General features: G+C 48.5%; 6 protein-coding genes and 1 long non-coding RNA gene across 15 annotated transcripts; 6 read left to right on the top strand and 1 right to left on the bottom strand.

Moving 5' to 3' along the window:
* Positions 1-10512: 10512 nt before the first annotated feature.
* Positions 10513-71910, bottom strand: cdin1 (CDAN1 interacting nuclease 1). 4 transcript variants are annotated; one of them, XM_084675353.1, is made up of 12 exons: positions 71862-71910; positions 71463-71579; positions 59598-59643; positions 58492-58556; positions 57548-57608; positions 53977-54049; positions 46336-46415; positions 45861-45910; positions 43483-43550; positions 41229-41294; positions 40787-40892; positions 10513-10783 (listed from the first exon to the last, which is right to left on the bottom strand). In XM_084675353.1, the coding sequence occupies exons 2-12, from the start codon at positions 71561-71563 to the stop codon at positions 10648-10650; spliced, it is 852 nt and encodes a 283-aa protein (XP_084531479.1). In that variant the 5' UTR covers positions 71564-71579; positions 71862-71910; the 3' UTR covers positions 10513-10647. The 4 variants fall into 4 exon arrangements, with proteins under 4 accessions (XP_084531479.1, XP_084531476.1, XP_084531478.1 ...); XM_084675350.1 differs by lacking the exon at positions 10513-10783 and adding an exon at positions 14418-14982; XM_084675352.1 differs by lacking the exons at positions 10513-10783; positions 71862-71910 and adding exons at positions 14418-14982; positions 71737-71844.
* Positions 71911-164149: 92239 nt separating this feature from the next.
* On the top strand, positions 164150-219013 carry dph6 (diphthamine biosynthesis 6). Of its 3 annotated transcripts, XM_084675346.1 has the most exons (16): positions 164151-164308; positions 164762-164853; positions 165147-165331; positions 176706-176779; positions 177674-177792; positions 182897-182974; positions 185281-185342; positions 185556-185650; positions 185792-185885; positions 189718-189868; positions 190243-190368; positions 191679-191808; positions 191951-192158; positions 208361-208606; positions 214279-214654; positions 218802-219013. In XM_084675346.1, the coding sequence occupies exons 1-16, from the start codon at positions 164286-164288 to the stop codon at positions 218918-218920; spliced, it is 2178 nt and encodes a 725-aa protein (XP_084531472.1). In that variant the 5' UTR covers positions 164151-164285; the 3' UTR covers positions 218921-219013. The 3 variants fall into 3 exon arrangements, with proteins under 3 accessions (XP_084531475.1, XP_084531472.1, XP_084531473.1); XM_084675349.1 differs by lacking the exon at positions 214279-214654 and having other exon boundaries at positions 164150-164308; positions 218802-218973; XM_084675347.1 differs by lacking the exon at positions 182897-182974.
* Positions 219014-220119: 1106 nt separating this feature from the next.
* Positions 220120-227036, top strand: LOC146299694 (uncharacterized). 2 transcript variants are annotated; one of them, XM_084675344.1, is made up of 2 exons: positions 220120-222592; positions 222921-227036. In XM_084675344.1, the coding sequence occupies exon 2, from the start codon at positions 223069-223071 to the stop codon at positions 226834-226836; it is 3768 nt and encodes a 1255-aa protein (XP_084531470.1). In that variant the 5' UTR covers positions 220120-222592; positions 222921-223068; the 3' UTR covers positions 226837-227036. The 2 variants fall into 2 exon arrangements, with proteins under 2 accessions (XP_084531470.1, XP_084531471.1); XM_084675345.1 differs by having other exon boundaries at positions 220120-222612.
* Positions 227037-227283: 247 nt separating this feature from the next.
* aqr (aquarius intron-binding spliceosomal factor) lies at positions 227284-269592 on the top strand. Of its 2 annotated transcripts, none has more exons than XM_084675342.1 (36): positions 227284-227408; positions 227924-228030; positions 228136-228192; positions 228282-228322; positions 228425-228460; positions 228553-228673; positions 229147-229287; positions 229735-229803; positions 230119-230219; positions 230488-230564; positions 231671-231735; positions 233346-233462; positions 233553-233666; positions 234427-234530; positions 236496-236598; positions 238220-238340; positions 238796-238937; positions 239231-239409; positions 239914-240081; positions 241350-241519; positions 242706-242947; positions 243143-243304; positions 244395-244464; positions 245707-245817; positions 246757-246866; positions 249728-249863; positions 250927-251136; positions 253320-253457; positions 253652-253723; positions 255041-255228; positions 255782-255953; positions 259277-259447; positions 263312-263397; positions 266652-266826; positions 267883-267999; positions 269069-269592. In XM_084675342.1, the coding sequence occupies exons 2-36, from the start codon at positions 227956-227958 to the stop codon at positions 269351-269353; spliced, it is 4446 nt and encodes a 1481-aa protein (XP_084531468.1). In that variant the 5' UTR covers positions 227284-227408; positions 227924-227955; the 3' UTR covers positions 269354-269592. The 2 variants fall into 2 exon arrangements, with proteins under 2 accessions (XP_084531468.1, XP_084531469.1); XM_084675343.1 differs by having other exon boundaries at positions 227384-227408; positions 227928-228030.
* Positions 269593-270897: 1305 nt separating this feature from the next.
* LOC146299692 (uncharacterized) lies at positions 270898-273176 on the top strand. 2 transcript variants are annotated; one of them, XR_014734152.1, is made up of 2 exons: positions 270898-271189; positions 272519-273176. It is a non-coding gene; the product is annotated as an uncharacterized LOC146299692 (long non-coding RNA). The 2 variants fall into 2 exon arrangements; XR_014734150.1 differs by having other exon boundaries at positions 270898-271219.
* A 4930-nt stretch (positions 273177-278106) lies between these two features.
* LOC146299691 (actin, alpha cardiac muscle 1) lies at positions 278107-281081 on the top strand. The gene is made up of 7 exons (XM_084675341.1): positions 278107-278161; positions 278736-278874; positions 279052-279376; positions 279484-279645; positions 279741-279932; positions 280234-280415; positions 280566-281081. Exons 2-7 carry the CDS (start codon positions 278746-278748, stop codon positions 280707-280709), a joined length of 1134 nt encoding a protein of 377 aa, XP_084531467.1. The 5' UTR covers positions 278107-278161; positions 278736-278745; the 3' UTR covers positions 280710-281081.
* A 1399-nt stretch (positions 281082-282480) lies between these two features.
* On the top strand, positions 282481-283915 carry LOC146299690 (gap junction delta-2 protein). Its single transcript, XM_084683228.1, has 2 exons — positions 282481-282624; positions 283072-283915. The coding sequence occupies exons 1-2, from the start codon at positions 282554-282556 to the stop codon at positions 283913-283915; spliced, it is 915 nt and encodes a 304-aa protein (XP_084539354.1). The 5' UTR covers positions 282481-282553.
* The last annotated feature ends 4443 nt before the right edge of the window (positions 283916-288358 follow it).

The raw sequence follows: 288358 nt of genomic DNA, 5'->3' as shown, positions 1-288358 counted from the left end.
TTGCAGAAGACCCCGTTCCAGTTTTGTAGGCTATAAGCAGATAACAAAATGTAGTTAATAGAAAAAATACACTATACGTTGCCTTGTTGTGAAATACCCTACTATAAGTTCACTACGATACTCTCAACGACAGATTCAACCGCACGAATAAGATGGTAGCGTAGGCTACACGATGTGGTGTTTATTGAATGGACTGTGGGTGTGTATGTATGTGTGTCTGTCTAATTGTCAACAACGTATCCCCTAAAGGAATGTTGCTAACTCTTTCGCCTAATTCGCCATAGTGCTCCATGCCAAGTCCCATTTAATCGTGATGAACGCGTCGGCAGGAGACAGCCACTCTATCATTCATGATATTTTCACACAAAACAATTTCCCTGTTATAATGCAAGTAGCCTACAGGCCGAACAACATCAACCATGCTCCAGTTTTCTTTTTTTATAGATAGATAATAATGATCCCAATATAAGGTATAATTCAAAATATAAACATAGGCTTGCTATAAACATAGGCTTAATATAACTTTAGGCCCTATACTAATATTAACATGAGAACAATAAAATAAAAAGATTAAAAAAATAAAACAACACATGAAGGGACGCCTACATTTATTTTATAGGCCCAAATAAGATCAAATCAAATATTAAACAAAAACAACAAAGAAAAAAACTTTAATATTATATCGTTAAGTAAATTGGTTTGGGTTGTGCAATGTTGGGTTTTGTGACGTGAATGTCGCAGCAACCTGCTTCGCTTAAAACACAACATGAAGAAAAATAGGCTATCAAAAATGTTCGAATGCATGGAAAGATTTAGGCTGTGTGAAAAATGTATAAACAATTATAGCGGTAAAAAGTGAAAACTAAGTATTGATTTACATGTAGGCTAAGAGTAAAAATTATCATTTTATAAGTAGCAGGGTTATGTTGAAGACGTTTCTCGCTTGGCTGCTTTTTTGAATTAGACCCGATTTCTTCACACTCCAGCGATGCTTGTCTTCTGTAAAAATGAGTGACAGTTTTGCTCCCACCCTCCTCCCCTTCCTTGAAACTTAATGATGTAAATTTATAATTAGTTAAATCACACAGCTAAAGGGGGGCATAATTGGCAATGTTAGATTGCAGTGGTCAGTCGGTGCTTTGGGAAACCAAACGGGGGAAATTAGTGCAGAATAAATAAAAAGCAATGCAAGAAAAACAAATCTGTGAGTTTAGAAAAGCCGGGAGGTAGCCTTATGTAGGCCTACTTGAACCTGTATATTACAATCAGTTAAGATTTAATTAACTTAACCGAGCCTGAGGCCGGACGATCTGATATTTCCTCATTAGCTTCCCCCCATTTTGAGTGTTACATTGGCTTAAAGGTTGTCAACGTTTGACCGGCTTTCCTCAATGCGGTTCATAGCTCGAGGACCCGAAGATCTGCAAACAAATCCAGCTTCATTCGGCGTAACTAAAAGGCGCAAAAACGTTGATAATTCATGGTTGTGTTCCTGACTTCCATTTATGTATATTTCTTTCACATAGGCTATTTGAAAAAAAACTTACAATGTCTCGCGGGTAGCTCAGGGCAGTAAAGTGAGATATTTCACAAGAAACGAGAACTGTAAATTACAAAGGTGGGCGATGGGCACTGTAGAAAGACAAGCATATATAGTGGATAGGATGAAGACGATGGAGAGAGAGAGAGAGAGAGAGAGAGAGAGAGAGAGAGAGAGAGAGAGAGAGAGAGAGAGAGAGAGAGAGAGAGAGAGAGAGAGAGAGAGAGAGAGAGAGAGAAAGAGAGAGAGAGAGAGAAAGAGAGAAAGAGCAAGATAGAAAGAGAGCTTTAGTCCCTGGGAAGAATCATCTTTCCCCTATTTTACCAAGGCTGTACAGGCGGACCCTAGGGCGCAGTAGGCGACTGTTACTACATCGTAGCGACCCCTTCTGGAAACCATAATAAATGTGCTCACTGAATTAGCTATATTTTCTCAGTCTCTTCTCTGTATTTTTCAATAATTGAATAACTTCTATTAAAAAATATAGTTGTTTCATTTGCATATCATAGACTATTTCCAGACTACCGATATCCGGCCCAAATCATTGTAGACTCAAATGTAAAAAGGCCTTGGCTCAAAAATATCAAATGTTGCCGAATATTAAAGGATACTCAATGGATCTATTCAAACACATTTAGCAGGCTCCTGCTTTGCTGTGAGTGTGGGCCTTTATTTAACCAATTCACCCCTCATGCCTGTTAGCTTCTGTTTACTCACAGGTAGGGCTATTCTTCCTCATGTATGTATTAGCCAGACCATTCATGGTATGATCAATACACATTGATTTAAGGTCAATATTTACACTTGGGACCTGTTGCTAGTGATCTCTCCTGTGTTGTAGCCTATCCCTTTTTAATTAATACAATTTGTGAGAACCGGAAAATTAACAGGATCACCCAGACCTCGTCTTCACTGCCTGGATGGCAAGACTGGCAGCTTCAAGAGCACACGGCATGGCTCAAGTCACCCAGCGGTGAACCAGAAGGACCCTTAGAGTAGCCCTCAAACGCAGCGATCATTAATCACGCGCCACTTGGAGATTATGACAGAAAGAATGGAATCAGTAACCATTATCGTATCGGATGGCAATTCAAACTGCTCCTTATTTTTCACAACAAAGTAGGCTAATGGGGTAGGCAGCTCTACCGACGAAAGGAGTGTGTGTGTGTGTGTGAGTGGGGGGGGGGAAGGGGGGGGGGGGTTGGTGTCACGGTGTCACTTCAGTGCGAAGATGTTGTTACCCTTATCCAGGAGGATATGCCCGAGAAAGGAATGAGACAGAATATCGATTTGAACAGTTAACCAATTAGGTTACAATTAGGCTATTAAAGTCAAATTTTTAATAAACAGGAAAGTTGTTATTATTCATACGGTCGCTATTATTACTAAAATGATTAATATGTATATGTTTCGTTATTATTAATATTATTGTTGTTATTATTATTATTTTTATTTAATGGTACTTACTTCATAGAAATGGGAAGCAGTGATTTAAATCTCTAATTATTTTAGATGTCCGTATAGCCTTTGACGAACGGCACAAGCAATTTCGTTTGAATCAAAGGTTTATCCAAACTAAACGACAGCCAGTACTAATGACCAAGCAAGTTCAAAGATACAGATTTCTGCAAAGTAGTTTGTGTAGTAGGCTATTTGAAGTCTTAGGTCTGACACAGTGGATACATTAACACGAACTTTTTTAAATGTAAACTGTTTTACTCCACACTCAAGTTCCCAAGAATGACCGAATGAGAAACTGTCTATCACGGTTATTAAAACAAAACATAAGCTATGACCTACATAAGTGCATGCGATAAATAAATAGCCTTTTTCAAATATGCAAAATGTCTAAGATGAAACTGAGAACTATCCAAATTATACCTGCTATGAAACGATACTAGTAGCCTAGTTTAAGCTTCAGTATGTTTTAGAAACTCAAGCACAGTGAATATAAAATGTCTAGTTTTTAATGTTGCACAAAAGGTTATTCACTTTACCTAAACGTTTGTGCGTGTTGCTTTTTGCTCATTTGAGAGAGGCTACGTCTGTCCGTGCATGCCAGTGTGCATGTCTTGACATTTTTTAATTCTATCATACAATGTCGTTAAAGAATGTACAGTGCTAGCTCCTCTACTGTCATCTCATAGCCTACTGTAATCGTCAACATTTGGGGAAGGAATAACAACAGAAAAATACGCGTTCCCAGGCAAGATAAAGATTGGATAGATTTGAATGCATTGGCCCTTTCAATAACATCTCTTCTTCTAAACACAATAAATTAACATTTCCAACAACGACATAAAAATAATACCAGGTGCATACAAGTGTTCTCTTTTACATGGACTCTTCTACACTTTTATATTTAAATGTATACTTGAACTTAAATAGCCTACAGAGAAACATTAACATTTAAACAGACCAATGCAAACTACCATGATACAGAGTATCCCTGTGACATCGAATGATCTGCAGAATCTACTACACTTGTCATCTATCCATATGTATGTGTGTGTGTGAGTATGTTTGTGAAAGACAGAAAGACACACACACACACAGTGAGAGTGTGAAGGAAGAGGAAGTGTGTGTGTGTGTTTCTGCTGGGCTCACCAGCAAAGAGGAGCAGAGGAAGACCAGGCATAGGCAGAGATAGTGGGGGCCCTGTTAGCAAGCTCGAGCCCCAGTGCTGAAAAGCAATAGCTTGTGTCAAGAACTTTTTTTAGCCCATCCCTGCAGCTGGTGGTAAGAAATAGCACTAGGGGATGGCCAAGCTATGACATGAGGCTATCTGGGTCTAGGACCACAGAAGTCTGAACACATACTCACCCACATGATAAAAGCTGAGACGATTCTCAAACAAGTCAAGCTTGTTTTCTCAACAAGAGGTATCAAGCACTGTCAATATTCAGATAGCCTTTGTCTGTGTGTGCCAATAATAATAGCTATCTTATCTGTGTCTAGGTAGCCGGGCACCTGGGGGGAATAGACTGCAGCGATAAACATTGTAGGGGCCAATAGAAACCTCTGATGTTTGGTTGTGGGGAGTAAAATGAGGACGCCACTGGAGACAGGAAGTCTTGGGTGAGTGAAAAGCACTTTATGGCACACCTGAATGGGCTGGCTAAGGTTACTGTGGCCCGATGGGAAAACCACATCAGAAAGGTCTATACAGAGACGTACTAGGGCAGTGGAGTGTAAGTGAACCATGGCACCGGAATGACTATCAGATCTGGTCACATAGTCATTCCTGTTTGTACTTTGTTCATCAACATACATTTTTCTTTAATCAATCTTATTTTTGTTTGACCAAGTTTGGGATTCAAACCCCGGTCACTCATGGGGTCACCGAACTGCCTCACTGGTACATTTGCGCACTCGGCCTTCAAGCCCCACGGATACACAGCAATATGACATCATGGGCTCTCTAAAAATGAAGTGCACCATCGATCCCTTGTATGGCGACCTCACATAAGTCAAACTTAGTAGATACAGGAAGTGTTGGTACCGAAGTGTATATTTACCTGTCACGCTGGACTCAAGGACACCCAGTTGAGGTGGAATATCCAGCCCTGGAGAGGAGTGTTTTGGGTTTAAATGAGTTGTAAAAGTGACAAACTGCCCACATTTCTCAGACAGGGAGCATAGAAGTCGACACCATGCTTGCAGCCAAACAGTTAATTGCTCTGCTCAGCCAGTCCCAACAAAATGCTCATAAAGCATCACGAAAAATACCAGCACCCCCACTCCTTCTTTCCATCCTCCACCTCCCCCCCCCCCACTCCTTCCACTCCTCCTACTAGCCTCCCGCCACCATCCCTTCCCTCCGCAATTTTCCAGCTCAAAAATATTATGTTGCCATTGGCAACGATTTTTATAAAATAACCAATCACGTCAGCCTTTTCAAACATTTCTAAAATCAAGGGGAAGCTATCTGTATTGGCACTTGTCTCATCTCAGTTTTACGTTCTTAAGCTGGGATTTATGGCTGTGTGATAAATGATCACTGGGCCTGTTCGGACAAAAGCAGGTTTTTTTGTGAATGAGCAAGATCGTGGCACTGCATACATGGAACTAGCCTGCTGCTGTCATCAGCAGGATTAGTGGTTCAGGTTTGGTCGACTGGGTCTCCAGCTCAGCACTACGCACCCTTCCAAGGCTGTGGTTGATGCTACCCCCATCCCGTAATAACCGTATCCCTGTCTCCATGGCCACCGTGACCATTTTCTTCAGCATAGATGGAGAGGGGGGTTAAGTACATTTATTTCAGAATAACAAGGCTGACAGCTCTCATCAGGCCCGACTGCTCACCATCGAGGGCGAGAGCGATGAGAGGAAGCACCCTGCCGTTTGTTTTTCCTGAATCAAATCCTGCCCCCCCCGCCCTCCCCCCATCCCACCTCTTCACCCCACCTCCCATCACCAACACCCCCTACCCCTCCCCTTCACCCCCCCACCACCTCCAGCAGACCATTTTGGCTACCCTGTTCGTCTCATGTTGTAGTGTGTCCGGGCCACACCTCCACCAGCGCCTTGGCCTTCACAACCGCTATCTCCCCATTTGCCCCACCTCCCTCCACCCTTAATTGTTGCCTAGCCACCCCCAGACCCCCACCCTGACCACATGCTGTCGTGCTGCGCCGTCAGAGGGCCTGGTCGGAGTCCCATGCTGGGCAGTGGGAGCGATGACACGGTATCTGGGTCCCCTCTGTCTCAGTCTAAATGCCAGTCAGGCCCACTGACCTTTCAGAGGGGCAGCACGGGCGCAGCCGTCTCCGCCCTCGATCCTCGTCCACCCTCACCGCGGTCCAACCACTGTAATACACACACACACACCCCTCTCTCTCTCTTGCTCTCTCTCTCTCTCTCTCTCTCTCTCTCTCTCTCTCTCTCTCTCTCTCTCTCTCTCTCTCTCTCTCTATCTCAGACACATACACACACCAACCCCTCCCTCACACACAAAACACACACGCTCGCCACACCGCTTTACTCAAAGGCCTCTTTCTTTCTCCCTCCCTCCCTCGCAGCCTCCCTCCTCCTCTTCTTTCGTTCCTGTCAATACAATTTACAGCAACAGGGACAAATCAAAGACGACAAGCAAATATAGCCACTGTAAATATGCCCTGATGTATGGCATATCAGCTTGGCCCAGGAACGTCATAGGCCTTAAAGACGCCCACAGACATACGGTGTATCACATAGCATGGAGAAGAACTCCAGATATGCCTCCTGGATTCATTTGAAGGCATGACTACACCTCAAGCACACTGTTTTTACAAATGGTGGCTAGCGCTCTGAACGCAATACCTCACTTAGCAAGAGGCCCAGTCAACACCTCTCAACGTTCTAACATAGTATCCCCCATCCAAGATATTTGGTTTTCCACTAACGGGCAGTCACTTTTAAGGGGAAGTGACTTGTGTTACCAGACTGACTTTAACCGATACTCTGAGCTGTTCATTTAAGGCCGTCACAAAAAGGGGGATATTTCAGTGACGGGGTGTTGGGTGCATGTGGTCCCTGTGTCACGTCAGTCAGTGACAGGAGTCATTTTGGAGGGTGGTCAGGCAGCGTGAAGTTTCTCTTTGCTTAAGCTCAGGGCTATGTCTTGGCTTGTCCCAGTCTGTCACTGGTTCAGGCTGTAGTGTTATAACATCAGTACACACACACACACACACACACACACGTGCTCCTCCTTCAAACACACCATCTGCCCCCCCTATCCTGTCAGTCATGTCTTGGCAGCTCTGCCACTCAAAGCGGCCCAGAACTCTTTTTCCCAGGATCCACTGTTGTTCTTTGAATAATAAACTTTGATTAGTGGCACGGTTACCTCTCCCCTTGACAAAAGAAAAACAAAAAAAGCAATTACCATATCAGCTTGCACCTCTTTCCCTTCTGTTACCCTACCCATCTCAAAACATTGTCTGCCCCGCCTGGCCTCCTCCACAGGCACTTTTATTTATATTTCCAGCCAGCGCTGTCTGGCAGGAGAGGGGAAGAGAGGTGGAGAGGCTCCCCAGCTAGAGCAGCGCTGCCCGGGGCTGAAACAGGCCAGGACTCCACCACCATAAATAACCCAGAGCCTTGGAGGAAGTCCGTTTGGTGGTCTGGCTGCTGGAGGGATGGAACCTGCCCTGCTATCTCACTCTCTCTGTCTCAGCGGTGTGTCTGGCAGGCAGGCGGTAGGAGAATAAAACAGCAGGATTTCGTAGCTGGGTCCAGGACTGAGTGGGGGAGTGGACATGTCTTCACATTGCCTCCGGGCCCAAACTAAACACAGACTGGGGCAGGCGTGCCAGAGAGGCAGACCACACCGACGTGACGCTTCCGGATGCAGACTGGGCTCGGAATTCATGTCTGAGCGTCTGACGCAACGTGGAAGTTATATCCCAGTTGCATCAGTTATGAGATGAAGGTCATGCACTGCATGTTTGCCAGAGGGTGGAGAGGATGTGGTGCATGCTGGCGGTTTGCCCCTTCAGGTTCAGCAGGTACCGCTGACGCTCCAGACAGACTCCATGTCGCAGTCATGCTCCTAACCAGGATGAGGGGATAGAGTTGTGTGGTGTACAGTTTATCTGAGACCAGAATCACATTACAATATAAACAAAGACAGAGAGAGAAAGAGGGAGAGCAACAGAAAGAGAGCGCGAGCATGAGAGAGAAAGAGAGAGGGAGACACACACACACACACACAGGGCAGGGGCCTGTCCCCAGGAAGCAGCTTCTCCAGACCAGCCTTATTTGGAGGGCAGTTTCTGTGCCCCATTGTTGTGACAGGAACAATGAATCTAAAAGCAGACAGCAGACTGGGGGCAAGCAGACATGCAGAGTAAAGACGTCTACGTTCAAACTGCTCCGATGGAAACCCTTCATTTTTAAATCTGCGGCCTTATCACGGAAATCTACCCAGCTGACGCTAATGTTGACCCCCATGCCTTTGAAGTGGGGTGAAAAAAAAAGCTGTATTTGGTTTGCATTGTGTGCAGAAACTAATTTATAGGGGCTGACCCCCGGCTTCTCTTTTGTGTGACAGCCATCTTGGAAAACAATGGCAGGAAGGCTTGAAATCCGAGAGGAACTGAATCTGCTGTTTACCAATTTTTTCTTCTTCCCGTCTTTCCTTATTCGCTGCACAATTTTCCCTCCCCAGTTAAAAAGCCTGTTTTTGTGTCTGAGAGGAGTTGTAAAATGATGTCTAAGCATTCCTGGCCCAGGCTGTAGGTTTGTAGTTTAACTGGACACATGGGGACAGTTGTTTTGTACCTCCTGGAACAGGGCGCCTGACAGAGGAAGCTATGGCCGCCCCACGACCCTTTGCCGACCCCCCTCCCCCCTCACATAGGGATCAAGGCCTGGATAGGAGCCGGCTAAAGGTTAGAGGTTTAAGGGTAACAAATCATACAACACTTTACTGGTATTTAACCCCTTCTCCCTCCCTCCGTCCTCCGTGTCTCCTCCGAATACACACACACACACACACTAGTGCACAAACTCTCTCAGACTCGTACCCACATAAGCACACATGCACACCTTCCGTGGCCCCTGTAAGGCCCCTGCACTGCTGTATCCAGAAGGGAGTATTCCCCATGAACAGTAAGGCCTGTGAGTCAGTAAGGTGAGTAAGTCATGTCTGGGGATGATTAGGGAGAAAGGGGAATCTGGGATGAAGGGAGAGAGAAAGAAAGAACGAAATATAAAGGAGAGAAAGGAGAGAGGCGAAAGAAGAAAAAGAGAGACAGAGACGTCAAAAGAGAGACCCTCCTCAAACCTCTACTGTCTCTCTTTCCTCTTCCTTTCCTTTTCAGAAAGACCCCCCCCCCCTTCCTTACGGTCAGTGTAAATACATCCCTCGAAAAAGGCTCTCTCCAACTCTCCCCCAACCCGGTTTGGTCTGCCTGTGTTTCCTCCATTAAAAGGTGCTCATAAAATCTGGCCTGGCTGTAAAGATGTTCAAGAGACAACTGCTGCAGAGCCCCCCCCCCAGCCTCCTCCTGTGTGAGTGTCAGGTGTAGAGGCGGAGCTACGTTCACATCTGCGTTGGGAAACAATTTCCATTTTTAACCCCCGAGTAAAACAAGGCACGGGGCTGTATATTCATCAATCTTTATTACTTGATTACATTTCTCTCAGGAGTTGAGCAACAGATATTCAATTCGGTGACATCGTTCCCAATCAAACAAGAACACACGACGAAGGGCACGGCCTCGTTCACATGGCGTGAACCTGTTCAGCTTGGCCTGGGCATATTCCACCAACTGAGAGGACGTATCAAAACACACAGCTGAGGCACGGCTTTATTATTCGAACACAGGAGCGTCATTCGTCCCGGTGAGGGGGTCAGAGAGAGCGGCATCTCTAATCAGGACTGACCCCCCCCGCACCCCTACTGAAGGGTTGAGAGGGCAGTGAGTGACGTAGGACAGATATGGAAAACCACCTCCAACTCCCCCAGTTTGCTTATCTGCCCTATGGAACAGGGGAGGAGTGAGTGACCTAGGCCAGGCCAAGCTGGGCCAGGTCTGGCCCTCTGAGGGGGATGAGTCAGGGCCGTGTCTTGCCCCTGGCCTGGCTCTGGCCCTGGCCTGTCTGCTCCGAGGGCCGGGGGGGGGCTGACCCCGTGATGGGAGACGCTGCCAGCCCTGTTTTCACACGGAGCTATGAGCCTGACCCCTGTACTAGCAGGGATAGGGAGAGGGGGGAGAGAGGGCGAGAGAGAGAGAGAGAGAGAGAGAGAGAGAGAGAGAGAGAGAGAGAGAGAGAGAGAGAGAGAGAAAGAGAGAGGAAGGCGGAGAGAGAAGGGTTCATGTGGAGTTCAGGGCAGATGTTTGCCAGTAGTCCCGCGCTGCAGGAAAGCTAAATTGTTTCCGGATCCACGTATCCACCCTTACACTGCTCTGTGTTACCCTTCCTTTCTGACCCCCCCTACCCCCCCCATCCCACCCTCCCCCTCCTTCTCCCGCCTCCATCTCCCTCTCTAAACCTCCTTTTCACTGCCCCCTGCTTCTCACCTCTATATCTTCCTTCCTACCTAAGACTCCTTCTCACCACCCCTACCCTTCTCTCTCCTCCTTCCAAAGCCCCCCCCCCCCCCTCCAGGAGTGGCTGGGTCAGTCCTGGTCCGTCCCCTGGCCCAGGGTGACAATGTCAGTGGGGAAGCAGTCTTTGAGCAGGATCCCTCTGTCCCTCTGGCTGTCCAGCTCTCCGATGAAGCCATGCCAGTAGATGACCAGGCCAGGGCCAAACCTACCAGGGGAGACACACACACACACAGACACACACATACAGACACACACATACAGACAAACACACACACGAAAACCGTCACGTAGAGAAGCAGCTATTAAACAGTCCAACAAGGCATTGACGTGTACTAACCCTAACCCTTCAGAGCTGTGTTCATAGTCATTTATCGACCAGCTTACGGTGATATTGGATTCAAAAAAATGACTGACAGAAAGAAACACAATGGCTAAGAGAGATGTAAAGATAAAGAGAAGGAGAGAGAGCGAGTGGAGGAGGTAAAAGGAAAGATAGATTGAGACATATACGGAGGGATAAGCAAGCTCTCCTTTCATCTCCATCCAGGAAACCCGCGCTGTATCAAACAGAGCCGACCAAGACGATAAGATCAGCTTGACACAGTGATCTACACACACCGGATCACCTCACAATGGCCCTGAAATAACAGAATCCCAGCACTAACAAAGAGCCGGCCCTGGGACCCTTCCATTAAAGCCCCTGGAGGAGGCAGACATGGCCCAGACAGAGTTCTGACCAGGGGAGGGCTGGAGCTCCACAGAACCTGGTCTGGCTCAATGACCGAGCTCCCTTCTCCAGCAGTGTCTGCGTGTGTGTGTCTATGTTAGGGACAGTCATTCCAGGCTGAGATCAGATGTGTTTGGGTGTGTTTGGGTCGGGGTTAGGGCTGAGGCTCTAGAGTCCAGCGATGTCTGGGTTCTTTGGGGTCGGGGGTTAGGGCTGGGGCTACAGTAAGACTAGCCTCTCACTCGTCCAGCTGTTTCATCCCCAGTCAGAGTGAAGGAGCCAGCAGCAGCAGTCTGGGTTGGCTCTCGCAGCACTTCCCAAAACACTCCATAAATAACCAAGACTGGCCAAGCCCCGAGTCATGTCATGTCCAGGCGAGATTCAAACGCGGGCGTGTCTTTTTACAAGTCGTCTTGCAGTGGTTCTCGTCTTCTCTCCCCTCCTCACCTTCTCCCGAGCTCACGTGTTTTATGGGTCCCATCACACGTATCTCAAAGCCCATTGAAGAGGAGCAGAGGCAATTCCAATGGAGTCTTTTTCTGAGGCCGGGTGGAGCGCCGCTCCTCCTGACGTGTGCTAAATCATCTTCCGGCCTCTTTACTGTCCCCCGAAGAGGGTCCGGCCAGGACCTCTCTCTGTCTGTCTGTCTGTCTGTCCGCTCTTTCATCAGAACCCCGGCACTCTGCTTTGAACTCTAGCTGCCGTGCATAAAGTCGTGTCACAGTTGAACTTAGAGCGGGGAGAGAGAGAGAGTAGAGAGAAAGTATAGAGAGAGAGAGAGACAGAGAGAGAGTCGAGAGACAGAGAGACAGAGAGAGAGAGAGAGAGAGAGAGAGAGAGAGAGAGAGAGAGAGAGAGAGAGAGAGAGAGAGAGAGTGAGAAGTGAGTGAAGCCCCTCTCTCACACACACACACACTGATTTGGGTTTTGGGGTGTTTTGCAGGGTGAGAAGCCAGGATGTAACTGGGTCTGGGGTACGGACAACAGACACACCTGCCTATGTTGAGCCGGTTCTGAACACTGAGACAGGAAGTTGACCTCAGGACAGCAGAGAACAACAGGAAGCACAAAAGGAAGATACAGTTTATGAGCTCTAAAGCGGGTTCGGATCAGTCTCTCCCAGTTCGAAGGAAGCACACCAACCCAGATCAAGACAGTTCTTCTGGTAGAGGACATGCACGGTAGGCTATCTGGTTGGGTGTTACTTTAGATCTCTAAACTAACTGCCTCCAAAAATATGCATATGTTTTGTCCACAAAAAACGACAAAGATAATTATTCACGCCACACTTCACTTTTGCAATTTAATTAAACATATGGACAGATGAAAATAACAAACGTAAGTAAACTTGAGTTCTGTTGACTGTGGGTGAGACATCCAGATTATAAATAATCAGTTGGTTGACCTTTGGACTGTGACAGCACATTCTGATGGCATAAATAACCAGACCTGGAGCAGGAGTCTGGTGTCGTGACATCACCTCTTCTAAGTGCTGTGCACACAGACACACACACACTTAACGCCCTCCTTAGCAAGCGAAGAAGCATGTGTCACCCAGGTTGAACTACCTGAGTACACATGTTCACATGCAGATGCATGCACGAACATACCCATGCACGCAAGGTGAAATATCAACGAGCATGAAGGCTCTACACACACACACACACACTCCGCCCCCCTCCAGCAACAGGCCCTAAAAGCAGTGCACGGTCAGTCCCCCTCCCGTCCTGCATTCCCTGTTTTACAGTGTGTGATTTACAGTGCTGTATCTGTGAGCCAGCGAGACAAACGCTAACAGGCCTGGAGAAAGCCCACAGATGCACGCTGCAAGTTCACCCCAAAGTCACACACACACACACACATGCACACACATGCACACACACACACTGATCCACCAACACAGGGCTCCGGCCCCCCCTTTTCCTCACCGCTTCCCCCGCCGCACGGGCCGCAACTCTTAATATGGAAATGTTATGGAAACAAAACCTAAACATTTACATTGGATGACTTTGAAAAAAAAAGAAAAGAAGGGAGGTTATGGTCTTGTTTGGTTCCGGCAGGCCTTACTGTATGTTCTCCCTGGAGGGGAGGGAGGGGAGGGAGGGGGAGGGGAGAGAGGGGAGAGAGGGATGCGGTGCGCGCAGGAGGAGGGGAGAGGCAACCTTCTGAAAAGGTTAAAACTGTACATCAACAGATAAGGCGGCGGCGGCATGCCATACATCATGTTACGGGCGTGTCAGCGAAGGCCCGCGCCCCAAATTGAAACAAGCAAAATTATAAACACAAGGGAGCACTGTCACCAAGGCCTCTACGCACCGTAAAGAAAAGAAATGGGCTTCGAGTCATGCACCAAATGAACACAAGTCAATACCCAAGGGGGACCTTGAGGTAAAACCATAGAGAGCGGGGCTGAAAAAAATAAAATAAAAAAATTATATATATAAAGATGGTGGAAGGAGAGCAAGAGAGAGGCGCTGGGTAGGGTACAAGAGGTGGTAAGGTCAAGGCTGAGGACCATGGCTGTAAATGGATTCCTTCCTACGCAGCCAACACGAGAGAGCTAGACAGAACCCATCTCTGTTCTCCAAGTCCTTCTGCTGTCTGACGGTGTGAAGCCGTAAACACTGAAACAGGGATTGGAGGAGGCTGACAAGGTAATGGTGTCTTCTTATCATATGGGCATGAGCAGGCAACACACCGCCCTCTCTCCAAACAGCTATCTTCCAATAAACACCTAAGTGTGTAACAAGTTTGTGAAATTGTTTGTGAAACGTTGCTAATTTAAAGGCGAGCGACAGTTTGGAGGGGCCTGGGCTTGGATCGAGGCTGCCTGGTGGGCTCTCGTTAGGGCTAACGAGAGCACAGAGCAGGTGTGTGGTTGCTTACCACAGAGGCTTAATGAGAGCGATGCGTTCAGGAGCATGCCGCCGAAATAATAGGAATAGAGCAGGAGAGAAGCCTGTTATTACAGGCTGACGTTCCAACACACACACACACACACACACATATATATTCACAAAGCCTATATAAACTTGGTCTCTCGCTCCTACACAACTACAAACACCAGAATCGCAAACACAGACAAAGCTGATTTAATTATCAATTTCTTTATTTTAAAACTTTTTACAGGTTGGGACCTTAACACTGAGCCACACAGTCCGAGTTGTCAGTCAAGCCAAGCGTTTAACATTCCAACTGTAAAATCCAACTCGGATCTAACTTGACGCATCGAAGATGACGTGAACGTTTCTTCGAACAAAACTGAGGGGAAAAACGTTCCTCCCCAACGATAATATCTGATGTGAGGACTATCAACTAAATTGAAATGATGTCTGACTTAACCACACTTTAACCCTGTTTGCCATCCCACACAGTCATTTGAACAAATGGGCCAGCTATGATCCAGGTAGTATAAGCTCCTAGATGACGGTGAACTCCTTGGGTCTCAGGGTCGCTCCACAAAGAGCTCTTTGTCTGCCCCGGCCATACGTCAGGTCACAAGGCAAACTGGTTAAAGAGCTGCCAAACATTGGCTAAGTCTGAGGGATTCGGTTCCTTTCTCTCCCGTCTCTCTTTCGCTCTTTCTCTCTCTCCCCTGAAATATAAGTCTGGGACTTGCTTGACTTCTCTGGAGGAGGAGAGTCAGAGAGGGGGATTGGGTCGAGGAAGAGGCCGACCTGGGGAGAGGGCGAGGGAGGAGAGAGAAGGACAGAAGGTGGGCGAGAGAGTATGTCAGACGTTTGATTATGTGCGTGTGTGTTTCAGAATAAAGATGGCCCAGTCCTTGCTGTCACAGGCGTGTGGTCAGTCCTTGCGGTGGGTCTGATTAATAGCTGTTTATTTTTAGGGCTTGAACTGGGTGGCGTGTTTGTGTGTGTGTGTTACTGGGTGGCGAGTGTGTTCCAGGGTTGGAGTGTGTGTGTATTGTCTGTTACTGGGTGACGTGTCTGTTTGTGTGTCTGTGTGTTCCTTATACATGAATGTGTGTCACTGCAAGGCCTGTGTGTGTGTGTGTGTGTGTGAGAGAGAGAAAGCCTCACGGCCTGCACGCCGGCTGATATGGACCTCAGGACAGTGTGTCTGTCTGTACCTCCTGCCTGCATATTTCACTGGCCCAGACTGGGGCCACCAGCAGGGCCTAGTGATAAGACCACTTGTAAACACACACGCATGCACACACACACACACACACACACACAGACCCTGGGAGGTGGCCTTGAATAAGGAGGTAGAGTGCGCGGGCCATATCATACATACCCTTCCATGCTGTACATAAATAACACGAGGTGAACATGCGAGCCAGTCACCCTGCCACAGGGGTATTAACATCCCTACAGCTAAGAATAGCTGCACCCCTCTTCCTCCCCTCCTCTGAACCCACCATCAATCCATCCATCCCTCCATGCCCCCAGCCTCTCTCTCTCTCTCTCTCTCTCTCTCTCTCTCTCTCTCTCTCTCTGTCTGCAGGAAGAAACGTCTGAATCTACGCAGGTATGTCTAACACAAATAAGAAGACCGTATGGCCTAAGACCAGAAGCCAAATGAGGCCCCAAATTCACCCAAGCACCGTAATTAGAGGGGGATAGAGGGCAATAAAGAATAAAATATCTTCCGGCAGGCATAACTCACCCCGACATTTTTATTCATCTCCTCCTGTTGTTGGGCTTTGAAAATAGGACATGACACGGAGGTAGGTCTTCTTCCTACTCAGGGGTCAGGTTCAGGGTGTGTGTGTGTGTGTGAGAAAGAGAGCGAGAGAGAGCGAGAGAGAGAGAGAGAGAGAGAGAGAGAGAGAGAGAGAGAAAAAATGTGCAGATTTATTTACTTGAGGCGCAGGATTTGGACAGAGATTTGAGGGAATATTATGTTTATTTGTTTTCTCGAAACCATGACAACCATGATCCTAGAGGCAGAGTAACTGCCTTGTGACCTCTGACCTCACATGCTGTTGGTCAAGGCACCACTCAGACTGGAAACATCAACAGGAACCACAGCAGACTCATATCTGCCATTGAAGGCCTGTTTGTGGTTGTAGATACCCCTAACCACACATGTGGTAAGATCACCTTCCCTGCAAACAGTCCATTCTCAGAGCACCAGCATATCATCTCCACATACTGGTCCATCATTTAGTCACTGTCTTCAGCATGCTGTAAAACATGTCTTCTTCATCCTCCACCATCTCCAACCACCTTATCTCCTCCATCCTCCCACCCTTTTCCCCCTCCTCCTCCCCCACCTCAGGCCTCATCTTCCCCCTCTTCCTCTGCCATACCCCCCCCCCCCCATCTGCACCTTCACCCACTCCAGGTCCACTATCAGCCGTCACAGCCCTGACACCTTCCTCAGTCTCTATCATGCTCCAGACACCTCTGGCACTGTCTCTAGATACCTCTATCTCTGTCTGTGTAAGCCTGCTGCACTTAAGGCCACCTACCACCCTACCACCCACCTGGGCCCACCTACCACCCACCATCATCATCTCCTTGGCCAACAGACAGGAGCCTACATCAGCCTACTTCTTATACGTGGGATCAGACTGGGGAGTCTGGTATGCTACTAGAAGCCATAGGCCAGTGAGGACAAAAACTGTAGGCTATTAGATGAAATAGCCACATATGTAGTGTGTGTGTGTGTGTGTGTGTGAGAGAGAGAGAGACTGAGAGAGTGTGTTTCAGTCCTGAGCCTCTCAGATCTACAGTGTCACGGTTGGACGCACTCTGACACACCGGGGCCTGTTTTGGATGTGGAGCAAAACCAAACAAGCTTGGGTCTGGTTCTGGCTCTGGTCCTGGTCCCAGCACTGTGCTGTTTACTGTTCAGCCCAGCTCCACCGTCCCTAAAGACACGGTGTCATACACCAACATCCTGTTCTCATAAAGATATAGTGGAGAGAAAGTAAACACACACACACACACACACACATACACACACTGGTGCCTGCACTATAGCGTAGTCCTCCATTATTCAGGTCTTCCCAAAGGCGCTCTTTCTCCCCCTTCTATTTCTCTCTTTCTCCCCTCCGTCTTTCCCCCCTCTCTCTCCCTCACCCTCCCTTCTCTCCCCCTCTATCTCTTTCTCCCCCCTCTCTCCCCTCTCTCTTTGCCTCTCCCCCCAGGTCTGTGGCTGGATCAGGTGTCAGCTGACCCAGGGTTCAGCTGATCATTCCCAGAGATGTAGTCTCCGTCACCCTGAATGGAACTCTCCATCACACAAATAGTCCTGCCTCTCCAATCATGGCCGTCTAAGTGGGAATTCATTAGGAGAGCAGGCAGTTAGCTCACATCCCATCACAGAGACCTATAACCTGCCTCGGTTGCCACGGGAACAACCTCTGGTGCCCAGGACCACAATCACGCAGTGACCAGGATGGGGGGGGGTTGTGGGGTGGTGGGGTGGTGGTGGTGGGGTTTGTGTGTGTAAAGCAACTTTCCATTCAAATGGATTCATTCAAGGGTGTCTTGGAGATACACGTGGGGAGGAAGTGAAAGGAAGGATGGTGGAGCAGTTGAAGAGAGCAGGAGAACAGCAGACTAGAGCTCACTGTGCTTGTCTTGAGAGGGGCCCCCTGTTCGTCTCCTCAGCCCAAACACTGGTCCCTGTGCTCATTTGGAGATGGAACCAGCTTTCTGAGAAGCCTTTGATGAATCCCCCTGTCTCTAAGCCCCTCTGCTTGTTGAGAGGATGTTTCCCCATGGTTGGGGGAAGGGACTAAGGCAGACAGAGCAGGGGTGTAGGGGGGTGGGAGGTGGGGGACGGTGTCAGGGGGATACACGCTCCTTTAACCTGTTATTGTGAACTCCCTGCAGCCCCGGACGACAATTACCGCTGGGTCTCTGGGGAGAGCCAGTCAGAGCCAGGCAACCGGGCGGCCATTTTGTGTCTGTCGCGGCTCGGCCCTAATACTGTCCTTAACCCTGGGCCTCCTGGCGTGTTTTCAATTTGGGATGAGAGCCCTCTACAACCACACGAGTAATCAACAACAGGGAGGACTGTAACTCTACCTGGCCTGGGCAGGAGGGATCAGACCTCCACACACTGATGTGGCCAACAGTGTGTGTGTGTGGACAGCAGTGGAGCTGGTACCCGGTTATGAGTGCCCTGTATCAGTGACAAACTGAGGTCATGGGACTGCGTATGTATTTGGATTTGCGAGCGAAGGTTTCTTTACTTTCTAACTAACCTGTGGAGATAAACATTAAAACACACACACACACACACACACACACACAGATCTCTGAGTCTCAGAGGGCTTGCCCTGACCTCGTGCAGCTGAAAGGACAACACGAGAGGTCCTACCTCTCCGCTCTACCTCCGCACCTCTCTCTCTCTCTCTCTCTCCGCCAGCTCGCTATTGGAGCTCTGCATTTCCTGTCTGAGGACCCGTGTGCAGGATACATGCTGATGAAGCCTTGGCAGAGCTGGATGAAGGATAGGCCTGACGCATATTCAATTCCCCACTTCCTGCTGTATGAAGGCTGGGTCAATATAAGGCAATACTGGGAGGTGTGAGTGTTTGTTGTCTGCTCAGCTCCCCTCCCTCCCCCCACACTCCCCCCCAGCTCGACCCCCCCACCCCAGCCTCTCTGAAGGCAGCCCAAAATTAGAGCCCCCCGGCCTCGGGGAAAGGTCTCCCTGGGAGAGAAAAAAAAATGAAGCAGGCCTGGCTTTTGTCCAAGTCAGCACCTTTTGGAAGTGCACGGTGGCGTTAGCGCCACTAAATCAACATGTCAGCACCCGCGCCATCTGAGTTCTCCTCCAGAACCTGGAGCCTTATGGCCCGTAGACAGAGGAAGAGACAGAGGAAAGAAGGAAGAGAGATAGAGATAGAGAAAAAAGGAGAAAATGTTTGGTGGAAGGAATGGGTAAAAAACAAAAGAAAGGTGGTGGGCTTTTTTATTCTGGAGATTTATCTGGAGATTACATCACTTCTCACATTAACAGAGAGATTTACTCCCTGTCTGTCCTGAAATGTACGGCATGCCACGCTATACCCTTTGCAGTGCCAAGCCTGTGCCAACCCTGATTCCCACGTGAAAGTGATGCTGGAGACGAACCCGCCCCAATGTCACGGGAAAGCGGTGTGGGGGTGTGCTTACTCGACAGTATGTTTACATTCCTGGGGGTAATTTTAGCCTGGGGGGGGTGGGGGGGTGGGGGTCTGGAGGGGGTAAGGCAGGGGGGCGCCATGTCGTTGAGGCTTGTCAGCGGTCGGCTGACCGACCGGCACGCTGGCGGCACCTGGACATGTGGGTGGCATGCACACAGGAACACACAGATATACACACATGCACACACACACACACACAGCCTCCAGCAGACAAGCCACAGAAACTGCCCAGATATCTGAGGCTTAGCCAAATAAATTATTTACCAGGACCCCGAGTCGAGGACACGGGATCAAATACGCAGAGGGAAAGAAGCCATGAAACAACTAGCGGTACCAAAATAAATAGACTGTTTACGCTGTTCTGAAAGTGTTGAGCCCCGAGCCAGCTGGCCCGGTCAGAGGTGACGCGGAGCCCTCCCAGACCCTGCCGTGGCCCTCCAGGGCCTCTCTGGGGCTCTCTGGGGCCCAGCAGAGAGGGCTGAGGGCTGGGAGGAGGCCAGGCTCAGAGCTGTATTAGCTGTGGGCTCTGCGGGATCCTGCCTGTGTTTTCTCTGATGATCTGGGGTGTCAATCGAATTTCATTGTCGTTTTAAAAAATTTGCTAAGAAAACAAAACTGAGATCTCTCCACTCCGCTACTTGAAGCTACTACAGAGGGGGGGGGGGGGGGGGTTATGCGTGTGTGCACGTGTGCGTGCGTGTGTGTGCGTCTGCAAGCTCGGACTTGCCCTTTTATTATTCCCAGCCCTCACTGCCACTAAAAAGTCCAGAGAGAGTGAGAGGGAGACAGAGAGGAAGAAAGAAGTGTGGACGAGGGGACCCGGCAAAACTAATTAGGCAAGGGATCGGTCTGGAAGTTAAATACTGAGCTCTATGTAATGAAAGGAGCGAGAAAGAGAGAGAGAAGGAAAGAGAGAGAGAGACAGAGAGAAAGAAACAAACAAGAGAGGGAGTGGGGACAGCCAGGGGTCAGACCCACACCAAACAGTGATCCTCGGGCAATCTGGTATTGATTTTCACTTGTTTGGGGATGAAGGTGGACAGGGGAGGGGGGAGGGGTGGCAGAGGGTCTGGGGGTCTAGCGCTGTTGTCAACCTGACAGTTTAACCCCTGTTCGGAGGAGAATAATAACAAACAGAGGGATCTCCTGGGATAACAGCGCTGATCTGGCGCTGCGATGACACTGCATCACCCTCTCAGAGGAAGGGGTGTGGGGCGGCGGCGGACTGAGGGCTGACTGAAGACAGGCAGCGGTAGTCGGCCTGGACCATTGAGCTAGCTCTCGCTGACACTTCTCAACGTGCATAGATACAAACAGATACAAATATTGTTTCAGCTGAAGTCCTGCCTGATATTGTATACTTTAATCTACAACTGGAGTATTATCTCTCGTCTTATCTTGTGATGTGGTCACTGGTCACACACACACCACCACTGCCTTATCTGGTAGCTTGGGTGGTCAGCCTTTATCCTTCCCCAAACACGGACACACACTCTCTCCAGTCTCTTCTTCTCTCTATTGTCTCTTGTGCAGTTAAGGCCGCTGCCCCCGGCGTCTCGTGTCTGATGTCCCTAAACACTGGGAAGGGCTGAAGCACCTTTCACTTTTCCCTTCAAATTGGCTCATCGTTCTGTCAGGTTGCCAAAGGGGACTCCATTAGCCCAGCCTAGCCCACAGCCCCTCTGTGTCTCTCTCTCTCTCCCTCTCTCCCTCTCTCCCTCTCTCCCTCTCTCTCTCTCTCTCTCTCTCTCTCCACCCCTCCTCTCTCTGCCCCGCACCCTCCGCCGGCCGCCACGCCTGGCGAAGGCTGTCCACGTCAAATGACAGCAGCCCCTATTGTCCCTATTAGGGCCCTGGGAAGGCGCCATCGTGACGGATGCTACGGGGTCCCTCACTTGTCACCAGTTGTCAGACGGATGGGGAGTCTGGATACACACAACTGACAGGTAATCTTAATGTCTTCAATTAGCCCAATTAGGCCTGTCATAAACAATTCGATAAGTGCTCGACCAACACAAACAGATAAGCGTGCACACACACACACATACGCACAGGTCTGCGGGGTATTAATGAGAAGCGTAATGGGTATATCAGTGAGGGGAAGGTTGGCTTGTCTTTGTTCTACAATGGGGTGTGTGCGCGTGTGTGTGTTCATGTGTGTGTGTGTGTGTGCCTTCCTCAGCTGTGCTCTGTTGGCTGCTACCTGGTCAGTTCAAATTGTACCATCTCCTTTCATTAGCCCAGTGCTGCCTGAGAATCTGAAGGCCCGTGACAACATTCATTTAAGACGAGTGCAAGCAGATTGCCTGAAGCAGGTGCTATAAGGGAAATAAAACAAAAGCAGTGTGTGCGCGTGTTTGAGTGTGTGTGCGTATGTGTGTGCGTATGTGTGTGTGTGTGTGTGTGTGTGTGCGCAAGGATAGGACCCTACACTTCACATTCAGTTCTTTCCTTTGCTGAGGCAAATGAGTAATGACAAAAAGGTGTTGTGAGAAGAAGGAGGGAAAAGAGAGAAAGAAAGGCGAGGAATCCACCCAGTGTACTCTCAGGGTTCACCAGGCTCTGGCCAAATCTAAATATTGTTTTTAGCGTGACTAAACAGGCCAACACCTTCTTGGTAGAGGATGTGTGATAGCTGGCTGGTGTTTGATTAGAACTACTCTCCCCTATGGTATCTTATCACAAAACAACTTCAACAGCCACTCCAGCCTCTCACGGTTCCACTTTTAAGAGATTTTCTATCTTTTATTTGCCTTTGCTATCCCTTTCTTTGCTCCAGTCACGTGGGGCATGGTTTGAGAAACACTGGAGGGTTCCAGATTGAAACAAAACTATCGGCAGTGTACACACACCGGTCCGAGTTGAGGTCAACCTCAATATTTGCACACACAATCTTAACATCAACATCGCCTTGATGTGAAATATAACCAAAGAACCGAAAACCAAACAATAACTGTGACATGTTTGACAGCAAAAGCCCGTGTGCCTTTGGGTGTGTGTGTGTTTGGGTGTGTAAATGAGGGGGGGGGGTGTCTTATAGTAATAGTTAGGACATTTGTGTCAAAAGTCTCCATTGGTCATATGCAGAGTTGACTCTTATGATACCTTTTATCGGAATCCTGAGGGCAGGTGTCCATGGTAACTAGAGGACAACAAGAAAGACAGCAGCGTCTCATGGATCCAAGATGGACCCCGCCTCCCCCCACTGCCTCCCCCCACTGCCTCCCCCCACTGCCTCCCCCCACTGCCTCCCCCCACCACACACACACCTGAGCTGTCAGCTTAAATAGCTTAAGTAAAATTAAGAAAACAAACACAATCCATTGTATATATGTATATAAAGGCAGAGACAAAGACAGAAAGAAAGTGACAGAGAGACAGAGACAGAGAGAGAGAGAGAGAGAGAGAGAGACAGAGAGAGACAGAGAGAGAGAAACAGAAAGAGACAGAGAGAGACAGAAAGAGACAGAGAGAGACGGAGAGAGACAGAGAAACAGAGACAGAGAGAGACAGAGAGAGGGACAGAGAGAGGGAGAGAGAGAGAGAGAGAGAGAGAGAGAGAGAGAGAGAGAGACAGAGAGAGAGAGAGAGAGAGAGAGAGAGAGAGAGACAGAGACAGAGACAGAGACAGAGACAGAGACAGAGAGAGAGAGAGAGAGAGAGAGAGAGAGAGAGAGAGAGAGAGACAAGCCGCCAACGGGAAGTTGTAATAGGAAATTGCTCTTGGCAACTATTTATTCAAGCACCAGAATCTTTTTTTTTTTTTCTTGTTCTTCTTCTCCCCCTTTCTCTCCATGCCAACCCAGCCCCCATTGGAGGGCAGGTCCCCCTAATGAGTAATCTATTTCAAAGCAGTCGTGTCTGGGCATGACAGTTTACTGAGAGGCTTGAAGAACTGGTAATTACCAGTGTTACGGGGCAATTAATGCATATTACACTGCGGCACTCATGGCGGCGACTGTCAGCTCCCCAATAAAAATGAGCACTCTTCAGCTAAAGGGTGACATTAATTGGGCCCTTAATGACTATGCAGAGGAACCACGCCAAATAGGAACAAAACAGACCACTCGCTCTGACTCCAGGAGTGGGGTGGCAATTGGACTAAAAATGAGATTAATTGCTGTTGCGGAAAAAAAGAAGCGAGAAAAAAGAGAAGGAGGAGAGGGGAAGGAGGGGGGGAAAGGTTGGAATTATAGGGTGCGAAGTGCAAGGGCTGCTCGTCGAGATGACAATTCGATTAATTATTTGATATTTTCTCTACCTTGAGCAAGAGGAGGCCTAAGGCTCATGTTTCCATTCAATGTCTTGGGTTTGGTACGTGGCTAACGGCAAGAATGAGCAATGGGGAAATGGATATAGCCATTGCTTGTTTCTAGAAACATCCATACACCACATTCAACTCTTTGTGCTTCTGAATCCACCCATCTCTATGAAGCACTAACATCACGCAGATGTTGATGATGAATATTGGCTAGATCAGGTGTGACCAAGTCCATCACTGTCTCCCAGGTGATTCAGAGAGCTAATGAGATTAAATGTTAAGAGTACCACAGAAAACATCTTCAGTTTCTCCCCTCGCTTCAATGTTCATGTAAAAGCTCAAGGCCACAAAAAGTCTATCTTTCCACTTAAAGCAGGCTGCGGAAACATTAACCAAGCCTTTCATCAAAAGTAGACCTGCCAAAATGGCATCCCCGGTGCCTCTACTACGAGTGTTTGTTTGCAGAAAGATTAAGGACACTTCTGAGCACATCAACGATGTCTGATTAGCACGGCTAACCCAGTTCACGTACACCACCTGAATAATTTGATATGCCAGGAGCCTGGCAAACCTACAACGTATAAGCATGCAAAACGTCCCAGCATTTGCATGCATTTTTGGATTTCGGATTTCCTTCTCCGTTTTAAATATGCGGTTAGAAAGGGCGATGCGCTGCCTCTCGGGCTGTCACGCTGTACACTCACGCTGTACGCTCACGCTGTCATTGGGCCTGATGGAACTCTTGCCTCTTCAAAGCGTCTGCATTGGAGAAGAGAACCGGCAAATATTTGAATTGCAAAAACACATCTTTTGAAGGGAGAAAAAATATATAAATTCAAGACAACTTTTCAGAGTTAAAGACCTATACCCCCCCCCCCCCTCATCTCACACGAACACACCAAACAAGCTAACCCCTCAGCAAAGTGTAAAGAGAGAGAGGAAGAGGCTGAGAGAGAGAGAGAGAGAGAGGGAGAGAGAGCGAGAGAGAGAAGAAAGCTGTAGAACATATTCTGAATGCAAAACCTATTCGCTAATTTAGCATATCCAAATTTGTGTAATGGGACGTGACACATTTTAGAGGGGCAAGGTAAAAAAGCCATAATATGAATAGAAAACCATAAAAAAATAAAGCTGCCCTTGCATTAAATAGAAATCCACCATACAAATCCTGGTTCTCTTAAACTACCTGACACGCTTCTGATTATGGACTAAAAGTGTAATTACTTAAGCTTTCTTTTGAAGAGTGTGAGGGAGAGTGAATGAGCATCACTGCTGTGTTAAACCGACAGAACCATTGCCGTGTATAAAAATGTCTGAGAAGCACTCAATCCAGACTTTTCAAAAACATTTTGACTCCATGTTTCAAAGCGCTCAAAGTAACCTTAAAATCTTTAGTGCCTCTGAATGTCTTGTGGACGATCTCTGACAGTTTTCAACCTTCTGCAGAAGTTTCGAGGAGGAAAAAGGCAATAAATAACCCAGATGACAAATCAATATTATGAATCATAGCAGATTTGAAAGTATGATTTCCTCTGCTTTGCGCCAGGGTAAATACAACACTGTAAGCCAAAAGTTACAAGCCTGGCCATGAACAGCATTAACAGCAATAAATACCCATCTTCAGACAACTGAAAACATAAGCTGGGCTCTGTGCAAAACACTGATCCACTGTGTTTATGAATGTGATTATTTACCAGGGGCACCAAATCATCACTTGGTCCCCAAATATGACTTAAATGGCGCACACAGTATCTACACAGAAAACCTCTAGGTAGGGAAACATTGAGGTGTGCATTAGCACATTTAAAGAGCGGGGACAAAATGATCAGACCTTGAAAATAGGTCATATATCAGAGAAACATTGTGAGTATCTCTTTTGAAATTCCAAAAGATTATGCGAAGGCTTGGCAGAATTTGACAAGCCATCATAGGCTAGATGAATAGCTGGAGTCGAGCACTTGGCAAAGCCGACTAAACAAACAGCCTTCCGACGGTTCCAAATCAGGTTTCAACACCGTTCTGAAACACTAAGTCACACGGTAATCACAGATCCTTATGACTGCTTCTCTCCTTCCTCCTCCTCTTCAAACACAATGTTTCAGATGCCCCCGCCAGGCATTTTCAGCACCCCCCAGCTGCATGGAGAGCCAAACCCCTCCACCTCATCCCAAGCCCTGGCCAGCCACCCGTCCCACGCACAGACAACTTGGAGACAAGTCTGAGCAGAAATCAAACCTGCATGATGGATAGCTTAAACGCACACAATGACCCGTGTCACAGGGCCCTTGTCCTAAATCAATGGGAGCGATAAGGGCCCCTGCTCCTACAATGCTCACCTTGGTATGTTCACCAGCACGCCTTATCTGAGGCGGGAGGAAGTCTGGGTAATAACGACTGACAAGCCACGACAACACCACTAAACCCACCTTGTCAAACACAATTTACTGTGTATATTCCCCTCTCCTCTGTGGCCGTTAAAACAGTAATTATGAGAGCTGAGGAGATAGGGGACATTGTGTTTGGAAGGCCGGGCCGGCCTGACAGAGCTGGGCGGGTGCGCTGTGTGGGCGGCAGGGAGGGAGGGGGGGAATGGACCCTGGACTAGACCCAGAAGGACGGACGGACAGACAGACACACTTACACAAATACACACAGTTCACAGTCTAACACCCCCCACCCCACTCCTTGTCCCCTGCCTCCCATCCCCGTCAGGACTGTGTGGGCCAGGCCGAGCCGGTGTGATGCATGCAGGGAGGGGTCGGAGGTTGAAGTTGACGGGAGGGTCGACAGGAAAGAGCAGCAAACACTTTGTGGAAGATTACAGCGCTGCGCATGTTAGGACCTTTCAGTAGTTTTTCATTTTCCTCAGAGAGAGAGTGTGTGTGTGGGGGGGTGGTGGAGGAAAGACGGGCAGTGGGAAAGAGAGAGAGAGAGAGAGAGAGAGAGAGAGAGAGAGAGAGAGAGAGAGAGAGAGAGAGAGAGAGAGAGAGAGAGAGAGAGAGAGAGAAGGAGCTTGGAGGGCGGGTATAACTTTCATCAAAAAGGGGGAGAGACCAAACATGACATCAAACGTTGCAATTAGCTGACCCCTTTCTGCCGGAGTCAACGGTTTAAAAAGCCCTGCTTCTGAGACCCTGATTAAAATATGTTTGCTTTCTCATTCAGAATGACATTTGACAAGGTTAGTAATATTTCAACTAACTGCAAAAACATTCTCTTGGCCATGACGTTTTTTTTTCCATTGCTTGGAGAGGGATGCAGGTAACCTCGGAGCCTGTTTCCCATGAACTCAGCTCTACAATACAACAACAAAACGTCAGGGAGAGAGAGAAGTAACGGTTTAAGGTTTTAAGCGAGCGTGTTTAGTTTCACCAGGGCAGCTAAAGCAAAATGTTTTGAGACCATTTTTCAGAGAATTTATCCCCTTTCTGATTCAAACCGCAACGATTACTCAAAACAGAGCCGGCAGTCTTTGCTCCAACTGCGATACCCCCCTTAAGTGTGGATTTGGGGGGGTTACGGACTGTCAGCGACCGAATGGATCGAGTTTCCTGAGCTGCTAAAACCCCTCATTGCCAAATTAGGAGAGGTGTAAGTCCACTGGCCTCTATGCCTCTGATGCCATCAAGAACCCTCATTCTCAAATAGAATCTTACTTAACAGGAAGAGACAAAACACATTGAATAATATTGTCTTTACAGGACCATTTGGTCATGCTGACCCTGTGGTCTGGTAATTGTAAAAAAGGGTTTTGTTGTTGATTTTTTCATGTCAAGCTTAAACAGTAGTATTTGAGTCAGTAAGCTATTCTAACTATTTTAAAACTGTATTTTTTAAACAAAACAACAGAGAGATAAACCCATGAGAGGTCTGGGAGAGGGGGAACGGGGGGGACGGGTGGCCGGGGGGGTAGGAGCCAAGGCCTAAAACCAGACAGAGCCCAGGCAAAGTTAATAGTTTTCACATTCATTCCAGCGGTGAGGAAGAGAGGATGTGAAGTGTGGGGTTGGACAGTGAGCCGGGCTGGGCCAGGCATGGCGGCAGCTGCGCTGCAAATTGAAGTGGCACTTCCTATCAGAGGGCCTATCACCAGACGGCTCTGTTCCAGCTCCCCATTCCTAACCTCCCTGACACATGAACACCCGTAACAAAAAGACGAGAGGTCATTTGAAGCACACGGCCCAGTCGCTGGAGAGACACAGGTTCGGCCTCAGCATTAGAGACATCTGATAGAGATATCGCTCAAAATGAGAAATGAATTATTTTGACGTCTGGGAGGCCGTCATTCAAAAAGAAAAAAGGAAGGGTGTGCGTGCGGAACGTTTCACTCGTTCAAAATGTCCGCCCCTGTTATCTCACATCTTTTCAGGAGAGAGGATGCCGATGATGGGGGGGGGGGGGGAGTTTTGACTTCCCTCCCACGATGAAACAAACCCTCGATGGCCGACCAGGCAGGCATGTGGAGGATACCGGACCTTAACCCTCTGAGACCGGGGCCATGCGGCGGCCAGGCGGTCCGCTGGAGCTGCCTCTTCACAGAGCAGGAGGAGGAGAGCAGAACAACCATGTGTCCACATCACATGGACGGACAAGGGCGTCTGGATCGAGGGCACTGCTGGATCGTCAAAGGTTTGGGTTTTGCTTGTCCACTAATCGTTTAGAAATGGGGGTGGGGGCTGCAAAAGATGGATCTGTTGACCTGTCGGATGTTGTACGTCCCCCCGCCCCCCCCCCCCCCTCCCACACTCCAACAAGAATTGATGATTGGAATCAGAAGGTCAAGAGTGAGGTGGACGCTTGCTCCTCATGTGTGTTTGGTTACAGGCTCCCGGGACAGAGAGGTTGGAGCCATCAGGCAATCAGAGCCCCGAGAGATGTGAAACTCAAACCAGAGTTTGGGGGGACGGAGGGGGGAAAGAGAGGGAGCATCGGGGAGGAGTACCGTGGAGGAGAGGAAGGTCTTTCTGAACCTCGAGCGGCTGCAAGGGTATGTGAGGAAATGGTCCAACCGACTGCAGAGTTGTATCTCTTTCTGTCTTCCTTACTGCTACTTTTAACATCGGCAGTGAAATGATATAGTCATATAAAGCAATGTGCATAAATACTAAGTGCTCTTTTATCTGCTTTTTGGAATGTAGTTCCACATGGTACATCAATCAAACAAAGCTCGGACTACTGCTTAAAAGAAACCACGTAAAAATCTGATATATTAAACCAAAATGTTCTACTTTATCTGTTTTATAGGGTCTTTTACTTGGTCCAACATTGGACGAGACAAATCACTGTACTGAAGGCTAATGGCTATTGGTTAACCACGACTATTTGACATTATTCTAAGGAACAGACACAAATACTAAATGGCGACGATGACAAACTTATGATAAAACGGTGTATATTTATTCTACTGACAGTGTTGATTAAGGTGGAGATGGAGGGAGGTGACCTATCTCCAGTGTTTACATCCACCGTATTATTTACTTTCATTGGCCTCAAAACAAGAGGGCTCACTAATTGTGATTTATTTAGGACGTCTCCAGGGCACCGCAGGAGTCCTTAAGAACAACATTGCCGTTTCAGAGGACCTGACCTCCGGGTGAGTCTCAAAGGCTCAAAGGACCAAATCAAACTTGGATAAAATCAAACTTTATTTGGACAGATCTTTTTAGGAGCAATGTCCCAAAAGGCTTCACGGTTGCCCAGAGATCAGGTAACCAACTTCAATCTTCAAAGAACTCAGGGCAAACACTCCCCCAAAACTCTGATAAAAATATGGAAGAAAAACCCGGGGAAGAGCAATCAATCGATTATGACATTACTCTAGTGATGGATGTGCTCCTTCCAGACAAGGTTGGAGATGCAGAAAGGTGCTGACTGTGGGCTGGAGGCAAGTGGAGATCTTGCCTCCAGCCCACTGAGGTCATGAACACAAAGAAGTCCAGCTGCAACAGAGAGGAAGCGCCGGGCGAAACATCACACAGCACAAACAGACTTGTGTATGCAGGGGTGTGGTGGAGTTAGCGCATGGTTCTGCTGCACGCAAGCTAGCCCCAAATGTGTTCCAGATTAGAACAGTCCTTGTGAATGCTCATCTGCTCCTCCGTGATGAGGGCAAGCTCATCGCCCCGGAGAGAGAGAGAGAAGAGAGGGAGGTGAGGGGGGCTTCAAACAAAAGAGAGGCAGAGACAGAAAGAGAGGGGTCAAACAAAAGAGAAAGAGGGAGAAAGTGAGCGAGAACTCATACGTGGGCAGGAAGAGGACGAGGTTGGTCGAGGGACACTGGGCCTGCTAAAGGAAGCAGGCCGGGTTATCTGGAAGGGACCACTTATCACGGAAGCCAGGACCACACCAGGATGAGGGATGTGCCTCACAGAGCAGGGGCCGCACACTATCTAGCAGAGCCAGCGCTGCTCTTTACATACAGCGGAGGAAACAGGGAGCTTGCTATTCTCTCTGCGTATACAATGAAAGTGGAGACGTCACTGACCACAGGACACACACCTAAAGTCAGATGCTCGTCTTTCTGGAGACTTTCTGGAGACATTCTACAGAGGCGGAGTCTTGGCATTCAACTGTAAATTACTGTGGATTTCATTAGTATTTTTTTATGGTTTTGTTTTCCTGTAAGCCACTGTAACCTTTTTGAAGGCTTCCCAGGAAAAACAGACTGCGCTATATCGGTATGATCTACAAACCATTTTTGCAACCAAACATCCTCCAAACTCACTCCAATTTTCTTAACGTTGCTCAAGTTTTCATATATCCACTTACGCGTATACAGCCACTGTATTCATTGGATGTATATCATTGACTCGCATAAAAATAAATCTCAAATAAAGATAAACTGTTCAACATTAATATGCTGTATTAAATAATTGACTAGCATACAAGTAGCTTGGCTACACAACTGAAATCTGATGCGAAGGCTCCCGTGAATGGGCCCCTGTCACAACGCTCCTCAACATACTGGATACTATTCAGAGGAAAAATGATTCTCAGGGTGTGTTTAATGCCTCGACGGAAAGATCAATAAATCAGGAAAACACCAGTGGAAAAGTAATCCTTCCCAAAAAGCTGCTAAACACTTGCCGTGTCATGAAGCTAACGCAAGCAGAACTAAAATATGCATTCCTCCTCTCTTCGTCTGGACCAACTGGGGGAGAGGGAGGGTGAAATCAAAGCCCTCTCTCCCTTCTACGCCTAATGCAGTTCCTTCAAACCGAATGTCACGGCCATGTTGGTTGATAGAGGAACAATGGCCCAGATTGTTTCCGTTCAATTAGGTGTATTTTAGCTGGAAAGCCATACTTGGGCGCAGGCAAGGCTACATGCATCCAGAGTATTTTCCCTGTGACAGGTTCATGGTCCAGTGCTCTCCCTTGCTCTTGATGGACAATAGAGGGATCATCTGATCACTTCTGGCCTCCTCCTACTTCTCCACCTACTCCTCATCCTCCTCCTTCTTGCCGCCCCCTCCTCCTATTTCTCCACCTCCTCCTCTTCCTTCTTGCCCCCCCCCCCCCCCCCCCTCCTCCCACTCCTCCACCTCCACCTCCTCCTCGTCTTCCTCATCTTCCTCTGTCTTCCTAGCCAAGATAACAAAAGCCCTTTAACAAGCTGGCTGCAGGATCCTACCGAAGAGGCTGTGTAGGTGCGTGACATGAAACACTTAAAGGGCTTGAAGCTACGGGTTGTGGTTGTGTGTGTGTGTGTGTGTGTGTGTGTGTGTGAGAGAGAAAAAGAGACACAGAGGGAGACAGAGGGAGAAACAGCGGGAAAGAGAGAGACTAAGATTGAGAATGTTTGTTCATAGAGGATCCTCAAACCTTTTCTAATAAGGAGACAGCAAGCAAGAACAGCACAGCCTTCATAGCCCCCCCCCTCCCTGCACCTCTCCCCCTCCCACCCACTATAATGAACCTCCTGCTCTCCTGCATCTCTCCGTTAGTTCCTATCCATGTGGACACATGAGCCCGCATGAGAGACTGTACGTCCTGTTCTTCGGTGCGCACTCCATTTGTCACAAGGCGATCTTTGCGTCAGGAAAATAACACAGGCCGTCTCCTGTCCTGTCGAGTACATGGTGCAGCCCCCCCCCCCCCCCCCTCCCTCATGTCTTTGGGGGGTAAAGGGGCCCCGCGTGTACTCAAAACCATTCCAGGCATCAGAATTCTCCTGTTCAATTGGGTTTTACAAAGAGCCATTCTAACCCAGACCCACTCCTCTCTGCGCCCCTAGACAGGATCTCACCAGGAGGACAAATGCTACTGACTTCTGCCTGGAATGAAACCCGGAAGGTCAAGGAAAGGGAAAAGATGGGGTGAACTAGGCAGAAGGGGGAGAGAGAGACAGAGACAGAGACAGAGACAGAGAGAGAGAGAGAGAGAGAGAGAGAGAGAGAGAGAGAGAGAGAGAGAGAGAGAGAGAGAGAGAGAGAGAGAGAGAGAGAGAGAGAGAGAGAGAGAGAGAAAGAAAGAAAGAGAGAGAGAGAAGGGTGAGGGTGGGAGGAAAAAAACACGTGCGTGGCTTTAAAAGTATGATGACATAAATCGTGAAAGCTGACAAAAGAATACACGTTTATAAAAGAAAATGTAAAGGAAAAGGGGGGGGGGGAAAGGAAGAAAGAAAAAAGTTCCAACAACAAAACAGAAAGCGCAGTGTGCCTCACGCCTCGGTTAACTTTAGGCACTTTTTCCCGCCTCGCGGTGGCACAGGAAAGCGAGGGGGGAGGAGGGGGGGGCTATCACTGCGCTGCCTCTTTGCGTCCCGCTCCCGCGTTTTAAAACACGCCGCCGCCATGTCACCGCTGCTCTCAGACTCGACGCAAAATGACACATTTGGATAATGCGCGGGAGGAACCCCCCCCCCCACACACACACACACAAATAGGTGACATGGAGGCTTAGCGCCGGGGCTAAATCCTTAGGCTGCTGGGGGGAGGGGGGGGGGGGTCCTGAAGTGTGCGGATTACACCCCCGACGCCTTAAACAATGCACCCAAATGTGCGTCCTTGAGAGCATGAAATCTTTAAAGCGTCCTCCTGATGTGTCGTATGCCATTAGTATTTAAAGTGGCAGCGCTGCTCGTAGGGCTGGCGGGGCGGGGCTGCGTGCCCCTCCGCGTGCCCGCCGTGACCCAGAGACACTCAGAGAACCCCGGGGGAAGACAGGGGGGGGGGGGGGTAGGGGCTCCATTGTAGATGTGTATTTTTCTAGCTGCAGTATGTTCTGCAGGAGGATGTCGCAGAGAGGGAAACAATAAACGAGGCCACGCTCCAGCTCTGCGGGGGGTATCCATAACGTGGTGAATGGGAGGAAGAGGCCATGTCGGCATGGGGGGGGAGCATCTTTCTAGAAGAGGTGATGTAAGTGCCGTCGAAAACGAATGGGTCCAGTTGAGGCCGTGGTGCTGTGAATGGCTTGAAATAAACACGGCCTGAGAGGAAGGACAATGGCCTGGCCGTCACTCGACTGTACACTGGGGAATGGGCAGTACGGAACCACCATGCCACCAAGGATGGTCTGATGAGAGGATGGTCTTGTGAGAGGATGGTCTTGTGAGAGGATGGTCTGGTGAGAGGAAGGTCTGGTGATAGGATGGTCTGGTGAGAGGAAGGTCTGGTGAGAGGAAGGTCTGGTGAGAGGATGGTCTGGTGAGAGGAAGGTCTGGTGAGAAGAAGGTCTGGTGAGAGGAAGGTCTGGTGAGAGGAAGGTCTGGTGAGAAGAAGGTCTGGTGAGAGGATGGTCTGGTGAGAGGAAGGTCTGGTGAGAGGATGGTCTGGTGAGAGGAAGGTCTGGTGAGAAGAAGGTCTGGTGAGAGGAAGGTCTGGTGAGAAGAAGGTCTGGTGAGAGGATGGTCTGGTGAGAGGAAGGTCTGGTGAGAGGAAGGTCTGGTGAGAGGAAGGTCTGGTGAGAGGAAGGTCTGGTGAGAGGATGGTCTGGTGAGAGGAAGGTCTGGTGAGAGGATGGTCTGGTGAGAGGAAGGTCTGGTGAGAAGAAGGTCTGGTGAGAGGATGGTCTGGTGAGAGGAAGGTCTGGTGAGAAGAAGGTCTGGTGAGAGGAAGGTCTGGTGAGAGGAAAGTCTGGAGAGAAGAAGGTCTGGTGAGAGGAAGGTCTGGTGAGAGGAAGGTCTGGTGAGAGGAAGGTCTGGTGAGAGGAAGGTCTGGTGAGAGGAAGGTCTGGTGAGTGGAATGGGTCAAACGCTTTCACCATGGACACATACAGAAACAGAAATACAGAAACAACTCAATAGCAGAGGGTGCGTGCGTTAGAAACACACAAACACACACGCACGCAAAAGCACCCACGCAGCAGACGTGTCTCGCATGGCGAGGTGAGGTGTCTGAGGCGAGGTGCTGTGGGGGAGGGCCCAGGACTGTGGCAGTGTGACTGGGTCATGCTGGAGGCGTGAGTGGCAGTCCCCTGGGTCAGGGGGCCCTGAGATGTCCGGCCTCGTCTGATCACAAGAGGCCCCCAGGTCCCTTCTCTCAGGTGACACCCTCTATCTGCTCTGCCTCGGTGACGCCTCCCCCCCCCCCCCCCCCCCCCCCCCGACCTAACCTGCCAGCAATAACGCACTGGAAATACACACTCTCTACCACAATATACCTCAAATAAAATGCCATTGTCTGCTACCCATACGTACTCAGTACACTACTGTGTGTACACAGAACCAATACAAAGTACTCTCTAAAACCACTCACCGGCCTACTTCCACTTAGCATCCACGACCAGCCTTTACATAATTAGAAAATAAAGGCATAATAGAGTGAACTAAATAGTAAGACTAATTCACAAAAGAAAAAGTCATTGCAGCTCACTAATTAGGCTTTCCTGGCGAGGATACTACAATACCGGATGCCCAACTAACATGATGGACATTCCCATTAAAAAAAGAATACATTATCCAATATCTTGCATCACAAATTTTAATTTGATGTCACAGCTATCAGATTGACTGTGTTAAGAGTGAATGAGAATTATCATGCCATTTCTGAGGTAAAAATGATGGCATACAGTATTAGAAATAATTGGAAAAAGTTCCCCAAGTACTCAAGATGTCTGATTGCTGCTGTGTCAACTAATATAGAACATTACATCAAACTGTTCACCACCTGTTTGTCAGCCAAGGTGTCACTGTTAGATTTAGCACATTATTTACACTCCGGAAAGTGGAAAAGCACTTGATATAAAGTCGAGATTAACAAAGTAAAAGCTGTAAAAGCTCTTTAATGTGAGCAAGGTATGTAAACAGAAAAAGAAGAAAATAAAATAAAACAATCCAAAATGTAATTTCAAAGATAAGAAAAAATATGAGCAATTACATTTTTTTTTTGCTACTGTATGGAAAATAAGTGATTACTATTGCTACAAAAGTATGCATAAATAAAAACTGCAATCATAGTATGAAGACTGGCACAAAGAGAACTATGTGTGCATTCACGTCAACAACATCCAAGTGGTCAAGCCAAATGATGAATATAGCCAACCCAGAAAGTCTTAACCCTCATTTCATATAAGGGAGAAATGAGGCATATTGTCCCATTATATTGCCATAAATCATTTTTCGTCGACGTCTGACAGCTTTTTATCAGATATAACCTTTTCAAGCCTCCATTAGGGGCGCTAACATTTTCAACTCTGACACATTCTGCAGTTTACAAATCTCACAGCTGATTAACTTTGAGCAGGGCTGAGCTGGCGGTGTGCGCAGCCTATCGCCTGGGCTGGAGGGTGGAGAGGGAAGGGGGGGGGGGGGGGGGATTCAGACAGAATCTAATTATTGAACTTACACACTTGCCCTTTTAATCTGTTACAATATCACCGTTTTTTCTTTCTTTCGTTTTTTGTTTCACACAGTACACCTAAAACATTTCCAGTAATATTCAATGTAAAACCCCGAATTGTGATTTTTGTCCAACAGTTAGAAACAGCAGCCTGATGGTTTATCGTCTCAGCAGGACTACTTCAACCTCCAGACGATGGAACACAGTGAGCATGTGTGAACTTCCAGACCATCTCGTACAGGAGGCCGACAGCAAACCGGCCACAGTGTTCCCCATGGCGCTGCCATAAGAGCGGTGAGGGAAGACGAGAGCTCAGAGAGGGAAGCTCAGAAGTGTGGGGACCCTCTCCTCAGATGCCATGTTTGTTAGCAGAGCGAGAGGCCAGAGTAAGGCCAGAGAGAGGCCAGAGTAAGGCCAGAGAGCGGCCAGAGAGAGGCCACAGGGCCGCGTTGTGAATCCCAAACTGACACCGGCAGGCCCAGCTCTCGCCTGTCTCCCCGTCTGTCCCCTAGCAGAGACAACTAGCACGTCCTAGGCTTCCAATCAACAAAACACAGAGACAACATGTCACCCGTCGACAGTCCCCCCCCCCTCCAAGTATAGATAGAACGTGTCGTTGGGTCGGGGGAACGGGCCTACGCTGGCGTCACTGTGGATATCCAGACAGACGCTGATGGGTCGGCACGGAGGAGCGCGACAGCGGCCGGTCTCCCTCCCCGAGGCCACTGAACATCGATTAGACAAACAGCCACGCGTCCCTCTTTCGTTGTAATGGCGTGAGCTGTCAAGGCACCCTTTGCCAACAGTCATTGACTTGGTGACAAGGGGTGGGATGGTTGCGTGGGCTCACCAAGGCACAAGGCGCCCCGGTGATTCCTTCCATGCCATGGACACGTCAACCTGAGCCACTTCAAAGACGAGCCCGAGGTTCATAATGTGTTTAATAATCAACGGCAGGTGAATCATGGTTGTGTGTGTGTGTGTTTGTGTGGGGGGGTGTTTGGGCGGAGATGGATAACTCAATTATCTTCACATCAGTCATGGCGGAGGGTCGAAGCTTCCCTCTGTCTGGAGAAGCGCCACCAGGAGGAGATTGATGGGTGCCAAGGGCAGACCCCATCCGGGCACGGGGCCTGAACAAACTGGGTAGAGCTCCCCCCCCCGTCCCCCGTCCTCTCCTCAGATCCCCTCTCCACAGCCAGGCCTGGTAGGAGAAGCGTCATCGCCCCCTCACTCCACTGTGCGGGGGTTTAATCAGGAGGTTAGCAGTCTGGCAACACGATTGTTTGCAATGATAAATGCAGTCACTGAGGGGTTTTGTTCAGACGAAAATTTGTTAAGCCGGCGTATTCTTTTTCCTGAGGGATGGGACTATGTTGGCATTGCTCACTTTCTGAAGCTCGAGGGCAAAAAAAAAAAAACAAATAGAGAGAACAATTAACGCGAGCGATGAGGGGCCGAAGTTTGGTTTAAAGCAAGAGGGGAATAGGAGAAAATAAGCAAATCACTGGAGAAGTCAGGCAGGGGGCAGGGCAGTAATTACAAACCTGGCACGCTGCATTACTGTAGAAGGTCACTCAGGAGGGGAAAGCAAAAGGTTGGGAGAGTTGCTGTGAGATGTGTGTCTGGAGGAGATGGAAGGATGGGGGAAATGGAAGAGGGATGAAGGAATGAAGGAATGGACAGCACAAAGGTCCTTAGCCTCCAGGACCTGTCAGATGAAATGATAGCGCTAATGAGAAGAGAAAGGGGGGATGATGTCACCCCATCTCTCTCTCTCTCTCTCTCTCTCTCTCTCTCTCTCTCTCTCTCTCTCTCTCTCTCTCTCTCTCTCTCTCTCTCTCTCTCTCTCTCTCTCTCTCTCTCTCTCTCTCTCTCTCTCTCTCTCTCTCTCTCTCTCTCTCTCTCTCTCTTTCTCTCTCGCAGTGACCCCAAATTCGTTTCCGACAACTGTCTCCCTCTCTCTCACACACACACACAGTAAATGCTGGGGCGGCTCTCAGACTACAGAGCAGGCCTAACAATGAGAGGAGAGAGAGAGAGAGAGAGAGAGAGAGCGCATTTGAAATGTCAGCAGTAAATGTCAATTAAAAATTACAAGGGTGCTGGAAAAGGTAGGGTCTGAAGGGACTGACATTTTTTTTGACAGGCCAGCGTTTATCAGAGCGGGTACGTCGGGCCCACTTGACGGGATCCACGCTGTCAGTTCTTAAACACACACAACCCCCCCCCCTTGCCCTTGAATACCAATGGTACCAAACCGTCTGAGCAAACAGACGTCTTGGAGCTTAGAGCTGCCTTCTTCTGATCAGTCTATCAGCAGGGTTCTACAACTGCAACCGGGTCCTGAGATTCTGCAGGCAGACCCGGTATGTGGGGGCAGGGGGGAGGGAGAGGGGGTAGCCCGCTTAGATGACTCTGAAGCATGGCCTGTGGTACCAATCATAAGACTTAATGGGAATAAAAGATCTGTCGTATATCATGACTGATCTGACTGACTGGGACGCTCCTCGTTCTGAGAGTCTTCTCATTAAATGCTAAGCGTCCCTCATGGTCTAGGAATGTTCCGGATTCGGGGGCCAGGCTCTTCTCTACAGTCAACAACTTTCTTTGCGGCATTAATGAGGCCTGCTAAAGATGGAAGCCGCAGTTTAAAGACGGGGCTCTTTTCAGTGTCACACCACAGCCACGCCAAGGTTCCTGGGAGTATTGCAGACATTATCAAACGGCGCGTGGCTTCGAATTGCACCCCCTCCCCCCCCCCACACACACACACCTTCCACAATAAACTGATATGGGACTGGGGAAAATAAAAACATAGTTGATTATGACCTCGGCATTCCTGCATTCCTCGCTTGGCTTTCATTTGCCTGTATTTGCTGAATCGTCGTCCCTGGCAGGCAGATGTTTCGCTCGCCAGCATCTGTTAAGTCAATCAGGAAGTAATTTATCTAGGAGCACGCTTAACGTTCCCTCGCTGTGAGCCGATTAGCTGTGTCGTTCACCTCTGTTGCTTTGTGTGTTCTCAACACGAGCATCACCGATATCATTACAATAATCCAATTATGTGTTAAATATTAAACAAGGACATACGTAGCAAAACCAACTATCGAAATGGTTCAAATGGGAACCTTACAAAGACTTGAACTAGTGGGTAACTTGACTAAGCTTGACCCACATGACCCTCTCCAGCTTTGCCATGTGAGGTGTGCAGCTCATATGAGCCAACAGCCCCATGCTGACCTGCTAAGACAAACAACAACATACAGCAAGTAAGAGATTGATGTAGTTGTTTTTTCTCATCTCTCTCTCTCTCTCTCTCTCTCTCTCTCTCTCTCTCTCTCTCTCTCTCTCTCTCTCTCTCTCTCTCTCTCTCTCTCTCTCTCTCTCTCTCTCTCTCTCTCTCTCTCTCTCTCTCTCTCTCTCTCTCTCTCTCTCTCTCTCTCTCTCTCTCTCTCTCTCTCTCTCTCTCTCTCTCTCTCTCTCTCTCTCTCTCTCTCTCTCTCTCTCTCTCTCTCTCTCTCTCTCTCTCTCTCTCTCTCTCTCTCTCTCTCTCTCTCTCTCTCTCTCTCTCTCTCTCTCTCTCTCTCTCTCTCTCTCTCTCTCTCTCTCTCTCTCTCTCTCTCTCTCTCTCTCTCTCTCTCTCTCTCTCTCTCTCTCTCTCTCTCTCTCTCTCTCTCTCTCTCTCTCTCTCTCTCTCTCTCTCTCTCTCTCTCTCTCTCTCTCTCTCTCTCTCTCTCTCTCTCTCTCTCTCTCTCTCTCTGGACACAGCGTCAGAGGCCCGGAACCTTCCGGCGCTCCACCACCGTGTCACAATGTGTCAGCCGGCCGTCACGGCTCAGGGGGGCCGAGGCGGCCAGCAGGGGTGGGGGTGACCTTTCAGCTCCCAGTCTGGCAGCATTGGTCAAGGCAGAGAGAAGGTGAGGGAGGGAGGGAGAGCGGGACAGAGAGCTAGAAGGCCATGCACGAGTGCTCCGCCTCCCCCTCCCTCCCTCCCTCCCTCCCTCCCTCCCTCCCTCCCTCCCTCCCTCCCTCCCTCCCTCCCTCCCTCCCTCCCTCCCTCCCTCCCTCCCTCCCTCCCTCCCTCCCTCCCTCCCTCTCTCTCTCTCTCTCTCTCTCTCTCTCTCTCTCTCTCTCTCTCTCTCTCTCTCTCTCTCTCTCTCTCTCTCTCTCTCTCTCTCTCTCTCCCTCTCCCTCCCTCTCTCTCTTCTCTCTCTCCCCTTTCCACCGCCTCCCTGCCTGGTTACTAAACCTAGACAGAGATGTGTCCACGTCGTCCTTGGCTGCTGAGCAGCTCGCCTCGGCCAGCGGGTAGAAGACGCCCCCGCTGAGGAGGCCGGCTGGTGGGCAGTCTGGCCCAGCGGCAGGCTGGCACAACCAGGTACAGCCAGGTACATCCATGTGGGTTCCATTAGGCCTGTGCAGCAAAGCTAGACACACCCCTCTACCACGCCGGCATTCTGTCCTAAATAAATCTTGCTCTTAAAAAGGCACGGCTGATGCGCACTTTCTTCTAAAGAGCACTCGGCACCATGGCACATAGGACCACTTTATACTGGAACACTGGATTCTTTTTCATATTTGTATATTTTCGTTCACGCTTCTCGTTCTCCTTATTTGCGTAGAAAAAGGGGCTTCCCAGGAAAGCGGAAGCCACAAACAGCCTGTTTACACCCCCACGTGCGCCGCTCTTCCTCTCTTCCTGACTCCCTTCATCCCGGTGCTGTTCTAGTTTGTTGTCAATGGATCCAAGTTAGTGTTCCTCCCCGGGGAGGAACCACACGGCTCCACTGGGTGACTCCCCGGCAGACGCCTGGAGAGCTGCTGCTCGCAGAGGCTCAGACACAACGCCGGAGGTCTGTTTACACACGCACGCACGCACGCCCCTCCTGTGAGGAAGAGGTCGTTGAGCATCAGGCCTCTGCTCCCCCGAGCGAGGCACCGCAGAGGGCCTGTATCTGACCAGGGGTTCACATGGACGGACAACAGAGGGAAGGGATTCACCTCCCGTCTACAGTCCTTCCTCTTCCCAGACAGTGTGTGTGTGCACTGGCAGATGACACCCAGACCCCCCCCCCCCCCCCCTAACTGGATATGGCCAGTTAAGGGAACAGGGGTACAGTCTTTGTGTGCATGTTTGTGTGTGAGAGAAATAGAGTGATCAGTCCAGTGTGCACAGACAAAAACAACCCGTCTTTGTGTTCGGCCAGTTCAAAAGCAGCTGGGAGCAGCCAGAGTATCACCAGAGACAAGCACCTGGCTAACGACTAATGACCAGGACCTGGGGTGTGTTAGCGAGAGACATGTCAGGTGTGCTCAGCAGCCTACCTGTTCCAGTAGCTCCAGAACTGCTCGTTGAGGTAGGTGCGGTGGCTGTGGTCGTCCCCGAACGAGGCTTTGCTCTCGATCCAGTGGACAATGTGGCCCTCAACAGCTGGTCATGAGAGAACAAGGGGCAAACACAGTGAAATTAATATACAGACTTAATTTGGCAGCAAGGTCAGAGGTGTGTGTGTGTGTGTGTGTTTGTAGGTGTACTGTATGCACTGTGGATATTCGTCAATGCCTCACATAATCCTGTCCGTTCAAAAATGGGAGGTTATGTAAAAAAAAAAGCACAAGCATTGTTTTGCTGCTGGATGGACAGTGATTGACAGGGTCGCCGAGCTACGGGTTTGAGGGGACAAGTGGCATTTCCTGCCAAGAACGAGACATTAGCGTCTGTTTCAGTTGAAGTAAAACAATGACATTTTGTAACCCGAATACGCACCGATCGGCACCTCCAGGATGATGTCAGGCGTCTTGTCGTAGCCTCTGGCTCGCAGCTGGTTTTCGTCTGACGGAGAAGAGAGAGAGCTTCTATAAGCTTCTAGAAGGAAGGTGCTGGCCAGCACTGCGTACATGTACCCTCATGTCAAGGAAATGGGTCATATTGAAGTGCTGTATGCTCTCAAACAACATTTTTTTTTTCTCCATTTGACCCCATTGAGATTGACCCAATACAGTAAACTGGCTTCCAGATATCACCCCCCCCCCTCATCCCCATCCCCACGTCTTCACCAGGACACAGATATAACAAACCCCCCAGTATGGAGAAAAAAACAAGAGACACAGAGGACTGCAGAAACACTGGGACCATTAGCTGCGTCTGACACTTATTTGCTGCCACTGCACAAAAAAAATCTATAAAAGCTCAGTTACTCCACTCCTCTCCTCCACTCTCCACTGGGTGTTGGCGAGCCTTATAAAGCAGGAGGGTGGGAGGGCGGTGGGCAGGCCCAGTGTTATAGCCTGCGTAAGCCTGACCCCGGCTCGCGTGTGCCACAGCCATTGTCCTTGACTCCTGGCGCGCTTCGACCATTATCCCCCCACAACACCTGATTTCTCCATTAAATCTCTGGCTGACCAGGTCATTCAATTCCGGGGGCCTGCCTCTCCGTCTCCAGCCAAGCTCAACTAATGGGGCGTGGAGGGGGTGGGGAGGAGGGGAGGGGGCATGGAGGAAAGTGAAGGTCTCGGTGTGGCAGCCAGAAGCCTGTGGTGTGTGTCTGTGAGGGGGGGGAAGGGGTTTGAGGCTGGGGAGCTATAGGCCCAGCGCAGGGTGTGTGGGATGGAGGGAGGGACGGAGGGAGGGAGGACTATGGTGGCCTATCTCCTCACACCTACAGGGCAGTTTACATTGTCAACTATCTTCTTTTTCTGTTCTAATTTTTTTTTTTTACATCACCTTTGATAACAATTTATGGCGCGTCCCCCCCTATTGGGGGGGGGGGGGGGAGTTTATTTCCAATCCATTTATCAGGCGGGGCTGCCTCTATGCCCCTCACCCCCAAACTCTTGACAGCTTTAGAACGGGCCGTCCGCGTGGCCCCTGCCGAAAGGTCAGCACTTCAGGTCCCAAAGAAATGATATGCTCTTAATGACAGGGGGAATGACTTTCTTTTTACATCACTCATCTGAGTGAGCAGATGGGGATGGAGTGGGGGGGAGGTGGTTGTGGTGGTCTTGGGGGTGGTCCTGGCCACTCTCTACCTTGACCTAGTATCTTTGGATGAGACAACTGGAAAACAGCCTTGATCAGCGACAACACAGCATCCACTGAGATGGAAGATAAAGGTGAGGGGTCAGATGGCTGACTAAGACGAGGGTCCAACAGAACCATGCGCAAAGTGATGACCACCTGGCAGGCTGCGCAACCACAACATAGACAGATGCAGACAGACTGTTTGGATGTTGGTATTATAAGCGGAATTCAAACTGCCTGAAGAAATCACCATTGACACTTACTACATGTAAACCTCTCAAATAAATGCATGTAAAACTCTAGACTAAATACTTGTAAACCTCTAGAGTCTAGACTAACTACTTGTATATTTCTAGACTATCTACAGTACCAAAAGTTATATAAGCCTGTTGAGGAAGACAGTTTGATATGCATTAAATATTTAAGCAGGAGAACCATCTCCATGACTCTACTCCTCCCCCTCCCTCCTCTGGTAAGCAGGTGTGAGGGATCGATCGAGGAAGCATCTATTAAACTGACCATTTTGTAGATGATTTCCAATGAAGACAACCCTGGAATATGACATATTAGAGCTACAAACAAACATTTGCTGCACCTTTGAAGCTCTCCCCCATTAAATATTCATCATAGGCCGGCTGCATACATTAAACATGGAATGGTATTAGATAACACGCTCCTTGTGGGGAGCCAATCAATGGCAGATCACGCCCACTACATCAATCATGTCCAGGTCTTGTCTGCCCTGCCCACAAACAGAGCAGAGCTGGGCTGACCACTGGGAAGAGAGGGAAAGGGGGGGGGGAGGGATAAGGGGGAGGGAGAACAAGTAGGAGGGGAGGGGGGTTAAATAGAGGGGAGACAAAAAGAGACAGGGAGAGGAGAGAGAGAGAGATAGAGAAAGAGAGGAGGAATATAGAGAGAAGGGGAAACAAAAAGAGGGGAGGGAGAGGGATAGAGAGACATAGAAAGAGAGGGAGTGGAGAGAAAGAGAAAGACTTACCAAGGAAAGACAGGTTCCTCTCCTTCAGCTTGTCACGAAGCAGAACCTCATGTTCCTGACCAATAGCGCTGAGGGGGTGTGGTTAAGGTTCCAACATACTGTGAACAGGCACTGAGCATATTTAAACCCAGTGTTCTTTAACAGGATTGAAATTGTACAGAAAAGCTGTGAGAATTCCACCTTTAAAAAGAGGAGTTCACATGGCACTTAAACCTGCAATAGGTAACATTCTAAAAGAAATTCAAGTTTCACAAAATAAGCCAAGGAGGAGATCCCGCCTCGCCGAAGACCATTGGCTGGAAGAAGATTGCTTCATCATGATCGGTTGGGAACTAAAGGGAAGGTAGAAAAATGGAAATTCCACTGGCACTGAGCTGTCTTGTTGGGGGTCATTAGCTTACACAACATGTTCATAGCGAACACAACTTGTTAGTTTTTTTTTACAGAAAAAATATGACCTACTGTACCTTTAACGGATGGTTGCTGTGGAAACATTGAAGGTATATGGGTATACAACCGCTAGTGTGTTTGCATGATAATCCATGAGTGGTGCAGGACGGGTCATTCATCACACTTCAACTTGAACATATCACAAGTACATAACCACAATGACAGAGATGTATGTGTGTGTACGAGGGGGGGGGGGGGTCATATCTGTGCAGATAAAGAGTTTCGTTCCTCCACCACACACACACACACAGACACACACACACACACACAAATCACTCTAAAAGCCAAGCGATTAATGTGTATAGCCTGAGTGACGTGCATGGTGCCGACACACACACGCTCACACGCACACATACCCACGCAACGTTGTGATGTGGAGATGGAGTCGTCCTACAGCAGTGGGGCGGCTATCATGAACTCCCAGTGGCAGGATGACTGAATGTGCGCCGACGCTGGAGGCAGGAGTGTGAGAGCGAGGTAAAGAGGGGGGATGAGGACGGAGGGCAGGGTGGGACAGGGTTGACTGGCCCTGAACACAGGACCTGGAACGTGCCCCCCCCCCCCCCCCCCTCCCCGCCCGTCCTGCCGAAACACTCCCCCCTCTCTAGTGAGGTCCCCAGCTGCCTGCTTCTAAATAACACAGACCCCCGAGCCCACCCCTGTGGTGTTGCCGTGCCAGCCCTTCATCTGCCGGTGTGGAGAAAGAGAGAGAGATAGGGAGGGAGAGCAATATAGACAGAGAGAGAGAAAGAGAGAGAGAGACCGAAAGGAAGAGTGGGAGAGCGAGACAGAGAGGGACATGGAAGGGGGTGGTGGTGGGGGGGGCTGCTTTACATTGCACTGGCATGCCAAGAACTCTCCATGGTGCTGATGGCTGTGAGAGCCTGCCTCTGTTGTCCATCTCTGTTTAAGAGCTCACAAAAAGAAGACAAGGCAGCCCTCTATCTATTAGAATCACTCACGGTGACATTTAAGTGACATATAACAGAGTATTTATTCAACATACAAAACAACAAAATTGGTGTAATCGTGTTATTTGATCTTGAATACCACATCCAAAACACACACACACGCCATGTGGCATTCAGATAAAACAATCAAATAATGAAAACAAAATGGCTGTCTCCCACATGGCTGTACAGTATGTATGTCAAAACCTCCTCCTGTGCTATGCAACAGTGAGCCAGGCACACTCAACAACCAGAGAGAGGGAGAGACGTTTAGATGAGCCCTATCTTCTCCTCTCCCTATCTTCTCCTCTCCCCCTCTTCCTCCTCTCTCCTCCTCCTCCTCCCCCTCCCCTCCCCTCCCCTCCCCTCCCCTCCCCTCCCCTCCCCTCCCCTCCCCTCCCCTCCCCTCCCCTCCCCTCCCCTCCCCTCCCCTCCCCTCCCCGTCCCTCCCTCCTCCTCCTCCCCCTCCCCCCTCCTCCCCCTCCCTCCTCCCCCTCCCTCCCCTGCCTCCTCCCCCTCCCTCCTCCCCCTCCCCGTCCCTCCCTCCTCCTCCTCCCCCTCCTCCCCCTCCCTCCTCCCCCTCCCTCCCTCCCCTCCCTCCTCCCCCTCCCTCCTCCCCCTCCCCCTCCCCCTCCTCTTCCTCCTCCTCCTCACCTCCCCTCCCTCCCCCTCCCTCCCCTCCCTCCTCCCCCTCCCCCCCTCCCTCCTCCCCCTCCCCCTCCCCATCTTCTTCCTCCTCCTCCTCACCTCACCTCCCCTCCCCTCCCTCCCCCTCCTCCCCCTCCCCCTCCTCTTCCTCCTCCTCCTCCCCTACATCCATCGCTGGCTCCCCACCCCCTGTGAGGAGTGAGGATGACTGGGCGCAGGCAGGATGGAACACTCCCTCTCTTTTATGTCAGGTGAGCTCCCAGACACACTCTCATCCCTTCCAACAGCTCCTCGTCAATTCACGACTTAAAATTTGATGGGAAAGGATACTGTTTGATGCAGTCTACCAGCGGCCCATAACAACAGTCATTTATGGTGCACTGAAAAGGAAGGGGGGGGAAGAGAAATGACGTGGCGTGAAGGGAGGAGGAGGGGGGGGGGGCTACAGCCGTTAAACAGTGCAAGCGAGGGTGGGGCTGAGGGGGCACGAGAGACGGCGGAGGACTGGCAGGCGTGACCGGCGCCGACATCCACGTGACTTTATTAGCGAACCTGTGAGTGACGGTTAATCTGTCCGTCTCCTTCTACGACACACGGTATGTCGTGGAAACCCACAACTGTTTCGCCGACTCACTGTGTCACCGTCTTCACCGGGGGTAACGCTTGACAAACTGCCGTTTCTTTTGTCTTCCATACATTATAATATTTTGTGCTATTCGCCACAACAACAAAAAAAGGAAAAGAGATGAAATGTACGTTATGTCGGATGATTTAATGGAAGCCAAAAAGATGCTGCGTTATTTACCTGGTAGATGTGGTTTGCTAGAGCTTGGTCTGGAATCAAAGATGGCTCCCGGAGCATGCTGGTGAGCACTGGCTTGGAGGCTGTCAGGAAGAGGAAGGGGAGAGATGGAAATAAAAAGAGAAAGGGTGGGGGGGAGATAGAGACAGGAAGTGAAACACAAAAAAAATCATGATATACTGCAAGCACTCCAGCCACTAAACTGAAACACCCGGTTAGGTACACCATGAACTGAAGACATCCCAAACTCTTCATAAACTCGGACCAGAAAGAGACATGGATAGATGATGAAATCAGTACATAAAGACACCGAAAGACAGATTTACCATCGTTTACACTGTCTGCTTAAGCTTTAGTCCACCGGCTGGCTGACTGAAACCCACAGAGATGTTCCATAGATAAACGTCACACTCCACGAACACAGGGAGCTGCATGTAGTTTATCTATGTTATGAACGATGACTATTCTGCATCTCTCATTCGCATTCAAGCTTCACTAACGGTATAAATCAGCCCTACAGTCCACTGGATGGATTCCCCATTACTGCCACGGCAACAAAATCCTTCAATCATTTTCGACGAAAAAAAACAAAAAAACATTCTGATTAAATGGATTGTATCATTGTGTGACGAAACTGCGGTGTGTCGTTTTGATGATATATACAGCGTAGGCACGCTTCCAAAAGATGCCTGGCGCTACTGACAAGATCAGGCGTGCGTCCGTCTGGGCCTATGTCCATAGTGAAGGGCGTTTGGGGACACGTGTACACAAAACACACAGACCCTCAGATGTGAGTCAAAGAAGCTACCGATTTCGTTTGAGGTTTTATGGAGGATCGGATGGGGAGGGAATGGCCTCCCATGAAATAAAGTCACCCTGAAGGACAGAGGTTTTATAAAACCTGACTCTCTATACTAGTCTATGTTAAAAGCTCTCTGCTCCTTCCAGACAGATCTTGGCGAGAACATGTCAAACATTTCCTGTTTGTGCTCCTGCTCTCCCTCTCCCTCTCCCTCTCCCTCTCCCTCTCCCTCTCCCTCTCCCTCTCCCTCTCCCTCTTCCTCTCTCTCTGGCAGATCCATACCCTGCTCCAGCACCGTGCCGCACGGCGATGAAGAAAGAGGGTTGTATTTTCCCCTTGAGTTAGGACACCTCATGACAAATGATAATGGATAATCAATATAGCTGGGGTGGGGTGGGGGGGGGGGGGTTCAGTGGCGGAATATGAGGCAGCAAACTTTATGAAGCCGGGAGACATATTACTCCCCAACAACACTTGTTTTCCTTTAACAAAGTCGCTTCTCGACCGGCCCTAATAATCTGAAAGAAAATCAAAGGACCGGCGACCACATCAGCAATATTGGCAACGTATTCCACTTTAATGGCATTTTGATTGATTTTTTCTTCTTCTTCTCCCTCTTCCTAATGGTAGTTTTATAGATTCGACGCTGCTTCTGCAAAACACTGGTGAGTGTAATAAACCTTCCCCGAAGGCAAAACGGCGTCCGTTAAAGCTCTTGTCTAGCTGGCGCCCGTAATTGGAGGTTGACCACTGCACTGCCACGTTCAGGTGGCTCACATGACGGCCAAACCCAGCCTCATGCTGCTACACACAGCCTCTGCGTCGTTCATCCCACATCTCTCGTTGTTCTTTGTGGGGGTGGGAGACCAGATCCTCCGATACCTTCCTCTCCCATCTGAGGGAGGGGGGGTGGGAAGGTGTGTGTATGTGTGTGTGTGGGGGGGGGGAATAGCCCGAAAGAGCGTGACCTTGCGGCTGACATTGTAAGGGTTTCAGCCGAGTGTTGACCTAATGAAAATTGAGGGCTGGGGAACCGCTAATAAATCAGCTTGCTTTTCAAATGAGTTTACCCTAATGCTCATTCATCACAGGTCTGGGGACGCCATTGGGGCAGAGGCCCCCGGATCCAGCGCCGCCGTCATGGCCATACACAAGCAGTAAATAACAACATGCCCGTTGCGTCCGCCTTCCTGCCTCCCTCGCCTAATCCTCGTCGCAGCCTGCGACATCGGCGCACATTTACTGAAGACACCAGATCTCGCTCGCGCGGCCTCGCACGGCTGCACGCCACGAAACGCACGCACGCGCGCGCGCACGCACACACACACACACACACACACACAACAAGCATTGAAAACAGACACAGAATAAACACACACACAGACACAAAATACACAACGCAACCCTCCCCAGCCCCCCCCCCCACACACACACACACAAGCACAAAGGCAAACAGACAGAAAACACATTATGACACCTTCCCACACAAACTGCTGCACGACCATGCACACATGAGGAGGGGGTGAGGGGGGGGACTAGTACTAGTCTCAAATCTAGAGAACAAAGCCCTGCAGCCTTAACACCTTGTAAACATGCACTCAAATATACAGTCATTGTCCCATGTTGGTGTAAATTGCGACTGAGGTATCACATGGTGTACATGTGAGGAGGGGGGAGGAGGGGGGTTAGGGATGTGAAACACCTCACCTCCATGGGGATTTGCTCAAGAAAAAACAGCTAGTGTAAACAAAACACAAAACACCCCCTTTTATCGGTGTATCATGCGCATGCACGACCCGCACCGACGATAAAGCACCGACGCTACAAAGTAGCCCGCGACAGCGTGGAGTAACCTTTCATGATTTCTCTTTTTTCTGGCGCCTTCTCCGTGTTTTTTTTGTTGTTTTTTTTCACCAGGGTGAAAAAAGTCATTATCTAAATCTAAAAAAGCATCTAGGAACCTCATTAGGAAGCAACATTTGTTGAGGGAGGACCATAATCAACAATAAAGGATGACTACAGTCATTGGGTCTGACACTGATGAGCTCTCAGCCAAGTTTGTTTATTAATTAAAAAATATCGGATTTTTTCCCTCTGCGTGTGTGTAGCTGTGTGTGTGTGTGTGTGTGGGGGGGGTGTAACGTTCACACATATGTACAATAACCCCCCCACCCAACAACCCCCCTAGTTCCCATGCACGAGCCAGTGAGCTGAGGAGGATGGGGGGCGGGGGCGGGGGGGGCAGTCGTTCATCAAACTTCATGGAGCAGGGGAGAGAGAGAGACGGGGGCTCCTGATAATGTGCGCCTGCTAAAGCTGATTTTCCATGATGAATCTCGGAGCATATAAATTGGCTAATATCTGAAAACATTTACAGATACTAGAGGAATTGACTACTTGTGGGACATGATGGATGGGCCTCCCCGACACCAGCGGACAGCTCTGCAAATCTCTGCGGCTGCCTAAAGCCCTCATTTGATTTTCCAATTTACTCCTTTTAAATTTATCCTCCTGCTTTGAAAAAAAGAAGAAGAAGAAGATGGGAGACTGGAGGGTGGGAGGGAGAAAGAGCGCTGTTGTTTTTTCTCATCTTCTTTTTTTTCTTTCTTCTAACGTATCTTGGAAAGGCTGGGGTTGGGGTTGGGGCTGGGGCTGGGGTTGGGGCTGGGGCTTAATCCGAGGCCGGGGCTGGCTGGTGATGTGAGGTGGGATCGTCGGTAGGGGAGGAGCCTGCTCACAGGAGAGGTTAGTGGGGCAGAACTGAGCCGTTTCCACTTGATTTTTCCTGATAGTGGTGAAATGAGAGCAGATGCGTGTTTGTGTGTGTGTCCGTATACGCTTGTATGCACTAGTGTGTGTGTGTGTGAGAGTGTGAGAGGGTGTGTGTGTGTGGGTGAGAGGGTGTGTGTGTGTGTGGGCGAGAGTCTGAGAGGGTGTGTGTGTGTGTGTGTGTGTGTGTGAGAGTGTGAGAGGGTGTGTATGTGTGGGGGTATGTGTGTGTGCGTGGGAGAGTGTGTGGGAGTGTGTGAGAGTGTGTGTAATAACAGGGCTGGGCTGTCTCTACTCCAGAGAAGCTCTGTGGGTCAGGCCATTAGACGGCAGCAAGGTCTGACTGCAGCTTCTCTACTGAAAATAAGTAATTAGTATACTTGTCAAGTGAAGTGCCACACTACTGCTTACCTCGCCCACATCCAACCTCCCTACACACGCACACACACACACCTCCTTCCCCTGCTTCCTCCTTGCTAATGAAGTGCCCTTACTCTCATTATTCAAGAACAAACAGCTAGTGCAGAGTGTTCAGAGTGGGTGCTCCCCCCCCCCCCCCATCACGGCTGTATCGCCTGCAAACAAGAGAGACTCGTCTTGGGGAGGAGGGAGTCTGGGGCACGACGGTGCTGCATGGAATCTGGAAGCCCAACATGATAACACAGCATCCATCTGCATCCTTCGGCTCACTTGTGGGGAGGGACGGAGTGAGGATTGAAGAGATGGAATGGGAGAAGAGGAGAGAGAGAGCTCACGTCTTCCTCCCTGGTCTAAGGGCGAGTTGGCATGTATGGTCAACAGCTGACCTGCCAGCCTCAGCACAACGTCGAAGGCTGCGTGCAGCGAGTATTGCTACACGCATTAAAGGGTAGGCCATATAAATAATGATATATGTACTACATATTACACACACACATAATTACTCCACATTATAGTGTGTGTGTGTGTGAGTCCATACACAGTGTGTATTTTGTTGTGTTTCAATCTCATCGCAACATAATTATATTCATTGTTATTGTGTTTCTGATGTGGACACTGTATGTATACTTCATTATGTTGTGTGTATGTTGCATGTACACACAACACATACAAATGCTATTATAGTCAGAGTACCACTGGAGAGTATCCCAATATGCACCCTTATTTATGTGGCCCAGTATTGTGCATCCACCTGCATTCGAGGAGACCAGGACCAGAGAGACCTGGACCAGCACCAGAGAGACCTGGGTTTGAGGCCGCCCCTCCCTCCCTCCCCCTGCTCTGTCCCCAGGAGCCCGGCATCATGGAGGTTGATATCATATTCAATATGTGATCAAAACTGCTTTGAATCTATCGATTGATTTACACGAGCCACCAGGTAACCCCGACTGACCGATGCTTTCTCCCATCCCTGAAACAGCATGAGGAGAGTGGGATGGAGGACGAGGAGAAAGGGGGGGGGGGGGAGAAGGGGGGGGCAACAACCAGCAAGACAAAACAAGGAAAAGACAGAAAACAATTGAAAACTCTGTATTGATCTGGGGCTTGTGATTGTACATATATTCCACAGTCCCAGAGGCCCCATTCCTGTGTCTCTTAAATGTAAAGGGAAAGAGAAAGAGAAGAAAAAAAAGATGGTGCTCGGCAAAGACCAGTCATTCACCCAGGTGGGGGTAATGTCCCTTATATAGAAGTCTATTGATCTTCGCCGTCCGCCTGCTGCCCTCCCGCTGGACACACACACACACTTGCACACACACACACACACACCCACACACACACGCACACACACACACTAAAGAAAGCATAGTAGTCCAGTGGGGGGGCCAAATGATGGATACGCCTGCCAATAGCCCAGAACAAACCTGTTAGCTAATTGCCAGCAGAGACAATTATCCTTGCATTGTTTCATAATGGAAAGACATTACAGAAGTCTAATATACACACAGGGAGATTGGATGGCTTGACCGTGGAGCTCGCGTGGGCTGCATTTTATTGCTAGAGGCCAGCCAGGTCACCATGGAGAAGGGAACCAACAGAGGTGGTGTCAGAATTAGAAGTTAGCCTTATAGCATGGCTGTCTGGCTGACTGTGTACACAAAGAATGGCCACTGTCTGGGAAAGTGCGAGTTTCTGACGAACAGAAACACTACAGTAAAAATTGCCCGTATGAAAGTAAAACGACGATAACAGCATTGCACTAACTTAACCGACCCGTAACATTAGGGTACACAGCGTTCAAATAAAATTGAAATATAGGATGCATAAAATGTTAGCTGTTAACTGCTGTAAAATATAAAAAGGCCTCTCTGTGGATGTGGATGCTGTGCGAATCTCTCCTGGAAGAGAGCCTTGTTCTACACGCCTCTACCCTCCGCTGTTGTGACAGGCGGCGGATAACGGCGAGTCCAAAGCAATCACAGCCTTGACTTTGACAAATGGCTTCGCTGTGGCCAAGTTGAAAATAACACACTTCCATCTCTCTCTCTCTTGATTAAATTGGAAGACGCCGAAGACGCGTCAGGCGGTTATGAAGAGCCTAGCGATCAACGCCGTGTGTGTCTTCCATGGCGCGTCTGTAGATATGCTATTTAATCTCTGTGTATGAGTACTTTCGTGTGAGAGAGAGACAAGGTGGGGTTGTGGGTAGAAGGAGGGGGGGGGGGGTGACAAAGAAAGAGCGAGCAGGGGAAAGAATGGAGAGACGATCAGCGAGCAGTGTTCCTCTTAGACCAGGACAGCTACTGTAGGGGAGCTCGTCACAAGGGTTTGTCTCTGAACCACCTCCTCTACACCAATATGCAGACAAACACGGAACATCCTCCGGGCTTTCTATACTGTTGTGTTCAAAAAGTACATGACGTTAAACTAGGGTGAAGATGGGGACAACCCAACAACAAACAAGCTATACGTCATCCAGCCCTTCTTAATAAAACATATTTCAAAAGCAACAAGACAAATGTGCATTAATGGTGTGACTGTACTGTGCGGAGCACAGACAGACAAAGAAAAATTACAGTTGGTGGCATGGCTCACTTGGAATACAGTGGTGAATATTACTCATAAGCCTTTTACAGACGGCTCTACAGAGTTCACTTCGCAACCTGTTTTAATCATGCGGATGACACTTTGAAAATAACTTTTCTCCGGTTGGCAAATGACCTCCTGGTTCCAGCGCACATAATTCTCTTCATCCTGTTGCTCGTTGTACAGTAATGTCAGTATCTGTGTCAGTGTGGCTACACATTGTGTGCTGACAAGAAGATTGTAATGTTTCGATTTCATGCTGGCAAAGTTATAATTCTGCACGTTAGCAGTTTTAAGCTTCTTCTGTATTTATCTAAACATTGGTGGTCAGAATTCTCAGGATTACATGAACCAATCTGAATATATTATAAAATTAACACGACATTACAATGTAAAAACAGGGATAGTATAATCTACACCACATATTATCAAAATAACATGAATTAAATGGTCGAATCAACACTGCATTTGACCACTCATGAAACCTCCCACTGTGAGGAAAAACAGACTAACCAACTCAATCACCCAGTTCTCTTAATATCATCTATTTTTATTTCTGTGAAATATCAAGAAAAAAATATTTGTGTCTGGAATTCCTCTCTTTCTCTCAATTTATCCATCAGCAGCAGGTAGAAACAGTTTGTTTTTCTGTCGTACTCTCTCCTCAATTCCATTTCCTCCTTGGAGTCCAATGGGGGGACGGGGGCATGGAGGGGGGGTGAAGGAGGGAGTGTGGAGGGGTTGAAGGGAGACGGGGGGGGTGGAGGGTGACATCAGGGGAAGGTTATAAATAACACAGACGGAGTGAACGAGCATTGATCTAAACAGCAGTTAAGAGGTGGGTGGTCTTTCCCAGTGCCTAATTGTCAGTCATCTGCCCCAGGTAGTACTGTCAGTCTCCTGGCCTGTCTCCTATTAAGACTAGAGAGGGGGAGGGTGGGGTGGGCAGGCGGGCGGGCGGGCGGGCGGTAGGGGAATTAGGTGGTGGTGGTGGTGGGGAGGTGGGACTGCGAGGTAGAGAATGAGAGGAAGGACAGGTTGATAGAAGATAGCAAGGTGTTACTCACGCACGCCGCCTTCCTGGTCCTGGAGGAAGCGGTCCAGGATGATGCGGGCCATGAGGGCAGGGGAGAGGTCCACCTGGGGGAACAGCCACAGACCTAGTGAGGGCCAGGCTGCCTGGTTACCCTGCTTGGCTAGCTCATGTCTAGGCTCACAGAGGAAGGCTTATACCTTTTCTGAAGCAGTTAAAGAGACCCAATTGTGCTGTCAGACCTACTAGAGTCATTCCCACAACTCCCTTCGAATGTATATGAATGTTTCTAAGTGAAGTACAGAATTACACCACTGGAATAACACTGCCAGTCCACTTTCAGGCTGACGTCACAACGCAATGTGATGATAACGATTTTAAATGGCACCAAATTATTTTGTCACGTTTCAACAACCTTGACCCAACTTTTCGAGAAGCCTTGCTTAAATTAGCCTTTGTGAGGCTCTTATTGCCATAACCTCTCCGCTGGGAACGAGGGAGTTCCACTTACAGCCAAACTTCTCTGTGAAATGCCTTCATCTCTGTGAGGACCAGATGGAAGGGGCTCACTATCATCTCCTCTGAACAACAAGAAGACCAACCTAGAGCCACAGAGCTTTAATCATATTAAAATTACCACAGCAACAGCCCAGTCACAGGACACACCAGAGGGACCGTGGGAAGCGTTGTGCCTGATATCACAGGAGAGGAGAGGAGGAGAGGAGGGGAGAGGAGATGAAGGAGAGGAGAAGAGGGGAGGGAGGGGAGGGGGAGAGGAGAAGGGAGTATAGGAAAGGAAAGGAGGAGATGAGAGGAGAGGTCCTATGGCTGAAGCCGTCTTTGAAGGAGAGACACCTTGAGAGGTGCCAGGCCTAGGCTGCAGATCAAGGAGCAGGCTGACAGGTAGAGGAGCTGTAATGGCTGACTGAAAGGCCTGACTGATTGTGAAGAAGAACACGGCCCCCGACACAAAGCTGGAGCATCCAATGGCCAACCTTCAAGCCCTCACCCCTCTTATATCGCACTATTTATTAAAGCCGGAAAAAATAATTAAAACAAATCAAAACACGTATTTTAAGAAGGAAAGTTTTGCTATTTAGACCACAAGCGAGGCTTTTTTATTGAATACAGCATGAAAAAAAAAAGATACATATACAAACTGGTTCCTCTATGAAATGAAAAAACAAACTCTAAATTTTACCATTTCCAACTTCTTTGTTATGAAACACTGTATTCCTTTCGTCTCTGAAAATATTTCCTCTTGTTAGTATAATTGGGGCCCCAAATGAGAATTTGCCCTCAGCTTGTATTGAGATTGGAGTGTTTTATGTCCTCTCTGTAGCTTCTGAGTAGTGCTGGAAGCAGAGAGAGCTCGGTTTGTACAAAGCCTTTTACCAGCGGTAGTATTTGTTAACATCTCCATAATTCTGCATACAAAAGGCAGCTGGCAAAAAGACCAAACATGTCTACAATTATTCCAGGGATCAGGGGAGACAGTCTTCATCTTCATTAAGGCTCGGAGAGAGGGTTCTTTCCTACATGGCCTGCAGCTCTTCCTTCTTTCCCTCTCACATTCTTGTTTCTATCATCTCTCTTTTATCATCTTCTTTCCTTTCCTTCACCCTTCGTTCTCTCGCGCACTCTCTTTTTCTCTCTCACTGTCCCTCCCTTTCTATCTCGCTCTCTCTCTCTCATCCCCAGAATCCGATCCCACGTTCCCATTCACTTACTATGAACTCGCTGGATGAAGAGAGAGCATCTCTCTCCTGCAAGCACACATCAGGGCTGACACATGAAAAATGGCGACATTACCGGCACTGGCCCAGACTGAATAAGGACCACCTGATTAGTTCAGGTGCTTGCATCTCCCTAATTTTCATATTAATCATTTGAGTCCATCCTTCCCTTCCTCAAATCAGATCAAGGCACGTCGTGAGTTGAAAATGTGACTAAGATTCACAGGCCCTTGAATGCTGCTGAAAATAATTACCGTTGAGAGAGAAACTCCAGTCTGGGTTTTATTATCCCCCTATGCTAAAGAGTTACGCTAACATTCTGAGCCCTCTGGCCTAAAGCAAGTGTGTTTAACCTTCCCTCACATTAGACACCATAAAAAGCTATACACACAAAAAAAACTTTTATAAAGCCTACTGTATATTCAGAGAAGACGGCAAAAAAATTGCTAGTTCTCATCAATGTTAATCATTTTCCCTAGTTCGAGATATATTGTCTCATAAAGGACTGAGACTACATCAATTAGCAGTCAGGGAAACCGTGAGTGCTTGGTTTAAATGTTAAGTAGCGTATTAAAATGACAGTTAAATGGTTCATAGACAGTTTTTTCCAAGCTGGGTTTAATCCTTTTGGAAAAAAATCATATGTCAATTAAATGGTGAATGAATAATGACAGTTAGCTTTGAGGTGCCAGTGATGCATGTGAACTATTCAGATTTTAGATCTAGAAATAAAAGGACCCTTGGAATCGTATTGCTTAGTATTATACGCAGCAATGAAAATGTTTGATTGACTTTTAAATGCTTTAAGCAGAAACACAAGAGCCTTTCCACCAACCAAAAGGTTGTGGCACCAGAAATAAACAATTAAAAACAAAACAAAACGGAAAAAAATGCTAATATCCGCTTTGGTTTGTGAAAGAGAATCGGTCTATGGCAAAAACCCTGAGCTAAACCTAAGCAATAAGAGCAGATATTATAATCATCCGGGGAGATATTAAAATCTCGTTCTATTACCTGAGTAAACATCGTATTGGAGGCTTTATTCTAATGGTGCCTTCCGCTCCATTTCCTTCATGTAAGGGAGAATTTGAAGGGTGTGAGACTATCTACCTTTAATGCAGGGCATCTATGGACTTTCCAGCACCTCTTCACTTCCCATTAAACCTTGAGACTAACCCAATGTTAATTGTTAATTTGCTGACTGGCTGCAATGCACTGGAGACCCTGGACACAGTGGCGCAGAGAGCACATTCATTCTTATTAATGAGATATGCTGGTGCTCGGCTGAGTGGAACAGCTAAATGCCCACAGCACAGAGCTATCGCTTCCAAGTAAGCTCTCTCTCTTTCTCATGGAAGCCCGTTTTTATCATCTGTCTGTTCTGTCCAGCAAGTCGGCATCTGTTCTTGAAACGTCACATAACCAGGCTCTGAATGTCAGCACATACTGCTAAATTATTATAGGTTTAAAGCTACATTTTATGTGTACAATTGACTACTTTGTGCACAACTGAACACTGACCTTGTTTGCAGGTCGCGACTATGGCAACTGTGTCAGGTTTGAAAGGTAATTTTGAAAATGACCAAATAAAACACCAAAAAGTATTTTCACATCTGCTTAAAAAGGTCTAAAGACAAATTACATTAAATAATTGGTTAATAGACTGAACCATTTATCCAATTTTCGTAATCGCTAGCAGACACAGGGGAGTTCAAAATCAAAAACAGCCCAAACCGTTGGGCTGCCCAAACTGGTCTTTAAAAGTCATGGGAGTGTTCAAGGGATAATTATGCTTATACCTGGATTTGCTGTGTACTTCAATGGGAAAATAGAGGGGTGAACAGAGAAAAGGCGAGGCTGCGTCCTTACCTCATTGGCCAGCTCCAACAAGACAGGGCTGGAGGGCCGTGAGCTGGCTCTGCTCAGGTACCTTCATTAAAACAAACAACAACAGCGGCGGTTGGATTTTTGTTATTTAAAATAAATACAAAAGACACAAAAGCAGACAGAAGCGGGCAGAGGGGGAGGAGCTCAGGCCAGCCAAGACATGTTGATGTCCCTAATGACTCTGCCCTCCGTGGCATATGGCTCTCTGTGGTTATCCCAGCACTGCTTGGAAGCCTCAGATTTCCTTAAAGCCAGACAAGCATGATAGTTAGTTAGTTAGTTAACCCCCCTCCGCCCTCCCAGCCCGCCCAACAAGGCTTTTCTTCCCTCACCAACTGAAAAACCACCAAAGCAGCCTCAGATCTTTGCCAGATCATGTCTGAGGTTTGTTGTTGCGTAAGTGGATTAGAAGTGCATTACCAGGCCTCGCTCCCACAGAACAATGGCTTAATAAGCTAGATAAAGGCTAATTGTGATATGCAAAGAAGCTTTCTGTCTCTCTGTGAAGCTTGTTCTCTCTCTCTCTCTCTCTTTCTCTCTCTCTTTCTCTCTCTCGTTTATCCATTTTCAAGTGAATTAGGGCTAAACAGCCCATCATAAGCCTGATAAGGCAAATGTCCCAAATGCTGTCTGGGTGTTTCTCATTTTCGTGGTTGAGAAGGAGAATCAAATCTGTGTGCTTGTGGAGGGTTAGCAGGTGCACAGGGAGACAATCTGGATGGAATCCCGAAGGTGGTGATTTGTTTAAAGGACATTATGAGGACGTTATGCATCCGTTGTTGTGGCCCACCTACTCCTCGACAATGTCCACTTCCTGTCACGTGATATGAGCAATGAGAGGACATGGTAGGTGGGAGCAGGGGGGGGGGGGGGGGGTTGACAGATGGAGAGAGACGGGTGGGTGACAGAGAGAGAGCGAGCAATACCTTTGGTAGTAGTCCTCAATGGCGTCAGGGGCATGGTGCCGTGAGATGGTTCTTTTGGTCCTTTTCTAGAACAAAGAGCACACCACACTGTTAGGCCAGAACATTTCCAGGCGAGCCATTTTATAGAAATGTGCTCAATACAAGAGGAAAGCACTACGATGTATTGAAGATAAATTATATTCATATACTAGCAGCAATTCCTTCCACCTTTCTTCCAAGATGCTCCTGAATGAAATGCATAGACTCGTTCAGCTTTGGCTGTTCCATTGTACAGGAGCAGGGGAGAGAGAGGTCATAGTAATTGAATCTCAATAAGTTTGCCCAGGGTCACTGTGAGTCAAGGAAACCTTGTTCAGCACACCCAACCCTTCCCTCTCCCTCCTCCAAAACCTTGTAGTCATTTCCCCCCCTTTTTCGATCAAACAATGACCCTATTCCTACTCCCCACGTATTTCCATGTGATTCAATTGCCGTCTGAACCACAGGGAGGATTGAGAGAAAGAGCATTGGTTTAAAAGAAAAAAAGGACTTATTTAAAAACTACTACACAAAAAAAAAAGATGGAGGGAAGTGAAAAAAAAATGTCATTCCACTGAGACGGGGGCCGCTGTGAGTGACACCTGTCAGGGGGATGATAAATGACTCCATTTTCTGCCCGTGCTGCCTTCTGCCATTGGCAGTGGCGGCCATTTATCATCATCCCCTGTCAGCCGTGGAAAGCGGCAGTGACAGTGCGAGTCAGCAAACATTTAGCGCACGCAGCCGCACTTCGCTGGGAAATTATTATTGTCAGAATAATAATGGTTTAGCATAATTTATTACAGGTCCGCGAAATAAGCAGGGGCTAGATGTTATTAGACAGATGGATGGGAAGGCTTGGCAGACGTCCACTGAGACCCTCGACGTGAGAGAGAAGTAGGGGGAGAGAGAGGAAGGGAGGAGGGAGAGAGAGAGAGATGGTGTGTGTGTGGGGGGGGGGGGGAGGTGGAGTGTGGGCATCCTCCAAACCAATCAGAGAGCTGGCAGTTCAATTACAAAGAAATAAAGGGACATTCATCATTCAATTAGGCACCTGTCAGAGCTCACAAAGGAAGAAAACTTCTAACCTGGTACTCCAGGGAGAAGACGCTCAGAAGAGTGGACTGCGAGTGACTGGAACAAATAAAAGAAGGACAAAGTTAATTACCAGGGAGCGTCGCGCCGGAGACAAAGGGAGAGGGGAGCTTCAAAGCCAGGCTTCGCCTGCCCTGTAATCTAAAAGAACATGAAAACAAGTGTGGCAAAGTTGTTCCAGATGAACACCTCCGACAAAGGATTCCTACCACTGCCATTCAGCGTGGTGGAAGGAGGGGGGGGGGGTGAGTGTGTGTGGTATGAGATGAGAGAAAATATAGCTTGTCGAGTGGATTTTCTTTTTTCCCCCTCTCTCTTTCTCAAACCATCCTTAACCCCAATCCTCCAAGTCCCAGATCTCCCCTGCCCACCCCATACGCACACACACACACAAACACACCCTCAAAAGACAGACAGCGAAGGGTCCACATAGGTGTTGTTATTCTGGGGACATCCAAGGACCTAGGACCTGATGTAGCAAAACCACAAATGCAGCATTGTTACCTTGTAATCCAGCTAAAAGGAAGAAAAAAAAGGAAAAAAACATTGGGGGAGAAACAAAGCAAATTTGTGTGAATAATTGATGGGGTTCAATTCCATTAGCAGTGGGGAACACTGCACTCAGTGGCAAACATATTGAAATACAGTTTCTTAGCGATGAGCAAGGGACTCCTGATGGAAGATCTCTCCTTCCATAGGGAATGAGGACTATCTGAGTATGTGTGCATGTGTGTATGTGCACATATGTGTGTAGTAAGTGTGTGTTTGAGTGAATGTGTGTGTGCCCGTGTGCGTGCATGTTGTGTGTGTGTGTGTGTGTGTTAGAGCATTTTGCCCGTCTCACTGTCAGTGCTGGCATATGGGACGTTGTGGAACTCTGCAGCTGATGGGCTTTGAAAGTGGAAACTTTCCCTGCAGGAAGCCAGCGCTCCCAGGAGCCGGTCAAGTCCATGGGTTGCCATAAGCTACATTCATCTCCAGCTCCAGTCAATGTCAAACACCTGGCGGAGGATGGGGGGAGGGGGGGGGGGGCTTGGAGAATAGACAAGTCTGATGGGGGATTCACCGCCCCTCCTATGCCCCTCTCTCCCCCCAACCATTTGAATAAAAAAAATATCTAAAGCGATGACAGGTTTTTGTCTAATTGCCTGGTACACATTTCCAGCCCACACATCAACAACTAGGCACACGTACGCTTGTGCCTACACATACACTCACACACACTCGCTCACGTACAGACAGCTGTGCACGGTCCCTGGTGGTTTGGTGTCTCCATATACTGCTTTCAGTACATTTGATTGTTAACTTTAATGGACTTTTCTTTACAAGTCACCTGAGAATGGTATGTAAATACTGACTAGAAGCCCTGGCTTCCTCCGCACATTGAAATATCGAGTCCATATAGGCCCGCCGCATCAATCATGCCACAGTCATGAAATAACCGTGTGACATGTAAACAAAGCCAGCAAGGAATCTCCGGCATTGATTTTTGTCTCGGCTCGGACCTTATATCTTAATAAAAAGCTTTCAAGCAACTGGAATAGGTTAGTAGTTTATAATGACTAAACCCCACAAAAGCCACACTGTTAACTTCTCCAGATGTCAGCTGTAAACAGCTTTACTGCTGTGGCCAGGGAGCAGCCCACTGCTCGACAATGCTCGTCTCTCGGGTGCTGGGCCTCTGTCATGTGGACGGCCAGAGACCTCGCCGACTCATTTCAGTTTGGGAAAGAGAGAGTACAACAACAACCATGAGAATGACTATAACAACAACAACAACAAAAAAGAAAGAAAAAGAAAAAAGAAAAGAAACTGAAGAAAAAAAACACCCAAGAAAACACAGTCGTTTTGGCGTTAATTCACAATGATACGTAGGGGCTGTGGGGCCACTGCAATTAAGCGGGCCATTAAACGGTCAACTGTCAACATGTGGACACTTAGAGGGTGGAGGGAAGGAACATGCTTCCTTTCTACTTCAGCCTTGCACCTGAGCATTTCAGCAACATTACAGAGCCTATTCTAGCTGCAAACCAGCTCCTTCCTTGGTAGAAACGGACATCTGTTAGATTTTAAATGGATTACTCTGGATAATGAGCGTGATTACTGCCTAATTGCTAAATCTTTACCCTGTTAAGTTGAAAAGGAACACAAACTGCTCTTAATATCTGTGAAAACATATCGGTTTCAAACCGAGGGGGTTAAAGAAGACATTTTGGGGCACTGCCTTTGTTTTTTCTTCTTTGTTGCTTCTGCTTGCGTTCCGCTACTTCACACGCCAGTGAAAACTCAGTGTAGCCTATAGAAGATAAGATTAAGGAGCAAACGATGAAGATAAGGTTGATATTCAGGTGCTCAATAACTTGATTCAAACCAAGGGTTGTCCAGGTTTTATAGTGTCTGTCAAGGTTTTACGCTGCGGCCATATTGTATATAGGTCTTTCCATTGAATGGACATTAATAGTAAGTTATTGCATGCTGGACATTCATGTATATTCAAACTGTGCTCTCCAGGGTGCACTTTGTTCCCTTCATGCTAAAGTATGGAGCACCAAGCTGATTCATCAAGTAGAGTTCTGATCTTTTCATTCCCTCCACAGAAGCATCACACTCAGAGCACGTTCACCCACCTCCCTAATTCATATCACAAGACCTGTAGTGGGGGGGGGGTTCTATTCTGGGCTAGTGATAACCCGAAAATGGATGGAAAAGCCCTTGGTTCTCCATTCAGCCCCAATCACATGCTGCTACGTAAATTACAACTCAATAGTGTATGTAATTCAATAAATCCAATGCAGGTCATACTGTAAAAAGGTGGGATGGCGGCTAGCTGGTATGGGATTTGTTTTGTTCTCAAAATAGTAGATTATGACGTCTTGTATTCAGCAGCAGCAGCAAAAAAGAAGAAGAAAAAAAAGATGTATTTGGCAAACAAATCAACAGAAGGAAACAGAGGTGGAGGGATTGAACAAGGTAGGAACCATTGTTGTTGGTTTCATCATCTTTCCTCTCAGCTTATCTGAAGATCTGATGAGGTCCTCCTCCAGTAAGAGTCAATAACAATGCCCAGAAGTCGGAAGACCTGACAATGATAGCATCAGTAAACAGCCAGGCAGATGGAGCCTTGCAATACACTTATAGACCTGTTCAATTCACATAAGTGTAGCTTATCATTGTCTGCAATGTGTTTTGTGTGCCATTATGGGAGACAAAAGTGAGGAATGTACCTGGAATGTGCCTACAACTATCACACAATGTTTACATAGGCCGTACATATATTTAACTATATTTGTTGACTTCAATTAAATGTCATATAAATCCGGGTACAAGCACACAAGGAAATGAATGATGTTCAACAGACTCTTGTGGTCTCATTGAGAAGTTAAAGGGTCAAAAAACATGGCGACAAACACATTGACCTCTCCTTGATGAATACTCTAAAGCCTCCCTCCTGTCTGGGATCCAGGCTCGGGGAGACAGAAGGTTAGGTAACAGAAGAGCAGTTAGGGAATCATTCACTCTCCACATAATTACCCTTCCTTATAACCTAGCGCAGAACATTAATATGCATGGAGCCCAAAATAGTGGAGCACCAGATTTGATTAAAACAATTAGGAGCTTCATGATGTTATGATGGTGGAATGTCTGTTCCCATGTTATAATTAACTGTATATACATTGTGTATTGGTAGCTTGGCTCTCTATACATTGAGGCATTGAGTTGTATTGAATTATAGGCTAAATTGCTCATTAAGTCAGCACACATAATTTGTCATACTGTATGCTGCCTGTCTATGATGCAGTGGAGAACAAACAACAAACAAAACAAAAAAACATTTGAATTCATAATGCTTAACTATACCATTTTAATTTTTAATGTGCTCTAAAAAGCCAGAACAAGATTATTTGGGGGGGAGGGGATGTCTACAAGCTATCAATTATTTTCAAAATCTTCTTATTTACAAATAATTAATTATAAACGATAGCAGTAATTTACCTAATGAAAGCCACCTGGCTAATGGCAGGGGGATCATATGCTGCGACAGTACTTAGCGTTAGCTGGTGCTGCGTGTAGAGAGTGGTGCATGTCCTCGCTCTTCAGGGCATGAAGCTAACTGAGGCATGGACAATATTCCTACTAATGACTTTCAGGACGTTTGAGGCTGGGTAAGGAGACGTTTGAGGCTGGGTAAGAAGACTTGGAGGCTGGGTAAGGAGACATTTAAGGCTGGGTAAGGAGACGTTTGAGGCTGGGTAAGGAGATGTTTGAGGCTGGGTAAGGAGACGTTTAGGTAAGGAGACGTTTGGGGCTGGGTAAGGAGACATTTGAGGCTGGGTAAGGAGACGTTTAGGTCAGGAGACGTTTGAGGCTGGGTAAGGAGACGTTTGAGGCTGGGTAAGGAGACGTTTAGGTCAGGAGACGTTTGAGGCTGGGTAAGGAGACGTTTGAGGCTGGGTAAGGAGACGTTTATGTAAGAAGACGTTTGAGGCTGGGTAAGGAGACATTTGAGGCTGGGTAAGGAGACGTTTGAGGCTGGGTAAGGAGACGTTGGAGGCTGGGTAAGGAGACGTTTGAGGCTGGGTAAGGAGACGTTTGAGGCTGGATTAAGGAGACGTATGAGGCTGGATGAAGGAAACGTTTGAGGCTGGATGAAGGAGACGTTTGAGGCTGGATGAAGGAGACGTTTGAGGCTGGGTAAGGACACGTTTGAGGCTGGATTAAGGAGACGTTTGAGGCTGGGTAAGGAGACATTTGAGGCTTGGTAAGGACGAATGGGTAAGTTTTGCTGGCTGACAGTTTACAGTTTTTTTACACACTCAACAACACTTTGACACACATTTCAGAACCTTGATGTCCTTTCTCAAAACTCTAGACACAAAACTCACAACAGTTGATCAAAATGCACATTTTTTCAAAACGCTAACACGATTTTCAATTGCTTGGATACATTACACATACACCTTAGATCATTTGTTAATTGAACTATAATCATCTGTTGAAAATGATGCAACTAAAGATCAATGTATCACCATTTTAAAATAAAATTCACAAATAACATCTGAAATGTCTATCATTTCCTTACATTACAATGATCTAACTGTCAATTGATACTACTGTTCAAAATTATAAGTAACTCTTGCATTTCTCTTAATGCATAGTTTTACAGAAAATGACAAACAATATTCCAAGTTTAGAACATGAAAGTTTCAGTATAACGAGATCCATTGACACCAATTACTATGAAACATGAACAAATTGGACGAAGCTAACATGTTTTCAGATTTGAAAACCAGCAGCACCTATAGGTATGCAGGCCTTGTACTGTAATTGCTTAGTCAATTTACAGCCCTCTATTTGCCTCCATACTCTCCCTTCCTCAACTCAATTGAGGAATTGTTCTTCACATGGAGGTGTACCATAGGCACCCTCATGAACAAGTTACTCTTCTCCAGGCCATAGATGAGGCATGCAATTACATGAAGGCAGACAAGTGTCAAGCCTGGATTCGCCATGCCTAAAGATTCTTTCAGAGATGTTTGTCGAAATGAAAACATCTATTGCAATGTGGATGAAAACTTGTGGCCAAATCCACAAGAGAGTGTTGATGGAGAGTAATCAATCCTTTGTTTTCCTTTGTTTGTTTGTTTTTTGGAGCCAGGTGAGGAACACTGCAGTACACGTTCACATACTGTAGGATAGTTTCCTTTTGTAGCAAATTCGGTTTGCTTTGATACAAAAAAAAATGTTGTAATTAGATTGTATTTCATCAATACATTTCAGATTTTGCTCAATGATTCCACTGTATGTAGTATTCTCTCTTAGTCAATTTATGGCGATGTAGAATCTTATGAAACATGTACCACATATTAGTAGTACAATATTTAATGATTGTACAAACAACTACATGGTGAGACTATGGGTATCTTGTGTGTGGATGATCTAAGACAAGTGAATGTTCCTGGTTGGGACTACGACTTCTAGTTTTCCAAAGTGGTTCTACTCCGACTGGACCCCTTTTTTGGTTGATGAAACATGCTATGTGTGGGATAATTTGCAAATACTTGATGATGATGATCTTCTCTGTGACAAGAACGCTTTCCAAACAAGAGATATTCTCACATTAAACTGGGACATAAAATGTATTCTATTTGCCTTGAACGAATATGTTACGAGGAAGAAAATAGCTAGATGTGTTTTGGTTAAATACTATATGCAAATTGACCTAATTATACATGCTGATAGGAGAGGGATAACATCTGTCTCTTCATAACGTCTAGCCTGCCATCATCAACAACAGAAACAGAAATCTATCGTTCTTAATGTACAGACTTACTGGCATACATCTCTACAAACCACACATACACAAAGCTACATCTTGTCATGTCGCTACAAACAAATACTTGTTTAATGAACAAAGATGTTTACAGTTCAAGTTGGTTATCTATAACTGCCTTGCCTAATGTTAATGTAAATGTAAAATAAAATGATTACTTGTCAAACAGGCCAATTATTTCTTATTGTGCAAGGTATATGGCATACATACCATATGTAATATCACATCTATTACTATGTTTATTTTTATTTTGTTATAAGTCTTTTAAAATTGGTGATTGTTAACGCCTCCAGAACCATAACTCCATCAGGCCATGAGGGCCATAAACTACAGCCAGGGCCTGTGGGAGGAAGGGAGGAAGCTATAGTCAAGCAGTGGCATGGAAGGCCGGGAAGGGGGAAGGGGGGCAGAGATGGTTTGAACAGAAGCACAACAGGGCATCTCACCACCTACAACTCTCCTGACAGGGGGAAATATGACCTCCACCCCCCCCCCCCCCCCCCCATCTCCTCCCTTCTTGCTTAAGTCCAATCTTTACATGTGGGCCCTCAGAGGTGTCCAAGATGTCAGGACTGTAACAGAAGCGTGGTGTAGCGCACAGCCCGCAGCACACTCACAGTCCTAATAGTGATCAGGGATGAGAGGCAGAGCTCCTCACAACGCCGTTCGTGATGAAAACACGCAGCAGCCAATTACGGCGTGTTACTACGGTTATAGCGTGATTCTTATCGCTGCTGCCTATGTGAACTTTCACCGAGAAATCTAAAGTGAGCTCTACAATATCCATTTTGTAGTGTGTGTGTGTGTGTGGGGGGGGGGGTCCTCTGGTCTGGCAAGAAAAAAACATTCTGTTGACCAACTGCCGACTCCGTAAAGTGCAGCCACAGCGCTTGTACCATTCTGGGCAATTTGTTCCATTTCTATTCTGCAACTGATCCCAGTATGCAAACGGAACCTGAGGCAGCATAGCTGCCTAGCTGTACTGTACTCATAATGCCTTCTTGCGGCATGTGTGTTTGTCAGAATGTGTGTGTGTGTGTCTGAGTCTGATTGTGTATTACAAAAGGTGTGTTTTCAAAAAACACGGTGTGGAATTTAAGTTGTATTCACATACGCTGTGTGCTATAGGGACAACTTAGGAACCATTTGCAATCACTGCCAACTCATTCTGCCAACACACACCAGCTTCCCTGGGTCTTTCTGCCCCAGTGATCTGGGTCTTACTGTCTTGCTCTGGCTGAAGGGTGCTGAGGGTGGAGCAGGACATCCTGCTGCTGTGAGGAAGCGTATTAGTTTGGAACTTCCTAATCAAGTAATTAATCACATCAATTATTCATGGGCCTTCTCAAGCTGACATGAAGCTGTAAACTCAGCATAGACTCACCACTGACTTTCTCCCTCCCTCTCTCTCCCATCCTCCTTCGCTCTCTTTTTCTGTTATCTATTCTCTATCTCTCTCTCCCTTCCTCCCTCCCTCCGTCCCTCCTACCTCTCCTCTGACCATGTCAACCCTTCCAGCTCTGTGATTAGCTCTTCCCGGCTGGGAATGCTTCCATTGGCCGTGAAGGATCTACCCACAATGCACAGCGGCTGCCTGTGTGTGTTGTGGTGGCGTGCATGGTGAGATCCAGGAGGCGTGTGGAGGCCAGGGGAGGCTCCTGGGGAGTTTGTCCCTGACTGCGGGCCCTGCACGGCAGCTTCACAGCCAGAGGCGGCCCTGGCTAATGTCAGCCCCACATCCACACAGCAACACCCTGGATAACAGCACCCTGGCGCTGACTTATAGGGGCTACAATGAAACACCTACGTCGATTTCAAAAAGGGCAACAACCAAAAAGGGGAGGGGAGGTGTAAAAGAATACTGACTATTTTTACATTTTGCAGTAAAATAATATGGGGGAAAAGGCCAGCTAAATTCAACAGAATGGTGAGATGTGCTATTCTATGCTGTTCCCAAAAATAAGGAAGAGTGAGAATGCTGCAGAACCATCAGGATGAATACTTGTTTGACGTATATTAGTGTGTACCAATAAAATATACAAATAAAATATTTACTGAAAACAAGTTAGAACTACAATTTTTGGAAAATTGTCGGAACTAGGCTACATTTGTAAGACTGTTGAATTGACTTATTTGTGTGGTACTGGGAAGAAAAAAAAACATTTCAATGTTTGGGAGAACACAGAGGTTGGTTAACAAATAATACCGATCCTGTGGATTTAACTAGCATGTAATGGAGAGATAAAACACCATAACCGCAATAAATAATCAATGAGCGAGCCCCTCTGCTTCCTCCCCAGCCGCGATATCACCATGAAAAACAAAGTGTCTGCAGCCAAGAAATTACCATATCAATGGCACATGCCATAACAACCCTGGTCCTGGAGTTCCTCCCCCAGATCACGCTAGATAAACCCCAAATAACAGAGAAATTAACAAATGCTTGACATTTGCTCAACATCCATTATTCTGACACTTCTTCAGAATTTCAAAAGGCTGAACGCATGCTTAATCAACATTCATATTCCCCCGGCGAGTCACAGGCACCATATTGCAGCCCGCCTCGCCGCTGATGAAAACGACACATTAGGGCCCGATTCAGAAGCGTTCAGGGACTCCGAGTCAGGGAGTTTGTGCAGTGTGTGTGTGTGTGTGTGTGTGTGTGTGAGTGTTAGACACTTTTCCTTTTTAAACATAATCCAAAATAGCAGCATCTGCCACACTGTCTCTCCTCACTCCCCCTATCCTCCCACCCTTCACGCAAACTCTGGCCATATGCAGAATGAACTAAATGGTGTTTTAAAGAGGAGAATAATCATTATCTCCCAAATTCATTCATACGGTAGCAGCACACAGGGACCAGAAGTCCCTGACACTCTTACTCTCTCCCTCTCTCTGTATCTCTCTCTCTCTCTTAGTCTCACTGTAACTCTCTCTGCAACTCTCACCTCCTCCCTCTCTCCCTCCCTCTGGGGACAAAGAGCAGAGGGAGTGGGGTCCCTCCCAGACTGGGGGAAGCCAGGCGAGGCCTCTGAGAGCAGCAGCCAATCATTTCCAATTCTAATACAGGGCCAGAGAAAGGCCTGATGGGACTGATGTCACCCCCCCCCCCCCACCCCACCAATCACCCCGCCCCCAGCGCTGCCTGCCTGCCTGCCTGCCGGCCTGTCATTGTGGCCGGGACGCAGACACAAGGCAGGGCACCCTGGCCGGACGGGAGGTGGGGGAAGCGAGAGGGAGAGGGGAGGGAGAGGGGCGGAGGGGATGGTATTTGCATGTCCCTCCATTGTGAGCAAGGGGGTGAAAAGTGACAGCACCGTGTCCAATTGTTTCCCCCCCTCAGAACAGCCCGGGCCCGGCAGGAGAGGCCCAGGCTGACAGATGACTCCCAACATCTGTGTTATGCAGGCGATACAGATGAGGGGGCCACGCATCTCCCTCTCTCTGTCTCTCCCTCGCTCTCTCTCTCTCTCTCTCTCTCTCTCTCTCTCTGTCCCTCCTTCTCTCCGCCCCCCTATTCAGCTCCTCACACGAGAGAGACTGACAGACGTCCCGTGGAAATCACCTTGAATCGGCCCATCACAGTCATTATCGTCAGGGGCTCGGGTGCTCCTCCCACGGAACGCCCTATCAAAAGCTATGATTGCCAATTGCTTTTCTGCTCAAATCCAGATTGAGGGGATGCAGGATATTCACCTCTGCCTCGTCTCGCATGACAAACGGACAGCTACGAGTGTGGACAAATAATGGCGACAAAATAATAATATTAGAGAATTTGTACTTTGTGATTTTTGAGATTACAGTAATATGATGCACTTTCACTATTTTGGAAAAAGCTGTAGTTGTGTTTTCCTACCTATTGGTCTGTTCTTACAACAGATGGTCCTCCACTCTTGTCACTAAACAGTAGGCTAGTCTACCCCCCCCCCCCCCACCAGCCCCGCACCCACCCCATATCCCATCGACTGTACTTAGTAGGCTAGTCCACAAGCCCCCGTGTTTCCCATAGTAGGCTAGTCCACGTGCCACCCCCCACCCTCCAATCCCCCTACACCATCTACACTAGTCCACTCCTAGTGCCAGGTCCATGTTGGCTGATCCCCTCCTGACTACCGCCCCCACCCCCCCTCCCTGCCACCCCCAGCCTGGCCAGTATTTACGCAGGGCTCCCACACAGTCCAAATGTGTGGGGGGCAAGGGGGGGGGGGGGGGGGCTGACTGCCGTGCCTGGGCGCATGCTAAGAGATGATGGATGGCCTAGTCGATATGTTATGTCTTAAGAGCCCGATTTCCTGCCAGTCCAATCACTAACCCTCCAGAGCCCGGCCTCAGCTGATTGGACAAGCAGAATAATTTCGCAGGCTGTGAAAACAGTGCCGCCGTGCCTGTCTGCCCTGCCTGGTGACGAGACTCAGGGTTTTTAAGGAGCAGGGGCCTCCCTGAGAACGGCTACGGTGAAGGAAATAAAAACAATAACGCCAAGACTAAACAAGAGGGCCAGCACCGCTGGGAGGACGGAGCCATGCAGAAATATAGGAACCAAAAACCTTCAAATGTTTTCTTTTAATTATCACCCCCCAAAAATGGCTCTTGGAAGAATATCGTCAGTCTGAGTTTGGGTTAAGGACATGGAACCCCCATTAGGCTAGTGTGAAGGATTTTAAACAAGAACAAAAAGACAACAGTAACCTAAGGAAATATATCTAAGCAACAAATAACCAGGCAGGCAAGATTCACGGGGCACATAACATATTCTGTAAAACGCTGACGACTGAGAACAAAGGCATGTTCAAGGTAGGCAGTGTTCTCCTCGGGGAACCCTCCGGTACCTTTCTCCTAGTGGTGATTAGGGCATAATGGTAGTAGGAAGCTCCAAATTCATGCAACTTTGCCAGTGACCTCTGTGGGATCAGCAGTGTCCTGGTGGCCTTGGGGGATTGCATGTGTTACATTCAATAAAGAGCATCCCCTCAGTGTCAAGGAGAAATGCAAACACCACCATTAACCCCCGCTTACACTCCCAGGCAGGCAGGCAGTTGGCTGTATGGCGGACTAGTTGCCAATGTCTAAAACTAAATCTAACAATAAAAGGGCAAGTCCTATAACCATCAGGTCATCAATGACCATGAACAGATATCACATGAAATTATATGAATATAAAATGTACTGCCGGCCATGTTAAAGCCTATATACAACACCGAAATGGCTGGATACCAAGGCTGGAAAAGTTCAACAGTTATTTTGTTTGTATTTTTATTTTACAATAAACATTGTCATATAGCCTGGCAACTTTAATGAATTTGTTTTTGTTATAAAACATTTTTAAGTAACACTTAGCTGCTGTAAGGGTATGCGGCATTTTGACAATATAATGATACTGTACATTAGAATCTCTGGATCCTTGACATCCTCCGTGTCACAGCAGGCAAAATGTATCTGTAAACTGGGAGGGATAGGCCACCAACTCGGCTTATACCAATCATGTCATTGCAACAATATGATATTGAGAGGGCGGGGCAGAACTTACTTGGGAAATCTTTCTTTCAGAATCTTCATGCACTGACGTGTCGGTCTCAAATTATCAGTGCATCTTACTATTTCCTTATATTCAGCACGAGACAGCTTCATTTTTGTTCAGACGCACCTACAACCAATATATGCATCTCAGGTCATATGTTCAGTCAGTAGCTATGGCAACAATAAAGCTATCTGAGCAATCAGCTGTTAAACTTCACATCAGATGAAAAAGGTAAATCGTCTCCTTGTTAGCTTACCAGCTAACTGGATTTAGGGCAACGTACCACTTAAATCCATCAATATAACAATTATGTATCACCTACAAACCCACTGTTAACAATTCCGCATCATAAGAAAGAAATACGATTACATTTTACGATTGTATATGTTCGAAAAACGGAGTAATTACCATAAATACGAGGAGCATGAGTCTGACAACTTCCTGATTGGTTCCCGCGAGCAAATTGAAGCACCAGCATCAGAATGAAAAGTACCCCAATTGGCCAAGATTTACTAAAGTTCAGTAAAGCTGCATGTGATTGGCGCTGACGTCGGAGATCGAGCTCTTTGCCCTGCTGTGTTCTACAAGCCACAGGCAGGATTTGAGAAGAGTAAAATACAGACAGAATTTGAGTTTGCTTCACCTTTTACTGTATTTGCATCAAGAAGACGCTATATTACAGTGTATTTCTCAGATAAAAAATATGCTGAGCTTAATTTAATGTGAAATTATAACTTCAGTCTTTACAATATTGTATAATGTATGCACGTAATTGTCGCACGTAACAAATGGATACAAAACACGGGTAAATCACCCAAAACACTGCACTGTTATGGGAAGAACGGAAATGTGTTTTTTATTTATTTATGTTAAATTGATAATTTTGTATAAACATCAGCAGTCGGCCTATAAACTAACCAAACCAGATATCTCAGGCCTGTCTGAAAGCAGAAATAATGAAGCAAAACAAACTTTCTTCATGTGATCAAGAAGAGGTAAAAGTACTGTGGGACATCATTTATTTATGTATTATATTTCCTTTCATTTGAACATGATAGTTTATACTCTCAGTGCCCTTGGCAAGAACACTTAAATTGAATTGTGGATAATGATAAGTAGACAACACTCTAAAGGTCTGTTAAAGGAGTGTCACTGAGCTTAGTGCATAAGTGTGTGCTTGGGTTGAATTGCCCTTCACTGAAGTGGCATATACAGAAAATAATGTATTTATGCCTTTGGCAGGAAATGTACTCATCACACTCTAGATGTAATGACAAATGCGTACAGACTCAGGTTATAATACAAAAGCTAGACTGAGGGGATTTAGTTAAAACTGTACAGAATATATATATATATATAATTTTTTTAATTACGATTATCAGACATTGCTACAAATTATTAAAGCTTTATGTATTCTCTGTTGAAAGACTAGATTAATTAGTCAAATATCCCTTTCAGATCAGTCATATTGTACAATGGTCTTAAAGTCTAAAAACTACACTCTGCTGTGCTAAACTGCACTGCTTTGATGAACATTTAATGTACTTTTTATTTACAGGACACCAATAAGAGGGAACACTTTGTAAAACATTTTAGTGTACATCTTATTTTATTATTGCTCGACATGTAGGACAGTAAAACAGAATAACTTGATTTAAAACGTAATTTTAAAAAATTACACTAACTAAACTCTAATTTATGGCATCATCTTCCCGACCATAAAAAAAATCCCTCCCTGATATTCCGTTGTCGCACATATCTCTACTTTTTGCCAGCAGGACACATGAATGAACGTGATCTTCCTTTCATGCTGAACAATGCAGCCGTGAGCCAGACTCCCTATCTGACCTGTGGTGCATCAGAAAGAAAGCCCGATTGTTGCCGGGCAGTGTAGTATGATGGCTGTGATGAGCCGAGGTCCAGGCTGACGTGCACCAGCGTGGTCCTGCACTCTAAAAGGGCTCAGTGCACCGTGAGGACTTCAATGGGAAGCTGTGTACTGGGGATCGCTGGGATCAGATAAGACCTGGGCCTCAGAGGCGGTCTAGTCTGATTGGTCTAAAAGGCTGAGGTCAGGGGCGGCTGGAGCAGTTTACCCATCTAGGTATCAAAGGATCAGGGCTTTGGTGGGGAACCGCGTGTGTAATAGGTAGAAAAGGATCAGTGTAATGTGATGGTATAAAAAGATAAAAATCAGGGAAGGGGCAGGGGAAGTGTACTGTAATGGCTCCAAAATCTGGGATCAGAGGTTGTTTGAGTGTGTGTGTGTGCGTGTGTGTGTGTGCCGCTTGTGTGCGTAGTGGCTATAGGGGAGCCACAGCGAGCTGCGACGGAGGAGAGAAGCCAGGAGATGGAATGAAGAGGATGCACAGAGGAGAGGAGATCGCTCCGGAGCCAGCATGTAAACAGGGCAGGGGTACACACACACGGTGCCGTTAACCAGCTGTGAAGCCTGCTCACAGTGGGGGAGGAATTTACAAAGAAAGCCTCCCTCGGATATGCAGGAGAGGCAGCGGTAATCTCTGTTCGGCACTCTCCCTACACCATTGTAGTGCTAAGCACAGTACCACTAATGGCACTTTTATACCTTAATGCCTGGGATGCATTTACATTTTGCTTGCTTGCTTGCAGTGAAGGGTGAGTGGCTAAGTGGGGCTGTTTGTTTGTGTGTCTCTCACAGACTCTTGCACATCCCCACAGAAAGTGCCATTGTACGTTTATTGATCTTATCAATAGACGACTGTTTAATCCCGATGACTTGCCAGGTTGTTTGCCATTTCGTTGTTGAAGTCATTTCCCTTCTACATCAGACTGTGTTTAAGGAAATTGCACCCCCCCCCTCCACCACACACACAAAAACACAGACACACACATTTTTCTTTGCCTCAGTGATGTTACTCACCATAGAAAGAGAAGACTTAGAGGCAGATGAACACCAGCAATGATGTCTAAAGTTTCTTCTCTTTTTTCTATATTTGTAGTCAGTGACTTCACTATTCTCCACCACAGAATTGCTCTCCGGTCTTTAGGGAGTCTAGACTCTCAGCCCAAAAAATCACAGTTTAAAAGTGAGGCAAGCCATCACCAGGAAATGCCTGTAGTATTAGCAAGGTATCGGATTCATACGTTTGGAGAAATAAAAAAAACTACATTCCCCGAACAGCATGACTGCCCCCTGAAAATCCCACATCCCATATTTTACATCAAGGAAGACATGACACATGTGTTACACTCCAGCTTTCAAAGCTTTTTTTTTCTCATTTATTTTATTATCCTTTAATGAATTTAATTAGAGGGCAAGTAATTAAAAACAATTGTGCTCAGCACCCCCATCTTTCCCTTTCTGGTTGTAAATTGCTCTAAACAACATGTGTGGTGTGAACAAATTTACTGGATTAATAGGGGATAGATAATATTTGGGGATTGTATTTCACACTAAACGGCTGCAGGAGAAAACAAAGGCAGCACCCCGGGCTCATTAATCATAGTCAACGGGCTGGCCCGGGTGCAATCTGCATGACGGAGGTGGAGGCACATGCTGCCGTCTAGGTCCAGGTTTCTGGATTCCCCCCTAAACACACATACACACACACATGCATATACACACAGAGACACAGACACCCTAATTTTGCCAAAACGCTAACGTCACGTCAATCACAGATAACACAGTGATACCCGAACTGAGGAGGGGGACCTGCTCCCCAGCCGCCCCAACTGCCCACCCTCACTTAGCACTAATTATACCAACATGGAAATAAATAAAAATACAACTAATATTGCATTGATTTACTCCAAAGAGACTCTACATATATTTGTAGGCTTGTATCAGTGTGTCCTTGGTTTTTACAATGGTGTGTTGCAGATTAAGTTGTGTAAAATATTAAGTAACTGAGATTTGAAACAAGTGATTTATGGACAATATTTACAGTAATATTAGTTTTTTTTTTTCTATAAAAAGACTGTCCCAATGTACTGTAGCACAATGAATAAAACTACAACAGTGTTTTTTTCGATGCTCAGGGAGTAAATTATCCTTTTATCCATCAAAAACTTTAGCTCACTGCTCTGCTGTGCAGGGCCTCACTAAACCATTTTAACTGCAGATAATTGGGTTCAATCGAGATGCAATGAGCTTCAAAATGAAGCAGATTTTCACAAAGCTCCAATCTCACCACTTGCTCCACTCTCTGAATTCTAATTATCTTATTGTGAACTTTAAAAAGAAACTGTATTTTAATAGCTTTTTAACTCCATAATATGTGTGTGTGTGAGAGAGAGAGTGTGTAGTGTATTTTGTTACATGCATTTTGTCCACCTGCTTAGGGAGGGGGGAACATTTTCTTCACACACTAACACACACTCACTTACACAAGCATGAACTGGAATTGCGTCTGGAATCCCTCCACCTCAGCTCATGTTGCGTTCTCTCTCCCCGTCCCCAATATCCTGAAGGCTTTTTTCTCATTATCAAATATTGTTTGATGTCTTTGTTTCTTGATGATTAAGCATGGTCAACAAACATGAGTCTGGATTGTTTCAAATGTAATTGTGGAGCCCACTGAGTGGCGGGCTGCTTGGTACACCCATATTTTATGCATGCTGTTTCTCACGTTCAACTGTGATAGGATGGGACACACATTCAGAAGTCTATGAATCCTCTTGGAGAACCATTATTTAAAGTCTACAATTTTTATGGCTGTTGTAATTCACAGCATTGAGCTCTGGGTCACTCATAATAAAGGGTGTTTTCCGTACCTGTTTAATTTAGACATATAAGAATTCAGTAAAACTGTATTATTTTATGAAATAGATTAAATTACCCTAATTCTGTTCCTCTGTCTTTCAGAAAAAAGATAACTCAACAATTAAAATACGCAGTGGTCATGTGGGGAATCATGTAAGTGTTACATTAATGCCAGCAGACTCAAAATACAGAGACAGAGTGAATTTTTATTCAGAATGGTCATTTTTAAACTTCACAGGGACAGATAGCTTGCTTAAGGAACATAAGATTTATGATATAATTGACACTGTAAGCAAACAAATAGGAAAACAACACTCTACTATAATGTCAGCATGTCAAAACTATATTGAATACTTGAAATATCTCTGTATTTGAGCTTGAATAGGAGCCATTGTATCTGTCTAATGACATTATCCTCTGATATTTGGAGTGAAAGAGAAATGGCAGAAATGAACAATACCATTGTCTGCTGTCTTATTTAAACAAATTGTAAGAGCAAAGAGAAGAAGAGAGTGAGAGAGAGACAGAGAGAGAGAGAGAGACAGAGAGAGAGAGCAAAGATTGAGGGGTGGAAAAGACAAACAGAAAGGCAAAGAGAAAGGGTGAGACAGAGAGAGAAGAGGAGAGAGAGAGCTCTGTAAATGAAAGGTTATGCTTTACCCTGTGTGTTTGCATTGTCAATAACCGGAGAAGGCTGTCAAGAAAGTGGGGAGATAAAGGTCAATAACTCTGACAAATGTGTTTGTATTTGTACACTCCTGCTGATAGCACAGCACAGTAAGCGTTGGGCGTTGACTCTCACACCACCCCACAACAATAACACAAATAAGACGGCACAGAGCTATGGAATACTCATTATTACAGCTGCATGAGAGAGGAAACCTGAGGATGCAGTTCAAACGCCAGCCATTGTGTCACTCAAACATGTCACAGCGGAACGAAACGAGCCAGAGACTTTAAAGGCGATAGCGAGGAACAAAAAGAAAGAAGATTAGGATGCTTGATTATTATGACGCTGGTCTTTTTAATATCACTGAATGAATATGGTGGTTAATCTTGTGTCAGTTGCGTCTTTCTTGAGGAATAAAGCAAGCACTTCCATGGATCGGAATCTAGTTATACAGTTCCTTTTAAAACACACAACATACAGATTTCCATACAATCAATGTTTTAGAATGTCTATGTCATAGAACATACTAACACGTCATAGAGCATACTGACAAATTAAAAAGTGGGATAAGAGATGTTTTGTTTTGTTTTAGTCATTACATGAACACTTTTTTTATTCGAACAATGTGTGAATAAAGACGTCAACAACTACACATATTTGATTGTATTATCTTAATTTTAGCTTCTGCTAAAGTTCCATGAGCTTAATAAAAATTGTATGATTCTTACTGAGTTTCTTTTTTCTAGTCCATTTACTGTTTATCTGTGGTCTTGAGTGCAGCTCAGTACATTTGCAATTAACACACTTGACTAATTCATGAGGAGCATTGTGAAACTAACGAAGGCCATAACTATAGACGTCACTCCTGAATATTTTTCTGCTTTAATTGCTCAAGGAGGAGGAGGAACTGGAGAAGGAGGAGGAGGGGACATGTTTGGTGTATGTGCTATTTGGTTGCCATGGTGAGCCAGAAATACTAGGGCTACTTCTGACAGTTTTATCTGTGGACTGAGGTGAATGAAGGTGTCAACTCCCTATGTTAACCCTGCAACAGCACTGCACTCTTTTTAACCATGAATACACAACACGGTAAAAGCACAAATGAACAGTAACATGGTGACCACAGCATCTGTGTCAGATGATATGCATCTGAATGAGTAACATTAATCTTGGTCCATTTTTATAAGAACACACATTTCTGTGTCATTTTTCCTCTCTTCAGCAATTACATTTATGATGTATGCCATGCTTTTCCTGATGTCCAGGTGGGGCAAAAAGGTTTATCAGAAATGTATACTTAATATCAAGGTCAAAAAAAAATGCATGATGTAAATGTGAAACATATAATTGCAGTAGAAAGTATTTTATTGTTGTTACTATAGTGTCGTAGTAGGAAGCTGTGATACACTGGAATGAATTGAGAAGCTTATTGTATTTTCTGGGGAATATCAGGAAGGTAAAAAGACCCCTAGATTTGCAAATGTTTCCTATTGTTATGAGCAGGTACGTGCAGAATGTTCTTTTAGTGGGTATATTAATTCCATGGGGAAAGAAGATTCTCTCTCTCTCTCTCTCTCTCTCTCTCTCTCTCTCTCTCTCTCTCTCTCTCTCTCTCTCTCTCTCTCTCTCTCTCTCTGCCTCTTGTTTGTTTGTTGGTCGTGGTGCTTTGAGGTTTACATTTCATGTGATTATGTAAATGCCGAGCTGTTCCTGTGCATTACGGGCCAACACATTGTCAAGATCTTTTGTAAAGCAGTCAAGTAGCTATTTCTGAATTCTTTTATTATCTGAGAGTGCAACAAAGAAAGTCTTTTGTTCACAGTTTGCCGCACACACACACCACCACTAGCACCTCCGTCCGTGACTTACTACTGTCCCCTAGTGGCTGTTGACTCCCCCCCCCCTCTCTCTCTCCCTCTCCCTCTCTCTCTCTCTCTCTCTCTCTCTCTCTCTCTCTCTCTCTCTCTCTCTCTCCCTCCCTCTCCCTCTCCCCCCCTCTCTCTCTCTCTCTCTCTCTCTCTCTCTCTCGCCCTCTCTCTATCTTCTTGTCCTCCAGGTCTTTGAACAGTCCTCTTCTATTCCTTACCTGTGTCCTGCCCTTCTCTTTCTTATCATATGCAAACATTAAAGGGCTGATTTGTTGTATTGCTTGACAGAGGACTCCAATTATGCATTGCTGTGTCCACATCTAGCTTTGCGTTCAATGGAGGGTTTAAACAGTGTCAACAAAAACAGGAACCTGGTGTTTCAAGGCCATTGTGAAGCCGGAGCTCGTGTCAATATGGCATTGTTTCCTCAGAGCGTCTTACCGAAACCTTGCTGAGAATGTTATCAGACCTGTGGAATAGGGTGTGCTGATAATTGTGCTAAAATGTAAGTATGAGTGTTTGGACAAGCCCTCTGCAAATGTACACATGGAATGGCACTGGATGCTGTGGTCACCTCTGAGCAGGCTCGACAGCAACACAGGACTATTTTTTGGTTGTTGTTTTTTTGTGTAAAATTAGAAATCACTTTTAGCTAGAATGTGAGATTTTATGTACTTCTCTCCAAAACGATTTAAATCCCTCATAGACAAAACAGCTTCCTTCTTGCATGCCTTTATTTCGCAGAACGGTGAGTTACCCCTGTCCCTTCGGCAGATCTCCCTCCACTAATAGAATGCTTTTTTACACTCACTTGTTTTGCTTGTCCTGATCACTGCTTTTGCAGCCTTAATTAGTGTGATTACCTGGGCCTGTGAGTTATAAATGATGGGGTGAGAGGGTCATCCTGCCCTGGCAGCACATGGACAGCCGCGGACACACTCAACCAGTCAAGTCACTCATGTCAAATGACCAATTAAACAGGTTATAGGGGATGGCATGTTCGTCTCCAGTGCCCCAGTGCCTCCTGGGAAAGCCCTCCAATGAGGGACCTATCACTCAGACCTCCAATCACATTCATTCATTAGGTTAAGATGCCTATCAATTATTCATTAAGAAGGTAGGCTCTGGTTTAGTTGAGAAAGTAAAAAGCTTATTGTATTAGAGGGTGATTAAGACTGGGATTGTTTTTTTATGTTTTAAGCCTTTAAACGCAGACAAGTAAATGTGATTCATAACTGGAATTGGAATGTCAGGTATGCACTTTTTTTTGATAAATGTTCATTTGTTTAGCCTAGCTTCTCATTTAGTACAAATCTGAAGTCTATATACATCCAAGTACTGCACATACAAGCACGTTATCACCTGTAGCCAAATATTTCTATATGCACAAATGTGTTCAGGTATTGTAAGCGTTTAAAGATAAAGCGGCACCTAGTGTTTTTTTTGTAAACATAGAGTTTCATTATGGCAGTTGTCCCTCACTTTGCCCTGTGTCTGAACTACAAGGCTGAAGCACCCCATATCTGATTTATGTCTCTCAAAAAGCCTCATCAAATCACCTTGACAACATTGTCCCTGCCACTCCATGCCCTTTCTCGCTTTGTAACAACGTTGTACTCATGTCTCTCTCTCTCTTCTTGGCTCTCAATCTCTCTCTCTCTCTCCTAGTGGTAACACCTCCCAGATCCACACATGCACCACTCTGTAAAATCATTTTTATTGGAATGTTAAAAATCCCTCTGGGGATTTTTAGAGCAACTTTTTGAGAGGAGGTCCTGACAGTAAAGTGAGGGACTGACCAAGCCCTGCCCCACACTGAAGTGTGTTTTACACACACATTATATACATATTTTATTACCTGCTCCCTCTCTATTTACTTGATAGCAGTTCATATCCAATATTTTTTACTTTACAATTATTTTTGTAAACGTGTCATTTTTTTTATAATATCATAAAATTGTTGGTAGCACTACTAACGTATTTTCAATTTGAAAAGAGGCGATTATCTCATCTTTTAAAAAGTTAGTCTGTTGCAATGACTGCTTGTTCCATATTCCACCCCCCAAAAAATATGTCAGAAAATTTGAGAAATACTGAGATAATTATGTTATTATCTCAGTGATTGTGATATTCAGAGTTTCAGAGATAATTGTCACAGTTGTCTTTGTATTCTGTTCTTATGTGAACACTGACAGCTAAATCATTTTCCCCCAGTGGGACAATACAGAAAACCTTGAACGGAGATTTCTTCACAGCTTAATTTGACAGGGGTGACCTCTGACCTCAGAAGTGCTGTTCAAAGCCACAGAGTGCATTCATTGGTGCTGTGAGGGATGTGTAAATACGCCAAGTAAACACATTTATCCTTGTCTGTTTTATAAGATGTTGAGTTTTGTTTGTTATGTATTCAACTTAATATATCAATTATTGATACGCTACAATGTGTGTGTTTTTGAGTATGTGTACATGCTTGCAATTCTGCATGATTACATGCTTGCATTTGTGCATGGATGTGTGTGCAGATTAATGTGTGTGTGTGTCCTACTGTCTTTATGCGTATTTTATTTGTATTTTCATTCTTCTTTTTTTTTACGGCGACGCAAGTCAAAGATGTCTTTTATCTCTCGGTATAAGCATATCCCCACCGGGTTTGAAACTTTATGTCCTTGACAGCGACGTATCACACACACACAGCAGTGAAAAAATACAGCGATCAGAACAAAACATTCCAGAACACTTTCTAGTCTCAGGGAGGAATGTGATTTGCCCCACGCTCCCATCAGATGCTTTATATAAACCAACACCTCCAGGTGTAAGAGCAATATGCAAGTGTGGCGGCATTGTCACACCACACGTCACTGCTTCACAGGTTATAGGATTTCACTGCAAATATTGATGCACACGTGACTTCTTTCTCAAAGTCATATTCAAGAATAAATATTATGACAACCTGACAGAATCCAGACCTTTCACGTGAACTTCACCTTTGAGCCAAAACAGGCAGCAATACATGATGCAATGACAGCTCCTCGAGATGCCAGCAGGAACACCATGTGAAGAACTATTCATAACGTGTTTGTATTGGAAACTGTGCTCTCATTTTATTATTTGGATCTAAGTGACCATCTGGTCAAATCCCCAGCTGGATACTCTGAAATAACGGAAAACTCGAAAAACTATAATCCCCACTCGTCATTTTACAATTGCGCGCACACTTTTTAATCTCAACAGATTCCTTTAGTTTTCTGCTGTCCTCAGTTTTGTGCAGCATTTGCAAGAGCTGCCCCCTCACAAGAATGTGTCTAATTTATAGAGGAGGGTGGCAGATTTATACCTGTGCTAGTTATGGAGAGGCCTGATCCCTGGGGAGGCGCTGTGACTGTTTACGGCTGCCCAGAGAATGCCTAAGCAGATGATGAAGCACCTGCCAGAGCTTTCCCCCCTGTCTGCTCCGTTCTGTTCTGTCTGTCTGCTCTCCTCCCTTCCTCCCTCGGTCCCTCTCCTCCCTCTCTCTCTCTCTCTCTCTCTCTCTCTCTCTCTCTCTCTCTCTCTGTCTCTCTCTCTCTCTCTCTCTCTCTCTCACTCTCTGTCTCTCGCTCTCTCTGTCTCTCGCTCTCTCTCCCTGCTGCAGTGTCACATCTCCAGTCACTGTGGAGATCCACATTTAACAACCGTTCCCTCTGCTCTCCCCTGAGTGGATCTATCTACTTATGCTATCTACCACTGAGTGGCTGGGCTTCTCGGGACCGGAAACACACAGTCACAGACACACAGACACACACACACACACACCAACACACATACAGACGCATACACCAACACACACAAACACACACAGACACACACACAGGAATGCACAGACGACAAACACACAGACGCGCACATACACACCGGAGAGCAGGACAGGACTGTGGTTGGGTTTTTATTTATGATAGAGAAAGGCAATATGGAGATTGTCTCAGAGTAGTGTCATCACATGAAATGTATCGCTGTCACAGAGATGTTTTATACGTCTGGGCCCTTGACTGAGGCCATTTTAGGAAACAGAAAATATCATATCATATGACCTTTTCTGATATACAGTAAAAGTAAACTATGGGTAGTAAACCAAATGCACAACTCCAGTCCCTTGTGCTAAGTGATAAGACACATCCGCAGGAGTCATATCAAGTGGAGCACCGACAGTATCATTAGGAATTTGTCCTTAAGAACATCTTTTTTTGTATTATTTGTATCGATTGGAAATTCAGATGTGTTTCTTTGTCACATGTTGATGATTGTTTTGTTTTCTTCACATCAAAAGTAGTTAACTATTATACTAATATTATAGTAACCATTTTACTTGAACAATCTTGTTCGTATCCAGCTGGTGTAGTGAGCCAGATGAGGAGATCGTATCACAGCTGACCTGGAAAACAGGACAGCACCTGTGCATGCACCTGGCTCTGAACAGAGCAATAAAAACAGTTGGCCACCACTGGCAGACCTGGAAAACGTAGTGACAGTGCACTTCACTTCTCGAACACCTTATCTGCTTCTCCGTTTGCTGATAAAGCCTTTTAACAACAGGGAAACTTTCCTTTGTTTAAGGCCTCCGCACAAACAAACAAAGAAACTTTTCTCAGATGAAGAAATATAAACAAAAAATCCGTTGTTTTGGTCGTCACATGAAATGTCAGCAAAATTCAATCAGAGGGTAGGCATAGGGGGAGTGTGTGTGTGTGGAGGGGGGTGGGGATGAGGGGGGCGGCAAGACGACAAGCTGAGAGTTCACACAGATGGAAAGAAACAAGCACGACTACTGCCCTCAGCCAGTTCCTGTATTTCAGCTTTCAAAGTCTCGAATTTAATTTATTTACGCAATGGGAAGCACTTCTAATTTTGGGGGGGACATATGATTTATATTTCCTGCTGTGAATCACACAAAAAAAAGTTCAGCAAATCTCCTGTGACATTGTTTGTTTCTTTTTTTTCCACGTCATCTCAGTTTTAAATCAAACACTGACTGGTTTTTAGCCGCTGCGTTTTTCTGTTACCAGTGGATCTGAAAAGACTGGTCGCTGCACTGGACTGTAAGTCGTTAATACGTCTCCTATGATTCGGCACCTGTAATTAAATGACACTTTGTATACACACAAACAGCTATGGTATCCAGAGCTTTCTTGGCTGAGCGAGGTGGTGGCACCAGCCCATCCATCACTGTCTCTAATGAGGCCCAGCACTGACAAGGCAGGAGAGCCATCTTGTGTGGCACATTCGGATTTGTCATGCTCACACCAAAATCCTTGGTAAGGTGATCGCAGTTCAGATGGGGGAGATGTGTGTGTATGAGAGTATATGTGTGTGTGTGTGTGGGGGGGGGGGGTGGCTTGTGTGTATCGGTTGGAGCTTGTGTCTGTGTGTGTAGGTGTGTGTGTGGCCTTGCATGTGTATGTATGCGTGTATATGTGTGTGTGTATATGTGTGTGTGTATGAACGTTAGCGTGTGTGCACAAAGTTCCCATTAGCCTCACGGTACATGCATAGCATTACTGTCATTTTAGTGTTGGTGACGTTAATCAAAACCAACACCATTAAGTGTGAGTTGGTTAATCTGTGTGCCGTTTCCAGTGTCCTCATTAATAATATGCCGCCAAGGCAAAGTTTAGGAGCTAATGAGGTGTCACAGGTCATTTAGACCAATCAGAGGACTCCACAGGACATTAGCCAAACAAAGAGTCTGCAGCTATCCGGCCCATCAGGGAGAAGCCCCATCGAAGAACAACATCGCTTGCATTAACTTAACACTGTTCTTTGACAAGAACAAGGAGGTCCTGGCCCTTTAAAATCCCCCCAAAGCCCAAGAGATGGTGTTTATTTATTTTCTTAACATCAACCAACAATCCCCACGAGCAACCTCAGGGGTCTAGAATGATAATCCTCTTCCTGTTTATTTGAATTACAGATGCTACTCCCTTTCCCTTTTCCCTTTTCCCTTTTCCCTTTTCCCTTTTCCCTTTTCCCTTTTCCCCTTTCCCCTTTCCCCTTTCCCCTTTCCCCCCCTCTCTCTCTCTCTCTCTGTCTCTCTCTCTCTCTCTCTCTCTCTCTGTCTGTCTCTTTCTCTCGATCCCCATCTCTCTCTCTACTGCCCTTTCTCTCGCTCACGATTTTCTGTTTCTTTCTCTCCCTATCTTGCTCTCCACTGCTCTGTCCCTCCCTCACTATCTCTCTTTGTTCCACTCTATCTCTGTCTCTCCACTCTCTTTCTCCCCCACTCTCTCGCTCCTCTGGACCACAGTGGAAACCTACTGTAGCGTGGAGGAGAGGTACTGTGCACTGGATGTTCCGGGCTGACAGATAGATCTACGGTTTCAGAAGCTGGAGTCCGGCGCTGTGGGACAGATTTCATGCTTCGGTCCGCCGCGTCGGAAGGGCTGAGGCCGCTTTTGGATTGGGCCCGGAGTCCCATGGTGCTAGGGGAGAGTTTTCAACACAGCGTTTATGATGTCATCGGGAATGCCGCCGACACGTTTGAGAGATTTATAAGAGCACAGGCCAGCATCCCTGGTGACTGGAGAGACAGGACAAGGGGGAGAAAGGTACTGGATTACACTGTGCTTGGACCAGGGCCTGGGCCTGGGCCTGGGCCTGGGTCTGGGCCTGGGCCTGGGCCTGGGCCTGGGCCTGGGCCTGGGCCTGGGCCTTGGCCTGGGCCTGGGCCTGGGCCTGGGCCTGGGCCTGGGCCTGGGCCTGGGCCTGGGCCTGGGCCTGGGCCTGGGCCTGGGCCTGGGCCTGGGCCTGGGCCTGGGCCTGGGCCTGGGCCTGGGCCTGGGTCTGGGTCTGGGTCTGGGTCTGGGTCTGGGTCCGGGTCTGGGTCTGGGTCTGGGCCTTTGTCAAAAGCTTATTGGATTTCCTCAGCTATGTTTGTGGCTGTAAGCCAGAAGCCCAGTCATGTTGCTACACCCAGTGCTTCACAGGTACAGTATGTTGAGAAAAATATTGTTTTCATAAAAGGAGACTACAGATAAAACCATTTTAATAATAACTTGGTTATGAAGTCATACTCTTGACAAGCATGAAGAATGACCTCACCATATTGAAGATAACCATCTGTTGTGCCTCTCTGTGGGTATTGTATGGATGCAGATGACACAGATACCCTATCTCCTGAGACAACTCTAATTGATTCGGCTCTTATCCTGTTTGAGATTTGAGATTAAGAGTTATTGATATTTATATACTTTTCAAACCCATCTAGAAGGCGGTCAGCACGCCCTCGCCGGACTCGCCCACACAGGTGGCTCCAGCCTCCGCTGGTCGTCTCATCTCACCGCGTGTCGGTCTCCAGAAGGAAGCTTCTGGCATCACGTGGGCTGAAGACAGACAGTGACACGCTGGTGGTCGCGACGGCCTATGTCTGTGTGTGTGGTGGGGTGGGGGGGGGGAGAGGGTCTCGCTGGAAGTGGTTGGGGTGAGACGCCCATGTTTGTACCCTAATGGAGGAGGAGGAGAAAAGGCCCGTGTCACTCCTGTCAGAGTATTACGCTTCAGATGTGTTGTTGACGCTTGGCGCGGGCCTGTAATTCCATGCCATTAAAAGTGTCGCCTCGAGAGGGAGGTGGGTCTGAAGGGGGGCCGTCGAGGTTCTCTACCTCTCTTGTTTGTTCCGTCCATCCCCTTAATTCCCCTTCACTTTTTCACAGGAAACTTTTGGCATCGGTTGAAAGCATAACGACTAGTTATGGCTCTAAAGTGTTCATAAAGTCAATCTTGCGGCTGGAATTACCCAGCAATCTTTGTCACTCGCTCCCCATTTCACTTAGCTGCCAGAGGTGTTTGTGGGAGGCTTGTGGGAGGTTTTGTGTGTGTGTGTGTGTGCTTTTGAGTGCGTGTGTGTGCACCCTTGACATTGTGAATAGCAGCTGGCCTCCCACGGTGAATTCTTCCGACAATGACATCACTGATAGGAGGTAGTGGTGGGTCCTAACCGGAGGGGCTTCTGACACACACATCAACACACACCAGAAGTGAAAGCAACACAGTTGCACCGGACAAATTAGGATGCAGCGTGACTCCAAGTACTTTTGACAGTCCTTCCTGAATAAGTACTAATGGAAAAATGTTGGTCGGGAATTACTGTCACATTTTTTCTGATTTGTATGCACGCCAACCTTTTTCATCTGGAACAATACAAGACCCCACAAGGTCTTTAGATTACGTGCAAACATTTGCAATTATGATGAACTGTGCAGCTTATCTCAAAAGGCACAGGGTCTAACTGATGGACAGGTCGACGTTTTAATGAAATCAACTGCTCGGAGCAGATGAAGTGGAGATTGCTCAACCCCGGGGGCACACTAAAATTAAATGATCAAGATGACTGCGTGCATGCTTCTTCCATTAACTCAAGGATGGTGATGGTTGGCCTGATCTCACTGTACATATCCCCCTTCATCTGTACATGCGAGCCCGGGAGAAGGGCATGGCACCCTGCCACAGGGAACCAGGGTGCCATGGCCTGAGTCTCATCGACGACTACAACTCGATCCTTCTTTTCTTTTTCTTTTCTATCCTTCTCCGCTCCTCCAGCCAGTGAGCGACTCTCCCCCCCTCCACCCCCTCCCCCTTCCCCACCTGGTGCTGGGGATGGTCCTCGACCCGTGATGTGAAAACCATGTGCCGTCCCAGAAGGCCGCGCAGGCAGGACGGGGGCCGAGCGGGCCGTTTTAGACTCACAGATAAACAGGGCATGGCTCTGTGCTCCAGTTCTGTCCAGGCCTCGGGACACAGCCCCGAGTCCTTCGCCTTAAACCAATGTTGGTGTTGGGGCGAGAGGGGAGCGGGAATGGGAAACACCTGTGGAAGGGTGAGGAGCTGGCCACAACGCCGGGGGAGAATTCCCTGCCCCGTGTTCCAGTCAGAGAGGGAGGGGAGGGAGGAAGAGGAGGGAGGTAAGGGTGGCCCGAGGGGCCATTCCCCCTTCTTGCCTATTAGGTGTTGAGAGGTGGAAGTGTGAGGAATTTGGTTCCAGTTCTGTCTCATTTGTTGCCCTGTAAACACGGAGGGGTTGTGCTGCATGGGAGCCCGGGGTCTGAGTCATACCCTGGCTGGATGCTCAGGAGGAGCCTGGGGCTCCACACACCCAGGATGCAGCTGTACCCACCAACTGACTTAACTGTTTCATCTGGGTACAGACTACTGTATTTCCGGGATGTTTTTTTGACAGCGTGTCCTCTATTTTCAATGCTTCAGCTAAGCCACTACGGCAGTGCCAGACTGCTATTGTGTGATCTGAGTGTAGACTTGGCCTTGCTACGGCCATGTTGGAACAGATTAAGTCTCTTATCTAAAAGCAGGAATCGCTTTCTTCAAGGAAGCCTGGCCAGTAGCCACATGACAATGCTTCTGGTTTTTATATTAGAAACCATGAGCTGTATTTCAGTCTGATTCAAGCACTGAATCAGAAAAAGGGGTCATTTTTATCTGCAGTTGATTTGTATTCAGACTTCCAGAGGGAAGACAGTATGATGCTGAGATATTCTGATTAGAAACATTTGACCCTTATGGCATGCCCTCGCAGTCTTTTAAGCTGCCGCCACTGATAGGAATGTTTTTTTCCAATCTTTAATGGAAAATGCATCTTTGCCAATTGGAGAGATAGGATGACGAAGGCTTTTGTTCAGGTTAATAGTCTACTGAATGTAACTGTTGGGTTTCCTCCCAATGACCAAATGTTCTTGTTTAACAGGGTTTAGACTGAGTTCTACTCATTCCAAAGTGCACTATATTGTTTGTAGATCGATACCATACCGTAACAGTGCAGGTCTCGTCTGTTATTCTACTGTGTGGGGGAAAAGATGACTGAAGTGCATCCATCCATCTGTCCATCTCTTTTCCTCTCCCTCCCTCCCTCCTCTCCTGTCTCTACTGCTTCCAGTCTCCTGGCTCTCCATTGTGAAGGAGCTGCAGTCAGTCACCCTGACGTCCTCCTTTAGCTCCATCCCTCCTTGCCGTGCAGGCATCGGTCTGCTCTCTGTGTGCTCAACTTCTAGAAAGCTCCCTGGACCACAGAGCAGCAGACCTGTGAGCATGAGACAGCTTATGAAGGAAGTACTCTTCTGAACCACAAATACTAAATATATAAATACATATAAATACTGTATATATAAGTAGACTGCACGGTATATATAGTATATAGTACAGTTTTACAGGCGAAAATGCACGTTTTTCTTTTTTGTACATCCGGTATATCAATGTAATCCAGACGTATTTGATAATGTCTTGTTAAAATGAGGATGGAGGCATTTACATGGAAACCTGTCACTACGTCTGAAGTGTTTTATCTCCACAGTAGCACGCTCGATTGAACAAGCCACACAGGCCCACTGACGTGGTATTTTCCGATATGACATAATATACCGGCTTTGTATTAAACATACATGCAGAGCGCCATGTTATCTGCATACAGGATATTTAAAGTGTCGTTGAACGGTGAATGGCTCAATCCGAGTGGAACAGCGTTGGAGGACGGTCAGTCAAGGAGCATAAATTCAACTCTGCGGTTATCATCATGGTTGTCCGCACTATGAGGCGGACAGTTGTGTCTCCAACGTGGAGACGTCGCAGGCTGTTGTCGACAGCTTCTCTGCGGATCTCTCAGGAATTATTGGTGCCTTGGAGGAGAAAATGATATGCTTTCTATCTCTGCTGTTTTAGTGTGTGTGTGTGTGTGTGTATCGGTGGATTCTGTCAGTGTGGGGCCTCAGCTGAATGGAAAACTCCTCCTTCTCACACGTCTACCAGCTGAAAACCACTATGTATCAGATGGAGGCTCCACAGGTAATACAAGCCAAACTTTCCTGACAGCGTAATAACCGCCTTTCATTTTGTTCGAAAATGTGTTCGAACTTGATAAGGGAGATTCAAAAACCTCTATCTCTCTCTCCTGTGTTCTTCGCCTCCTCTAACATCCCTTCAACGACATCTCTCTGTATGTCTAACAAAATTAATTACTGTATGTTTTATTTTATGAAGGTGTCAGGATGAGATGATGAATGGTTTGCAATATCAAAAGATTATAGAAGGAGCTAGACAGTATGGATCATCACACACACACACACGTGTGTACACACACACACGCACGCACAAGTGCTCCCACACGCCAACGACCACACACACACACGGGCACATAGGCCTCGATTGGACGGTTTCATATTTGATATTAACTTACTTGGAGAACCATTGTAGCCACAATGTCATTACCAGTGGTAGAGGGGCCCATAATGGAGGTGAACTTTCCAAAGGTCCTCATAATTGCAGCCCGGTCCCCCTCTTTGATGAGATTACGCATCGGTGTGTCCACCGGTCCCCTCGTCGAAGATGAGGAAGTAGCATTACAGCCTTCTCTAATGAGCAGTGTGCGACTGAAGGTCATCGTAATGGCTTTCAACTTGCTGGGGGAAGCCAGAGGTAACATTCTAATGAGAAAGAGCCAGCACGACGCCCGGGTAATTGAGTAATTGTGACCGTGCCATTTTATGGATGGCACCGATCGAGGCCCATTGTTGGGCGTTTGCAACATTGCTCCGTCCTCTGCGGGGCCATTGTTGTTGCTGCTGGGCCCTGAACTCAATTTGAGATGCATGAATGTGTCTGCATGCACGCACGCACACAGACACCCACATATGCACACTACCACATGCACACATCACCTAACACACACAGGAGTCACACACACACACACACATACACTAACATATACACAGTAGTCACTGGTTGACATGTACTGTACACAACCACACAAACACACGCAAACACAATGCCTCACACACAAACACACACACACAGGGGTTGGGAAAGCTTGTCATTACCATATTTCAGCTCCACTTCCTCGACCATGCAGGCTTTATTGGAAGCTACAGTTTATTCATTGCTTACTTATGGGTGGAGAGACATCAGAAGCAGCCAGCAAAAGGAATGAATGTTAAGCACACAAACACCAGCATGGCAGGCCAGCAAGGACAATGCGTTTGCATGTGTTAGTGTGTGTGTGTGTGTGTGTGTGTGTGTGTGTAAGTGTACATTTGTGTGTGTGACATTGTCTGCCTTTGGGCAGTATCTTCCCTCTGGGTCTTCCAGTGCACTCTGTATTGCAGCTCCAGAAACCAACATTTCAAGAAACTTAGTATTTGAAAGTCGTGTTTAACCAATGGTTCAGACACACATACTCGGATGTGCATAGTGCAGATGAAGATGGATGACGTTGGCTATTCTTAGTTCAAAATCTTAAAGTGGCGATGGCTGTTGTAAATAACGAGTAATCAAAAGCAACACTAAAACAGCACAATTTTTGGGTAATCATTTTTTTTTGTCATGTTCCCTACAAAGCCATCTCTGATTGGTGGATTTGAGGTCCTTTTAGCCTATGAAATGCATGTCTTGAGTGTGCAGCCCTTCTCAGGGGCTCCAGCATCTGGGATCAAATGGTCGAGCAGGACCTTGGAGTGTGACGGGCAGGCATGGAAACGAGGAATGAGCACACAGAGAGTGGCAAGGTTAAGAGATTGTCGCTCTCTCTCTTTCTTCTCCTTGACGGTTCTCCTTTCTGTCTCTCGGTCTCTCTCTTCGTCGTTCTCGCTACCCTCTGTCTCTCTCTCTCTCTCTCTGTCTCTCTCTCTCTCTCTTTCTGTCTGTCGCACACCGTTTAGGAATATGTATTTGTATCTTCAGGTTGACTCTGCCCTGCTACCCCCCTCCCCCAGCTCTCTCTTTCTCCCTTCATCTCCGGTGGAGTAGGGCCATGTTTCCTTTCCTCTGGAGGTCATGTCAGCTTCCACAGGATCTTCGGGCATATTTTCAGCGTGACGCGTAGTCACACGGGACGCACACGGCAACACAAGGTCAAAGGTCATCACGTGTTTTCTTGTTACCTTTGCAAAATCCATGTAAGTAGTCATGATTCATTAAGTGTCACACTGAACTCCCAGCACAGGCATACCAACGGAGCAAAGCCAACCAAAGAGGATCCTGACAAGATGGGAGACGGCAACAATTGTAAATATTACGAGACTGAACTTAAATAGACAAATGTTGGAGACAAATGTTTTATTTGTTTACAAAGACAAGCATACACACGCGCACCCAAACACACACTCTCTGCATAGTGAAATAGAGATCTAAGAAATAGAGTGACTGCTCTGTAAGAGTCAGCTGGCTGCATGAGCTGTACAGGCTTTTAAAAGGGATGAACAGATAAGCCCAAGAACATCATTCAGCTGCTACGACAGCCCACACCATCACTCTGTAGGAATGTATAAAATCAAGAAATACTTGGAAATAAAACCCGAGGCAGGAGTCTAACTTCAGTCTGACTGGCTGCCACAGTGCTGTTGTTAGTCTTTGACTCCCAGGTGAGATTGCCCTTTCACCGCAAAAGGTCTGGAGAGATGAGTGTCAATGGTTATTTATGTGACAAACTGTTTGATGTGGGGCGTTTCTGTTTTGCATACTTTGCATGGGTCAAAGGACTGACTTAAAGGCTTCACCGCATTGCTTTTGTTCTCTTCGACATGAAAATAGTCAGTTTGCATCTGCACTATGTCATGTGTTATGCTGGTGAAGTTCATAACTGGGTCAATCCAATTATGTACAGGGAGCTAGAACTAGCACATTCCAACTGCTGAAACAAGTAATTAGAGCAAGTAATTAGCTACATGATTGGAGGCAGATGTTCGTGTATTGATTGGAAACTCAAAGTGATTAGATATTTCTAGTCACCTTGATTATCTGTTCCATAGCTAAATCTTATTGAAGTCCAAAACTCATGGTGCTGTCTTGTCTTGCCTACATTATTGAGGGTTACTGCCAATACACAGAGTTTTGTGCTCTCCTCTTCTCTCCTCCTCCCTTCTTCTCTCCTCTCCAGTGAGGTGCTGGAGCTGAGAGGAGCAGAGCAGGCCTAGTGCGTCCTGGCCCCAGCCCTCCCGGCACTGTGTGTGATGTGACACACGCCCTGTGATCTCCATGAGAGAAAGCCCTGATGCTTACAGGAAATAATCAGGGCAACGCAGGCAACGTTCAGAGGAATGCAAATATTTTTTCGAGTGCTTAAAAAAACAACTCAGCACCCGCACACGCGCATACATATACATGCGCGGAGATAAACACACACACACACACTTTTACACAACAGAACACCCGCCCAAACCCCCTCCCCCCTCACAAAACAAACAACAACAAGAACCCCCTGACAAAACTCACCCCGAGTGCATTTGCATAAAACATTAAGCCGAACAAAATGATTACACCTGACAAGTTGAGTTGGAGGAAGAACACCGGCAGTGGCAGGCGGTTACTTGCAGATCCTGCAATCATTCTCTCGTCAAGCAACCGTTTCACCGCCGCCTTTGTAGACACTGTCATAGCTCTGCATCGTGATTAATCCCTCGCTTTTGTTTTCCTTCTTCTCCCCCTCCACCCCTCTCTCTGTCCCCTCCCACAAATCCAATAAGTTGCCCTTAAATCAAGTTACCCTGCACCTTGCAGATAGCAGCCCCTGTGATGGATGTGCCAAACTGGATGCCAGGCACTGTTTTCTTTGTATGTGTGTGTGTGCGTGTGGAAGTGCTGTGAAATTGTACCGCTGTGATTTTACATTATGTTGCTAAATGTTTATCTTGTAATGCAATTAAACGCGCATGTAAGCCACCCACGCACTCCAGAAACTATTGTGTGCTTCATTTAATAATTTTATTTACGCTCTTTTGTGATGTGCGCCATTTAACCTGAGGTGAAACAGAATAAACTGGAGCAATATTAAAAAGACTAACCTAAATGTGTTTGTTCAGGAAAAGCCAACAACCTGCTTCACCCACACCCCCCTTTCCAAAAAAAGAAGAACAAAAAAAGGGAAAAAAAGATGACAATTCAAACATTAATATCCGTCTTGGGCACTGAAGTGACGGCTAGACGTTCCTAATGTAGAGCACTTTGCTGAAGGATAGCTCGCAGATAAAGGAGAGAAAGAGAGAGATTATTGCCTCCCTTTCATTCCCGCCCCTCTGGCAGCTGCTTGGTATGGTAATACTGGAGGTTTGGAATATTTGCGGGGAGCAAACTTAAGAAATGAGTGTTGATAAGGACTGACAGCCACAGAGACGAGAGAGATCTTCAGCGTGACAGGCGGTGTCAGAAACCCCCGTGACGCTGTCAGCCTGACAAACTTTTCAAAAGAACAATGTGCCGACACACACGGGTCTTGAAGTGAGCTGTGTGCCACTCTGACAGAGTTGTCCTTGCACTTAGGGAAGTGGGAAACATCACCTGATTATGCGCCGCGCATCTCCCCGCACCGCCCGACACGCCTGAACCTACAGACGCCCAGGCAAATGTCAATATGCGTCTGTGAGCTGTGGAGACGAAACAAGGATGGCAGGGTGGGACAGGGGCCAGGGGTTGGGATAATGGAGGTGGGGGTGGGGGGTGGGGGGGTTGCAGACAGTACCATCAAAATAAGCCATTTTCGTCAGCTGTCCCAGGGCCGGCTCTCGGCTCCTCACCTTTTCCCCCGGCAGAGTATGTGCTGCACCTCCTGGATCACCACTGAGAGAGCAGGTGTCACTCTCATTCCCACCTCTGATTCGGACTCTTCTTTTTTCTTTTAATCTTGGCTGTACTCTTTTATTAAAGTAGTAACTCTTTCAAACTGCCCCCCCCCCCCGCCCCTTCTTCTTTTCTCTCTCTATCTGTCTCTCTCCTCTATCCCCGCTCTCCTCTGCTGGCCAGAAGATCAGGATCATTACCTCCAAGAAGAACCAGCTGGCCCATTGTTTAGGATCTGCCAGCTGTGTCTATTTTCATAACCCATTTTCCTTTTGTTCAACTACACCTCCCCATAAAAGTACAGAGAGGGGAAGAACTGGTTGTATTTCACCACTTTGTGACCTCTTCCCCTCTGTCGTCCTGGGGTTTGACGACAGAGCTGAGCGTGTGTGCATGCAAGAGTCTATGTCTGTATGTGTGTGTGTGCGTGTGTGTCCATGTGTGTATGCACGCATGTGTCTACGCAAGTCTGGTGTGCGTGTGTTTGTGTGTGGGTGGGGGGGGCAAGGGGTGGGTTTGGGGGGTGTAGAGCTAGGTCTGTAATCACCTAATCCAAACATACACTGGGGGAATCTCATTACTGGACCTAACAGTTCCATTTGAGCCTTATCTGGTTTCAATCAGCCGCCTCTCATTCAGGGCACAGCCTCGAAACTTGATTCCTTTTGTCTAGATGACTGTGAGCGTCTGGGTGAACCTCTCTGGGCTCCGGTGTTTGGCCTGGCCCTCCTGAGCTCTGAGAGATGATGGAGCTTCCCATCCACACTCTGCCACCAGAGGAGGAGAGGAGCAGGAGAGGAGGAGGAGAGGAGGCATCACCACAGCGGCCAACGGCAGGAACGCTGCCCCGCGCCGAAGGACCCGCGCTTGGGCGCGTGTGTGTGCAAGGTGTGACGTCAGCGCGCTCGTGTCTGGAGAATGGACGGCTGACACGGAGGGGACATGGGGGAGGGGACATGGGGGAGGGGACATGGAGGAGGGGACATGGGGGAGGGGACAAGGGGGAGACTCCTCCCCCTCACCACCCCGCTTCCGACACCCCCACCACCTCCACCCCCCTTCACATGTAAACGGACATTAAAACGAAACCCAATCCCGACCCTGGAATCTGGAAGGCACTGGGGGTTTTTTTCTTTCTCCCGTACTCTCCTCTTCTCTCCCTCTCTTCGTTCTTCAGACGGAGGAAGGTTGGAGAAGATTGGGAGGAGGATGTAGGGGGTTGACTCGAGCAGGAGGGGGTCATAGAGAGGTGAACTAGAGGTAGAGAGGTTCTTGATCGTCGGCGCCCCAAGTGAACCGCCTCAGGAATCCCAGATAAAAAAAATCCAGAAGTTGGAGTCCGAGATAATCACAGGATCTGGAATTCACAATAACAAAGTGGCCATATATCTGGGCTGTCTCCGGGCTTCCTCCCTGGGAGGGTTGGTGGGTTCGGGGTTGGGGGGGCGGGGTGGGGGTTTGGGTGGGGGAGAGAGAGAGAGAATTAGGCCCATGGCTGCATTCCATCTCCAAACCTGCTCCTCCACAGGGCCCGATCCAACATGGCTGTTCAAACTTGCACTGCAGGGTTACTGTAACCCTGTAATCTCTCACTCTATAGCACCCTACCCCATTTTCTTTGTATTTTTTCCCCTAGTCTCTCTATCTCTATCTCTCTCTCTCTCTCTGCGCCCCACCCACACCCCCTCCTTCCCACAACTGTTTCTGACAGGTACATTTGTAAACTGAACAAATTCCTTAACTTAGGTTGTGGCTGGTCCTTGGGATGGGGATGGGCCTTATAGCCAGGCTCCTGCCTGGGGCTAGGTTGTGGTCAGGGCCTTGGGAAGCATCTAAGGCTGGGGACTTAGGTGTGGATGTTTGTCTTTGGCTGGGTCTGGGCTGACAAACCTGGGTTGAATTAACAGCAGGGGCCAGGAAGTCAGGGAGTCTGGTCTGCCTTGGGTTGTGGGAGGGTGGGAAGATTGTACAGGCAGGGCAGGGTCCAGCAACAGGTGTGATTAACATAACCAGGAGAGTTCTCAGGACTCCAGTGTGCCTTGGCCCCTCCCATCTTGGATGCATCTTGGATGACCAATCGTGATACCAGCATGATTTATCTCTCCACTTCCCCTTCCGCCCCGGTCCATGCTTACTCACTCACAACTGCAATACTCTCGACGGTTTGTTGTCTTAGCTTGAGTAACCTGTGGACTGTGTGAACCCTCAATGGTCTTCTGAGATTTTGCCGTATGTTTGTAATTCCCACCAGTTCAGCAGAGCTCTGGTGAAGCCTTTGTTGCCCTTCTGCCGGGTTTAAATACGCTGGGTAGTGCATCCATGAGCTTCCACCTCCAGTTCTTGTGTTCAGAGTCTGATACATTTCCTTGCACGGGGGTGAGGGATTGCCAGTTGAAAGTGGGTTATTTCATCAGTGTAAAGACTTCTAAACAGCCTGGGGTAAGATGCTGGTGATCACATACCGTGTTGTCCTGGGGAACCCTCATGATGCTACGCACACACACGCACACATCTTTGAAAACTCTCCTTTCAAAACGTGTTACATCATAAATACAGGGGGCACTGTACCAGTTCATATGTGTCATGTTCCTCTCCAGACGCCTTGTGTCCCCTGTCCCTATCTCCTGGATGACACAGGAACTGGTGGCCCCAAAGACCCACAGGGTGGACCTGGCTGGATCCATTAACCCCTGCAGCGGAGCAAGACAAGTAAAAAGAGAAGAAAACGTAAAGACATCACCGTTTGCCCGGACACAGGGGACTCTCCCCCTCACGACCACGTTCAAATTATTTGCTTTCCTAGTCGAAAATCGAAGAGCTGTAAAAATCGACTTCCTGTAGGGCCGGAGAAATACATTTCAGCAGTATTGACAGGAGCCAAACAGAAAAGCTATCGCCCAGCATTTAATTATTGAAGACATTGATCAACAAAGTGATTTATTCTTACTGGCTCAGCTTAAGGGCCTAATAGACTCTGAGTGTGTACAGTGAAAGGCTTTTATTTGTCCGTTTGGCCTAAATCAAGTTGCCTGTGGATAAACAATATATTTATTAGACCCAATTGGCTGATGACATTATGACTGCTCTTCACTGTATGTGTCGTGTGTGTGTATGTGTGTGTGTGCTTGTTGGTGTGTGCATGTGCATGTGTGTGTTTGTTGTGTGGACAACACATACCAAGGTCAGCTCTACAGTATATGTGATCATCTGGTTTTTCTAAGGGCTACTGAACGTGATATGAGGAAGAGAAGCTTCTGGAACCACAGATGAAGACATCACCCAGAGGACATTTAGAGACCAAAAGAATATCTCAGCACACATGTACAAGTACACACATACTAATGCATGCAAACACACAAGCAGACACATGGCTGCGTACACATGCACACACACACACACACACAATCACACACCCATCCATGCACACACACGCACTATATCTCACACGTACACACACCAGACTCAACCCTACATCTCCCTACAGGAATCCGTGTACAATCAACCATCCACAGAAAATCATTCTCATCCGTCCCTTTAGACCCACAATGACGACAGTGGAGCAGATTTGGGAGTCCGTTCTGAGGGCAGAAAGGGACTTAAGTAAAGTAAAGCTGCAGCTATTGAAGTGAACGGTCCTCCCCTCATCCTCCTCCCCTCCTCTTCCCCTCCTCCTCCCCCCCTCCTCCTCCTCCCCTCCTCCTCTCATTAATAACCAGTGAGCCTGACCTGGCAGTCAAATATGTTATGGTAGAACCCTTCAAGCTTCTTTCTCGCTCACTCGCCAATCCCAGCTACGCATCTTTCTCTCCCTCTCTCTTTCTCCCTCCCTCTCTCTCTCTCTCTCTCTCTCTCTTCTGCGGTATGATCTGAAGTAATCCCACCATCCTCTCCTCCACAATCTGGAGAACAGCAACCCCCCCAACCCACTCTCCCTCCTTTCTTTCTTTTCTTTTCTTTCTTTCTTTCTTTCTTTCTTTCTTTCTTTCTTTCTTTCTTTCTTTCTTTCTTTCTTTCTTTCTTTCTTTCTTTCTTTCTCTATCTCTCTATCTCTCTATCTCTCTCTCTCTCTATCTCTCTCTCTCCAGACCCTCTCTCTATCCTATCTGTATCCTATCTGTATCCAAGCCTGAGTTAAAAGGTTGGTTCACCGTAAGATGATCGAGACAGTAATATTGCCTTTTTCCTTATATTGTTGATGCAATTCCCCTGACAATACACGTGAGAGCTGAGCACTGGGGAGATATTCAGACTAAACATGATGTTCTCTACAATAGGACGCTCCAAACACACTGAAACCGATACCCCACAGTGGGAGCCACTCAGAACTATCCTCGACTGGAGCGTCCAAGACGGGAACATTCGTTTCATTTTGGAACAAATGCTAAAGTTGCTATTAAGTTCCCAAGGATTCAGGTCTTCAGCAGTCTTTTTCCAGCTAAGTGCAGTTCCCCCACCCAAAAATGTGGAGATTAAAAAAAGTGCTCATGGAATAGGTGCATCACTCCTCCTGTGGAAAAACTATGTTTTTAGAGACACCAGCACCAGCACCCCCTCCTCCATTCCACCCCACCCACTAGCCCCTGGCACTTCCAGGTGAGAGATAGAGAAGAGGATGGGAGGAGAGAAGCTGAAGGAGGGGAGGGAGGGAGGGGGAGAGCCTCATCCCCGGCGTGGCTCTTTGCAGCGCCTGAAGTGAGGGATCAGATGAGCTCACAGAGACACAGCTGGGAAGGGGAGATTGATGGCATTCCGAAACGAAGGCTGAGGTTCCAGGTTGTGTCCCGGGCATAGCTTAGGACTGAAGGGGACAGACAGGGAGACACTGGGTGAGAAAAAAGAGATAGAAAGAGACAGACAGACAGACAGACAGACAGACAGACAGAGACAAAGAAACAAGAGAGAAAGAGACAGGAAGGGAGAACTCTTCATAATGAAACCGAATACTCAGGAAGAAGGTACTTACTGTAGCAAGGCTGTTCACATCCCACACACACAAACTGATGTTGCTTCGTTTCCCTAACATCCTGTTTGGTCTGCCATGAAATGAAGTGTCCTTCAAGAGTTAATCATTCCTAAAAGTTCCACTGGAGCTAGAATAGGCCTCTGTCATTACTCAATAAACGGTTTCAAATGTTCCTTAAAGACAAATATTTGCCACTTAAACCGCCTCACAGTCTGACTGCAGGCCGAGCTGAAGAACCAAGTCAATCCCTAGAACCCAAAACTAACTGTTATCCTTGGAAGTGTCTTTATTGTATTTAGTCACACACACACATTTATCACGAGGACATAAATCTGGATGAGTGAAGGCTGATAATGAGTCTGAGAGACGGGATGGAGGTGGAGGATGTGCTGGGCCTGGACTGGGATAGTACTTTACCCCTGCCGGGGCCTCCCCTGGGCACTCTATAGTGGTACGGTCCACAGAGCTAGGGCCTGGGCCTCACGCTGGGCCTGTCTGCATCCAGCAGTTTATGGAGACACAGACACAGATAGACTGACACGGGGGATGTTGATGTTTTCTCTCTCTGGCTTTCTTTGTAATCTTCTCTCTTCGCTCTCTCTTTTCTACGCCTCTCGTCTTCTTCTCTCGAGCTCACACTTTCTTTGTCTCTCTCTCTCTCTTTCCGTCTCTCTTTCTGTTTCTGTCTCTCTATCTCTCCCACTCTCTCTGTCCCTTTCTGTGCCTTTCCTGTGAGAACAGCAGAGGTTCTGGGGCTCTGTAGACAGCTCTGGTCAGAGTCTAACTGACATGAGGGAAATGTCCATCTCATGAGATCCTGACCCCTTAGGAACGTATCCTTATCCCAGGCGGAACTCAGACAATAACGTCCGGTGAGGATGGAGGACTATATTTAGGGACGGGCCACTTCCAAGGGGCACACAAGGGCTGACGTTTCAGGGCCGCCGCCGACCTCCAGTCCATTTATAGCCAGGGGGTCGGTGAAAATAAGTGTCGCCTTCAATTTATCTTTTTCCAGCCTTGGACCATTTCCTTTACCTCTTGATCCTGCACTCTTTACCCCCCCCCCCCCGCCACCCCCAGCCCCCCCACCCCCCCCAGCCCCCCCTACCCCTCCATCTTTTCCTCTGACCCTGTGGCGCTAATGATTCCTTCAGCCGGGCCGATGATGGACGTGTATTTATTATGGAGGCCGATAAGCTGAGTGTTTCTGCGCTGAGCGTACCACGTATACATTAAACACTCCTACGACTGGGAGGCCCTCGCCATGACAGCTCTGCCCGGGGCGTGGGGAGGAGAGGAGGGTGGGGTGGGGGTGAGGGTGGGGGGGGGGAATAGTTCAAACAACCCTCCGCCCTTTCCACGGTGCCCCTCTTCTAACCCACACACACACACACACAGATGTTGTACAGACACAGACATGAGTTCATACCTTCACGTGTGCATTTTCTCTTTTTGAGTGTTGCCATAATGAAAACACCTCTAACCCCAGCAGTGTATCTGTGCCTGGTGGTGCACGACATGATGACAATGTACTAACTCCAGACCTCAGTCTGGGGCCGCTGTCCCTTTACTCCACACCCCCCCCCCCCACACACACACACACCCACACCCTCCATCACTCTCACTCTCCCCTCACTCACTCCCCCAGGCCCAAAGACTGGAGAGAGACAGAAAAAACAGCAAAGTTGGGAAAAAAAAAAAGTTTCCAACTGGGATGGAGCTGGTTGAAGTGGACGAGCGCGCTCATTTGCTTTTTCAAATGAACTTCAAGGTTTAGTGGCTGGCTGCTCCATGCTGCCTCTCGCGGGATTCGTTGAGGGGAGCGAGGGGGAGCCGTGCTGGGAGAACAATCCAACGTGCGGTGCATGAGGTCATCAATCCAAGGTTTCCTCCCCTTTGGATGAGAGGGAGAAGGCCTACTCTCCCTTCATAGTGGGAGGCGGAGGACCTTCCTCTCCTCCTGTTCCTCCTGTTCCTCCTGTTCCTCCTGTCCGTCTAGGACAAGGTGTGTTTTGGGTCTGTGCCACAACACCCTGTGACACAGCCAATGGAGTGTTAGGTCATGTGTTTAAGGAGTGTAACACTGGCCTATTGTGAGTCTGGCCACAGCAGGGTGTTCCTCATCACCTCCTGATCTACCTGGCACAAATGAATAGCCGTTTTATGAGAAGATCACTCATCCTAAGTCAATGTTATAGGTTCATTCCAGTAGCTCCCAGTAGTCACATTCTTTTCGTCGTTTTTTTTGTTGTTGTCACTTTTACAGAACTAAAAGAGCTTTATTAAGCAGACTCTTCAGGCTCTTCAAACCTACATCCATCTAGGGAGAAAAATCTGCCTTTGTAAAACACAGGCCCTGTGTTTGTCCATGGAAACTGTTTCCCATATCTCAAAAGCATACTTCTGTTGTGGTGTTTGGCAGCAGGGTTTTTTCCCCCCACTCAAAATGGGTGAAATACTTTGCAGATTCTCCCATTCAGCTTGCTCCCATCCCTGCCCCCCCCTTAGTCCCTCCATCCACCCTCTTGATATGTGGGATTCCAGAGCCGGTGGAAAACAGGCCCAGGGTGTTGACACTGGATCCCCGGGATCAGTGTCTCCCCGGGGGCAGAGGGTCTTGGGGTGGGGGTGGGGAGGGCGGACGGACGGACGATTCCCTGGATGCCTGGATTTTTGCTGGGACATGCAAGACTAATCAGAGCACCTGTGTTCTTTTTGACATAGCTCCGACCCGTCACATGGTCTGCCCTGGTGTGTGCGAATGAGCGTGTCTGTGCGTGTGTATGTGTGCTGTATGGGGTGTGTTTTCTTAGCTTTCCAAAGACATCCTGGCCGATAAACACCTCCCTACAGTATCCTGCCCAGGAGGAGGTCCATCTATCTCTGCTACTAGCACCACAGCACACCCCTGTGACATCACTGCAGTGAGTAAATAGGGTAAGGTGGGGGTGTTGTACTTGTGGGGGGGGGGGGGGGTGCAGATGAAAATGTTCACAGAGGGCAAACAGGAGACGTCATTTCATGAGGAGGTCCATAATGATTTCAGACTGTCATGTTGGAAGCGATCTCATGACAGGGATACCAGTCTTTCTGCTGTTCTTGGGTAGGTCTGGGTCTAGGTTGATCTAGTTTGGACTAGTCTGGTCTGAGTTTGGGTCTGGGTCTTGTCTGGATCTGATCTGGCTCTGGGTATTACTGTGTCTGGGTCTGTGGCTGGATCCAAGTCTTGGGTAGGTCTAGGTCTGGGTCTCGTCTGGATCTGGGCCAGGTCTGAGCTGAGGCTGGGCTGAGTCTGAGCTGGTGCTGGCGCTGGTGGTTTGCCTCTGGCTCTGTGCGTCTGGGAAGTATTACTGGGAGGCGAGGACGGCTCATGTACCCTCTATGGAGGCAGTGCTCCGCCCCAGAGAAGAGCATAATGTGGAACAGAAGGGCGGCGTTTCGCTCGTTGTCCGGTGCATTAACCCCAATCAGCTTAGGGACAGAATCTCCTAAAAAAAGAGAAAGTAAGAGAAAGAGTGAGAAACCGAGAGAGACAGAGACAGAGAAAGAGAGAGAGAGAGAGAGAGAGAGAGAGAGAGAGATAGAGAGAGAGAGAGAGAGAGAGAGAGAGAGAGAGAGAGAGAGAGAGAGAGAGAGAGAGAGAGAGAGAGGAACAATGATAGCGCATGAGAGAGAGGGAGTGGAAGTGGGAGAGAGTAGAAAGAGGGAGTGAAAGAGAGAGAGAGAGAGAGAGAGAGAGAGAGAGAGAGAGAGAGAGAGAGAGGGATGGATGGAAGGATAAGAGAAGAGAGGGAACACTCCTCCACATGCCCTGAATTCTTGCCCCTTCTCCGATGATTTACTTCTGATTGGCTAGTTTTTACGATGTGTACTTTGATACTCCTGGGGCCAGAATTAGAAATGCTTGGAGGAGTCATTCTGTTCCCCTGATCCCTCCTCCAGACCCCATCCAGACCTCCTCCAGACCCCGTCCAGACCTCCTCCAGACCCCGTCCAGACCTCCTCCTCTTCTGGTTTCCTGTATGCCTCTGCACGTCCCCATGGACACCACATCTAAAGCCCTCCCTCTGACGTGCTCCATGACTGCAACATGCAGGGAGATTCTCCAGGGCGGCTCAGACGCTCTGTTGGGGGGGTTGGGGGGGTGGGGGTTGAAGAGTGTTAATGACCCTCTTGGTGTGCGTGTGTGTGTGTGTGAATGTGTATGTTTGGACCTCCAATGTATGTGGATCACTTTTACGACTTCACTAGCGGCCAAGGCTTCCAAATGTTAGGCCAAAATCACTCGCACGTCTCCTATTTAAATCCGAAAAGAGCTTGAGCCTGGAAGGCGCCTGGCGAAAGGGGTACCCCACATGCTGTCTAACTGTTCACTGTCTTGTCCTCTGCTGTCACACAGGATGACAAGTAAATGACCTTTAAAAGAGGACCCCCCCCCCCCCCCCCTGTCATGTCCCTGGCATGTCCCTGGCATGAACGCCCCACACTTCAGTATGCATATTCATGACACCCCAGCCCCCAAAAATTGCCCTTACATCTGACTGGCGGATGTTGATCCTCCCAATCACGCCACTCATGCCCCCCCCCCACCTCACGCCCCCACCCCCTCCAGGATGAAGAGGTGTCACTCAGAACGCCAGCCTTTGTCACTGTTGTCACGATGATCACCGTCGAGGCTCAATCCTTTCCCAATATCCACCCACCTCCCAGACGCGGAGAGATATCCCATCTCTGAGATCTCTGTTGTACCAGAGTAGCCATTTCATCCTGTTTTGATAGCAGAGCTCCTGATGGTGTTCGGACGGCGTGTTGAGACACGGTGTGTTGAGACAGCGGGTCGCGGCGCTGCGAGGTATCAGTCATCCTCACCTGTCAGAGAGAGGGACTTTTTATAAACTTGGGTGATTACTGGGATGATGTGTCCAGGCATGTTGCTGACAGACAGCCCGGAGCACTGTCAGAACCCTAATCCTGCAAGAACTGGGTGGAATGAGGCTGAAGTAATCCTGTTTGCGTTCGCCAGGTCGACGGCAACAGTCTTTCTTCTCTGGCGTAAGCTGGAGTGGCTCTTTGACTCTTTGGCCTGTTTTTTTATTTTTTCATTTTTTTGCAGTCACACAACCCATTAGCGTGTTGGGAGGTGCAGTTTCACTAAGGGTAACCTGCCGTTTGCTGGGCTAAGGGTTAAACCTTCAGCCATAAGTGGTGTGATATCCTCTCGTATCCCCAGTGAGATGTTCCAGCCGCCCAGCCACACCTTTGCGGGGTGCCCTGGTCTTCCCCTGGCCTCGCAACCAGACTTCCTGTCTCTCCTGCTCCGTGAGAAATACACGTACAGGACAGTCCATTATCCTTTCTCTCCGGGCTGGGATAACTCCACTTAACACCAACCACAGAGGAACATAATGACACGACTACTTGATGCCAGGTTGATTTCCTTTCATTCTCCTTTTGGTTGGCTACCTGTAATTTATGTATCTGTCTTAGAGTTCCATTTATCTGTTAAAAACAGGCCACATTACAATGCTGATATTGCAGTATTGTGTGAAAGATTTACTACCTCTCTTTCTTTCTCTCCCTCTCCTTTTCTCTCTCCCTCTGTTTTCCTCGTTCACAGTCTAGCCTTTGCACAACTGGCACAAGAGGATAATTACAGTCAGAGTTTTATGAAAGGCAGTGCTCCCTGACCCACACCCTTCCTAAGTACTTTTACCTCACCTTGAACGTGTGCTCAAACTCATATGACCTCTTCACACGGGTCAACTAATAACGGAGACATTTGTGAAAGATGCTTCCCGAAATGTAATGTATTGAAAAATGTGTTTCCTGCCTGCCATCCTATTTCACATAACCTCTCGCGCTCGCTCGGCAATAACGCCCATTGCAGGAAGCAGAGGAAAAAAACTGTATTTTTGCGAGGGGAAAAAAAGAGTCCCCCTGAAGAGTCCGAGGATCCACCTGTGCTGTTTGTAACGAGGAAAGAGGGGCGGAGAGACAGGCCTCCACGTGACGTGGATGAGGCCTGCCAACATCCGATGCAGCTGGATGAGAGACTCAAACACGGCTCTCGCTCAAGGTCCTTACCGAGAAAGATAGAGTCCTGAGGGGCTGGAGGTTAGGGGGGAGTTGGATGGGGGTTGCAGGGGGGGTTGAAGGAGCGGGTGATGGAGCTACAGTGGTCCCGTGTTGAAATTTGTCAAAACATATATTTTCCACTACCTGTTCAAGTCAACAACACTGCAACTCAGACCTGACGACTAACAAGCTAACAATGTTGAGGGTCAACTTGACAGGCGTGCTGGGTCATTGTGAACTGACACGGGATGTCAGCAGTGTGGAGTGTACTAGCTGCATCAAATCCAGGAGTTCCCAAAAGCATGACGTACAGTACAACTAAGAAAGAACATGGATATATCCACCTTAGGCTCTCTTTCCAAACCCCATCTATGGCACGTCGATGTTTATCTATATGGGTGTTAGTTGATTGACAGGTGCTTCGGAATGTTCCATGAGGCCTTTTCAGCGTGAAGCGTGAAGGTTGCGGCGCGTCCCACAAATCCGTCCTAATCGTAGCCCCTAGTAAGCTCCACCTGACAGTTAAAACTCCTTACACGATGGATTGTTGACATGTTTTTCCAAAACCAGCATGCCCAGCACGTTTATTTCCCCCTGAAACCAGTCCGCGGGAACAGGGAGTGCTGAAAGGATTTTGATTGTCTGCTAAACTATTTAATTCACTGCAAATATTTGAGTCACTGTTCATGGCGCGGAAACAATACACACAGTTTCCAGCATTCTCTGCTAATCAAGCGGAACAAAACAAACGAGCCGTAGGGAGGGGAAAAAAAGAAAAGAAAAAGTGTATCGTGCATTTGGCACATGGGTGACCTGGTTTTACATAAGGATGTCCTCATTTCACTTCATCACTGAGGGGTAGTTTCTGCAGGAACATGGTGACTGGTCATTGTATCACTGAATCCCCATTATTACATTTTCCTGTCTGCCTCTGGACGCAGGAAGCCATCCATACAGGAATGTTTTTAATCAAATCTAACAGTTGTGTTAGGCCTACTGCGAAGCTTCAACAGACCCCTTGCCTTTTGCCTGGCGGTACATAAAAAAGGATTACTGGAAAAATACAATATCTTCTTTGTCAGCACTTAAGGTCTATATGATTGTGCCTCAGGATATCCCTTTCCTGAAAGGAAGTATTGCTCATTGAATATTTTTTCAACAGAGTACTCATCCCTTTAACACATCAGCAACACTCCAGAGTAGTTGCAGTAACTTACTAGAATTCCCACGTTAAAACGTTTCATTTATTGAGCTTCACAATTACGGATGCGGATTGATCAACAACAGTATCATACATCATATATTTATGATTATAAAAGCAGACATAGTTGTTTTTACATTATCAGTATATATATATATATATATATTTACATATACAGTATACTATTTGTTAAAAATCTCATCATCTAACCGACACTATAGGTCATCAAATGCACACATTTTTCCTTGAGTCTTCCACCCTTCCATCACACACACACACAGCCTTTCTTCCTGTCCCCTCCTCATGCCCCTTCCCCTCCTCCATCTGCCCTTCCCTCCATCATGTAAAAATCAATAGCAGGTCCATTTGCTGTATCATAGCTCCATCCCAAACTCCGGATGGTCGTGATGCAGTGATAACCCACGGGTGAGACGCGGAGGGGAGATTCTTAAACTGATCAATACCTCTGGTGTGCATTATGACTGGGAGACTCACCATATCAGCTCCCACACCACAGGCTGTTGCTTTCTATGATCTCATAGCAGCGGGTGGGGGTGCATATGTTAAACGCATTCACTTTTAATGGCACCAATCATGAAACTACATTTCAGTATTTAGCACTATGAATACGCTCGCAGCGTGTGCAATAAATACATGATATGCAGAGTTTAAAGATGTGCCGTGGGTAGACGTGAGACCAGTGTCTGCGGTCCCTGGGTAGCAGCTGCAGAGATCTGAGGCTCTATGACATCACTCCATTAACCTCCTGGTCATGGTCATGGTCCAGAGAGAGAGAGAGAGGGTGAGAGGGTGAGAGAGACAGAGACAGAGACAGAGAGAGAGAGAGAGAGAGAGAGAGAGAGAGAGAGAGAGAGAGAGAGAGGGTGAGAGGGTGAGAGGGTGAGAGGGTGAGAGAGAGAGAGAGAGAGAGAGAGAGAGAGAGAGAGAGAGAGAGAGAGAGAGAGAGGGTGAGAGGGTGAGAGAGAGAAGGGTCTAGCCTTAGGGGAAACACTGCTCCATGGGTCTTTGGTGTTGTGAGCTGCTCTGATCGTGCCCACATCCCACTTAGGCCCAGCTCTGCTCTTCCTTAACACAGATTGAATCCCCTCATTAATGATATATGACAGGGCAGATCAATGCAGACTGTGGGTTAGAGGCCTGTTTGAGAGCCATGCGTTGGCTCTAATGGCTACACGCTGTTCGACATCATACATGCCTGTCTCTGGATACATTACCCCCTCAACAGGAGAGACCGGGGAGATACGCTAACACTTACATGGTAAGTAGCTTATATCGCCAGTAGGAAGTATTTTCCAAGGGTTTAGGTTGAGTCTCGGGTGTTATGTGGATCCGACCAGGGCTGGCCAGAACCTGGATGTCACGTAGGTTTCACTGCAACCCCAGTTGAAACAAGCCTAATTCAACTTGTTTACCACCCGATTATTAGAATCAGGTGTGCTGGATCAGGTTTGGAAAGAAAACCTTTTTGACCCTTTTGTTAAAAACTGAGTAGAGCAGAGTAGGCTGCATCAATTTTCCAAATGATAGTAGTTTGAGCTTGAGTTTACCAAGTTTGAGCACAAGAGTTTTATGGCCTCCAGCTCTTTTTGATCCTGTTTTTAAAAACAAATATACCAATAAATGTTTGATTCAATTTTGTTTTTAATCCATGCAAGCTGGTAAGGATCTCACCTTGGTGAGTCTGCGATTAGACATTGAGATCCTCCTCACGCACAGGCAGTGTACAGCCCTACTGGTCGGGGCAACCCCACCAGACAGCCTGGTCCCTAATCAAATATCCAGTAAACTTCTGACATTGACTTTGTTGAATGCCAGCTCAACACGCCTTGGGATGGACCAGAGTGTTTACAGGGAGAGTCATAATACCAAGGTGACGTTCCAGCTCTGAGAGCTAACGCCACGGCCCACTGTGCTTGACCTCATGACCGTCAACCACAGTGATTCACAGCGCGAGTGATATACCACCATAAAAACCCAAGATCAAAGTTTGGACGTCATTCCAAAACAGTGTGTCTGAACACGACCCAACAAGCCCCTTCCGAAGCCCATGGCAACCGTTCAACACTTTATTTTCGTATAAAATTGCTCTCCCAGAATTCCATTTTTTCCCCCCATAGATGTGGCCAGTGAATCACCATTAAAGGGGCCATCAAGCTGTCAGGTGGGTATGTGGAGTGCAGGTGCAGCCATGGTCCGCTCCACTGTAAACAAGCACGGCGGACCCCCTGGATAATGGAAACCCAGCCTGGTTTATGTGGTTCTGTGAGGGGTAGGAGGGGTGGGGGGGGTTAAAGCGATTCATCCCATTGTGCTTTTCAACAGATTTGATTCTTAAGTCCAGGACGGACTGGTGAGCATTACGGCCCATGCCTCGAACGAGGAACGGGAGCCGGGGCTATGGAATGGGGCTGTCGTGGTGGGAAAGGAGGGAGTCAAACAAGACTATGGAAAATCTCTATGCCAGACCAAGTTCACAGGCAGTCATTACCTGGGAAGAGAAAGAGGGAGAGATGGAGAGAGGCCATTGTTTCCGGAGAGGAGTCTAAATGGTCCATTTTGCGCTTGGCTGAACACTGACACTAAAAGAGTTGAGGCTTCCTCAGATCTGACAGACTTTCCTGTATTATTTTTGTCTATAATTTCTTCTAGTGGTAGTTGTTCTAGAAGGGGTTGTGATTCTTTTCACAGCCGTGAAATGTCTGACTTAACAAGTCGAGACAACAGACAATTGCCCGCCGGTCCTTGTTCCCCAAGGTCAGTGAGAAAATTATGGTACCCAAGAAAAACAAATGCAGACCATAGTGTGGTTGTCACATACTGGACCAGTCTTTTAACGGAACACACTAAAACACATTTGAAGGCCCTCTCTTTTTTATTTAGATATAAATTGCCACCAAAAAATTACCCCTGCAGAAAAGTAGTCTCTACAAGATGAGGTAAGAGGGTTATTTTTTCATCATTACAGAAAACGCCCTTTGGAGTTTACCTCCCTTTAATCATATTGACTTCAGCCCTTCTCTAAAAGACTTCAGATCAAGGAATTTGAATGTTTCTCACAGCCCTCAGAGAAGTGTTTTGAGATGCAAAAGGATAAGATTGAAACAGGCCCCAAAAGTCATTTGAGCTTAGCCTCAAATCAAATCAAAGATAAGTGCTATACTTATTTATGAGTGGGAAAGTAGAAGCAGGGATAGTTGGATAGGCTGAACCGCTTCTCTGGAAGGATCTGAGAAAATGTCCCATCAGGCAACAGGAAACCCAGAGTTGGCCCTGCATCATCAGCTCTGTGGGGTAGTTAGCACCTCGCTGGCCCGTCTTTGGGGGTGTCTGGTAGTGATTAGGGCTGATGGACTGCTCTGCAGGCAGGTGGGACTCCCGCTCCACTAACAGTTTTGCGAAACTGCAAAAGATATTATCGGAGGGGAATGAAAACAGCACTCGTCAGGTCTGTCAGGGAAGATGGACAAGTTCAAACAGATGATGTGAGCGACGATGGTCACCCCTACGCTCCCTCGCCCTGCCCTCCGGCCCCAGCGTGCTGCAGCTGCAAAGGATCCTGGGTCGCAACATCTGGCCCTGGGCTCACCTGGGGTGAGGCCCCCCCCTCACCCCGGGGGGGAGTGCTGGGGAGACAGAGGACACAAAAACAGATCTGCCAGATCAGACCAAACGAAGGCCCTGCTACCTACACTGGGAAAGAAAGAGGGAGAGAGAGGGAGAAAGAGAGACAGAGAGAGAGGGAGAGAGGGAGGGAGAAGGAGGGAGAGACTAATCTCTATCCACAGGGGCAAGAAAGAAGACTTTTCAGAATGACAGTTCACAGGATTGGACTGATAGAGGACAGCGTTCAAACACTGACGTGACTAGCATCTATTTACATTAGCAACAGTTATTGGTTTTTATGATGCACTTCAGATACAGAGGAAAAATGCACGCACTCTTATCTCTACAGTCAAGGTTGATGCAATCGTTTGCAATGTGTGCAAGGAATTTACTTCACAGAATAACGATTAGCAAATCAAACTTCAGACATTTAGAAAATCGAGCTTCGGCAAAACAAAGTTAGGGACGAAAGTCTCACCCAATCTAGTTTACAGTTGTTGCTGCCTATGACAGAATCCCAGCATCTGAAACACGTTCAAACATCTTTGAACTACGGTATCAAGCCATTGCACTATTTGTGTCTTGTACTTTTTCTCTTTTCTGGCTCAAGGAAAAAATAACCTCCTGTGCCCTACTTCAGGATTTCACAAATCACTGAGTTTACATAAACAGTGAACATGGTGAAAGGAAATGTTTCCAGTCCATCAAGCCACTGGATTCTTCTCCACTTGTAGGGATCCACATCCCCATTATAGTCCCAGTCCTATCCAAACCCCAGCCCTATCACAGTCCCAGCACAGACCCAGCCCTATCCTAACCCCAGCCCTATCATAGCCATGTACGTTCCATTGACCCATAGGCCGTGTGAGGAAAACATGCTGATGGAGGGCCAGACCATGGGGTCAGGATGGGGCTCTTCCTGCCTGTATGCAGCAGGCCCTGGTGACGGTGAGGCCAGGCCCTGATTAGCGCTCTGGGACCCAGCAGCAGAGCGTTTTCATTAGGGAGAGGGCCAAGATTCTCCAGGATGGTTCCGGACCATTAATACATTTGAAACGGCGAATGAAAAGAGGAGGGGGGGGGGCGTGCGGCCGGCATGGGCTGGGCTGGGGAGGCCGTGGGTTATTTTGAAAGGGGAGAACCCTGTGGAAGGACCATGAGAGGAGGAATACCACGGGATCATCTTAACCTCATTCTGCCCCCCTCCCCCCTTCCTAAGATCTGCAGCCAATTTTCCTGCAATTTGTGATAAATTGTTTGTGAAATCCTTGTCGATCCTACCACTGGGAATCCATTCACAAAGAGAGGGACAGACAGACAGACAGGGAGGGAGAGAGAGAGAGAGAGAGAGAGAGAGAGAGAGAGAGAGAGAGAGAGAGAGAGAGAGAGAGAGAGAGAGAGAGAGAGAGAGAGAGAGAGAGAGAGAGAGAGAGAGAGGGGAGTTGTGGGATGATGACTGCAGTCCATGGAAGGAAACAATGTATGGATAATTTAGTTAACAACATCATCTGCATCCTGTTTAAGACGTGTACGCTTCTCAGACATCTGAGAGCCAATCCTAACGGCCCGTGGAAACACATGGTGCACTTGATAGTAACGCTGGTTGATCAAATAAACGGCATCTACACGTTACACAATGATGTGATACACTGTGAGACTAACAGATGTTTGCACAAAACTGTGGTATCTCCAGATAGTTTGGAGGTCCGGGATTCTTGAATCTATGTAAACATGTAAACGCTGGACTTTTACTATATGTTGATCAAGTGGATTTGATGACACACAGGGCAGCAGGTCAGTTGTATTGTATTCAAGGTTAACTGCTAATCTTTTCCCAGGTCTGAGGTAAATATGATATTTCCTATGTTGGTTGCAGCACTGAAGGTGTTTATTACTAATAACCCTTGCATAGCGAGCCACAGGAGAAAGGAGGAGCTTTCTTCAGGTCAGTTTCCAAACCAGTTAATATTTTATCCTGCATGAGGCTGGTATGATGACTACTATTGATTTCTCATCTCTTATTAATGCAGCCTGGTGCCAGAGCACAATGCTAATCACACGTTCCATCCCACTTCATTTTTCATGCTAAGTTCTTCAATTACTGTAAGTAAGCGCATGTCTCACTTCAAGGTCTTTAGGCCCTCTTGCTAAATATTTAACGTTAGCAGCGAGTAGCTACGACCAAGTCCTTTTGAAATAAAATCTCAAAGCCAATGTAAATCTGTTGTCGATGCGTCACTCCTTTCAATTACTGTATGTCTCTTATAGACGTACGGCAGTCAAAGAACCAATCAAAATCATGTCAAGGGAACTTCAGTCTTCATCTGCTAGAGAAAAGGACCTGGCAGTGTACACCTGCGAGACCCGGCCAATAACTACATAGATGGACAGCAGCCAGTGTAGCGTGCGGAGTGAGATGTTAGAAAGCGTGACGTCTGTTTCGTGGCTGTAGCGTGGCAGTACGGAGGAGGAGGGTAAGCAGTGCTCAGGGACTGACTTGGCAGGCAGGATGGCAGGCCGTGCCAACACAGCTGTCTGGCCGGCCAGTCACTCAGCAGTACTCCCGATGTCATGACAACAGATCGTCTATCACCACGGCGGCCGTGCACACCGGGATACGAAGGTGTAAAGGGCTCAGCGGTGAGCTGGTATGAGGGCGTCTGTTGGTGTGAGAGCTCAACGCCTCATAGCTGATATGTATTAACTTGTTCAGTCACACGGACTAGACTGAATAGGAGTGTGTGAATCTATTTGATTAATTAATAATCAACTTTTAATGTATTTATTTTTTACTTCAATGTGCCGTTTCTTTTTCAACCTTATGTTCAAAGAAATATTGCCTAACTATAAAATGATTCAGATGTGATGCAGTAAAGCTATGCTCACTGCCATACATTTCTAAGAAAAAAACATGGAATTACTCCAAGTTCTGAACTGTGTAATTCGGTCAACTGTTAATAACTTTCCAGGCGCCAGCCTCGTGAAATCTCTTTTGTTCAGGAGGAGAGTGGAGGGCGCTTTTATGAGCAGTCGTTTCTTGCACCAGGTTTTTGTTTACGCTTTCATTATATCTCTACTACATTATCTGATGCCTCCGTCCCAGGTCCAATCTTGAGTCTGGGGTTTTAATCTCCTGACGCACTCAGTCCCTCGTTCGCCTCCTCTCGCCTCTCCGTCCTGCTCCGCTCCGGGGAATCTGAGAGGGGTTATATTACAGAGCATAAATCAAGGCAAAATGAAATGCACTCCAGACGCTTTCAGATGGTTTTAATTTATGGCAGAGGGCTGTGGATACATACACACACACACACACACACAGACAAAAACACATTTAATGTAATCTGATCACTTGATTCGATGCCGAATTTATGAGCAGTACAACTATGGCCAAGGGACTATTGTTATAAATAGAGGCAACACTGCATTAGATGTTTCTTTGACCTTTCACCCTGTAACATAATAATAACATTAAAACAAAATAATAATATTTCAAATATATAATAGTTTTTCTTTTTCTTCTCACCAATCAATCACCACCACCATAACAATCCATATTTTCTATTTTTTTGGTTAGCTTTCACTTGTACATAGTAGTCAAGTAGTTTCAAGAGTTTTACTGTGTCAACAAACATAATGTAATGTTGTATCAAGATTGCACAAAAGAACAGAAGTAGCCTAAAAAGACATCAGCTCCCTTTGGGAGTAGCAGAAATGAAAAATCATTTCCCTAAATTAGTGCTGTTGTTATTATTACTGGGATTTCCTTTCCTATGTCAAACTGTCTGTTGTTTCAAGGGGATTGACTTTCTCAATCTCTCTCTTCTGTGGTCCACTTCCCATTGATGTCTCAATAAACATCATCTCCCTCTGTCTCTTCAGAGATGAAATCAATTTATGAGCACTTGGTATCTGCTGTTGGACCAAATCCATTAAGGTCAATCCAGACCAGCAGGGTGTTGGGTTAACACATTAAGAAGTCCACAGGCATTCACAGGGAAATGGAGAGAGAGAGCATCAAGTTTTAATGCTTAAAGCCACAGAAACCAATGAAAGATTAGCCTCGCTCATTACTTGACATGAATGCCTTATGGCATTAACAGAGATGTGCAAAATACTGCCAAACAAATATTCTTCTAAAAAAACAAGTGAAAGGAGCTTCTTTTTTTAATCTTTTGCTCCATTGAGCAGAAGATGCATGGCCACGAGCAAAGAGATTAGCATACAATCACAGCACTTGTTCCAACATGCTTGTTGTGATGCCGGATCCATTTGAAGAAAAATGCCCCATCAGCAGTTTCTGACTGGATGTAAAAAAAGAAGCAGGCCTCTTCCTTCCCTCCGTTTACCTTTCACCCCAGTAAAACCACTGTCACATGGTCAGCGAGGTTAACAAAAACATATGTATTGGACATAAGAAAAAAGGGCTTTTATTCCATGTAATGGAATGTGTTATGTATTTGAATGACTGTACATTGCCAGTCGTCCTGTGTTTGTGCACAGTACTCTAGGAGAGGTGCAAGATGTTGTGTTGGGTCTTTGGGCTTCTGAACATTTGTGTGATGGGTCTTACCCTCTGAAACCTACTGCAACACGATCCCTGACCCCCTCCCCAGCAGGCCCACCACCCCCACCCTCTGTACACCCATATTCCTGCTCTCTCACATCCCTCCATGGACACATTCCTCCTCTATCACACTCAGAAGACTCCAGGACGCAAATAACACAGGCTCAGGCTAATAATTATCTGCTCACTTTGTTACCTCTGTGGCCACAGACTTCGAATAACAACCAATGAGTTGAATTCCCTCTAGTCTTTTTAGCCAACCAGAGGCCAGGAAAGACCAGAAGATATATTGGAAGCATTGGCAAAGAGATGCAGGCAGCAAGTCTTTTTTATAGTTCAACAGGCAGTATCCCTATTTGAGTAATTGTCACAATCAACATTTCCAACCGGAATCACAAAGCCTCCGATGTTGAAACGTAAACACAACCTCGAGCGAGAAGAAGAATAGAGGCCATCAAACAGGGACTGAGGCGGCCATGTTTTGACATCCACATGATGAGTGTCCACACTCTCATGAGTTAGTTTATCATCAAAGTTCACTTCTGCCCACCATTACTTTCACAGTCCCTCTGTGTCTTTATATCAGCCAGTCCAACTTCTGAACCCAGTTTTGCAAACTTTTTTACACTGACACCATTCAACGAAGCAAAGGCGATACATTTTCATCTCTCGCTCTCTTTACTTTCTCCTCTGCATGTGTTGAAATAGTTGCAAGGACTTGGGGTTGGTTTTGTAAAGCAACAGCAAGAGAAAAAAGGACTGAGAGAGTGAGAGAGAAAGAGACAGAGAGAGAGAGAGAGAGAGAGAGAGAGAGAGAGAGAGAGAGAGAGAGAGAGAGAGAGAGAGAGAGAGAGAGAGAGAGAGAGAGAGAGAGAGAGAGAGAGAGAGAGAAAGGCTTTTGGATCTTCAAGAAATTATTCACGGCTTGGGTTCAGAGGAGCACTCGTGTGATGGCTGTGACAAGCGCGTCGCTCTCCTAGCATCCCTGCCAGCCTGGTGGGGCGTGCCAACAAGACGCTCACACACCATTAGAGGGCTCAGAACTTGGGGGAGCCGCTCCCCGTCGCACCCTCATGGAGGAGCATGAGGAGCTTGACGGGCAACGTTGCTGCAGAGATTAGAAGTTTGTTTTGAAGGCTCTCGCCAAAGTGTTCCTGATGATCCCAAATCCAGAGCTTATTGCTTAACCAGAAGATTGCAACCAGAGCTTCGCATTCTGCAAGGGTTTGGAGATGTGAGGGGATGTGGAAACCTTTCATGTTCGCTGGGTTGTTGTTTTTTTTATACATCAAGATGCTATTAGGTGGCGCTGGTTATTTGGTTATTTATTCCCTGAAAGGGCCTGAAAAGTGTTACGTTAAATGCAAATATCCCTTAATGCAATGTTGATTCTCGTCGTCCCAATCATGCTTCTGATTTTATAGATCAGATTGTAAGATGTAAAAAGATGAGAGAGAGAGAATGCAATGTTTTGTGCAATTGGAAAATATATTTTTAATACTACCCTGGTGTTTCTGTCTTTAATGTGACAATTTTTGGTCCAGACAAGCTGTTACTATTCATTCAGAATTGATAGCAATGACAGTCCTGCTTTAAATTTACCACAAGGACAATATGTTTTACACACACACACAGACACACACACACACACACATCAGAGGAGGTCTTAGAACGGGCCTGCCTTGGATGCCCCTAACGACCTCATGACTGTGCTCCATCTCATGCATGTATTGAGATGCGTGTCTTTGTACCTTTATTCTATTGTTTCTTCCCGACCAGGCCTCCAGCTATTCACACAAGCCTGGGTACTGGAGTTGTGAGCAACCCCAGAACCTAGCCTCTCTGAAGGAGGGAGAGGGTTCAAACGACGGGAGCCTGTAAATTATTAAGTAAAAGCTTGCTTGAAGGACTGAGTAAATTACCCCAGTTACATATGCACAGGGTTCCTTGTCCATCTGCCCAGGGGTTGAAAAGCACACCAACTGCACAATGTGTTGACATCAAACACACATTGTCTGTGGCTGAAAATGTCTCTGTCTGGACAGCATGCACACACACAAAGGCTGTGACAATTTCTTTCTTTGTCATTTTTTTTTATCAAGAACAGATACGACCCTACAATGGGGTAGAGACAGCATTCAGTAAATAATAGCTTCTATCGGTCAGAGCTTTTTTCAGTTCAACCCTCTTGTAACTAAGTGCACATCCCCCTCTCCACCTCTCCACCTCTTCCCCTCTCTTCCTCAGCGCAGGATCTCTGCAGCTCCCTCGACATGTGATTATTGATCCCCCGAACATGTTGTTGGACTCTGCCTCAAGGCATCCTGGGTAGGCCTGAGCATGTTGTGCGTCCTTAGTTGCAGGGGTGGCGGGAGGCGAGCTGCTCACTGACCACTCATGCCCTCGCTGTCATAGAGGGCAGATCAACTGTCTGACAGCAAGTGGAAAAGGTGGAAGCAGCCGGGGTCTGAAACAGATAAGACTGCCAATCGCTGATCGTAGCAGGGATCTATAGTAAACCTGCAGCCCTCCTTCCCATCCTACAGCCCTTTCACAGGCACTGAGCCTCTACACAGTAACTAAACCCGGGGAAAAAGAAAGTTTTCTGTGAAAATGATTGACTGGGCTTGTGTCTAATAGGTGTCAGTCTTTGAATGTGTACACCCCGGATCGAAAGGTTGGCTGCAAAACTTGTCTGACGCTCCCTACCTTGTTATTGTACGGGTAGCTCGCTTGAGTGGATGGCAATTATCCAGGATGACAGACACTAGTGTTTACTCCCCTGGTGCCGCGGAGGCCTTGCGTCACGGCATACCGAGAGACAGCCGGCACAACGAGGCCAAATGTGCGAGTAGAGTCCCGCTGAAAGGCCTGGTGACAGACAAATGCCCATCACGTCCCCCAGGGAAGACGCAGCGCAGGGATAAAAGATACCAAACAAAGTAGCGTCCCACCGCACCCCCGCCACCACCACCACCACCACCCACTCCTTCCCCGGGCCCCTCCGCTCCAGCACCCCACCCCTCCATTAGAGCTCAAGCCCTCACATCAGAGAGACCCTGCAAAAGACCCTCTGTTCTCCCTCCCTCCCTCCCTCACCCCCCCACCCCACAGACTCCTGCCTCCGCCTCTTCTCCTTCCTCTGCTGTTCTCTCTGTCTGTCCTCCATTTCTCTTCCCCCTATACTCAGAAAACAGCTTCCTCAAATCGTTCCACCTGCCAGGTTCACATATAACTATCAACCTGGTTTTAACCAGTAAAAAAAAAAAAAGATGCTCAGATTATGGATGCACAACCAATCAGACATTTTACGATTTTGCATCTTAACAAATGCAGTTTTTTTTGACAAACTTCAGGTTTCTCCCACATTTGTTTCTATATTTTACGATGGCCACTTTGTGTGGGCTGAAGGAATGTGAGTTTAAGGTTTTACTCCCTGATGTTAATTCTGTTCACTTCCGACTGACTGTGTTCTGGTTGTGTGTGTGTTTGTGTGACTCCGTGTTTCTGGCGGAGTTCAGGGAGGGGAGGAGGGGTTGATTGGAGGAGCGGCTCCTCCTGCCCTCTCTTGTCTACCCAAGCAGAACCCGGTGATCCGGTGAACCTCCCGACGTTGACGCGCAGATCTGAGGCCTTCGGAGGAGCGATGACAGCTGTCATGGCTGCGCGATAAAGTGCAGGAAGAAAAGAAGGTGAAGAAGACGGGAAGGGAGGAGGAGGGGAACGAGAAGAAAAAAAGAAAAGAAAGAAGGAGAAGCAGCAACTTTAATAGTTTTGTGCTGAGGACACTAAGATTTATTTTGGTGTGTGTGTGTGTGTGAATGTTTGGGGGTTAGGAAGGAGGGATTCTGCTACTCAGCATAAAACGCAGCATATTGAGAGATGAATGGAGTCTTGTGAGTGACCAGTTGAAACAACGCGGTGCTGCAGGCGATTCTGCCTGCTTTGTTTGGATGCTAATATGCTGATGTGATAGCAACACCCAATGACGGGGTCCTCCTCACCCTTTGATACCCCTCGGTAGCATCCCTGCGTGTTTTTCCACTAGCCTGGCACAACAAGGCGGTATCCCTCAGAGAGTAAATGAGGCTCTTTTGTTGCAGGCTGACCTGCAGGCACTGGGGAGGCATTAACATAAGCACATGGGGGATATCTAAGCATTGTGCAGCTCGTGCTTTTGTGCATAAGAAATGATGACGCCGGTATAATGGAGCCTGTAATGGGAAATGCAGTGTGGGACTGTATTGTGTTTCTCTAAGGGATTGTGGTGTGGCCCTCTAATGACTGGAGACAGTGGTGTGTAATGTGAGGCTGTGATTATTGTCGTCTTCATGAAGTAGAAAAAGAAGCGTTTCTCAGTGATATAGACAGGTTGTTTGGCTTTGCTGAAGACCATTGGTTGGTCACGTGGTTGTTTTGACTAACACTTATGTTGGGCTTTGAGATGGACATTCACTCTTGGCGGACTTTGTCTTCAACCCATGGCCTGATCACAGCCTTACTCCGGAACAGAGTTCTGTTTAACAGAGTCTGCCTGCATCTCCCAGGGTCGGGGTGGAAGGTCACAGAGCGGATGGGAGGTTGGGGCTGTGTGGGGGCGAACTTCAGGGAGACCCCAGGCAGGAAATGGACAGGAGGGGATCAAAATGAGCGATGGAGAGGCCGAGTTCAACGAGAAGTGTGTGTGTGTGTGTGTGGGGAGGGGGGGGCTCAGAAAACACAGCGGACCAGGAGGGAGGCCCTTCTCACGTTTCATTTTAATAGCGCAGGGCCATTTTTCTCCCTTTGCTCTCAAGCACAGGCCCGGCCATTAGGGCCTCTCTGTAGAATGTGTAAACCTACAGCTATTAAAAACACAATTTGCACTGTCAGCTCCTATGAGCCAAATCTATGGCTTGCCCCAATCCCCCCCCCCCCCCATCCCTAACCCCCACCACTCCCTCAGCCTCCACTCTGATACTTTTTTCATCTTCTTTTTTTGCAGCAACTTTCCAGGCCAGCATAACCCTGATGCGTTCGCGGCGTCGGGTCCATTACGTGTCCCCGGCCTGCGCAGCCCTGCATTAAGCTAATATTATCTATTCCCAGAGTGGCTCCGGCCCTTTCACACAAACCATCTATTATTCATCCCCCAGCTCACAGCTAATGTTTGCTTTGAATTATTTAGACGTATCTTCATTTATCAATAAACATAAATGTTAAACAAAGAATGCTGATGAGGAGCATGAATTACACTGTAAAAAGTTTATGAGATTATTCAGAGGGCATGTTGTGATTTATAGACGTGATATTTACCCGTAATGTTTCCAAGGAAAGGACATGAGACATCACAGACCGAACAAAGAGAGAAGGAGGGTGGGATTCTATCGGCTAGCTGGCAGTTCTTTGTGTTTGGTGGTCAATACGTGTCTGCACTTAGCAGTCAATGAGGAAATATACTGCATTTCGCAGGCAGATATTAAAATCGAACTAGCTTTTCAGCATCCTCTGTGCAAAATAAAAGGATTATCGTCATAACTTCGGATGAAGGGAAACACTGGGGTGTCTCATGCACTGTTGTCGAAACCTCCAATGTAAGAGTCTGAGTTACAGGTCAATCCCCCTGCCGTGAGAGGGAAATTACCCAGCTCCTCTGCCTGTGTCAACCTGGTAGATGCAGGCCCATGGAGACATGTTCGGGTCCTTGCACTGGGGCCCTGCGCTGAACGAAAGGCTTATCCCGTCACAGGCTTTGACTAATGGGGCAAAACAAGGCAAACGTCACCGGCCCCCCTGTACAAACACATTTGGGGTATTATGGATGACCCACGGAGGCAGGAATAATACAAGACCTGCGGGCTGAAGGGAGTTCAGCGTGGGGCGCGGGCCGGGCGGACGCCGGCTTCACACAGGCACTCCATAACACCTCCGCTCTGGAATGCAGGGAATTTCCCTGTCTCGCTTAGCCTGTAGAAGGTGAGCTGAAAGGCACGAGGACATGGCTCCAGTCTTAAGATCCACGGAGGGAAATGACTGACTCTGATACAGACGGGAGAGACAGGTGTATGGCTGTGTTGTGCTCTGGACAGTGTTTCAATCCAGAGACGCCAGGAGATTCCACCGAGCACAAAACACAATAAGACCATACTCCCTGCCTACTCCACCGTCCACTGTACCCTCCGCACCACCTCCATCTTCCATCTCCTCCACGCTGCTGCCTCCCCCATCACTCTCCTTCCTCCCTCGTCTTCCTCCCTTCCTCCCTCTCTCCCTCGTCCTGCCTCCCTTCCCTCGTCCTCCCCCCTTCTCCTCTCCAGTGTTGGGTAAACAGGGCGGAACCTCTCATCAGTGCGACTAAGCTGCCGTCTCCTGACAGAAAGCTGAAGGAGTGATTTCAGGTTTCAAGTGAGCAGCTTTCACACTTAATTACCCCGCTGATGGCCAGGGCAGGTGTGAAGAGAGGAGAAGGCGGAAACTCTCGACGGTGCGCCGCCATTTCATGCCGAGAGGGCGCAGGTGCGCCCACAACGTTGTGGCTTTGCCGTTTGCAAGCAAACAGAGTTCCACTCACTCACCTAGATCTTGTTGGTTTTGTACGCTGAGTATCATTCTCTCCTCACCTTCAGAGATGAAGACTGGATTTCGACACCGTTCTGTCTGTCTGCCTACGGCAGTATGTGGGCACAGATATGCAACAGTCGGCAGAAGGGGAAAAAATGCTTGAAGATCCTAGAGACAGATGTCTCAGTGTTCTATTGGATGTGTTGTGCTGAGGAATGCAACATGGCACAGACCAGCCTGAGCCTACCCACTCATACCAAGACAATCCCCTCCCGGGTCAGTACCCATGCAGAGGACAGGGGAGAAATATTTGGGTTTGATGATCCCGATCCCACTTGCAGTCTGACACAGGCGGTGTATTTGCCAGGAGAACTCTGTGGAACAGTACGGAAGCCCGTAGCCATACTCTCAGGAAGGCATGCTACCTCAGGGACGGCTAAATACCACTGTCGACTTCACCCCTTTGAGACTCTCAGGAAGTTAGCTGCTAAGCCGCATTTAAATATGAGCTAATCATCCTGGTGTGAATGTGGCTCTCATCTGACGTTCACGCTGGGAGGTCAGGGACCGTGAGCCGAGGTGGGAGACTGATTCTCTCTCTCTCTCTCTCTCTCTCTCTCTCTCTCTCTCTCTCTCTCTCTCTCTCTCTCTCTCTCTCTCTCTCTCTCTCTCTCTCTCTCTCTCTCTCTCTCTCTCTCTCTCTCTCTCTCTCTCTCTCTCTCTCTCTCTCTCTCTCTCTCTCCCTCTTTCTTTCACACACACACACACACACACACACATGCATTCATACGGCCATAGACATAAATATACATACACACACTCATATATACACATGCCAAATGCAGACCTATTAACAGTCATCAATGCTCTGATTGGCTCCCCAGGTTTCACCAGAAACCTGATCTCTGGTGTGCTGAGAGCCTGGCACTCACCTCCTCACACAGCCAGCCGGACGGCCGCCTCTCCTCCAGGCCACAGCGGGCTTTCCTCTGGTTTGCCACCCAGGCAGGAATGCACGGCATGGGGAGGAGTGTGTGAATGATTCACGTCCTGATAATTACAGAGTGTGTCCTCTCATACACGCCAGCTGACCCTCCAGAGGCCGGGGCTGAGGCTGGCGGCCCCCTACGATGGTCCTCGGCCTCCAAGCTCTAGAGTTGCTCAAGGCCTGGTGGAAGTTAGTTATCATTCCATCTTTTGGTTTCATTCAAAACCAAGCTTTGACTAAATTGTGGTTAGGTCTTGGCATATATTTGTGTTGTTATGTTGGTCGCTAGTCTAGCTGGTGTTCATTTTCAATCCAACATTATCTTTTCATCTGCGCTAATTAGATCAGAGGCAACGGAAGCCAAAATTGTGGTTTCACAATGGAGCTTTGAATATGCATCTGGTGGCAATGAGTTGTCACATTCTTTGCTAGTTCAGGAAAAAGCCATTGAGGGAACAAGTAAATCATTATTGACTTAGAGCTCTTTTTCAGCTACAGTCATCAGAGGATGGTAATAGTCTTGTTTTTAAAGTGAAACCTGGAGGCTGTTGTGGATGAGTCTGGGACGAGGTTGGATATAATAGTACAGCAGTCCGAGTTGATAAATTGGAGGTGGGAACATTGCTGTAAGGGATCTTTGATTTTTCAAATCTCCTCTTGGTATATTGCTGGTACTGTACATGAGCTCTGGTTTTAATCGAGAAACTACACACAGTGGACTTTGAAAAAGCACATTGGGAAAAGCAATTAGAAGAACAGTAATAGAATGGAACTTGAACATCTGCTTCTTTTTTTAAAAGGGAAGAAAAAACTTGTCAGGAAAAGGAAAGTAAAGCAAAGTGCTGAAATGGTTAGAAAGTGATATGTACACAGAAGTGTGTTGTTTGGAGGGGGGGAACAGGGATGCAGAGTAGTGACTGTACCATAGCACTGATCTATGAGAACCAATGATGCAACCTGCTCCCAAGGCACTCTGGGATGCATTTAGGGCATGCATGGGGAAAACCAGGCGCGTGTATTACCAGGAAAGATAAATCTATCTCATTAATCCTTTATTCTCCCAGGCTGGGAGGCACTTGTGAAGAGCTGGGAGAAGGTACAGCAGAAATCAGCCTCGTACACCGGGATCCTTCACACAGATGGGCAGAGGGGAAGAGAGAAGGGGAGTGGAGGAAGGGAAGGAGCGGAGGAAGGGAAGGAGGGGAGGAAGGGGAAGAAGGGAAGAAGGGGAGGAAGGGTAGGAAGGGGAGGAGGGGAGGAAGGAGGGGGGAGGGAAAGGAAGCTCTGTGTCAATCTGTGCATCATTAGACAACGCAGCGACTACAAGAGGAAGACAGGGATTACGAAGATGCATCTTTTGCTATTGAATGATCAATGATGTCTTTGTCTCCTTTGGATGATTTTTTTTTATATATATATTTTATATACATAGGCTTCTATTGTCGTCTTTGAAGTCACACATGCTGTAGGAAAACAAATGAAAAGAGAGTTATGAATTAATTTGAAGCTGTGGAATGTTAGACTGCCTCCAAAATTAAGTGCAGATATATGAATTGTTGAAAATATTGTTTTGCAGCAGTCATGTAGATTATGCTTCATATTATATATATATATATATATATATATATATGTATATAAAAAATACATGTTGACTACGTCAATCGCCTTATCAAAAACTAACTGACCTTCCCTCAGTGATTCCTCAGATCTCTCCAGTGTGGATTTGAAAACTCCTGTTCACTTAATCTCCTCTCGTTCAGCTCCAGCACAAATTAGCATCAGAAAACTGTAAAAAAAAAAAAAAACACACACAAAAAAGCCATTGATTTTGCCCATCAGAAATGAACAGGGAGTCCATAAAACAGATAAGGAGGTCATAACGTTTTTACCAGCCTGTAGAATCCTACTGAGAGCTTTAGAGGGGGTCGTGAAAGTGTAACAGTTGGGGGTGGGAAGAGCAGAGAGCAGCCTCGAGAGGGGCTTTTCTATAGGCTACTGTGTCAAAACTGCAACACCAAAAAATCTGATTAATTCAAAGTGTTTTTCTTCTTCTTTTTTTGAAGCAATCTGCCTCAGAGTGGACCTATTTGAATTCAGACAGCTAGAGTTTTTGGAAAAGAAACTTGAAAAAGATGTTAAGCCACAGATAATACAAAAGGAAGAGACAAATAGAGCTGAAACTTGAGTTGATTACCACTTCAGCTGCTGGACCAGACTGCTCAATTGAGAACATGTTGATATCTGATCCGCCTGAACCTCAGATGTTCCCCAGGATAACACCAAGTGGATTCCTCAGGAAAAAAACAGAAACCAAATGAAACGAATGTTAAAAAATAGAAGAATTCACCTCAGCAAGAAGTGTGCACACTTCAACCTGTTTCATAGAACTTTGTCTCCCCATCCCATAATAATCCTCCGGTTTGAGGATTTGACGTGTGCAGTGCTGCTGTGTAAAAGAGCGCCTCCTCTGCCCCTCTGCCGTCAGGCAAGGTGCCTGTCTGACTTTAGGGGAGTGAAGGTGAGTGGAGAAGGGCGAGGAGATGAGGTCTAGGAGAAGAGGTCCAGCAGCTCATGCTAGCGCACAGACAGCTGGGAGGGCCCCCGCGTGTGTGTTGACAGGTAAAGGCGCTATTACTAATTTATGTCTCCCTCTCTTTTTAGTTTGGCCTTAAGAGTAGGGGAGGCGTTGTCTGGGAGCCTGGGCTGGATGTCGGCCCTGTCAACCTTTCATTCCACCTGTCAGCTAGGAGACGGACGTACAAGCGCTTGTTTGCCCTTCCTGTGGTCTTCAGCCGCGTCGCCGTGACAGGCTGCGGGGAAGGAAACGGGGCGAGGGCCTCGTCTCGGGACGCCCCGCCCACCCACGCTACGCTACTGTGGCTCTGCTAACAGCAAGGGGCTCTTCCTGCAAAGTCAAGTCAAGTGATTGAAACGGCCCCTCCTCTTCCTCTTCCTCCTGAGACGTCATTTACTCCTGTAAAACGGAGAGAGAACGGGAGGGTGAGTGAAGGGCCGGAGACAGAGAGACAGGAGGAGAGAGCAGGAGGAGGGAAGGGTGAAGAGATTCATCCATACAGGATGAGAGGTGTGCAGTTGTGTCTCAGTTGTGTTCACACCCCACACCATCACCACCAACTATTCAGACAGGGACTCAAGCCATAACTGTAAACGGTATCAAAGTCACTTTCATCAACATGGCATTGCACTATAAAAGGACACTCAATCAGATGAGAAATGTGCACGTCTCCCAAGTTGCGGGGTAGCTAACTGCTTTTTGTGCTACAGTGTCCTGTATTCACCACGATCACTCCCAAAGTAACCAAGAAGAGGATTCTGAGTTCATGAAAAGCTATTGTGATAAGTTCTTATATGAAATGCATCAAAATGTACAAGATGTGTAATCAAAGTTGAAATATCTGCCATCATTAAGACCTCACTTATGCTATAAAATGTCCCAAATCCCCAAAATTTGTGTGGATCTCAGCATTGATTTTGAATTGCAAGTGCTCGACATGAGTGTAGCTGTAGCCAAATCCATGTAATGGCATGAGATTATAGCTTTGCAAAACCATGGAAATAAATCAATCTTTCTGCAGTCTGTGCTTTGAGGTCTGTGGAGTTGGAGGGACACTGGTTGTTGGACAAGCATGAAAGCTTCAGTCTTTATTTTGCTTACTTGCTGAAGTATTAAGACTTCCTCTTTGAAAACCCACGAAAGGTTTAACGATAAAACCAGAGAAACACAGTGGGCAAGGAGCAGCTGGACATGTTTGTGGCTCTGGAGCTTTCGCTAAAGTGAACTGTTCAACTTCAGAGCAAAGTCAATCGGGCATGCTACATTGTGAGTATGAAAAACATCCCTTCCCTGACTAGTCAATTGAGAATCACGTACATATTGTATAATCAGCTCACACACCTTACATTTGGTTGAATCTTGCGCCGGTATGTGAAACACGGAGATGAATCAGACGGCTGTCTGTGATCAGTCCACTGGCAGCCATGGATGTAGTGAGAGGGGTGGAGACGGTGTCTCTCTCACTCTCTGTCAGCCTGTATGGAATCCTGCACCCTGGAACTTCACAATGAGCCTTTGTTTTGGTTGACTCCAGCCCTCCTCTAGCTCACCTGTCATCCTTTGATCACAGCAGGCCCTCTGTCTCTTTCTTTCTATTGCCCTCTCCCTTACTCTCTCTGCCCCCCTCCTCTCTTTCCAACTCTTTTTCTCTCCCTCTGTCTTTCTTGGTTTCTCTCCCTACCATGAAGCTGGCAGTAGCTCTGTTTGGGGCCGTGTTTGGTATGATGAGCAGGAGTAATCTATCCACCCCCTTCAAGGGCATTCCTTTCACCGTCCGCCAATCCTCATCCCCTTTCCCCCCCTCCAAACACCCCAGTCAGGGACCTCTGCTGCCCCCCTCCCCCCCTTCCCAGGCAACAGGCCCCCACAGCCTCCCTCTGTCAATGGGCTAGCCATGCTAAGCTAAGGGGTGTCACAACAACATGCCAGTCCCTCACCTGGGCTTAGCCCTGCAGGAATGCTCAGCATTTAAAGGTATGTTTAAACAGACCCGGGACAAGGTTTGATTGCTTGGGGATGCTTAGCCCATTACAAGTGACTGGGAACGACCTGGACACTGATAGAGAGGAGGATGACAAGGTTTGTATCCTGTTGAAGGAAGAGTTGAAGCACCTGTGTGATGCTCACTTCCCGTGAGATTGTTTTTCTAACCAGTCTCGTCGCTTTGCCTCTCAAAACAGATTAGAACTTCATGACAAATTCTGGGTTCTGGGAGATTACTGTTGAGAGGTTGTGTTTTTTGCTGTCGTTGGACTCTTTTGATCTTATCCAAACAAACAGAACAGCCTCCAATTTAAGCTTCACTCTGAGCTGATGCTGTATTTTCAGACCTTCATTGATTTAACCCCCCCCCCCCCCCCCTCCACACTCACTCGCCGCTGGCCAAGTCTCCACCTCACCCCTCTCCCTGCTGGCCTCCTCCAATCCCAAGCCTGCGTCTCCCTATGTTGGAGATCACACTCAGGAAGTGTCCGTCGCGGGCAGGCGCAGGACCCCCGGTGCTGTTGGCCAGGCCTCAGATGCCCCCACACACGCCCCCTCCTGTCGATAATATGGATGTAATCCAGGGGCATTTCTGAGTGATCCGCTGTCGGCCGCGCATAATGACAGGCAGAGAGGCCCCTGATTGGATCTGCACTACAGCGGGGTCGGCCGTCACGGCAACCAGCCAACGTAGCTCAGGCATTGATGAAGTGTCACAGACTTCAGCGCTTTGATTAGCCCTTCGACTAATGCCATGCTAAGCAGAAACATTACCCTGCCCCCCAGCAGCTACGCAGCTCTGGGGGGTGGGGGGTTAGTGGGGTTGGGGGGAGGAGGGTTGGGGAGGGGGGGGTTGGTGGTGAGGGAGGCACGGCTGGGAGAGAGGAAGAAAATATACTCTACAGGGAAATTAACCAATGCGGATGAAATGGTGAACCAAGGAAATTCTTGGATAAATTAACAACGCAATTACATTACATGACACGCCGCAAGATGGATGAGGAAAACTTGGCCGGTATTATGTTCTGTTTTCCAAATTGCAATTTATTTGAGGGCTCTAATGGATACCGTATTAAAACATCTTGGGCCCCGGTCAGGTTTCATTGTGTGTCACCCAGACGTGATTGATGACCCTCTCTTCCCCGCCCAGCAGCCCCTCCCCCCCATGACTCACCCCTCTCTCCCCCCCATCCCACCCCACTCACTAACCAACCACCCCTGGTGCATTCACTGCAGATTTGCTGGGAATTTTAAACATTAGCTACATTTATATGGATGCAGGAGTAAGCAATTGATTTTCTTATCACTTAATTTCCGTGCTTGCTCCTGCAACAAGACGATAAATTCAGGAGCTACTTGAGTCAGGGTCTCTCTCTTTCTCTCTAGTGGCTGTTGACTCCCCCTCTCTCTCTCTCTCTCTCTCTCTCTCTCTCTCTCTCTCTCTCTCTCTCTCTCTCTCTCTCTCTCTCTCTCTCTCTCTCTCTTTCCCTCACCTCATGGTACATTTCTATCAATAATGCCATTTGTCTGTAATCTGCACTCTCCCTCGTCCCTCCTTTCTCCATCTTCCTGTGATCTTGCTGGCGTGTTTCATGTGCTTTTGTTCCAGTCTCCCTGATAGCCCCGGCCCGTTCCCTTTAAATGAAAATATAATCGAAAGCATTTTTATTGCTGTAGCAAATGCATTAGTGTGTCAGGGACATCTGGAAATGATCTCCTTCCAGCTTGCCCAGTTATGGCAATATCAATGCAACTTTATTTTACCCTTCATAATTACTCACAGGACAGTGAAAAACCACATGCTGTCTGCTTTGAACTCGGGAAGCGACTCTGTCGCAGACGGTCCCAGATGAACGTGACGAACGTGGGCAGCTCCCTCCTTGATGTCCTTTCCCCCCTTTTCATCCTCTCCCTTCTCCTGCCTCGTCCTCCAGTATCGCTCAGGACGCATGTACTTTAGGTTAGGTGGCTGGGGGCATTCTGGGGAGGAAAAGGTTAACCGCATTCCGAATACAGTAAATCAGGTATGTGGAGGAGCCCGTCTCCTTCATGATGACATCATCATTAAGCGCTCTGCTGACCCACCAGCTTTAAAGAGCTCGGCGTTTTGTTTTTGCGTTTGTTGCAGACGAGCGCCAAAGGATAAATAATGAATGAGAAGCTTGACAGGACACATATCTCCGTTCGAGGAAATGGCTTTAATGCAGTCTCCTCCAATCAGAAAGAAAGTGAGAAGCAGAGCAGTGGGAAAGATGTTCTACCAATGTTTATAACCGTGTTAACTCTACTGTAGGGCTTATTGCTTCACCAATGACCTAGTTTAAGTGCAACAGGGGAAACAAGCTGATATTAACATTTCCTCACCTGTGTGAAGGGAACTAGGAAAAAATAACAAGAATATTTGGTCATTATTGTCATTATTGATTTATTGTCACAGCCCATCTTTGCAACTGGGAAATGTTCTGTCACAGCTGTGTGTCTTGTTCATTCTAAATAATCCAAAAACAGTAAAACAGGGAAAAGGTGAAATGAAAATGTTTGAATGAAATAATTGACTTTGAACATGATGTATTCACTGGTCTTATCCCTTTTTAAGTCATAGTCTTACCCACAGACTTTTTGGAGATATATTTCCCAAACCTTTTCTCAGGCCACAAAATTGCTTTGCTTACACATTCCCTGAACATTTGAATTGAAGTGATTATTTGTACTTTTTGGAAAGGATATAGGCAGAAACTACTTTGTATGCAGCACCATGAAGTTCCTCTCTATGCACTTTGATTTTTGCTTTGCAAAAACCTTGAAACGTAACTTAACCAATCTTGTCCTAATTCCCTATTTATTTACATATTTCAGACAGAAGTGTTCTCATGGTGGTTTTGAGGAAGATTCGCCATGACTTTCCACTCTACCGGGTCTCCATGGTTAAGAACAAGAAGGAATCAGAAGGTTTTTTTTGGCGGGCGTCAGGCTTTTAGAGGGTTTGTCTAAACAGAGTTTGGGGTTTGTAAATAGAGGAGGTTATCGGGCCATCGCGCCCTCCAGATGGCTGCTGAGACAGACCACCTGCTATGGGAATGCCTCCACTGTGAACGCAGGGTGGAAATGGTGGTCAGGCCCTGCTCACACACTCTGTGAATCTGGTATCTCCCAACCACTTACTCACTTTCATTTGCGTTCTCTCTCTCTCTCTCTCTCTCTCTCTCTCTCTCTCTCTCTCTCTCTCTCTCTCTCTCTCTCTCTCTCTCTCACTCTCTCTCCCTCTCTCTTTCACTCTCTCTCACTTGCTCTTTCTCCCTTTCTCTCTCTTACACACACACACACACGCACACACACACACACACACACACACACACACACACACACACACACACACACACACACACTGGTCCTCTCTCTCACACATCATCTTGTTTAACATGGCCCAAATGAGGATGTGAGGGAGTTCTCCCCTCTTCTTCCTTTACAACAGATTCCCCTGGGAATCACCCCCCTCCTCTCTATTTCCCTTTCTTTCCCCCCTATCCATCTCCCCAGCCCTCAACCCTGCCCCCAGGGAAAAAAAACAGCTGGACAGGGATAGCTGCAGGTCCAGACCCGTCATGTAAAAAGATGACAAATCTTTTGAAGAAGTGGGCAGAAGGGATGAGGAAGGAGTGAGAGTTAAAAAAAACATAAACAAAGGTGTTTTCATATGGCGGTCGCCGATGGGGGTTATAACAAGTGGAAGGGTGCAAAAAATATTGCTTACAATTCAAACCCCATGAAAAAAACCCTGAGTCTGAGGCAGGAAGCATAAGTGTGCTTTCTAAAAGCTGAACTCAAAGGACCTCTGCTTTTCTGTTTTCATGTGTTGGCTGGGGTTGACATGACAGTAACAAAGGCTGTTCCTTTGCAACTGCAGTAAATGTTCTTTGACAAATATGATTGCAGGATGAAAACATGACATTATGCGAATTTATAGAAAAAGACCCAAATATTTGTCCTTCCAAACCCCGGGGGGATCTGGCCCCAGCCCCTGCAGCACTGTCTCTGTTGAGACCACGACGATCTGTTCATCACCCTATCGCCTGTTTTGACACTTTCCTTTGATCAATAGAGTCTGTGCATTGTGGTCGAACACACGGCCGTTCCCCACAACCGTTTAAGAGGTCACGCCGAGCGCCACTGTACATCAAAACAGCCCGCCAAGCCCCCGCCACATCACCCGACATGACACATTGAGACAGCGCTGACCACAACAATGGGCCAGCGTCTTTGATGGGGGGAATTCCAGAGTGTTTATTTACATCGTCCGTCTGTCCGTCAGCCTGTGTGGAGTGCCAGGGACTTTGAAGTCATTGTGGGGTAGCGGTGGTGCTGAATTGTGATGACTCATGCCTCCCAGGAAGTAGGCAGGCAGGCAGCCATGTTGTAAACGCTTGCAGGAGGGGACAAGCCGGAGGAAGAGACACAGCCGTACAAGAGGAACTTTCTCCCCTAGTCCCAACACCCAGTTGCAGTGTGGTCCCTGTGTTGTGTGGAGTACCATGTATGGCTAAGACATGGTTTGGAACATCAGTGTAGACTTGGACTTCCATTCAAAGGATTTCAGATGGGGGACTTCTATGCTTGTCGTAAAGATGAACAGGAAGTTATTCCAGTGTCCTGCTGACGTGCTGTAGCAGGGTATGATGAGTGGGGGAAATGAACGATCAGGAAAAAATGGTGGAGCAAGGTCCCTAGATAATATGTTATTGACAAATCCTATCACGAACCCCCCACAACCACACACACACACCCACACACACACCTCACCGCAGACACACAGCCGACCCCTTCATCCCACAGCGTTAATTAAAGCTGAAAGGTTACAAAAGGTGGGAGCCAATAACAAGGCCACATATTACATCTAAGTTGCCTCTTCTCCTTACACCCTCTCAATAATTCATGCTATCAGAGAGCAGAGGAGGAAATGGCCGCCCACACACACCCCCACCCTTCACCCCCCCTTCACCCCCCCCACCTTCCTCCTCCGCTTTAGCCTGGATCGACTGTCCTCAGGACTGTATCTAGGTAAGGAAGTGTGCACGCGTGCAACACGACATACAGTACCAGAGAAAGCCTCATAAATAAATATGGTGACTGTTAATGGGGTTTAATATTACTCGTCCTCCAGTCCCTAGCCTCCTCCTAGTGTGACCAGCCTGACATATGAGTGCAAGGGTGGGGAGGGGGGTGGGAGGTGGGGGGTGGAGGGGGGGTAGGCTATGTGTCCCCGAGACAGAGGATACGGGCACCAGCCATCCCGCAACACGACTTCTTTATCTTCATCACCTTCTACCTTGTTTCAAGGTGGCTGCGTTTTTTTTTTTTCTTTTCTTTTTTTGCTGGAGATGTATTCTGTCTTTTTCTGTTTTGTTAGTTTTTTCCCGTGTTCCTCGTGTCTGCATCCTCGTCCACTTTTGGGTCTGTCTTGACAGATAGTCATGTTTGGGCCGGGGCCTTGTTTACAGATTTCTATCAGTGTTTGCATGTCATTACACCTGCAGTTACCCAGACTCTCGTTCTGGAGGGAGGTTCTGTTTGTCTTTGGTTCTGAATAGATTTCCATGCGTTGGAAGCTTGATAGGCTGAATCAAGTCCTCTTCGATAACACAAACCAGACACAGACAAGGAAAGATTGTGTACACTTTGATATGCCTTTTTGGTCATTATTTTCTGGATCTTTTTTTACACTTCAATAGAAGTCGTTCCGTTGTATTTTGAAACACACTGTTAATCCAGACAGCGTACAAATCCTGTTGAGCTACGCTAATGTAAACTATGCAGAGTTCATGTTTACGTCAGCAATGATAAGCATCATAAATTCAAACTGCATCTGGTCTCCATGCAACGGTTTATTTTGTCCAGTAATTTATATTCTCCAGTAATACTGTGGAAATTATATCTCAGCCACATTCCTTCCATCAGACATCTAACAAAAAAAATATGGGTTATTTTAAATTAAATAGATATACAGATTATAGAATAAGAAAGTATAAACGATGCCTTAACAAATACCTTCCCCTAAAATTATACTTTAAGATACAGGTGAAATTAAATTAATAATTGTATAAATTTGTATTATTCATTAAAAAACAGATCTATTGAAGTAAGAGAGAAAGTTTGAACGACAAGCTCTGTATGTGTTGCGTCTCATTGTGTCTGCACTGTTTTCTCTCCACCGTAAACCAGTGAAAGCCTGCTGGATTGCATGCCTGTATCTCCCCCTCCAGGTCAACTTGCATATGGTCTCTCTTTATCTCTTTCCGTACACATGCTGGGACTAGAACTGGAACTAGCTGGTCTCCAACATATTTTATCCCCAGCCCCAGCCTCACCTCTATCCTCATCTCTAATGTTAGCCCAGCCTCAGACTCATTCTAACTCCATCCCCAACCCCAGCCCCAGCCCCAGCCACAGCCGTAAACCCAGCTCCAGCTCCAGCTCCAGCCCCAGCCCCAACCTCATTCTCAGCCCCAGTCTGAGCAGATAACAAGTGAGCGCTCTCCCCGAATGATGGATGGGGCTGAGTCGCAGGCTTGTCAGGAGAGGGTGCAGGGCCATATGGAACTGGCATATGGACCTCATACTGGGAGACGGGCTGAGAGGATGGGAGTGACAGAGATATACATTAAAGACACTGCTCTGCTCTTAGAAATGCAAGGTTCATCAGTTTAGAGGGGGTATCACTTAGTGACACTGTCTCTGTGAGATTCAAGGCAGACAAATACAGGCAGATGCAGGAAATGGGCCTTCTGTTTGAGACTCCAGGAGTGTTCACAATTTAGTCAAACTCATTCCACATTAGCCTTGTCTGTAATTGTTCAGTAATGATGCCGTTTGAAAGAATACGAGGAGCTTTCAAATTGTTTACACTTTTTTATGTTTAAAGGTATTTTCTAACTGGGGGTCTGCAGTGAAATTGAATTAGCTGCACGCTCTCACCAGTGCAGAACTGTAGGTATGACTTAATGATTCCATGATCAGTCTATTTTTACCCTTTCATCTGTGTGTGTGTGTGTGTGTGTGCAGTATCTGTGTGCAGTATGTGTGTGCATGCACATGTGAGTGCCTGTGTGTGTGTGCGTCCATGTATGTGCCTGTCCACCCGGGTGCCCTGTGGTGTATGTGCAGGCCCTGAGGAACTCTGTTTGATTGTTTAAAACCTTTCTTAATTGGCGCTTTGTCTGTGTGCTCCTAAATGAGCTGGGACACCCACAGAGGAGGTTCCTGCGGAGCGCGTGGGCCGTTTGACAGCCCCCACGGTGGGGCCTGTCCCAGCACCCCTCAAACTGCCAGCCGCATGACAGCGGCCCATTCTACACCACCCCGGCCAATTAAAACTCAGCTGTCAGGACCAGATATTATACAGACACCGCGTGACTGAGTGTGACTGGGAGAGAGAGAGCGAGAGAGAGAGAGAGAGAGAGAGAGAGAGAGAGAGAGAGAGAGAGAGAAGCGCTCGTTCCGTGCATGTGTGTGTGTGTGTGTGTGTGTGTGTAAGTGCGTGCGTGCGTGCGTGCGTACGCGGGTGTCCGTATTCATGTGTGTGTGTATGCAATCATTAAGGGCTTTTCTCTCTCCCCACCCGAGGCTCCCAGTGTATGTCACCACTCCTGTTTCACCAGGTGCGTGCTGCCCCTGTGTCCATGTGTGCTCCGGCATGGTCCATCTCCAGTGATTGTGTCCAGCCCCGTGTGCTTTTGTTTGAGGCCACAGTTTTGGAAAGGGTTGTGGGGTTTGGGGTGGAAGGGGTTGGGGCCATTCAGGTAAGTGACAGCCTGGCTGGATAGGGTTATGCACACAGCAATTGTGTAACTTGCTGTAATCACTTCGGACAAGGCCCTTACACAATTTCTTGTTTTTGTGTCTGTAGGCCAAAGTCAATACTCAAAGTGCAGTGGTGAGTGGAAGTGATCCGGGCATTTTTTTTTAAAGGTTGCATATATGGTTTCCTTTTCTCTCTCTATTTCTGTGATCATACCTGGATCTTACAAGGCCGCCAGCACAAACCATCGCTCAACATCACATGTTCAAACGTGTATTGTGCCCCAATAGAACGCGAAACAGATCAATACAGACTTGATACATGGCTGTACATGTTATAATGTTATAGGTAATAGTGTCAGCTGCAGTCATTTCAATCAAACGTTTGCACAAGCATTATGGAAAACCTCAAAAAACATATTCAGTGTTTTTATTAATTGTGTTGGTCAAACTTCAACTCAATTCTCCCATTATCTGAGATTTTCCAAGAATAACAAACCTCAATCAAACCTCGCCTGTCTGCCAAATCCAGATTTGTAATCTGAGATTGAGACCTAGGGCAAAGATTAAATTTAATCCCTGCCACCGGCAAAAATACAGTTATTGGAAACGTCTCACCTCTACATAATCGTGTTCTAACTGCACGCCAAAAGCTCACCTCACAAGCATAGAAAGGCCCGCCCACTCCTTAACAAAGAGGATAGTCTTACAGCCTGGTCTCAGGGTTGAATGTGTTGCATGGACATAGAGGTAAAGGTAAGGTATACTGCATATGTGCCATATTGAACAATGTAACATTGTTGAATGTGCTGCTCCTATACTGTAGCCTAGGGCCCGCCCATGAATTGATTGACAGGTGCGTTCTATAAAGATATGAATGCCAGGGGGGGAAAGAGTAAAGGCATACTTACGATTCACATGCTAAACTCAACAGCATGTGCTGTGACTAGTCTGTTGTATATTTTGATGAACGTACGGTGCTAAGAAACCAAAAAGTACTTGTCTTTTCTTGACCTGTTGAAGACTATGCTAGGCTCAACAGCATGTGATATGAAAAGACTAATGTATATTTAGTTTAATGCATGAGGGGGAGGGTGCAAGTGTTTGTTACAGACTTGAAAGATGGCTGCAATGCATTGCAACTTTGTGTAAAAGTGATTCAAATTCTCTTTCCCATTTCCACCGGTGAGCAAGGTGAGGATGATGAAGGTTCGCTCCGTCAGTGGAGGTGAGCGGGGCCTTGAGGAACGTAAAGACGGGTGTGTGAAGTGTAAAAACTGCTGGAGAAACAGAGTGAAGAAGAGGGGATGAGGGCAGTTCCGCCTGTAGACAACCGCACCTTCACATTGTCTACATATACACACACACCATCACATACTCACACGCACAAACACACAATGTACTCTTTCTATATCACTCTCTCTTTCGTTCTCTCTCACACACACACACTTACACACACACAGACAATCTCGTCCTCGGTAGATACACCCCTTCTCCTGCATCTGGAAGTCGCTCCATGAAAAGTACCTTCTTCCTGGTTGGCTGGAAACATTTTCCAGACAGCTTCTCTGGGAAGCTGGCAATCCTCCAGGAACACTTGGGACTCCCAGCTGTCCTCCAACATCCAAACCCAGCATATGGTCCCGAAGTACCATTGTTTCACTGCTAAAGACCCATCTTTTTCATCGACGGAGAAAAAGCCTTTTAACGTCAGTTTCACTCTGAGGAAAGACAAACGGTCCTTACACGAGAGCTGGGGAAAAAAAGAAGAGATATCGTGTTTTGGAGGAGGGGGGGGGAGTAGGGAGGCAAAATATTTCCTTCCGCAGGCCATCACTAATGTCGGCAGTGATGACATTTTGATTCTCAGCCTGCGAGTTTGTGAAACAGTACCATCTGTGTGCTTTCCTCTAATTAGGGTAATAGCCGCAAATATTACTGCAACAGTTTCACATGACAAGCTGTTACAGGCGTATGTGTGAAGACTTTTCTCCGCTCCGCAGATACGAGTTAACAGCACCGGCTCAGGCGATGGAGATGGAAGAGTGACATCAGGGCCAGCGGTGCATGATGTCTCTCACTGAAGTCATATTGTAGTTTTTCTATTTAGCGCTATGCATAAAGTATGAGGTTTATTAATAATAAACCTCAAAGTTTGAACTGATTTAGCCATGACCTCCTTTATGCTGTAGGTACTGTATATGGTATCAAATGAAAAACTCTTGTTGGCTACATTATTGAAATACAAAGAGTTACACAAAATAGGACCTTTATACTGAAGATGATGAGAGCATGATGAGAGCATGACTGCAATTATCTAGTGCTCACCTGCTGCGAATCACTACAGCCTATCTCCAAAACAATATCATACTCATCATCAAAGCCTGACAAAACATTTCATATCGATGACACACAATCCTCCCAAATCATCTTCCCCATCGCCTTACTCCGGATTTTTGTATCATTTGAACCCAAAACCTGACATTAACAAATGGAAGTTAATTTGCCTCCCTCGGAACACATTAGAATCAGTCTAAAGGTTAATGTTTCTGCTAATTTATAAACGGCGGATTGCTGTCAGCGTGAGGGGGAAATGGTTTTGAAAGGCCTGACATAGTAAATTAAGCCTGTCAGATGGTCTCTCTGCGAGGCGGATCAGAGGATGCCGGAGTGTATGATGTCAGACAGGCAGGCAAACAGCCCCAGGGGAAGCAGCCGGCTCCCCCGCTCCACAACACCGGGAATGCCGGGCACACAGACAGGGAAATGGAGGTAGCTATGAAGGTAAGGAGCTAGGAAACGAGGTAGGAGTGATACAAAAGGCAGCTAGCAAAGTAGGTAGCCAGTAGGTAGGTAGCTAAGAAAGTAAGTTGGTAGCTATTGAAGGTAAGTAGCTAGGAATAGTAGGAAAACAGGAAGACTAACCTTTAAATGTGAACCAGGATCAGGATGGTCGAAGGAATTGTGAAAATCGAGCTGACTATGATGACAAAGACTGATGTGACGACGTAAGGCGGGAACTAGGTTACGGACTTTGAGGTAGAGGAGTAGAGGATGATGGTCTCAGATCTTCCTGATGTGGATGGGGTCACACACTGACACGCCTGTGTGTGATTACACATAGGATGACTAAGATTGGATTGGCCCTCGCATCAACCTATCGCAAGGACAATCATACTTCATCTCTCTACCTCTGAATCCTTAGATTAACCAGTGAAGGGAAATAATGACTGGCATGTGTGGAATCGCCGCAGCCTGTGAGAACATCTATCTCAAACTGATTTAAGCATGCTCAAACTCACTGAAACTGGTCACAGTTCTGTCTTTGGCAGACACAGTGTAGTCTGTCATTGATTTTCCGGTCTTGATCCCTAGATGTACCTTGTGTATTGTGAACGCTGAATGGCCCTGTCTGATTGGTCGGGAGACATCCGCCTGGTACGGTGCGCGCCAGCAAGGGTCACGTTCACTGGGTCTGACTGGGGAGAATGACTCCATTCATGGTTAAGTGTTACAAAGCCCCCGTGGGATGGAAAGCATTACGTCCGTACAGTCGAGCGGGTAAGCCAATCACAGCGAGCTAATGGGGTGTGGGGGGGGGGGTGGTTTGTGGTGAGATGGGACGCACAGAGAAGCTTCGTCAACCACCAATCTCCCCGTCCTGGTGAGATGATGAGGGCGCAAAGCAAGATCAAGATGATTTCAATCCTTGCGGTGGAATCTTTTCCCTACACCCCGACGAAAAGAATTTGATCCCGGCCAATTTTTCTCTCAATGGAAGGAAATGGGAACAGACAGATTAGACATCTTCTGCTGTAATCTGTATAAAGCTTTGAAATGCATACGGGCTGTGGGCCAGAATCGCGCTCACACACGTACACACACAGGTACACACACACACACACCCGAGCCAGAGGAGTGAGCCAGTAGATGAAGAGAGGTTAAAAGACTGACATTATTCCCATCCATCAGAGGGCTGAAGCTTTCTCAGCTCAGTCTAGAGCCGCGCGTGTGTGTTTCGGTTTGTGCTGTGGATGTGTTTGTGGTCTGAGGGCCGTCCATGGAGCTGCTCCTCTGGGCCCTGCCACTGAGCCCAGACCACAGAGAGCCTGTCTGGGTGAATGAGAGAGGGGGAGGACGGTGAAGGAGACCAAGATGGAGGGATCTCTCTTCTTTCGACCTGGAAAGGTCAGATGTCTTTTATTCTAGAGAGAAGGGATGGGGTAGAAAGAGAACAGAGAGAGAGAGATAAAGATGGAGGGGGAGAGTTCTCCCAAAGCCACAGTGCTAAACGTTAGCATGCTTCCCTCCATCACCGGTCATTACTAGAGCCTGTCAGAAGCCTCTCTAATGGTGTCTCACCTGACAGCTCCACAGCCCCGTCTCCCAGCAGCCAGTGAACAAGGGTGGGAGGGAGGAGGAAGTAGGGCAGGAGGAGGGGGGAAGTTGCAAGAAAACTAGTGATAAAAAAAAAAAAATCAATAGCAAACTCATCTTACTGTTTATCAATGGAGTGACAAAGTACCCAATTTATTGGTGAATCGCTGGTATGAAGGAGAAATACATTCAATAAAAGAACCCCCCCCTGTCCTCCAAACACACACACAACCCACCACCACACCCATGTGTGCCTGAAGAACAAATGTATCTCTTCTCGGACAGGCCCACGCTTCCATGTCTGACAACCACCAGAATTATGCAAAAAAGGGGAAAAAAAACGTCCATTATGGCAAAGAGAGGGTGGCGGCGCCGGACTTCTGGAGACGAATGATTTGTTGGTTCCATCCAGCGATGCTGGTGACATCAATCTGTCCCGACCCCCTCTGATAAGGAGGGAGGGAGAGTCAGACGAGGGTCCAATTAGAAAGCGGCTGAGCAGTTTGAGTAATGTCCAAGGTCTCCGGAAGTTACCGTGAGCAGGGGGGCTACGGGGGGGCTGGGTCTGTCTGGTCTACTGGCCCTGCCCCCCCTCAGTGGAACACGCTGCATGACAAATGGGAGGCGAAGGTACAGGTGCATGTGTACAATTGTGCCACATCATCACATTCTCTCGTTTTCTTTTTTTTCCAGGCAGGTTGAACTTACCCAGTACCCACCCAGGTTGGCTTCTGCTGGTGAAATCCGCAGCTTTACCAAAGATCCATTGTTTCCTATGTGGATGGTGCACCACAGAGCCAATGACAGCTCTTCCGAAAAGAACCTGTGCATATGACAGTGTCAGAGAACAGAGAGAATAGACTGCTCTGAGCTGACTCCTGGATTATCATTATTAGAAGGACCCAGACAGCAGGGCTGGTGGTGATTGTCCTGGAGCTGTGTCTGGCTGTGTCTTTGATATGACATTCCTCTGTGTGTGAGTGTGTGTGTGTGTGTTCTGTGTGTGTGGGGGGAGGGGGGGGGGCGTCATGACCCCATGCTGGGGCTCCAGGGCCCTGCCAGAAGGGCCTGAGGTGCTGCACCAGGGTGACTTATTATGACTGCTGTGACGACACACACACACACACACACACACACACACACATACATACCTACATACACACACAGTCACAGTCTCTAGCAACAACCCTAGCTCACTTGGGGGGGTCTGACGGCAGGTGAAGGACAAGTAAGATTGGCCGTGAGGGTGTGGTGGTTGCCATGGTGAGACCATTGCAGGGGCAGGAAGTTGTGTCTCCAGACAATGACCGCCAAGAGCAACAAGACCCAAGACAGAAACTGCCCTCTATAGATAGCACACCACCTACACACACAAACACACATACTTACACACACACCACCCAGTGTGCCGACGTCGCAAGAAGATGGTGTATGACAGTGCTCTCCTGGACATCAGTATTGAATAGGTGACCCTGGGCCTTGTACACGGCCCCCCTCCTTCTCCTCCTCCTTCTACTCACACAGCCCCCCCCCCCCATCCCCCTCCACCCCACATGCCTCCCCCCGGTCAGGCTCGTCCAGCTGTAAAATGAGGTGGAGGCAGACCCCCGTTGGTAATGAGAAGTGGCATCTCGTTCAGACTAACCTCGGGAAAATGGCTCCTATAAATACCTTCTATAAATAAAGCGTACCTTGGCCCAAGACAACGCTGGGCCCTTCTGGAAAGGTCATCTCTTGCCCCGTCAGCGGAGGTTTGACGCATGCTCTTTCGTTCTCTTTACTTTACCTCTCTCTCTCTCTCTCTCTCTCTCTCTCTCTCTCTCTCTCTCTCTCTCTCTCTCTCTCTCTCTCTCTCTCTCTCTCTCTCTCTCTCTCTCTCTTTCATGCTATCCTGCATCTCTTCTCCTCGGCCCTCCCAATCCATTTCTGGCCAGGGCTGGTTAGTTTTATGAGGTCTCTCTCTTTTCGATGAAATGGTTGGAAAAGGCTGTCTTTTAGCTGTTGTGTCATGTGACGCATCAGAACAACCGCCTCATCCTTTCCTCTTGCCCTCCTCTCTCTCTCCTCCCACTCTCCTCCATTTTCCTCTAACCTCGACCCCAAGGTCTTGAGCACCACAGAGGACGTACTCTTCGGAGAGAGAGAGGGAGTGCGAGAGAGGGGGAGAGGGGGAGTGGGGGAGAGGGGGAGAGAAAGCTGAGAGAGTGTGAGAGAGCTGCAGCTGGAGGCAGGGCAGGTGTCGGGGCTGAATGAGGCCTGCCTTGTTTTAATCACCTCCCTAAAGGTTTAACACGTGTCTACATCATGGCCATGTCTGATTATGTCAACACATCATGTAGCATCTCTCCCAGACCTCTACCAGGCCTCTCCACCTCTAGTCCAGGTCGACCCCCCTGCTTCCCTCTGGCCGCCCCAGCTTCCTCTTCCTCATCTCCCCCCTTCCACTTTCTCACCCTCTCCAACACCCTCTCCTCAAACGCTCGTCGCTTCTCCTACCCATTCCAGACACCCCACATCCAGGCCTCTCTCTCTCTCAATCGCCTTCAGTTCCGGTCCCCTGGTTCTCCATCCAGGCCTCTGGCCTGGCTCCCAGCAGGGCTGGACGTTTATACAGCGTTTAACCCCCATCCACCCTCCCCTGGCCAAGCTAAACCGATTAGCCCCTGCTCACGTGGACCGCCTGACCTCCCAAAGCATCCAATACCACTTATTGATCAATATCCGTATTGATCAGGACCCCGGTGTCAGACCAAGGGCGAGCGCACGATATTGATTGGACCAGATTAGCCGGGACGCAAGGCTGCCAAATCAGTTTAGCTGCAGCCCGCCAGCGGGATATGACAGCACGTTTCCAAGGGATTACCATCGAGGATTAGATTTGATGAGTGTTAACTCTGGAATTGATATACCAATACAAGAAGCTGATCAGACGCTAATCAAGTAACACCAGTTTGTTAATTTGGTAATGCCTGCCCTCTAAACGAATGGGGTTGTACCAATCGATGCTAGTGATCCAGAGCAGATAGAATACTATGTACAGTAGAGCTGCAACGGCAACTGGCTATGCAATATGGAGAGTGGTCATGGAGGGTGATACAACACTGGCCCAATTAGTATCCATAGCAGGTTTAGCAGTGGGATGTAGTATGTGAGGTGGCCCTGTGCTCCAGAGTCAGGGAGCCAGGGCAGGGACTCTGGCCTGACCTGGGAGAGGGCTGCAGGGGCTGTGGGTCTCCAGGGCGTCCTGGTGCTGGGGAGCAGTGCGTTTTGGTGAGACCACGGACATGCCTGTGTTCCCTCACACACCATCTCCTGTTATCTCACCACCGAATGACACGTTCAGGCAAACATACACACTGACAGGTATACGTACATACAGCATGGGCATGTGTGCACCTTTTGCAGACACGTACACTGATATACACACACGGAATCAAATCATTTTACTGTATGAGGGCATGGGAGCACAATGCCTCCTTCTCCTCTTCCATCAAATATGAATGTCCTTAGTGAAGCCAAATAAGTAAATAACTCATGAAACAAACAGACAACAAACAACAGCACACAAAAGTGAGGGGAGAGGAGGAGGATGGACGTTAGTTGTGGTGAGTGAGACAACAGCAGAGAGAGAGACATAGGGGCGTGAGGATCAGAAGAAATACAGAGAGAGGTGGAAGGAGGGAGAAAAAGACAAGTGGGGGGGAAAGGAACTCGATGAGAGAACTAGGGAGAGAGACAGAGAGATCGAGAGAGAGAGAGAGATCGAGAGATCGAGAGAGAGAGAGAGAGAGAGAGAGAGAGAGAGAGAGAGAGAGAGAGAGAGAGAGAGAGAGAGAGAGAGAGAGAGAGAGAGAGAGAGAGAGAGAGAAAGAAAATAGAAGAGAGAAAAAGAGCCAGAGCGGGCTCCAATGGAAGATCAAGCCTCATTCTCCCACATTTCGACAACCAGTCGAGGAAATGGCCGCTTCCTCGCGCCTCGTCTCCCGGGGTCTCCTTCTGGTGAACGTCCCTTTTTTGGGTCAGCGAGTTAATGCAGAAAATATGTACTGCCACAGCCTCGCCATTTATCTGGGTGGGTATTCTGTGTCACACACAGCCTGGGTGAGTCTCTAGGAGACTTCCCTCTGCAGTGGAAGACAGGCCTGACTGGCAAACTCACACATTATCTCTGCAGTCATCCTCCTCTCCTCCTCCTCCTCTCCTCCTCCTCCTCCACCCTTCTTCTCTTTATCTACTGTGGCAGTGCTGGAGAGCCATTCGAACGGCGCCGATTCTCTTCGTTGATTAGACACACGCACGGCGTTGTGCACACGCGCAAACACAAACACATATGCTCGTGCACACACACACTCGCACACGCATACATCCAGATGAACACACACAGTCACGTGCATACACACACACACACACACACAGGCACACGCCTACACACAAAGGGATGTGCAGGCGTACAAACACAGCTTTTAGACTTGTAATTAAGTAAGTCATCTGACATACCCTTCAGTAACAGTGTGCCAGCCTTTATTTAAGACCACATCAAGCCCTCAATCCTCCAGGCCCTGAAGAGGGTACTCATGAACCTCCATTCATGTCAAAATCTGTTGTGTTTCACAAGCACTAAGTCACAATGTGTGTCACTCGTCAAGTGCTTATGAATGCTTGCACAGGGCATTAAGCTGAAGTGTTTTTGTGTGCCACCACAATCCACTCGACATATCTCACCACGGTAAGCATCACCCTGACACAAACATATTGGGTCTGCCCCATTCAGCATCTAAGTGTTCTTCCTAAACGACCGCCCCCCCCCCCCAACCCCCCCCCCAACCCCAGTACAACGCATACTTTTTAAACCGTCAAGCTTTTTTTTCACCTTGAAAAATGTATGAGCCCGCCGGCTGAGAGACGGGGGTCAAATGGGGCAGTTAGCGGAGAACGACTGCCGCACAAAAGGCAGCGTGAGGAGCGGCCATTTTGGAGCTGTCAGAAGGTTGTGTGCCATTAGGAGGCTGTGGTGATGTGCACTGACATGGGAGGGGGGGGTCTGCTCCGGGGCTCTCAGAAGCCATGCGGGGCACTCTCCCCTTCTCACACTGAGTCAGAAGACAAAAACACACCTGTCACCCTGGACGGCGAGCGCGGCTAGCTGCACTTAGAGACAGTTTAGAGGTTCCTGTCAGCCTGGCGTTGATGGCGAGATGGCGATATTGTTGTTGAACACACGTGTTCTTTTGTGGCTGGACGGCAAACTCATCTCTATCAGTTGGAGAAGGGGTCTTTTCTAACAGTCTGTGAGGTTAGCTTTAACCTTGTGTCTAGAGTTGAATTATTTTTACATGGTGGAACAGCACTCTGAAACAGCAGTCTGAAAACATACAACCAACTCTCCAAACTTCAGATCTGGTGTGTGTGGGTCTGAGGTTCTAGACTTTGTCATTCAGCAGTGGCCTGTGATGACCCATACAAGTTAAGAGAAGGTGAGAGGCCAGAGTGAGAATAAAGGGACAATCCTCCACCTTCCCCTCCTCTCTTCTCCCTCCTCCACTCCTCCCCTCTCTCTCCCTCCCCTCTTCCACCCGTTTTTCCCTCCCTCCCAGCTACCTTTACGCGCTGCCCTATTAACAACTGTTACCGCGGCTTTAATTAGGCCCCTGTGATCTCCCCGAGTGGCGCGCGCGTGTCATCCCTCTCCCAGGGGAGCCTGGGTAATTACCAGCATTCATTTCAAACACCTCTACCTCCTCCCCCGCCTTCTAACCCTCTTCATCTACCGCTGGCACTCCTGTTTCCTCTATCGCCATGACGATGATCACGCCATCGCCGACGACATCTGTTCCCCCGAGCGACGCATCCAGGAGGGATCCTGGGCCTGGAACACGACGCAGGGACTTCCTGTGTGTGTTGTCAGCCATCCCCTCTGAACCCTCCCAGAAACACACAAAGATCTCCAATATAGACCTGAATGAGATGATTTACTGGTACTGAATAGTACCATTCATATGCCAGGCAGTCTGATAGTCTGATAGGAGAATGTCAACGTCTCATTCTTTTTTTCTGTCTGTATTTATTCTTATTTATTCTTCTTGGGCTATGAAGTAAATGTATTTGATGCAGAGTACAGTATCGCTCAATATTTGAATTGAGATGAGTTTAGGATTTCGCATATTCAAATTGCTTTTAGTCAGCGAGCGAAAAAAGGTGACATCCTGGAAGCATCTGCTGCCCAAACAGTCTATCACATGTTCAGTAAGCACAGAGTAGGCCCATATAACCATATCCCATAGGCCATGGCGCTGGACAAACTCAACGGCTTTTCATAACTAGTGTGCCGGGCATGATTGACACACAGAGAAGCTCATACCTAAGAGCTGTGATGTATTCATTACCAGTCCGTTTCACGACGGCCCACTCACAGCTGAGACTGTGCCGCACGCATGACTGACAGGTGCTTTTCTATTTCAGTGAAATGGCGTGGTGAAAGTTCACCAAACTAAAAGAAAAACTATATACATTATTAATGGCAGAAGGCAGTAGATCAAGACGAACGATCCGGAGTTATGCTAAAAGATGCATGGGTTCTGACAAAGAGTTGGAGGTCCAGACCTTTAATATCAGAGTCCGGAGTGATGGAAGGTAAACTCAACTTAAGGTTAAAGAGAATATTCTTCCTGTTTTTTTGCATAGATGTGAGCCAAAGGTCATTACCATAAAATACATGTGACATACATTATATTCAAGGGAGATGTCAGAGAGTAAAAGAGAGAAAGAGAAACAGAGAGAAAGATACACATCCATCCACACCTCCTCTTGACCCCCTCCACCCCAGTTTCTTGCCATGCATCACATTCCTGGGCCCAGGTTTCATGGGAAGAGAGAAGGACAGCCAGAGAGCGAGAGAATTGGGGACCAATCAGAGCACAGATCCTTGGAGACTCCCACGCTCCTGTCTTACTCTCGGAAAGCCACAGGAGCCACAGCCAGGTGCATCCATCACAAGAGCACTTACAGCGGGTCTCTCTTCAAACGTACTCACACATAGGACAGCGAGAGGAAGTAGTCATAGTTTTGGAATCTAGATTAAGGGATAGTCAAGACACAATGTTTTCATCTTTGCCTTGAGAAGGTAGAAAGAGAATAAAGCAGAGAAGCCTCTCAAATGTAAAAAAGGCTTTTTCTGATCAAAGGCACTGGGAAAGGTACGTATTTAAGCGGGTCAGACTCCTTAAAAAGCAGTTTTATTTATGCGCTTTTATAAAAGAAAGTCATAGTCAATATTTGGCAGCTGTGACATTAACGAGCAACGTATTAGAAGGAGAAAAAAGTCATAAATATGCATGGAGATATTAAGGGGGGGGGGGGGTGTTAACAGTAAGCACCTGTCTACTTAACGATGACAGGGACTTTCTGAGTGACTTTATGAATCCCCCCTTCACCCCCCCCCCCCACACACACATACCCCCACCCACCCCGGAAACCACATGTGTCCTTCTTTACTTAGCCCTGCCTTTGCCTCCACACAGCCATTGACAGCATCGCTGACAACCCGCACTCTGAGAAAAAAAGAGCATGTTTTTAGAGATGTCAACCGACAATGGTGAAAGCTCAAGGTTAGGGCTGCTCTCTCTCTCTATCGCTTGTACGCCCGCCTGTCTGCTATCTACTTCTGCACTCCATGAATATCGGGCATCAACTGTTCCCGCATTGTGGAATTAATAATGCTTCTTTTTTTATCCGTATTTTTCTCTCTCTGCCTGACAGATTTGAAGTAGCGGGATACATCTGTCACGTTGGCTTGTAAATCCCCCTTAAAAATCGAGAAGTCAAAGGGTTAGGATTTTTTTACTCAAGTCAGATAAAGCTGTAGAGTTGGCCCATATTAACTTTGACAGAAAATGTTTTTGTACAGCTTCGCATTCCACAAGGTTGGTGAGAAGTTTGAGTCTCTAAGAAGGATCTGCATGGTTCTTTGTCCTATTCTTGATTGCTACTCATCTTTATCTGCAGTTAAATATATGGTTGAAAAATGTATGGAAACGTATGGAAAAAATGTAATGTGAATGGATATTACAGTGTCCATAGTAGCCCTAATTGTAGCTGGGACACAGCCAAGGCCCCATTGATATGTATACCATGTCTGCTGTGTTCCAAACAGTTTGTTTCCATGTTTCAAAGTCACGCTAGAGTGACTCTGTCCTTCTGCTGCAGGGAGGGAGGGAAGAAAGGATGGAGAGAGAGAACAAGAGAGAGAGGAGAGAAAGAGACAGATAGAGAGAGAGAGAGACAAAGAGACAGAGAGAGAGAGAGAGAGAGAGAGAGAGAGAAACAGAGAGAAAGACAGAGAGAAAGAGAGAGAGAGAGGACATCTGGGAGGGCTCACCCTGTGTGTGTGTTGCATGAGGGGAGCGTTACACGCGCGTGCCACGTCTACCTGTCACACACCAGGACTCCTGGCCCAGACAGACGCCGGACCAAAGGTGCCGGTGTTTACCTCAGTGTTCTCTCTCTCCCTCCCTCCTTCTCTCCCTCTCTCTCCCTCCTTCTCTCCCTCTCTCTCCCTCCTTCTCTCCCTCTCTCTCCCTCCTCTCTCCCTCTCTCCCTCCTTCTCTCCCTCTCTCCCTCCTTCTCTCCCTCTCTCTCCCTCGTTCTCTCCCTCTCTCCCTCCTTCTCTCCCTCTCTCTCCCTCCTTCTCTCCCTCTCTCTCCCAACTCCCTTGGTCCTCCTCAACAGTGAGGCAGGCCTCCACCTGCTCCTCAGTCATGACAGGGCGGAGGGGGCGTTGTTTGGGGGGGGGGGTGACGGGGCTGTGGAAGTATGAGAGGGAAGACGATGGAGGGAAGGTGAGGAGAGGAGAGAGAGTGATGGAAGGGGGCAAATGTGAGAAGGATAAGGAGAGAGGGAGAAGGTGCAGGAGATTTGAAGAAAGATATGAAGGGTGGGGGGGTGGGGTTGAACCCAACAAGCTGTGCTGAGACGAACCCGCCCACCCTCCCCTCTCCCCCTCAGGTCCCCCTGGCAGGGGCCTCTCTCCCAGCACCAGGTGGTGGACTGGCAGGCTTGCTCGCCTGCTCTGCCACCTGCCCCCCCATAGCCCCCCGGCCCCCAGTCCCCCCAGCCAACAGTATCCCCCCCCCTCCAGCCCCCTGGCCCTCTCGGCCCTCACTGTGTCTCATGCAGATTAGTTACAAACACAAGGGAAAGGAAGGAGAGGAGAAAGGACAGGCAGGCAGGTAAACAACATCCTAACTGGCACTACACACACACACACACACACAATTCCCTTCTAGTCGTGCCTTTAAAATGCCTTTGAGGAGTTGGGAGGCAGGCCACTGACATAGCAACTCTGCCAACGGCCCTGGGAGTACAAAGTGTACTGTAGCATTTTGGCTGTGTGTGTTGTTTCTCGGCCCTGTCCACGGTTCATCTCTAAACGCACTCCTCCTTCCTCTTCCAGAGCGTCAGTGTGGTGTTGTTGTGTTTCTTCCACTCTTCCTCCACACGTTTGTTCTTTCCTGTGTTGGGCGCTCCCGAGGCTGGGCCTGGGAGCCACGCGGGACTGCATCTGGCTGCCTCACAGACTTCTGGGTAACCTTCATGTTGGATCAATACCCCCCTCAATGGAGGCCGCTTCTCCACAGTCTGTTTGTTTTGTCTTCTGTTGCTAGGTGCCTCAGTACTTACGCGACGGCTTAGATGATGAAATTGGTTGAGTGGGATGCGTTTAACCTCCTTACACTCGCCAGGATTTTGCACAAATTCTATTCATTGCACCTCTCATCTATTGTGTCTGTGCTGGTGTTTGTGTTTGTCATTACTACCAAAGACATACAATAGACTTTTTGTGAATATGTTTAGTATTTAAATATAAACATATATATATAATTCAAAACAATATTCTTTTTTTTCGATGTGCTTATACAATATTCAAATTATTGGTCAATGTCCTCATAAATATACAGCCAAACTTCTATTGAAGATTGTCTCCTCAATGGGGGTTTCCTTTAAGACAAACAGCTACTTGATCCCCCCCAACAGAGGGCCGTCTGCAGGGAAGATGGATGGATGCCCCCCGCCCCACGCCCACCCTCCTCAGTCCAGCAGAGGTCAATGATTTCCCTTCCCATGTCAGTCCAGGAGTAAACACTACAAACAGGAGGTTACGTCCAGCCCTGCGTCTGGACTCTGGGGTCCTCTCTCTCTCTCTCTCTCTCTCTCTCTCTCTCTCTCTCTCTCTCTCTCTCTCTCTCTCTCTCTCTCTCTCTCTCTCTCTCTCTCACTCTCACTCTCACTCTCACTCTCTCTCTTTGGAAACAAGAAAGAAAAGAGAGGAGGGGAAAAAGAAACAGCCCCACCTCCTTCCTTCCTCCCCTTCCATCCCCCTCCCCCCCCCCCCCCCCCCCGTCTCCCTCCGTCCTCCATCCTCTTACCTTCATTATGCATTTTGTGTTTATGCTTGGCCGCAACTGTGCCTGCTCCTGATGGTTTGAGGTCAGGCGTGACTGGCTACGGGTTAGTCTACATAAATACACAGGGACTAGCCAGGAAGGAGTGGGTTGGCCACGCTCGCCGCCGGATCACCCTTGATTAATCAGCTGGCAGATTCAGGGTGACTTTTTGTGCAGACCAACCCCCCCCCACCCCCCCCAACACACACTCCTCCTCCACCCCCCACCCCCGCCTTCCCCCCTCCATACTCAGTCCACTTACCCCTTAACCGCCTCCACCCCCCCCCCATTCCAGAGAAGGAGATGGAGAATGGAGTCGGCACAGTTGGAGCATTGTAGTGCAGCCCTGCCCCCCTTCCAACAAACACACAAATAAACACAGGCGAGCGCCATTCGGACAAAGCACACTCTTACACACACACACACACACACGCGCACACACGAAACCTTCAAACACACATGCACACACACACGCACGTTCTACCACAACAGCAGTGAGCTGCTCTAATTCCAGCTCTCAGCAGGTTGCGTGGTGTGCAGATTCCATCGTATCTCCCTTCAACTCGACACCTTCTGCCCTCATCTGGTCTCATCTGCTCTTCCCTCCATCCCTCCATCCCTCCATCCCTCCATCCCTCCATCCCTCCTCTCACCCTGCCCTCAGGCAGCCATCAGCAGGTCCAGCGCCAGCCTCTCACCTGTCAGCTCCACTCTGTCAGGGGTCAGTAGACCCTGTTTGTGACCCTGATCCTGACCCCTAACCCTCCAGGCCCTGGGCCCTTCCTTAGCATGAACCCTGCCCCCACCCCAGCCACATCCTACGCCTCCCAGCATTTTTTCTATTCTGAGTCCCTGTACCCTGTAGCCTCCAACCCGATCCCAGGCCTTCATCTCAGCTTCAGCACCAGCCGCAGCATCCAGCCCTTAGCCCCCTGCTCTAAGCCCTAACCCAAGGACCAACCCCCCTGCTCCAGCCCCAGGCCCCTGTGCCTCTGTTGCCCCCAGCATGGGTGAACCTATCCTCGGGCAAGGTGTGGCCCCATGTGGCGCTCCTGTCCAGGAGAGGTTATCATCTGTGATCGCGGCAATAGACTTCAACCTTAACCTTCTTGCCCTGGGGGAGGGGAGGGGGGTGGGAAAGGGGGGGGATATGGAGAAAGAGAGAGAGCGAGAGAAGGAGAGAGAGGGAGCAGAGGAGGGGGTCTGACGAATGAGAGGAGTGCAGAGAGGTGTCGGGGATGGGGCTGGAGGTTTGCCTGGAGGCAGGGATGAGGCGATGAGTACGCCTCAAAAACACGCAGGCAGTTGGAGACCACCACAGGCACTTTTTGCCAGGGAAAACACAGGGGCTTTCAGGTGTGTGTCAAACACTAACCAGCATGCTCTCTGTTCTCAGCCTCCGCTCCACAGTGGCGGGGTTTAGCTGCCCCACGGACAGCATCAGGAAAACTCACACTCGACACTGAGGGGCTTTTCAACTCATGTTTGATATGTAAGTACTTTTCTTTTTGGGGTTTTCTTTCTTTCTTGGGGGGGGGGTTCTTTTTTGTTCTTTCGTTCTGTTATACTTTTGCTCTTCGCTTTCTCTCTCGCTTTAGTTCATGACCATTCCCTCTGCTTTACAATTTACTTTGCGGCTTCATTTGTTTTCCGTTTGTTTAATCACATTACATCAACATAAATGAATCTCTACGTGCGTGACACCTATCCAAATTCTAGCAGATTTCATCGCCGTGGCGGCACCTGGCCTGTAACACAGGGCCATATGCCACCAATTGCTGCAAATTACCCTGGACGCGGTTTATCTGCATGAAAGAAAAAGAAAAACGGGCTGAATTTGTGGCGTCATTAATTTCCCCGCCGTTTTGTTTTTGCAATGAGATTGCTTGGCACACATGGGGGCCTGGGCTCTTATCGGCCCCTCAGACGATGTAATCAGGTCCCATTATCACACTTGCAGAGGCGGGCCAGGCCGGACCCGGCCTGGGGCCCACGCCAGCAGCAGCTAATGTGGGCTGCCGCGGGCCGCTAGCCTGCAGACACACTCACACACACACGCACATCAGAACAGATGGGGCCGCCATTAAACACGGACAATCACACACAGTACAATCACAGCACACTACGCTGTGCAGGAAGGGTTGGAGAGGGTTGAGGGAGACAGAAGGAGAACAAGGAGTGGGAGCAGAGACACACACACACACACACGCAGAAAAAGGCACATACATGTGCACAGACACACACACACCCTGCTCGTCTTGTGTGCCTAATCAGTGGGCGGTGTGGGACCACCTCCACTTGGGCCTGTGAGGATAGCAGTGAAACGTTATCAAAAGAAAGCTGTCCATATTAGCGATGTGTGTGTGTGTTGTGCGTTTGATAGGGAGGTCTGGTCGGATGGGAGTGCACAGCACGCGCAGATAAGCCCCAGCCTGACAGGACACATGACTCACACCCTTTCCTACAGCCTGTATCACAACAGTCCTCTTACCACACACAATACACACTATCTTAACTCTTACCCGACAGGATTTCTGTCCACATCCGTCTCTAAATACCGTCTGTTTGCACGTTTCTTGTCCTTCGTTTGAAACGGTGATGCATGCTCCAGCCCCCTCTCTTTTCCTTTCCGCGTTTCTCTCCATCTCTCTTTCTCTCCAACAGCCATATATCCTTTCTCTGTGTTCCAGGTTCCTTCCTGATTCTGGGAACATGACTACAAGTGTTTCCTGTCCCTCTTCCTGAGCGGAGAGCCACCAGAGGTCATCTGGAGAGAGAGGGATGGAGACAGACAGAGAGACAGAGAGAGAGACAGAGAGAGAGAGAGAGAGAGAGAGAGAGAGAGAGAGAGTGAGAGAGAGAGAGAGAGAGAGAGAGAGAGAGAGAGAGAGAGAGAGAGAGAGAGAGAGAGACAGAGAGAGAGAGAGAGAGAGAGAGAGAGAGAGAGAGAGAGAGGGGGGGGGGGGAAGGGGGGTATGTAGAGACAATGAGCATGATAGAAAAAGAAAGAAAGCAAAAGTGGGAGAGAGTAAAAGACAGAGATAGAGAGACGGACAGAGAGTGAAATATATAGAAAGAGAGAGAAAGAGAGTGCTAGTATTCTCTTTCAACAGAGTGTGCTCTCTACAGGTTGTTTGGCCTCAGGGGCTAGATCAGGGCCATATCTCACTGTGACTCATTTATTACACGGGGCTACCTCAGTAACAGGAACGTGATAGGCTGCCTGAACATCCGTAAACAAATAAGCATGACATATTGGTTTTAGACTGGGAGACAGCCTAAGATTTAAAGTAAGAGAGAGAGAAATTGAGAGAGGGAAAGCTTGAGAAAGAAAGACAGACAGACAGACAGACAGACAGGCAGGCAGGCAGGCAGGCAGGCAGGCAGGCAGGCAGGCAGGCAGGCAGGCAGGCAGGCAGGCAGGCAGGCAGGCAGGCAGACATCTAGTGAGACAGACAGGGAGCCCATCAGCAGTTTCTAATCAGACTTTCAATTTTCAAAATAGCCCCACCTGCATGAGGTCGTAAATATCCTCTCTCGCTCTCCTGGCTTTTGAGTTTCCTTTGCCCTAATTGTCTTGTGTCTTTTGCTCGTAAATCTCTCACGCAACATAGAGGAGCCATTAGCCAAACTGGCTGGCCTGGCAGGGACTCTACCGATGGACAGGCCTCTGTGCGAGGATGTCCAACCCCCCCCCCCCTCCACACACACACACAGATACACACACACACACGCAAACAGACATGCTCAAGGTTCTGCTGTTGTGGCTGTGTATACAATAGAGTTGGCAGAGGTCAGATGACAGCATGTCTGGTCTGGCAGACACACCTTTGATGTTACCATCCAGCCAGCGTTGTGGGACTCTTGTGGTCAGGCCTGTTTCCTTCCTTTGCATCTCTCTGTGCAATAGTCAGCTCCCTTCTATGCAGAAACGGGCCATTTAAGTACAAACACACAATAGCTGATACAAAACGTTCTCAGGTTATGGAAGGGGGGGGCAGATTGAACAACATGATATAAGACGAGATGACTTCTAAAATGGCCGCACATGAGTGAGATCCAGCTCCCTAACATCCAGCAGGTCTTGTTTAATCCCAGCCTGTTCGCTCCCAGCCATGTGTGTCAAGTGTTCGCGCCCTAACCCTGTGTGACGGCTGGCTCCAGGAAAGAACCTGCGTGGAAAAGAAGTCTCACAATCGAATATCCTGCCTTAAGTGTTTTAAGGGCTTTAGTGTAAATAGGAATCAGTGAGTGAGGCTGTGGGTTTCCTCCCACAAGAACGGCGGTTGGCTGATGAACACGAAGAGGGGAAGTGAGCGAGAATAGACATCACGTCACAACCTGGACACCACAGCACTCCCACAGGCTTTTACTGAACCCCAACTCCACCGTGGCTGTGTGTGTGCAGTCGTTCTTTATGCTGTTGCTTCCATATTGATTCTTGACTTCTTCTCAGGAATTCAAGCAGGGCCGTACAATACTGTTGAATGGAGTAATTGACCGACTAAGATACTAAATTATTTTCACGACGCTGGATCTTTGGTTTTCTGGCACGACACATATCCTTAATTCTGATTCACCACCACACCAGAGTGTAATATCATCATTAACATGATAATCACTGTGGAGAAAAGCTTCTTTGTGCACTGAGTTAAAGCCGGTAGTATAAGTATGGTCAATTTATGACTAATCTTTCAAATGTACCTTATTATGACTATGAATCTCCTAAGAACCGGAACTAGAGGTTCAAATGACCTTAACCGGTTTAATTATGCCTAATTGAATTGAATTGACTTGAAAGTCATCATTTCTGTGTCTTTTTTATAGCTGTGAATGGGTGCTCTGCCATATTGGATGGGCTGAGTGTTAAACACACACTGCGTACAGTTTTCCTGGGTTAATGGGACAGATAATTGACAGTGAACCATGGGAGGTTAATAATAGACACATAATTGACTCCTATCAATTTGTTACACTCTGAACATCCCCGGCTGGCTTCTCCCTGTCATAAAGGAGAGTGTCACAGTGGGTTTTGTTGGTTACTGGCCAACCAGTCTTTTTAAACAGTCAAGTACATTTGCAAAGACACTTCTATTGAGGGTTTCTGGATCACAAATCAACGACTCGAGGGTTTAATTGGAAGGCTGTAGTCTCCAGCTGAATCTGTAAGTGTAAAGGGTCCTGTCCCAGCGAAGTCTTCTGGACAGCAGGAATGTGTGTGTCACTCGTTTCCCACCGTCCTCGACGTCTGTCCATCAGCAGGCAGGAAGTGAAATGTTTGTTTTTTCGGACGCCACAGATCTGAGTGGAACACCCCTCCCGTCCTCGTTCTGAATGGTGGACATGACGGGTTAGCGCGTGTCCCAGGCCCTCCAGACACTGGGCCCAGCCCAGGACCCTGTCTGCACCCCCGCCCACACACACACACACACACACCCTGAAGGACCTCTCTGTGTTTACATCTCTCTTTCACCTGAGTCTCTGCTGTCACACTGTAGGCAGGAAGACCCTCTGTTCCCTTGGAAGTCTTCTGTATACAGCACAGCACAGCTGGAGGATGTGAGGCAACTGAAACCATCCCTCTTTACTTTACACACAAACACACACACACACACACACAGTACACACACACGGCATTCAGTACACAAACACACTCACACACCCACTGGTTAGCCATCACACAAAAACACACACACTATATACACCGTGAAACAGGCCAAGAACACACTAACACGCTGGTGCTGTAACTACCGTACATGCAATGTGGAGAATAACACCGTGAACTCTTTGTTGATGAATAAACATCTGTCTGAATTATCGCCCTTCCTGATTTGCTGCCTGGGGTTGACAACTGTCTGGGGACCTCATGATGTCACTGTGAAAAAGAAAAGTGCACTCCTGCATGGACGCCATCCCAAATGTACCAATTAAAGTGCCGGCGTTGTGGCCCGGCCACTCTGCCTCTTTAACTCAGCGTAATTGTATGCACAGGAGGCTTGCAGGCTCTTCTCCTGATCGAATGGAAAAAAGTTGCGCGGCAGAACACGGGGATGGCAGCTGGCCGTACATCACCGGGATGGCTTCACCAGTTGAGAGAGCGAGAACGTTGATAGATGAACTTAGCTGGAGGTGTGGGCCAGGCCTGTGAGGAGAAGGTGCTGGAAGGTTGAGGATATTCATCATGGCAATTATTGAAAGTGTTTTACGCTGACATCATCACGCTGGCCCATATATCACACGGGAGCAGCGTGTGTGTGACTTGGTGACACAGGCTGAGTGGAGGACATTGAGCAGTAAAAATTAGCAGGTTATCCCGGGTGAAAAATAAAGCCATCAGGATGGAGGGCAGGCTGCATCTGTTTTACTCCCATCTGTTTCAGGAAGTCCAGAACTTTCCGAATGTTGTAGTAAGCATAATTGCGTAGATGTGTCTGTTAGCACTTGATCAAGTGTTTATTTTAACTGTTGTGCTTGTGTTTTTGTTGTCCATGTCCTTGTAGTTGCTAACTAAATAAGTAGACTCTCAGCAACCAAGGTGACAGAAATGTTGAATGGCTTGTCCTCTGGAAAGCACAAGGGAAAAGAGCCACTCTAAAACTTAGTAGGACACAGTGAAAAAAAGGGAAATAGACATACAGTAGTAAAAGAAAGAGGGAAAGAGAGAGAGAGAGAGAGAGAGAGAGAGAGGAAGGGAGAGAGAAGGCTTGACAGATGTGAGTCGAGTATGGCAGGGATGAAACAATGTGTGCCTGCGTGTGTGAGGGTGAACTGGCATGATGTGTGAGCATGTCTGTGTGTGTGTGTGTGTGTGCTGTCTTTGTCCTGCAGCGGGAAACCGTGGATACCAGGCTTTTGAATCAGCACTGTGCAAGCCAGCAGGCCCTTCCTTGAGAGAAGAGAGCAACAGAAGAGAATGTTCCAGAGTCTACCTGACACACACACACACACACTCTCTCTCTCTCTATCCTTAGTCTCTCGACATCATCATCTTTTTATGTCCCTCCTTCTCTCTCTCCAGCTGGTCCCTTGCAGAACTTGCTGTCTGACAATGTTGTTAGGAATCCCAGTTGTTTTACATGGGACATCTGGGAGAGCTGGACTGGACTTTGATGCTTCCCCACTCCCACCCTTCCCCTCCCAATCCAAGCCCCCCACCCCTCACCCCACTCCCCCATGTTATAAACAAGTGGTAGACCCCCTCCCTTTTTTAGAAGCTCTCAGGAACACCAGACGGGGCCCGCTGGGCTCCAGAGGCCCTTCCACGTCGTTCCTGCCCAGTCCCGCTCCTTCAGGGCCCCCGCCCACTTGGATGAGAGCTGGCTGGCCCGACCCTGAACTCAGGATATGAGAGGTGAGCCAGGGGCCAGCGTGCCTGGTGGGGTTGGTGGGGGGGAGGGATGGGGGGCGGGAGGTGAAGGTCAGGACGTGAAGAGGGGGAGGAGGAGAGGAGGGGGAGCAGGCTAATAAACACAACACAGGAAGGGCCATCAGGATGTATGTTTTACAGCCAGCCGGTATTTGAAGGTATCAAACCTCGCTTGTCGCCAGGCAGAGGAGGGGAGGGAGGGGTGGGGTGACACGGTCAGGGTTTTTACCAGGTGGAGGACGGGTCAGCGGAGGGCCCGGGCAGCCCCAGACACCTGCTCTCAGGGAGGGATGGAGGCCGTCCTCTGGAGGCCGTCCTCTCACGCACACAAACACGCATACGTGCATACCTCAAGTGCAACAAAAAATAAAACACACACAACACAAACACTCAAACTCACATGCCCTCCCACAACAGAAACAGATACATCCCCCCCTCCCATGCCCCCCCCCCCCCCCCCATGCACACACACACCATCCCCAGACAAATACTCCCCTCGCGCCCCCCTCCCCACCTTCTTCCGACACTGTCTCGTTCCCTTGTTTCATTTTCATTACAAACCTCCTGCCGGGCCCTGAACTCACTGCCCAGCCTCGACCGGGGGTGACAGCTCACTAAATCACCCCAGTTTTTAGTAGAGCTGGGCCCTGCTTTTTTATACACTTTAATCACAGGACTCCAGCCGTCAGGAATATTGGGCCCAGTGTATGGAATTCAGCCCATAAAAAAGAGCCCAGGCAGAGGCTGCACTGATGTGCTTCTCATGGCAGTGCGGCTGATAGGATTCACTCTGTTCTCGCTGAGACAGGCGCTGGGGTCGATGGGGGAGAGAAGGGTGGGGGGGGGGGGCTTTTCTTTACAGGGCCGACAATCCATCGGCAGGGGGTGTGGATGGGGGGGGTGGGGGTAGGGGGTGAGGGTGCGGGGGGGGGGGCAGTGGGGGGGGGGGGATCAACAGGTTTTAAGGTCGTAAAACCTGAGGTCATCTCCAGCCTGGCGAGGGGCTGTTTCTCATCTGGCGGCTGGCTTAATGTGCCGTCCGAGCGGGCGGGTGGGTAGGGGAGGAGGCCTTGGCTTTTTGTTTGTTATTTATGGTTAGTCACAGGTTCAGAAACGGTTCAGAATGATCGCTGGCCGTCTTTCATGTCGCGCCCGCGCCCAGCTCTAAAGATGTTAACCCTCAAGGTGCTGGCTTCATCTTGAGGCCATTAGAATTCCACGCCCCGCAAGGACATACACAAAAAAAATACATTGGTCTGGTTAAATTTATTTTGAGAGTTCATCTGTGGATGTGTATACCATCAATAAACCTTCAGCATGTATTTGCAAGTTGCTTTGGATATAAGCATATGCTAAATGAATACATATAATAGTTTGTTGATAGTTGATGTGCATATCTTGTGCCTTTACAGAGAGTCCACTCATAGAGCCAGAGTTTTAGTCTGCTTGTCTTAATTCTCTGCTTTCTTTTATCTCTATCTCTCTTTTCCTTTCTCCTCTCCTCTTCTCTCCTCAGTGGAGGCCACATCTAAGACTGGGTATTTATAAACAGTGTTGACATAGCGAGGCATGTTGGAGAACCAGCCCAGGCTCCAAACCACAAGACAAATGGCAGAACCTGTCTCTGTGTGCGAGAGCTCGTCAGGCCAGCTCGCTGTGGTCACACAAGCACAGGTGAGGACTCACCGCCGGAAAGGGCCGGACTGCAACTGCCAGGGTTGACATATGAGGGCGGGGGTGAAGGATGGTTGGGAGAGAATAGAGATGGATTGTCAACGTGGAGACAAGAATTAATAACAACTTTTTTAAACATGTCATCAAACCTTTGAAAGGCAGGGACGGTGTCCGCCTATGGTATTACATATTTTTTATCAGGTTTTTATTTGTAATAAAGAGAGAGATTTACTGTAATATCAGGATAGACTGTACTTTAGTTGAACTTTTTGGAAAAGATTCTCATGATGACTTTTCCAAAGAGGGAAGGAGAGGAAGTTGAATGATGAATTTGTTGCATCAAAGAGGATAGGATTTGGCCTCTGAGGTAAAATATTTTTCTAACCTGATGGGAAAATGTTTGAAACCAAAGCCAAATGTAGAAGAACATTAGTCACCAGAGCCTGAAAAGACATGTCTGATTGTTGTTAAGTACCTCTCCTTGAGCTATTTAACTCTGCAAACACCACATTGAGGGGCAGAGCAGGCAATAGGTTTGAGATTGTCAACAGTGTTCACACGCAGGTGGTGGCTTTGATTAGGGGGCAGATTACATGACATCATGTCAGGGTGGATTGGTATGGCACACACACACACGTGCACACACACACACACGAAAGCGCAGCCCAGGCCGCCCACACATCTTCATAGATATGGGGCCCATTCTGACAGGCGCCAAGTTGACTTGGCATCGGGGCAGGCCGGGAGGAGTCCAAGTAAAGCAGAGCGTACCCACGAGAGGGCTGGGGCTTTTGTGTTTGCAGAGTGTCACACTTCATCAGGAGGGGAAGCCGTAACAGGCCCGCGAAGAGCTTTGAAGCAGAGGGAGGGGTGTGCGGGATCGCCTCTGTGGCTACCTCTGATGTCAGCTCCAATATTATGATTGCGAGCCATTTCCTGGATTAAGATTGTATTTGTCAGCGTGAGCGAAGCCGCCTCTCGGATGGTATAACGGACAACATACATCCTAATTAGAGCATCGAAAGAAGGGTGATGAAAAGACGACAGTTGTCTGTCATGAAACTCTGAGCTTAGATACCCAAACAAAATGAATCACAGCCATGTCATCGAAATCCATTAGCCTTCAACAGGAGATACCTGTGTCTGACAGCTGTAGAAAAGTTGAAGTGATTATCACTCAATATGTGGATGCTCGTGACTGAATGCAACTCTATATTCTTCGTCTTCCTTTGTTCCCTTGCAGAAGGTTCAGACAAGGTTTAGGGTTAGGAAAGACAGAGCTTGTCTCTGTAAAGTGCTAGAATGGAGGATTGGACTTGGCACAACGGCCTGTATGATGGCAGTGCGCGTGTCAGTTTCATTGGCTTCATCATAATTGCAGCTGTGGTGAGCTGTAATGGACCACATCCCTTTGGCAGCCGTAACTGTCTTGAATCTAAGTGTTCTGGATGGAAGGCTAGTTGTTCTTAACTGGGAGGGGAAATATTTTGGGGGAAATTGCATTTGTATTGTAGTTATGGATGGAAGAGCGGAGGGAAGGCACCTGCTGGTCTCCTGAATTTCTTGATCGATGACTACATACAAGACAGGAAGAGGTCTAAAGTATCTTACTGGACCTGAACCAAGATCTGTTTCTGTGAGCGTTCTAGAGATGTACTGGATGTTACTATCTATCAAATTGAAATCTGGGTTCATCGTTAGAGAACAGATACAAAATACCCCTTCAGATCCCATTCAGATCAGCCTCATTGCCTTTCAGTCTGAAATGATCCAATAATGTTTTTTTTCTGTCTTTCCAGGCGCTGACAGAAATCGGAAAACACGCAAAAATAACAGTGTGATCAGAGCTTTGAGAACAGAGGCAGAAACCCAGAGCTGATGAAGGGGAACAATTTTCATCAACCTCACTGCTCGCATTTACAAACACATCAGAGTTTTTTTTTTTACTGCCAAATTGAATGAAGGTAATAAAGCAAGAGGTTCACCGGAGGCATTCCCAACAATCTCAATCATTGTTAGCCAGCTGAGGGGCGTTTTTAAAGGTTGCTCCGAGACCAAACACAATTTGGATCAAACCCAGACTTGACTTTGCGTTCGTTCACATTTCCAATCAAGGGCACATTAGGGCTGAGACATTAATGAGCCTGCTAATCCATTTGGCCCCCTCATGATAACAGTTAATTGTCTGTAAAAATGTGTGCAGATCCCCGTTTGGGTTGTTTACTAACTGATTTGGATGCGGTTAGGCCCTAAAGAGGTATCATTACGCTGATAGTGCTTTGGAAAATTAGTCCCCGATGGGTGTAACAGCAGAGCGGGGCGAGTGAGTTTAGAACACATAACACAGTGTTCAGTCTGCAAGCGCTTCCGTCTCTCTACCTCAGTCTCTCTGCCTCAGTTTCCCTGCCTCAATTTCACTCCCTCACGTTTCCATGCCTCAGTTCCTCGGCCTCAGTTTCCCTGCTTTAGTCTTTCTACTGTCCGCAGCTAACTTGTCGCTGACTGTCCAATGTATGTCAATACAGCAGAAGAGAACCTGTGTATCTGGACCTGGCCGTGACCCGCCAGAGGGTTCTACTGTATATGTAAGAGGTTCCAGCTGAAGGAAGTCTGGGAAAGTGGTAATGGGGGACCAGTATGTGATGCTCAGCATAATAGGAAGTAAAATCCATCACTGTCATGTAATTTAAATGCCCTGTTTGTGATTGGACGGCTGTGGTCACTGACAGGCTTGAGAGAAACCTGCACAGGGAGGGAGAAAGAGAGAGAGGGAGAAAGAAAAGAAAGGAAGAGGGAGTGTGAGAGAGAGAGAATGGGGTAAAAGAGAGAGAGAGAGTGGGGTAAAAGAGAGAGAGAGAGAAAGAGATGAAACAGACACACCAGGTGTATTGGACAGGGAGGAATACAACAGGCTTGATTTGGCAGCGAATCACACGTAGTATCTGCTTTATGTTCGTGGCCTTTTGATGAATTGAAATCCAAATTGTGGTTTCACAGAAAGTCAGAAACATCATCGTAGAGTGGCTTGAGCCTAAGCAGAGAGATGTCTTCATAGAGACCAGTACATTCAGAGGCATAATATACCATAATACGTTCCTAATCCTAATGATATGGAAACTATGTCTATTGACCATAATAGAAAACATGAAAACATTCTCCCTTTTACACTTTGGTGACCAAAACCAAGCGAAGCACCAGATAAAATGTCATCTTACTTTTATTTAATTAAGATGATTAAGTTAAAATACTGATTTATACACCGATGGACATCATGGACATAAATAATTGAAAAGCTAAGATATTGTTTACATTGGTCCAGCACTATAAAGGGGTTCCAACTGGAGGTGTGTTTTGTATTCTGGGCCCCTGGATACGCAACCTTGGCTGGCCTGTCCTGACACTCAATTTATCGGCCCGTGATTTCAGGCCTCACTTTCTCATTACGCCAAAAGTTTTGTGTCCTTGTGGCGACAAAAGAATTTGTTTGTGTATCTGTGTAAATCATCTGTCATATGCACATGCTACTTTAAGAAAAGGCCAAGGGTGCCATTCCATTTCCGCCGCCTTGCTTTCATATTTATGCGTCTCATATTCACGTCATCGCCTGTGTCTGGGCTGCCCTATCCATCAACACTTTTTATCCCCTCTTGCGCCAACAAAACGGATATAAAAACCTCTTTTACGCCAGTTGAGTGGTGCTGCAAATAAAACAAAAAACAGAACAACACACTTCTTTATTAATCTGTCCAAATAATAAACTACTTCATAAACTAAAGCTGTTAAGTGAGGTCATTTGCATTGGGTCACCACCATAATGGTAGTGACCGGAGGCAATGCCACTGTGAAGAGGAATTATCATAAATGAAATTGAAAAATTTGCCTATAAATTCCCGGTTTGGCCAAAGTGAAGAACAGACCTACTGGGAAGTTCCCTTTCCAAATCAAGACCATTTCTCAAATATTCAATTTGCATATTCAATGACCACACCAACAGCTAAAACAGTTCAGTAATTTTCCTTCCAGTAAGAACAATAGATGAAAGAATATAGAGATGACTGAGCATGGTAGAACCCCTCGAGACACAGGGATATCAGAAAGACTGGGAAGTGGATGAGGATGGGTTGCAATAGTAGAAACCCCCATTTAGCTACTTTGTCATGGGTGTGCAAATATTTTGAACACTGGCATATTGTGAGGCTGACGTTGAACATAGTCAAGAACAAAGAGACACATCAATATTCACAACAGGTTTACATGGATCTGTATAGGGGACACTGTAGTCAACTGAAACCGATCTACATTTTAAATGAATGTATAGCATATTACACTGGAAACTACAGTACATTGCTGTAGATCACAGTACAGTAGATGACTATGCAGGCAGGCAGGGCTGCAGTAGTCCAGTAGACTCCACTGTCCTCTTGATCTCTGCGTCGGGCTCCACTCTCTCAGGATTGGGATGGAACTCTTTTAAAGGTGAACCATGCTCATCCTTGGGTGTGAAGTTTTCAAAAGGCCCAAACTAAAACAAAACAAGGGAGAGGAAAACACCAAAAAGCAGTGGATTGAGGAGACGTCTATCTCAATTTTGTACATTCAGACAAATCCGCTTGCCTTTGGCCTGCTTAGGGGCAGAAGGTGAGGGAGGCACACAAAGGCTGTGCAATTATTCTGCTCTGGCACAACAACAGACAGCAGAAAGAGCTTCAAAGGCTTTCCTCTGAGCTGTAGTGCTCCCTCACAGGGAAAAAAAGAACCCAACCTGTGTGAATAGGCCTAGCATAACATGGACTAGTGGTCTGTCTCTACTGCTACCACTCATTTGATAGAATAAAAGAAGGACTTTTTTTCTAGACTACCGTTTGAATTAGAATTAGTGCTCTCAGTCAAATGAAACATTGATAATTCTTAGGCTGATAATCAATCGATTTTTAACGCACAGTAAAAGCTCAAATGTCTAAGATGCACGTCAGGCGTCAGGAGGTTACTCTTCTTATCTCCTACAAAAATCACCTTTAATAAATGCAGACTGTTAATTGTTTATCATGAACTTCTAAATATTCAATCCTAACAATAGACGCAAATAGATCACGATTACACTCAGTAGAAACCGTAAAATATGGTAGAGTCTTTTACAAGAGTGAAATTAGACTTTTACATCTGATTGACATCTGGGACAATACAAAACATATAGCCTAAGTTCAGGGGGGTATTCCAGAAAGTAGGTTATGCAACATAACCAGTTATGTGAACCCATCAGCTGATTCCCAATGGTGCAGCAACCTACTGGCAATGTTGCTACAACGCTGGGTGTCAGCTGGGGAGTTAACTTACCCGGGGACGTCACATAACCTGCTTTCTGGAATACCCCCCAGTCCATCACAACAACACAACAAACTGCCACTGATGGAACAAACATTTTCATAAGTGTTTTGTTTCATCAGGAACAAAACATTGTTCCTGATGAAATCTTGTTCCTCCAAAACATGTTTCTGTAACTCTTACTTTTTGCACAATTACAATAGAAATACAATTTGGAGTCCCTCGATGTATGAAAAGCTCGCAAAACGTCCCACAGAACCCTTCCCTTTCAGTGCGTTTTTTTAATTATCAGGCACTATGTAGGTTACCTCGTTTTAAAGGGTCCTCTCCAACCAGGAAGTAAATTTCACGTGTTGTTGTGTACATGCTGGTGTTGTTGTTACTGGTTGCTATGCTAACTAGACATTCAGCAATACTATCGGAATAACATTATTTCACAGTGTCCCGCTCCTGTTTCTGTGTAAACCGCGGAAGTGCATTTGTAAAATGAAAGTGGTCGCGTTGATAAGGTAGCTACATGTATTAATTCATTGCTTTCGGTAGCAAGGTAGCTAACAGCACAGAGACACTGCACAGTGTTCATTCTTCCACCTAGGTTTTTATATAGTTTATGTGTAGAAACGCGTATGTTGAAACTGTATTCTAACGGATTACTTGCCGAATACGTTATGCTGAATACATGTCAATATGTTGTTATTTGGCTGTGTGCTACCAAGATCTCTAGAGCAGTGAGAGACTGTAGTAACGCTACCTCATGAAATGATGGAGAATAAGACCTTGTGTTTTCTACTATACAGTCCAGTACGGAAGAGAAAAATATACACATAGTCCAATAGTTCACTCCCCACACAGTGACACACTAAAAGCAGTAGCCTAATGCAAAACTATCCGCATGTTTGTGTAGCCTGGTCCTGTGTGGTGATAACATTAGCCTCAATGGGCCATGTCTTGTGGTGTTACAGCGGGGGCAAAGACAGCTGCTACAACATGATGCAGTGTGTTGATGCAGGACACAGGATCGTCGCTCTGGCCAACCTGCGCCCAGCCAACACAGGTGAGCCTGGACCCACGTAGCCTCCCTGCACACTACCGTATCAATCTAGTCTGCCCTATATAGACTCAGCAGCTGCAAGATACCCCATGGGGGGGCAGACTGTTCTTCAGCTGCAGACTCACTGTGCCCCCACCCACCCTAAGATTTATAGTCCACAGACAGGACAGGAAGTGACAAGTTTCTGTTTCTATTTCTGTTCCATTATTTCCTATATTATTCTTCCCTATTCCACCAAACGATAAAACTGACTCTATTGGACGGAATTTGTATTTGCCCCCTGCCGTGTTTTGCAGATGAGCTGGACAGCTACATGTACCAGACGGTTGGTCACCAGGCCATAGATCTGTATGCGGAGGCCATGGAGCTGCCCCTGTACAGACGCACCATCCAGGGGGCCAGCCTGAACACGGCCAGGGACTACAGGGAGACGGAAGGGGACGAGGTGGAGGACCTCTATCACCTGCTGCTCACGGTCAAGGTGCCTGTCTGCTCTATACACGCTCGCTGTGGTTACGGTGGCTACAGGGGGGGGTAGGTTTTGCTCTGTGGTTTGAGCCTTTGATCGTGTCCATCGGTTGCACATTTGAATCCCCGTTTGAATGTAATTCTTTTTTAAGTTCTGACCCTCTGTGTGTCTCTGTATGGCTTGTATGCCGATGCTGGTGTTGTGCTAACTACTTTACTGAGCACTTGAACCCAGCCTGAGGTGTGTCTTACAGGCCATGGTATTGATGCTGCTGGATCTTCTTTGATAGTTTGACTTCTTGCGTTCTTGTATCGTCGTCTTAGAAAACTTTAAACTTTCACATTTTTCTGGAAGACCTGTTCTGGTGTCCTCTCCACAGGCAAGCAGGAAATGTTCAATGTCTTTGGCCTCGGATGACAAAGACCCGACAAAAAAATGTCATTGATATTTCACTCCAAAAACACAGGGGTGAGAAAAAAAACAGGGTGGTGAGAAAATACAAATTTTGGATGAGGCCGGTGGTGGTGCCCGAAGCGAGTCAGTCGGCGGGCGTTAGTCATGGTTGCATGTGTGTTTAACACCCACCTGGTAGTGCCCGCTCCACTGCCTCGAGCCAGGGCAGCGCTACCTGGACAAACTCTTCAAGAGGAGCACTCTCTCCCCGTCAGAGCATACAGATGGATGAGTGCCTGTGGAGCGATTCAGCCTACCTTTCCTCCCCAGTCACACTCCAAAGGCCAGCAGCATCAAAATTAAATAGAATACTTTTTTGGGGGGAGGGGAGGGGAGGGGGGGGGGGATGTAGGAGGTTGTGTTGGGACAGAGATGGCCTGACGGTGTAAAAAGGGAAGAGGAAAGTGCTTTCCCTGTAGGTCTGCATGGAGGTATGTTCATCCAGTGCTGGGCCGGACTTGGCCTTTCTATTCCCACAAACACACACATACACACACTGCATGAGAGTGAAGGGCCAGTGAACCTGCCTCAGGGCGTTTTGCTCTCTCTCTCTTTCGTTTTTCGTCTCAATATTCCTTTCTGGTGTCCAGTTCTTTCCCTCTATTTGTTTCTCTCTCTCTCTCTCTCTCTCTCTCTCTCTCTCGCCCTTTTTCACACACTTACACGCTCACAAACATATACACACAGGCACACTCCTCCTCTATAGCCAGCCCTGTGATTGCTAGGTTCTGCTAATTTCCTATTTCCAGGGCACTTCTGGGATGACCCCTGACCTCTGCCGGGCCACAGGTTAGTGTAGGGGGCCTCCCAGGGGGCCTCCCCGGGGCCAGCAGACAGCCAGTCCTCGATGTGTTTACCTCTCACACTGCCGCAGCAGAGGGAGCAGGCCTGCTCAGTAAACAATGATTCCTCCCCCACCTCCTTTTGCGTGGTGTTTTCTACGTTTGGCCCTGACCAAACGTAGAAAACACCAAAAGTCTTCTTGTATTGTTTTGTAATTATTTTGTAGTCAGAATTAACATCCTCCACTCCTTGCTTTCTGCTTTTTGTGAGTTTTCTTATTAATCGCTGTGGTGTGAGGTTTTTGTTTGTCACAGCTGACATTTTGCTGAGATTAATCAGAGTACTCTAGGTGCTTGTTGGAACTAAGTTTCTTGTCGACTTTATTGTTAGTATCTCACATTCACTTGAATTGTACAGTGCTGGCCATCAGTTCTGTATGATAGGGCTTTTTAACGCTTGTTTCTCCTGAAGAACCAGTTTATTCAAGCCTCAGGTTTTCTCCACCCCAGGTTTGCTGGTTGATTTGATGGTGTTGGACGGAAGAGGAGGAGGGAAAAAAAGCCTTCTTCAGATAATTAGTTGTTAAGTCATTCACACAGGAAAAGAACAGTTTTAGCATCAAAAATGTGTTCTGTTTGGGAAGTGTGCTATTTTGAAAGATTCACCCTAGCAGTTTGAATTAATTAGAAGTTATAAAATTATATTTGGCAGATGACACTTGAACGTAGATGAAAGACTTTCTCTTCTCCCAAACCTTGATGAGTTGGTGTGGATATTCCCCCTGCCTTCTCACTGGAGTCAGCTCGTAAACGTGAGCCAACAGTGCCACCTATGGGCCGGTCACAGGCACTGCCAGACCAGACCGAGCCATCCCTCACCCCCGCTGCCTCAAAGAAGGTTCAGTTCTATTCAGAATCCAAAAAACAGGATCGTTTTCGGGCCCATTGTCAACTGCAAACTGAAAATTCCCAAATTTGACGGTTCCTCCCTTCATAGCCAACTGCCCCCCTCCCCCCCTCCCCTTCAAACCCCAGTGGTGGTGATAATCGTTGAGTGACAATCCCCCCCCCCCCCCATCCCTGTCTCTCCTCTCTTGGCTTGCTGGGTTTGGCTCCCAGTCTTTGATGTGAGTAACCTGAGAGAGGGGCGAGCCTTCAGACCCAGCCTGTCCCACCACGCCGTCATGATCTTTCAACCTGCTCTTTGAGGGGGAGAAATAACTGTTTTCACAACGGGGCGAGGATGGGCTCCCCCTCCCTCTATATCTATTTCAGTTGTAGGTTTGTCTCTTCGTGTCAGATTGAACCGGTCCTCCTCGTCCTGTTCTCTTTCACTCCTGGTGTGTGTAGCTCTACATGTTCAGTCTGCTGCTGCCGTGTGTGTGTGTGTGTGTGTGTGTGCTGTGATTGAGATCCACAGTGTCAGTCACCCCTGGCGGTAAGACCGGGCTCCCTGCAGGCCCACACTGAGGTTTAGATTAGTCATCTCACATCCCTCAAGTCCTTCATCCCTCGTTCTCCGCTCTGACCTGACACACTGGCCCTTTATGCCCCGTGACCCTGTGTGTGTGTCGGTGTTTGTGTGAGTGTGTGTGCATATAGCGGCATGTGTGTGTGTGTGTGTCCTGTCTTTTGAAGGTCAGGTCGCAGAGGGCCTGAGTTACATGATAACAGGTCTGTCTGTGGGCTGTCCACACTCTGGGCTGGAAGCATCCTCTTGTACTTCAAGCTTTCCCCTCATCTTTCATCATCAGAATGCCCTGTCAGAATGTTCCAGAAGAGCAACAGATTAGATCAGATAACAGTTCTATTCTAATTAGGACAGCATTAATGTACTGTACATGTGTAGTGGTATTTAATCATTGACTCGATAAAACATTAAAGACTGTACCCTGCAACCTTTGACCGGATCTGCCCAGACAAACTGCTCCATTTAATAAGAATGATAAGAGATTATATCATATATTCTTATGAGAGACCCAATTAGTAACAACTTGACACATGGCTCATCATTCACATTCTATCTCAGAAGATGTGGATGTTATTTTCCATTTCCTTTGTGGAACATTTTTGACTTTTCAGGAAAGGCCTCGGTTTGAAGCTTGAGAACTTGATATCTCATAGGCTAAGCTGCAAACTATTCTTCTTTCTCCCCCTTTTGGTTGTTTTTCACAAAGAAATACATGCGAGGAGTGAGCAGGAGTCCTTTTTGGGCCTTTGTAGATGTTCAGACATTCCCCTTCCATTGGTGTGTTAAAAAAAAGCTTTTTTAGTCAGATAATACCTCTCTTAAACACACATGTTCACACCCCACCTCACCTCTCTCCTACCCAGCCATTATCAATATCAGCAGGGCCCCACCGAGATTGGAGAGGGAGTCCACAAGTCTAAACATTGCCCCTCTCTCTCTCTCTCTCTCTCTCTCTCTCTCCCTGCTGTGAGGGGAGAAGACTGGAGAGGGAGAAGAGAGAGAACTAGACGAACGGAGGGAGCGAGTGAGGGATGGGAGCAGGGCAGGTGGGAGGAGTGCACTGTTAAACCTGGAGGTATTGATTGGAGGGGTGGTGGGAAGGGGGGGGGGGGTCTGTGGTGTTAGGGAACCGTCTATCCACAGCGGTGTGATGCCAGGGAGGGCTGGGGCCGATGGGGGGGGGGGTAACCTTCTTTGGTTACCGGCATGTTTTGGCCCTCGACACTCGTGCACGTGGTTCCTCGAATGGACATGGATTTCTTTTTTTTAAAGCTGCCTATACATAAATCATGACCGGGGAGGTCACAACAAGGGTTTAGGCTAGCCGATTTAGATCAATAAGCTGGCTAATGGGAGCCTGATGTACCTGTTTGCTGTAGCTTAAGATGTTCTCGCTCCCTTGTTGTTTTCTTGCGTTGCTACAGCAACAACCCAGACGATGCGCCTCGGAAATGTTTTCAGGAAATCTTATGGAAGAGAACTCCATAACCAGCGAATCGTTAGGTCGTCTAGCAGCTTCCTGATAAAGGAGCTAGCGTAGCTTCCTTCAGTTCGCCCGGCCCTCAGTTTGTTTGCGTGTGTGTGTGTGTGATAGCCATTGTTGTCCTTTCCTCGGGACAGCTCATATTTGTGTCGGTGGACACAGAGGCAGTGGGGCGAGATTGCGGCTTGTTTTGCACACGAGGAAGGATAGCATTACGGCTGAGATAATGGCCGCCAGTATTGTTCTCCGGCTGTGTGGAAGTGGCGGGACAGGATCTATTAGACACAGGCCCATTTCCCTCTCCTTCCCTCCCTCCCTCCCTCCCTCCCCTGCTTCGACCGACAGACCCGAACAGTCCCCACAAACACGAGATAAAGAGCCCTAGCCTGAAGCCTTTGTAATTTGTTTGTATTTTTCTGCTTAATGTACTTTGCTCAATCTTGTTTAGTGATGATGGAAACAGATAGCCTTATCTGAGCTTGCCAAGGGCATGAGCCACTAACACTGCCTGCTGAAACATTATTCCCATAGAGAGAATGTGTGGGGTGTGTGTGTGAGCGTGCATTTGTGAAACAAGCCCATACTGTATTGTATGAATATATGGGTGCTTGTGTCTGTGACTGTTTGTGTGCGTACGTGTGTGTGTGTCTGTGTTGTGTCTGAGTCATTTGTATCTCATCGGGCTGAGCTAGCCAGCTCTAGGGGAAGGGGAAGTCAAAAATGTAACTTGCGGGTGCTTGGTATGTTCTTCTGACCAAACATTTTGGTGGAGAAGCTATCTTCCCAAGCGCTTGTCTAATTATCACCCTTCATGTTTTAAAGGGAATCCATCCAAGAATAGCCGCAGGCCTACTTTGTTGCTCTCTGCCACCTTGCAGGAAGTGAGTGGAGAGGGTTGGGTCTGTAGTGAAAGCACTGAACAACTGCTTAGCCCAGAGAACTCTGCTCAGTGAAGATGTCGTTCACCATTTTATAGTTGACTGTCTGTCCTGGGTCTGACACTTTGGCTGAGACATTGCTCTCACTCAACTCACCCCTATCCCCCCGAAAAAACTTTTATGTTTGTTTTGCAAAGCATTCCCAGAGAGAAATATTTGTGGCGGGCCCCATCACCTCCTGCAGCTAAAGCCATAACCAGTCGAAGAAAAACACTGTCTGGACTCTGGAGTGGAGAGAGAGAGAGTGTAAAACCAGCACCAGCGCCATGCCCCCTCCCTCTGTTTTTCCCTCCCTCTCTGCGTCTCTGGCTCTCTGTATCTTTGGCTCTCTCTTTTTTGCCCTCTCTATCTGTATTTCTATCTATCTCGCTCCTGACTGGGCGATCCCACCAGGAAGCCATCTGAAAATGTTCTTGGCTGGAGAGAGAGAAAGAGAGACAGGCCAAGAGCGTGAAAGAGAGATGGACAGAGAGAGAGACCCTTTCGAGAGTTTCCCATCGAATTCGGCGAAAAGTGACAACTCCGCTCCTGTTGTGTGTTATTCTGTGGTGCTCTGAGATTCTTTCCTGTCTGAGCGACTCTCCAAACACTCCCACCTCCAGCCAGCTGGGAATGCCAGAGTGACGGAGCAGGGATTAAGGTTTTACTCAGTGCCCTATGGAAAAAGTCTGCTGTTTGTTTTTAAGTAGGGCTATGTCCTCCCCATACCCCTGTGACTTGAACAGACTCTCTCCAGAGGTTATGGGGAATGCCCAACCAGCCTAATTAATAGTCTGGCTCGTAAGAGGCTGTGGGTAAAACCACTCATGTCGACTTCCAATGTTTCTTGATTCAGACCATTTTGATTGAACAAGAGGGCATAATATCAGGTTCAAATGCCCCCCCCCCTCTACGCTGCGGTGGATGAAAGTGTCGTCTTAATTCAACAGATCCATGGAGATGAGTCTCTCCAGACTCTCCCTGCCACAGCACTTCCTCCCCAGCAGGGAGGTGTCTGGGCCCGTTGGCTGAGGACAGCCTCCCTGGTCCTGCTGAAGCCTGGGCCCTCCCCCCCTCCCTCCCCCCTCCCTCCCCCCTCCCTACCCCCCCTCCCTACCCCCCCCCCCCCCCCTTACACCCCCTCCCTACCCCCCCACCCCCATCCTCCCCTTCACCACTCCACCCCCACCCAGCTGACGTCTGCATAAGCCTCTATATACCTGGCCCTATATATCGCTGAGGAAACCCAGGAAACGTTAATCTCTCTACTTTTTAACCCTGATGAATTTCTACGTGTTCCAGCTGTGAGCCCTGGCATATTTATGCACAGGCTGTATTGGTGAAAACAGCTCTGTCACTGTAAATGAATCACAGTCCGCAGACTGTGTGCGTGTGCGCACTGCAGGCTAGACGACTGAACAGAAACAAGCTGAAACACCCCTAAAACAGCTCTTCTCTGTTTCCAGTCCAAACACAACGGTACTCCATGATGAAGTGTTGACAGTTTCTCTCTTTCTCCCTCTCCCTTCATCTGTCTTCCTCTCTACATCCCCCCCTTCCTCTCTCTCTCTCTCTCTCTCTCTCTCTCTCTCTCTCTCTCTCTCTCTCTCTCTCTCTCTCTCTCTCTCTCTCTCTCTCTCTCTGTTTGTCTCTGTCCTTCCCTCCCTCGCTCTCTCTCTTCTCCCTCTCTTTTAACCTCTCTTCCGCTCCCTGCCTCTCTCGGTCTCCTCCTTTGCCCCTGTCTCTCTCCGTCTCTCTCACTCGCTTTGTCCCCCTCTTCCTCCTGACTGGGCCTGTGGGTGCCGGTGATAGCCAGGCGTCACTCACCACAGCGATGAGACAATGGGACGTGTCACATCCTCCACGACCGGGCCCGTCCGCACCTGCAAGCAGGCCCCCGCGGACGAGGCCCAGTTCTCTCTCTCTCTCTCTCTCTCTCTCTCTCTCTCTCTCTCTCTCTCTCTCTCTCTCTCTCTCTCTCTCTCTCTCTCTCTCTCTCTCTCTCTTTCTTTCGCTCTCCCTCCCTTTCTGAGTCACCATGTCCTGCAGCGGCCCAGGGAGCGGTCCCGGGCGGTTCCCGAGTTTGTCGTTCCTGCTCCTCTCTCTCTGTCTCTCTCTCTCACACTCTCTCTCTCTCTCTCTGTCTGTCTCTGTCTCTCTCTCTCTCTCTCTCTCTCTCTCTCTCTCTCACACACTCTCTCTCTCCCGTGGAGGCGTGACGTGTGGTGAGTCCCGCTGTCCTGCCTGCTCGGCCTCGGCACAAAGGAAGGAGAGAGCATCTTTCAGCAGCTGCTTCACGCCGACCGTCTCACTCCCACAGGCGGCGAGGGCTTTGAAAGCTCTCGACAAAAGTTTTTAGAAGGAAGTTTGTTTCACGAAACGACTCAGCGGAGCGTGCGTGCCAAGTTGTTGTGGCGTATTTGTTAAAGTTGCCGTGAAAGCAGCTGGAAGTGGTTAAGGAAGAAGTGTGGTCCTGTGTAATGTGGGACAGTAGAGGAACTATTAACGGTCGAAACAGCTCTGTCTCTGTGAGATATGGGATTGGGAACCGGGTGAACATACCGGTAAATAAACAAATAGACGGCACATCGAAAAGCCGTGAGCCAGCTTCCTCCTCCTCCCCTCTCTGGAGGGCACCTGTCACGAGAAGATGTTCAAGGTGTCTGAACATGCCTCCTAACACGCCCCTAACACGCCCCGGGACTGGTTCCCAATTATATTAAACCCCTGTATGTTGGCCCCTAACCCCCTCTTCCTTCTCCGTGTGATTCCGACCCCCCCTCCCCCGGCCCCCATGTAGCAGAACAGGACAATCCTATTACATTACTGCGTGCCAAAGTAATGGAGGGTCCATTACAGCCATGTCCTGTCTACTGAGTCTCCCATGGACACATGAGCGGTGGAGATGAGGGAGGGAATCAGGGGAGGTGTGTGTGTGTGTGTGTGTGGGGGGGGGGGGGGTGTATAGTGCTGGTATGACAGTGAGGACACAATGATGCAGTAGAGTGTGTGTGTGTGTGTGTGTGTTTGTGTGTGTGTGTTTTGGTCTCCCGATGCCCTTCAGGAAACCGTCATTCGAGGCACTTAAATTAATTTCCAGCCCTCCTTTGCTGACTGTTCATGCTATACTATCTACACTGTGTGTGTGTGTGTGTGTGTGTGTGTGTTAGTAGGTACAGGAGCACGTGTCGATATGAGCCTCTTCCACTCGTTTTCACCTACATCGATAAAAAAATGCATTGTAACAAATACGATGTTTCAATGTCGTGATCATCGATCCGTGAAGAACCTGTGTCTGTCAGCGTCCATGAGCCTGGCACAATGACCTCAGAGGGTCCTAAACCAAGATGTATAATTACAGAGTCACACACACACACACACACACATACTTGCTAACTTGAAATAGAGCCTAATGGCCCCTTTGTGGTCTTAGAACATGTCTGCCAGCCTTAACCTGGCCAGCTGCAACATCTTCATCATTCATCCCAGGCCTTCCATCCATTCACAGCACAGAAGGCAAGGGGAGGGCTGCCTTAATGAATTTGACAATTAGTAACAGAAGTTAATGACTGCATGGGGCTAAGTGCCCTGATCGACATGACTCGGGGGCCAGAGAGCCTGCGGGGGGGTGGGGAGGCTTCAGATCCTCATTAATGGACCCCTTTTGTTTAGTCTACCTATGATGGGGCTCCTTGGGGTCCTTCCATGTGCCAGAAGTCGAGCTCAGGGAGGAATAGTTAACCTGAGGGCCCAGATCCTGGATCAGTCTGGCAACTCCTAATGTGAACTGGGATCATCACGGGTTACAATCAGCGAGCTGACCTTGGAACATCGCCAGGGGCTGGGGAGGTGTTAGGCTTGTCTAGGATCTCCACGTTAACCCCGGACGACAGTCATGGATGGAGGGAGAGGTGCATTGTGGGATTCAGGAAGTCCCAGTGACCTCTGCTGTGATTTATATGATCATTATCGAAGCACCTCTCCAAAGCCCCTGCTGTAACTCTAGCAAAACACTGTTTGGCCAGATATCACTCATAAAGTGTTTTATCCGACATAGCACTTCACAAACTGCCTCGCCAATATCCAGCGATAAAACATTTGGATAAATATTTCAAGCAGAACCAAATCAAAGTCTGTGTTTTTATAGCCCTGTAAAGACGCACAGAACTTATGGGTTCGGTTCTTCCAGATTCATCCATTCCGCCCCGTTTCCCCTCCTGTGGGGATCCCTCCTGTCTTTTCTACTGCAGAGGACAAAGTATGTCTAGAATTTGGGAAATCCAAGAGGTTTTGTTCAGCCCAGAGCAGAGCTAGCCCGCTCTTATTCCAGCCCCATCTCCCGGTTCGGCTTGAACGGCATCAAAAACAAAAGAGGCACCCAAAAATAACAACTTTCAAGAAAAGCTTCAGAGTGACGCTGTTTGTCTGATGGTCTAGGAGCCAGAGTTTGGCTTTTAGTGCTGAGGGGGATGTGAGAACGCAGTTCTGGGGAGGACTGGAAGACCGGCGTCTTCTTATAGTCTGGGTAAGCGTTTGAGACTCTGTGGTGAGACTCCGAAAGAGACCAGGGCAGAGGAGATCCCATCGCGTTGGTCCTGACTGATTCAACCCTCTAACGGCCAAGCAGAGTGTAGTTACTCTGCCTCCAACAGCATCCCAATGGACCGTGAGAGAGATAGGAGAAGGAGAGAGCAGGTGGACAGAGATGGAGGAGGGGAGAGAAGACAGAGACATGGAGAAGGAGAGAAGATAGAGACATGGAGAAGGAGCGAGGTTGAAGGAGAAAGAAAGTAGAAAGGATGAATTATCCGTGGTTGTTGTTGTTAATCTGTCAGGGCCTGCTGCGTCGGAGCTGAGCGACTCAGCGGGTTTTGTTCATGCTCATATGCCATTTAAACATTGGACTTCTTTCATTTTCCTCCTCTCTCTCATTCTTTTTCTTTGATATTCTCTTTTTCTCTGTCTCTCTCTCTTTGCCCCTCGCTCTTTTTCTCTCTGTCACTCTCTCTTTCTCTGGCTCATTTCGGATGTGTTCCACAGAAACTGACAGAATTTCCAGAGAAAGGTTATGGCAGGATCATAGTGGAGCACCCCCCCACCCAGCCCTACCTAGCCTTGCCTGACTGTGCCTCCAGCCCTTCCCTGCTCTGTGGAGAGCTCTGATCAGTCTGGCCTCATTACTGTCACACAGCATCACAGTCAACTGAAGTTATGTCCATACCAATACAGCAAAGTCATTCTTCCCAGTTAACACACTGAAATCCCTTTTAAAATAAAGTGTTTTTACCACATCCAACTGTTTTTTACAACCAGCAACAGTATGTATGTGTGCGTGTGTGAATGTGGATATATGTGCATGTGTGCGCTCACATAGTCTCTTAGTCTCTCCTTTTCTCTTCCTCTCTCTCCCTGTCCCCATACCTTGCCTCCGGCCTGCTGCGTGTCTCTCTTGTCCTTTCACACACACACACACACACACATACCGAGACTGTATATATTCTTTATCTGATTAGCTGGCATGTCTGCTTGGAGCGCTGTGTGGCGCGGGAAGCGTCACGGCCTGAGGCTGGGCATGGATTTCATTTAGGAGAGTATCAAAGGTTTTACACGCCGTTCGCTTTAATCAGCATGTTTATCAGGCAGAGAGAAATTGCAGGCAGGACCACGGGGGGAATCGGTGGAGGGGGAAGGGAGGGGGTTATCTTAAGGACCAGTAGCCTGGGAAATTGATAATGGCTACAAGGTAATTTGCTGGCTAACTTGTGCATCTCTCCTCTGCCTCAGCACTGGCCTGTAATTCAAATTACCACCCATGTAATGTTCTAATGAAGCTGTGTGTGTGTGTGTGTGTGTGTGTGTATCCCAGTTTCGCTCTGGATGGGGCATGAGGGGGGGGGATTGATCCCTGTAATATTAATCTGACCTGATCAGTATTGGTTTTGTCACACCACACACAGACACACACATCCACAGATACCAGTCCAGACAGTCAGTCAGAGAGACAGGTTCAGGAGTTGTACGTATTTCTATTGAACGTATTCTTGAGGTGGTGGGCGGGGTCCCTCTGATACCTCGAGGGGATGTGAGCTGGACCAGGAAGGCCTGAGCCGCACCGTAGAGTAAACATCCCTACCACTGTGTGGGTCTGTGTGCGTACATGCGTGCATGCTCTTCTTACCGCGCGCGTATGTCATGGGAAGGGAAACGCGGCCTAACACGAGTTTCCTGGAGGAGGGCCTCTCCTCCTCCTCACCCTGTCCTCTCTTCTCTCGTCCGCCAGGAAAAGGAGGGAGCGGAGGCTGTGTCTGTGGGAGCCATTCTGTCTGACTATCAGAGGGTCCGAGTGGAACACGTGTAAGTCAGCCTCACAACACAACACAACACACGGTCCCTCAGTCCGCGTTGACGCACATCGTGGCCCTCAGAAGGAAGTACGTTGCAACACGAAACAGGGATTGTACAATACATTGAGATGTGTTTACGCCATCCTGTTTACATTAGCTCTGTTTTCATGTTAAAGCTCTGTCCTACCTGGGGAACACGACCTTGACGGGGTCAGACATGTAGGCCAGTTTTGCCAGTTGTGGGCGAGATATGTCCTTCTCTTGTCTGTTTCTCTCTCTCTCTGTCTCTCTGTCTCTCCTCGAACTCTTCAGACTGTCACTGTGGTCTGACACATTCCAGAAGCTGCCTCTCTAGTCTAGTGTTCCTGATACAACCACAGAGCTCTCTGCTTAGGAACAAATCCAGCTGTCAATCTTCCTTTGTCTCCTTCCCAACCCCCCCCCCCCCCCCCCCCTGCCACACACACACACACACACCCCAGGCATTCTCTGAGCATCAGGCATGTAAACCCAAGAGTTTGGTGTCCGGTTACCTGCACACATACTGAGCGGTGGGTGGGTGTGTGTGTGCGGCGGTGTGTGACGGACAAACACAACACAAGGCGGTGCCGTCTTACCATAATTACCCCTTTTTAATTCCCCCCTCTTCTTGTCCCTGACAAACACCCGGGGCGCTGGCGGTCGTCAGGTGAACGTGTGCCATGCCAGCCTCGTCGCCGTGGCAGCCAGCCACCGGGAAGTGAAAGTGCCCGGCCCCGCCCGACTTTGAAGCCGCGTTGTGATCCGAGGAAAAGGATTGAAGTCAGTCTCACTCGTCCTTTTGTTTCCTTTCTTTCTGTATCCCCACCTCCTCTCCGCCCCCCCCCCCCCCCCCCTCCTCCTCGCTCCTCACCTGCTCCCCCAGGTGCGTGCGTCTGGGCCTGCAGCCCCTGGCCTTCCTTTGGCGCCGCGACCAGGAGACGCTGCTCTCCGACATGATATCAGCTGACCTCCACGCCCTCCTCATCAAAGTGGCCGCTTTAGGTGGGTTTGTCGCTCTCTTTTTTTGGACTCTCTCTCTTTCCCCCAACCGGGGCGGCGGGCGAGCAGTCCTGCCCATTGTCCTCCGTCTAACCGCCCCTCTCATTGTGGCATAACCAGAGAGAGAGAGAGAGAGAGAGAGAGAGAGAGAGAGAGAGAGAGAGAGTGGAGTTCAAACCATCAGCCTGTGGTTCAGCAGCGTCGTTTATCCAAAAGCACTGGAGCGTAACAACCAAATGAAAAGATAAGGGTGAGGGATGGCAGAGGTGGGGAAGGAGGTGTGTGTGGGCAGGTGAGGTGGGATCACAGGTGATTGCACACAGCCCGTTGATGAATCCTGTCAATAAACCTGCCCCCTCCCCCCCCCCCCTCATTGCGTGCCCGACACGCATTGCATTATGGGATGCCACATGCCTCAGACTGTCCCCCGAAGCGTAGACCAATCTAGAACATCTCCTCTTAAGCTTTTAAACGGGCCCGGCACCGCGGCAGGAGGTTAACGTGTCACCTGGTTCATCTTACCTGGCTGTTGTTGGGGCCTGAGGACAGAAGGATCAGGTGACACAATCAGAGGAGAGGAGGTTTCTTTTCTCTCCCCCCCCCCCTCTTCTCCGCCTCCCATTCTCTCTCCCCAGTTCACGGTGTGAAGATCGCTATACCTGGATCTGTTTGGCAGCGGACGGGCCCCGATTCCCTTTGACGGTGCCAGTGATAAATGACAGTGACGCGGCCAATGGTTCCTGTGGCTCCTGTTCTCTGCGTGGCCATAGATCACGGGCGGAGACAGTGTTTACCTGCTCTTAAGTGCGTGTTGTCGCCCTGGGTACGACTCAATTGAAAGGGGCCCAAACGAGACAGATGACCTGGAGAGCTGAATGTGGTGACACTTGCTCCTCTGCTCTCGTCTCTCAACAGCATTTAAATACACATTCCTGGAATGAGCCCAGCGACCTGATAGACGACATTACTAGAGCCAATTTCTCATTTTCGACTTTTTGGGTGATTGAAGACTGACAGTTGGATGAATGAGTGACTTCAAAAGTTTGGTTTGGCCTTTGTTTAAGAGATAATGCTAAGAATCCCTTTTCCGGGCCCTTATTGTGTTATACAAATAAGATCTACCCGATGGTGTTTTTAACAGCCTTCTCCGAAATGCGTTCTTATTTTGTTTTATCAGAGTAAAGGCTCTTTATCTCGAAAAGCTGTAATACCGTGCTCTTGACTTGTGGATTTGTCTTGGGTTACTTTTCCCCTTTGATATCCTCGATCGCTCTGTCCTTTCTCCCACGTTGTTGGAACGCGGTGAACCTGAAGAGCGAGAGAGAGAGAGACGACAGACAGAGGAGGTAATTATGCTAATGCAGGGCTTTTTAAACCGCAATCATCATTCGGTGGGCCGACACAAAGCCTCTTTTGTGTCTGGCCCAGGAACGTTCCTGTCACTGCTGTCTGCTCTGCAGCACTGCTGTCTGCGGATGACCCCAGCAGGGAACACAGGAACACCTCGGCTCAGCTCAGAGACATTAGTCACCGGCCGGGCGCCTTCCTCTGCCCCAACCTACGACCCCCCCCCCCCCCCCTCTTAACATACTCCGCTCCAAGCACATTCTCTCAGTTGTTCGAAAGATTGCATTTGGGGGAGGAAAAAATGCAGAAATACCTCAGGTGTCAGAGTTTGGATTTAATCTCTCCTTTATAGTGTGTGTGTGCGCGTGCACGTGCGCCTGCGTGCATGTGTGCGTGCGCGTGTGTTAGTGTGTGAGGGTGTGTGTTAGTGTGTGAGGGTGTGTGTTAGTGTGTGAGGGTGTGTGTTAGTGTGTGAGGGTGTGTGTTAGTGTGTGAGGGTGTGTGTTTTGGCTACAGGTAGAAAGGGAAGATCTTATCGGGCCTGACTCCTCACCTGTCCTAAGGCGGTAGTAATTAGAAAGGAGAGAATTGAATAGGCCGCAAGACGCCGTCGGCACACGGTGCACCACTCGTATAATTGCAGCTTAGAAGAGAGCAGGTCTGAGCAGCGAGTGGTGCTGTTTGGGGGAGATTGGGTGACAGAGAGAGGCATACCTTGGGGGGTAGGAGTGGGGGTGGAGTTGTGGTGTGTGTGTGTGTGTGTTTGTCAGGATTTACCTGTGCAGACCTCAGGGGAAGATGAAACAGCTCTCCCAGGGCAAAGGTCAAGGCAGCATCTGAAATGACAGCAGAAAACAGCCCCTGATCTCCTGGTGCGTTTGGCCCTCGTCGGAGACGTGTGGTTTTTAGGGAGTTGTAGAAATGTGGGAGGCAGATTGAGAAGAGGTAGAGAGTGTAATGTTCCTGAATTATCTGCTCAGAGAGACAGGAGAAAATTAGCGGTGAACTATTCCCGATTTTTTTCCCCAAGATGACAAATCCCCATTGTAAAAAGACAGCTGTCCAAGTGCAGTGCTGAGATAGAAAGCTCCAGAGGAGATCATCTCCATAGCCTAATCCACCACTGGGGAGAACAGAGGAGAAAGAAACAGGACAGATTTTTTGTCCTCAAAGGGACTTATTCATTTTACTAACGGGAAGACGTATTCACTTGTTAAGCTAATAGCAGCAGCACACTGATACAAATGAAAACCATTACACTGTTTTATTGGAAGAGCTTCTGCATTCTTTTTTATTATAAAGCTGAACCCTCACCTTATCTAGCGGTGTTAATTGGCAATTCCGAGCGCCAATCTGATAACACGTTCATGTAATGAGTTAATTGATTGATTAGTGTAGGTGTGTACGGAGCGCAGGTTCACCCTCCTCTGTGGCAGTTAATTGGTGTGCAGATTTAGCAGTAATTGGCGTGTGTGAGATCCCTGTCTCCCTGTGGTAACCCTAGATTCTCACAAGCTCCTCACCAGCCTGGCCTTCCTGGTTGGCAAAGTAACGATGACAGATCCTCTCTGTTCTCAAGACTGCACCCTTTCTTTCTGTCATGTGTTTTGGTCAACAAAACATTATTGTCTACAGACAGTTTCTAATCTCACGTAAGAAGATGAGATTGCTGTGTGTGGGTCGGGTTCTGTGAAATTTAGGTGGTTATGCATCTATGATGAGAAAGACACAGTTATTCGTCTTTAGAGGAACAATCATCCCTGGTCTTTTCACCATTTGGGCCACTGAGCCCTAAGCACAGGCATGTCATGTGCTCCTAATGTGCTCCTAATGTGCTCCTAATGTCACTATTGTGCTGGGACTGAACCCAGGTGATGGACACTGTTAAAGAAACAGATAGCAGCAGTAACCCATCAGCCTCAGGTGGCACAACTTGACCCAGGTCACAACCTCTCCACTTACCTCTGGACCCATCTTCCTCTCTACGTGTCTCTCAGTCTATGTCTCTCCCTTTCTCTCTCGCTCTCTCTCTCTCTCTCGCTCTCTCTCAGCACTGCTGTGAGAATGTTTCGAGTCTTCTTTCAATTGAAAACATCAGTTTGAAACGATTGCGTCCCCAGAAGCTCTTTTTTGAAATACAAGTGTCAATGCTGCAGACGTTCCTAGATGGATGAAGGCTTGCCTCGAAAACACATTTGATAAGGTTATAATTTGCCACAGTTTTCTTTTTAATTTGCCAGATTTGAAAGATTCCATCTGTGATGCATAAATCGCTGTGTTCACCTGGGTTACTATTCAGCCCTGAGACGTTGAGATCCAGATAAGAGGCTGACAAATTTCACACCGAACCTTAATCTTCTCATCTTTTGTTTGGTGCTTCCTCCCTCCCCTTCACCTTTTCTTTTGTCCGTATCCCTCTCTCTCTCTCTCTCTCTCTCTCTCTCTCTCTCTCTCTCTCTCTCTCTCTCTCTCTCTCTCTCTCTCTCTCTCTCTCTCTCTCTCTCTCTCTCTCTCTCTCTCTCTCTCTCTCTCTCTCTCTCTCTCTCTCTCTCTCTCTCTCTCTCTCTCTCTCTCTCTCTCTCTCTCTCTCTCTCTCTCTCTCTCTCTCTCTCTCTCTCTCTCTCTCTCTCTCTCTCTCTCTCTCTCTCTCTCTCTTTTACCTCTCTTTTCCCAAGATGAGGTGATACTGAGCAGCTATTGTTTTCACTAAGGTCTTTTGAGAACGTTGTTCAAAGGTAGATTCGGCTCACCTCCAAGCCAGGAGATGCTTATTTCATGCATTTAAAGAAAGCTGGGGAAAATGTTACACATCATGAATCCAATTTACTCTCTGAAGGCAGGGGATTAAAGACAGGCTGTCAGTCGATGCTCCAGATCTCCAGACATGCAGGGGGTGGCTGCCACACTAGCGCGCTATCTAGCATCTCCCAGCCTGCTTCTCATTTAGCATTAGCCTCAGCATGTCCCAGAGCTGCGAGCAGACCAGGGATTGGAGCTCACTGCAGCTTTACATTCATCAGCCTGTTAGGATTGGTCCTAAGGCTTCAGGGGGGATGAAATGTAAAGAATTTAGCAGTGGGCATAACTGCATGTGATTGGTCCACTCCATGACCATAGGTTTAAACCACGGACATGGAACCAGTCTCGACTATTTGAAATGAAATATAAGGAGGATTTTTCTTTCGAATTAGGTATTTTAGATCGAAGCACACCTAGCGACTAGCTATATCACAAGCAAGGTTTCACTCACTCCCCTTCAGCAAGTAGACATGTTTCTCTTTCCTCATCTGTAAAACTCTTCCTCTCGCTAATGCGAAGCTTAATAGCGACAAGGCCCTTTCTGTCGGCTACCTCATTACTCCTTTGCCTGCTCTTAAAGTTCACTGAATTTAATTGCAGTTTTATAGGATAACACAGGATAAAAAGTGCCTTTTATAAAGGGAGGCCTTTCCTTTACAGCTCTGAGGACACCTGTCTCTGTGTGACTGGGGTGTGAGTGACCTGTGTCTGATGGCAGGATAATAGCAGCTTCTAGTGGGATTATTTGGTTTGAATGTGGCATAATGAGATGGGGTAATTGCGTTTAGGTCAGGTTATAAAACAGTTTGAGTGGAGACTGATGTGGAGAACATGCCGATGAGAGAGAGACCGGAGACGGAAGCCTTCCAGTTAGCATCCAGAGGCCCCTTCCAGGTCCGCTGTGGACCTCAGTCCACCTGCCATTTTCAAACGCTTTGTTTAACCTTTATTGTTCCGGCAGGTACGACAATTAGGAGTGAGCTCCCATTGAGAGAACAATGTGACCAGGAGGCAAATGAGGCAATTGCCACAAAAATAGGTAATATATATATATAACTGAGTTATTTAGGCTGATCATCAATTCAGTTTGGAATTTACCTAATGAGTGCATGTGAAGGGCTTTCACTTTGTGCGTCTGACACAATGGTAATTGTCATCTACAGTCGATCATTTCACATGATATCAGTCATTCCTTGCACAGCCCCACCTCCCTCCCTGTAAATATCAAATCATGTAATCATATATTATTTAAGGCCAGGAAGCTAATGAACATATTAAAAAAAGCGACAACCCGCTGTAATGTGAAGCCGCTCATTAAAACGTGTTAAAAGGCATGACTAATTAAAGAGGATATTTGAATGGGACTGAATTTTAATGCCTTTTTTCCCCCCTCTTTTCTTCCTTATTACCTTGGCGGCGGGGTTAAGATGAGACAATGTCCAGATTAGATATTCTCACACTAATTAAGACCGGCGCTCCCCAGGGTGGAGAACAAGGGCCTTGCTCATTCTCTTATTCTCTCCATACTTCAGCCAGCTCTCCCTCCACTCCTCTCCTTTCCTCCCTCCGACATCTCATCCCTCCCTCGCTCCCCAGTGACAGTGGACAGCGGGGTATCGGCTGAGCCTGAGAGCCCGGGTGTGGTGGACCCCCCAGGGGGTGGGAGAGGGGGGTAACCACCCCTCCCTGAGGGGGCCTGGGGATGACATCTGACCTTTGGGGTTGTCAAGCCCAGAGGAAAAAGACGGTGTCTCACCTTCTGATTCACTCTCAACCTCTAATTAAGAGCCCGAATCAAAGGACATGGTCCAGGCTTGATGGGTTTGGGTAACGTCGTCAGTGGCTGTATTAGATTCGGGGTGGATGTGTTAGAGCAGGGGGGAACGGCAGGGAGAATTCTGAGAAAGCGCTAGCATCCTTGTCACAACTCCACGTCAGACCATGCAGGTAATTAGTCTGGTGTTAATAGCCTGCCACTGAATGAACAGACAGCCAGAGTTAGAAGTGAGAAGTAGTCCAGGTCAGAAGAAGACAGTAACTAGTGCATATGTCAGTCCTCCAAACTCTCTTTCCTGTGTTTGGTCCTTGTGGCTGGATTACTTTGTTTCCTCGTTTGAATTTGTATTTGTGGAATTGTGCGGTCTCTCATCTCGTTGTTTAGTCTCTCAGTTGTTTGTACACAGCTGCGCTTGTCATCCAAGGCCGTTCTGCTTTGTGTTGGCTGAGAGTGTTTACAGGTTCGGCGGGGGCAGGTCGGTTTTTATTGGACCTCATTAGGAACAGGTGTTAGGAAGGAGAGTTGAGGAGGACATGGGATTTCAGTGTCACGCACCCAGTAAAACGATCGTTATTTAAGAGGTGACCCGAGTGTAAACCATTTACGGTTCAGACGGTCCTCTCTAGAGCTGTTGCTCTAATGTGTGATAATCCACTACAGGACTGACAGAGGCACTAAGCTCTCTGTGCAGCCGGGCCACGTCTCGTGTCCGGGGAACTTCTGAGAAGTTTCTGTGAAGCTCGAATTAAGCGGCAGGCTTCTATATAAAGGTGAGATCTTCGCTTTAAGCAGTTTTAAAGAGGCTGAAGGGGGGGGTGGTGGAGATTGAGGGCTGGAGGGGTGAGTGAGCGTGGGACTTGGGAACGGGTCACCACTCGGGTGTTTCAGAACCAGCTTCCCTCCTCACTCTCTCCCCTCCCCTCCCCTCTCTCCCATGTCTATGAGTCACTTCCATGCACTCCTTCAAGGGAAGGAGAGGGAGAAGGCAAATAAACACGATCTGTTCCAGAGTTTATGTTCTCAAAGGAAACAGGCAGAGGGGGGGGGGGGGGGCTGGGGGGGGGGCTGGCCTCTCTGTTTGCCTGGCATGGCAGGACTGTTGCCCTTACCCGGGGATATGTGTGTACACCACTAGCAAAGTCAAACAAACAGATCCCGGGTGCAGGTTTACGTGTGCGTCTGAGCGCCTGCCCGTTAAACCTCCCTGGCTGTCATCTTCAATCACTGTTTTCTCTCCCTCTCTGTCCCTGATCAGTCTCTCTCTCCCTCTCTCTCTCGCTCTCTCTCCCTCTCTCTCCCCCGGATCAGTCTCTCTCTCTCCCTCTCTGTCCCTGATCAGTCTCTCTCTCTCTCTCCCTCTCTGTCCCTGATCAGTCTCTCTCTCTCTCTCTCCCTCTCTGTCCCTGATCAGTCTCTCTCTCTCTCTCCCTCTCTGTCCCTGATCAGTCTCTCTCTCTCTCTCTCCCTCTCTGTCCCTGATCAGTCTTCTTCTTCGGTTTCTTTTCTCTCTCTCTTTTTCTCTTTCACAAACCCTCTCTCATCTTGTAACCCTGTTTTTTGTGTCATAGGCCTGGATCCTGAGAAGCACTTAGGCCAACCCCTGGCTGCCGTGGAGCCCTATCTGAAACAGGTCAGGGATTTACCTCTGCACAGCAGTTCAGAGCTGATCCAATCTACCCCCCCCCCCCCCACACACACACACACACACACACACTATCACCACCAATTCTCTAACAGTATTATTTCGATTTTGCTGACATTAAAATGACAAGAAATGTTTGTATCACAAATAAATTGGTTTTCAGGGTGCTTGAATGTAGCTCGTTCTGTTACGGTTTACCAGCTCCACAGGAAGTACGGCATTCACGTGTGTGGGGAGGGCGGCGAATACGAGACCTTCACCCTCGACTGCCCGCTCTTCAAGAAAAGAATCGTTATGTAAGGGAACCAAACGCGGCCACACTCTCTCACTTGAGCTGCGTTGTGGACCGTACCAGATGTCAAACTCCACTCAAGGTTTGAAGGTAGGATGTGTTCAGCCTAGACTGTGCTGAAGTGTGTGTTTTGTTCTCCGACCAGTGATGCCATGGAGACGGTGATCCACTCTGCCGACGCCTTCGCCCCGGTCGGCTACCTCCGCTTCACCAGGATGCACACGGAGGACAAGGACGACGTGAGTCCAGCATCACAGTTAGCTCATCCCTCCATGTGACCTCACAAACGCTGCTTCTAAACACGTTTATCCACCCGAGAAGATGGACACAGAAGATACTTGGTGAACACGAATGTAGTTGTAGAGAACAGCAAAAAAAAAGTTGCCTGGCAACTTTGGCACCGGGAAGAAAACAGAGGAAAGGAGGAGGAGCAGATAATCCACGTCCAGAGGGGAGTTTGATCTATCCTCCACATCCCTCACTCTCTCTCTCCCTCACTCTCTCCCTCGCTTTCTCTCTTTCTGTCTCTCTCTCTCTCTCTCTCTCTCTCTCCCTCACTCTCCCCTTTCCTCAAGCCCAACGCGGCCTACTTTGACGTGTGCAATATTCACCCCCGCCCGAAACTAGGCCCGGCTTAATAAACATGTCTGCTCACATTAGGCCACTTAGGATTCAGGTAGCTGGCTGAGCGGACAGAGAGGGGGGAGGGTGCCGGGTGGGAGGAGCCCTGGGAGAGGGACACGGGGACAGGGACGCAGGGAGAGGGACGCAGGGAGAGGGACGCGGGGAGAGGGACAGGGTGGGGAAGAGAGGATAGCGGGTGGAGGAAGTGAGACGGAGGCATGGAGGGTGTGAGATGATGGGGTGGGGGGGTGGAAGGAGTGAGATGGAGATTATGCAGACAGGGGGGACAATCACCCTGACTCTTGTTATGTCTGTCACTCCAAAGCAGATGGGTGACTGAGCTGGCCCTGATATTTCAGGGGTCGGATCAAGCTGTGCGCGTGTGCATGTATGTGTGTGGGTGTGTATGTGTGCCTGTGTGTGCACTGCACTGGAGACCAGACTGTAGGGGCATGACATCATCCTTCTCCTACTGAGCGCTGTCTGTACTCATTAACTGGTATTAGCAGAGAGCAGCACTGGTGTGACAAGCTACAACCACTACACACCGGATACAGTGCAGAGACAGGGCAGGATACAGGGCAGGATACAGGGCAGGATACAGGGCAGGATACAGGGCAGGATACAGGGCAGGATACAGGGCAGGATACAGGGCAGGATACAGGGAAGGATACAGTGCAGGATACAAGGCAGATACAGGGCAGGATACAGGGCAGGATACAGGGAAGGATACAGTGCAGGATACAAGGCAGATACAGGGCAGGATACAGGGCAGGATACAGGGCAGGATACAGGGCAGGATACAGGGCAGGATACAGTGCAGGATACAGGGCAGAATACAGGGCAGGATACAGGGCAGGATACAGGGCAGGATACAGGGCAGGATACAGTGCAGGATACAGGGCAGGATACAGGGCAGGATACAGGGCAGGATACAGGGCAGGATACAGGGCAGGATACAGGGCAGGATACAGTGCAGATACAGGGAAGGATACAGTGCAGGATACAGTGCAGATACAGGGCAGGATAAAGTGCAGGATACAGTGCAGATACAGGGCAGGATACAGGGCAGGATACAGTGCAGGATACAGGGCAGGATACAGGGCAGGATACAGGGCAGGATACAGTGCAGGATACTGTGCAGATACAGGGCAGGATACAGGGCAGGATACAGTGCAGGATACAAGGCAGATACAGGGCAGGATACAGTGCAGGATACAGGGAAGATACAGGGCAGGATACAGGGCAGGATACAGGGCAGGATACAGTGCAGGATACAGGGCAGGATACAGGGCAGATACAGGGCAGATACAGGGCAGATACAGGGGGGCAGGATACAGGGCAGGATACAGTGCAGGATACAGGGCAGGATACAGGGCAGGATACAGGGCAGGATACAGGGCAGGATACAGTGCAGATACAGGGCAGGATACAGGGCAGGATACAAGGCAGATACAGGGCAGGATACAGTGCAGGATACAGGGAAGATACAGGGCAGGATACAGTGCAGGATACAGTGCAGGATACAGTGCAGGATACAGGGCAGGATACAGGGCAGATACAGGGCAGATACAGGGCAGGATACAGGGCAGGATACAGTGCAGGATACAGGGCAGGATACAGGGCAGGATACAGGGCAGGATACAGTGCAGGATACAGTGCAGGATACAGGGCAGGATACAGGGCAGGATACAGGGCAGGATACAGTGCAGGATACAGTGCAGGATACAGGGCAGGATACAGTGCAGGATACAGGGCAGGATACAGGGCAGGATACAGGGCAGGATACAGGGCAGGATACAGGGCAGGATACAGGGCAGGATACAGGGCAGGATACAGTGCAGGATACAGTGCAGGATACAGGGCAGGATACAGTGCAGGATACAGGGCAGGATACAGGGCAGGATACAGGGCAGGATACAGTGCAGGATACAGGGCAGGATACAGGGCAGGATACAGGGCAGGGATGAGCTGAACAGGGCAGGAAGCAGGGCTGGACCCTTGACTGTCCTAGAGGAAGCAAAAGATGGATAAAAGAGTGTTAAGTAGAGAGAGAACATGTTCAGAGGGTGTTAAGTGCAACTTCCCCAGTGACAGTTCTAGTCTGTGGTAGAAGCACGGTAATGAGAAAGACTGAGACTGCAGGGGTCTGGGAGAAGTGTGTGTGTGTGTGCATAGCGGTTACCCAGGGGTATGTGACTAGCCCTGGGCCTGGCAAGGCTGTAGGATACATTTGGATTCAGTATGTGTGTGTGTTTGTGTGTGTGTGGGCGCTTGTGTGCGTGCACGCCCATGTGTGTGTGTGTGTGTGTGTGTGCACAGTGGTGAGGGGGTGGCAGCCTGTTGGTGGGGGATTGGGGTTGTTAGGGACAGAAACCATATCCCCACATCCTCGGTGACCCCCTACAGCTATCTATTTTATACATCCCCTCACACCCTCCACCCCCCCCCCCCCCACATGCACAAACAAACACACACAACCACAACAGCCCCCCCCCCGCCCCCTCTCACCCCCTCTCCCCAGCCGCCCCCTCGGACCCCCCAGGTCGCTGGGGGAAGAGCAGGGAGATTCCGGGGCTCGGTTCCAGGCAGGGGAGAACCTGCCCCAGCACACCAGTCGCAAGCGCTCTCCGTCAGAGTGACAGATGCGTCGTGACACCAGCACTAGAGGAAAACCGCGCCTGGACTCGTGAGGGGGGGGGGGAGCACGCCGTCATTTGCCCTCGGTTTACGCTAGTCAAGCTATTTTCCACGGCTCCACGCGAGCGAACAGAGTATAATTAATTTGATTATCATATGGCCAAGTACAGCTGACAGGACCGGGGGGACGGGGGTGGAGGCAGGGGGGTGGTGGGGAGGGGAGGGGGGGGGGGGGCAGTCCGTTGAGGACACACGGAATGACTTATTGTAATATAGCATGTCGCCCCAGTGGAATTTGGCAGGTATTACGTTTGCCTTCAGAGCATGCAAATGGTCCGCCCTCCGCTTCTCTGTTCGGGGAGGAGAGGAAGAGGAGGGGAGGAAAAGGAGGGCGTGGAGGCCAAGTCCAAATAAACCCGCGCGAGCGTGCAAACCCCCCCGCCGCGCCCCGCGCCCCGCGCCCCAGCGCTCGTCACGGGGCGGACCAGTCAGCTGGCCTGACGGACGGCTGGCATGATTGAATTTAAAGTATCAGAAAATACCAGGCGCCGCCCCACCACTTCTCCTCCTAATGCATGAATACGTGAGCGTGGTGTTCCATATTCATTCACCTCCCAGTTATTTGTGTTCCGGGCCCTCTTCAGAAGAGAGTGACATGCATAGCCCGCCTTGGGTTGAGTTATTGAAAATGTATAATTATGCGCCATTTTGGCTCCGTTTGTGTGTTGGGTGCATGTTTTGGTTTGATGTACACCCCCTCCTTCAACCCTACCTAACCCCCCCCCCCCCCCTGGTGTTTGATTTCAGGCTGGGGGGGCAGGCGCTCGCCCCCTCCCTTCTTGTCCTTGCCAGAGTGCCATCGACAAGATGACAGAGGAGGCACAATATGCTGATCAAGCCCAAGACATCCAGCTAGAATTTACATCAAACGGCGACCTTAGTTGTCAGTCGAGCCGTGGTGAGATGCACGTGTGTGTTTCTGTGTGTGTGTGTGTGTGTGATGTATGCCTCGGTTTCTGTGTGATGTGGTCAGCACCATGATGCCTGTATGTTTGAATTATCGTTGACAAGTGCTGCCATTCCCCGTGAACATTTACGACAGTCTACGGACTCCTGCTTCATATGCTCCAGTCTGTTCCTGTACACATGACTGGACCTCTACACCTCGTTGGGCTTTTAGTTTGAAAACAAAACTTAGTTAAGCTGTAGTTTAAGGGATTTCTTTCCCTTTTGTCTCCCCAAAACAGTCCAAACCTACTGAATCATTGACCGAGTTGTTTGAGCTCTTAGAGGAGTTTTATGAATGCCCGCCCCCTCCCCTTTACCCCCCAGGCCCCCCCCCCTCCTGCTCTCCCAGGACATCCAGAGGATACCAGTGGGTCTCGGGGATCTCAGGGGCTCACAGTCCAGACCCTGGAATCCACAACCAGACCATGGCTGCCTTTACACTGCTGCAAGGTACAGTACTCTAGACTACAGAGGGAGTCAGGCAGGGAGGGGGGAGGGGATGAAGGAGAGAGAGAGAGAGAGAGAGAGAAAAGAGAAGGAAGAGCACTGCCCTAAACAAAGTATGGGATCAGAGTGCTGAAAAATCCATTCAAACACATCCTAGCTCCAGCCAATAGTCAGCTACTGGAGAATTCTCTTGCTTCTTTAAAGGCTAACATAACAAAACAACAACAGAAAGCACACACATCCACACCACCGAGCCCTGACTCCTAATCATCCATGTTCGCTTTGATCAAGTGAAAATTATAACACTTTTTTTCTTCTTCAAGATCTGAAAGAGGTGGTTGTGGATGAGTTTGACCAGGGGTGATATTTGATACACACACGCACCAGATAAAGGAATTACAGAACACATGTTGTTCTTGATTGGGAGGACGGGCTGGTGTGGTGTGTGGGGGTTCCATTTTTCTTAGCAAGGTTTAGCCCTCCAAACATGGGAGGGTTAAAGTTCTTAGTCCCCCGGTCACTTCCCTCATTATGTCAGCAAAAGCACACTTGAACAGTTTCGTCGAATTCAACGAGTTTGGATGAAGCCGGCGAGAAAAAAGACATTTTAAAAAGGTGGTTCTCGTTCCGTCTGCTCCTTGATGGTTGCGATGCGAGCGCTCTGGCGCGTGTCAGAGACACGGGCTGTTAGTGGGGCGGGCCGGGGGCTGGAGGCAAACAGGGAGAGTCCCTACAAGATGAACACATTGTGGAGAAGAACGGCACCTCGCCTTGCTACATACACACACAAACACACGCTGGGTGGGTCGGTCTGCTTTTCGCCCCGCAGAACTTTTTAAGCGTATGCTTTTACCAGAGCATCTTCTTCATTCTTTCTTCTCTCCTTTTTTCTTTTTTTGTCTTTTTCTATCAAGAGACGGGAGGGGAAGATGAAAAGCATATTTAATGTTTATGGTGGTGCAGGGCTGCTCAGTCTTCACAGGGCAGAGACAATATTAAACAAGTTAATATTTAATGAAGAACCTTCTTTGTACGAGGGCCTATTTTTTCAGAGACAATGCCAGCATTGACAAAGGCAAAACAAACTCCAATCTTTATCTCGGGATGGCTGGGAGAGAGGCTGCGTTTTTTCCCCTGACCTTGTCTTACCTCCGTGTCTAAATATTGGTGAACATAGAAGGATTAGACGTATTTGCTCTCCGGTGCGTCACTGCACGCTGCCCTAAAGAAGAGCCAGACGTCAGTGAGCAGCCTGGATAACAGTGTTTTGTGAGTGTAGTGATCTGTTTGTGGTGTTGTGTGGTGTGGCTCAGGTGAGCTGGAGACGAGAGGTTGGCAGATGAAGCACATTGTCCTGGTCCACCTGTACGTGAGGAGCATGGAAGACTTCAGCGCCGTCAACGCCGTCTACAGGACGCACTTCGGTCCCAACCCTCCAGCCAGGTCAGACGCCGTCGCTGTGACGCCTTGCAAGGGAAAGCCCTTCGCCCTAAACCACCGCCAAAGACTTGTGTGAGCGTCGCCTTCCGTCCCCTCCCACCTCACATTTCCCCCTCCCTCTCTCCATCCATCCGTCTCTCTCCAGGGTGTGCGTGCAGGCCCCTCTGCCCCCTGGCCAGCTCCTCCAGGTGGACTGTCTGCTGCAGGCCTGGCCCCAGCCGGCCCCTGGGGAGGAGGAGGAGAAGGAGGAGGAGGAGAAGGAGGAGTCCTTCCACCAGAGAGAGGCCCTGCATGTCCAGAGCCTGTCCCACTGGGCCCCCGCCAACATTGGGCCCTACAGCCAGGCCCTCAGGGTAGGAGGACCCCCCAGGGTTGGTAGGGGTGGGGGACTGGGGGACTGGGGTGCTTTGATAGAGGGGGATCTCTGTGTCTGTTGAAATCAAACACAACAAGCAAAGCCCCCTCCGTCATATCATCCGCCAACCAACGTCGTTTGAAAGGGAACAGGGAGGAAGTGTGGTTGTGGGTTCACGGCTGTCTGCTTCTGTTGTTTACTCGGCATGTAGTTGACAGGATTGCAGTTGTCAAGGTACTGTCAACAAGTCCAAGGTCCATCTCCTCCACACTGTCCCTCAGCCCACTCACTAATCCCCCTGTGAGTGAGAACACGTGTCTCTGTCTCTGGTGTTGATGGTGGTCTGTCTCTCCCTTTTGTGTCTCTGCTATCGCTCTGTTCATTGTGTTTAAGGCTGTGGTCTTAGCCAGTGTGGTCGGACGTGGAAGAATGGCCGGTTTTCACCAGTCCTTTACAAGGTTTGGTTTTCTTAGTTGCAAGTTGCAAGTTGCCGCCTAGGCGATTATACAAGGAAAATACCAGAAGACAGGGCGAGACTTCGTTGTTTGCTTAGAAGTTTCAAAGCTGAACTCTGCAGCTTTGCTTCATCTCACTGCGTGTCTCCTCTCGCCCCCCCCCCCCCTTTCCACGTACACACACTCTCCCGACACTGGTTCAATTACCACCGAAATATATGAACAGCTTCTCTGTGTTTGGGGGGCAACGGGGGGATTTTTTACATATTGATACAATTAGCCCCTCGCTGTGCGCATGCAGATGTGTTGCCCCCCCATGACTCCACTGTAATGAGTATTCTCCGCGGTGACGAAGACTGTTGTCTCCACGACGCCGTGACGAATAAGGCCCTGGCAACACTGTAAGATAGAGAAGGGGTTGCATTCTGGAACTAAATAACCCTCCCCCTCCCCCGACAACCTCTCTTCTCACTTTGGGAAATAATTAGTGATTAAAAAAAGAAGGGCTGGGAAGGGGAGGAGGAGGAAGAGGAGGAGGAGGAGGAGGAGGAGGAGGAGAGGGGGGAGGAGGAGGAGAGGGGGGAGGAGGAGGAGAGGGGGAGGAGGAGGAGAGGGGGAGGAGGAGGAGGAGGAGGAGGAGGGGGCGAGCTGGATGTTTCCAGTGCTTTTTATCTGTGATCTTAATTATTTTCTGGAGAATGTCATCAGTCTGGTGTCGCACAGGCAAATTTGGAAATTATAATGTCGTCTCTTAATGTGATGGTAAAATATGACTAACTAGATGCAACTAATAGCAAAACGTTGGGGGAATATCAATGACTTGGTTTCTGGCGAGAGTATTTCTGGACGTTTGACAGGTAAATGTGGCCTTCGCTCAGGTCTATGGGGAGACAATGATGTCCCTTTGGATGGTCCCAGTTTGGTCCAGCATGTCTTAGTCAGACCTCTCTGTCGGGGGATGGGCGTGTGTGTGTGTGTGTGGGGGGGGGGGGAAGGAGGGGGGCTCTTCACACTGAGGGATGTTGGGATGAGGGGAGGAGTTAGGGGGGATGAGGGGGGCTGGGTTAAGGATCAGCACGTTATTGGTGACACCCTGGTCCATCTGACTGACTGACTTATCTTATGGATGTCTGTGAGTCTGTGTGTCTGCCTGTCTGTGTGTCTGCCTGTGTGTGTGTCTGCCTGTCTGTGTGTCTGCCTGTCTGTGTGTCTGCCTGTCTGCGAGTCTGCCTGTCTCTGTGTCTGCCTGTCTGTGAGTCTGCCTGTCTGTGTGTCTGCCTGTGTGTGTGTCTGCCTGTCTGTGTGTCTGCCTGTCTGCTTGTCTGTGTGTCTGCCTGTCTGTGTGTCTGCCTCTGTGAGTCTGCCTGTCTGTGTGTCTGCCTGTCTTTGTGTCTGCCTGTCTGTGTGTCTGCCTCTGTGTATCTGCCTGACTATGTGTCTGCCTGTCTGTGTGTCTGCCTGTCTGTGTGTCTGCCTCTGTGGATCTGCCTGACTGTGTGTCTGCCTGACTGTGTGTCTGCCTGTCTGTGTGTTTGCCTGTCTGTGTGTCTGCCTCTGTGTATCTGCCTGTCTGTGTGTCTGCCTGTCTGTATGCCTGCCTCTGTGAGTCTGCTCCATGTCTATGTCATGCCGTGGCGTGCCGACAGATCCCTCATCATACTGGACGTACAGGATCAGTTAACCTTCATGATGTCATAGCTGCAGGCCTCGGGAAGTGTTCTTTATGCAAATACTGTAAATCAGCCTGCAGTAATGGCAACGGAAGTGATTTAATCCAGGTTTGTTTACACACTTTCGTCTATCAGTTACACCTTTGATTAGTTCCAGGTGTAGAGGTCATGTTTAGCATGATAGTAAAGATAGATTTAATGAGACATGTCTTTATGGCGTCAGGATTTGATTGTGGTCCGTGGCCTGCCTTGATATAGAATATGAGAGACCAGAGGTCTTTTAACCAATTTGTTCTTGTTTCGATGTTGATGTTTATCTGGAATTTCTTGCAAATTCTCCCTGGCTGTGTTTTGTCTCAATTTGCATAATTAAATTATCAGAAAGGCCCCGTTCTACCACATCAATCATTCTGTAGATAAAAGCTGCTATATTTTGCATGTTCAGAAGTGAAAACATTTGGAGAAACAGCAATGTCCAACGCCATATTCTTTGTGAATAAAAAAAAGAAACAAACTCCAACCTCCTATATAATAAAAATGTACTTTGACTCATAATGCATCAATAAGCTTGCCGGTTGACAGACAGGGCAATATTGACCCGTCATTAACCAAAATCCTAGTTAACAGCAGGAAAATATAGACAAGTTATTATTCACACCCTGATTCAATCGCTCGCCAATTCCCAGAAGGCCCTTGGAGCAGCCAACACAGTAGACGCAGAACCTGCGAACGGCAGCACAATCAGATGAACGACCGTTAAACATCTCCCCTTTCCTGTTAAGAGATAAATGGAGCACCCCTGGGAGATTTGGTGGGAGATTAGGCCCACTGATCAGATTCTAGAGGGTGCGCTTGGGGAGCTAGCCGGGGCGAGCCTCAGGTCCCCCCCCCCTCTCCCACCCGCCGCCGAACGCGAGCTAACCCCCCTCCTTCCCACACTCCCCTAATTGTGAGTGACAGTCAATATTGTGGAAGCCCTTCGCTTGCCTGCAATAGGATTTGTATTGGATTTTGAACATTGTCAAAGTGGACGGCAAAGCATCGTGGGGAAAGTGGATCTGACGGGGCCAATTAGCATCAAAAGGTTTAGCCGGGCACAGTGCGGCGGGCGGTAGTATTTTAATAATCTTCTTACGGGACGGGTTACATGAGGTAAAACAATGAGCAGAGCCACATCTGACCCCCTTGTTAGGGAGGTCAGGGGTCATGTTGAACAGCAGAGAGGCTCTCTCTCACCTCCTCTCTCGAAAGGCCTGGAGAGAGGACAGTGTGTGTGTGTGTTTGTGTGTGTGTGTGTGTGTGTGTGTGAAGCAAAACCGGAGAGAGCGGGAACTGGGTTTAAAGAGGAAACACAATTCGACGTATTTATATGAGTCCAAATACAGTAGTGTTGGCCTTTATTGTGAATTGTGTTGAGCGTGTGTGTGTGAGGTAGTGGAAAACCTACGCTGGTATTTTTTCTTTGATGAATAGTAGGAATCAAGCTAAGTGCTTTTGTTTTATGGCACATTTTCTCCCACAGAACGTTTCACTGCCATGAAAGAGCTTACTTGCACACTTCAGCCCTCCTCCTCACCCTCCTCTTCCTCACCTTCAGCTCCTAAAATCTGCTAAGCCCAGTCCGGCGTCAGTGGAGACTGCATCCACTTCAATTACCACAGAAGGGTAATTAAGTAAAAACACAGCCATCCAAAGCTTATGGGAGAGGGGAGGAATTACCTAGTGCAGTGAGTGTTTGCGTGCCTATGTGTGTGCATGTTGCATGTGCATTTGGGGTTAGCGGCTGTACAGATTAATCAGGACAATAAACCTCATCTCTAACGCTGCAAAATGAATCCCGTATTCTTTTTTCTTTTTCTTATTTTTGCGAAATAAATGGGCCGATCCCGGAGGTGGCGTCCATCATCCGTCAGCGGCTCCTCCCTCTCCCTCGCCATAATCTATTAAAATCTTTCTTTTATCTCACCTCGCCCCCCTGTCACTCTTTATGGATTTTTTCATAAACACGGCCTGTGCTTCATAAACGTCTCCATTTTCTAGTCTATTAACATGAGTTGAAAAGCGCTTGATAAAAGAAGGAGGGGGGAGCGCGAATGGACGCACCAATAAGAACGTCAGTAACGCTGGAGGCTAGGAGCGGCACGGGCCACTCTCTAGTGAGTGCGCTCATACAACGTTATCAGCTCAAGGAACAAATGATCATTCCCACCCGAGGAGAAAGGAGGGAGGGAGAAAGACAGAGATGAGAGAGAGAGAGAGAGAGAGAGAGAGAGAGAGAGAGAGAGAGAGAGAGAGAGAGAGAGAGAGAGAGAGAGAGAGAGAGAGAGAGAGAGAGAGAGAGAGAGAGAGAGAGAGAGAGAGAGAGAGAGAGAGAGAGAAACAGAAAGAGAGAGAGAGAGAGAGAGAGAGAGAGAGAGAGAGAGAGAGAGAGAGAGAGAGAGAGAGAGAGAGAGAGAGAGAGAGAGAGAGAGAGAGAGAGAGAGAGAGAGAGAGAGAGAAACAGAAAGAGAGAGAGAGAGAGAGAGAGAGAGAGAGAGAGAGAGAGAGAGAGAGAGAGAGAGAGAGAGAGAGAGAGAGAGAGAGAGAGAGAGAGAGTTGTTGAGTAATTGAGACGATGAATAATGAGGCCTTGAAGCCTGAATGGGTTTGATGAGGCTCGAGATTGAGGAGGATTGTGGGATACTGCTGCTCTATCCTCTCCGTGTACTGCCTGTGTTGCCATGGCTTAGTGGTGTGTTTTGTCTGTAGTCCTCTGGAGCTGGACATTCACTTGGGTCTGACTCATTTGTGAGTTGGATTTTGTCGGTTTTGGAAGACGGTTAATTCAGCCGTGGTTTACCTCGGAAACTTTACCCACTGTGTGTGTGTGTGTGTGTGTGTGAGCCTTACTCATCGTACCCACACACAGGGGTTAACTGTCTTCACTTGAACTGGACAGACACACGACACATCTTTCAAAGCTGATAAGGCCTTACAAGAATGGCATGTGGGTTGCAAGGCCCGAGGCGCGTGCACACACACGCACGCACGCACACACACACACACACGCACACAGACACACACCTGTATACCCACTCGCTGTAGCAGGGCCTGTCTCTATCTGTCTACAGAGTTGGTCATTAGAGTGACTCACATTTGACTCGCCATGGTATTCATAGAAGAGTGACAAGACAGGTAGTCTGTTGAAAACAGATACAGACACACACGCACACGCAGCGGGGCTTTGCCTCTCCTTCTCCCCCCGGATGCAGACGTGTATCTGCATTGACACATGGTCACCGCTGTGGCTGAGGACAGCGGTGGATACACTGGGCAGGGGGTGTACTTGTTACATTGCATGTGTGTGTGTGTGTGTGTGTGTCACAGTTAAATGTAGGGCAATCTGATGAGGGGGCAGTTTTGTGTGTGGGTGGGGGGTGGCAGCAGCAGGGGGTGAGAGGAGGGTGATTATTTCTCTCTTCCACCCTTCTGTCCCTGCCATCTTCCTCCTCCTCCCCACCCCACCCCACCCCTCCCTCCCCCCTCCCTGTGGAGGCTGACCTGCCGTGGCAGCAGACGTGGTGAGGAGGCACTAAGGGCCCGCGCCAGCGCGCCACGTGGGCAACAGGGCTGGTATCAACTCGCACCGGCCGAGGACACGAGAAGGACCGGATCTGTCAGAGCGCATCGGCGCCTGACGCGGGCCCGGGCCCCTGCCCCCCGCCCCCCACACCCCACACCCCACACACACACTAATGGGCCAGGGCCCCTGACAACTGATCCTAATTGGCCCTGAACAGCCCTTCATGTATTATTGGTGCCTGACTGCCTTGGTTCATGTCAACATGTCGCGTGGCGGGATGGGGGGCTGGGGACGGGGGGGTCACCATTGCTGCTGCCACCCCCACCCCCCTCTCCTCCCTCCCCCCTATGCACATACACACAAGCTCAGACTGCGCACACACACACACATGTACACACACTCTCAGACACGTGTCCCCAGTGCAGTGACCCTTACACACCTAGTCAGCCATGGGAGAAGGGGCATGTGGTCTCTTGTGTGGTAGGTGGACTGTTTTGACCCCCCCCCCCACACACTCGCCACTTCCTACTCCTCTCTCCCACCCTTTCCCCCATCCTCTTTTTCTTCCCATCCCTCCCTGCCTCCTCCCCACTCTCTGGCCCGGCTCAGTTAACAAGGTATAGTTTGAGTACATCCCCTTGTAAAAGGGTTTCATATATTTTGCTTTTTTTTTATATTTTATGCATTATCACTAACATTCAAAATTGATTGGTTGTTAATATGCATTCTGGTTGAATACAATCAGTCAACATTTTTAAGTAATTTGAAATGCTGCCTTGTTATTCTCTATTGGTGTGTGTTTGTGTGTGTGTGTGTGTGTGGGGGGGGGTCCTCAAGACACCGTTTAAGCCACACGACCACGTCCCACATTTAGATAATCTCCGGGCGCTATCACAAACTCCCAATCGCACCAAGCTCCTATCAGCATCCGGAGTGTTTCTGTGTGAATTATTTGTCGCTCTTCTTCCCCATCTCTGTCAATTTGAAGCCGGTTGTTTCCCCCTCCCTGGTATGTTTCCCCCTCCCTGGTATAAAGGAGGGAATGAGAGATGCATGGATAAAAAGAGGAGTGCACCGTGCTGTCCAGTCCTATCACTGGCTCTGACAGGAGCTACTTATGACCAGCCCATTACTATGGTAACTCGCTGCTATATTCAGACGCTGCCCCAGTGTGTGTGTATGTGTGTGTGTGTTTCCCGTCGTGATGAGAGGGCGTAGCTGACAGGGCTGGAGAAGAGCACAAACACACACACGCACACAAAGGTACAGACAAAAACACAAATACACACAATACTCACAAACAAACATATACACACACGCACACAAAGACAAACACACACACACTGCCAGAACACGAGCGAGAGGGAGAAGCTGGAGAAGGCTTTTTGTGAACACGACAGGCACTGCAGAGTCAGTCCAGTGAGAGCAGACGACAGGCACTGCAGAGTCAGTCCAGTGAGAGCAGACGACAGGCACGGCACGCTCAGTCCAGTGAGATCAGACAACAGGCACTGCAGAGTCAGTCCAGTGAGAGCAGACGACAGGCACGGCAGGCTCAGTCCAGTGAGAGCAGACGACAGGCACGGCAGGCTCAGTCCAGTGAGAGCAGACGACAGGCACGGCAGGCTCAGTCCAGTGAGAGCAGACGACAGGCACGGCAGGCTCAGTCCAGTGAGAGCAGACGACAGGCACGGCAGGCTCAGTCCAGTGAGAGCAGACGACAGGCACGGCAGGCTCAGTCCAGTGAGAGCAGACGACAGGCACGGCAGGCTCAGTCCAGTGAGAGCAGACGACAGGCACGGCAGGCTCAGCTCCCGTCCACACAGAGCTGGGTCCTGTTAAGAAGACTTTAGTCTGACAGGATGTGACACAACACTTTTTTTTGCCATAAGTGGAAGAATGACGCTTTCTTATTGTGAAGCCGTGGTTTATAGTGAGAATGTTCCGGTGATTTTGTCTATTTTCAAATTATTACCAAGACTACTCTGTCGTCATTTTTACATTCTTTAATTCTCCTTATTAAACGTGACAGTAAGTGCTTCTGATGAAAAACCTTCCCAGGAAAATTCTCTGGGTCTTCATGTGACGGTGGACTAGCCTTGCAGTTGTCTCTATTTATTAAGGAGATGTTTCTTCTCCCTGTTTGCCATAGTTAAATGGACTGTTCAAAGCTCAGTTTTATTAAATTCTGGTGACTGTCTTTGTCACATGTAGAAATACAGGGGGCTTCTAACCTCAGCCATTGGTTTTGCACACGGCCATTGTCCTGACAGCTTCTCACTGAGGTTAAAGTGCTTTGAATGAATTATAGACTATGTCCCAGTCTAGTTTGGACATATCAGCGTTTTCAGCATTACATTCTTCTACACAGATATATTATTTATATTTATTACGTAAGAACATGTTGGATGCTATGAAGTGTTTTTACACTGTTTGGTTATGCATAAGACATTTCTAAGCTGTTTCAAGATTTTAGGAAGTGTTCACGTGTATAGAATATTGGGATATTAATCATTTTTAAATATACTCATTTTAAATACGATGTCAGCTTTACCTCAGTCATTTTGGTTATTAATTTAGAAATATATTAAGGAAATATGTTGTGACATGATTTCTCTATATTTTCATAAATCACATTTCCATAACATTATTTTTTAAATAGAGACAAGATTATATAATCAAAATCCACTCAATATATGCATATCACTACAGCTTGGTCTGGACTGTGAATAGTGATCATTTATAGCTTTTTCATTGCACTCACACTACAGAGCAGAATAAACAAACATAGTGAAACACTGGTGAAACCTCCCAGTGTCACTATCTAATTGTCGCTACACTGCTATTCCACAACTTTGTAGTTGTTGTTTATAAATGAGAGTGTTTTCAGGATGTCAAAAGCAGAATTGCAAAAGAATGTGATCTTTGCAGAGTGTGTGGCTGTAGTGTTGCATTCAGTGTTTCAGTGTGTGGATGCAGCACGTCGAGTGCAGAGCTGCTCTCCAGATCTCCTCACTGGCAGGCTGGTTAATGCAGTCATACTGCCATCTTTTGAGAGGAGAAGGAACTGCCACGCTCTGGTCCTTGTTGCTTTATCTGTCTGATGTATTCTTGTATGTCTCCCTGTTTGTCTCCCTGTCTGTCTGCCTGTCTGCCTGCTTGCTTGCTTGCTTGCCTGCCTGCCTGCCTGCCTGCCTGTCTGTCTGCCTGTCTGTCTGTCTGTCTGTCTGTCTGTCTGTCTGTCTGTCTGCCTGCTTGCCTGTCTGTCTGTCTGTCTGTCTCTCATCTCTTTTCCTCGGACTGCCTGTCTGCCTTTTTGTCTGTCTGTAGCTCTCTCTCTGTCTCTCTGCTTGCTTGCTTGTCTGCCTTCCTGTCTTTCTGCATTGCCTGTCTGTCTGCGTGTCTGTGGGAGAGTGTTTAGGCTGCATAGGGTGAGACAGTGGGCCTGACCCGTCCAGACCAATGCTTTTCCCAATGTGACAGTCTGACGTGTCACTGGAAGTCATGGGGGAGACAGGGTGGACATCCATCACTCACAACAATACACACACGCACACACACACACACGTAAACACATGTGAATACACTCGGGCGACAATCCAATGATCAAGCAGTCCGAATTGAAATGGGTTTCTCTACCTCAACAGACCTTTTGTTTCAATCCTTTTTGAGAAGCTCTTTTAAGGTATCCACTTCTCTCCTCCCAGAAACAGAAAAAGTGGACCAAGGTTTGCGCTGTCCAGCCAGAAATAACGGAATATGAAAGGACAGAAAGAGAGAGGTGGTCACAGCTGGGGGGGAGGGGTGGGGGGGGGCAAGGGGGGGCGGGCAAGGGGGGGGGGGGGGGCGGGAACAGAGGATGAGGGTTGCAGTTTCAGCATCATTCAATCAGACAACATGCCCCTCAGCAGAAAGAACGCCACAAAAAAAAAACTCCCCAGATTCTCTCGAATTAGGGAGATTAACGGGGGTGGGGTGGGCATGGAGGGGTGCAGTGGAGGGGATAGGGTGGGTGGGGTGGGGTGGGGTGGCGCACACATAATGCGGGATGATGGAATTTGTCATCATTTGCATTGTCCTGGAAAGATCGGCTTTGATAGAGCGACGCATGGAGGAGCCTTCAGTGTCCTACGGGCAGGTCACAGAGGAGGCTTGGCAGATAGGATTTTTGCGATATGTGCATCAGTCGTAAAAGCCTCACAACCAATTTGTCAAGAAAAAAACGGTAAAAAAAAAAAAACGGGAGGCCCGGACAGTTGAAGGGAGCAGGGGCATTTGGCCCTAACGCGATGAGAAAACATGCCCTTCCATCACCGCCTCTCACAGGCAGCACCAGAGGTCTGGAGTCATTATGGCCATCTGACTGCTGGGCCTCAATATGCACACACCTTTTTCACTTTCCTGTTTTTTCTTTTCATATTCGATTTTTAACAGGATTTGGGGAAACTTTTTTTTTATTTTTTATTTTTTTTATAATAGATTGTTCAATTACAGGATGTCGGTTGATATTTTTCTGTGTCAGTGTAGACATATTTTATTCAATTGCAGATTTATGCATCCGATCATCTCCAGTGGCGTGTGTGTGTCTGTGTGTGTGTCCATACTCTCTCCTCTGACCTTCATAACACTCCCCAACACACAGCAGCTCCAGACAAACCAGCAATAAGCATAAAGTTGACCAGAGTTGACAGGACAATGTGACTGGGCAACACTGGCCACCGTAGAGCGGGCATTTAGAGAGCGTGGAGGGCATGGTGCCTGGCAGCTTGGACCATGACAGCACAAAGAGAGAGACAGAGAGGGGTGGCCTTGCTTTGTCTGTGCAATGGCTCAAACCCATCCCCTCATCCCAGTCGTTTCTTTGGAGATGTTATGTTAACAACCAAGCCTTTAAATATAGGTTTGTGGTCCTTCATTGTCTCTCAGGGTCTCGTCTCAAAGATGCTGTGTAAGAAGAAGTCTCTAATATATGTCTCTTTTTTCTCTCTCTCTCTCCCCCCCCCTCCCCTCACTCTCTCTCTCTCTCTCTCTGTCTGTCTGTCTGTCTCTCTTTCTTGCTCTGTCTCCATCTTTTTCTCTATATTCCTCTGTCTCTTTCTCTATATTCCTACTCTTTGTGCCTTTCGTAAAGCTATTTATGTCGCTGTTTAAGTAACGCTGATGTCATGTGACAGTTGAGCATGCAAGGGTTAGGCTCAAACCGGAGCACAAACAGGAAGAGAGCACAGCAACGAAGAAGAAAACAAGAGGGATGGAACCAACCACTGCCCCCCCCCCCAAAAAATAAAATAAAAAAAATAAAAAAATAAATAAAAATCCAGTCCTTGAGTGAGAAGACCAATACAGTTAAAGATGCAGGAGAAAAAGAGGGAGACGGAGAGACAAAGCAATGAAGGTTGCATCTCTCTCCAGCGTTGTGTATTTAAGAAGACAGGGTGTCAGAGGAGACAGGGTTTCCTCAGGGCACAGCTCAACTTGAGTCCGTCTCCTATCGTCCCCACGCGGGGAGACGTGATTGGCTCCGAACGCCAACCAGGCCGCGATGGAATAACCGCACAACAGCCTGACAAACTGCCATCCACCACACCAGGATTAAACTCTTATCCCATATCAAATCCCTCCCTCCAAAAAACGTCTACAAATAATATATGCACTTAAATAATCTGAGTCAAACTTGATCCCTGTACTTTAAGCCAAATGCCAACCTTTTAAATATTCAACGGATGGGGGAGAAAAAGTGTTTTGTTGCATGGTCGGTGGTTCCTTGGTATGACTGCAGAGTTTGGAATAGTGTGTATTCATATTCAAACACTCGCTGTTTGAGATATGAATGTTTGGTGCTGTGAGGCTTGCTGTCAGTCAGTAGCCCCCCCTTCCTTCAGTCTCAGGTACTACAACACACAACACCCATGTACTGTGGCTAGGACCCACTTGAAATGGTGTGTCAGCGTTTTGGAGATATCCAGCCAGGGTATGAAGAGCTTGTTTGAGGCTTTGTCCGGTCATTCAAAGTGTACTCATCAAGACATGCTACACACACTGACGACAGTGGGGAAATTGACCATCAGTCCCATGGTCTAAATTGCACATTAGGTCTCCAAGGTGGGACGGGGCCATTAGCATGTCTGACTGCTGTGTTCCAACACACATCCCTGTGTCTTTAGAGAGAGAGACAGAGAGCCTGACTGCTGAACGACACCCAGCCTCACACTTAGCAGGATGGAAAGCTCAGAGGGTCAAAATAGGACAGTTTTGTAGCCCTGGCCTGGCCTGGCCTGGCCTGGCCTGGCCTGGCCTGGCCTGGCCTGGCCTGGCCTGGCCTGGCCTGGCATGGCATGGCATGGCCTGGCATGGCATGGCATGGCATGGCATGGCATGGCATGGCTGCTTGTGCCTAGAGGGCCTCCAACTAAAAGGAACAATTAGAGATGCTTCTTACGGCTTGGTGGGCTAAGGGACGAGCAGAGATGCAGCCAAGTGAGTCTCGAGTGCATTTACATATGTGTTACTGTCTGGAGCTGGGAGAGAGTGTGGGGGGGAGGGGGGGTAAGGGGAGAGAGAGGAATGGAGAGAGAGAGGGAGAGAGAGAGAGAGAGAGAGAAGGAGAAAGAGAGAGAGGGAGGGAGATGGAGAGAAGAGGAGAGCGAGGGAGATGGAGAGAAAGAGTAGAGAGGGAGGGAAGGAGAAAAAGAGTCCTTGGGCTGCCTGACCTTTTGACTCGTCATTGGGTTTATGAAAAATGATGGTGTTTAAAGCCATGAAATAAAGGTCGACAAAGCATGAAGCCAAAACAGGGCTTTAATTAATGCTAAGCAGGCAGCGTGTGCGGCAGTCGCTTCCAACGCCGTCCTGATGGGAAATTTGTGTGGCTTGGAGGGACCGTTAGGGGAATATGGTTTGATAGGGGTTTAGTGTCAAATCAACTAATAGCTTTTATAACTGGAAGGTACAGCGTTCAAGACCAAACTCTTTCAGAGACCAATGATGTGTCTTTTTGCTGGGACAGTAAACAATGACAAATACACTTTGTTTAAACATTCAGTTTGTAGCATTCCCTTTTCTGGACGGCTTTTTTTCTGCATCTGCTGCAGTGGCGCCTCCAGATATTTTTTATGTTGGGGGACCTGGCGGGGGGCCGCAGGGGCACTGAAAATCTTGGGGTGGCACAGCAAAATCAATCAGACGATACAGTAGATGGCCCTGGCCCCCTTGGCCCTCTCTTGGCGGCCCAACTGATCAACTGACAATCAAACCAAATTTCTAGTTTAAAGTGTATTCGCCATTTGCAACTGTAGCACATGGTTACCTTGGAATGATTGGTCTTGCTTCTTTCTACCGTTTATTAGTCTAACCCTAAATCCCAAGTTTTGGTTTTAAGTCTGTTTCCAAATGAATAAATCCTAATCCTATGCGAGCATTTGCTTTTTAACACTGGATTTTCTTATAAACACTATTTATAAACAATATATATTTCAAACTGTTTGTAAATGCTTGTGTATGCAGCTCCAATGCGTGATTCAGAGATGACAGCTTCCTTGTTGAAAACCTTTTGACACATTGAAGAAAAGAAATATGGACAACATGAGAACATAATATGGCATCAGGCGTTCAGCCAGTCACAGCTACGCAAAGCAGTCAATATGTCCTTCCATCAACTCTACAGTAAAATCGTGAATACAAGTTTAAGATTACGAGTTTCCTTCGTCTCTCTGGGGGCCGTTTAGACCCCCGGGGTTTAGCGTTTGAACTCCAGCTTGTTACAGGAAGTTTAATGTGATATGCGATTGTTTGACCCTCATGAATATTTAAGAGCCCCATCTCTCCGCTTATTAAAGATGCATGCGGCGTTGTGGTTGTTGATCACGTTTAGGACGCCCATGCAAATTGGTCTGTCTTGGATGTCAAGGCTCCCAATGAATAATGTACCCGTGTTGTATACGCCGGGACACACCATTGGCAGTCAATTAACAAGTTTGATTGGTGTGTGAAGTCATTCTTTTGAACTGTTAATTTTATGTAAATAGTATTCACTCTCCTCTCCCCTGCATCCCCCCCAAAATCGGTATAGTATGAAAAGACCCCCGTCGCCTCCCCCCCCCACCTCCACCTCCAGCCCCCTCCCTCACCTAGGGTAACCTGAGCGATAGGCCTTAATAATTGATCACCGCACACCTGCTTGGTGGTGGCTGGGGAGAGGGCTTTTTTAGACCCACCAAATATCCCCCCCCCACACCCCCTTTTGATATTCAAATGAACAAACAGGGGCTAGCCATCCCTGCCCGGCTGTTGAAACCCAGAAGCCAAAACGGTTGGTGGTGGTGGAGGGGGGGGGGGGGGGGGGGGGGCGCTCTTCTTCTCCAACCTGGTACCCCCCACCCCCTCCTAGGGTATAGCAGCAGCCCTCGGCCCTCAGCCAGGAGGAGAAATGATGGCATCTGATGGCCCCATAAATGCAACGCCAGTGACGATTTGTTGTTGACATGTGGGACGGGGGGGTGGGGTTGGGGATGGGGGGGGGGCTTTGATGTGACGCCGACCTAGATGAATGGCTGCCGCCGCCACGGCAAACACCGCTCACAGGTAAATTATCCGGTGATTGATCCCAGCGTTCGCAAGCAAGAAGGCGACCTCCCCCCCCTCCCTCCCTCTCGTCCTCATCACTTCCAACCTCATCCTTCGTCCCGGTAATTTGGAGTTGTGGAGACAGGAGCCGCTGATTCATCAAAGCTGAACAAGTGAATCCAGCAGTGAGGCGTCCTACAGCAGGAAACCCAGACGATCATGGTGGCATCGCTGTCCGTCCTCCCTACCTAGCACGCTGGGCTGGGTTATTCTGACATCCTCCAACACACTTTATCACTCAATGATCTGGTACGGATATATTCCACCCAGTATGTATATTACAACATTAGATGTCCTTGATTATCTGCGGCTCTTACTAAATGCACATAGTATGTCCCTTTGGATAAAAACCTCCACCAAATGTCCAAATGTATGAAGACCCCGTATGTAGGAACTCTATGGGCTTCAGATGTGTGGGTGACCGGAGATCTAGCCTCCCTTTCCCTCCGAGTGAGCGAAGGGACACTGTGGAGATATGGGAAAAGGAGGGGTGACGGGTAGAGGGTGAGAAGGGAGGAGAAAGGAGGGGTGTTAAGCCTCTGCTAATACCACCGGTCCACCCCTAACCCTTCTAATCTGACAGAGCAACATGATACCCACGCACAGGCCCTATGCTAATGGCTTAAGCACCTTGTTTCACACCATGTACCCATTGATTTGGGCCCTTTGTGATCCCCCTGGAGGTCAGCTCCCAATCAGACCCCAGGGTCTGTGCTTAGCCCACCAATTACTTGCCTGTCACCACAGGCTGTTTACACGAACCAGGAAGTAGGCTAAGCTCGACCCATAGGGCCCCAGTGCTGGACCAGGGGGCCGGCCTGGTGGGTTGCCAGTGTGTCTCTGTGGACCAGATCCCCCTCAGCACACCCTCAGCTCAGGCCTACGGGTCTCTAGCCAGGCCTCAGAACATCCTCTTGCATTAATCAGATGGATTTTTCTCCTGAGCTAAATTATTGAGTTTAGGGAACTTGCTCTAACCGAGGCGTTTAACGGGAGATCTCAGCTAATTATCGCATGGCTAATTGCGTTCATGAATAAGGTGCACACACACTGCTCTAGATGTACGCTCCCCCCCACACTCATACGAGCTCAATCACCTGCTTACCTTAACACTGTGAAATGTGTATTATTGGTGATAGGATATGGCTAAATGAAATTACGATTAAAAAAGACTGAACTTGTTAATTGATGCAGTGCTATTCAAACATAGTAATTTGATAATTGATGCTAATTTGATGGTTGCACCTCCTTGACAGAATAGAGCTTTTTTGACAGGACTCAGAAAGGCTTTAGCTAACTTACTTTTATAAAGTGAGCCACACCTCTACTAAATTGTTTTACGTGTTTGACAATCCCTCAAGTTGCTTTGGAAAACCAGAAGAAGAAAAAAATCTCTACGTTGACAAAGCTTTTTGTTGTTGTGGGTGTGGGATGTGTTTGAGCGTATGTTGTTGAAATCAAATAAATAATTTGGGCCTCGCGTTCAATCAAGCAGCACAACATCTTCACTGGGCGTTTGTGGGTTGGAGAGAATGGCTGCATTCATCATGTGTGACATCTCTCCAGGGCTGTGCTACCCTGGCAGGAACCAGGTCTGTGGGAGTGTGTAATTGAGTTTCAAACAACCAATTGATTTAAGGAGAGATTTATTCTCTGAATCCATGTGTTTGTGTGTGTGTGTGTGTGTGTGTTAGATTGTGTACATCAAGCAGTTTAAGCTGTAAAATAGCTTGGCTGCTACCAACGTGTAAAAATACTTTTTGATATCTACAGTAGACATCTGGAAAGTGAATCAAGCTAGAACACAAGCAGCCCCTCGTAGCCATGTTCTTATCTGTTCTCCGGGGATCTGTACTTTAGCCTTATACAACTGTGTCGTGTTCCACTCCAGGTGGACGAGGCTGTGTTCTGTGCCGGCCAGATCGCCCTGGTCCCCTGCTCCATGCAGCTGGTGAAGGCCGGCGTCGGGCCCCAGGCCCGGCTCTCCTTCAGCCACGTGGAGAAGGTTCTGGAAGCGGTGGTGAGCGGGCTGACGCTGGGCCACGTCCTCCAGGCCCACTGCTACGCCACGCGGAGCCGGGACGTCGCCGCCATCAGGGAGGTCTGGGAGAGCATGCTGAGGACAGTAGCAGGCCACGTAAGACGGCTTTTCCCTTTTTCCAAAGTGATGCAAAATAGTTCGAGTCATTGTATAGATGTGTTTTTTTTTTTGGGGGGGGGGGGGGTGGCTAGAAAACAGTTGAAGCCAAGCAGGGACATAAAAGCAGGAAGCGGTGTTCCGTACGGAGCTTGCAGAAAGACAACGGAATACACTACCCATGCTCGCAAGCCTCCACTTGGAATGAGGTGGAGAAATTTGATAGAGTATTCAAGCTTGTCAGAGACATCTATCAGAATTTTCATGCGCTTTAAAGCAGAATTTCAATATGAGCCAAAGTTCCTCGCCCGGGCCCCCCTCCTCAGAGACCAGGGGCCGCTGTGGCTGATATTTACCAGTGAGCCCGCTCATGAAAACTTGATGATTTGGGAGACGCGGGTGTCTTTGATAATACCAAGCTTGGCACAGAAGCAGATGTCTTCCTTAGAGCCCCCCCCACCCTCCATAATCCTTTATCCTCCCTTCTCTTTTGGAGCTCCACTCCACTCTCAGAGCAGCTTATCCCCCCCCCACCCCCTCCTCCACCCCACCACTTCACCACCGCCACCTCCCATCCTGATATCCCTCACTACCCATCCCTCCCCTGCTCCTTCTGGCTAATAAGGGCACCAGGCTCCCCAGCCAGCCCGGCCCCTCCTGCTCTAATCTGCCCAGCCAGGGGACCAGGGGCCTGGGGAAACGGGGTGGAAAGGAACCCCTCCTCCAACATGTGGATCCTGCCGGGGGTGGTGGGAAGCTCAGTCTTGGGACCGTTCCCCACGTCTCTTCCCAGACTGAGATGTTAGACTGGGGGAGGGGGGGGATTTCCAGTAGAAGTGAGAATATCTGTCGCAAACCATTTACTACAAACTGACTAGAAAGTTCTCAAAGATGGAGAGCAGGGAGCTGACAGAGCAGAGTTGAGGTTTAGGTCCTGGATGGACCAGATCAACCTGAGGAGAAGGTTTCACAGACGGGACCTGGCTTCAAGCAGAGACAGCATGACAAAGAGTTTTTATTCTCTCCGCTGACTGCTCTCTGGCCACCCACAATGACTGTGAGTGACAGGAACCGTCATTTTAATTAGGGCCTTCAAAAGCGCTGGCTAACTGAGGAGAGGAACTCTGGGAGATAGAGTTGGCTTGCGGGTTTCCTAGGCTAGAAGTGACTCCATGTAGTCATGATAGTCCATCTGTTCAGACTGTTAAATACATGTCAAAGACAGGTCGTAAGCCCTCCAGTGGACTCTAGACTGGCACCTTGAGGTTGGCACAGGCGGGTAGATCCCCTCTCTGCCTGGCACCCACATGAACCCCTCACCAGATTGACAGCCGAGTGTGTCTCACTCATAAACAGCCGAGTCGACCCTCCTGGTCTCTCTGCCCCTTGGGGGGCCAGTGCTAGAGGTCTTCCAATCCTGTCCTCCCAACCTCTCTCCCCCTCTCCCTCTGTCAGAGAGACCCCCCCGCTGGATGTGAGTTCCCGACACCCCTCTCCTTAACACCCCCCCTCCCCCCTCCTGCACCCCCTATCCCCCTCTCTCGCTTCTCTCGCTCTCTCCCTCACTGCAGATGGAGGGAGGAGTAGAAGCAATGAGAAGGAGGGATGAGGAGATCCAAGAGAGAGAGAGAGAGAGAGAGAGAGCGAGGGAGGGGGGGCCCTTCTTTTCATCCAGGCCCGGTGAAACCCTCCATCCCTGGGGTGGGGATTACACAAAGCACCGGTGCTCATTTGAAGTGATTGTAATGAGAATATTTAACTCGGGTCAAACACCGATAACACGGCTCCCACAGAGAGAGGGGAATAACTCAGCCTCTCGGCTCTCCTCTGCCTGAGAAAGTGCAGTATTGCAAAACCTGCAGACCCGGGCTTTCCCTTGTTGCTGTGCTTCACTGTAGACTTTTCAAAACTGCTTTCCACCTTGAACTGGTAGTAAGAATGTTTCTATGCAGAACGTCTATGCACTCTTAATAAGTGTTTTTGATGTGAAGAGTGCAGAGCTACAGTAACATCCTGCGAAACGACACCTCTTTGATTTGGTACTGATTTATGCACTGAGCATGGCGATAAAAGGTCAATTTACAGAACTAACATATTGGCCTGTGCAATAAGCTTGGAAGGAATAGATCTTCAAAGACGGCACAGAAGAAGCTGTTCCGGGTGCCTTCAACAACTTTTACTGACAGGCGGGAGACCTTTTACTCAACTAAGCGAAACAAACACTTTGCTACATATGAAGTTGTGAATAAGGGGTCTTAACATGTGTCCCGGCTTCGGGCTAAAGCGCAGTTGTGACGAGGCGTGTGTGCACAAGGTTGCTGGAGCGTGTACGTGTTTCAAGGAGAGGAGCAGCGGCGAGGTGTGTTTGATACGTGTGTATGCGAGGCGCGCGGAAGACGTGTGCGAAGCGCCTCCGCCGTGTTGTTGTTGTGCGTTGATCATTTCTCTAATCAGGTGGACGGGGAACCTCGCGGGGTTAATTGGGAGCACAGCGAAGGTGCCAGGTGTGAAATCGTATTTACCATGCATGGAGCCGTGAGGTCAATCGGTGTGTGTCTGCCTACGTGTGTTTGTGTGTGTTTGTGTGTGTGTGTGTGTGTGTGAGTGTGATGATGTACGAGGAGGTGTTCATGTGATAAGTCGATAATTGTTTAAGCGACGCGTCTCTCTGTAGAAATGAAAGGCCAGGAAAGCATGTCAACTTATAATGTGTAGTTGCCAACATGATTTTCTTCCAATAATAACTTGTTGTTTATGTTTATAGCACAATCTTCACAATCTTGCTATTAATGAAAATACCTGAGGAACAAATATGTTTATTGAAGTACATTTCAGTGATGTGTTATATGCCCTTATGTAAAGTACAGTGTAGTCGGTACTCTCAATTCAGTACTCTTTGCTCAGTTCTTTAATATAGTTAATATGAGTGCTCGCTTTGCACTGTTTATGTGGCTATATGTCCCATGGTGAATATTCTCTGGCCCTCAACCCATTCCTGCTCTGCCCCTGTGGAGGCAGGACTACGCACCACTGCAAATACTCTATGACTGCAGTTTACACACCTGGCCTTAGCCTCTGGTGGAGGGAGAGAGGGAGGGAGAGAGGAAGGGGCGGCAGAGAGAGAGAGAGAGAGAGAGAGAGAGAGAGATGGAGAGGGAGAGAGAGAGAGAGAGAGAGAGAGAGAGAGAGAGAGAGAGAGAGAGGGAGAGGGAGAGGGGGAGGGGGAGGGAGAGGGAGGGAGAGGGAGGGAGAGAGAGAGAGATATAACGGGGACTGGCGGTCCTCAGTGCTGCTCGCTAAAGGCTCCCCGCTGGGCAGGAAATGTAGGGGAACTGGCTAAGCGGGCCGGCCCCATCAGCTCCCTGCTGCTCGCCGCCTTTTACACCACTTCCTTATTACCGTGTTTACCGGTCGCCTTTCACGCCTCGCGCCCGGGCCCGCCGGCCCCCACGCGCCACACGTGTGCGAGACCAGGCTGGGGGGAGCGGGGAAAGAAAAACAAACGTGGAGCCGGGGAGGGGCTCACATCCCCCTCAGGGTAGCTGCAGAGCTCAGCTCCAACCTCAGCTCTTATGGAGAAAGACAGCTCTGGGTAGCAGTACAGGGACTGGGCTGGGCTGGGCTGGGCTGGGCTGGGCTAAAGTAAAACTATGGATTCCAGTAAGTAGCACCTGTCTGCAGAAATACCAGCCCCCTCCATCTCTCACTTTCAAACTCCCCTCTGTGCAAGCACACAAGCGCTCCACCATATATCAACATTTGTCACCTTTATTTTATTGGGTGAATCCAACGAAGGGCCTGGAGGGTATGACGGTGTGAGTGCTGTCAGTGTGTAACTGCAGGGAGAGAGACAAGCAGAGCAGAGAGACAGGCAGAGCAGAGAGACAGGCAGAGCAGAGAGACAGGCAGAGCAGAGAGACAGGCAGAGCAGAGAAACAGGTAAACTAGACAGACAGGCAGAGCAGAGAGACAGGCAGAGCAGAGACACAGGTAGACTGGAGAGATATAGAGGCAAAAAGAGAGACAGACAGAAACAGAGAGAGAGAGACAGGTGGACAGACAGGCAGAGAGACAGTCCCGGGACTCAGTCTAAAGCCCTTCATGTCTACACACTCAAACAATGTACTTGATGCTTAACTTGTTGGCATTAAGTCAAAAAGTTGGCGTCGCTTTCTTAGACAGTTTGAGGACATGTTGTCAAATTGGCCATCCCCCCGACCACAATACGGCAAAGCAAGGCACCATAGGGCTCTAGCCCAGCTGAATGGTCTTTAAGCCTGGTTGAGCACCTCCCTATCCCCCACCCCCAGCCCCACACCTCACTCTCAGGGCAGTGAGTATTGACCAGTATAGGACCCCCCCGCTCCCACCCCTCCAGGAGAACAGCCATCAGACACTAAGTGCTAAATTAACATTTATCAAAGCAGAGGCCGCATATGTATCCTGTCACTCCACCTCAACCCTCTTAACAGGTCGCAGTGTCCACTCCCAGATCGACCTCCATCTCTTGGTGTTGCTGATGTGGTGGTGGTTGTTGTCGGTATTTATCGCAAGATGGACGCTGCGCAATCAGCGGAGTGAAGACATCTTTACCACTACCATTCCTCTCTATCGTTCTTTCTTTTCATTCCGTCTGTCCATTCACTGTGGGTTGTTGATACACAATTATTCCCTGGCTAAAGTTTAATCTGAAGGTAAGTGCTGCGTGGGTGTAGCCTGTGGAGCTGGGGTCACGGCAGGAACGCCTGTCGAATGGGACAAAGAAGGTGCCGCCGCCATTGCTCCTGTCGATGGTTTCTTCATTTTTTTCCTTTCGTTTTCTTTTTTTGTGTGAGTGAATTTCAAAATAAAGTGTATGTAACCTGTTATTATTCTGCACTTACGAAGTGGGGTGTAAGTGGATGAAAATTGATCCTGGGAATTGAAAAGGAGGTTAAGTGTTTTTGCCCTATCGACTCCAGGCAAAACGACGGCTGGGTAAAATGCTCATTTCTCCCCCATTAGAAGATGAAGCCACAGCCAAGTGTTATTCGAAGGGCTACATTGTAGCCATGGCTAGCCAGTCAGCCAGCCACAAGACAGCTGATGTCCATTAATGGACAATGATCCAGAAAGCAGAAAAACTTTATTTTTACTCCGTAATATTAAATAATTTAGAGCCATTACTGTGTTTTTCTGTTACATGTGTGTCTTGGTTTTGAAATGGTGTGAAATTGCCTCCGCGTGTTTGGAACATTCTTCTCTGAAACGTTCAAATGGCCTCTGTCTGTAGAGGAGGCTGTCATATTAGCTGATAGACCTGAAAGCACATTTCACTGCATTTGTTTTGTTTGGTTTATGGTTGCCGTAAAGCCTCTGCATTCTTGTCAAATTTGATTGTTAGCAACCCATCATTACATCAAGACACACCTCGCCACCTCAGAACTTAATTGATACCCTGTCAGTCATGTCGAAGATAAAAGCTCTTTTGTCTCAGGATGGATGTACAACCTATATATCTGTACTGTCTATCAGGAAATTGCTTTACAACGTTGTATAGCTCCCTTTTCTCCCAAGGTCAGAGAGAAAGGCAGGAGACACGATCTAAAGCCTACATACAGCTTCAATGCCTGCCACTGCAATTCCCCAAATGTACTAGTTCCAATCTAAATGCCACCTGGATGCATTTACAGGAGGAGCCAGAGGTCCAGCGTGCCCCTTTAGTGGTCGCCGTGGTGCCCGCCTTGCCAAGGGGCGCAGCCGTCGAGCTCCACGTCACCGCTGTCCGCGACGCCCCCGAGGAACGGACTTCCTGTCACATGACCACGGCGTTGGCATGCGGTTCCATAGAGTGCCGGGGCCTGGTGTCCAGCACCAGCCTGTGTGCCACCCTCTCCCTGGCCCTGTCGGTGCCCAGCACAGCCGCGCCCGCAGATATGGAAGAGATTCTCCAGGCGCTGTGTGCCACCCTCCAGAGGGCCAGGCAGAAGATGGCCGCTGGGCTAACTCCGCTGTGTGCCAGGGTGTTCTACAAGTGTGCCCACTCCCTGGCTGGACGCCTGGTCGCAGGTAACTATCACTCACGTCTTCGTGGCAGGTGGGGGGTGCCTCTTTAACGCCAGTACACTGTGGCGTCGGTGAAGTCGTCGACGAGCAGACGCCACCAGAGGAACGTCAGCCATCTTCCTCGCCGTTTAATTATACTTCTCGATTGTACTGCATAGCTCTGTCGCTGACAGCATCTTTTGTCATCATTATATTTCTACACGCCACCACCAGCTTATTCTCACAGGATTCTGGGTAGCCTCATCAAGACGAATGTGGAACGGTGTTTATTATTATTTTGGTCCCTGAAAGCGCTTCTCTCTCCGTCTCCAGCAAAAGGCCGACCAGAACATTCATCATACGGTCTCACTTGTCAGGTCTTTGCCGAAGCAATCAATTAGCAGTGTTGAATCCACGCCAGACCCGGTCCTTTCACTGTCACTTTTAGCTTCTGCATAACTCGTGTTTACGGTGTAGGGGGGGGGGGGGGGGGGGGATATTTGAAAGGACGAGGGCCCACGGACAGGAATAATAACCGTCTATTTAGAATACATGCGTTTGTACGTCTGAACACAAACTGGCCTTCTTTGTTTTTGTCTCTTTAATTATACAATCCTAATCCAGACTGTGTAGTTGGCTCTTCATAAGCTTCTCATGGGAGATGAAGACTTCACGCCTTAACACCAATCTGGTCTGAAGCACTCCTTTACAAATGATTGTCCTTGATTCTCATTTGATGTAAGCAATCTAAAAAAAAATTACAATGTGGTTGTGGACGTTTCTTCTTCAGAAAGACTTGAACAAGAAGAAATATGAGTTATTTGTGACATACATATTTGTGAACTAATACAATTACTGTTGGTAAAAAAACAAACAAATGTATCCAACAGTTGTACAGGAATGTTGTGTTCTACGGCGTACTAAGCCAGGAGATGGAAATAGCAGGGCCTACGGGACAAACAGTAGCCACGTTTTATTCTAATTAACCTATATATCTGTTTATATTTAGCATCTCAGTTGATTTCATATGTTTTCCAAATCGCATCATCAGAAAGTGTGCTATTAGATCAGTGAGCATAGGAATAGTGGTTTATGTCTGTTCCAAATCCAGACATTTCTACAATGTGTGTGTTTGTGTGTGTGTGCATGCATTTGTTTTACCCCCAAAGACAGTTATTGACTCATCGTTGAACTGGAATCTGTTACCTTTCCCTGGCACGCACCCCCCCCCCCTCCCTCCCTTCCCCGTCTGCCCTAGGAGCAGCCCCCCACCCCCCCCACCCCCCGGCCCTGTTCATGGGTCACAGCTCACCATCCCCGGGTGATGAGGCCCCTAAAAGTCAGAGCAGGAAAAGTAGCACCCCTGGCACTAAGCGTCACAGCACGCGCAACTGCCACCACCCCGGCCCATGCCCCGGCCTCGGCCCCAGCCCCAGCCTCAGCCCGGACCCCACGCTAAATGTGACTGCACACTTCCCCCCGAATCACTGGCGCTAGGATTCACGGCTGACAGACAAGGCATATGCTGCGGATGAAACCTTTAAAGATGTTGTCTCATCGCATTAGCCATGCCAGAGAGGGTCAGGGATGCGGCCTACTGTACCCCACCTTCCAACCAAGTGAGTGCACTTGATTAAAAGAGTCCGGAAGAATAAGAGCCGGGCCTCCACAGGACTGCAGCTTGTAGTAACAGCTCGGTGACTGTAGTAGGAAAACATAAAAGGGTAGTTCACTCCAAAAATGGTAGTATTATTGTTAAAGGAGACCATGTTGGTGTGTATTTTGGATGAACCACTAAGCTCAGAGCGGTAGTCAGTGTACCCTGGCAGGACATCCCCCCAACCCCCACCTCTCATCTCACCAGGAACCAAGGCGCTCCGCTGCCACCAAGGCCTCTCTGCCCTTATAGTTCAATTGCCTCTGCCGAAATGAGCAATTTTCATGAGCCGATGCCCCCTAATTACCCCCTCGTTTACCGGTTAATTTGAAGCGGTTTGGAAGTCAGTGTAGCACAACTAAAAACCACCATCTCCGGGCTCACGCCCCTGCAAGCCCAGCAGGCACCCAGCAGGGCCGCTCAAACGGCCTCCCTCAGTCCCTGGGTCTCTCTCCCTTTTGTCTTGCTCTCTCTCTCTCTCTCTCTCTCTCTCTCTCTCTCTCTCTCTCTCTCTCTCTCTCTCTCTCTCCTGTTCTCTCCCAAGTGTCTAAACTGTACTTATTGATTTACGAACACAAATCCTCATGCAAATCCAAAGGCTTTCATGGCATGTATAATGGACCAGCTTAGCTCCAGAAGACGTGGGTATGGAACACTGGGCTCTACCTCTCTCACTGGGCTGGCTGATTGACGGGCTGGCTGGCTGGTTGGCTGGCTGGTACCCCTGGCTGGGTGGTTTAGTTACATCCCATTGCTAATGTGATTGCTTTTAGGATCTTAATGGCCCCCATGGAACCATGATGAAGCCACGGGTAGCCACGGTAGGGGGGCTAGGGGACTAGGGGACTAGGGGACTAAGGGAAGGGGTAAGTGTGTGTGTGTGTGTTGTATTTGTAAGGCTTTGGCAGACACATGGCATAAAAGCACATTTACCCAGAAACGCTTTGACAAAAAAATACAAAAAAAACCACTCTTCAAATATGGTCACTCATTATAACCTTCAGCCCTCTCGTCATCGCTCACACGCTCACACACACGCAGTCCTGTCTGTGTGAGCTCAGAGACCAAAGTGTCCTAACATGAAACGGGATGTGTCGGAGAGAGTCGGGGATGAAGGCCGTGTTTCGTCTCTGCTAATATTCCTGTTTCCCTCGTCTGTGATCTCGCCGCTCGTCTCTGCTGTCTGCTGGGCCTCTCCGGAGGACCGCGCGTCCCAGGGTGCACCTAACGCCTCACATCCCGCAGAACACACACGCGCTCGCTGCTCTTAGTACTCGGGGATTTCAAAACAAATAGGGCCGGCGTGTTTGGTGGGTGCATTATGAGCTAATGAGCTCCTGTTCTTTTGTGCGTGCATTTAGCCCTCTGTGAGGATCGCTGATGAAAGAGGATGAGGCCGATTAAATGGCACCGAGCAGCGCTTGTAACCTTCCTGTCCTCATCTCTCTCCGCAAGTTCACTTTGGTGCCACAAACTTGGCGTTAGCGACGCGGCTAGCCGTAACTCATCACTGACACCAGCTCACTAAGTACTTAAGGCACAGTACATGCATCTCCATTCCACTGCTCGTTGTTTTGGCTGCCGGCACAGTGTGGGTGCAGTGGCCGTAGCTTTGGATTGACAGGTGTGACACCCTGTGTATCTTCACGGTCTTCAGAGGATCTGATTCCTTGTGACCACACCCTTGTCAGATTCAACATGCGCTTAAACACGGCCAGACAGCCAACAAAGCGTCAGGAACACTTGTGACCAATTAGAGAGAGGCATGGAAAGGGATGCAAGGCGGTGGTGGGGGGTGGTCAGGTCTCCCAGTGGACTCCGCTAAACAGACCAACTGTCATCAAGGCTGTCCTCACACACACTCAGTGAATTCTCACATGTCCAGTAGCTGTCGGGTGACTGCCATCTCCCTCAACACTCAAGACCACGCTCGCACACACAGGCACGCACACACACACACACACACATACATGCACACACACACAGATCTCCAGTGAAGCTTAGCGAGTCAATCCCAACACAGCCTCCTGACGACTCAACACAGCAGGGAGGCAGGATTCATTCCACGACATCCCACCAGCAAGCTGCTCGTTTGGCCAAAAGGGACCCCTCTCTAAGTGTGTGTGTGTGTGTGTGTGTGTGTGTGCACGCGCGCGCGCGCGAGTGCGTGTGTGTGGTAGGGGTTCAGTAGCTTATATGTACAACCCTCGCTGGCCATATGTCTGCACTGCAGGGGTTTGAATGGGAAGCAACAATCTGGCCAGGGTTTGGGAATGTCAATACTTTGTGAATAGGCCTGTGTTCCCTGGTCGAAGGGTGAAGCGCTGCTTCTGTCCAGGGGCAGGCCTCCGAGCGACGGCCATGTTGGGGTCTTATCCTCATGTCAACGAAAGGCACTTTACACATTTTGGATCAAATGTCATTTTTTTTCTGTTTATCCCTCTCTGTCTCCTTCTTTGTTTTCTCCTTGATCTCTCTTCTTCCTCTCTCTCTCTTTCTGATTCTCTCTCTCAGGCCTGGAGGAATGTTTGAGGATGACCCTAGACCAGTCCAGTCCATCTGTAGCCCTGGTTCCAGTTCTGGACCTGCCCGACTCCCTGATCCTCCACCTGTCCTGCTGGCTCAGTGTTTAGACTCAGCGAGAGAGAGAGAGAGAGAGAGAGACCATCCACACAGAGAGACTGTTGAACGGTTCTGGGCCTCAGCAACAGTAGGAGAGACCACAACAAGACCCCTGAAGACCGTGAAGATGACCGATTGTGTAGAGTTTTTCAAATGGGTGTGTGGATGTGAACACCATTGTGCACACTTGAATAGCAAAGATAAAAATCTTGATCTTGAAGCCTTCGCCTTAAACAATCTGTCTGTGTGCGTGTGAGTCTGCATGTGTGAGTGCGTGGGACTTTGGTGCGTGTGCACGTGAGCGTGCGTGTGCGTTTCCGCGCGCGTGTAAGCGTAGTATGTCTATGGAAGTAGCCAACACCATAGGCTCTAATCCACTGTATCCGTCCCCTAAGCTCAGAGCAGCTGTCACCAGGCAGCCACAGAGAGGAGACAGGCCTGCCGAGCATACCAGAGGACAGGAGCCCACAGTTTGAGAGAGAGAGAGACAGAGAGAGAGAGAGAGAGAGAGAGAGACAGAGAGAGAGAGAGAGAGAGAGAGAGAGAGAGAGAGAGAGAGAGCAACAGTAGGGGTATCTCTGACCAGACACACATCCCTTGGCTCATCCCTGGATCTCCTGCTGTTAGTGCCGGAGTCACGGCCGCTCCAGCACCAGCACCACACCAGCTGTGCTGTGCAGAGACGCGGCCCATGGCCTGACGAGGTGGCCCGGCCCTGCCGCTCTGCTCCGTGGTGGGAGGACAGCGGGGTCCTTTGTTTGTTTCTCCCTCATGCTCCACAGGCCAAAGACGTGTTATTATAGAGTAATAGGCAATCAGGAGCAAGCCACCTGAAGAGATTAAGGCTCCTCATAGTCCCCATCGATTCGAAGGCTTCTCTGGTTAATAGGAAAGGGACGATCCCCACACAGCTGCGGGGCAGGGTCCTCCTGGGCGGGCGGCTGGGTGTGTGTGTGCACATACACGTGTGTGCGCTTATGTGTGTGTGTGTGTGTGTGATCACAGGTGGTGTGATTGTGTGGGAAGAAAACAGTGCCATTAACTATTGCTTCTGGAACATTTCGCTTTCTCAAAGATCGCGAACCATATTATTGACGAGCTCAATTGGAATGCGCCTTCGCCCAGGCTCTTCCCTCCATTGTGTTGGAGGGGGAGGGCGCGGAGGGGGAGGGCGAAGGGGGTGAAGAGGGGGGCGGGGGGGGGGGGGGGGGGGGCAGAGAGAAGGGTGCGTAGAGGGGCTATTGATCCGCACCCATCTGCCTGCCGCTCTCAGCACTGTTATCAAAAATTGAACAATAGCGACAACCAACGCAGCTTGAAGATTTGCTTTACTTGTTTTCTATCGGAGGTCGATACATTTAAAAACAAACAAGCAATTGTCCATGAGGGCGATAGCACCATAAATATCCATGTGAAGTTCAGTATAGTGGTTTACCTCGAGGTCAGGGCAACGTGTATCAGCGGAACTCCCACAGTATCAGTAGCAGGAGCTGGTTTTAGCTGGCTACATCTACTGTATGTGTTGTACTCGTTCTGTTTGGGTTTGAGATGTCTCATTAAAAGGCTGAACACGTGGGAGTTGTCCACACGTTTCTTCTCTATTGAACTGATTGAGTCCAAAGCCATGTGTAAGGAAAATATCTTTCTGTTCACGAGTCATGTTCAAGAGGAGCCAGGGACCCCTCTGTGTACTGCAGGACTCGGGCTTGGCTCGACTGCAGCGGACACCACCGCGGTATGGAGACACATTGTTGTGGTCGTGGTACGGTATGGGTAAAAAAAACTAGTGAAAAACATCAACTGGGAGCAATCTTCCGGTTAGTCTGAGGCACTGAGGCCTTTAAATGGGTGTGCCACACACGCAGCCAGACAACCACTTGTCGATGAGCACAACAAATAGGATGTTCTTCAGGCAGACAAACACAGCCACCGCCACAAGAATGCAGTGTAACTCCTAACATAACCAGTGTGTCTAAGCTACTCTTCGGCATCTGTATTTCTTTTGTTTCCACAACCACCATGTCGCCTCAGAAATATGAATAGACAGGATGACATTTTGTTTTTCTTTTTGTGTATGTGTGTTTTTTCTTCATGTTTCTTTATTTTTCTCCACCAAACAGACCTGCAGCTGCCTCACACACAAACTTGGGAGTTGTGGCTAACATTGTCCTTTGTGTGCAATGTACAGCCCTGCGGCTCTTGTCATTGTGGCCAGGCACATGGACTTTGACTGTGTTCTAGCTCCTCCAGGCTCCTCCTGGCTAGCCAGGCTGATGTGTGGCTCCCCTCCCCCCTGGCAGTGAGGCTGCAGCGGGGAGCTCTGCTCAGAATGCTGGGCTCTGGGCTTCAGACACACAGTGGGGCCTTATGGTCTATATGGGAGTAAATGATCTGATAGTTATGTTTTGAAAATTATGTTGATGATAATATGTTGCATTATTACTATGTCTAGTCACAAGATAATGTGTGTTAAATGTTACATTAGATGTAGCAGTAAGTTAAGGTGTGCCAGTGCAACCCTTCCTGCTAGATTGGAAACCATTTTAATTGAGTGGTGTATGCTGTCCTCCAGTGGCTAAAATTGGTACTGTATGTCTAAAAGAAATCCCAAACCTTTTACATTGATTTTTGCAAGCCTGTATATCACGAATACAGTTTCCCATTGACCAGTCTGTTGTTGCATCCACAGTGTCTAAAATATCCGAGACAAAGCTTCTAAAATGAAGGCTGAGTGTATCGACTGCAACTACTGACTCATACAGACAGGTTGTCCCGGGACAGGAGAGACACTCAAGTTAATGGTTCATGTGTGATTAAACTGAAAGGTGTTGGGTGAGCCAATGTGGAACATAAGGAGGCTGAATCAAATACGTACTTACCTGGGGATTATACTGATAAGACTAATCTTTCCTGATTCCGTAACATACATATTAATGTAATTGCTGATATTATTGCTGATATTATCCAGACCAGTTGAAGAGTTGAACCATGATAAGATATTGCTGAATGTCGTACACGAGGTGTACAGTATCCCTTGGAACGGTAGGTTAGGTGAACGAGTAAAAGACCGATTTGTCTCTTGGATAAGTCTTAAATGGCTGGAAGATTAAGATTGTAGATGAGGTTGTAATTAAAGTTAGGGTAAGTGTAGGCGTCATAATCCTGCTACAATCCTATTACAAATAACACCTTCAAAGTGTGTTTGGATTTCGTCAACGTGTGAATACATGTCCAAACAAATGTAAATAATTTAATCAGATCAGTCTGTGCTTTTTAGTTGAATATGTTCAAATCTATCAACTTTATGCATTTTGGAAAGTGTGTTTTGACATCTTACTTTGATTTATGTAAGGTAACATTGGCATACTTTGTTAATGTACTATAAACTGTCTGCAATGGTTTGCAGATCATGTGGTCTTGTGTTGCAGTTATTTTAAATAAACAAATATGCGAAAAAAATATTGAACATTCATGATGCCGAAGGAACTTGCGATAAAAGGTTTCCGCCCGTGCATCAAAGAGAGACGAACAACTGAGTACGCATGTTTTGTGAGCCGGGGCCCGCCGGCTGAGCGCAATGAAGCCACGTATCCAATAAACATCCAGATCTAGCCGGTGCGATGAATATAGAGACCAATGTCGAAGACACCGAGAACGAAGGATACAGTGTCTGGAGCCCCTCTGTAAGGCCCTCGTAATAAACGTTTGTATATGTATTTTTACTGATGCAAAATATGCTTGTTTTACGTCGATGCTGCTTACTAATGTTGCCTTGCACGATAAGTATTTTACCTTGAATATTAAACTTACCATTATACAGTTATTACAACGGTGTTATCATTACGCTAGCATCTATGCTAATAGCTAGCATGTTGTCATATAGTTTGCTAGGTAGCTAGCTAATGAAAAGAGATGCATTCATATGTAAAATACAACTATTCTACTACCGTATCTATATTAAACATTTCATTTCGGCTGTATTTTGATTATTTCCGTTTATGATCCCCCCAGGCATCGTATGAGGAAGACGGTCGGAAAGAATAACTGATTCCTCTTTGCCTCCGTTTAAGGAACGCTGAGTTTGTGTAATCTCAATGCAAGAAAAATAATCAACCCGTCAAGAGCAAAGACTGAAAGTTATAACGAATTTCCTTCCATAATGCATCAGTGCACTGTTTGTTCAAAATCATTCCCTAGTGCCTCTAAACTGGAGCGTCATCACTTCACTCACACTGGACAGAAACCCTTCACTTGCACAGTTTGTGACAAAGGCTTTCGCCAATCTGTCCATTTAAAAAAGCACATAGAGACCCACACAGGAAAAAGCAACCCTTGGAGTTTCCCCACAGACAGTCTCCAACATGGCAGCTTCCCAAATCCCATGGAGCCAGTGTCTACCCGTCAAGATCAACCCTCGCCAGATAAGTCTGGACATGACTTCAATATCTACAACACCATGCCATTGCAACCAACCAGGCCAATGTTTTCCCAAACACAAGAAGCTAAAGAAAGAATGCCACTGTCGACCGGTATCTCTCCCACAGAGATGAGACACCAGCCAGAACTCCTACCCTCTCTGATTGATAATGGCTTCATCAGCCAACAGAACATCCTAGCCAATAGTCAGTTCCTCCCAAACCCAATGTTTCATGACCCCATGGGGGCCTCCACAGCCATGGGGAGTAGTCAGAGTGCAGCAGGCTTCTGGCACACAGATCAAGGCAGCACAGCCAAGAAGCACACATGCACGGTCTGCCTGAAGTCTTTCAACTCATCCTACCATCTTCAGAGGCATATACCCACACACAGTCAACTTAAGCCCTTCGAGTGTGAAACATGTGGGAAGGCATTCAAACAGAAGGCCCATCTGAAATCCCACTCCCAGTCACACCACAGTGCTGGCTTCTCTGAGGACCCCCCTGTATCTGAGGCCCAGCAGGGTTCCTCGGCTGGTAAAATGAGGGTGAACCACCAGTGTCCGACCTGTTTGAAAACGTTCTGCTCGCCGTCCAAACTGAAGCGTCATTTCATGATTCACACGGGACAGAAGCCGTACTCCTGTGGGGACTGCGGGAAATCATTCAGGCAGGTGTGGCACCTCAAAACACACCTGTATGCACATAGGTGTGCGGGTACCGGCGCCGATGTTAAGTCGGAGACAAATAGCCAGACCTTGAACGGTTCCTCGACTTCACAGCCCGTTGGCGATAAGTCATCCGCTCCGGGTAATCCTGTGACTTCCTCCGTGGAGATGGAGCTTCAGTGTGAGATAAGTGTGCGGACTCCTCCCGGCCACGACCAGTTAGAAACGACAGATCAGAGTCCGAATGATGTCAAGGTCGAGCAGCAAGGACATGCATCGAATCACTACCAGTGCAGCATCTGCTCAAAGACATTCAGCAGCTTAAGTAAACACAGGCAGCATTACGCGACTCATAAAGAGTTGAGACCCTTTCAGTGCCAGGTCTGCAATAGAGCCTTCCGCCTGGCTGTCCATTTAAAACGGCATCAGATCAGTCACAAGAACCCGGATGAGGAATTTCAGAATCAAAGTCTGTCGGAGACCCCTGGGAAGGCTCTCTTAAACTCTCACCAGCATCCCAACAATGGGATGGCTTCTACTCAACCCAGTGACGGGCATGCTCCTCACCACGGCATCATGGTGAAACCGGAGAATGCAAGACCAAAACCCAGTGACGAACAGGATTGTGCGCTGCAGGGAACTGACCCCTCGCTGGTCTCTGACCAGCAGACAGGATCAGGCCAGGCCAACAGTCAGCAGCAGAAGATCAGGCACAGACCCCATTCATGTCCGACATGCCTCAAGCGGTTCCCTTCTCCATCCAAACTCCAGAGGCACATGATGACCCATACAGGGCAGAGGCCTTTTGGGTGTGAGTCATGTGGGAAGAGATTCCGCCAGCTAAGTCACTTGAGGATCCATTCTCGCACTCACCTGTGGACAAAATACTACAAGCAAAAGTTGCCTCTCACTACCAAACCTTCCTCTGCGTCGGTCGATAATGATTCCCCAAACGATGCAGCCCTGAAGCAAAGTGAACAGGACACACTTTCAGAGAGACAGTTTGGTCAACCCAGCACTGGAGCAGTTGGGTGGAATGAAAACAATAGTAAAAAACAAGGGTTTCAGCATGCAACACCTCCACCTTTCAGGCCTCAAAGGAAGACCTTCGCTTCCACTAGACAGAGGCATACTTGCCACCCCTGTGGGAAAACCTTTCCCCTGTTGACTCAATATAAACTCCATGTATGCTCAAATCCTGGACTTCAAGGTAAGGATAACCTTGACTGCGGGCCATTTACCTCTCAGCAAACAGCTTCAAATTCAAGCGGCCTGTCCGAACCAAATCATTGTTCCAAGACGGCCACAAAGAGGCGCAAGTCTACCAACCCTGTGGGAAATCCAGTGTATACCAGACACCAGTGTTTGATCTGTTATAAATACTTCCCGTCATTCTCCAAACTAGAAAGACATAGTCGCGTGCACACAGATTTGAGACCCTACAACTGCCTGGCGTGTGGGAAAACCTTTCGACAAGCCACACACCTGACGGTCCACGAGAGAACTCACAACAAGTTTGGGCCCCTCAGACCGACCTCTCAGCAAGCTACGACGAGTCATGTAAAAGCACAACCACAAAAACAACATCCTCTTCAATATCCTAAAATACACATCCAAGTTCCTCAGATGAGTACTATGAAAACGGACCTTAGGCCTTCGAAAAGTACAAAAGAGTGGGTAGGGATGCAAGGCAGCTATGAAGACTCACTCCATAACCAAGAGAATACTCACCACGAAAACAAACAAGCCGTGGAAATCAGCGAAAAATCCTCTCCCGACAAAACAAACACGCTTGCCAATCCTAAAATCAAAAGCAAAGTGGCTGGTGATAAAAGGAAAGGTCATGTGTGCACTATTTGCCAGAAGGGCTTTGACACTCCATCCAAGCTGTCCAGGCACTTCCTTATTCACACGGGGTTAAGGCCATTCAAATGCAGTTTCTGCAGTAAGGCCTTCAGGCAGGTCTGGCACAGGAGAAACCACGAGCGCACCCATGAGAGCGTGCTGTTCAGCAATCCCCAGGACAACAGCGCACAAGAATCCCCAGACAACTATCCCACCGAGCGCCACGGTTCCGGAAGCCTCTCCGACGGTCCCACCACCAGCTCCGAGGGCGACGCCCACAGGGAAGAGCCCCAGCCCCGTGACGACAGCCCCGATCCCTGCTCCGTCACCAACGAGGCCGTTTCTGGTCACCCCACAGAGACAAGGGACAACAAATGTGTGGATTTCCATAGCCTGCCAGCCCATACCATGGACTTTGACAATAAACCAGGGGATCTGTATCAGTGCCCTGAGTGTCACAATGTGTATCAAACCCCCTCTGAGCTGGCCTCACACCTTGAGGCCCACTGGCGTGTCAACTCCCAGGACCTACTGGGCCCTCCCCAGGCACAGCACGAGGCTGGGAGCAGCACACAGCGCATGGGGATGGCTTTCCCTGCCAATAGAGGCCTCGACGATACTGGTAGTCGTGAGGTGTTTAGTGAGAGGCATTCTGGGAGTGAGAGTTCTGTTGGTGAAATCCCCCTGCAGGCAGAAATGCATTATAACGATTGGAGCGAACCACTCCGGTCGCTTCAGTGTAGGAAGTGTCTGAGGTCTTTTGCTCTGGAGAGAGATCTGCAGCTCCACAAGTGTGCTAGTGGAACTCAGACCGAGGCTACTCAATCCAACCAATATCAGTGTGCCATATGCTTCAAGAATTTTGTTTCTCCCTCCAAACTGAAAAGACATTACGTGACACACACTGGTCAGAGGCCATACATGTGTGAAGTATGCGACAAGACTTTTACACAGTCTTCCCATTTAAAAACACATCGTCACCGAAGCCATAAACAGTAAAAAAAAAAAAACAGGCATGCTTTGGGAGGAGGGTGGCATCTCGTGATTATAACTAGAGTTAGTTCCTTTTAAAGTGTACAACATTTCCTATAGTTTTACGTATATAGAACATTATATGTTTTTGTTTACCTGCATGCTATTCATTTATAATGGTGGTATTACATGTACAAGATAAGATAATAAACCTTGAGTGAAACAGTCTCTGTTGTCTGGTCTTTTAAAATGAAATGAATTACTAATATGGAGGATGATTTTGTGATAATAAAGGTAAATCATTCCTTGTTTACTACAATATTATTAACGTTGCACTAACCGGGGATAATCTTGTATATTATAATTTCATATATATTAGATGAAATATAAGATTATAGTTTGCGTTTATCGATATGTTTTACCATGTAGGAATTAAGCCATTGACGGAACTAAAGTTTCGCTGTGTGTACCGACAGGATGTTGAACAGGAATTCTGTTCGTACAGGAAGTGTATCGCCCTAAACACGATTTGCTTGTGTACATGCTTGTGTACGTACTTGTACGGAGTTTACGTGTACCCTATGTTGTAAAGCATAAAGGTTAGTTCCTTAAATTATTGAATCTACCTGCGTTTTAAAATGAATAGCTTGAAGACTAGCCATCAATTTACTGAAACATAACAAGTTACTAGCTAACTGCTAGCTGGTTGAAATTCAAATGCGCCTTTGTATTTAGCTACGTAGGTTAGCTAGTTTAATTAGCGCCAAATAAATAGTTGGTGCAGTTTCAAAGTTAACAAGGAAACGGCATACATACGCCAAAAGTTAAATAAATAAACAAATTTAATGCAGCACGTAGTTAGTCTACAATCAATATGGCATCGTTTATTTGGTTCGTGTAGAGCTAGCTTGTTAATCTGCAAGAATGTCGAGCAAATCAAACATGGTACTGGCATTATGCTGGTGGCTTACTCTGTTAGTACCCATTCAATTAGCTATTTAATTGAGAAATAACTCCTATATGTTAGGTCGATTCACATACTGTACCTGGTGAAGCGGTCTGTGTGTAACGCATTTGCTGAAGCTTGGTGTTTATTGCACGACTTTGTCCTCAGCAAGCTTGACTTCCTAGCTGTTCAAAACAGTCATGGAGAAAGAAACTCCGGCCAAAAAGGCTTCTGCGCCCTCTGTTTCTCAAATCAATGCGGAATATGTCACACAGGTAAGTGACACACATTTGATATTAGCAACTCACAGACACATAGTTTACTTGTTAGTGGGCTAACTTGGAAAGATAGATGTTACAGCGCCTCTGTCTCCTTTACAGTTGGCTAACAGATATTGGGCACCCCATTCGAAGAATAAGCTGCCCTTCGACCCTAAGGTGAGTTTCCTTCTCAGCTACAATTTTGATGAGCATTTATTGGTGCTTCCTGGCTCCATCTCTAAACATTGTGATTTCCACCGACTCAGGTCATGGAAGATGTTTACCTGAAAGAGATTTTCCAGTCCAAGTAGGTGGTTTAAATCATCACGTGAACATGCAACAAAAAAGGCTTTTCCAGATCTGTATTCATAACTAATATGTCCTTCCTTGTCTCTTGCACTGAATTCAGGTTTGCCATAAGAAAGATAATGTTACTGGAGTTCAGGTGAGTAACCCCTCCCTCCTCTGAATTCCATTTTTAAATGTGACATTTTCTTTACAGTATCTAACATCATGACTGTCCGCCCTTCTCTGCAGTCAATATCTGGAAAACTACCTGTGGGTGAACTACTCACCGGACGTGTCCAGCAAGGCTTACCTCATGTCCATCTGCTGCATCATCAACGAGAAGTTCAGAGAGAACGTTCCGGCCTGGGAGGTAAGGAAGGCTGCACGGTGTCGCCACACACACTAACCTGGTTTGCTGGTGTCTGGAGAAGACTTGAGTGTATGGTAGGGATTGTCAACACAGTGCAACACTTACTTATTTGCCATATCAGACTATTAAAGACAGTGGTCACAGAAGGTTCGAGTTGACCCACTTTCTCTTCAAAACAACAAGAAAATGAACCATTGTTCAACTAGGTTGAATTCATCACCATACAATAGGTCTTAACGTTCTGCAGACACTTGTAAGGGGGACCACTGCCTCTCAGTAAGAATTGGAAGGACCCAGTGACCTTGTTGTGTGTCCAATGACCCTCGTTGTGCTGTGTGTCCAGTGACCCTCGTTGTGCTGTGTGTCCAATGACCCTCGTTGTGCTGTGTGTCCAATGACTCTCGTTGTGCTGTGTGTCCAATGACCCTCGTTGTGCTGTGTGTCCAGTGACCCTCGTTGTGCTGTGTGTCCAGGTGTTCAAGAAGGAGCCCAGCCACTTCCCCTACTTCGTCAAGTGTGTCATGGAAGCAGTGCTGGAGGGAGACCAGGCCGGCCTGACCCTGAAGGAACAAACTGTCCTCCTGGTCTTCCTGGACCACTGTTTCAACAGCCTGGTAGGAGCCACCCCCTGTACACAAAAGAGAGTGTGTGTGTGTGTTTCCTTCCTGCCCCTTTGGAGGAATACCATCGTACTTGCAGTGACACAGTTTCAGCATGTTGTTTTGCATGGAAGTCCACTAGGGGGCAGTATTGTACTTCAGATCAAGCATTATAGCCATAAAGGTTTCTAACCATACTGTAGTCTTTGCCTCTCCTCAAAACCACAGGGAGCCACTGCGGAAAACTCGCTCTGAATTGCTCTCTCTCCAAGCCTATGTTGTTCTCCGAGAGTATTCAATCTATTTCCACTTGATGCAGTTGTAAATGTTCAGGTTGCTTTGAAATATATCTTCCATAACTCTATTAAATCATCTCTTTGATGGCTCATTTGCTTTTTGTACCCCCCTCCCCTCCACTCCTCTCTCCCTTCATCTTCCCATCCCTGTCTCCTCCCCTCTCAGGAGGTGGACTTGATTCGAGAGCAGGTGCAGCAGCTCATTTCTCTGCCCATGTGGATGTGTCTCCTGCCGGTAAGAGACACTCTTCTCATCCTCCACACTAGATTTGTACATCTGTTCATCTAGCACATGCTTTTATCCAGAGCAATGTACAAAAAGCACATACGGTCAGTGCAGCAAATAATCAAGGACTAAAAGTGCACTGTCATTAATATTAGAGTGGATAGTACCGGGTAAAAGTCTGTATTTGAGAACACACAGTGCAACAATGGCAGTGCGACAGTAGGAAATGCCAAAGGGCTTTAAGTCAAATGCAGCTACAGGTGTGGTAAACAAAAATGTCATAAACACAATGATTCATCGATCCGCATGATTTCTTTGCCACAGTCGAGACTGCAGCACGAGCTGAAGAAAGTCCCCAAGATGCAGAAGTTCTGGAACCTGATCAAGAAGAATTACGACAAGATGGTCGGCGAAGACGCAGAGCTGTATGGCACTGTTCCTCTCTCTCTTTGCTCGTGTCGTCCACCTGCCGTCAGAGACGGGCACATGAAAGGCCCTCACATGGAGATACAAGCCTCTAATATCTCTCTCCCCCCTCCCCCCCCCCCCTCTCTCTCTCTCTCTCTCTCTCTCTCTCTCTCTCTCTCTCCCCCCTCTCTTTCTCTCCCTCTCTCTCCCTCTCTCCCTCTCTCTCTCTCTCGCTCTCTCTCTCTCTCTCTCTCTCTCTCTCTCTCTCTCTCTCTCTCTCTCTAGAGCCAAGAAGGAGAGAACGTTCCTCTCTGCGCTCATTAAGAAATTCCGGGGCGTTCTGACGTCCATCCCTGCATCAGGTGAACAACCTCCTCCCTCTTCTTGCTCCTCCTCCTCCCTCTTCCTGCTCCTCCTTCTTCCTGCTCCTCCCTCTTCCTGCTCCTCCCTCTTCCTGCTCCTCCTCCTCCCTCTTCCTGCTCCTCCTTCTTCCTGCTCCTCCCTCTTCCTGCTCCTCCCTCTTCCTGCTCCTGGTGGAGCACCGCACATACGCACCCACGTTCGCAAGCTGCCTTCTGTTCAGCCCTAGTTGTAGTCTCAGTCTGCCTGCATGCAGAGGATTTGAGATGAAGGGTAAAGACGCCCCACCGCACTCAAGACGCAGCAGTCCTGTTCATCCACGTGCTTCCCCTCTGTGTGGCTCTCTTTCCCTCGCCCTTTGTTTTGCTCTCTCTCCTTTCCTCTGCTCTCTCTCTCTCTCTCTCTTTCTCTCTCTCCTTTCCTCTGCTCTCTCTCTCTCTCTCCTTTCCTCTGCTCTTTCTCTGCCGGCTGTTTGTTCAGCTGACCCAGCAGGTCTCGTGTGCCTCATCTCAGCTCATCAGAGACCTTATTACCAGTGAGAGACACACCTCTCCTACCCCTGCGCCAGTCACCAAAAGTCAGCCCCCCCCCCTCCCTCCCTCTGACCTGTGCAGAGAGAGCCTGGTGCTAAGCTGCCTCGCCCCCCCCTCCCACAGGGACGAATGTCACTGTGTCATAATGTAGACCGACACCCCCCCACCCCCCCCCCAAACCTGCATGCCCAGAATAGAACTAGCCTGTGTGTGTTGAGAGAGGGCCCAGGCCACATAGCAGCAGGGTGAAGGTGGTCCCGCTGGGTCCCAGATCCTAATCTATTCTGTCGGGTCCCAATATTAGCCCAAGTACACACACACACACACACACAGCCCTTTAATGAGTCCTGGACTCCCTGCAGGCTGTTGGAGGGCTGCTGGGGGCTTCCTGGCCAGACTCCATCACTCTGCAGGAAACCACCGTGTCCACACTGACCCAAGCAGCTTCCACGTGGTGAACAACGCCCTGTCATCCCTCGCTTCGCCCTCTTCCGTTTATACGTGTGTGTGCTTGTGTCGTGTGTGTGTGAGCGTGTGTGTTCTGACGTGACGTAAACGGCTCTGTCCCCTCTCAGGTGACGTGTCGATGGAGAAGGTCCACTACTGTGAGAGATTCATCGAACTCATGATCGACCTGGAGGTAAGATCCCGTGACGAAGGTGGTGGTGCATGCTTGTCCGTCCTCCTCTCAAACACCGCCCTGCCTCAGGACCTTTGCAAGGGGAACATCTACAGAACTGCCAACCTCTGCCGAAACAACAACTGTGTGGGCCTTTCATGTCAAGTGGAAACCTTCACAGGATGGGGTGTAGGAACTTAACCTGACTAGCCCAATGTTTTCTTTACACATAACCATCTGGGAGGATGTCCTTGGAAACACGGCAGGTGATTGGATAAACCATCTGTCCATCACCCTCTATCCTGGGGTAACTTTATCCATGCCTGTATCTGCCAGTAGTTCCTTAGAGGATGCTGATTGGTCCGAACCCCTGTGGTTTGGGCACAAACAAATAACTTAGGAGCTTGGCAAAACGGATTCTCACATGGTCGTGATCTGGTGAATCCATCGGTCTCTGAAGGTTGGTAGAAAGTGGACAGCTGTCTATAGACCCCTCCGTCCTCCAGCCATTAGGATCAAAACACACAACACGTCCAGGAGGGGTCCTCCTGTCAGTCTGACACACTTTGATCACTGTGAGGACGACAGTAAGGTCCTTGTCAGCCCAGAGGAGTCCCAGAGGAAGGTATCGGGTCTCTCTTGGGGGATCTCCCCTGAAATGAAACATGGCCTGGCCAATGAGGACGAGTGTTGCATAGGTCGCAAGTCTCTAAGGCCTTAATCCTAACCTGTCCTGATAGGACGTCAGATATCAGTAAACGATACGACACCTCCTTTTACCCTGTCATGCACCAGTATGTCATGCTTCATTGCCTGTCCTCACTTTACCTTGTTAATATGTAAATAAGCCCGCAAGCTCTTGTAGAAGGGAGGCCAGATCGAAGTTCCCTATCGATAGAGAAGGCCTGCTTAGGTGCTGGGAAACTGGTCGGGTTCGGGAGGTGAATTGATCTGCGTGTGACAGGTAGAACCCACCTCCCCTTTCCCCATTCCATTGGATCCATCCAGAACTGTTCTGGCTCTGCAGGTCGTGTGCTGTTTCCCATCTCCACCGCTTCTGAGTGTGCTTATTACAGTCCAGTTCTATTGGATTTGAGAGTGCTGTCGGGCAAGGGACTGCACCCACGGAATTGTTTGATGTTGCACTTACGAAACAATGTTGTTTTTGCCGCGCTGTACCAAGCACTGTAGCCGACGAGAGTTTGTTTTGTTGTTGCGCTGTCGTTGAGGCGTCATCGTGAGAAGTGCTGACTTTGCACTTTGCTTCAGAAGTCCGGACCACTCCTTTAATCCGACTACCGGAATACTGTTGGAGCGATGCTGCTCTCATCTGCCGCTGTCCTGTCTACGTGCACTGCACTGTGTACGTGGCTCTGGATCAAGGTGTGTGCTGCACGCGCTGACACTCACGGTACCGGCGGTCCTCGCGGGCCTCCTGCTGTGTCGCTGAGACTGAGGTGAAGCCTGCTGCTCCACCCTGCTTCTCCTTTTCTCTCCGTGCTCTGACCGTCTCTTCCTGTTTCCTCTCTCCCTCTCTTCTTTCCGTCCTTCGTTCGCTCTCTGACCCTTCATCTCTCTCTCCCTCCCGCCGTCCTCACGCTGCGTCCTGTCCCCCCCCCCCCCCCGGCCAGGCCCTGCTCCCCACCAGGCGCTGGTTCAACACTGTGCTGGACGACTCTCACCTGGTGGTGACCTGCCACCTGTCCAGCCTCACACACAGGGAGAAGGAGGGACACCTCTTCTGCCAGGTGAGACACACACACACACACACCTTTGAAGTATTCAAAGCCTCCCTATCCCATCTCCTGACCCGTCTGTCTCTCCGTCTCCATCCATAGCTTCTGGACATGCTGAAGTTCTACACAGGCTTTGAGATCAACGACCAGACAGGAAACGCCCTGACGCAGAAGGAGATGACCACCCTGCACTACGACAAGATCACCTCTCTCCAGGTAGGCCCCACCCACCACCTGGACCTGTTAGGGTCAGTCACGCAGCACCGGGTAGGCCCCACCCACCACCTGGACCTGTTAGGGTCAGTCACGCAGCACCAGGTAGGCCCCACCCACCACCTGGACCTGTTAGGGTCAGTCACGCAGCACCAGGTAGGCCCCGCCCACCACCTGGACCTGTTAGGGTCAGTCACGCAGCACCAGGTAGGCCCCGCCCACCACCTGGACCTGTTAGGGTCAGTCACGCAGCACCAGGTAGGCCCCACCCACCACCTGGACCTGTTAGGGTCAGTCACGCAGCACCAGGTAGGCCCCGCCCACCACCTGGACCTGTTAGGATCAGTCACACGGCCCAGGAGAGAGTTGACTCACTGGAAGTAGACCAGACCGCTTTCTGTTGATATGACTGTGTGCCTGAAGACCATGGATTTATCCTGCAGGGAGAAGGGAGGAATGTCATAAATATTGATTTAGAGTATTGGTTTGGTGCCAGAAACCACATTAGAGAGAGAGGGTATGAACTAAAAATGGATTTATTCCAGGTGGTGTTGGAGTGTATATACTGAGGGTCCTGGTAAACAATTGAACACTTGACTGTTTAGTGAGCAGTTCTAGCTGTCTGCTCGCGGCTTTCCATCGTGTTGTTAACATCCAGATACGCAGCTGTCCATTTCCCTTCAACGTGACTGTGTTGCCGGGGCTTGCCCAGACAGACGTATGCGGTGTGTAGTGACCTGACTGTGTGTGTTCCCTGTTCCAGAGGGCAGCGTTTGCCCATTTTCCGGAGCTGGAGGACTTTGCCTTGTCCAACGTGGCTGCTGTGGACACACGAGAGTCCCTCACCAAACACTTCGGCCATCTCAGGTGTGTGTGAAAGAGAGAGACAGAGATAGAGAGACAGAGAGAGAGACAGAGAGAGAGACAGAGAGAGAGACAGAGAGAGAGACAGAGAGAGAGACAGAGAGAGAGAGAGAGAGAGAGAGAGACAGAGAGAGAGATAGACAGAGAGAGACCAACAGAGCCTAAAGCTACTTGCATATCTACGTGTCCATCCGTTCAACCTCTTCATTTCCTTGAATTGTGATAAACACCCTCTTCCTGGCGTCCTCGTCCTATTAGGCTACATCTTCCCTCCTAAACGTTGTGCTCCTAGCTGGCAGGGAGAAAGCGAGCCCTTGACAGAGCAGCCTGCACAGCCTGGAGAGAGGGACTCGCCTCATTAATTTAATCGATTCGTAGGAGCTGGAGAATAAAGTCTTTGAACAGCTGTGTTTGTCATATCATATTAGCAAACGGGATAGCCAAAACCCCCCCACCCCCTTCTACACACACACACACACACACACAAACCCATGCTTTGTAGGGCTGTGTGTGTATGCGTGTATAAAACGCTGAATATATGAGCGGGATATACTGTACGCTCCTCTTCCTCGCTAATTAGTCCCCTTTGTTACTCGGCTCGTGGTGTGTCATTTTCCCGGTCGGAGGTGACGCGTGACGAATGATTGTCAGATTTCCATGTCACACATGCCAGTCCACTCACATCCCCACCCCCACCCCCCCCTCCCTCCACCTGACCAGTGTGGTGAGGGCTGCAGCCAACAGCAGGTGTGGACAGCCAACACCACAGCATGACCAAGCAGTTTCCACGGCTCTGCGGGCCGCCTTCTCCCTCCCCTTTGCTCATCCCTCCATTGTGCATCGTCATGGATAAAGTAGTGTTGCTCTGACCCCCCCCTCATATCCTCAAAGCTGCTTTGGGAACTCTGGAGATTTAACAAGGCCCCCTCTCCCCCGTTACACAGGACTGTTTAATGCCACCGTGTTCCAGCTGCGCTCCTCGCCCGCTAAGCCGCCCCCCCGCAACCCGCCAGTTCACATTGACCCCCCCCCCTCCCAAACCCACAGACGCAGCGATCCTCAAACACCCACAGGAACACACAGAAGCTGCATATGACCAGACACACACACACACCAACGCTTGCTGCCTTTCAGCCCATTTGTTAGACCGATTTTTAGGCGGACGCAGATTGCCAGGCAGTGCTCTTCACCCCCTCAACTAGAGTCCTGTCAGAGGACTCAGCAGACCATGTGACCACTCAGACCCCAGAGGCTCCGTGTGTCTGGAGGTGGTGACGTCCCTGACAGCTCAGAGAGACGTCCCCGCTGCCGGCTCAGTGCTCGGGCGAGCGCAGCGCAGGCGGCCCGGCCCGGCCCGGCCCACCGGAGAGACAGAGGGGCCACGTCAGCGCAAACTGACACCGCGTCGTCTAACCTGCCGTCACGAGGAGCGCCTCACACACACACACAGCTTCCGGACGCGTGTGGAGATTGTGTGTGTGTGTGTGTGCGTTCAGGCTGTGCTGTGTGTGCGTGTGTCTCACAGTCTCATCAAGGCAGCTCTATATGCAGAGAAGCTCCTCCACTCTGAGAGACAGACATGCTGTTTGATTTTCATATTCCTGTCACGTCACTGTGTGTGTGTGGTCAGCGTGTGTGGTCAGTGTCCGGCCTGGACCACAGAACAAACAGGCATGAGTGTCAGAGACCTGGGACACGCCTGGCTGTGGTTGAGAATGTGGCCTTCTGGGTAGAGCCCAAACCACGGGCCTTACAGCTTTGAAATACATACGTCACATGTGAACTTATAAAATAAGCGAAAGATTGTCAAGACCGATTCCTGATCAGGCCTCGTGTACATGAAAACCGTAATGTGAGGTGCGCTCTCGCCCTGGAACTGCCACCGCAGCAGTTTAACATGATAACCTCATCAAGTTCATCTCAATGCTGCCTGAGGTCTTAACCCTCTCGTCCTGTTCCTCCCCGCAGTCCCAACACGCTCCACCGGGTGGCATCCTACCTCTGCCTGCTGCCAGAGCTGGCTGAAGGCAAGGACACCACCCACGACAAGGAGGTTCTCCTCGAGCTGCTGGTACGTACCGCTGGGGGGGGGGGGGGAGGGGGCATCTCAATAGTGTCTACAGGACTCCTCCTCTCTCATCGGCACGAATCTCACCACACCACAAAACAGGCAGAGGAATCATCGGTGTCACCATGAGGAGATGAAGCCAGGTTCAACATGGGCTCGCAGGACCCCCCCCCCCCACACTCAATTATGGAAAAAACACAGTTCCATATTTACAGGCTTTCTTTTACAGCCTGGTTAAAGAGACGCGTCTGGGATCGGTCGTTAGCGGAACAATAAGCGCCCAGAGAGCGTTTGCAGCATAATAGGCGTGGCGCGGCTCGTTTAGGAGGCCTTCATTTATGCCTTTGACCTTGGAATGCATACAGCACGCAACATCTGACCACGCACACCTCCCCTCCCTCTTTCCTCTTAAATATGCCCTTTAATCCAATTAGGGGCGCGGTGAGTAAGGAGGAGTAATGGGGGTGGTTAAAGGGGAGGGGGCACCGAGCCGTAGCCATCACTGGTACCAGAGAGGACATGGTAGTCTGAGACGGTTCATTGAAGCATCTAACCCTAACTTTGAGAATCATACCACGCTTCTCCGTGTGACCCCAGACATTTGACTGGAGCGACACTCAGGGCCCCTACTCTCACCAGGAGCCCAACAGCAGGGCCCCAGTGTGGCCTGAGCTGTCCTTCATCACCCTCACTGCCGTCATTCTCCCTCTTTCTTTCTCTCTCCCTCTCTCTCTCTCGCTCACCTCCCTCTCTCCACCCGAGAGGCCCTGAAGAGCAGAGTCTTCATCATTTCATAATCAGCTGATTAGATTGTCAGAGGCCAACATCAGGGGATTCATTTGTGTGCCTGCGGTTGCCCCCGGCAACCAACAACACACTATCTCCCACCATCAGGATGCACACACACGTGCGCGCGCGCGCGTGTGTGTGTGTGACAATGCCAGAGGCTGGTGGGGGCGATGCAGGTCACACACTGCACAAACTGTACTCGCCCAGGTCGGCCTATGAACACGGCCTGACGTGTTCTCGAGATGGACAAGTACCTATTCTTTCCGTCTTCCCAGCCCCATCCAGTCCCGGGGAGGGGGCGAGGAATGCTGCCTGGGTCTCCTGGAGACAGCGTAACAGGATTAGCGTAGCATGGCGGCTCGTATGAGTACACACATGACGAGAGGATTAGACAGCCTGCAGTGTGTTTGACACCCGGCCACCTAGCGCTCTTCTAGCCCACAGCTTTTTGCCCTGACCTCAAATACACACAGGCACATGTGCGCCCCATGTGCGGACACACACACACACACACACGACCAAAATAAACATGTCCGCCCCGCACACCCACACCACAGCTGGCCTGCTGACTGACAGACACGGAAGTGTGCGTGCGTGAGACGGATGAGAGAGGGGTTTTGTCGTGACAGACGGTGAGCGCTCGCTTTCCATTGTTCTGTTTTGTGACCTGATTGTTTAAATCCTGTCTGTCTGCAGCCCGTGGATCTGTCCGTTTGATCTGTCTGTTTCTCAGTATCACGGGGACATTTGTTCATGAACCCAATTTTCCTTTAAAACAATTTTTTCTTCCATATTTGTCTGTCCGTCCCTCCCACACACACACGCGCACACGCAGGTGTCCCGGCATGAGAGGAGAATCTCTCAGATCGAGCAACTTAACCAGATGCCTCTTTATCCAACGGAGAAGATTATCTGGGATGAGAACATTGTCCCCACGGAGTACTACTCTGGTGAAGGTGTGTGGGCATGTGTGTGTGGGCATGTGTGTGTGTGTGTGCAGGAGTGTGTGTGTGTCCTACTAGTCCGCCCCCCTGCTGAGTGATCCCCCAGCACAGCCCCTCTTCTCTGCCACCCAGCTGGCCCCCTCCTCAGCCAATCCTCACTAGCTGGCAGGGGCCCCTGGCAGGGGCACCTTCACTAGCTAAGATGTCCTCCCTTCAGAACCCCTCTCCCTAATCTCACTGCTTAGGACGGATTAGATCCTCAGTCCGTACCTGCTCCTGTAGATGTCCGGGGACACGACTCAGAGAGCCTGTTTTGATCTGTGTGTATGTGTGTGCGTGTGTGCTCGTACGTGGTGCGTGTGCACAATATACCTGTTCCAAGTTGCCTGGTCCGGGTCCACTTCAACTATTCCATAAACCCTCCCAGTATCTTGGTCAAGCAATGTGTGTGTGTGTGTGTGCTCCAGGTTGCCTGGCCCTGCCCAAGCTGAACCTCCAGTTCCTCACGCTCCACGACTACCTGCTGAGGAACTTCAACCTGTTCCGCCTGGAGTCCACCTACGAGATCCGCCAGGACATCGAGGACGTGGTGTCGCGGATGAAACCCTGGTGAGCCCCTCAGCACCTGCGACAAGCACCCACACTGAGATAGGAACTAGAACGCTGCCCTACCGGGTCTAGAGGGCTGTGTTTACTTGAAGGTTCTCTATGCTTCTATAGCTCTCCTACAGGGATCTCTGAACTCTCATGGACCTGTTTCCTCACAGGCAGTCTGTATAGTATAGTATACTACACTCTGGTGGGGTGTTTGTGGACATGCCCAGTCTAACTCTTATGAGCAGTCAGTTTAGGGGTGTATGTGTGTGGAGAGGCCCAGTCTGACCCGGTCCCCCCCCTCACAGGTGTTCTGAGTACGGGGGCGTGGTGTTTGGGGGCTGGGCCAGGATGGCTCAGACCATCACCACCTTCTCCATCGTGGAGGTGGCCAAGCCCAACATCGGGGAAAACTGGCCCGCCCGCGTCCGCGCCGACATCACCATCAACCTGAACGTACGCGACCACATCAAGCACGAGTGGGAAGGTAACACACACACCTCTCTCTCTCTCGCGCTGTCTCTCTCCTTCTCCCTTCCAGCTATAGGTTACCTTGTGTGTGTGTGTGTCCAGTATTAAGTGCAAAGCAACAGTGGAGCTTAAGCAGGCATACGGATATCTCCCCAGAGTCAAACAATTTCCACAGCGATGGATTCATCTGCAATCTATCTATGGATTTTTTGGAGGGGAATCTCCATTGTCCTCCCACACACTAATCCTCTGAGTCTTTGAAACGGCCTGGCTCAATGTCACTTCAATGTTAGGGATATCCTGCTGCCTGGATTCTCTCTCTCTCTCCTCACCTCCCTGCCCTGCTCTCCTCTTTTACTATTCTGCTTTCTCTGTCTTTTTTGTCTTTCACCTGAGGTGTGATTTGATTCCCTCTGCCCACCCCCATTGTATAATTAGAGCTTCATGTTTTAAAGATCAGGCGAGTGCTGACAGGGCGTTTTCTGTCTCCCCATCTCTCTCTCTCTCTCTCTCTCTCCAGGCTTGCGGAAGCACGACGTTTGCTTTCTGATCACGGTGCGGCCCAACCTGCTCTACGGCACGCGCTTCGACCGCCGCCAGCCCTTCGTGGAGCAGGCGGGCCTGGTGTACGTGAGGGGCTGCGAGGTGCAGGGCATGCTGGACGACAAGGGCCGCGTCATAGAGGAGGGTAGGTGTACACACACACACTAACACGCACCTTCATCCTCCTCCACCAGACCGCGAACCTTCACCTCTCCCTCTAGAAGGTGCCGCGAGCTCTCAGGTTGTCGTAGTGACCGTCACAGAGAGACCTGACCCCGGCTCTCGTTAACATTCCATTAACCCTGGGGCCGCAGGCGTGGCCCCTGAGGTTCACCACCCCCTCGGGCGGCCATCTTAGCCGAGGGCAAGGCCCCCCATGTTTTATTTATTGATCTGCCGCTGTGCCCTGGGTCACGTCTGAAGACCCTGCCTGTCCAAGGATGGTCTGTGGGAATGGTACACTGCTCCCACATAGCTGTCCCCCTCACACACTCTTTCAGGAGAGGTGATTGAATGAGACACACACGCGCGCGCACACACACACACAGAGACCTGGCTGAAGCCCAAAGGATAGAATTTCCCCCGCATGGCTGTGGTGTTTGGTAGCAGGCAGGAATCCCATTTAGATGTCTGCGAAAGCTGCCCTCTCTGCTTCGCTGGCTCCCTGAGGGGATGAGCCCAAAGCCCCTGGCCTGTGTCTGTCGACGTGTGTGCGAGAGTGTGTGTTTGTGGAATCAGGGTGTAATGCCCGTTCGTGCTGAGGTGGGACAGAACACCGTCCGGGGCCTGGATTGGAGGGCTCAGCTCTTTTTTTTTCTTTTTTTTTTTAAGGGAGCAGAAAAGATGCTTCGGGATTTGTGGAACAGCCAGGCGAGGGTGACCTCTAAAAACTGTCCCTGTCGTTTTTAGAGCTTCCTCTCCCCCCCCCCCCCCCAGCCCCCCTCGTTATCCGTCTCTGATTTCAAGGACGTTGCATGCATAAGTCCATGCCGCTGTGTGTGTGTATGTGTGTGTGTCTTATATAAGTGTTGACCATTGCCAAATTGAAGCACCATACAGTACCTCATTAGCGTCTGGAGACCAGAGACCTCTTATTATCTTGAGGATTATGCAACGCATTTTGAAATGGGTGTGTCCTACATATTATGGGATGTTCACGGTCACATAGCTCATGTTCTGATCGCCCCTACATGCATACAAACACACTGTAGTTGGAAAGCAGGGCTTATTGACGAGGGGACATCCAACTACTCCAAACTCTGATCTCAGACCTCTTGTCCAAGCGTCGTCGAGCTGCAAAAACCTTAGAAATCGATTTTAAAGGGGGAGTCTGCGATATTTCGAATGGGCAGTGAGGGAGGCTAACATTCCGCAACGTAGCTACATTGAGGACGTCTTCCCTCCTCCGCCCAGGTCCTGATCCCAAGCCCAAGCTCCGAGGTGATACTAGAACATACCGCGTGTGGCTGGACCCCAACCAGTACCAGCAGGACATGACCAGCAGCATCCAGAACAGCACCGAGGACCCGTACGAGACCTTTAATATCATCATGAGGCGCAAGCCCAAAGAGAACAACTTTAAGGTAGTGCCACAGTGCTCTCTCTCCCTTCACCTGGAACCCCCACACCCACCACCGTCTCCCTCTCTACTCCTTCCATACCCCCACCCTCCCTCTCTCTCTCTACTGTTCTCACACACACACACCACCACCACCTCCATCCTACCACTATCAGGAAAGTCTAATAGACTCAACCCTGCGTGGAGCCACTTCAAGGTAGCACAGCGAGCGCTCCACGACCTCTAACCCAGACACAACGCCTCCACCCAGCGCTCCTCTCCCTCTACCCCTCCCTGTATCTCATCGACGGAACCCTGCCCTCCAGGCCTTGAGCCCGGGCCCTCCCCACTCCAGTGCTGGGTGATCAATCACTCCAACTGGGCTGCTGGGGTGGTGATGAGGGGGAGGGGCTCCAGCTCAAGGCCTCCTTTTTCCTCCCCCTCATCCCAGACAGAGCCCTCCCTCCTGGGTGATCTTGAACTCTCCCCTTCCACACACACCCACACTCTCTCTTTAGGAGCACACCTGTGGTTTGTACACACGACTGGATCAGGTTGTCTCTCTGAGAAGCTGCCACTGGCAGACAGACCAGAGGAGGGTGTCCGTGAAGGACAGCTGCCGTTGTTTTTTTTTCCCCTTGTTACTTAGGTTCATCTTGTGTTTTCTCATTCGTTTAGGCTCTTTAAGATGTATTGGCTCTTATTTCGATTTATCGATTTATTTTAAATATGTCGTATTCATTGATCCCATTGATCATTTCTATTCTCCTGATGCTGTTATGCATTCTCGCAATGTCATATGAAGTCTTTTCCAAAGTTCCTGGATGCTTTGGACCATGAAAGTGAAAACCACTCTTCTTGCTCATGGTGAAACTCTCTCCTCCCTGCTGTTTCACAGTGGCGAGATAAGCACAGACAGGATGGCAAGCATTTGGCAGCTCATTAAAACATAATTGACAAGCCCCCCCAAAAATCAACCTACTTCCATCAAACTGGCCCAAAATAAATGCTGTGATGTCTTCTTTTTTTTTTTCTTGTTCTCTTTCATGTATGGTTCCAGATTTGAAGTCTTTTGTGTCTGAAACGGTGACAGGAGTGGGTGGAGATGTTTGTGATGTCTCGCGTATCGGGACATCATTGGTTGTAACGACACTATATGTTTCTCCGCGGCGGTGTGGTCGTGAGTGGTGACCCTGAGCGTCTTCCCCCAGGCCGTCCTGGAGACCATCAGGAACCTGATGAACACCGAGTGCGTCGTCCCCGACTGGCTCCACGACATCATCCTGGGATACGGCGACCCAGGAAGCGCCCACTACTCCAAGATGCCCAATCAGATCTCCACGCTGGACTTCAACGACACCTTCCTGTCCCTCGACCACCTGAAGTCCTGTTTCCCTGGCTACACGGTCAAGGTCACCGAGGAGAACCCCGACCTTCAGATACCCCCCTTCAGGTAGGGGTCATAGGTCATGCTACACCGTAGAACAGAATGAAGAGTATTAATATAAAAAGTAAGTTGTTCAGTTCAATGTACTTCTGAGATTAAATCCTTGTTCGCTTGTCCTCATAGGTTAGACATCCAGAAGAATAAAGAATGAATGTTTCAATCAGTTGCACACATCTGACCGTGAGCTTGTCTGTCTTTCAGAATCAAATTCCCAATTCAGAACAGGGCAGACAAGGGCAAGAAGAGGAAGGCCAATGAGGAAGAGGAGGAGGAGAAGAAGAAGAAGGAGGAAGACCGGATTTTGGTGGTGGAGCCTCACGTCCCCGTTAACCGGGGGCCGTACCCCTACAACCAGCCCAAACGGTGAGTGGAAAGGTCAATTGTTGACCCCTGGGAGGTGGGTAAGGTTAACCCTGTGCATAGGTCAAGGCCTTGACTTCCACACCATCAGTCACAGCTCATCTGGCTCCAGTGGGTCCACAGGTCCCACATACTGGACACCAGCAACAGCACCACTTGTACTCTGACCTCAGACCTCTCCCCCCAGCCTCAGGGCCCTCCTTCAGCCTCAGACCTCTCCCCCCAGCCTCAGGGCCCTCCTTCAGCCTCAGACCTCTCCCCCCAGCCTCAGAGCCCCCCCTTCAGCCTCAGATCTCTCCCCCCAGCCTCAGAGCCCTCCTTCAGCCTCAGATCTCTCCCCCCAGCCTTAGAGCCCTCCTTCAGCCTCAGATCTCCCCCCCACCCCCCCACCCCCTCATGTTCAGCTCCAGGACTGGAGTGGATTGCGTGCTTCAACCACCAACATACCAACCACCGCCCTAAAGCTTAAGTACCATACGCCCTCAGCAAGCCTAGCCTACAATGGATAAACATTCATTGTTTCATTTTTTCATTCAAAAAAACAACACAGAGGCTTACGTGTTTGCATATCTGTCAGAGGAGATCTGAGCGTAGGTTTTTGTCCGTGCGCAAAGTTGGGCGTTTGGACGCCCCGCCGTTCTATCTCACCCCTGAGGGAGCGTTGTTAGTTTGCCGTGTGATGTCTGTGGTGTTGAGTCTGCCTCGCATCCCAGCAAACAAACCCAGCCAGAGTCTCCCAACCTGCCCGCGTCACACTAGGTTGTTGATATTTAAATGTTAATCGTACCCAGAAAAAAAAAAAAAAAAACCTTGAATTGCCTCCTCGTGAAATTGTCGCATTCATCTGATGCTAACTAACTCAGTGTCTTAAAGTTGCACTTTGATATTGAAATCTAATGAGCAACAACAAGTCCTTCGGGTACCTTGTCTGAAACGCCTTTCATGATGGTTTCAAAGCGCCACAGCGCCCCAAACAGACGCTCCTAAAAACACTTGCTTTGCTTCTTTCGAGGTCTCAAACGTGACTCCCCTTGATGCTTTACATACTAACCGTTTGGAAATGTTGTGTGTTTTGTTTGGGTTTTTGAAACAGAAACACCATCCAGTTCACCCCCACTCAGATGGAGGCTATTCGTGCTGGGATGCAGCCAGGACTGACCATGGTAAGAACCACACCCTCCACAGCTCCACTCCTGGTCTGGCCCTCTCTGCACCCCTGGCTGGCTGGCTGGCTGGCTGGCTGGCTGGCTGGATGGATGGCTGAATGCCAGCGCAGAACGGTGCCATTGAAAGGCTATCCATAGCCCACCATTGAAGTCATTGCGTGGCTGGCTGGCATGCGCACACACACATCCAGCCACACCTAGCATGTCGTTACGCTTACACACACACCATTAACCACACACCGCACATTTTGCACATAATCCCTATCACATACACACACACACAGACCCTTTGTTTTCTAATGCAGCCTGCTCCAATTCTCTATCCCTTTTCTGACTCAAACACACACTGCTGGCACACACTGCTCGCACACACACACACACACACACACACGCACGCACACTGCTCACAGGCCAGTGTGAGTGGCTCGCCGGCAGTGCATTGGTGGGCTGATGACTGGCAGCTGGCAGAGGGGTGTTGGGTGTTGTTATTTATCGTAGCGCCGCCGGGAGTAAACATGGCAGGCTGGTTCTCAACACAGTCGTAAAACAAGTGAGCCTGCATGCCTCTCCCAACCCAACACCCCCCCCCCACACACACACACACACACTCACACTCCTCGCCCCACCACCACCTCCTCCCCTCCCTGGCACGTCACTGGCTCGTTAGCAGCCAAGCCAGGACCTATGGCCCTCCGCCCTGCCGCCCTTCACCAGTAGTGGCCGCGCCCTGGAGCGTCTCCCAGGGAGGGAACCGCGGAGACGGTCCGTGGCGGAGACGCTATACCCGAGCGCCTCGTCTGTTCTGTATTGGCGCCACGGGTTCAAGCGCAGACCTCCTGGAGGTCAAGGAGCGTTTCCCTTCTGTCCGCGTCCCTCTCTCCTACTCTCTGTCTATCTGTCTCTCTCGCTCCGTCTCTTCTTTTCTCTCTCTCTCTCTCTCTGTCTGTCTTCCTCTGTCCCCGTGTCCTTGTCTGTGTGTTCAGACTGTAGGGATGACCTAGCATGCCAAGCAGCAGGGTTGCATGTTCCCATTTTTGAACAGGCAGTGTTGGTGTGTGTGTGTGTCTGTACAGGACCTGACAGGCTCAGAGCCACCTGTCAGGACCACTATGTTATCTCTGAGGCTGTTACACTGTTACCTAACTGTTACCTTGCTCTTATCTTTCCTGTCTCTGCTCTCATCTCCCTACCCTGTGCTACTCTCTCTCTCTCTCTCCCTCCACCCCCCCCCCCCCCCAGGTTGTTGGACCCCCAGGTACAGGAAAGACGGATGTGGCCGTCCAGATCATCTCCAACCTCTACCACAACTTCCCTGAACAGAGGACCCTCATTGTCACACACTCTAACCAGGTAGGGGACAAACACACACACACACACACACACATAGTATATACACACACCCTTGTACTGCACCTCCCCATTTCTAAATCCCCATGTTTCCCCATGGTTGGTTGGTGTTAAAGCATGTTAAGTGTCCCTTTTACATCTCTCAAACAAACCTCGGGAAGAGAAACTCAAAGAGGAAGAGAGACCGATGGAAAGAAAGACATACAAAGGGAGAAGAACAGAGTAGGAGAGAGAGACAGATTTGGGGGGGGAGTCCTATAAACAGACAGGTAGATAGGCAGACAGAGAGACAGACAAAGGCAGACCGAGAGATAGGGAGAGACACGCTGATAAGAGAGACACAGAGAGAGCAGTGCGACCTGCCAGGCACATTCACAGCTCGGTCCCAGAATGGCCCATTAATCAGACTGAGAAAGTCCCCCAAGAAGTGGGAGAGGGAAAATTAAAGCTGGAGCTCCCCTGTGGCCCTAGCCTTGTAGGTTCACTATTTAATCAGAACATAATCTGCCCCCTTCCCCCCCCCCCCCACTCAGGCAGCAAGCTGGCAGAATCGCTAAATACAGTTATGAAAAAGCCCTCTCCAACTCCCCCGACACATTCTGTTCTCCCATGTCAATTTGTCATCGCAGAGCAGGCCTGCTCCCTCACATGCCAAGCAATCTGAATTCAAAGCGCTGGAGGATGGTAGGATGTTGTTCTTGTAGAAACAACTTTCTCCAACCGCTGCAGGAAACTCGAGCGTGAAATTCAAAGCCAGTATGTTCCCAAGACCCGTTCAAGTACATCGATAACCATGCGAACGGCCTGTAATCTCTTCCGTGCGTGTGTTCCGAGTTAGTCGTCTTATTCACTGACAAACATACACGCAGCGATGTCAGCTTTTCTTTTAATGGTGATAAACAGGCAAGTAATTGTGTGTGTGTGTGTGTGTGTTGTTGGCAGGCTCTGAACCAGCTGTTTGAGAAGATCATGGCGCTGGACATCGATGAGCGCCACCTCCTGCGTATGGGCCATGGTGAGGAGGAGCTGGAGACGGAGAAGGACTTCAGCAGGTGAGGACCGTGCGGGGGGACAGCTGGTCACACACTGCTGCAGACACACCTCACTGGGCACTGCTGTAATACTGATCTCTCTCTCACACACACACTGCAGGCACCACTATCAGGATAATACTGACTACACACACACACACACACACACACACACACACACAGCTACCAACACACACCATTAGCTTTAAGCCAACAGAGCGACAGGGCTAGTCAATACTCCCCATGTTCTCCTCCGCAGCCCGAGGCCTCTTCATTAGGCCCGGCTGCTCCTCCACACCCCCCAGGCCCAGGCTCCCAGCCCTGCCTCATTAAGCAGCACCACGGGCCCCGGGTGCAGGGCCCTGCCTCAGTCCAGGTTTTAGCGACCCATTTGAGGCTCATTTGTCCGAGCAGGTGGTCGGGCTGGAACAGTGAAGGGAGGAGACCTGCTGGGTTGAACTGAGCCGTAAACTGACTAAGTCAGCCACTGTGCCCTGAAGGGGCCTGCTTAGGAAGGGAAACTTCCAACTTGTGTGGGATTGGTGTCCTGTACTCTGATTCATGCACACACACACACACACAGAAAGAGAAGAAGCACACACAGTTGTACTAGTCGTCTGTGTGCCAGAGGCAATGCAGGGAGCTGTTTGCTTTTAGACGAGGAGTCCCACAAGAGTCTTACCCAGGACTGCCCCTGTGCTTCTCACACCCGCATTGTGTGTGTGTTGTGTGTGTGTGTGTGTGTGTGTGTGTGTTGTGATTCCTGAAATGCCTTGAGGGACATTGACTCAGTCCCAGCCAGTCCCAGACACAGAGGGAGGGAAGCCAGCACACTTTAGACCACTTACCACCAACCTGAGAGGGGGGGTGCCGAGGAGAGGAAGAGAGAAATGGAGAGAGATCTCAACATCAGAGGATACCCACAACATTCACAGTTGGATGACTGCCACAATTTCTTACACATATCTTCTTTTTTTGTTCCACCCCTGCTCGCCTTTTTCCTGAATCAGCCGAATGTGTTCACGTTTAAAGTCGCCCATCTGTGTTCGAACACATAAAGGGCCCTGGGATAAAAATAACCGGACCTCATTGAATATTCATCCCATGCTTCTATTTCCAGCGTGTTCTCGTGCAGTATGAGATTGGTAGCAACACATAGTGCGGCTGTCGAGACAAATTGGGCCCTGTGGAGCCTCCGTGTCTTGGATATACTGCACAATGCGTACAAGAAATGGTTTTATGAACAATATCATGATAAACATGCAATTAATAACAAAGTAGTTTGGGGATGTCGTTGTCATGATACGTCCTGGGTGAATGTGACCACGTGAGAGACAGCAGCTTAGCATTGAGACACCAGTTTTTTGTAAAGATTAGATTTGTTGTCAGAAGAAGGATGCTGCTGACTCTTTCCCAGCCTCTACAAATACTCTCAGCCTCTACAAATACTCTCAGCTTTACAAATACTCTCAGCCTCTACAAAGACTCTCAGCTTTACAAATACTCTCAGCCTCTACAAAGACTCTCAGCCTCTACAAATACTCTCAGCCTCTACAAATACTCTCAGCTTTACAAATACTCTCAGCCTCTACAAATACTCTCAGCCTCTACAAATACTCTCAGCCTCGACAAATACTCTCAGCCTCTACAAATACTCTCAGCCTCTACAAATACTCTCAGCTTTACAAATACTCTCAGCCTCTACAAAGACTCTCAGCCTCTACAAATACTCTCAGCCTCTACAAATACTCTCAGCCTCTACAAATACTCTCAGCCTCTACAAATACTCTCAGCCTCTACAAAGACTCTCAGCCTCTACAAAGACTCTCAGCCCCTACAAATACTCTCCCAGCCTCTACAAATACTCTCAGCCTCTACAAATACTCTCAGCCTCTACAAATACTCTCAGCTTCTACAGGCTCTCTCAACCTGTACAACATGCTGACTCCTTCCACCCCAGTAAACCACAGTCCAATTAGCGCTGGATATTGGGCTGAAAAACCCCTCCTCTCACCAGCTAACGATGGAAGGTTGCAGCGCTGCTAATTAACGATAGCTCTCCTCCTCCTTTCTCTCCGCGTGTCCTCCCGCTTAATGAGATATCGAAGTGGTGTTTGGGAGAGGAGAAAGGGATGGAAGAAGATAGCCATTGTGAGACACCCTCGCTTTCCATTCTAATTTAGTGTGTTTGTGTGCGAGTATATACATATTTAGTCTCAGGTCTTTGTCATTAGAAAACAAGGTCAGTACTTTTTTAATGCCATCTCCAGCTGATGTGATTCTGATTGAATTATCTGCTGAGCAGCTTAGCGTGGGTCTATAAATAGAACATACCTCGTCCCGGTATTAGCCCCGCCCCTCTGAATGTGACATGGCATGTCCTGGTGTTACTGACTAATCGCACCCTGTTGTTATTATTATGATTGTGAGGCCTGATCAGATGACTTTGTTTTAGGCCTTCATTCGTACACGCTGGTCTGGTATTCACTCAGTTGGACAGTCATAAGTGATGCCCAAAAAATAGTTACATATAGATCCGTATTCATATATTTCTATATACACACATATAGCAAATATGTATATACTGAACATCTAGAGTATCATCACTGCTGCAACAGCATTGGGCCCATTCAAATGGTATTTCATGCCTAGATCAGTCATGTCCTTTATCACCTCGCCAACAGCCCTTATTAGTAATCCCATTGACTTAGCTATAGATTGATCTGATTGGATTATAATTGGTGGTGGGGGGGGGGGGGGGGGCAGAGGAGCTCTTATGAAGGTTATGGAAACATAGATGGGAAGAGGAGAGGTGGAGGGTGGGATGCATGACAAAGTCAACTCCTTCACCCCATCCTCTGTGTGTGTGTGCGTGCGGTCAGGTACGGGAGGGTGAACTACGTGCTGGCCAGGAGGCTGGAGCTGCTGCGGGAGGTGGGTCGCCTGCAGGAGAGCCTGGACGTCCCTGGAGATGTGTCCTACACCTGCGAGACGGCCGGACACTTCTACCTCTACCAGGTGAGCAGGGGCTTCTGTCTGCGTTGACGTGGTTACACCTCTACCGGGTGAGGGGCGTCTGTCTGGCCGGGTGCGTTGACGTGGTTACACCTCAACCGGGTGAGGTGCTTCTGTCTGGCCGGGTGCGTTGACGTGGTTACACCTCTACCAGGTGAGGGGCTTCTGTCTGGCCCGGTGCGTTGACGTGGTTTCAATGCGGCTTGTCTGACCGCCTCCGGTCTTCTTTCCCATCATTAGAACGGCTCAGTTGTCTCCCCTAGTGATCTCCCCGCCCCCGCCACAAGTGCCTCCTGGTGCGTCCTCCTAGCGTGATGTGACAGTACCCAAACGCCCTCATCTCCTTCTCTCACTCCAGCGTTTCGCCCAGACAGCGAATATCTAAATATTATCCCCGGCTGTTTATTCCCGTCACCTCATTACCGCTCGCGGGCTCCAGGAAAAGTGCCACAACAGACAATTATGACGCTGCACCCCCTCACCCCCTCCTCCCTCCTCGAGCCCAAAATAGACGTCGGAGATAAAGAACCTTTTAGAACAGAGAGGGGACCGGCGGCGGCTGTCATACCCGGCAGAACCGAGAGCTTACATAACCCTCCCAGGTCTGGAGTAAAGGAGCCTCGGCTCCCTGTCTGGGGGGGGCGGGCATGTTAAGGGTTGAGGAGTGCAGTGGAGAGAGACAAGGGGAAGTGAGGACAAAGAGACGTGCAATGGAAAGGAGGGATGGACCACGAGTGGAATAGAAGACAGTAGAGGGACAGAAGGGGGCTAGGGCAGTCATGGAGGCGGAACAAGGGGATTTGATAGATGGGGAGAGGAGACGGATGGAGAGGGATGGTAGGAGTTGTATTCTAAAGTGAAAGGAATACGTTCTTGCGTGAGCTTTACGATTAGCTGAGCATGACGACCCTCGTTCACCTCTGCGGTCGCAACACAGCAGTCTGCGTTCAAAGCTTCTGTGTGTGTGTGTGTCTGTGTGTGTGGAATATCAGCGAGGCGCTCTCCCCCTTGTTCCAGACCATGACATCCAAGAGGGGCTCTCTCTCTCTCTCCTGTCCCGCCGCAGGTGATGTCTCGCTGGGAGGAGTACATGAGCAAGGTCAGGCCCAAGCAGGGCCGCGTGGTGGAGGCGGAGGCCGTGGCCGCCCACTTCCCCTTCCACAAGTACTTCTCCAACGCCCCCCAGCCCGTGTTCAGGGGCCGCGCCTACGAGGAGGACATGGACATCGCCGAGGGCTGCTACCGCCACATCAAGAAGATCTTCACCCAGCTGGAGGTGAGCAGGTCACACTGGGCCGCATGCACGCACACGCTTCAAAGAGGTCCTTTCCCGGCTGTAGAAAGAAGGGGCAACACACAAACACACACACACACACACACACAGGTCTTCAGCCCAGTCTTTCACACAAGCCCAAAAACACTCACCGTGTCAGCAGTTTCAGTGTCCCTCACAGGCCAGCTGTGACCACACACACACACACACTAGCACGAGCGACTGTTCCCCCCTCTGACAAGTTCTCCCAGGCAGAGTGGTGATGGGTCAGTCATCGTCTCCCCTTCCCCGGCGGTGGTTTCCGTTAGCGCGCCAGCTACCACGGTAGCCTCCCAGCATGCGATTCAACAGCTGTCCTCCTCATGGGTCCTGGTGCGCGAGCTCAAGAGCCGGCGCGTGTGCGCACGCCAGCCCCAGATGTCAAAACCGCTGAATTCATCAGGCCAGCCTGAGAGAATGTCGCCATTCTCAGAGAGAGATGTCGAGAGAAGAGAACAGGCTGTTTTTTCCCTCCTCCTTCCCCCCCGCCCCCCCCTCTCTTTCTCTCTCTCTCCCTCCGTCTCTCTCTCCCTCCCCCTCTCTCTCGCTCCATCTTTCTCCTGCTCTGCTTTCACGAGTGTGCTTGATGGCTCAGGCTTACATGATGATTGGTGACATGCCACCCAGCCCCCTAACCCTCCACACTCTCTACTCTCCTTCTTCTGCGTGACCCTGTTGGCAGTGGCACAAGTCGCCGTCTCTAGATGCCAATGGAAAGATTCGAGGGTCTGGCAAAGACTCTGCATTTCACCACACACACACACACATTCCCCACACGCATGCACACACCAACATATAATAAAGAACATACACATCACACACCAGCTGTGCAGACACACACACACCTCAAGATGTGTCCCACTCCTAGGTGTGCCCGGTCTTCATATAGAGATAACAACAACATTACAGATTTATGGGGCCTACACGAAGGCCTCAGAGAAGCAATAAAGAAGTTATTGGCCAGAGGTAACACCCCAACATGTGTGTTGACCTTGATTTTATCTGGCGCCCTCGTATTGGGAGATAATCAAAGAGAGACCTCGGCTGCTCTCGGGGGGGGGGGGGGGGGGGGGGGGGGGGGGGGTGATATCTGTTTCCTCAGGAGGCTCTCCCCCTCCTCCCGGTGCCACAGGAGAAGGAAAAAGATCTTGTCTGGCCGCCTGTCTCCCTGCCTCCTTTCCTCCCTGCTTGCCTCCTTTCCTCCATGCCTGCCTCCTTTCCCCCCTGCCTCCCTCCCTCCTTTCCCTCCCCTCCCTTCATTGTCAGCCTCGCTTTTTTTTGTGGGGGGGGGGGGGGGGCCTCCCTTCATCCCTCCCTTCATCCCTCCCTTCATCCCTCCCTCCATCACCGTGGAGACGGACAGGGACACCATGTGACCTCCCTGTGCCTACCAGACGCTGCCCTCGTCTCCTCTCCTGCTCCCATCTCTCTCTGCTCCGTGGAGCCCAAGCAGCCGGACTCACTAGCCTGCGTCTTAGTTTCACTCTCCAAGCTACCCTGGAGCCCAGCACGGGGAGGGGGGGGGGGGGGGTAAAAATAGCCCTCATCAATATTGCATGTTTTGATCGGTTTAATATTAATGCTAAAATAGTAACATGTCAATTATTGATGTGGCGCTGCCCTCTGAGGGCCCCTCACTGCCCCGCTCCTGAAATAGGACATTGATTTACCCACTTCCCCTCTCGTCCACCTTCCACCCCTTCGGCATCCAGGTCTTTAATAGAGTCATGATATCAGCCAACAGACTCGCCGGCAGTCACTCGACCCGAAACAAACGCGCCCAATGTCCCTCTCCCATATTAGCCATATAAGAGGATCTGCAACAGGCAAGATATTGAACAGTAATGTTACACCTTCTTAATGCCTCCCATGGTTGCCTGAAGGCTTTCCTGAGGAGGGACTTGAGGTCACGTGCATGCCATTAGTGTCGTGTTTCCCCTCCTTGGTTTTTTTGAGCGAACCTCTCGAGGATTTGCTGGGAATCGGTTATCCTAAGTAAGCAAGATAGTGTTTTGTGACCCTTCTAGTGTGACCTCTGAGCAGCATTTGTCCCTTGGACCCACCATTATACATCAAAGCCAATGCCTGTCAAGAGAGATCAGCCCCTTCATGTGTGACCCCCCTGACCCCCCCCCCCCCCCCCCCAGGAGTTCCGAGCCTTCGAGCTGTTGAGGAGCGGGCTGGACCGCTCCAAGTACCTGCTGGTGAAGGAGGCCAAGATCATTGCCATGACCTGCACGCACGCCGCCCTCAAACGCCACGACCTGGTCGAGCTGGGCTTCAAGGTGAGGTGTCCCCACACGCACGCACACACACACACACACACACACACACCCAGACCACAGATGTATCACTACTCATCTACATGCAGTCATGTAGCCGACACGTCAGAGCGACGTAAACATCCGTTCACAGAGTGTGCGACACCGGCTCATGCAGTGGCATTCATTCTTGGCGCCTGTGTGGTTTGTGTCTTCAGTATGACAACATCTTGATGGAGGAGTCAGCTCAGATTCTGGAGATCGAGACGTTCATCCCACTCCTGCTGCAGGTAAATCAATCCAGATTGATTTATACACCGACTTAAAGCCCTGGATTATTAGGACCAGAATCTCATCAGAACTAAATCCAAAATGTGTAATAGGATCAGTCCAAACCCCCATCGTCGTGTCACTGTTTTTATTCAGGTTGAGGTAAGAACTTACGAGGACACCCCAATATATTTATGACATAACGTGTCGATCCTGCCCAGCGGTGGGCATTAGTGTGCTTCAGCCACACCTGGGCGTGTCAGTCTGTTCTCTGCCAGGAAGGCCTGACACACGTGAAGGCCAGCCAGCCTGCTGTTCTGTCAGCTAGACTGGATGTGTTGCACTAACGGGCTCTAATTGCCCCAGATAACCCTGGCGTGTGTTTACACAGAAGACCATTAAACACGCCGGAGTGTCCCGCAGCAACCTGGCGTCACTCCTCCTCCTCGCTTCTGGTCTCCCTGCCTCTCCTCACCTCTCTCCTTTTCTCCCTCCTCCTCGCCTCGCCTTTCTTTTTCCCCTCTCGACTCTCCTCCCCTCCTCTCTCTCGCTCCGTAACAGCCGTTGTCGATGCTCGCTCGCTCGCCGACTGTAATCGCGGCCTGCGCAGGCCAAACAAGGGGACTCCTTCTCAGTCCTCATCTGCTCCACGTCGCCTCCTTTACAGCTGATTGAATCAGGCTCGACTCATGAGCCTGGCTAGCGTCAGGTTTGTTTGGGGTCAAGCTCCAATTAAACTCTGCCTCTCATCAGCGGGGCCTGAGTCATGAGGCACATACTAGAGATTGCTTATCTCCCTCCTCTCCCTCCTTAATCAGCCCTGGTTTAGTAATGAGGCAGATATTGGAGCTATCTTTTATTCCCCTCCTGTACTCTGTCGCTCTCGTTCTCCCTCTCTCTCTCTTTTTACTGTCTCTCCTGTCTCTCGCCCCTGCTGTGAGACAAATATTCTGGATCCGCCTCTGAAAGGAAAAGCTATACTTTATGGATACCCATGGGTGTTCCCTCTCCATCGCACCACTCTCCTGCCAGAGAGCGTACACGAGTTCTGCGCTCCGTTAACAGACACGTTGGAAGGAGTGAGCGAAAAAGAGAGGGAGAGACCGTGTGTCAGTGTGAAAAGCAGACGTGTAAGCGTTGCTGGTGAGAGGTGTTTGAAATGTTCGGGAAAATCACAAGGGGGGGGGGGGTGCTGTGAATTATAAACAGTGTTACACAGATCGAGCTAGACCAAACCCCCCTCCCCCCCTCGCCATCCAGCAGAGATACAACATGTGTTTACTTCCCTCTCAACCTCTCCCCCACCGTCCGTCCCACCCCCCTCCTCCCCTCCGCAGAACCCGGAGGACGGCTACAGCCGCCTGAAGCGCTGGATCATGATCGGAGACCACCACCAACTGCCGCCCGTCATCAAGAACATGGCCTTCCAGAAGTACTCCAACATGGAGCAGTCCCTCTTCACCCGCTTCGTCCGCCTGGGGGTGCCCACCGTGGACCTGGACGCGCAGGGCCGCGCCCGCGCCAGGTAGGCTCCTCCCGCGGCACAGCGTTTTTTGTCAAAACAAAGAAGAAGAAAGCAACAAAACTCATTTGGGCATTTCTGTGTGCTGCTTTTGATGTGGTAACAAAGAACTGTATGCCTAAAATAGCCCTTCCAGTTCACTTCAACCTTAGCCCTCCTCACTAGCCCATTAGCAAGGTCCCTAGGGTACATAAGCCAACAGTAAAGGAACTGCTAGGTCATGTGAGTTCAGGCCTGTCTCGTTGGCTAATAAGCCATGGATGAATACATTAGGGCTATGGAGTGGTACATTAGCATAAACCCCAGGTCTAGGTTGAGTGTCCTCAGGCAAAGCGGGACGTCTGGATTTCTCACATGTTAGCTTGTAACTGAACCTTTAAAGTGCTGAGTGTGAAATATAGATCAGGGTCTATGCTAAGCTAATGCGTATGCTAAGGTGACACACATGCTAAGCTAACACGTATGCTAGCATTTGTGCCAAGTCCCGGTTTTTAAACCAAGCCTAACTGTCTGTAACACCTACCCTTTCCTACCCTCCCTCCTGCCCTCTCCCCAGTCTTTGTAACCTGTACAACTGGCGCTATAAGCATCTGGGAAACCTGCCCCACGTGCAGCTCCTACCCCAGTTCCAGGCACCCAACCCTGGCCTCACCTTCGACTTCCAGCTGGTCAACGTGGAGGATTTCAATGGTGTGGGCGAGTCGGAGCCCAACCCTTATTTCTACCAGGTCAGTAGTGTACAGTGCTGCACATACACACATACACACACACACACAACCCTTTTTCCCAGCCTCCCCCTCAAAACACGCACACAAACACACTTCACATAAAGACTTCTGCACAGTCATGTATTTTTAACCGTAATGGTTTGGGGACAGGCCCATATGACATATTCATTAGTCCATGTAGTGCACCACTAACACAGTCTGTACAGGGCAACTCTACGTCTCTGGCCTTCAGACTAACAGACACATTGTGTTCTTCATTACAGAGTCCTGCACTCAGACCTTGTAGCGTGCTGTGTGTGTGTGTGTGTGTGTGTGTGTGTGTGTCTGTGTGTGTGTGTGTGTGCGCGAGTGCGTGCACCAGAGCGCGTGTGTGTCCACTGAAGCTGCCCATTGTTAGTAGATGCACACCATGTGCCCAGCACGTCATGTGTCTTGGTACATTGGGTCACATGAACCTCTCTCTGTTTGCTGGTTGCCATTTCCAGGCATCTGTAGGGAGTCACCCATGTCTCTCTAATACCCCTGCCCCGCAACAGACACACACACAAGCACACATAATCAAAGGGTAGAGGGTTACAATTGGAGACCGGAGAGGCAAAAGAGTCCAATGTTGTTGGATGCCTGTCACAGCTGGGCAAACACAATCACAGCCCCATTGAACACACACACACACACACACCAACACACACGTCACGTCCACACAGCAGCAACAGGAGAGGCCAGCCAGCCAGCAGCCATCCATCCCCCGCCTGCTTGGCCTCGGCTCATTTGCTAAAAGCACAGTGACGTTAGCACCTGCTAGTTCCCCTCTCACCGTAACCCCCCCCCCCCCCCCCCCTAGTGGCTTCCAGTGGGTCACCAAGAACCCCCCCCCCGGTCTCCCGTAGCTACAGAATCCCTTCCCTCACATCCAGCCTTGTTCACAAATCTTAGCATATGTCGTGTTCAAGTCAGCTGCTTTCAGGCCGCTGTCTTTCTGGGAGGGGGGGGGGGGGGTCTGTCGGGAGAGGCTTGTGCTGGGTTTACACACTGTAAGAGCCGCCGGTCACATTAGACTGATTGGCTGAGGACTAGGAGGAGTGTGTCTTACTGCGCTTTCCTGCACTCTACCACTCTCCCCACTCCCCCTCTCTCTCTTCCTCTCTCTCCCTCTCCGCTCCTGTCTCAGGGTGTTTAACTCAACCCGTGGAGGCGGGGCTGAGGTAGCTGCGTTGCCATGGTTACAGGGAGGATCTCTGGGCTTGAGATCACATTTATATTAAACGGAGACATGAGACCTGTAGGCAGATGCAGGGCGCCGCCGAAAAACGGTCACGTTGTCTGATTGGGTGTGTGTGTGTGCACGCGCGCATCTTTTTGCCTGCCTATCTGAATGTATGGGAAGGGCGTTGTAATCTTGCTCAGCAAGAATTTGTTCAGGCTATATGTATGTAAGCATGCATATATACATATGTATGCATATATTGAGGACCACTGCTGTGAACTGGCTATCTTAGCTGTTGCAATGTTTTGCCAATGTTCCCTCAATGTTCCATGGTAAAAGGATGTGATTATCAGGGTAGGTAAGACGGGGCTTTGAACAACATCACACCTTTTTGCCCAGTGTGTGTGGTGTGGGTCTGGGGTTGGTTGTGTACCAGATGCCCAGGCTTCAGGAGGCCCTGCTTAATGAGAAGCTCTATGGAGGCTTCATTAAAATTGAGTTATGCATCCTGTTTGGCCTTTATACATTTAATTTTGGTGACATTTTGAGGAGCACATGATTTTAATTTGTAGACCTTGTGCGTCTAGGGAGGAGGAAAGGAGACGGGGGGGGGGGGGGCAGGGGACTTAAAGAACATTTTTCGAACGTGAACGTGGATTTTAGGTGTCATCTTTCGTCACCTTTTTTGTTGTTGTTGCGGTTCATCTGTGATTAGGATCCATCTGATTGAGGGAAAAAATTCTCACACTGAAACGCTTACCATTACAATGGTCTCGCTCTCAAATTCAACTGTACATGACTGTAATGATACAGCACCGGTGATCCTTCCTGCAGCCCAGAGCCTCAGGAGAGGGCCACACACGGCCTGCTCCGCTCAGAAGCATGAGGACAATATTTTGCTTTCCATTTGCGAATATCCCCACCTTCTGAACTAGAAGGGTGCAGTGCAGAGCACATGGGCACACATCTACTACCTGAGTCAGACTTTACCTCGGTAGAGAGGAATCAGTAGTTTAAGACCGTTGCCTGATTGCTAATGCTGTTGTTGAGTTTTGCGAGTCAGATGAGCCTTTTAGTTCCAGCCCAAATCAAAATGTCTACTCACGTATGAATGAGAGGCTCCCTACCGGGAACACAAAGACTAGACCGGCAGGGAGAGGGAGAGAGAGCCATGGATGGATGGGTGGAGAAAGAGGGCGATGGGGAGAGGAAGAGATGGAGATGGAGGAAGGGATATAAAAAAGTAGAGATGCAGAGGGGAAGGGATAGAGAAAGAGGGAGAGGCAGGGAAAAAGGGGGGTAAGTGGAGAGAGAGAGACACAGAGAGGGACACAGAGAGAGGGACACAGAGAGAGGGACACAGAGAGAGAGACACAGAGAGAGAGAAAGAGAGAGAGAGAGAGAGAGAGACAGAGAGAGAGAAAGAGAGACAGAGACAGAAAGAGACACAGAGAGAGAGAGAGAGACACAGAGAGAGAGAGAGAGAGAAAGAGACACAGAGAGAGAGAGACACACAGAGAGAGACACAGAGAGAGAGAGAGAGACACAGAGAGAGAGAGAGTGCAGCCTGCAGTCCTCAGCTGGTGTGGGCCAGCCTGTGTGACCCCGATCCGGGCCCCAGAGGACAGGCAGCTCCACATCGCTCTCCTGCTCCTCCTCCTCCACCACACTGCTGTGGTTGGCACTCTTCCATGGAGGTGTGGAGGGACCAGGCGACGGCACATCTGCCTTGTCACTGGCGGTGTGTGTGACCAATGACAAAATCTAATTAGGCATCCCAACCCCCTCTGGGTTCAACCGCCGGCCAATGAGCTTGCATTTTGCCCTACACACACCCACACACATGTGGCCCCCAAAGAGGCCAGTTCTACCCTCCCCCCACTCCAACCCCACCACATACACATTCCAACCCCATCCTTACCCCTTACTCACCAGTCTAACTTCCTTCCTTCCCCTCTCTCCCTCTCTCTCTCTCTCTCTGTCTCTCTCTCCCCTCTCTCCCCCCTCTCTCTCTCTCTCCCTCTCTCTCTCTGTCTCTCCCTCTCTCTCTCTCTGTCTTTCTCTCTCCCCCCTCTCTCTCTCTCCCTCTCTCTCCCTCTCTCTCTCTCTCTCTCTCCAGAACCTGGCAGAGGCAGAGTACTCAGTGGCTCTCTTCATGTACATGCGCCTGCTTGGTTACCCCGGCGACCGCATCAGCATCCTCACCACCTACAACGGGCAGAAGCATCTGATCAGAGACGTCATCAACCAGCGCTGTGCGGGCAACCATTTCTTCGGACAGCCCAACAAGGTATGGACACAGACACACACGCACTGCCCACTTAACACTCAAGGATCGTACCCCATGCCTTTTTTTCTTCAACACACGCTAAAAAGTGAGGACAGATACAGACAGCGGCAAACATGAACCACAGAGAGCTCGACGGTGGTTAGGACGCACGCGCGCACTCCTCAGCTTGACGGATCACAGCCGCGTCACACAAGCATCCCCTGTGAAGGGGACACACGGTGCTCCTGTCAGGGCGAGGCCTCAGACACGGCCCTGGGCGGCCCAGACAGGTGTGCAGTATGTGCAGACCCCCCCCCCCCCCCCTCTGCCTAACTGTCCTCCTACACCTCCAGGTGTCCGCCGCAGAGGGCCTCGCCGCCTCTTCCCACCACCCCCTCTCTGCCCGTCCCCTCCTCTGTCTCACCCGCTGCCCTCCGTCCTCCCAGTCTTCCTTTTTCGTCCTCCTCATCCCTCTGTAGCTGTGTGAACTCCCTCGGGCACTGTTGCTGCCTCTCTCTGGACAGTTTTCTCTCTATCTCTCTCTTTCTCTTACCCTCTTGTCTCTCGTTAGGTTGGTTCAATGTTGACCTCGCTGGGATGACTAGCTGCTGGGAGGGAGGGAGGGAGGGAGGCAGGGAGGGAGGCAGGGAGGGAGGCAGGGAGGGAGCGAGCCTGTTTGGGGAAAGTGCTGAGCCACAGAAAGGTCACGCTGGCTGGCGCTGTGGCCAGAGCGCATCTGACAGCGTGTCACAACCGCTAAAACCCAACAAATGTCACCCACTCGCCAAGTCCTGTCTGACAACTGTAATTACACACACACACAAACAAACAGACACATCCATGAAGTCAGACTGGTAAACGCCACTAGCCGCACAGCTAAGGCTGAGAATAGTTCCCATACATATACTAACCAGATTCTGGTTAGCATATGTAACATCAGGGTTGGTGCTGTGGTTCTTCAGAGGAGCTGCGAGGAAGAGAGAGCAGACCCCCCCCCCCCCTCCTGGTGCTTCCCTTAAACACCCCCAACCACTTGCTGCTGTTTAACCCGTATCTTCTCAGTGAGTGAAGAGGTCACTTTGTTCATGCAGGATCACATTAATACAAACTCGATTTCCAGCCATACCCTCTCACACGCGCTCCGTATAGGGCCTCTGGGGGGGAATGGGGTGGGGGCAGAGATAAATTACATTGACATTGATAGAATCCTTAGGCAATGTGATAAGGTTAATTAGTCGTCTCCTCGTTGGTATTCACCGCAGGAGAAAAAATGGAGGGGAGGGGGGGTGTCAAGTCTTTCTTTCTGTCCATCTCAGTTTCTGCTTTCCAACTCTCTCTAACTCTTGCCTCTTCCTCCATCCCTCTCATCGTGACTATACTGTCGGTATAGAGCAGTGCCTGGCCCTAGTTGCAGGCCTTCAGACCCAGCCTGTCAGACCCAGCCTGTCAGGGCCAGCCTGTCAGGGCCAGCCAGGGGGCGGCTGGAGCGAGCCAGCAGCCAGGGGGCTAGTCTGAGGTCACCTCCCAGAGGGCCAGAGAAAGAAAGAGCCTCCATCCTCTTCCTCGCCCCATCATTAGCCCTGAGAGCCTGATGAAGAAGAATGACACAAATGAGACCGTCTGACCTCAGTGTCTCCATGACCCTCCCTCCCCCCCTCGTCAATAACCAAGATGGGCCTTGAAGAAGACAGGGGCTGGCGGAGAGATAGAGATTGATTGAAAGACAGAGCAGAGATCCAATCCATGAATATTTGAATAGGGAGGCCATCAGCTGAGACAAAGCGTGTCATTGTTGTCAGCCATAATGAGGAGGAGGAGGAGGAGGAAGGTGGAAGAAAGGGAGCCTCTCTTCTCCCCCTGTCAGATGTCTCCTATTTGTGTGTGTGTGTGTGTGTGTGTGTGTGTGTGTGTGTGTGTGTGTGTGTGTGTGTGTGTGTGTGTGTGTGTGTGTGTGTGTGTGTGTGTGTGTGTGTGTGTGTGTGTGTGTGTGTGTGTGTGTGTGTGTGTGTGTGTGTGTGTCAGTCACACGCACACGTGCTTTTGCCAGGATGCCATGACCTCTGCTATCCACTCCCTGGAAGATTTCTCATAAATAACTAAACACAATGCAAAACACTTGGCCCTAGGGAAATCTATTTTTCTCTCTGTTTTCTCTCTCTTCCTCTCTGTCTGTTCATCCACCCGCCAGCCCAGAATAACTCAATCCCCAATGTTGCCCTGGAAAAATGTTGGCTTAAACCATGTGGCATATTTGCCCCTTTGGTTTCTCGGAGCAGTCTATGATGCCAACGGGTGTGTGTGTGTCTGTCTGTCTGTGTGTGTGTCCGTGTGGGGGGTCCTGGGAGTGCCTGGCTATGTTAACTGAGCCGACAGATCTCCGCGTCTCACCACCATTGTAAAACGACATATTGTTGCTCCTGGTGCTGCACCTGTTCCATGTAGCAACAGGGAGACGGAAATAAGTCTGGGTCTCACGTCCTCCTTCCCCCCCCTCCATCGCTCTCCTCCCCTTTACCCTCCCATCCTCTCCGCTTCTCTCCTCCCCTCTTCATTTGATCTCCTCTTCGCTCTCCTTCCTCATCCTGTTCTCTCCCACTTCCTTCATCCTTCCCTCCCTCCCTTCCCTACACCCTTCATCCTTCCTTCCCTCCCTTCCTTCCCTACACCGTTCATCCCTCTCTCTCTTTCCTCCTCCTTTTTTTTTTTTTTTTACCCCCGTAAGGGGACTTGGAGGGGTCACGACCAGTGGGACTCCCCAGTCGATGAATAGTGCATTAGACCAATCAGGGGCCAGGACAGGATGGTTTATTTAGCGCCTCTTGGTGTCCTGAGGCTGTGAGGAGAGCTGGGCCCTTGTCCTGTTGATCCAGCTCTGGAGAGGGACAGGAGCTCCAGACTCTGTTCCAGCCTCCTCCCCACCAGGCCCCCCCCCCCCATGGCATGTCTGGAGGACGTGCTGTCGTAGGCCTTCTGCTCAGTGGGACCACAGCGGTGTACATGGGACTACAGCTAGATAGCTCTAGAGCTGGGATTGGTGTGACTACTGCTGGGTAGATGGGTCCAGTTTGAATTGGGCTAGGGGAGATACAGCATCCAGCACTCCATATGCCTATATACATCTAGCCTACTCGTAGTGTATGAACAAATAAAGATGTATTTATGTTTAATCCCACTACAATGACGACCAGTAAAAAGCCACTAAGGATAACCATTGATATATGTGGATGGAGTGGAACTTGCCCGCTCAGCTGTGTACAATCCTGGCCCTCGTCCAGGTCCAGTATGCAGCACTGTTGCGCAAGGTACAGTGACAACACCTAAGAAAGCCAGCTGTAAGAGAGGGCGAGAAGTCTTTACAGCGTGTCTTCTTAACAGCCTCTGGATTAGCAGGGAATTAAGCTGGCGGTCTAACACACACACACACACACACACTCACACACTTCTATCACTGTGGAGATGAATGAAAGTACCACTCAGAGCTTCTTCACTGTTCTTTAGTCTTCTAGAATAGCCCAAGCACTTGTGTTGTGTGTGTGTGTGTGTGTGTGTGTGTGGCCTTCTAAGCCTGATCACCCCCACCCCCCCATCAAATCCCCTTCCGTGTGGCCCAACACGATAAGAGTTTCAACCTACAACATCACAACCCCCCCCACACACACACACACACAAAAAGAACCCCAGATCCGCTGCATTTTAAAAAGTGAATGAAATCGCTCTCTTCAACGTTTTAACAAAATCCCTACCAAAAAAAACACCCCTCAGCTAACTCAGTGGTACCACGCAGGGCTTTTGTATGCATGTCTCTGCTATTAGCGTGTGAAAACCGTGTGTGTTGGGAGTGTGTGTTGGGAGTGTGTGTTGAGTAAGCAATGTGCGTCTCCGTAGGTGACGACGGTGGACAGGTTCCAGGGTCAGCAGAACGACTACATCATCCTCTCACTGGTCCGCACCAAAGCTGTCGGACACCTGAGGTAAGCACTCGTACACACACCAGGACCCCACACACCCCTGAAATACACACACCAGGACACACCTCTTTGGAATAGCTTCCCTCTCAAGAGACTGCTGTTCTCAAAGGGACTGGCTGTTGTTTTGAGCCCCTGTGGACTAAGTCAAGAGATTTTTTAAATAAAACGTCATTTAAAGGGTGTTTTGGGGGCTGTGGTGCCGACCGCAGTGTGCCATTGCGCTAACAGTTGTTGTGGGTCCAGCTCCACCATTGTGTGCCGATGATTGGGGTGAACACAAGGAACAAAAGAGCAGCTTGCCGATCAAAGGGTCGAGCTGTGAAACGAGCCGTTCCAGGCTTTAAAGAGTCCTGTTGGGAACCACAGACCCAGGATGGGGAGTGTGGCCTCACCCTCCTTTTCTTCCGCTTCTCTCTCTCTCTCTGTCTGTTTCTCTCTCCTCACCTCTGGGATTTGTAATGGAGCAAACGGGCCGTGGCTTTGCAGGTCTGAGATGGTGATGAGTCCCTGGCGTGTCTAACACCCCCGGCCTATCACAGCCTCGGCTCTCTTGAGCTCGCCGCCTCTCATCTCCGCCTGCCGCCGCCGCCTCCGCCGCCGTGGGAACGGCTCCTTAACCGAGGAACATGGAGTGTCTCCATCACTCAGAGCTGCCTCGTAGCCGGCCTCTCTCGTTCCTCCTCTCTTGTCTCTCTTCCTCTCATGCCTCTTCCATCTCTCTCCCACCCTCCTCCTCTCTATTTTATTCCTTTCCCTTCTTTTGGATTCCTTTCTCTTTCTCTCTGGAATTGAAAGGCTTCAAATGGCGCTTCGGCTCCATGAATAAATCATTGTCATTGCCACCGCCCGATGCTCTTGTAGCGAAGCGCCCGTAAAAGCCGGCAGAAAAACACTTGGAAACTCTCTCTCTCTCCTTTTTTCCGCCCCGTCTCGTTCCGCACAGAGATAAAGAGTTGAATTGATGGGGTTGAGTCGGAGCATAGCTGAAGTTGGTGGCGGCCCGCCGTTTATCTGGCTGTCATTCGCCGGCCCGCCCTGCGCTGGCCTGGCCCGCCCTGCGCTGTCTCCCCCCCCCCCCCCAGTGAGCCTAATACACAGGGCAGCTGGGGGCAGACGTGGCCGGGCTGTTAAAACGGCGCCTTTGCGTTGTTGGGGGGGGGGTCTCCTAGTCCTGTTCTCTCTTGACTAGAGTTCACTTCCAGACCTCACTGTGCTAGCATACTCCATGTACATTGGAGCGGAGGTCCTTCAATGTGGGACCCTTCTGAGAGAGGGGCCCTTCACGTACTCCTGTGAGGTGCATCAGGCCCCAATCAGATCCCTTCATTCCCATCCTGGTCCTCCCCTCTGTGTTGAATGGCCGCTGTGATGCCAGGGCAGCAGTGGTTCATGGGATACTCCCCCGAAGTGCGCTCCGTTCTGTCCCATGCTGGGCTTAATCTGCCGCAAACCCTCACGTCTGCCCCACACCCCTGCCGTGGTGACCTGTTGCCATGACAACCACGGTGACACGGCTGACCCTGTGACAAACCAGCCCAGGCTTTGACAGGAGAAGAATTCCTGCTGGGTTTGCACACACATGCGCGCGCACACACACACAGTATATAGATGCAGACGCACTCTGACATGTGCACACACTTTCATACACACACACACACACACAGTATTCATCCACAGTGGCCTGTCATCTCAAAGGATGACCCAGGTGGGGGTCTCTTAACGCAGTGGTGTCCCCAGGCTACGAAGGCTCCCCATTGGTCCTTCTCCCACCAGGCCTTGCGCCGATTGGTAGGCTGCTGTGCTCTGTTACTGTGGTCTTCCTTTGGGTAGCTGTCCACCAGAGGACTTATAGTAAACAAGTCATACACACACACACATACACACACACACACACGTTTGGAGACAGAAAACCGCCGGATATGGAACATACCCACAGTATTCTCCCTTTCTTCTTCTCTTTCAAAATCCTCATCAAACACACACAATAATCTTCTTAATCTCATGGTCTTCCCATGTAGGCTAGCACATTCTGCATTCTGGCACTGTTTAAATGTAGCTTTGCATCTGTGTTCCTAAGCTTTTTTCAGACGGTGCCAAAAGATTGTTTTGAATCTTACCTTATCCCCTTCTGAATTGGCCCAAAACCCCTTCAGAATGGTCACGGTAGTACAGTGTTTGTGGTGTAGCTCTTAACTCGACAGGATCAGGAACAGATAGGCGTGAGGGGGAGGTAGGAAAAGGGGAAGGTAGATATGTTAGCTCTGATAAACAAGATATATTAGCCGGCAACTCGTACATCTATAATGATCTTCTGCCTGTCTGCATTTGGACAGCATCTGTGACAGTGGAGCACTGTGCTTCCAGCAGCAGGAGAATCTCCTCTCCCCACACTGGAGGGGCGTGGCCACCCGGGACATTTACATGGCTGGCCCCCCCACATTTCTGATTGCTTACAATAAAGAAAAATGAATTTATATATATGTGTGTATGTGTATATATATATATATATATAACTATATATATATATATATATATATAACTATATATATATATATATATATATATATATAGTTATATATATATATTGTTGTGGCACTGGCCCCTCATTATAAGATAGGGACCCCCCAAAGATCTAATTCTCTGCCCTGCAGTGCAGACCTGGGACCAGCCTGTGTGTGTGTGTTCAGAAGTATGGTTTTATACGCTGCTGCTTAGCTGAAGCACACAGGACAGGCCTGCTGCGATGCTCACTGTTCCCAGGAAAACATCTCTCTTATTTAACACACACCCACACACAACTGGGTATTACTGCCGCATATGGAATATTCCTGGAATATACTCTGAGAGGGGGGTTAGGGGGGAACTATTTTCTCAAATCCCTTAAATCTCTCGGATGGGAAGAAACGTAACCATCTCCTCTCTCTCATCCTTCCCTCTCCTCCCCCTGTTCCTTCCCTTTCTCCTTCCCCATCCCTGTCATCTCTGCTTTGCGTCCCGCCAAACCCCTCTTTTGTTCGCCGTCATTTCACTCCTTCACCCCGACTGCTCATCTGCCTTTAAACCCCCTCCTCTCTCATCCCACGCTCTTCTCGCCTCACTGTCCTCTCTCTCACCCCCTTCCTCCTCATCCCCTCACCTTGTTCATTTCTCTCCTCTGTTCCTCTCCATCCATGGAATGAACCCCCATCTCCCCCCCCCTCCTGATTCTCCCTCCCCCTGTGTGTGTCTCTCCCCCCTGTGTGTGTGTCTCTCCCCAGGGACGTGAGGCGTCTGGTGGTGGCCATGTCCAGAGCCAGGCTGGGTCTCTACGTCTTTGCGCGGGTGGCTCTGTTCCAGAACTGCTTCGAGCTCACGCCGGCCTTCAGCCAGCTCAGCGCCCGGCCCCTGCAGCTGCACATCCTCCCCCACGAGTACTACACCCAGGAGCAGCCCGTGAGTACACACACACACCTGCACATTTACGTACACACGCAGGCACACACATGCACACACACACACGCACGTATACATATGCACCCAGCCACATTGCTGTTGTGGACATTTTGACGTACTCTGTCCACACAGTCAGAGGGTCACACACAGCACACACACACACACACACACACACACAGCACAGTGAAGACTCTGGGTGCATCTCAGTGCCCATCTTAGCCCCTGTCTGTTCCCCTTCATCACAACATCTGATCCTCTCTCTCTCTCCCCTCTCCTCTGTCTATGGCTGTGCCATATACCCAGTCTGTTCACCCCAAGGTGTGGGTCTGGGGCTGGCAGGCTGGCTGCAGTCTGGGGGAACACAGGCTATATTTAACCCCAAAAGGTCACCCGGCTCCCTGTCACAAATCTCCCCAGCGTGGTGTGAGACTGCCACTGTCTCTCTGAGTGTGCATTCCTGTGTATCATCGACGCCCTTGTGTCTGGCTTATGTGTCTAATAGAACTACACAGAAAACCCCTTCTCTCCAATTCTCTCTGACATTGTGTGTGTGTATTACACCCGGGGGGGGTAACTTGTTTGGGCACACACACACACACACGTGCCCTCTGCTTAGCCCCATGCCGTGCTGTACCCAGCTAGACCATGACTGCCCACATACCCCATTCTACCCACCGGGGTCAGGCTTTACGATGTGTTTATAGCCTTCACCTTCACAGTAATCCAGCGCTGTTTACTTCCGCTGGCCAGGGCGCACCTCTGCACCAGCACGCTCCATTACACATGGAGCTATTTACATGGACGGAGCTGGTGATGGGCCAAGGCAGCCAGTTTAAACAAGAAGTGGCTGCTGTCATTAATCTTGGCCTGTTTAGTTCCTCTTTCCTAAGTTGTTTTCCCAGCCTCACCTGCTGCCCCCCACACACACACACACACACCAGTCCCCCTTCCACCTTTCTACAATTTGAAGAACTGAGTAATGTTATTCATATATTTTGTGTGTGCGTTTCTGCCTGTCTTTCTCCCCCAATCTCTCCCTCTCATGCTCCGTCTCAGAGAGAAGAGGGTTCTAGACAGGGGGAGCGTGTGATCAAGAACATGCCAGAGATGGCCAACCTGGTGTACAACATGTACATGCACATGATCCAGCAGAGCACACAGCAGTACCGACAGGTAGGACCAGAGCACTCTCTCACACACACACACACAGCAGTACCGTCAGGTAGGACCTGAGCACTCTCACACACACACACACAGCAGTACCGACAGGTAGGACCAGAGCACTCTCACACACACACACACACACAGCAGTACCGACAGGTAGGACCAGAGCACTCTCACACACACACACAGTATTGTCCTCCACCATACAGGTGTATTGTCCTCCACCATACAGGTGTATTGTCCTCCACCATACAGGTGTATTGTCCTCCACCATACAGGTGTATTGTCCTCCACCATACAGGTGTATTGTCCTCCACCATACAGGTGTATTGTCCTCCACCATACAGGTGTACTGTACTCCACACATTATATTACAATGGATAATAATATACCTCTACTGCCACAAGTCATGTTCTTTTTTGAAGTAAGTCTTTTTGTACACCTGAAACCAAGCTCTTTCAGACTTCTGGTTCTTAAGTCTTCTCTCCTATTTACTCCCTCGCAGCTATTTTGGACTGTGTTTTTCAGCCTTAAAATTTTAATGCAGTGCCGGAAATAGGTCAGATTCAAGCAAATTGTTTTAGTCCAGCATGCAGAGCCCTAGCAGGCCATAACCCTAACATTTCAGATGAGGAACCAAAACCAGTTTTTTAATTAAAAGAGTAAAGCCCGCTCTCTCCTCACCCCAGGGAGAAGGAGGGGGGGAAGGGTGCTGTGAATACTCTCCCGGACGACTGCTCTGGTTCTGCCCTCTGAGGAGAAGGGAGGGAAACAAAATAGAACAGGACAGAGGCAAAGATGGGGGAGGGGGGAGGAGAGGGGGTGATATGTGAGTTAGGAATGTTATGGTGTCTGACATGGGAGTCGGTATCTAGACAGTTCTTATGATCAACAGTGATGAACAGTAGAGCCTAGTATTGGGTACAACATGACACAAGCCCAGGGTGGAGGAACTATGACATCTATTTTTTATGACTCTGACACGCACAAAAACAAATCCTGTCGTTCTTCTCCTCGACCCGATCTTCCTTTCTCTTTCTCCCCATCTTTCCTCCCCTCCTCCCTCTGCTATGTACAGCAACAGCAGAATCTGCTGCCCCCTCCGCAGCAGATCAAGGAGGAGGAGGCCATGACAGAGGCGGCCGAGGCCGAGCCAGAGGCCTCCAAGCCTGGGGAGGACAAGGTGGAAGAGCCCATGGAGCAGGGGGAGGACCAGGGGAAGGATCAGGGGAAGGACCAGGGAAAGAGCCCTCAAGACACAGCAGGCAGCCAGGAGGAGAGCGAGGAGCATCCCAAGATGCCTGAGCACCCTGGCCGGGACAGCGACAGTGATGGGGACAGCGGGGAGGAGCCAGAGTCTTAGAGAGCCCACTGACTGAACAGCAGGGTTACACAGGCCCTCACTGAATGGAGGCACCTAACTGGGACTTGCTCAGAAGGAGAATGTGGCTTGTTTCAAATGATTCAGCTTTATTTTCTGTTTTCAACGGAAGCCATGATGATGTCATAGAAACATCGAGTCTTTTCATAAAAACTGAGATGAGAGATGAGATATTTTGTTTTGTAACCTTTTTTTGTAATAATAAAATCAAGTGAACTTTTGAGACGTGATTTTCAATGTGTTTGATTGCCAGGCACTCCCAATGTGTCACACACACAACCTTCATTTGTAAACCTTGTTCAAATTCATGGCTATCTCTAGTCCATTCACTCCAGCCCCCCCACCCCCCTCCCAGAGCAACTAGGATAGGCCAATCTGCCCACAAGCAACTTCAGTCTTCTAGCGATTTACATCAATTCACAAATTTCAAAAATCAGTTTTCTATTTTTTGGTGTGTGTGTGTAAGCATGTATTGAAACGAAATTTGATTAACACTCCACTTAACGCTTATTCCATTTAAAGTCAATTACTCTGCCTTCTTCTGTTGTTTTTAATGTTGTTATATTATTCATCTGCTTTTAATGTCTTGTGTACCCCTGTACGTTGTCCTTGAGTGCTGAGAAAGGCATCTTAAATAAGATGTATTATTATTTTACCCACCAAACTGTCGTTATTCAGCTATGACAAGGTAAACTCGGTTTTGCATTCTATGACCCCTTTAACAACTCCCACATGCACACACACACACACACACAATTAACAGTTCACACTTACACACTCCTTCACATTAAACCTGGACCTGAACCTAGGCATTAAAGCCTTCCTGTCTAGAAGCATGTGATCCAAACACACACTTAAACAAACACTCAGAACTGTACTTAAAAACATGGACAGTTGGTGGGTTGGTTACTGTCTGGCCTCAAGTGTTTGATTAAGCAATAAGCCCCAAGAGGCCGTGGTTTACACTGATTTTAAAACAGGTAAGGGGAGTTGTTAGGCACGACGCGAAGCGAAGTGCCGAAAACCCCCTTACCTGTTCTAAAATCAGCGTAAACCACGGACTCGCGGGGCTTATTGCTTTTCTAAAACTGTTACTACAAATATTTGATATGGTTTCATCAATAAAAACAATTAGAAACTAAATAGTTTAATAATAAACCTTCATTCTTCTGCTACTACTAAGTATAGTTCCTACATAAATCGTTGCCACGCAACAGACAGGTGGACATCTTTTCAATTAGAAATATTCGATGTTCAGTAATATGGAATGTTAAAGAATGTTATGAGGACAACCTGTGAGGTTATGCTGGATTTTACAATGGCATGGAATGCGATATAGCCAATCACAATCAAGGATGGGAACAACCAGTTTTAGAAGCTTTGTTGAGTCCCGGTAGAGACAATTAACAGTTGGCAAAATGGAATGATAAATCTTGTGCACCAGTGTCTGTTTGTAAACTGCACATAAACAGTAACCTATGGCAACCATGGAGCACATGAATCCACACATTGTGTCATATCCTGTCTGTGAAAAGGCAGCAAATTGCTAAATATCTGTTTTCTAGCAGCTGGCCTCTCTGGCATCCAGTAGCCTAGAGTATCTTGTTGTGGTAAATTAAAGTTAACTAGTGAGAAGAGGTCTCTCATACTCTCGGACTCTCTCCCTTTTTTCCTCTCTCTCGCTCTCTGCTCTCTGTCTCTCTCTTTCTCTCAGCAGCAAAACTGACTGGAAGACTGAAAGGAATATCCTCAGCCAAGAAGAGCAGGAATTTTGTACTTCCTCGTCCATCCAGTCCATCTATCTCTCCACTTCTGAAGGTGAACATGTCTTTTATACTCACACGCCAGGTATTCTGACAGGTTTACATACCGTTCTGCTTTCTCCTGTTTAACCATGGCCACCGGTTGATTGTCTTCTACAAACTAACTGCATGCACTAGTTATGTGCAGAGGCACAGTCCTGCTGGCATAGCTGACAAACATTGATTTGTAACACATTGTAAGTTATTTTCCAGTGGTTGATTTGCTAAACTTGTCACATACAAATGCAACTTTTAAAAGCATTGTAGCATTGTGTTTTGTTTTTTGTTTTTGGGGGGGGAACACTTTTTATAATAGTATACTCAGTAAAAATAGTTTTAATGTAAACAATTTACTTGTGGCCATGAGTAGTGTGTAGGGCTTTTCTGAATGGCTGTTGTGCCTGGTTCTTTAACATCCCCCCCACCTCCACCCCTCCGAGGGGTGGTGCCCTAAAAGCACGAGATCACCTCGAGATTACCGACCACAGCCCTGTCCAATGACACGGCCATAACAGGATATGACATGAGGCCGGACCACAAGGAAGTGTGGCCAGTGGTTTCTTAAAGCTATAGCAACCAGGCCTAATCAAACTGGTGTTGCTTTTCAGAACATTAGTCCTAGTTGCGCTTTGACAAATGGGCTTCAGGCTAATTTACTGGAACTTGCTGTTATTCTCTGCTGATTATCCAGCCAAAGAAATATATCCTCAAAATGTGAATAACACAGAGTGTATTGTATATTTTTAATCTTTTGGAGCATGTCTAACCAAATTGTGGTTTTGTTATCAATACCTTTCAGTATTAATAGTATATCCCTAGCATAAACCTCCATTATGTTTCCATCTATGTGAGCTGTTTGAGGCTACCAGGGTGCTAGCAGGGTGGCAGGTTAGCCATGCTCACTCTCAGATATACTGTTCACCCTCAGGGCATGGAGGGGTTGGCAGGTCAGTGGGCTAATGTGATGGTTACAGCAGTAACGAGTGCCAGCTTATCACACTTTGTCAAGGCCACCACTAAACCCTGACAAGTACATCCAGATCATCACCAGGGCACGTTCCAATCGGATAATCTCTCCACAAAGGGGCGTGTCACAGTACCTCTGCCTGGGACCTTCTGGAAACGACACAGAGTTACTCCATCAAATATGTATTATGAGGATCTGGGATTTTGTAGCACGGGTCTACAAAAAGGACAGCATATATATGAATGAATGACTTCAATTTTATGATTACTTGACTGCTTTGATGTCATCATTTTCTCCTCTCCTCCCCCTTCTCTCCTCACCCACCTCCTCTCCCTTGTCTCCCCCCCTCCACCCCACCCCCTTTCTTCTCTCCCCCAGACCAGGATGGCCAGTTGTGGCTCTTGTTTCTGGAGCATTGTGTGGCTAGTGGTCCTGCTGGTCCTGGCCTGGCCCATAAGCATCATGCTGGGGAGCCTGTACGGCCTCATCACCCCCCTCACCACCTGCGTGGGGCTGGACCGCCTCTCCGACCTGCTCCTGGAGGGCGCCAACCTGGGACGTACCTGTGCCCAGAACATGAGACACGGCAAGCCCCTGTGTTGAGTCCAAGTTGTCCTGGACCTAGTACATGTCTGGGTGGACACTATGGGGCTGTGTAAAGCCCCATAGGAGAAGGCTTCACTGTTCATGCATAGAAACTATGTTGTTTGTAACAGCTTCAGGGGGATGGGATGTGGGTTTGAATTGTGTCAGTGAGCCTCTAGGAAACTTGCCCTGACCAAACTTTTAACAATGTAAAGGACTAAATTCCTCTTGCTCAGTAGTCTGTCAAACACAAATTAATTGTTAATTAATTTAGCTTGGGTTAAAGTCAAATTTGCTTTTGTTTTTGTGGCCTGTATTCTCAGTTTCATTCAGGATGACACTGCATAGCGTAGATAAGAATGTTCCATAGCTCAATGTTAATAATGGAGCCATGATGGATAAAGCTGGATTCAAATGTATAATGCGATTAAACTGTTTGGAACTTGCACAATTTCTGTATATGTGCTTTTATTGATTGGAAAGTTTGTAATTTAACAAAAAAAAACTATACCAGTTTTTTGGGTGAACTATGCCTTTAACTCTACAAAATCCTGTAACTTCCTTTTCAGTAGTGTTGTGTCAGCGTTTTTCTCCCCCTTAACACAGAGGGGAATTGTGTTATATTGGTAGGTGAGAATGTAATTTTCTTGGAAGCAGACGAAGAAATGGGGATTCATTCGAATCACACCTCACAATGCACAGGGAATGGTAGCTGATCAGATTTATGACTCAATCAGAAACCATCAAACTTTACATCTGACCTTAAGCCCAGTCCTGTATTATAATGGAATGCCTTAAACTGAAACAATTCTCCACTCTGTTCTTTGTAACTCAGCAAATCAATGGAAAGGTGACAGCTATTTGTGCTGCTATTGTATTGTATTATATGTATGTTGTATTGTATGCTACTACGTAGCTGTTGTTTGCCATGACACAATAATTGAATTGTCGATAATTACCTGTTGTAACCACATCACATTTCTTAGACTTCAACATGTCACCTTTCAATTATTTGAAATTAAACTATTCTTTGAAGCTGTATCCCGACCGATTGAACTTGAAATATGGATTCAAGTTTACGCTAACTTTATGTATGTTTCCAAGACTGACTACGACCTTACTTTTTCCTTCTCCATCGCTAAAAAGGGCACCTTAATCTTGCGTCATGACGTCAGGTCGAAGTCCACCAGGAGCGTACTCTTTTCATCTCCCTGTGTTCCTGTGGAGAAGGTTGAGAGGGAGAATACATGAAACTGAATTCTTCTTCAAAGGTAATCCCAATAGGGTACAGCGGAAATCTGGCGTGATGGAGGCCTACTGAGGACAACTCTCCATCAAGAACAGACACTGAAAGTTAACTTTTGTGTGGCGAATCAATTCATCAGAATTAAACATCGGGCAAGGTGCTCACTGAAGCGGGAATAATTAAAATAAATTGCCCATGCACTTCGCTGTGGTTAATGAAAGTCTGAACGCAACAGTCAGTTTGTCTATTTAGATGTTTTCTACATCTCTTTAGCTCCCGTTTGGTTTCTTAAAACATGGTAGGCCTACTTTTGCTTGCCGGAAAACTTTAATTCATCTCCATGTTTTTGATTGACACAATGCCTTGTCATCTATTTCAAAAATAGTTCAGGTTCCAATACTTAAATATCGCTTTGAGGACTTATCCAAAATGCTCCTGCTGAATATGAACAAATCCGGGTAGCTATGCATCTGTAGTTTAAACTATTCAAATTGAATTCATGAATATTTCATTATATTCCAAAGCGCTATTTAACCTCATTTTTGCAGGCTCACTATTGACTGATACACACAGCGACAATAATTCTCTCATGCGTTCTAATCCTTGAGAAAATTCCTTTGAAAAAGATGGCCGCAGCCCAAACCTTAGTGCAATATTTATGCTAGTGCCATATGAGACCTAGATAGATAGCTTTTTTGTCTGCCCAACTCCACTCCCAAGTGTCCTGAGGGCAGAAACCACTTGCCAAAAAATCGCCTGATTTTAATTTCAAGTTTGTTCTCTCTTTTTCCTCCCAGAAGTCTTGGCAGTGGCCGCAGTGCGCTTGGCTGGAGTGGGCTAGGCGTGGAAGCCAAGCTGACAGTATCGTGCTGAGAGGCTGCACGTGAGAGGAAGAGGAGAGAGATTGGGCAGGGCTGGTGAATATTTGATTACAGATGGAAAAAGGCTGCTCCTCCTCGCTGGAAGCAGACCCAGGGGTGAAGGGGCTATATAAAAAGAGAGGATATGTAGTACTCCGCATCCAATTAACCCCATACTGCTTTGTCATTTCACTTTCTCTCTCTCACACACACAAACAAACACACACACATGGATTGCAAAGTCCCATACTGCAAAGGGAATGCCAAAATTGATTGAAAGCAAGCTGCAGATTCTTAGTGGTCTATGGTGTTCTACCTGGGTCTGACCACAACCCTAGTGTTTGCGCTGCATGTAAAATGTTTTGTGTAAATCTGTAATACATCTTGTGACATGTTCACAGTGTGCCTGATGTGTATACATATTTGAGTGTGTGTGTCTGTGTTTGGGTGTGAGGCTTCCGGCTTGGCATTTGTACAACTCGGCCCAGCAAGTATTTCTTTCTGCCTATGTGCACCCCCCCCCCCCCCCCCCATAACTGACTCTTACCAAGGGGCTAAATCTGCTGCCTAGGCTGTCAGCATCTGACTCACATGAACTATATGAGCCTTCATAGCCTGCATGTTAATGAATGCAGGCCGCACAGTCAGCATCGTAACTAAATCATTAGCTGATTTCCTGATGAGGGGTTGGGATATGTGAAACACATCAAGCTGTATGCGCACTGGAACACTCTATATGTAAATCACAGTAACAGAATATGATAAACTGTCTTCTCTCCACCTCATTTCCAGTCAACACTGGAATGTTTAGGTAAATACGACTGCAGTCTCTTTCATTGTATTGTTGTTTAATATGCTGACACAGAAGGCATTGTTCTACATCTACCGTCTGTGGCCTCATGCCTTGATACCTCATAAATATTCCCAAACAATGTTTCTATCATTCATACGTTTACTGTGTGACCTTTGTGCTACAACTATAAGCTTGAAGCTCCGCCCCAGCGTGTGTTTAGGCTATGACAATATTATTATGTAATAACTTTGTAAATACGTTGGATGTTCAGCAGAGTGTGGAGGTTGATCTCTATTGTTAAAATCCTTAAACCACAGTTGCTAATCTCAACCCTTGAGCTATTTAGACTTGAACTGCCTCTCAGTTCCGATTTTATGGTCAAATACTGTCCCCAAAGATTTTCTCTGAGCAGTATGTTTCACGTCCTCTGTCGATTATGACCTTAAAATGGCCCCTACTGGTCGCCATGGGCGATGTGTCGGAGAGAACAAAATGATTTCAAACCATTTGTATTGAACCATTTGCATTTGCTGAAGTACCAGGCTAAAAAACACAGGGACATCTTCTGAATGCACTATAACATGACCACAGGAATCGTCCAGCACTGAACAAATGGCACTGGAGAGTTTTCACGCAACGTTTCCGATCAGAAAATCTCATCTCAAATCAATCAACCTTTTGGTTCTGTGTTCCTTGTTCATTTCTAAAATCTGTCCCCCATCCTATTCCCCCACGCCACCCCCGGGATGAGTGATTAAGGAGATCTTGGAAATGTGATTGTGTCATGTTGGTTTAACTTCAGAGACTCCCCCAGGTGTGGAGACCACAGGATGGAGAGATCAGAGCTTCTGTGCATCTCCTCCCTTTCTGACACTGCCTTGAATCTATTACACCATCAGGTGTTGTTCCACGCACACACGCACACAAACGTTCACACACACACACACACATATGCACACACAAACACATGCATGCACCCAAACATACATACATACATACATCTATACAATCACACACATTGTGCTTAGGCCTACACCACTTCCTGTAAACTTCCCTTCGCCCGTCACAGTTCCCTACAGACTGTGCAATGGGGGGTTGACTGACCAGACTCATTATGTTTATAGAACACGTTAAGCATATTTGAATAGTGGGCCAGAGGGATGCTGAATGGCGGCATAGCCTAGCATCGATTACGTAAGACCGAAAAAGAGTCAGAGTGAGGGGTTATGGCTTGGGGTTGGGTGACAGTAACATATGATTCATGGCTTGCTGTGCCCTTTCTGTGTTGTCCTTCTTGTGGCTGACCCCTGCATTGCTCTTAGCCAGTGTTATTTTAGACCTTCTAGGGTTTGCTCTTTCTGTGTTTCAGGGAAGCAACCAGCAATGTCATCTGCAAAGTCTTGTTATCTTGTTAAAAGTGTTTAGTATCTTCAACTTTGATACCGACCTCTCCAATATATGTTATAGATCAGTTTGATTCCCTGGGATTAATTCCTATAAATACTACAACATAAACCCCAAGTGAATAATATGATTAAATAGCTAACCACATATATGGTCACTCACTAAGATTAAACTATTTATTATGGTTATGGAAACGTATTGATTTATGCAAATCGAATCACAAAAGGTCCATAACTTTCTCAATTTCTATTTACTCTCATTATGACAGTTAACTGAAATAATGTAGCCTCAACTAAATTAATGAATTATTCATATCCACTAGGGTAGCCTACTGTCAGGCTGTCTCAAATGAAATTTGCAATGAGTGGTTTCTCTCATTTTTTCTCTGCCAAAAATTCCAAATGGTGGGGTTTGGAATTTGTGTTCTGAATAGAGACAGGCAGCTGCTATCGCCAGCTGTGTGGCACAAGTGGTCTTCACTTTTGCTACCGTGGTAGAGCCCCTAATCCCTCTTTGAAGGCTATTGTCTGGGGCTACTCACAATAGGAAGAATCTTCTCAAATTCTAAAAGGCAATTGACTTTCTCAGAAATTTAAACTCTACACATTACACACAGGCAGTTGTTGCCTTAGTTTATTAATTTACAACAGTTATATCCGCCTTTTACATAATGTTACATGTAGCCTAGCTATGTTAATCCCGCTGCCAGATACTTGGATAGTCTACTTGATGGACATCCATCTATCCTTCTTAATCTATATTCTTACCTATATGTAATGTTCCCATTGTTTATTTTAGTCGTTCTCCCTTCCAAACAGGAATTTGACGCTGCTCTGAGTGAAGGTGAATTCTACATGTCCGTTTGACCGGCATTGTCTTTCTGCTCTCATCCCTGATCCCTCCCAATATGGGCCGCAGGCACGGATGTCCCGCGCGGGACTCCCTTCGACTCACCATTCCATTAATGGCCTTGCAGTCCTCAATGGCGCGAGGGCTACCAAATATGGAATAGGTGGCGCACTTCGCCCCCCTTACCTCTGTGGGTCTCGGGGACACTGGTCAGAGTATAAATCGGCGTGCCCTCACTCCCCTGAACCCCTGATTCCCCCGGTTTGGCGCAAGGTGCTGATCTGGTGAGTAGTGTAGTGTGAGTTTACAAACTTGAGTCAACAGTCCGATGGATTTACCGGGAGCGGTGTCTAGGCTACAAGTTCTTACATTTACTAGTCGCGACATAGTAGCCTACTTAAACATTCAAATGTTAACCAATTTGACCTACGTTTGGACTGCAGGCTATTTCTTTTTTCATGCCAACCAATGTATTACATAGATAGTTTTTTAGTTTTTTTTTTACAGTCTTGTTTGTTTTTTCAATGACTGATTAATACCCTATGGTGTGTCATTTCACTTGTTTTATATTGCAAAAACTATTTGTATCAGGACAATCCAAGCTAAATCCAACATTGAAAACACCAACAAACAATTGCCAAATTAGACAATTATACAATAACAGATCAACACTTTACCGGGTAGGGAGACAATACTACTTAGGTAATTTATTATCTTATAATGCACAAATGAATCCGATAAAACTTTAGCATCTTTTATTTTGAAACGTTTAAAACAGAAACGTTTACAAAAAATAGTTCTGGTAAACAAAAATAATGTTTGTCGAAAATGTACCTTTTGTTTTTGTGGCTAAATCAGAGCTGAAACCATGTGCGACGACGAGGAGACCACCGCTCTGGTGTGCGACAACGGCTCTGGCCTCGTCAAGGCTGGCTTCGCCGGAGATGATGCACCACGAGCTGTCTTTCCCTCCATTGTTGGTCGCCCACGTCACCAGGTAAAGTAAACGCAACCCTCAATCCTTGATAGCAGAACGATGGAAGATTGTGCTTTTGTGATTTTGACTTAATGTCAAAAGCACAGCCTTCCTTGATAAAACGTACAATTTGAGTCATGCGTAAAACAGCTAGTCATCGACATGTATAACACATCTCCCATCTATATTCTTGATCAGGGCGTCATGGTCGGTATGGGTCAGAAGGATTCCTACGTTGGTGACGAGGCTCAGAGCAAGAGGGGAATCCTGACCCTGAAGTACCCCATCGAGCACGGCATCATCACCAACTGGGACGACATGGAGAAGATCTGGCACCACACCTTCTACAACGAGCTGAGAGTGGCCCCCGAAGAGCACCCCACCCTGCTGACCGAGGCCCCCCTCAACCCCAAAGCCAACAGGGAGAAGATGACCCAGATCATGTTTGAGACCTTCAACGTCCCAGCCATGTACGTTGCCATCCAGGCCGTGCTGTCTCTTTACGCATCTGGACGCACCACAGGTAAGATTTGACGTGCTTGGCTGATGTGTCATACACACACACACACGATGGAGAGACAAGGGAAGCGCCTTTCTAAAAGGCCTTTTCCAACACCCCACCCCTTTCAGGTATTGTGCTGGACTCTGGGGATGGTGTGACCCACAACGTCCCCATCTATGAGGGTTACGCTCTGCCCCACGCCATCATGCGTCTGGATCTGGCCGGGCGCGACCTCACAGACTACCTCATGAAGATCCTCACGGAGAGAGGCTACTCTTTCGTCACTACCGGTACGCCATTAGAACTCAGCTTTCCTTCAGAGTTAACGAGTTCATGTTGGCATTGCAACGCCGTGTTAGTAACAGACACTCTTGACTCCTGACAGCCGAGCGGGAGATCGTGCGTGACATCAAGGAGAAGCTGTGCTATGTGGCGCTGGACTTTGAGAATGAGATGGCCACCGCCGCCTCCTCCTCCTCCCTGGAGAAGAGCTACGAGCTGCCCGACGGTCAGGTCATCACCATCGGCAACGAACGTTTCCGTTGCCCGGAGACCGTCTTCCAGCCTTCCTTCATCGGTGCGTATTATGCGTGGTTGTTGCTCATGATGAATTCAAATCCATAGTTTTTTAGTGGAATAACTGGACTTTGTTCACTCTAGGAAAGGGTTGACTAGACTACAGGCCCAGCCTTCTTTGCATCAGCTTGTTGACATACCCACACCTTACGTGCAGCTGTTATGGGGAGCTGTCGATTTCATCACCTGTTTGCTGTCAACAAGTGTGGCCACTTGTTTAAACAGTGTGGGTCAGATAAAGTTGAAGCTTTGCTGTAGGAGAAGTGCAAATAGATCAATTCATTGTCCATTGTTTATAACAGGCATGGAATCTGCCGGTATTCACGAGACAACCTACAACAGCATCATGAAGTGTGACATTGACATCCGTAAAGACCTTTACGCCAACAACGTCCTGTCTGGTGGAACCACCATGTACCCCGGTATTGCTGACCGTATGCAGAAAGAAATTACTGCTCTGGCCCCCAGCACCATGAAGATCAAGGTAACTAAGCCTATCTGTTTTAAATGCTCGAGATTATATGATCACTTTGCTCATAAACGCACATTTGGTGCTTCATCGCGGAAGCCTAGCTGATCAATTTGGTTATCGGAACACTGTACAGGAGTTTATGATGATGTAATCTGTGTTCAGATCATCGCCCCCCCGGAGAGGAAGTACTCTGTGTGGATTGGTGGCTCCATCCTGGCCTCCCTGTCCACCTTCCAGCAGATGTGGATCAGCAAGCAGGAGTACGATGAGGCAGGCCCCTCTATTGTCCACAGGAAGTGCTTCTGAGTGCCATACCCCCTACTCCCTCCCCCTTCCTCCTCCTCCCTACAATTCCCTCTGACATCAAACTCTCAATTTACGTCTGAGTCAGGCTCCGCCCTACCCAAGAAAGCCTCTCAATATGAATTGACCACTTTGTTTACCCTAAAGTGCATTTTATATGTTTATATGTACAGGAATTTATAAATGAACAAGATCCGTGACTTAAATCCTTCAATTTTGAGGAATACTAAAGGTCTTACTACAGGATTAAATCATACTCATGAAGGAGCAAATGTGAGTTATTCTTTTTATTCTTTTTTTTTTTACTATTTGGTGCTCCTCATCAAAACCTTGACCTTAACACACCCACTTCCCAATAAACTGAACAAAAGTGGAGCAGCTCTCTGTCACCCTCACTCGCTTTATGTATCTCTCTCTCTCTCTTCTCTCTCTCTCTCTCTCTCTCTCTCCTTCTCTGTGTGATGAACCCAGTAGGTCACATGCCAATTCAGTGGAAGGTTACAAAAGATTTGAGTTAAGGTTATAAAAGATTACAGCGGAAGGTAGGCTAAGCAATTTCCTGATAAATTAACCACAGACTCATTCAATTTAAAAGATGAACCTAAATCTGATACCATGCAGTTTAGTAAATAAGCATACTTGTGCATAGGTGAAGAAGCTTTTACCAAAATGCAAAACTAACAGATATTTTTAAAGTAAATTGTCAGTAAATCCATTTTTTATGTATTGACTTTTCAGTGTTTTGCAACGTCAACAATTACAATGTATCTGGCAACCACTCAAATCAGCGTAACATTTTTTCAGCAGTCTTCTGTTTAGTCTTGCGCACACGCCCAGCATCTTGTAGTGAGTTGATCATGTCTGAGGGCAAAACACGGGGCGGAGCCATATCGCTTCTATTTATAACCCCTACACACAGGGAGCCTCTTAAAGCGATTAGCAGGTCGGATGGAACTGTACTCTCACTCAGTCACATCCACGGCATTATCTTTACCTCGTGTTGATGACAATGGTTTTACTACCGAAAACGAGAACACTGAACCCGTCCTGCTTACATTGGCAATGTGTAATGGCAGGCATATTTTTACAATCGTGTGGCTATCAAAGCACCTGATTTAGAATGGCAAAATATCAGGAGACTAAACCTTGACCCTAAAACTCAGGACACAGCCTATCCCCAGCTTCTGTAGCCCTCAGTGAGTCGCCCCAAGCGCGCAACCTGGCACAATTCCGGCATACTCAATGATTATATCAAAGGAGACACACACCCGGGGTTCTCTGAGTTTATCACCAATCATATTATCACAGATTAATCTCACGGTGGCCCCTGGTCTATTTGCCGAATATTGAAAATGAAAAACCCTGGCATTTTGGCTGCGCTCCACAAACCTGTCTGCGCGTGACGCAGGAGGAGACTACTTAAAGGCGGATTAACGCTGGCAAGACATTAAATCCAACCTCCCTCGATCCAGACGCAGCGCGCGACCCATCAACCTGATCTGAAGATCGAAAATAGGAGGGCTTATAGTAATCAGCCCTTCAGACTCCCATGACAAGGAAAAGTGTAGCAGCGTCGCGCGAGCGCTGAGCAGCGGACACAGCACACTCGCTCCCTCACATATACAACTCCGCACGGCGCGCAAGAGAGCGAGAGAGAGAGAGAGAGAGAGAGAGAGAGTGAGGGGAGAGAGAGAGGGGGACGGCGGTTTCAACACGAGATCAATGCATTTGCCAGATAAACTCGGAACCTCTGGAGAGTGACAACAAACGGGACGTGGAAATAACCACAATTTTGCAGGAATTCGACCAGAGTGCCGCGCGCCCTCGTCTTCTCCGGATGAACAGAAATGGGGGAATGGACCATACTAGAGAGGCTCCTGGAGGCTGCTGTCCAGCAGCACTCTACTATGATAGGAAGGTAAGAATACATCGTCAACCGTTTATTTACAAGGTACAGAAAGACGTGTTGTTGATGGATGATTGTGACCAGGAAGCAGCGTTGTATCGGTCACAAGCTTACAGAAGTAGAGCCAGATCTTGAAAAAAGTAAAACATTTCAATGCATATTTACATAGCCTAAATACATGCCAAGATGTAAATTATGATCAATACACAAGTGCTAGATAATACTGACACAGACATTAGTTTGTCTCATAATAAATGCACATACCATCCCCAACCAGTGCTAAAACAGAGTTGCGTGCAGCAGCTTTCCGTTTCAGCACTGGACAGCTCCCCAACACGCGCTCGTTTAAAGACTAAGTGAAGAACAAAATCAAGGCACACAGAGTATACTTACAATGAATAAACCTCAATAACAGACATTATATTTACACGTTGCTTGTTTTTTTTTGTTGTTTTTTAGGATCCTACTAACTGTGGTGGTGATCTTCCGGATTCTAATCGTAGCAATAGTTGGAGAGACAGTCTATGATGACGAGCAGACCATGTTTGTTTGCAACACCCTACAACCGGGCTGTAACCAGGCTTGCTACGACAAGGCTTTCCCAATATCACACATCCGATATTGGGTTTTTCAGATAATTATGGTGTGCACTCCGAGTCTTTGTTTTATTACATACTCGGTGCATCAGTCAGCTAAGCAGAAGGAGCGGCGGTATTCTACCGTCTTCCTGAGTCTGGATAAGGATCAAGATTCAATGAAACGTGATGACAGCAAAAAGATTAAAAACACAATTGTTAACGGAGTACTTCAGAACACAGAGAACTCCACCAAAGAATCGGAACCGGACTGTTTGGAAGTCAAAGAGATTCCCAATTCGGTCATGAGAACTACAAAGTCAAAATTGCGGCGACAAGAGGGTATCTCGAGGTTTTACATAATCCAAGTGGTTTTCAGAAACGCGCTGGAAATAGGTTTTTTAGTGGGTCAATATTTCTTGTACGGATTCAACGTCCCATCGGTGTACGAATGTGATCGATACCCCTGCATAAAAGATGTTGAGTGCTACGTTTCCAGACCAACGGAGAAGACAGTTTTTCTAGTCTTCATGTTTGCGGTCAGTGGTTTTTGTGTGGTGCTGAATCTGGCAGAACTCAATCATTTGGGCTGGAGGAAGATCAAAACGGCCGTGCGAGGTGTGCAAGCTAGGCGGAAGTCCATATATGAGATAAGAAATAAGGACTTGCCCCGCATGAGTGTGCCCAATTTCGGTCGCACTCAGTCCAGTGACTCTGCTTATGTGTAGCACATGGAAACACTAATAGAAAATGGACAATGTGCAGTGAAAAAAAAATGTAACCACAATGAACGGGATGGACGGATGCTCGCGCCTGATCCATGTCATCCTCAGAAGAGTGGGCAGAGTTTTGATTTGTTTGTCTTTTACTGACTTTTTTGCAAGCGTGAATTACACGTTTGTTGAATTATTTGTTATATTGCACTGATGCAACTTTTTAGTAAACGTTTATACTCGTGTAAAGCGCTAAATAGAGACCATGTTGACGTGTTCACGCATCCTCTCTGTGGGCTGGTCTACTGTACTTGAAGAGAGTCAATGCAAATTGCACTAAGAGGTGAACACGGGGATCCAAACCGATCCCAATATGTGCTATTGACGGTGTTTTTAAACATTTTCCACCGACTTTTGACACCAACCTATTTCAGCGACACAATACACACCGGCTGAAGTAAAAAAGAAAAAAAAAACTATCCTCCAGATTTATATATGCATAGATATATATAAATCAATTTTGACTATGGATCGACCTAGTTGAAATACATCAGCATCATTCATGTTTTTTGTTGCCTGTGTTGCACCACTGACCTTAACGTATGTAATCATTCCATTGCTATATAGCTGACTTGCAAAACAGTATCTGGTGGATTTGCTGCAAACGCTAACGTCTGTGACTTCCTTAATTTATAACACACCAAAGCGCCCACTGCTTTCATTTGTGAAGTGTTTTCTTGCTTTTGTGTAATCAAGTGCCATACTTGTATATAAAACATAATATGTGTACATATAAATATATAAATATATATATATATATATAGTATTATTCATCATGAAAGCTAATTCCCTTGCTTGGAGTATGCTCAATGCCGCCCAATTTATTTTGTTGCTTTAACTGTATTTGTTGTGATTTAAATGAAAAGGATATATGGCATTTTCTCTATATACTTTTGTTTTGCAAATGACTGGAAAAGAAGTAAAGTGCTAGTCTTTTTTATATACAAGAAGGAAATGTCTCTCCACAATCAGAATTGATCAAAACTCAAAATAGCACAAATTGACATTTTTAACAAAGTAATGGGCAAAAATAAAAATCTACTCTCTGGTGCTACAGTTTTTCATAAAATGGTTTTCAATGTAACCAAAACAAGTCAGAAAAAACAACATCTTTTCTGTCCAAAAATAAAAGTGGGATTCATGTACACCAGAAACGTGTGAAGTGCAGTGCTTTCTGTCTTTACTTTCTGAGAGCTTGAGTTGCCTCATCAGTGCTGTCCTATAGTGTCAGCTTCTGCTTGGTGCAGTGTGAAGGCTTGCCACACCCACTATGTTACTCCCCACAAGAAGACCCCCCCCCCCCTCCTCGATCCTCATCTCACCAGCATGTGTTGCTCAGTGGCTGCATTTTATAATGGGGATGCCCCCTGTGACAGACATCAATACACTATGTTCCCCAATGGGGAAGCCTTATGAAAAGCACCGGCTCACATATCTTGCAGTCAGCCCCTGGTCATGTGCTTAACATGTAACTGTTTTCAATGTTTTAGTGTTGAGTTTGCGCCTTTGGCCAACACAGACACACCCTGTGTATTGTAGGGATGCGAGAGACCTCATTCTTATCGATACATGGGGCAGACCTATTAAGTCTTCTGCTCATCCCTTCTTCTCTAATTTGAGGAAGAAAAGAAAGCAAGTGAGCTGCTCCGTCTGAGGGGGAAGAGTGCTCTTCCTGAAGGTCATCAGGAACGAGAACACAGAGAAAAAGAGAAAGTGCCAAACTGTAGACGCCCACACCCCTGAGAGAGAGAGAGAGAAAGAGAGAGAGAGAGAGAGAGAGAGAGAGAGAAGGAGAGAGAGAGAGAAGGAGAGAGAGAAGGAGAGAAAGAGAAAGCTGAGAGTAACTGAAGGAGAGCGGTAAGGGTCTGACCAGAGAGAGTTTGGATGCAAGAATGACTCGGCAGAGTCCAGAGAAATGAAGAGGCCGAGGACTGACCCATCCATCTCGCACTCAGTAGGGACGCAAAATATCTCCCTGACTCCTGAATTTAGGCAAAAAAAGAAGAAGGAAGAGGTGCAGTTTGTCAGGTTGACTTGATGCAATGCAGTGCTTGCCTTTCTTTCCCACACACACGCACCTCCTGTCTCTCTCTCTCTCTCTCTCTCTCTCTCTCTCTCTCTCTCTCTCTCTCTCCATCTCTTCATCACTGTAGGTTGTCATCCTGTTTTCTGTCTGATCTGTCTTTCAGATACACAAACCTATACTGTACAGTGAAAAAGGGAGTGATTTGGTGATGCTACAAATGTTTGTGGTCCAGTAATCACTGAGCCTCATAAATGCCAAGGAATATCTTTAAACTGTACTCATACTGTATATTGTTCACTGTGGACAGTCACCATGCCGCTGGTTTCCCCTGCACAAGTTCACCCTGGTATCTTCACTCACCGCCACTCGCAGCTAAATGCCAAAATTATTGGGTTATGTATGAATGCAATTATGCATGCTGTGTTGCATTTCACATCATGTGAGAGTTGGATGTTTCGGTTAAATATTATATGGTACCTGTGTTGCTGTGTCCTTTGTGGAGAGAGACAGAGACAGAGACAGAGGGGGGTGGAGAGAGAGAGAGAGAGAGAGAGAGAGAGAGAGAGAGAGAGAGAGAGAGGGGGGAGTGATAATGTTACCTAGGGAGCTAGCTGGAGGTGCAAAAAATATACACCTCTCCACCTGGATGAGGTCTGTGGATCAGAATTGGAGCATGCAGACACAGGAAGAGAGATCTTCCAGAGCAGCCCAGCATTTATCTGGAGCTTCGGTACCTCCTCTCCCAGTGCAGGGCCCAACAGAACAGGACTGCGGCCGTCCTGGTAGAACACAAGACACCACCAATTTCCACTGATTGCAGGTGCTTAAAATAAAGACAGGGGAGGTTTTTACAGGATCATTTTAGCTTCTAATCTCTGTCATTTATCTCAGAGCAGTTGCCGGTAGAAACGCCCCGGGATCACAGAGAAGTCTTCTCCCCTGGATGCTGCAGAGAGTGGCTATCAACCTCATAAAGGGAAAGCTGCTTTTACGAGGAACCAGCGACTCCATGTCATTTCATCCATTTTTATTTCACACTTTAACAAGGAGCTTGCACGGAAGATACACAGGCCTCCATAACAAAATCAATACTCCTTCCTCAACAAGCTCCAATATGCTTGCATTCTGTCGTTTGATTAATTCTGTGTCAATAGACAAGATATGGAACGAGGGAGTGGATTTCATTAGGGAGAAATACATGAAATAGAAACTGTTGTCTCTAGAAGATGAGAATATATTAGTATAATTGTTGCTGTTTCCCTCTGTTTGTTTTGTAAGCATCTTGTCATCGTGAGTCATGTCATCTTGAAGCCCACAACAACCGTAAAACTTCTTATTTCCACATTTCGAACCTTTTACACTTGGTACCCCTGTCTCACTGTTGTCTAGATGTGTTTAAGTCAAGTGCTGTGTCGAAAGAGGAATTTATGCTGAAAAAATTCTCAACAACTTAGTTTTGACACAGCCTCACAAGCTAAGACTCAGCAAAAGCTCTGTTCTATATAATACAGCATCTAATCCTATTCTCAAGAGCACTGCAGAGAAAACGCTAGCACATTGGAACAGATTTAGGGAGAAGATTTTGGATGTGAATGCCAGATATGACGTTTTATGCTGAAAATGCAGCTACATAAACGTCTTGTTGAAAAATGACTTCATGAAAATGGTCAGTTCCAGAACTACAAAAATAATTAAATAGTTAGCACAACCTATTAATCATTACTAATTGACACATTTAATCAGCAACATATAGTCCAACTGAAACAGAACGACCCATGCGTTAAACCTTTATCTAAGCCTTGACCCCTGTTTCATCCAATGACAGTTTAGTTCTATAGTCCATTTGCAAAGCCGTTGCCCCCGGAGACGGTGGTTCACAGAGTGTGAGACCACTGATGCATTAGCGGCTTCCATCTCTGGATGAACACAGAGGGACTCATAGGTCAGGAGCTGGTTTCACGGACAAACCATAACTGTGACATCCAATACCGTGTACCCAATACCCATGGCTAGGGTACAACACAGTTATGTCATCGTCCCAAATCTCCCTTGCATGCAATAGCTGCCTTGCCCTGTGAAGATGTGATAAGCCACCAAAAGGACAAACATAGATGTTCTTGTTAATGTTCTTTGCTATAGCAATACAGAAGTCTAGTGGTTGTGGGTCCCCAACATAGTCAAACAGCCAGCCGTGTCCCGGCTGGTAGGGTTGACATGCGAAGGACAAGCTTGTGCTGTGGCAGCTGTTACTGATGTGGCCGGGGTGGTTAACGTCTGTATTTACGACGTTCCGTGGCAGCAGCTCTACATCACAGGGTACCCCCCCCCCCAGTAGAACCTGAGAGCTGGGTGGAGGGGGCGAGGGAGGGTGG

The sequence above is a fragment of the Hypomesus nipponensis genome, chromosome 3 (genome assembly GCF_054491055.1).
Source record: "Hypomesus nipponensis isolate SF chromosome 3, ASM5449105v1, whole genome shotgun sequence".
Classification (NCBI taxonomy): domain Eukaryota; kingdom Metazoa; phylum Chordata; class Actinopteri; order Osmeriformes; family Osmeridae; genus Hypomesus; species Hypomesus nipponensis.
This window is presented reverse-complemented; position numbering and strand designations above follow the sequence as displayed.

Coding starts and splice junctions, on each gene's coding strand:
- aqr (XM_084675342.1), top strand. CDS start 227,956: ATGGAGAAAGAAACTCCGGCCAAAAAGGCTTCTGCGCCCTCTGTTTCT. Junction 246,867..249,727: donor ACGGAGAAGGACTTCAGCAG/GTGAGGACCGTG, acceptor GCGTGCGGTCAG/GTACGGGAGGGTGAACTACG. Junction 268,000..269,068: donor GCACACAGCAGTACCGACAG/GTAGGACCAGAG, acceptor TGCTATGTACAG/CAACAGCAGAATCTGCTGCC.
- LOC146299694 (XM_084675344.1), top strand. CDS start 223,069: ATGCATCAGTGCACTGTTTGTTCAAAATCATTCCCTAGTGCCTCTAAA.
- cdin1 (XM_084675350.1), bottom strand. CDS start 71,563: ATGAAGCTGTCTCGTGCTGAATATAAGGAAATAGTAAGATGCACTGAT. Junction 54,050..57,547: donor TGTTGGAGCTGGCCAATGAG/GTAAGGACGCAG, acceptor CTGTTCCCCCAG/GTGGACCTCTCCCCTGCCCT. Junction 41,295..43,482: donor GAGGAACCTGTCTTTCCTTG/GTAAGTCTTTCT, acceptor CTTCTCCGTCAG/ACGAAAACCAGCTGCGAGCC.
- LOC146299690 (XM_084683228.1), top strand. CDS start 282,554: ATGGGGGAATGGACCATACTAGAGAGGCTCCTGGAGGCTGCTGTCCAG. Junction 282,625..283,071: donor CACTCTACTATGATAGGAAG/GTAAGAATACAT, acceptor GTTGTTTTTTAG/GATCCTACTAACTGTGGTGG.
- LOC146299691 (XM_084675341.1), top strand. CDS start 278,746: ATGTGCGACGACGAGGAGACCACCGCTCTGGTGTGCGACAACGGCTCT. Junction 279,377..279,483: donor CGCATCTGGACGCACCACAG/GTAAGATTTGAC, acceptor CACCCCTTTCAG/GTATTGTGCTGGACTCTGGG. Junction 280,416..280,565: donor CCAGCACCATGAAGATCAAG/GTAACTAAGCCT, acceptor ATCTGTGTTCAG/ATCATCGCCCCCCCGGAGAG.
- dph6 (XM_084675346.1), top strand. CDS start 164,286: ATGAAAGTGGTCGCGTTGATAAG. Junction 164,309..164,761: donor AAAGTGGTCGCGTTGATAAG/GTAGCTACATGT, acceptor GTGGTGTTACAG/CGGGGGCAAAGACAGCTGCT. Junction 182,975..185,280: donor GGCAATTGCCACAAAAATAG/GTAATATATATA, acceptor TTTGTGTCATAG/GCCTGGATCCTGAGAAGCAC.